Below are 288,358 nucleotides of genomic sequence, written 5' to 3'. Positions count from 1 at the left end.
TTTATTCGAGTTTGGCCTTTTAAGACACACAAATTCATACTGTCTTGTCCTACTAGAAGCTGACAAAGATCCTGAAGGGGGAACAAGTCACTGGGACCCTTGAGACCCTGTTTAGGGTGGGGAACTGAGAGGCAGAGCAACAGCAGTTCTCAGTGAGCAAACCGTAACAGGAGATGGATATAATTTAGACATGAGTTCACAGTTCTGGAATTAAGTGGCAAGAAGAGGAATGGAAGGGAAAACGTAGATGCAGAAGGTATTAGACAGGAAAACTTAATAGACTGTGTGGACTGGTTGAATGAGAGGTGTGTTCAGACATAGTGATTCTGAGCTCTGGATGTGTGTCCCAGAACCAGCATTTTCTGTCAACCTCCACAACCTCCACCCTTGTCCTTATCTGCACTATTGCAATAGCCTCCAGACCAGTGTCCCTATGTCCACTTTGGCCCATTCCCTGCCCATCCATTCTCTTCCTCATAGACCATGGTCACCTAAAACTACACATCTGATCGTGTTATCCCCTTACTTAACATGGCCTCAAGGCCCTTCTTGATCTGACTCAGCCTCATCCCTTTCCACTCTCCCTTCCATGTCACTTCTCTACCCACATCATTTTCTTTGACTTGCACAGTTTCTTCCCACCGCCACCCCAACTTCCAAGACTTCTAGTAAGGCTGGTTTTTATGCCTGGGATGTTCTTATCCAACCCTGATTCAGTTTGCAGATCTCAGGTCAAATATCAGTTCTGCAGGGAAGATGTCCATCACCCCGAGTCTGTCAGGTCCCTTGTTATACATTCTCATGGCTCCCTGTACTTTTCCTCTGTAGCTCTTCTCATTCATGTAGTGAAGTATATTTTTGTGATTACATGATTAATGTCTAACTCTCCCACTGGAAATGCAAACTCCACTAATGCAGAGACCATATCTTTCAGTCCCTAACCTACCCAACCCCTAGAACAGTGTCTGAACTATAGTTAATACTCGTTTTTACTAGGGAAAAAAAAGAAAGCCAATATACTTGAATGGCTGGGAGAATAAGAGTACCACTGAAAAGACAGGGAAACCAGGAAAGAAAAAAAGTGAAGCACTTGATTTCAAGTACTGACAACATTTGACAGCAGCAAATGCAGGTGGATTTAAGTCAAGATAATAATAATAACAATTACAATGACATTTGACTTTAACAGATAATTGATAATGTACGTTGTGCTCTAGGGCTGAAAATAAAAACTTGGAACATATAATCATTTAAGTGGTAGTTAATTCCTGAGAAATCCAAATGAAAAAGTACACATAAACAATATCAGAGAACCAAATATTGAATCTTGAGGAATACCTGTGGTTAGCAGGTGGGAGGGCCAAGTGAGAGAAGGATGGACCAGATGGACACGACCAACCAGGATGGTATAGTGAAATGGAGAGCACAGGGAGGGGTTTTCCAGATCTGAACTGTCAGTGATGTCAAATGCAGCAGAGAAGAACAGAGGATTGAACAGGCTACTGGTATTGGCACAAATTTGCTCCTTGAAAAGCTGAGCACTTGAAACACTCATGGAGCTTGGGTAAGAGAAGTTGGGAGCTAGATAAGAGCCTATTTTCCAACACCTCCATATGTACATCTGAAAATGTAACCCCATCCTTAGAATAGGTCATTGTGCCCCACGGTAGGCATATTAAAGGCTCTTGAGATGGAGCCCCTTCCTCACTGTTCTACTCCCACTCAGATACTTGAGCTCCGTTTCCACTTTGTTCAACAGCATCTGTCCTGAAGGCTTGCTGACCTAGCACACATTGTGTGGTCAGGTGTGATTATTCACCATGCCTTCCCATCGCCTTCTGGATGGTGGCATCTTGTTCTTATTGAAGAGATATTGGAGAAGGCACCAATGGTGTAGGAGCTCGCCCAAATCTTCTCTGAATTAGAACTCAAATTGGTTCTAATCTGAACCAACTACTTGACACATCCTCAATGAATGTTTACGGATCCTATGGTTGATGTTATGGCCTTTGATCTGTCTTCAATGTATCCATTTTTTATTTCAGCAGAGCAAAATTTGCTGTGTTATAAATATCTGTGAAACATTAAATGTGAATGCAAAAATCCAAATATATGGCAGCATCCGTTCTTGAGATGCTAATTGGCAAACATAAAGGAAGACAGTGGTTTGGGGAAAACACTGAAAACGTCAGTTGATGGGAGTTGGGAGTTTCTACTGGTCCATAACAACCCTGACACCCTAAAGTGTGTAAATCAGATAAAGGCCAAAGAAGTCACTAATTTAAGATTTCCCATAAAACAATAAGGTAATACTGGAAATCAACATATGTACTCCATCATCTAGCTTAGAGCACAGGAATAAAAACACAAGAGCTAAAAAAATAGAACTCATCAATTTGCATCCAGAAGTGACCACTTAGAAAGCCACTTTCTTCTAATATTGATTAGCAGACAGATGAAAATCTAAAAACAGGAGTTTTACCAAACTGTTGCTCCCCACCCATTTGCCAGTTCACTTGGCAAATGTGCCCACCTGTGGACAAACCCATCCTTGGTTCCCTAGAACCAGCGGCATAATCAATTATCAGAATGTTCACATGTGAACTTAGAGACCCATGATTAAGCTAAACAAGAAGTTAAACTCCTCCAACCCCTTGCTTTGACATCATCAGCCTTGTGTTCTCTGCCCGCCTGTCCACCAAAAGATAGATTTGCTCATTATAAGCAGCCCCAGATACATGAAGAATGGCGTTAATTGTCTGCAATTTCAAGATGAGCCGTCAGTGTATAATCTAAAAGTGGAAGGAAGCAGACGGTAGTCCCACTCTCTCTTCAGTACATTCAGACCACATCTGACATCCATAATCCACCCTCAGAGCCATACTTTATTAGGGATGTAGACAACATGAAGTAAGTCTAAACCTCAGTAGACACAAGGCCTCAAACAATGTCATGTGAAAACACATTGAAGAAACTGAGGCTATTCTTTTCAGAGAAGAGTAAGATGGGGTAGGATGCAAGGTGGGGAGATAGGAGGGTAACAGTGCATTGTTGAGCTGTCCACCAATGTCATTGATTTTTCCATCTTCTCCACCATACTGTGAGCATCACAAGTGCAATGACCATTTTTCATTGTATTGGGGCTCCAGGGCAGCTCTGGGCCTATAAAAGATACTCAATAAATATTTGGCTTTTAAAAAAAGTGAATGAATGATAATTGCCTTCTAATTTTCAAAGAAATGCAATGTGGAATTTGTTCTCTGTGGTCCCAAATAATAGAATCAGGAACAATGAGTAGAGAAGGTATAAGGAGAAAGCTTTCATATCAGTATAAAGAATATCTTCCTACAGAGCTCTTCTTTAGAGAATGAGAACTTCTTCCTCAGAAGTATCTAACAGAGACCAGCCAAGTTTGGGGCACTGACAATGATGCAGAGGAGATTCAAGCATCAAGTGAGTTTACTTAGGTCATGGCTCTCAACCCTGGCTGCAGAGTAAAAACACTTAGGGTTTTGTTTTTATTTTAATACAGACGCTTAGGCACAATCCCAAGAAATTTGGTTTCAGTTGGTCTAGGACATCAGTATTTTAAAATACTCCCCAGATAATTCTACTGTGCGACTCTAGTTGAGAATCATTAGTCTAGATGAAAATTTAAGGTTCCTTCCAAACTTAGATTCTATGATTCTACATCTCAGGAAATGGGAGCTTCCACTCAAAATACTCCAATTTTGACTGACTGCCTAGCTCATTAGATGTTCTCTAACGCTGATTAAACTAATGAGGCATCTAAGGCGATATTCCAAACAGAAGGATAGAAAATTGGCAAGAGATAGAGAGAGAAAGAGACAGAGAGAGAGAGAGAGAGAGAGAGAGAGAGAGAGGGCACAAGCTGTATTAAAGCACATATCTTAATTTGTAGTTTGTGAATTCTAAATAATTGAATTTGCACTTTATCAAAATTTCAGAAAGTACTGGCTGTCCAAACACGCAAAGTTCTTCTCCTGATGTTTCCTGATATGGAACCATCACCAGTTGGATCACCAGTAGGTGTGGATTTAATCAGAGACCTCAAAATTCTCAAATGTCAAAATGCTATCTGACCTTTCAGCCTGAAGACTGAAAATACCCCAAGTGAATGGGAGAGTACATATGGCTGTTAGAATGCAAGTAGGTGACAATCAGATCATTTCATATGCTGCTTTTCATCCTGAACTATTTTAGTAAAAGTCTGCTCTTTGGTAAATGAATAATTCACTTATATTTCAAATGTATTTTAAATGCACCACATTTGAAAGCAGGATAAGATATATTTAAATAATATGTTATCACTTTTTAATAGGTTGAGAAGTGGTTTGGGGCATTGCTCGAGATAGAAGCAGCCAGTCAGCTGCGCACCTAGTAAAATGGAGATGGGATGGACACCGGACCCTTTTCTTCAATCCGATAACTGGAGGCAAATTCCACTGGATAGCTTTTATAGTTCGAGATTGCCAGTTTCAGGTTCACTTTAACTTACCTTCCCAGATCCTGATTTTGCTACCTAAGCCCGTTCAGTACTTAGTTGCCACTACCTGTTGTTCCCTATGATTGAGAATTCAATTCATTTACATTTACATTCATAGATGAGACCATAATTCTAGAATAAATTTATCATATCATTAAAACATAAAAGTCTTAAAAACATACTTAGACAAATATTATTAATTTCCAACAAAGAAAGTTGCAGGGTGGGAAGGCACAATGCCAGGTCCATAATAAGTGTTCAAAGATACTAGAATGCAGTGACTAAAGGTCACTTCTTCAAGCAGAGACAGGTATGTGATATCTACCACCCAAGTAACACAGATAGTGCTTTTACACAGTATGTTTAAAGAGAATGGTTAGGGATGATTACTGTATTCTTGGTAAAAAGCTTCAGAAATTGAAAACATTACTTTCAAGAATAAAAACCCCACCTGGTACTAAGATTCATGGCCAAATAATTTTATCTATACAAACATTGTCTCTTTTTATTCTGCTCCATGTAAAGTAAGTACTATAAGAGGAATTGAGTGAGGTTTTCGATTTTAAATAGGATGATAAGGGAAGGCCTCACTGAAAAGGTGACATTTGAGCAAAGACCCTAAGAAAGTGAGGGAACTATGCACATCTTGAGCAAGAAAGTTCCAAGCAGAGTGAACAACAAGTAAAAATCTCGTGAGGCAGGAATGGCTGGAGTATTGGAAGCCAGGGTGGTCACTGACACACACAGTAAGAGAGGAGGGGGCTACTGGGGCTATTAGGACATTAGCTCAGAAACAGGTGTGAAGGGACTTCCCTGGTGGTCCAGTGGTAAAAAATATGCCTTCCAATGCAGGGGACGCAGGTTCAATCCCCGGTTGGGGAACTAAGATCCCACATGCCACAGGGCAACTAAGCCCACGCCACTATTGAGCCCGTGTGCCTCAACTAGAGAGCCTGCGTGCTGCAAACTACAGAGCCCATGTGCTCTGCAGCCTGCACGCCCCTAGAGACAGAAAACCTGCATGCCACAATCAGAGAGAAGCCCATGCACGGCAAGGAAAAAAAAGATCCCACATGCCAAAACGAAGACCCAACTCAGCCAAAAATAAAAATTAATTAATTAATTAAATATTTAACAACAACAACAAAAGAAACAGGTGTGAAGAACCTTGTAGTAAGAGCTTCATAAGGACTCTGGCTGTTACTCTGAGTGAAATGTGGATCTATTCAAGGTTTTGACCACAGGAGTAACATAATCTGACTTTGGTTTTTAAAGGATCACTCTGACTGCCATGTTGAAACTCCACTACACAGGGCCAAGGCAGAAGCATGGAGGAATCATTCAGGAATGACGCTGCAATAAACCAGGTGAAAGAGGGTGGTACATGGGACCAGGGTGATAGCAGGAGAGGTGATAAGAGGTGGTCAGATACTGAATATTTGAGCATTTTGAAAATAAAACCAATAAACTATATTGATACACTGAAACTAGAATGTCAGATAAAAGGTAAATTAAGGATGACTTCAAGCACTTGGGCCCAAGCAACTGAAAGGGAGGAATTGCCCTTTATTGATAAGGAAAAATTAGGAGGATCATTAGGGGGAGAAGAGAAGTTCAATATGAGACATACTCATTTTTTAACATGCCTATTAAAATTCAAGTAGGGCTTCCCTGGTGGCGCAGTGGTTGGGAGTCTGCCTGCTGAAGCAGGGGACGCGGGTTCATGCCCCGGTCCTGGAGGATCCCACATGCCGTGGAGCGGCTGGGCCCGTGAGCTATGGCCGCTGAGCCTGCACATCTGGAGCCTGTGCTCCACAACGGGAGAGGCCACAACAGTGAGAGGCCCGCGTACTGCAAAAAAAAAAAAAAATTCAAGTAGAGAGTTGGGTAAGCATACGATTATATGCATTTCAAGTCCATGGGAGAGTTTCAGGCCAAAGATAAAAATCTGGGAGTCCTCAGCAGACAGATGATGTTTAAATCCATGAGTCTGGATGGGCCTGCGTGTAGGCAGAACAGGGAAAACATCCAAGGACTGAATCCTAGAGAATCCAATATTTACAGGTCAAGAAGCTCAGGCTGCACCAACGAAAGGGACTGAGACGGAGTGGCCATTGAGGTGTGAGGAAACCAGAAGAGTGTGATGGATTCCCTGGAATCCAAGGGAAGAAACTGTTACAAGAATATAAGAGTATAAGCAAACATGTTAAATACTGTGACAGAGCAATTAGAATCGGGACTGGGAACTGTTTCTACCAATGGGGAAGGCACTGATGGTCACTATGAGTAGTTTGGCGGGAGTGGAGGAGAAAGAAAGCCTGAGTGGAGTGGATATAAGACAGGAGGAAAGGGAAGGGGATCAAGATGGTGGAGTAAGAGGACATGGGGCTCACCTCCACCAACAAACACAACAAAAATACATCTACATGTGGAACGATTCTCACAGAACACTAACTGGAAACTGGCACAAGAACTCCTACACAGTCAAGGCTGCAAGAAAGATTCCCATGTAATTGGGTAGGATGGGGAAAAAAGCACTGAATCAAGACCTGTGCTCCTAAGGAGGGAACTAAGAGGAAATGGAAGACCACGCAGATGGACTCTCATCCTGGAGAGTGAGCAGGTCAGGCCACAGACAGGGCGTCCCAGTCCTGGGGTCATATGCAGAGGAGACAAGGCCCCTTGGCTGCTTAGAGAACGGCTAGGCCAGAGAGAAGGGCTGGAGAAGCCTAGACTCCACTCACAAGGAACGACAGGTGCTGGCTTGCGACCAGACAGGGCGAAGAGAGGTCTGCCCTAGTGAATGCCACCTCGCCGCACTGCCCAACCCAAGCCGAGTGAACACCCCAACCCTGCTCACTCCACACCACAGCTTGGCCCTGGATCTAGGGCAGCCAGGTCCTGGGAAAAGACTTGATCTAGGGATGCTGAGATGACCCGGGGGCCTGAGGTGTGGTCCAGGTGGGAAAGTGGCAGCCACTGTTAGCACTTACTCAAACAGCACCCCAGAAGCAGCCCAGACTTCTGACAGCAGCTCAGTCACTCAAACCCCTGCAACCAACACATCGAGATCCCCAGGCCCAGCTGAGCAAACACTCTGGCCCGGCCCACTCCACACCATTACCTTGCACTAAATCTGGGATAACCACAACAGGGGAAAAAACATGACCTTGGACTGCATCTGAACGGAGCCACAGATGCCTTCACAGGTAGTGCATCAGACCTCTGAAAGCACACGATCCCCACTTATTACAGCTACTCCTCTCCTTTGGGGCAAAGGCCCCAGTGCAGGGAGAAGAAAAAACACACTTAAAGAGAACACAGTCAGCTCAAGCCTGACCCTCAGGGCATCTATCTGCTCCATCAACTTGGGGAGCAGACCTCAACCCTGACAGGGCAGTGATGGCCACTGAGCAGACAGGAAGTCCTGCCTCACACTCTGCACAGGCTCTAGCTCTTCCAACACCAGTCACACCCCTTATCAAGGTGATAGCAGCCAGCACACCCTGAGGAAACACATGGCTGGTAAACACAATAAATCCAGCCATCACACCAAAGACATCAACAGAAGGACTCTCACACATAAAAACACCCCTTCAAGACCACAGTAGACAACGGTTTCACCTAAATTCATAAAGACAGAGGAAGTTAAATAAAATGAAAGGGCACAGAACCTACTCCCAATTGAAAGAGCAAGAGAAAACCTCTGAAAAAATAAATAATGAAACAGAGAAAATCAGTCTATCAGACACTGAGTTCCAAAGTTGGTAATAAAAATGCTAACTGAATTAAGAAAGAGAATCAATCTAAACATAGATCATTTTAAAAAGGAACTAGAAACTATAAAGAGAACTCAATCAAAAATAGATAATTCAATTCCTGAGATAAAAAGTACTCTAGAAGCAATGAACAGCTGACTAAATGACACAAAAGAATGTATAAGTGATCTGGAAGATAGAATAATGGGAATCACCCAATTAGAACAGCAGACAGAAAGACAAATATTTAAAAAGCAACATATGAGATTTATGGAATAATATAAAACATGCCAACATATGCATGACAGGGGTTCCAGAAGAAGAAAGAGAGAGAGAGAAGGGGATCAAAAAATGTATTTGAAGAAATTATGGCTGAAAACTTCCCAAACCTAAAGAAGGAAACAGATATAAAAGTACAGAAAGAACAGAGGGTCCCCAACAAGATGAACCCAAACAGATCCACACTAAGACATATAATCCAAATAGCAGAAGTCAAAGATAAAGAGAGAATTTTAAAAGCAGCAAGAGAAAAACAGAGTCAAATACAAGGGAACCCCCATAAGGCTATCAGCAGATTTCTCTGCAGAAACTTTGCAGGCCAGAAGGGAGTGGCATGATATATTCAATGTCCTGAAAAGGAAAACCTGCAACCTAGGATTCTCTACCCAGCAAGATACCATTTAGAATAAAAGGAGGGGACTTCCCTGGTGGTCCGATGGTTAAGAATCCACCTTCTAATGCAAGGGATGTGGGTTCAATACCTGGTCGGGAACTAAGATCCCACATGCCATGGGGCAACTAAGCCCGCATGCCACAACTACTGAGCCCATGTGCTCTAGAGCCTGCACGCTACAACTAGAGAAGCCCTCGCACCACAACCAGAGAGAAGCCCACGCGCCGCAACAAAGAGCCCGCATGCCGCAACAAAGACACAGCGCAGCCAAAAAATAAATAAATAATAAATAATAAATTAAAAATTTATACATTAAATAAATAAAATTTAAAAAGCAAAAGAACGTATTAAGAAATAGAATAAAAGGAGAGATAAAGAATTTCTCAGATAAGCAAAAACTAAAGCAATTCAACAATATGAAAACTACCCTAAAAGAAATGTTGAAGGGTTTCCTCTAAATGGAAAAGAAGTGAGACTCTAATTCTCTATTAAAAAAAAAAAGAGAGAGAGAGAGAGAGAGAAAATCCCAATTGGAAAGGCAAATATATAGTAATGATTGAAAATCACTTAAATAAGACAGTATGTAGATTAAAAAACAAACAAAAAAAAAGTAAAAGCAACTGTAACTACAATAAACAGTAAAGGGATAAGCATGAAGATGTAAAATATGACATCAAATTCACAAAATGTCAGGGAGAAGAGTAAAAACTGTAGATCTTTTAAAATGTGTTTGAACTTAAATGATTATCAGTTTAAAGCAAGTAGATATAATTATAGGCCAACATATATGAACCTCATGGTAACCTCAATTCAAAAACTGACAAGAGATACACAAAAACCAAAAAGAAAGGAACTCAAGGAGACTACAAAAGAAAATCATCAAATCACAATGGAAAAAACAAAAAGAAGAATAAATGAACACAGAATAACTATAAAAACAACTGGAAAGCAAGGAATAAAGTGGCAATAAGTACATACCTATCAATAATTACTTTACATGACAATGTATTAAATGCTCTGATCAAAAGACATAGGGTGGCTCACTGGATTTAACAAAAAAGAAGACCCTTCAATATACTACCTACAAGAGACTCAATTCAGGGTGAAAGACACACACAGACTGAGAGTGAGGGGATTGGAAAAAGATATTTCATGCAAATGGAAATGACAAGAAAGGGGTAGCAATATTCATATCAGACAAAATAGACTTTAAAACAAAGGCTAGGGCTTCCCTGGTGGCACAGTGGTTGAGAGTCCACCTGCCGATGCAGGGGACACGGGTTCGTGCCCCAGTCCAGGAAGATCCCACATGCCGCGGAGCGGCTGGGCCCATGAGCCATGGCTGCTGGGCCTGCGCATCCGGAGCCTGTTCTCTGCAACGGGAGAGGCCACAACAGTGAGAGGCCCGCGTACCGCAAAAACAAACAAACAAAAGAAAACAAAGGCTATAACAAAAGACAAAGAAGGACATTATATAATAATAAAGGGATCAATACGAGAAAAGGATATTACATTCATTAACATATACATACCCAATACAAGAGCACCTAAATATATAAAGCAAATATTAACAGACATAAAGGAAAAAACTGACAATAATACAATAATAGTAGGAGACTTTAATACCCCACTGACATCAATGGACAGATCATCTAGACAGAAAATCAATAAGGCAACAGAGGTCCTAAATGACACAATAGACCGGTGGACTTAATTGATATCTACAGGACACTACATCCAAAAACAGCAGCATACACATTCTTTTAAAGTGGACAGGTAATATTCTCCAGGATATATCAACATACTTGATCCCAAAACAAGCCTCAACAAATTTAGGAGGACAGAAATTATTTCAAGCATCTTTTCTGATTACAATAGTATGAAACTAGAAATCAAATACAGGAAGAAAAACAGGAAACGAAGAAACACGTGAAGACTAAACAACATGGTACTAAAAAAAAATCCAATGGGTCAATGATGAAATCAAAGAGAAAATCAGATAATACCTCAAGACAAATGACAATGAAAACACAACCTTACGAAATCCATGGGGTGCAGCAAAAGCAGTTCTAAGAGGGAAGTTCATAGCAATACAGGCCTTCCTCAAGAAATAAGACAGATCTCAAATACACAACCTAACCTACTACCTAAAAGAATTAGAAGAAGAAAAACAAAGCCCAAAGTCAGCAGAAGGAAGGAAACAATAAAGATCAGAGAGGAAATTTAAAAAACAGAGACCAAAAACCAAAAGAGACCAACAACAACAGTAATAGAAAAGATCAATGAAAGCAAAAGCTGGTTCTTTGAAAAGATAAACAAAAGTGATAAACCTTTAGCCAGGCTCACCAAGAAGAAAAGAGAAAGGACACAAATAAACAAAATAAGAAATGAAAGAGGATAAATAACAATCAATATCACAGAGATATTTTAAAAATCATAAGAGAATACATGCCAACAAATCAGAGAACCTAGAAGAAACAGACAAATTTCTAGAAACACAGCATGCCAAGACTGAGTCAAGAAGAAACAGACAGCCTGGAGGGGTGGGATAGGGAGGGTGGGAGGGAGGGAGACACAAGAGGGAAGAGATATGGGAACATATGTATATGTATAACTTATTCACTTTGTTATAAAGCAGAAACTAACACACCATTGTAAAGCAATTATACCCCAATAAAGATGTTTAAAAAAAAAAGAAAAAACAGACAATTTGAACATACTGATCATTAGAAGTGAAATTGAATCTGTAATTTAAAAAAAACTCCCAGCAAACAAAAGTCCAGGACCAAGATAGCTTCACAGGAGAATTCTACCAAACATACAAAGAATTTCAGAGTGTGCCCTTCGCTTCAATTTTTTGAAATAGTTTGAGAAAGATAAAAGACACAAACTACTATATATAAATAGATTAGCAACAAGGATATACTGTATAGCACAGGGAATTATATGCATTATCTTGTAATAACTTATAATAAAATATCATCTGCAAAAATACTGAATCACTATGCAATATACCTAAAACTAACGCAATACTGTAAGTCAAATATACTTAAATTTTAAAAGAAAAGGCAGGAGGTGAGGAAGTAGAAAGAGCAGGTGTAGACAATCTAAGTAGCCATCACTGACTACAGGAGCCAATGAAGAACTAAATAGACTTATCCCCGATTTAAGCAGTAGAAATCGGCACATATAAAATGGGCCTATATTCTACTCACAGAGGAAAGAAAGAGCTGCTTATCTCTTTGTAATAAGGTAAGACGTTTATTCAACTGCTCATTTCGTCAGCCTACCTGGCTTCTGAATCCAATGTCACAGTGTTCCTGATCAATTTGACAAACTCGGGTGTCAGGCTTAGATTTCAGCTCCAACAGTTTTCGAGGCCCTCATACAAATCCACACCCCAAATGCCTCAGGCCTCCACCCAATCAATAAATTACAGTTAATGCCCTTAGGGAAAATGGTCTTTGATGAGACTCAGCATTAGCAGCCAATCCAAGCCCACTAACTTCCACATCTGGAAATAGGTAAGGAAAATGAGGCTGATGGCTTCAATTTAGTTCTCATTTATCAGCGACACAATAACCCGACTCAAGGACTTACAATTCAGGGTGATTGGATGACTTTGCTGAGTAGAGGTCTGAGACCGAAACAATAAGGAGGCTGAAGGTCAGGATTCAGGATTACTGGTAGTTATTTCAAATGACCAGGTTTATAGTCAGGGAGCAAGAATAAAAGGCACCAAATAAGATGCTCGGAGGCTCAAACCCAGAAAAGCCATCAAGCTAACACAGTATAATATAATTCACAGCTCTCCTGGGACTTTTGACTCTTAATTTAAATACATATATATATTTAAATTAAGTGATTACAATAAACCTTACATTTCTACAGCTTAATGTCCTCCAAAACACTTTACTGTCTGGTATTTGTTTTCTTTTTTTCATTTGAGTCCCTTAGCAGACAATAATATTCTCCATTTCATAGATGGAAAAACCGAGCTTGGGAGGGTGAGGTACACAGAACAGCAAACAGTGATGGCCAATAAAAAGCACACTTTGTTTCAGTGAATAACACTCCCCTGATGAGAGAAGGAATTGGCTGTTGAGTTTGACAAAATTCGGAGAGTATACGTAACGGGGTGAAAAGAGTTTTATCTGTTAACACCAGAATGCTTCTTAAGGAGAAAACAGCCTGCAGTTAGGAAAATACTTTGATAAATAGCCGATTCTGGTTTGCCCAGAACAATCCCAATTTTTTGCCTTTTGTCCTGGAGAAATTATTAATATCGCCTACTTGTACTTTCAAAGGTGTTCCAGTTCCTAGGATGTGGTCACCCTATTGACTATCTAGGCAGGGAGAGAGGTGAGACCCCACCAGAGAGGGAGAGTCAGCAGGAAATGAGGCAGCAAAGGGATGGCCAAGCTGCTCTGCACTGACATAAACAGGAATGGAGAGAAGAGCCAGAAGAGAGAAGAAAGCAGTTAGAAGAAACTAGGCCAGTTACGTGGGGCTGGCACTCTGTAGGGGGTTAGCGGCCACATCCCCAGTCGCAGGGTGACCTTAGGATATCTCGTTTCCAATTTAAAATTCTTTTCATTCCCAAGTTGTAAAACCTTGCCCTGCCCTCCCTTTTCTCCACTTCAGTCACATCTACTATACATAAAAATGCTTTATGTAAGTTTTTTTAATAGAAATTAAAGAAATGCAAGTTATATAGGTAGTGCTAAGAGGCACCGAACAAAGAGAACACACAAAGGACAGGTGATGATGCAAAAACCAAAATACAGGAAACCAGAAACTTAGAGCCAGAGTTGACCATGAACATGTGAGCCCCCCAGGGATTCTCAAAATCCACAGGACCCAGTATGGAGCTTTGGGACAACTTCCTGTAACTCACAGAGCAGGAACACCCAGGTCACACTTGGGTTGCATGAAGAGTAAACGCGATGGGGACTGACAGCTGTTCAATTAATCAGAAAAGTCAGTTGAAGTTCCTTAAACATTTGATTCAAACTTAAACCTATAACTGCACATTTATTTACCAAGGTATTCATGCAGAGCCAAGGTTGCTGCTTCTACTATGAGTCTGTTGATTGGAGTTCTTACTGGTTTTCTTGCATAAACCACATCCATAATGCAGCATCTAATTTCTTTAGATGAGGCAAAACAATCTAAATGCAGAATTCTCCTAGACTTTTATAATATTCTTCTAATCTTTTGCAGATGGTTTGCCCATCCCTAATTTGAGAACAATCCTCCTTAGCCACTTGTTTTACCAAATCTTTCCAAAGAAGCTTAGCTTTCACAGCAACGCTTTCTTCTTGCATTAATGTCCCATCTACTTATGTAATATTTAATAAAATTACATAATTATGATAACAAAGACAGCTGGCATAAACAAGTTTGCCACAAAGGCAGCTGACTCTTGAGAAGTGAAGTCATCCATGGGAGCAGAAGTGGTTGGTATATTAAGAGCATTCGGTTTACCACATGTCTCGACAGTGTCCCGTGTTTTACAGAGGAGAGAGAGTTCTATTATTCCAAGGAGCTTACTAAATGGAGGTAAAGTTTTTAAAGTTTCAATTGGATTTATACCTAATTTTCCTGAAGAGTTGAACAGCTTGCCAATGCAAAGCACACGGAACAGTGGCCATGCCCTGCTCCGTCCAGTGGTCACATCCCTGTCAATGCCCAGACGTTCCATGTGCTGTTCCTCCTGATCTCCATTCAGTGGGACGGACCTGGCTCAGAAGCAAGAGAACCACCCCCGTCACGGGAAAAAATCACTCCCATTCCTAACTGAATAATTTTATTGTGTGATGGACTTTGACATACGCTCAAACGTCAGTGAAGTCCCTTAAAGGAAGCCAAGCTGTGCCAAAAGCCAGACAGAACAGCTCCAGGAAACTCTTAACAAGAAGCTGTAACATTTAGTGGTAATGACTAAACGCATGCATGTGGTGTAAATTAGGACTCTCTTCCCCTGGAAAGGGCAGAGAGCTAAATCTAAGAAACAGTCAGAGAAAGCAAATTTTCTCCTAATCAGAAAAGCACAATCATGGTGAAGTGGAACAGGTAAATGGAGCTGGTGTATACAATTAGGAACTTTTTTCTTTTCCTCCAAACTGTGAGAAAGGAAAGGTGGGTATCTGAGGAGAAGAAAGTTAGAAACTTCTGGAAGATGACTTCCTTGGTTAATTGAGGAGACAGGTTAAGCCTTGATAACTGTCTTTTTTAAAGAAGAGCTGAAAACACCTACAGCCCGAGGAAGTGCCTGAATTTACAGGGATTTCTGATGTCAGAAATTCTAAAGTGACAGCATCCTTTCTTTAAAGTTATAGATTTTTTTAAAGGATTGATACTAAGTACAAGAAGCACTTAATAAGGAAGATTTCTAAAATACCCATGTTTTGTGTTTCTTTTAAATTTTATCCTGCTTATATATATTCTTCATAGATATAGTGTTTAATAAATACAGATGGTGGGGAACTTAGTACAAAAGGTGGTTGTTTTTATAAGAAAGGCAAAATTGAGTAAAAGAAATGTATGTACCATTGTCTTTGGAACTCAACCTCACCAGTAGGTCACCTAGGAATCCACATCTGAGGCAGTTTAGTTAATCAGATCTAGAACTGCAGGGAACCCAGAAAGCAAACTGAAAATGAGAACTGTTTTCTCAAGAAAACAAGAACTGGCAACTGGCAGAAGGTGGGGGATGTAAAATTGACAAAGTTAACTGGATGCTTTATTTGTTTTTATATTTAAAAGATGTAGGGCTTCCCTGGTGGCGCAGTGGTTAAGAATCTACCTGCCAATGCAGGGGACACACAGGTTCAAGCCCTGGTCTGGGAAGATCCCACATGCTGCGGAGCAACTAAGCCCATGCACCACAACTACTGAGCCTGAGCTCTAGAGCCCAGGAGCCACAACTACTGAGCCTGCGCCTCAACTACTGAAGCCCACACGCCTAGAGCCCATGCTCTGCAACAAGAGAAGCCACCACAATGAGAAGCCTGCGCACCGCAACAGAGACCCAACACAGCCAAAAATAAATAAATAAATCTATTTTAAAAATAAAGATGTTAAAAAAAAAAAGCAAAGAGATTAAATGAAAGTTACTGTTTGGGGGCCTGGGGAACAAAGATGCAAATTGTATTTTACCTGCAGCCAACTTTGCTGAAGAAGAGAGACTCTGGTTCCAGCCTAGCTTTTGTGGTGTGAAGTTGGGAGGCAGATATTAGTGGAGTCTCCACACTTCCCTCCTTTCTCTAGTTCTCCCCCAGCTCAAATTCATGGCAGGGAGGCCCACGCTGAGGCCTCTGCGGGAAACCATCAACAACTGCTGCTAATGGGAAACCTAATGACCTTTTAATGGGACGAGGAAAGCTAAGAGTGTCATGCAGATGATATTTATAATAGAAGAAAAAGAAACTATGCACTAAGCTAAAGCAAGAGCTGGCCAGGCTAGGCACTGTTCAGTCCAGTAAAGAAAAAGCTGCAGCCCTCCTAGAGAAAGGAAAGTTATCACACCTCTAAAGGTTTCCACAATATCACAGCATCACTGCAACCGCCAAACCCTGGGAGTAATGACACAACATTCACAGTACACCATAAGGCCTCACAGGACACCAGCGTTAAACAACAGCAGTGGACGGACATTTTTCTTAACTTGCGTTTTTAGGAAGCAGTGTTAACCCATAGGAAATAGACTGTGGGTGGGTCTCCAAAACCTGGGCTAAATCCAACTGCAACAAAACACGTCGTGAATCAAATTCAAATATGCCCATTATAGCAGAAGAGCATGACTGTACGAGTATTTTCCAAGCCCTGCTACATCACCTGGTTTTACTAAGCTAACCCAAATTCATCTTTAGATTTTGAAGATTTCCATCCCACCCATTCTGGTAATATTAACACACCTGAAAGTCTGGAACAATGGTTCTCAAAGTCTGCTCCCCAGACCAGTAGCATCAGCATCACCCGGGAACTTTTTTGTTACAAATGCAAATACTCAAGCTCCACTTGAAGTCAAGTTACTAGGAAAATCTGGGGTTGGAACCCAGAATCTGTGTTTTAACAAGCCCTCCAGGTGATTCTGATATACATTCAAGTTCGAGAACCACTGATCTCAAATTTGGCCACGTGCTGGAATTTCCTAGGAACCTTTAAAAAATAAAATGCTGATGCCTAGCTCCTACCTCCTCCACCAGCTCCAGTTACTGGCATCAAGTGAAGCCTAGGCGTCTGGATTGTTTTAAAACTCCCCAGGTGATCTGAATGCGCAAGAAAGTTTGTAAGCCTCTAGAACATACTCGGGAAATAAATGTCAACAGACAAGTTCTGTTACCTGAGGCAAAAATTATATAAGTAGACAATAGGTGTTCAGAGCCATCAATTACAAAGAATAGCAAGTAATCTATACTGATAGACTCAACAATGTTTTTCTTTGATCATATTTCAACAAAAGAAAAAAATGAATTTTCCAACAAAGGTCTTAGGCTTGATTTATTTAAATGTATGTTTGAGATCTCCTGTTTTGTCCTTGCTGCTAGGGAACTCAGAGCCTACTTTTTGCCCTTTGGAATTTTCTCTCTCCCTTTTATAGTACCTGACTCCTATTCTTTTATACCTATGGGAAAGTCCTATTGCCAGGCTCTGGCACTGAAGCGCATGTATCCCCGGGCTATGCAGTGATCTGTCATGGGATCCAGGAAGCCAGGGACAATGGTGACTCATATGTCTGGAGACCCCGATTTAATCAAAGTTAGGTCATTAAAAACATCTTAATACTAGGACAAACACAGATATATTATGAATTGAAATTGAAAGGCAAATTTGGATCATTCTGGGTTCTTCCCCCAGGTCTCCCAAGAATGGTACCTATTTACTGTCTTCTGCCATTAGATGCACTTCACTAGGAAAGCTGGAAAGCCACAGACATGGTATATATGAGCCTTATTGAAAACTGCCTGGAGTTATTTTGCAAAAAGACGTAATATAAACAAATAAAGGCAGGAATTGTCCCTTGAGTTCTCTTCTATGTAATTATTCAAAACCATTATTATTAGTATCTCTCCTCCTTCAAACACTCTTTATTCTTTGCATTCCATCAGACACCAATATTCAATAAAGAGAAAGAAGTTTTTCCCCATGGGACATGATTGATACATGAGATCCCACTGTAGGAGACATGCAGAATACCTCTGAAATAATAATAGAGCTAAACCTTTAACTTTTCTTAATGAGAATGGAGGCTGGGACTGGCCTTCCAGGTGAGGACTTGTGTCTCCAGGAGGCCTATGGCAGGAGCAAGTCAGGACTTCGTGGTAGAGAAACAAGGGAACAGGGCAGGAAGCAAAAAGGAGATAAGTTGCTGAAATTGAGATTCAAGGCAGAAACTTGTAAAAACTTATAAGGCAAAAGCCTGAGAAAAAAGGGCGCCCTCACCCTCTCCCCGAAGAATGAGAGAGGAGAGAAGGAATCAAAAACCCAAATCAAGACTGCAACTTCAAGGAGAAACTGTCAGCATTTCGCAGAGAATTCTGGTGCCATATTTATAACACCCAAAGCGTTTATTGTTCAGCCTTTCCTCTGTCCTCTAGGTGAAAAATAGAACTCTGCTTCTCAGAGCTTTTACCAAAAAAGGGCAATAAAATTCTCCATAGAGCTGGCCCGGTCTCCCAGGCTTTCCTGCTTTCTAACCAAGTTTGAGCTTGGGGAATTGGCACTTTGGGGTGTATTTCATGTAACTCTGGCTTGAGGCACTGGCACACTGCACTACGTTTGGGGGCTTCTCACTTCTGCTGTGTTCCATCCAGCGCAGATGGCAGCACAGATAAATGCAGCACCCCTTGGGTTTGTCAATATTTTGGAGAAAGGCAGTTTCTCTCTTTTTGTCAGAAAAGATTAAAATATAAAACTCCTAACTATCCTTAGGACTAACCATTCTCAGCAACAAGATAAGCATATCCCTTTCCCAGAAAGTTACAGAGATAATCGGCTCACATTCCACGAATACTGCACTAGGAGCCATGGCATATTAGAACCAACCACCCAGTCCATACTCCGCTCCAACAATGAGGAAGAGGCAAGATGGCCTTCTCAGGGCCACACAGCCAGTGAGACCAGAATCCCAGACTCCTAGTTTAGCTCAATTTTCCTCCCAATCCACCTCTCCACTACCTTGAATGCCACAGAAACCAGCAGGGCTGAGAGCTGCCATTGCCACCAGCAAATTATTGATAAATGAAGCAGAATGAAATCTAATGGGATGGGAGTGAAGACTTGACACTTGATGAGGGTGGGAAATGGATGCACACACAGGAAGCAGCGAGCCGACTTGCAACAGGTCTTTGGCTCGTAGGGAAGCACTGAGGGCAGATCACACCACCAACCAGCAGAGAGGGCCGAGCAAGGCCTTGCAGGGAGTGCCAGAGGATGTCCTCAGAGCCTGGCCTAGGGCACAGACCCTCTTGTTTCACTTCTGGTTTGATGCTCTGGACGGGTACAAGGTATAAAGTCTGCTCCCAGGGAAGTAGAAAGTACAACAGATATTCTAGAAAATTGATTTTAGCTCTGTGTCTGTATCTATAAGATGGAATCATTACCCCCACCCTGTAATAAAATGAAGTGAGGTATGTGAGCTTGTATGCAAATTATAAAGGTGGGTGAGAGAGCACTTTTATTTATAAACACAATCCCTACTACCTCAGGGGCAAAAATACTAGGCCTTTAGGGAATTTCTAACAGAGTCCCTAGGTTTAGAGATGGAGAAAGTATGTAGCGAAATGAGAACAAACTTTGGAAACAGAGCCGGGTTTACACAGCAGCTGAGTGACCCTAAGCAAATTCCTGAACTTCTCCAAACCTCAGTTTCTTAGCACGTATTAGGAAATTAGTAAATCGTACCATAAAAGAAGAAGAGGAGAAGAAGGGGGGGAGGGGGAGAGAGAGAGGGAGGAGGGATAATAATAAAAACAAAGATGCTAATAAAGCTCTCCCTGAGAAAGAGGCAATCTCAGGGCCAAGACAAAATCTTTCTTCTAAATATTCATTCAGTCACTGATTGCAAACCTAATCCCAGCTGGGCTTCGCTAGACACACCTTTGTCCCGAAAAATCTTCCCCCTGTCCCTTTCTGATCGTCCAGGAGTGGAAAGCCAAACTCCAGTCACGGTTTAATCTTCAAATCAGGGCTAGAAATACACCAACTAGCACAAAATAAAAAGGGAAGGGAAAAAACAATCTGTCAAAACCATCAGTTTTAAAAGTAACTAACCAAGAGAATCAACTATTCATTACATAATTTTGGAAAATTCTTAAAAATAATTGGAAATGATTGCCTATATTTGACTTTCTTATTATACACACAAGAAATTAGAAATTCCTTCAGGAAGTGAAAGAAACAAAGGCGGAAAACAACGACAGGTATATTGGGCAGAAATGATAGAAACCACAGTTCTCCGATCTGGGTCAAAAATATTAAACAAAGAAAAAACACTCATTATTCTGTCAGCTCTAAGACATTTTCAGCTTGCTCAAACTGGAACATAACCCCCTGTGGTCTTGTAAAACTCACTGAATTGGAGTAAAGTGGTGTAAGTAGCAGCTTCATCTTCAAAGGTGCCATGTAAAATATACATATTAGCAAGCAGGGGTTTCTCACTCTTATTCCCTCTCTCTGTTTCCCGCTCTGTTCCAAGCCCCAGCCACGTCTTAGTAGCATAATACTGAGAACTGTTTACATGGGCCTGCACCCGCCACTGCCTCCAACACCGAGGCCTCAGCCTCTGCCAGGGAAGCCCTCCTGGGTTCCTCCAGTAGGGCCTGAACTTCCTGAGCCAATAAATCTGACATAAGTATTTACATCTCTTTCCTTTAGGACAGTACCTGGTAAATAGCACCCAGGTTAAACTGCTTGTATTTGAAAAAGCAAATTAACCAAAAAGGCATGTTTGTGGGTGTTTGTCTCAGTGTTTTGCTGTGTAAATTCCTCTTGAATAAGGAATTAGACCAGGGACAGGATTAGACCAGGGACAAGCAGAGTCTTAGATCTGAAACAAGATTAGATATGTGAATTCAAATTTACAGTCCTAAACACATCTTCAGATTTGAGGAGTTCTGATACATTTTGCCATTTCCATTTTGCAGCACATTGGTGGACTGCTGTAGATAGGATTAGAGACTCCTCTCTTCTTCACCCCGTGCCACCTTTTGCAATGGACAGGTAGATGGAGCCGCACAGCAGGATGCCCACCAACTAAGAGACAGAAGACCTGGTGATAACTTCATTGTCTTCCAGCTCTTTGTATTTGAGCTGCCCTTTTCCTTCCCACCTATGGGCACTGAGGTATGTCTCTCTAAAGGTACAGTAGCCATCCACAAAAGTGTGACTTTGGGCTTAATCCTACGGAGTGAAACTGAGCGACCATTTTTGGAGATCCACCTATAGGCCTAGAATTATGCAAAACCCTGTATCTCCAGCACCTAGAATAGTGCCTCTTGCAGAGTGGACCCTAAATAAAGTTTGTTGAATTAATTAATTAACTAATTAATCTGTACTGGGCCTAGATTTTTTAAAAGAAGTTAATGCTTGAATTTATATCAACAGATTACAAAACTTAAAGATAGGTTTTGATCCTACTGCCGAAAGAAATACCGAATTCATGAGAGAGAGGAAATTACAAAAGAAAATATATCAAAAGTCTAATTTGACCTTCAAAACAATGCCTGATGAGAAATAAAAAGGAGACATGATGAGAGGAAGAGGGGCCAGACAACCAAGGGGTTAGAACTGGGAAATGCACAAACCCACCAGAGTGGAACAGGGGATCCCTCAAGCTCCCAGAATTTGACAACGGAAGTGTAGGCAAGTGGTTTGAGCATAATAAGTAGTAAAAGTTTGGCACAGGCCACCAGCAAGCAAACAGGACTCAGTTCTGGGAAAGTCTAGCAGCAGCAAGAGACTGACTCATGGGGTCTGGGGGTCACAGATAGGACTCCAGGAACTAGGTAAGCAGGATTAACAGGAAAACTCTCATTGCACAGCTGCAGAAAGCAAGCCTAGTGTTCCTTAAACCTCTGTCACCTAAAACCTCCCATGGTCTTAGTTGGCGTTTGAGACCAGAGTGGGGCTGCGCCTACAACAGTATCAACATCAAATACTAATATGGTGCTCACTGTGCTGGGCGCTGTTAAATCCAGTCACTCATCTAATCCTCTCCCCAGCCTTATGACGTAGGCACGACCGTTATTGTTCCATTTTACAGATGAGGAAACTGAGTCCCATAGCACTTAAATGTTTGTCCAGGGTCATGCAGCTAATAAGTGGCACAGCAGGGATCTGAACCTGGACAGCCTGGCACCAGAGTCCATGCTATAAACGCTAGATCTGCTACTTATTAGGGGCCCTGGTTGTGGGACTCCGAAGGAGGCGGTCAGGGAGCTCCATGTTCTTTCTAAGCAGGGCCAACAAAACCAATTACCTAAGTGGAGATCCATACTTTGAAATGTGCAGAATTAGAAAGCAGAGCACATAACCAAAGATTCACATGCAGGATGGCATGATCCTATAAGAAAAATTCAGCAGGGCAAAAGCCCCAAAGGGCCTGAGGCTTGCTTATGCAGTGAATTAAAATTTATACACTATGACTCAGCTGTGCAGAAATGGAGTTTAATTCCCCATGCTCTTAAGCCCCCATGTCCATGTGGCTGCCCCTGCAAGGCTTCCAAGCAACCACTGGGGCTTAAAACTATCTCCTTGGGATGAATGTTCAGTGCATCCAGGATTCGCCCCTTTAGAGCCCAACCAGAGGGTGGACTTATCAACTCTCTTAGCTCTGGGAAAGGGCTTCAGGCTGAGGGATGCTGTCCCACTTACTCCTGGGCATGGGGCTCTGTAGTATGTGGCTATTTCAGTCAAAATTAAATAAAATTTAAAATTCATTTTCCATTCACACTGGCCACATTTCAAGTGCTCCATGGCCACATATGGCTAGTGGTTACTATAACTGGGTAAGTGCAGAGGTAGAATATTCCCACCATCACAGAATATTCTATTGGACAGCACTATGTATACATATAATCTGTGTCTATTCTTGCCTATTTGTAGCTTACTTTCTTCCAAAAGTAATACTGTTAACACACAATAAAATACATATATAACAAGACATTCAAAAATCGAGTCAGAAGTCCCACACTTTGTAGAACCCAGCTCTGCCAACAGGTGGTAGTGGGATCATGAACAAGTTACTTAACCTCCTGAGTGTCAGTTTCCTGGTCTTTAAAATGGAGATAACAGTTACTGATCACTTGAGATAATGCATGTGGAGGTACTTTCAAATTTCTAAGACGACAAATTTAGCTGTTGTTATTCCTATACTAATAAAGAATCACGCTATACACTGAAAATCTGTCCCCCCCACAAATTCATACACTGAACTCCTAACCCCCTAGTGTGGCGGGGCCTTTGGGAGGAGATCAGTTCACGAGGGTGAGGCCCTCACTGGACACCGAATCTGCCAGTGCCTTGACCATGGACCTCCCAGCATCCAGAACTGTGAGAAATAAATTTCTGTTACTTAAACCACTCAGTCTCTGGTATTTTGTTATAACAGCCCAAACTGTCTAAGACAAAGCATTATTTTATTTTTAAAAGAAAAAAAAAAACACATGTAGCAGGATTCAGACTAATTACATCTCAAGTGCTAAAGGAATCTGCACCTATATCTCAGAGTTAATCTATGTTAGCATGAAGAAATCATGAAGAATAGATAATGATTAGATGACTGAAGATGGAAGAATTCTTGAGTTTTTAAAAGGAGGTAAAAAGAATAGTTCCTGTACCAACTACAGTCCAACCCATTAGTTAGCAATTCTGAGGACATTTAGAACACACTTTAACAAAACCTTTTGAAATATTCACAAGACATTATTTGTTAGAATTCCTTACCAAGCCGAATAATTTGAGGGGTATGGCAAATATACCTTGATTTCAGCAAAATATTTAGCATCCCCCCCAATATATCCCTGTGATTAGGATGGTGAAATGGGGACTAACGGGCAGTGTGATTAGATATATTAGTGTCTGTTTGAAAAACTACCCCAAGTAGTGTTGATTATGCGTTCAAAGTTGGCTTGAAAGAGGGGTCTGAGAATATCTTCCTTGGAGCCATTCTGTTGCACATCTTTGACAGTGATGGATGCTCAAGGGGAGTCTTTGCATAGGAAAGAACATAGAACAATTTGCCTAGGCTTCAACAGGGAAGGCTCTGAAGGGATACTGTCTAGAAGGGTGTGGCAGGCAGGCAGCTTCAACTCTAGGCAAGAACACGCACACACACACACACACACAAATACTGGACATTTTGTCCTGCTAAACTAACTACAATCATGCAAAGATAGATATTATTAACCCCACTTTCGAATTAAGGAAGCTGAGAATCAGAGTAGTTAAATTAATCCTTTAGGGTCACAGGGTCAGCCAGCCCTGATTTTCCTAACACCCAAGCTTCCAGTCTTTCCTCTCTTCCTCTACCCCACATCTCAACTGTCTTCACTCCCAGCAATGTACGACTCCTTTATCCTTCTCCACCTTCCTCTTCTCTCTTTCCCACTTCTTCCCTTTTCTGTAATCTGCTCTTTGCCTTCCTCCCTATCGATGCCCTATGCCTACTGATGTCTAGGCAGGCCTCGTGCCACTAGGGTTCTTAAGGAGAGGCCAGGGGCTGATCCCTGCACTAGAAAATAGTGTTCACATTCCCGCAAAGGCAAAATTACTAGATATCCCAAACACGGTTGGGAGTGACCCTTATTTTAGTGTTTATTCCATTTTCAACTCTGTTGGGACAAATAATTGTCCTATTTAAAATATTTAAACTGGAACTAGGGTGTGGGAGTGAGAAAGAAAAAGAAAATATGTAATACCCTCACTTCCTGATTTTATAGTTGAAATCTGCTAGGTCAATCACACATTGTCCAATCAGCATTCCAAAAGCATGACCTCTTTCACCCAACACGCACGTGCACCATCAGATACCTAATACCTCTATTTTTAATACAGACATCTGGAACCCCAATATTATCATTCACATCTCACATGCTCATTTTTATCTTCATAACAACCCTGTCTGATAAGAAGAAAAAATATTACCATTCCCATTTTAAAGAATCACCAAATCAGAGAAGGTCAGTCATTAAATTTATAAGCAATTATATTTCCAAGTCTCTAGATCTAGAGTCGCCTGGTTTCCAGGTCTGCTCCCTCTAATCTCAGAGGGCACGTTGACATCATTTCTGGGCAAAAGCTAGGGCTCCTGTCTTCTTACTCAGGTCTTTTTACAGAAACACAAATTCATACCCCAAAGGGGCTATGGGTGGGCAGTTTAAATGGAAATAATTTATTCTCCCCTTAAGTAAAAAGGGGATAAAAGGAATAGAAAAAGAAAAGAAAGGAGACAAAACCTCCTACCACTTCAAAGGCAGCTATGACCAGCTTCACGAATGGCCAGGGAAACAGTTATGTACAATCACACAGAGCCAAGGAATCTAAGAACAGGACCCTTCAGCCTGACCCCCAGCCCCTTGCACAGACTCTATGGCATCCTTGATGATAATGACAATAATCACTAATGTTCAATGAGCACTCTCTAAATCCCAAATACTGTGCTTATATGAGTTTTACATGTGTTCTCTCATTTACTTAGTCTACAACGCTAAGAGATAACTATTATTATCATCCCATTTTACAGATGAGAAAAAACTATGTTATAATCTATCTCTAATCTTTGTAACAGTCCAAGGAGATTGCTGTCACCTTTACTACCATTTTAGAGATGGTAAAATGAAGCTCATAAAGGTCAAGGAACTTGCCCACAGGTTACAGAGATCTCACAAAATGGGGTGCAAAGCTCCTTCTACAGAGCAATAGCTCAGCAATAGAGAAAATGCCTTCACATCCTCCTCCTATTAGACCACCCTCCTCCTATTAGACCATCCATCATAAAACATTTAAATACCACAACTGAATGGTGACATTCTGCAAATAAGCCCAAGACTGGGTCTTGCAGTATCCCACTGAAGAAAGGGGAGCACTGGCCCCTGTGGAAATTATGAGTCAATAATTCAAAATGTAGACATGGATTTGTCCCAAAAGCAAACTTAACCCTCCAAAAAAACAGAGGAGTAATTTCACAGGAAGAGAATTTTAAAAGATAAATAGAGAACTGATGGCTTAGGTAAGGTAAAGTTATGGCACTGGGTTGTAAATCCTGATCATAAATTAGGGCTGAAATAAAGAGGGTTTTTGATTCAGTCGCAGGGCCAACTATTTTATTGGATACACTAGCACCACCTTGTGGTGAAGGGAAAGAAGTTACAAGGTTCTACCTGCTGTATACTAATAAAACATGCCTTTGCTCCTGAGGATAAAACGATGTTGTTTACAAATCACAAGGTTCCAGAATTTCATTCACTAAGTGATAATAGCTATTTTGACCAAATATGCTGCTTTGGGAAAAGCCTGTTTTACCCCAGAGAGGGCAAAATGCAAAATGAGCTTAGTCTGGGTATCTTCAGGGCGCATCATGAGCGTCTTTATTGATGCATGCTAAAACAGGTTGAGATATGATAATACCTCACATTTGCATAACACATTCACATACATAATTTTTATTTTGTTATCAAAACAACACTGTGAGTTAGGCATACAATATATATTGATCCCATTTTACAGGTGAAGAAACTGAGGTTCATTTGTGTTAAGTGTGAAGTCGTTTGTGAAGCTTCCAGAGACGAGTCCAGGGGTCAGTAAGCCAGCACAGACACTGAGAGCACTGTACAGATGGGCAGGCTGCAAAGGCCAGAGTATGAAAATCAAAAGTCAGTCGAGGAAATGTTTCATTCACTTTGAAATGACTTCTAAAGAGGTGACTTCTCAGCAAAGATGTGCCTTCCACACGTTTGAAAATAAACAGAATCATAGCAACAGATGCTCTCTGAAATAGGCAGCCCCATGCCATGCCCAGGTGCTGGCCCATTACTGAAGTCCTTTACAACCAACATACTGACATAGAAGTACATTCCTCCCAAGCTGGCCTCATCACACTGCTGTTGAAATAATTACATCATCTTAACCGGACCACTTCACCTTGTCCCCAAGTTGTCCCAAATCTGCTTGTTCTTTCTTGTCTACAGAACATCAGAGAAATTATTTCTATCCCTCTGTTTGGACTGAGCCAAGGAATAGTGAACAGTCCTACATGTGGCCCTGTTCATGGTGCGATGGCATACATCTGTCAACTTTTTTGGATGCCGCTTTTAGTGGGCCTGTGTCAGGATGGGGTGCTCACCTGTCGCAATTGGGAGGGGGCTCACTCAATTCCTATTTTTGTGTGATGTTATGAGACGTTATGTGATGTTATGTGGAGGGTCATATGTTCGTTCAGCATTAATCTTATTGATCTCAAATGTCAGTTCATCAAATCTATCAATAAACATACTATGAAAAATATATGCACATTAATCTTTGCATTTCAGATTGTTCCCTACTGGATATTTTTTCAAGGGAGAGGTGTAGAACTTGACAAAGGTATTCTAAATTCCATTTGGGAAAATAAACAGACAAGAATACCTTTTTTAAATACCTTAGAAGAAGAATAAGGAACCCTCTCTTCAAGATATTATATAGTTATTTCAAATAGTTTTCTTTGTTTGTTGTTTGCCTTCTAATTTGATGATGAGGTTATTTGACATAGATTATAAGAATTAGAGGATTTAGAAGAATTTTTGGCCAAAGATCAGTATTCTTTTCTCCTTGGTTGGTCCCAAATTAATTAATCGGTTCTTTTTTAAGGCAGTGAGTGAAAGGCCAAGATACCAATCAGACATTTTTTTCAACAAAGTCCCTTTATTTTCTATTCAAGATAACATTAAGAAATCATCAGATATCACTTCTCCTTGAACTGCTTTCAAAGGCCTGAGCCAAACTAGACACACACACACACACACACACACACACACACACACACACACACACACACACACACACCACATTCACTGGCTTAGATGCAACCATAGTCAAGTTCCCAGGACATGATCTGATCCTTCTATCTCTCCCTTGAGAAACCACAGCCTCCGCTATTATAATCCAAACATGATTGACAGTAATGAAATCCAGCCACAACTTTCCTTTTTTCATTGGGCTCCAAGAGATGGGCTTCCCATTCTCTGAAAAGATGTTATAAAGTAGCAAACATTCAAACATTTTGGTGACATAATACAATATAAAGCTAATGGACATCTTAAGTGTTCATCTTTTTCTTTTTCCATTGTTATAATTCACGTGTGTGTGTGTGTGTGTGTGTGTGTGTGTGTGTGTGTGTGTGTGTCTATATCTCATGGGAACAACCCAGACCCCACTGCTTACAGATGAAAGCTGCATTTTCACTGTATAAGCTGGCACGTGGCAGTAGGTTTGCCTCAGAATTCCTGAGAATGCCAGGTCAAACGACATGAAAAACATTATGGAATGGAAGAAATCTCAAAGGATACTTTTGAGAGATTTCATTACATTTTACCTATCAATAAAACAACAAATCAATAATGAAAATATTAAAACACTATAGAAAAACAGGCAAAGGATTAGACGATGCTAAGGAAAAAATACAAATGGCTTCTGAAAACATAGAGCCTATCATTAGTAGCTGCTTAAAATATATGTTAAGTAAAAATAACTATAATTAAGGAAATATAAATTACCTCAGCAATAAGATACTATTTTCTATCAAGCTGGCAAAGACTAAGAACATTATAAAAACTCCCTACTGTCCAGTAAGACGCACACCTTTTATACTGTTAATCCTCTTCCACTGTGAAAACACTAAGACAATATGCATCAAAAGTCTTAAAATTTTTATAGCTTTTGACCTAGTAATTTCAATTCTAGATAACTACCCTAAGGAAATAATCAGAAGTTCAGGCAAATTTATGTGCAAATATGTTTATTATAGCATTATTTATTATAGTAATAAATGGAATCAATAAAAATGCCCAACAAGAGAGGACTGCTTAAATAAATTATAGGCCATACAGACATGCATACTGTGGACTGTTACACAGCCATTAAAAATTACATTTACAAGGAATTTTGAATGACATGGGAAAACACTTACAATGCACTAAATGAAAGAAACAGGATATAAAGCTGTTTATACAACAGAATCTCATCCTTATTTTTTTAAGTGAATTTGTATGCAAAGATAAAGTACCAAAGCATGAACAATGTGTAAGATTACACGTGACTTTCATTTTACTCTTTATAACACTTCGTTTTTTCCAAATTTTCCATAATGAGCATGTATTACTTTAATAATTAGAGAAAATATTTATTTAAAGTACATTCCATAGCATGGCACTCAAGGTCCTGGAAAGACTCCATTCCAGCTACTCCCTTCTATCCCTGTTTCCTCAACACATCAGGCATTTCTACACCTTCTTGCTTCTCTTCTTAAACTTCCTACTGCTTGGAGGTCCTTCCAAGAACTTGAAAGTCAGTCCTTCTAGGTGACATTCTCTGAAGCCCACAGTAAGCACTGGTTATTCCCTCATCTTGGTTTAAAACCACTTGATATGGGTTGTAGGATGCCATTCACCAAATTAATTCTAATTATTCATTTTAACGTGTCGGTCTCCCCTCTTGGACTCTGAACTTTTCAAAGGTCCTAGGTCTTAGAAACCTTTAAATTTCTAATACCCAGTACCAGCCCCTGACATGCCATAAAATATTAAATATATGGATGAATGAATGATAAATGGAAGGATGAATGGAAGGATGGATGGATGGATGGATGAAAACCTATAGGTTTTCAAAGGGTGAAAGAACCTAGAAACTAAATCATCTTCAAGTCATTTCATGTATCCAGATGTGTACAGACGACACACAAGAAGCACTACCTCAGAGCACTGCTAACACAAGTGGAGCTATAATTAGCTTATAATAGAATTGAAATTTTTCTAGTGGAAACAAATCTGTTATCCTGCTTTACAGTAAACGGCTTTCTACAAAGGATGCCCACATGCTATTTTATTATTAAAAACCATTCCAATAAAAGATATGCTAAAAAATTATTGCAATTTCTACTAATCAAAAACTAATTAAGTCATTTGCTGAATAATACATGTTCTCGACTTGCATTATCTATGAGCATGCTCTTCACTTACAAATATTTGTCTTCATTTCATTAAAGTAATTAAACAGCTTCAAGTACGGTTATTTTTACAAGCATTTTATAGCCAACTCTCAATTTTCCATACCAATGGAGAAGCATAATTGAAACATTTAAAACTGAATAACAGATAATACAGAACCTCCCTGCTGTTCTTCTCCTCCTCCAGTTTAACAAACAACAAGAAACAAGCAACTTGAGTTTTAGCTCAGCTCCCTTCTCCCACTCCCACTCTGGGAGCCTGAACAGAACATAATTGCACATAATTGCACATGAACAGTGGGATCGTATTCGTGCCCATAGGTCGCCTCCTCCCCACGCCCACCCCGTCCCTCCCCACCCCACCTCTTACTGTACAGTGTACATTGTGGCAAAATGGAGGGATAAATGAGCCTACTTTACCCTGGAAGATGGACCATCCCCAAATCAATGACAAAATTAATTGCACTCTGTCTCTCCGACTGCATCACCCAGGCTTTGTCCCAGGCAATTAAGACAATTCCTTAAGTTTCTAGAGAAAAAATGCTGCGCAAAGCAAAAAATTCTTTATGCTAAGAATGATAATGGAGATTCTGAGTGAAGGTGTCACCGTGTGCATGACAGTGTTTCTGGCTGTAGCTTTGTTTGCTGTTTTAAAGTACGGGGAATTATGTGGAGGAAACATTTTCCTGCGCTGAATGGGAGGGATCATCATTAGGAAGGGGCAGAGAGTAAATATACGTTGGATGCATCTAATTACATATATGAGAAACGTGACAAGAAAACATATATTAGAAACGGGTTGACAACCCATTTTCCATAATAGGCACTTTGTCGGGGATAAACAGAATAAAGCTGTTCTGACTCCCTCATGTCAGTTTTTGCCCTGAATGGAAGAGCTGCCTGTGGGAGGAGAGAGATGGTGCTGGGCAGGGAAAGCACCATCCAAGGAGGCCAAGAGTCACGCAGAGGGACAGCCGTGAACAAATGAGCAGAGGAGGAAGGTGGTCAGGGTGCAGGCAGTGTGTGGCCCGGGGAAGATCAGCTCCAAGGGCTTGGAAGCTGCAGTTATGATACAAAACACATAGATGATAGATAGACAGACAGACAGACAGACAGATAGATGATAGATAGATAGGTAGATACATAGATAGACAGGCAATAGATAGGCAGATAGAAAGATAGGTAGATAGATGATAGACAGATACATAAATAGACCGATAGATAGGTAAGTAGATGATAGGTAGACAGATAGGTAGATAGACAGACGATAGATATACAGGCAATAGATGGATAGGCAGATAGAAAGATAGGTAGATAGATGATAGATAGATAGATAGATAGATAGATGATAGGTAGATAGACGATAGATAGATAGATTATCTGTTACCCACACCTAGCATATAATAAGAACCTAATAAATGCACTAAACCCTTGAGGTCTTCAGACACAATCTGTGGTTTCTCATGTTAAAGACACAAAACAGGTTGTGTGGCAGGAGGCAGGAGGAGGGAGTTTCTATTGTCATTTTGTTTCCTTTATAATACAGACCTCAGAGGTGGTTCCCAAAATGTGTTCAGAAATCTTGAAACAGAATTTCATTCAGACCTCGTGTGTTGTATGGCATCTCCTTTATTCTGGACTTTCCCCTGCTTTCAATTTTATTGTATTTTAATCAGAGACCATCTGATGAAATGTTCTGAACCTAGATTAGAATGGAACATGCACTCCAGCTGAATGAGAGGGAGGACAGTGAAATCACATGATGGAATATAAAATAGATTTTAAAAGCAACAAAACTGCGGCTGGTGGAGGGGTCTCCTCAGGGGCAAGGAGAAGCGGGGACATGCAGGAACACACTCACCACCCAGAGAAAGAGAACCCGTGCCAAGGAGGGGCCCGGCCCCAGCCAGTCACCTTGGGCCAGGATGTGCCCAGTCCTGCTGGGACACAGCAGAAAGGAGAGGCAGGGTCTGGGCTGGTTTATGCAAATAAAACTGAACAGAGTCATAAAACAGGAAGAGCCAGAGTCTCCAGAAACCTGAGGCAGGCTCTTGACTTCTCCAAAAGTCATTATGAGAGACCGTGGAAGGTCAGTTTGGCTGCACCAGCTGGAGCAGGGTTTCCTGACCTTGACTGTACAACTGAACCACAGGAGGTCTTATTAAAATGCAGATTATGATTCACAAGGTCTGGAGGGGGCTTGGGACTCTGCATTTCTAGCAAGCTCGGCGGTGACGCTGATGCTGTGGTTCGAGGGACCACCCTGTGCGGAGCGGGATGTAAAGCAGCGGTTTTCTCACTGGCATCAGCATCACGCAGCACTCAGCCCCAACCAGACCTGCATCTCTAGGGACAGCATCTGGTAATGTGCAGGCTTCTCAGGCTCCCCTGTTGATCTGCATGCCTTCTCTTCCACCTGCCAGACCAATAACTGCTGACATGTAACACGGACTTCTCTACGGCAATGATTAGAAGACAGGAAGGTGAGCAACCAGTTGACTGGCAGGACAGGGAGTGATGTGAGGAGGTGGGGAGGGGCTCTCCTTGGGGACTTAGCTGTGAGTCTGTGGGCAGAAAGCCATGCCAGGACCCCTCTCTTCGGGCATCGGGTGCATGCGTTAGGGCAGGCACTCGTACGTGATGCCTACTTCCTCCTGAGCAGACTTTTGAAAAACTAAGCCCGGGGCTTCTCTGGTGGCGCAGTGGTTGAGAGTCCACCTGCCGATGCAGGGGACACGGGTTCGTGCCCCGGTCTGGGAGGATCCCACATGCCGCAGAGCGGCTGGGCCTGTGAGCCATGGCCGCTGAGCCTGCGCGTCCGGAGCCTGTGCTCCGCAATGGGAGAGGCCACGACAGTGAGAGGCCCGCGTACCGCAAAAAAAAATAAAACAAAAAAAAACTAAGCCCATTACAGGGCCCTATTCATTTCAGGAGCCATCGTTAACTTCACACTTTCCCCACACCCTTCTGCCCCCGCCCCCCCCAGTTAGACCAAGTCCTGGAGGCTCAGCCTCTAAGATACAGCCTCTCATCCATCTCCTCCTCTCCATTTCCTCGCTGCATCCCTGTCCCAGCCGCTGTCTTCTCTCCCCTGGACCAGAGCAACAGCCTTGTAGCTGGTGTCCCACCTACCGTCTTGCTCACGACTTTCACGCTCTATTCCACAGCTGGCCTAAAACTCCTTCAGAAGCTTCCCTCTGCATTCAGGACAAAATCTTCACTGACGCCTAAAATGCTCTACGTGATCTTATCCCTCCAACCTCTCTGAGCCTCACCTTTCTCTCTCTGCTCCAGTCTCGCTGGCCTTCTCTGTGTTTCTTAAATACGCCAAGATCTTTCCCACCACACAGTCTCTGGACAGGCTCATTTTTGTTGAATATTCTTTTCCAGACACAGCGAGATCCCACGCTTCCTTTAGGCCTAGGCCGAAACAGCACTTTCTCAGGGAGAACTTCCTGCCCATCTCACCTTAAGTCAGTCCCTCTCTGGCACCTGAGTGTTCCTTTATAGCATGAATTACAAGTGACAATTATTTCACTTGCTTACTCATGCACTTTTCTTTCTCTTCCATTATATCATTGGTTCTCAAAGAGTGGCCCCTGGAAAAGCCACACCAGCATCACCTGGGAAACCCTGAGGGTTGGACCCAGGCTCTGTTTTAGCAAGCTCTCCTTGTCGGTGGGTGCATGCTGACATTTGAGGACCACTGCACTGGACTGTAACCACTGTAGAAGTACACTTGTCTGCCATTATGCACCCAGCACCGAGAATAGTGCACACAGTAGATATCTGGAAAAGTTTTGTTTTTTTTTAAATGAAGAGATATATAAGTCCCACTAGGCCAAACAATTTCCGCGTCCCAACCAGTATCCCATCCTAGCGCCATTAGTATACTTGCAAAAGTGCCACCTAAAAGAGAAATCTCACATAAATTTTGTTTCCAATGAAGAAGTTCCAAGCTGGCTTCAGAGTAGAGAATGGATTTTAGGAAGCAAGACAAACTGAGACACCAGCTAGGAGCCTGTTGCAGGGGTGCAGCTGAGAGATGATGATGGCAGGGGATGTGGACAGGAGGAGGTGAACTGAAGGATGGATCTTACAGGCTGAGCCATCAGGATTTGATGACTGGTCATAGGTGGAGGGGTGTGAGGGAAAATGAGGGGTTGGGAAAGCCATGACACGGGTGCAGGGGGTGAAAATGGGGGTTCACAAGTATACTGAGTTTCAAGTAAAGGAAACAGGACAATAAGAGATAATAAGCAGATTGCCTTTGCCCAGGAATGATCACACTGGGCCCTTTCCTTTCTCTCCTTAATCTCCTTCCACCTCTCCATCTCCCAGCAAATACATGCAAGAAGTATTCTAATGTAACCCAAAGATGGAATGGCAGATTTGGAAGAAAACATTTGGTGGACCCACATCTTTATTACAAGGCTGAAAAGGCTGCAGCCCACGAAGCAGAAGTGGCTCATTCAGGTCACATGGCTGCTGATGGCCGTCAGGACCAAGCCCCAGTCTCCCACCTCTTAGTCCACTGAAATACTTGCTTCAGTGGGAGCTCTGTGGGAAAAAAGGAAGAACCACAGGATGGAACCGGTTTGGAAATGCTGCAAGCAACATTCTCTAGAGAGTCTGAGTTCAGACTATATTAGGGCTGTGAAAAGTCTTCCAGTGAAGAAAGCTGCTTAACCCAGCATGTCTCCAGCATAGCTGACCATGGAGTCCCGTCATCCTGTGCAGATTCATAACACCTAGAAGCACCCCAGACCATACACACTAAGCCTGAGCTACAGAAGAGAGGGAAAAGTTAAGCCCAATTTAAAGGTTACATCTGAATTTTTCATATACTCATAGAAGTCTTGGAGTCTTTGTCATGTTTATCCACATTTCGAAACCTTTAAATGGCTGTACTAAGCAGCTGGCCGGGCTCACTCTGAAGGCACGGAGCTACCCCCAGGGGAAAGTAACACCGGACGCCCCGCTGGGCTGACCCTCGCTTTAGGTATCCCTGTGTGCTCTGGACAGGAGCTTCCCAGGCCTGATCCCTGCACTCTGAAATCCTGCACGGCCCAGCTTCCCTCTCCTACCGTGAGGCCACAGCGTGCATGGAAGGGCACCCTCATATTCTAGAAGGAAGAACCCTCTCACATGGCCAAGAGGATGTGGTAAACAGGGGTTCACAGCCAGGATGGTCAGGCCAGGGATGAAGAGGGAAGGGGAATGGGGCCCAGTGCTTGGGAATCCCTGACCCAGGGGCAATGGGGAGGCTCGAGGCTGACTCAGGAACCCGGGGAAGAAGACCTCTCAGAAACATGGGATTCCGAATTAGGAGGGTACACAGGTGCAGGATCCCCCAAATGGACAGGACCCTGGGAGCTTGACTGCGCTGGGTCATCCCTGTGAGGCAGAGGACAGTGAGGAGGAGAGCCGATGCTCTGGGATTCACAGAGACCAAAGTCCAGAGGAAAGCTTCTCGTGTTTGAGCTGCATGACTTTGGACAAATTACTCAATTCCCCTCAGCCTTGGTTTCTGCGTATGTAAAACAGACACAGTAACTTCTGCCTCCCAGAATTGCTGGGTGGTTTAAATCAGATAATGAATATGGAAACACTGACAGATAATAGAAGTGCCACAAAATATAGGTATGATTATAATAAATATTATAGGTGTTTACTGAGCACTTACAAAGCACCGGGCACTGGGTTAAGTACTTTACAGACATTTGGTTGTCTAAGCCTTCGAGGAACCCTCTGAGGCAGATAAGAGCATGGTCTCAGTTTTACAGCTGAAGAAACTGAAACCCAGGAAAATGAATTTACTTTCCCAGAGGCACACAGAAGGCAGTAGAGCCAGCAACTGAACGCAGACAATCTGAGTACAGAAAATGTTTTCCAGTCTGCAAACACTAATGCAGGGAACATGGCAGAGTGATAGAGAGGCGTGTTCACGTGAGCCAGCCCAGCTCATCAGAAGGGTGGGCTGCGATAGTCAACAGCCCCTCCCAGGGTCAGTTTAACAAGCATAATCCTTTGATTTTAATGTGTACCCTCTGCCTGAAACAGAGAAAGAACTAGAAATCCTGTCAGGGGATCCATTCCGTCCTTGCTGGGGAGGGCAAAAGAGCCCAGCTGGGTGGCAGTGGCCAGACGGATGTGTGCCAGCACCAGCGGTGGCCATGGTGTGCTCTGCACTGACTTCCAGGACAGGAGCGTCCCTCCAGGCCCTCGGCAAGCCCTGCACGCAGAAACGGAGGGCACAGTGCATGCAGGGCCAGCTGGCCTCAGCCACGTCAGGCAGTGAGCAGCTACTGTACCCTCGTAGAAGCCCGCCCAGCGTGGTTGATGCAATAGCCCTTGGCAATCCAGAGGCAAAAACTCCTAGGTGGAGATTAAATCGTGGGAGAGAGACTTTCCCAGTTGGAATGTGATGGACAAACCTGGCCAGCCCTGAATGATCTCTGAAGAAAGCCGGTGGAGGCTTCAAGGAGGGAGAGCTTCCGAGGAGCAGGGTGGCAGTGACCTTGCCATCGCCTGCCTGCACCTGGCCAGCAGGCGGTCCTCAGAGTTTTGCTGAACTGAGCTACTCCAGTAAAGAATGGCCAATCCTTAATGTTCTAGTATTCCATGCCAGGGTAGCTGGGAGAGGAACTCTGGAAGGGCTTGATGTGAACCCCAGAGATGAATCACAGCCCTGAGCAAAGTCAAAAGGGGTGGGGTGAGGGCTTTAAGAGGACTTGAGGCTGGGGTGCAGGGAATGGGAGGGAGTGTTATGCCCCAGCCTGCAGTCCCAGCCGGGTCATAAAATTCAGGATAGAACAGGTTACCTCATGAGCGAAATTACACATTAGTGGGTAATTTATGGAGCAGGTGCTAAAACCAAGCACTGCTGGCAGAGAAGGACAAAAATCTGTCTTACAGCCCTTGAGGGAGGGAGGCAGTGGAGAGGAAAGGAAGGAAGAGGAAGAGAAGGAAGACAGACAAGAAGGGAGAAAAGCAGAGAGACACATGAGAAGGGCAGAGGAGACAGGAGCTCCTAAATCAAGGCCAAATACTAAATGAAGAAATTTTATATCCAAGGCCAGTCCATATGTGACGCGACCATTTTATTCTATTGCTTAGGATTTGAATAAAATCTATTGTTTTAAAACAATGCTCTCAAACTTTGGGGGAAGACTGCTCTTCATCGTAGTTTTAACTCTTGTAATAAAGGGAAAAAAGAGTTTAAAATTAAACATAAATGATAAAAACCTCAAAATTTTCAAGTCACATTTTATTAACTGATAAAGGTCTACTCTGAGCCCTAGGCAAGGGCAGTGGAAGGGATTTGGTTAATTTGTAAGATTAAAGGCGTTTTGAATAATTGAGGCCACGTTAGAGGGAGACTCTAGTTTGAATGACATTCCAAGGTCAGAAGACTGAAGAGCTAAGAGTCCTTATCCAAAAACACCAAGTTAACCTTTCAGAGAGGAAAAATTCAAGCCACTGTTGGCCTTGAACTTCAATGACTGATAAACAAGAAGCAGACAATATAAACTGGTAATCTATCTGTTTATACATAGATTTATCTTTCCTTTGGTAAGGAATCTGACCAGTGGAGTCTTGAATATTTTAAGGTGCTCTGTATAAGATAATGTGTTATTTTGACAGTTTATTAGCAACAAAGTCAAGAAGGTCAAAACTGAACACTCCTTCTATAATTTTGTTTCCGCTCTGCTTACATCTTAATAAAAGGTGTCTCTTGCAACAGTAAACAGAAACCAATCTGCATTTGCAGGTGCAGAAAAGGTGCTTTCAAATATATTATAAGCAGAAAATGACATAAGCTTATTGGGATCAGCATTACTCAACACTCTTTGGACCTTGGCAAGATACAAAATGATCTGTTTCTTCTCTTGGCTAAACAGAAAGTGAATAGCGAAGTCTATAGGATATAAAGTAAACCAATTAAGATAATGGTAGTTTTGTTATGATTATTATTAATAATATAATACCATATACGGTGCTTTGTAGGTCTCTAATATTTTCCCAGAGTTCACTGGTCAGCGCTGCCTTGGTTGAAGGTATGTGTGTTAGGCGCAGGTTGGGGCTGAGTGTCCCGCCCATCCCGTCACACCCTTAGAGGTGGCTCCTGAGGCTCTATGGGACACAGAACTGGAAATACCATGGCCACGAAGTTGCCTGTTCATCCTCAGTGTTATTATCATGTATATTGTGTTTGCTACCCTAACCTCCATTCCCCCTTCTCTTGGTAGCTGCCAAGATTTCCATTCTAGAATGCACACACTGCCCACTGTGGCCCACATGCTTCATGCCACACCTGGCTCTAGACATGGGGCACACAGGAAAAGAATTATTATCCTGACCCCAGGCTAAGTTACTGGTTCAAGGGTAGGAACATGACAGAACTTGGGTCAATGAGATCATACACTGGAGTTTTCTGCGGATCTGAAAGATGCACCACCATCTCTCTTCGGAAAGATGTCCAAACGGTTCCCTTATGTACACACTCCAAATGTGGACAAGGAAGCATATGGGCCTGGAGTAGTGACAGAAATGGGGTGTATTCTCAGGATGAGGCTGGCATCAGGAAAGGCAAAAAAGGACAGAACTGAATAGAAACATAACTCTTGATGACACTGTGGTCTGCTGAATCCCACCAATCCTGAGGCCCACCTAGTTCTAGACTTCCAATAATATACACTAATAAATTCTCACTGTTACTTAAGCTGATCTAATTTGAATTTTCTGTTATTTGCAGCTGATCTCACCCTAAGTAATACAGGTACTATGTGAGGTGATATGGTCAGGTGTTCTATCTCCATTTTAGAAATAAGGCTAAAGTTTCAAGATCTTAGGGAACAAGAGAACACAGCTAGTAAGCAATGAAACCAAGTCCTCTGACTCCAAATCCAGTGTTCTTCCCATTGCCACGTCGCCTCCATGACATGGTCCTAGAAAGTCCCTTTTCAGATTTATGATTCCCATAGTGAGTTTGAATTTTAAATATCCTGAGATTATGCAATTAAAATTAAAATGTGAGTGTTGGTTCAAAATATTTTTGCCTATTAAAGAGTATCAGTGTTTGTTAATAACAAAGAGCCACCACCCTCTAGTGGCAGTAAACCTATGAAACAGCTCCATTCGCATCACCACCACCAATATCAGGCATGAGGACAGCCTGGCAAAAGTATGTGTAGATGGTTAGGTATGCTGCTCTTACTGCACAGGCTATAAAACGTATTAAAATAGAAGCCCTAGGTCAGTTATTTAACACCAGTTAACAATGTGACAGTGCAGAATCAGAAACAGAGCTCTGCCTTCCAGGAATTTGTTATCTAACTGAAGGAGAGAAGATGGTGATCCTTCCCATCTCTGCTTCTCAACTACGCTCCTCTCCCACTGCCCTGATGTGAGATAAACTCTCTGTACATGTGTGCTAAATAACTGTGGGAGAATCAGGAATCTTTCTATACTCATGGGGAAAGTACCCAACTTAGCTTAAAAATCAATTACATGAAAGAAAGCAAGTCCAGGCTGGAGGGACAGAGAGAGAACAGTTAGAAAATAGAAAAGTGATTTGTTCTCTGAAGAGCTATCTTGGGTTAACAAAGACCAAATGCAACTTGAACCAAAGAAGAAAAATTCAAACTGCCTAGAGATAAAGCATACATCAATTATTATTTGAAATTAATATTATTTTTAAAAAACTAATTTCAGACTGATAGGAGCAGGAACTAGGCAGGTATAGCCAAAGAAGTGTTATGTTCTTCCTCCCACTTGGAATACTGACTTCTCACCCATCGAAACTTCTACAGAGTGAGAAGGTCAAGAGTGGCACTTAGGGCTTCCCTGGTGGCGCAGTGGTTGAGAGTCCGCCTGCCGATGCAGGGGACACGGGTTCGTGCCCCGGTCCGGGAAGATCCCACACGCCGTGGAGCGGCTGGGCCTGTGAACCATGGCTGCTGAGCCTGCGCGTCCAGAGCCTGTGCTCCGCAATGGGAGAGGCCACAACAGTGAGAGGCCCATGTACCGCAAAAAAAAAAAAAAAAAAAGAGTGGCACTTAGGAGTTCTAGCTTCAAGACAGATCTGGATTCAAAGTCCATTTCCAATCTTTACTAACCACATGACTAAATGATGGAGTAAACTACTGAACCTATTTAAAACTATTTCCTCCTTTACAAAATGGGTTACTGTTAGGACTAAAGAAGTTAATACATCTAAGTGTCTAAGATAGAGTGCTCAGTGAACTGAGGATACATGTCAATCATCCTTCAAAACTTTGCCCAGATTCCTCACTGCAGACCAAGCCTCCCCTGGCTTCCCCAAAACCCTGATAATTTGACCCAGAGCAGCTACTGGAGCAACCATTACCACAAATCTCTCCTAGAGGCTCTGGCCACAGACTCCAGAGAGATCTGCAACATTAACTCTTCCCCTTCCAGGACCAACCCTTCTTAGCTGGCTTTGCAGACTCTCAGTCGGGCTAAAGACCATGCCTCTCATTTTAAACCATCACTACCTCATTTCCTGGGTATCTGGGCACTTTTGCTCAGTCCGGCCTGCTCTAGAAGGATGTAACTTCTGGTGACCCAAACCAGCATTCTGGAAAGGGGTGGCTCTTGTCTGGAATCACTTATAAGCTGCAATCTATGTCATTCTTTTCACAGAGGGCCTGGGGAACTGAGAAAGTGAGAATGTTCTTGCCTCTTCCTATTTTCTGCAAAGACTGTGTGTCTCAAGTCTTGCTACCATGCTAGCCTTGTCTAAAAATCCTCACTACAGTTCCAGGTACCAGCTCATGTAAGGTCTTGCATCAGTTAAGGCAATCAGGAAAACCACAGAAGAAATGTGAATAGAGAGAACTTAACATAAAGAATTGTATAAAGTTACTTATCAGGAAACAAAGAATAATAGAACATTAGAGCATCATGGAGGCAGCAAGTACAAGAAACAGCTACCACTCTTCGGGCTGGAGGAGCAATGGAAATAGTTTGTAATTATTACAACTTAGAGAAGGGGAAAAAAAACAACTTCCAGAGGGACACAGTCTGCTGAGGAGGGAGTACCAGCTGACTGATATGGGGTTTCTAGAAAGGTACAATGAGACTGATTCTCCAGGTGTTGGAAATACTGCAAACTAAATTCATCTGCTGCTACAGGAAGGAAGTGCTGCTGCCAGAGTGAAGAAGCTTTACTGGTGACTCTCAAAAGCAAACAGAAAGTAGTAAATCCCATCTTCCTCCTCTAGCCTTGCAATCTCCCTCTTAGTGCCCCCTACTGGAAAATTCTAATCAGGAACCAGGTGGCAAAGCATAAGTGCAGTTGGGAGATTATCACAAAGCAAAATATAGAAGGGTGGCTTTAGAGGTGAGAGACAACAGCTTAATGACTTGCTCAAGGCTCCTATCCTCCCCCTTGACCAGAGATGTCCCACACTGCAAAACCACTGGAGGGTTCAGAGACAACCCACTCTGCCCTTCTCTACTCATAGAGGCCCGTCCTCAGCCCTAGTAGTTCCTGAGGAAGGCAGGGATTTCCCAAGGATATGAAAGGCTTAAAGGACCTCCTAAAACTGCCCACACCAGATCGATCTCAGTTCCTAGGTTACAAATCATGTTTCAAGTGAGAGACTGAAAGGAATGACCGAATTCCCCACATCCACAAATACTTAAAGACTGGGACTTCCCTGGTGGTCCAGTGGTTAGGACTCTGTGCTTCCACTGCAGGGGGCATGGATTCGATCCCTGGTCGGGGAACGAAGATCCCGCATGCCACACAGCCAAAAAACAAAAATACAACAAATACTTAAAGGCTGTCTATTATGGCCATTACCACTGCTCCACCAAGGTCCCTAAGATGATGGATGGATGGATGGATGGATGGATAGATAGAATTTCTTTAATAATAAAAGTTTTTAATAATAAAAATGTTTTAAATGTATTATATAGAGAGACAAAGCCAAGAAAAAGTATGCTCCCCAAGGTCCCTAAGAAAATATAAACATTAAAGCCAAAAAAAGGCATACTCTTTATTACCATGAGTTGTTTACTCCAAATTCCAATGCAGCCCTTGGTGACCAAACTGAACCATATGGATGACTTCTTCTGCCTAACAGGCATATAAACGTAGAAGGCTAACAGGCTGCCTTGGGCCTTCTCCCCTAAGCTTAAACTCAAATCTTAATCCTTTGTGTTCTACCACTCTAATACAGAAGAGAAGCAATTCCAAGGAAAAGCACACCATGCAAAGGGAGGGAAATAGTTTCTTCCTACCACCTAAGACATCTCTAGGCAAGGCAGCTCCTCCCAGGAGGAAGAAAGAAGCAAAGACACAGGCACACCTTTATTCCTCCCACCAAGGCTCAACTCCTTGTAATGTGGGCCAACTAATGCCCGTAGACCGGCTCTCTCCTCATGCTTGGGCACAAAGTGAGGGAAGGAAAAATAGTTCCAAGATAAGTCATGAGCTTCCAAAAGACAAAAATCACCATGACTGTTCTTCTTTCCCCCGCTATGGCTATCCATCCTCAAGGGAATATTCCACTAGCATATCCGAAAAGCTGAGCCAATGCCATCGTGGAGCCACCTTTCCCGTCCCTGCTCCTGGTCTTATAAATCTACCTCAAATCTAAGAGGTGAGTAGTTTAGCCTCTCAAAAAAGTGTTACCTCCAGAAACATCTTAGGTGGGTCAAATTGGGACATTAAGTTGACCCCAAGGACATATTTTATAAATGGCTAAGGTCACTCATTTAATTGAGCACATTTTCCTACATCACTAAAATTTATTAATCAATGAGCACTAGATAACAGTCAATTTAATACAACATGAACAACATAAAATGTCCAAACTTGGCCACCATCCTTTAAAATGAATGTCTTCCCTTCATTCTCATAGATATATTAACATCTGAAATATGTACATACATGTTCTTTCCATTTATTTTGCTTAAAATTCTATTCCCACTTCTCTTACTATTTTTATACAGAATCAGCTTGGGCTTTTTTTAACTTCCACAAGAAGAGGAAGTCTGGGATGATGGCAGTCTGGCACATATCCGCCCATCCTCCTAATTCACACGATCTGCCACTCCTACCCCAATTAGATGCCGGGGCTGATGGTCAGCTAAGTGCCAGAGAAGTCTTAGGCTCCAATCCATGTCTAATGGGGAGAGTTCGTGGGAGACCTGAAGACCAGGGTCAAAGAGCTGGGGTGACGACTGGATACCCTAAAGGAGCTTGGTCCCCAGAGATTTTCACCCCACTAAGGGCAAGGTCAACATTGGCCCTTTGTGAGAGGTTGCACAGGTCCCCAGGATGCTGAGATGAGCTGAACTATGGGGCTGAGGTTTCCATGTCCCTCAGGTGAGGAGAGTGTATGGAATCTGGGGAGAGGGCAACTTTCTCCAGAGACTCCAGACTGCTGTTTCCATTCCACCGTGCCATGAGGTAGAGATCACATTACCTCTCGCTACTGTCAGGACTGTTGCCACTTAGGATACCCCAATAATCAGATCTAAGTCTCAGTGACAGACAAAGGAAAATAACAATACATCTAATGGCCCCAGAGAAGGCAAGACCAAACAAAATGGCACCCAGCAAAGTGGTGCTTCCAGAGGAGACAGATGACAACAGATGACAACAGATGACCAGAAGTATATCAACAGCACTTCATGATATTCAAGCAAAGCTCACAAGCATACAAAAAAGATCTTCTAGAACTGAAAACCTTGATTCTCAAACTAATATCTCAGTAAATCAATTCACAGAGAAGTGGTAAACATCGAGTCCCAAATTAGTGCACTGAACTCCAATTAAAAGAATAATCTCAAATTATAGAAAAGTAAATTGTGAGGGAAAAGGTGAAAGGCTTGGAGGATAGATTCAGGAGAACTAAGATGCCAGTAATAGGAGTTCTAGAAATCATTAATGGAATACAGAAACAAGAGGAGATAATTAAACAAATAATAAAAGAGAACTTCCCTGAGATGATGGAAAGTACAAGTTTTCAGATTAAAATTGTACACTAAATTCTACGCAAAGTTAACTGAAAAAATATATACTCTTGAGCACATGATGTTAAAATTCCTAAACTCTTAGGATAACAAAATAATTACGAATTTCTAACAGAAAGAATAAGTTATCTGCTAAGAACTGGTATAGAAATTTTTATTCATCACACTGGAAGCTAGAAGATGTTGGATTATTACCTATAAAGTACTGAGAGAAAAGGACTGCAACCTAAGAACCCGGATGTTTAACTAGCAAGAGGAAAAAAATTGTTTATACTCATGTCACCCATACCTCACCAGACGAAAAGGCTCAAGAAAGAACTCTAACCAAAGAACTAATGAATCAGAGCCAAGAACTCAATTTGTAACATAATGAAGAGGAGAGGAAACAGTGTGTTTTTCCACATGGAGAAAGCTTTGCGGTGTGTGACTGTGAAAGAGAGACAGACAGAGAGAATTATAAATGGATACTGATAAACTGTGTGAATGAGATGAATGCACTAAATAAGAATTGTTAAAATATAAGGGGTAAACTTCAGTGAAAATTTTAATAATACTCAAGAATTAAAAGTACTAAACTACTTCAGCAAAACTTTGAGACTGGGGATAGAGAAAAGAAAGATGTCTTCCAAAAAGTCTCATCTGGGTTGGGGCTGGGAGATTATGAGATGGGGGAAAGTGAAAGTATTCTTAAAGCCTTACTTTATGCCATAATGACAGGGGAAATAGAGGGAAGATACAGGGTCTTGATGGGGGAAATAGGCAAGATATTTTTAAATAAATAGGAGAGAAATATGTATATGAGTCTGAATAACAGAAAACAGAACAGGAAAAGAAGTACAATAGAACTTCCAAATTAACAACAAATGAAGTGAATGTCAACTTTTACAAATCAACACCAAAAAAGTGAAAATGCAAAAGAGTATTCATTTGGATTATTTAACTATTTTTACTATTCAATAATAATTTATCTATTGGCTTTTTGGTTATATATGTTTTGCTTTGACTTGTTTGTTAGTGGTTGCTCTAGAGATTAGAATATTAATATCTAACCTTACCTTCTCAGTCTAATTTGAGCTCATTTTGTTCCACTTCATATAAAAGGAAAAAACCTTCCAACCATGTAAGTCCTTTCACCAACATTTATGTCATAATGGTCATTTATACTGCATCTTCATACACTAAAAATCCCACAAGTTTTTGCTTTTTAAGTCGTACATATTTTAAAAACTTTAAGAGAAAAAAAAAATAGTCTTTTCTATTCAGCCAGAGATTTGCCATTTCTGTTGCTCTGCCTTTATTCCTAAAGACGCTTTCACCTGAAAAATTTCTTTGGCATTTCTTAAGAAGCAGTTCTGCTGATGATGAATTCTCTTAGCTTTCCTTCGTCTGAGAAAAATATCTGTATTCTGCTTTCATTCCTGATGGATATTTTCACTGGACGTAGAATTTGAGGTTGACAGTTCATTTCTTTCAGCACTTGAAGTTGTTGTTTCACTCTCCCCTGGCCTCCATGGTTTTTGATGAGAAATCCACAGTCATTCTAATCACTGCTTCCCTGTATGTAATGTGTCACTTTTCTCTAGCTGCCTTCAAGACTTTTTCTTTTTTTTTTTTTACGGTACGCGGGCCTCTCACTGTTGTGGCCTCTCCCGTTGCGGAGCACAGGCTCCAGATGCACAGCCTCAGCGGCCATGGCCCATGGACCCAGCCGCTCCATGGCATGTGGGATCTTCCCAAACCGGGGCACGAATCCATATCCCCTGCATTGGCTGGCGGACTCTCAACCACTGCGCCACCAGGGAAGCCCCAAGACTTTTTCTTTATCTTTATTTCATCAGATTGACTATGATGCATCTAGGTGCAACTTTCTTTGAGTTTGTGCTGTTTAAGTTTCACTGAGCTTCCAGAATCTGTAAACATTTGGGTTTATATTCCCCAGATTTGGGAAATTTTGGCCATTATTTCTTTAAATGTGCTTTCTTCCTCAACATCTTTTTCCTCTCATTCTTGGACTACTGTGACATGTATGTTAGACCTTTTGATATCATTCCACAGGTCTCTGAGGCTCTGTTAACTTTTTCCATCTTTTATTCCTTTGTTTCTCAGACTACCTTCAAATTCATTGACTTGTTTCTCTGTCTTCTTCACTATACTACTCAGTTCAAACAGTGAGCTTTTTCTAGTTCAGATAATATATTTTTCAGTTCTAAAATTTCCATTAGACTCTTTTTTATAGTTTTATTTCTCCTATTTTTGCATTCATTTTAAGTGTGTTTACCTTGACCTCATGGAGCATAGTTGTAACAGATGCTTAAAGACTTTGCCTGATACTTCCAACATCCAGGCCATTTCAGGGTTGGTGTCTTTTTATTGTCTTTTCCCTTGAGTATCAGTCACATTTTTCTGGTTTTTTATATATCAAGTAACTAGATAATGAGATTATGTCGTGTAGTCTCTGGGTCGTATTATAATCCTCTGTGTTGGGGAGGACATGGAACAATGGAACTCTCATATACTGTTGATCAGAATGTAAAATGGTATAACCACTTTGGAAAACAGTTTGGCAGTGTCTTATAAAGTTAAATATGGACCTACCACATAAAACAGCTATTTTGCTACTATGTATTTATCCAAGTGAAATGAAAGTACATGTCCATACAAAGACTTCTACATGAACGTTCATAGCAGCATTCTTCATAATGTCCAAAAACTGGAAACACCCAAATATCCAGCAACAGGTCACTGGATAAGCAAATTACGGTATGTCCATACAAGAGCATATTAAAAGTGAACTATTGTTACACACGAAGTGGAAGAATCTCAAAATCATTATGCCATTTGAAAGAAGTCAGGCAAAAAAATATATATTCTCTATAATTCAATTCATGAAAAGTTCTAAAAGTTTAAACTAATTTATATTAGCAAAAGGCAGAAGTGTTTGCCTAAAGCCAGGTGAAGAGAGGGATGGATTACAAAGAAACACAAGGAAATTTTGTGGGTGATGGGAATGCTTGTTATCTTGATTGAAGATATGATTTCACAAATGTGTGTGTGTATATATATATATATGTATATGTGTATATATATATATATATATATATATATACACATACACACACACATATATATATATCAAAGTAATCCAATAGTAAACTTTAAATATGTGCCTTTAGTGTGCTTCAATTATATCTCAACAAGCCATGTAAATAAAAAGAAGATGCAACTATGTAAATACGAACCAAATAAATACGAACCAAAGAAGAAGAGACAGAATAACATCAAGTATACCAGTCCTTGCACTATGCACGCTGAATTCTCCCATTAAAAGACAAAAGACAGAATTCAGATTTGCTTATTAAAAAAACCCTAAGCTTACAAGAAATACTTAAAGTGATAATGAAAGGCTGAAAATAAAGAACTATACAAAGAGAATCTGGGAAAATAGAAATAAAAGGAAAGGTGAAGGGAGCATTTTAAAATCAGCAAGATTATGAAAACATCAAACACATCAAAGAGATATTTTGCAATAATAAGAATGCACTACTTATAAACAAGATACCACAGTCACCAAATCACACAGCAGATAAATATGTAAAGCAAAAAGTACTGGAAATGCAAACAGAACTTAATAAATGAACAACAAATATACTAGGAAGATTCAATATACTTCTTTCAGAAATGGGTAGACTTACTAGACAAAAAATAAGCAAATACCTAGAGGAACTGAATCATGCAATAAATGTACTAAATATATGGAGAACCATATGGCTCCAAATAGAGAACACATATACATTTTTGTCTTATGTCCATGAAACATTCACAAAAAAATTGATCCAGTACATTGCTTAAATAAACATATTCAAGAGAATCATTTATAGGCCACATTTTCCATTCATAATAAATTAGAAATAAAAGATGAAATTGGTCACTAAAGTAACTGTCAGGACTTTTCCAAGGCTGAAATACCACCTGACACTGATCATGAAACAGGCTAAACTTGCAGGCAGAAAATCTGGGATCAAATTCCACCTCTGCCACCACGACATTGAGAGGTTATACAAACCCTTTGAGAATCCAACTCCTATAAGGTATCAGTGATCCTACCCACCCTACAAATTTCATGAAAGTTGTTGCTAGTGACAAGGCGAATTGAGATCATGAAAATTAAGGCAGTTTTCAAATTGTAAAGTCGCATACAAACATAGGATTTCTATGTGAAAATATGTCTAACTAGCAATCAACTGGACGCACAAAAAGTCTTTGGGGGAAAAAAGGGCTTTAGAAATATGTCTTTCTGTATTGGGGTCTACCTGTATGCATATGCAAAGGTATTTTTAAAGAGATCTAGAAAGACATACAAACTTGGATTAGTAGGAGCTGCAGTAACTAACAATGATAACTTGTTACTAACTTTCACTAATGAAGAGGAAAAGTCCCTCAGATAGGAGCTACGTAAATATTTGATGAATAATAAATTAAATGTTAATTAAATATTTCAGCGATTTTCTTCCCTGACCAGCATATAATTAACATTTAATTTGTTATAAAATATTTAAAGTTATAAAATATCCTATGGCATCTAAAATGTCTCCACTGTCAGCCCATCTTGGACAATGTGTCAAGGGTACGAGGGGTTAGACTGGCATTTAAAACATAGGAGACAAAACAAAAAGTAACGTTTGTGACTTTCTCACATAAAGAAATTGAGAATGAGGTAAGGAGAATCTCATGTTCCAACTGAATTTAGCCAAGGAATTTATAACTAAGCGTTACTAGGGAGTAAAGGACGAATTCCAAATCTAAAACTATAACGTCATGAATGTTACAACCACCTCAATGGCGACTGGAAAACATGATTAAAAGTTGGTCAGGGGACTTCCCTGGCTGGTGCAGTGGTTAAGAATCTGCCTACCAATGCAGAGGACACGGGTTCGAGCCCGGGTCCAAGAAGATCCCACATGCTGCAGAGCAACTAAGCCCGTGCGCCACAACTACTGAGCCTGCACTCTACAGCCTGCAAGCCACAACTACTGAGCCTGTGCACCACAACTACTGAAGCCTGCGCACCTAGAGCCCGTGCTCTGCAACAAGAGAAGCCACCACAATGAGAAGCCCGTGCACCGCGACGAAGAGTAGCCCTCGCTCGCCGCAACTAGAGGAAGCCCGTGCGCAGCAACAAAGACCCAACACAACCAAAAATAAATTAATTAAATAAATAAATTTTTTTTAAAAAGTTGGTCAGGAAGAAAGCACCGTTCACTTTGGCCTCTTTGAACTTGAAATACATTTGGAATAACGAGCTTGAGGAGGAGGAGATTGGACAGAAAAGTTATCTAGTAAAACAAGGGATACCATTAAAGATGTGCCCTTCTCCCAATTTCCCCCACAAGGCTGTCTGAAAGTCCCAGATGGAACTGCATTTCCCATGCAAATCAAAACCATAATGAAGTACCCCCTCACACAGGTCAGAATGGCCATCATTTAAAAGTCTACAAATATAATAACAAATGCTGGAGAGGGTGTGGAGAAAAGGGAACCCTTCTACACTGTTGCTGGGAATTTAAATTGCTGTAGCCATTGTGGAAAACAGTATGGACGTTCCTTAAAACACTAAAAATAGAGTTGCCATATGATCCAGCAATCCCACTACTGGGCATATATTCAGACAAAACTATAATTCAGAAAGATACATGCAACCCTATGGTCATAGCAGCACTATTTACAATAGCCAAGACACAGAAACAACCTAAATGTCCATTGACACATGAATGGATAAAGAAGATGTGGTATATATCACACAATGGAATACCACTCATCCATAAAAAAGAATGAAATAATGCCATGTGCAGGAACATGGATAGACCTAGATATTATCATACTATGTGGAGTAAATCAGAAAGAGAAAGACAAATATCATATGATATCATTTATATGTGGAATCATAGGAGTTTGGGATTTGCAGATACAAACTACTATATATAAAATAGATAAACAACAAGGTCCTACTGTATAGCACAGGGAACTATCTTCAGTATCCTGTAATAAACCATAATGGAAAAGAATATGAAAAAGAAAATGTGTGTGTATACGCATATATATATAAAAAACTGAATCACTTTGCTGTACACCAGAAACTAACACAACGTTGTAAATCAACTATACTTCAACAAAAAAAAAAAAAGAAAGAAAGAAATGCATTTCCCCACTGGTTCAAAGTTGACCTTGGAAAATACATGAGCCTGGGCTTATAGCAAGGGAACTAGGGTCTAGAAGGGCAGAGGGAGCTGTGACAAGACATCTAGCTGGTAAGGAGAGATGGATTTGGGTAATGAGTATCCATACTGTTAGTCTTTAAACTGGGACCATGCAGAATAGGCATCAGACCAAGAGAAACAACTTCTCTTGTGGATCAGTAGAACTATGCAATGAACCAGGTTAAGGGCAATCTCCTCAAAGAAGGCTCCCCTCACACATACCTACATCAAAGTGAACAGGTCAGTTCCACTTCTAAAGATCACAACTTGGGATGCAGCCTCTCCCCCTCCATCCCTTCATAACACTTCTTGCACACAAGGTCTGCAGCACACCCCCAGTTCAGTGATTCAGAGTGCAACACACGTTCTAGCAAGGTGAGGTAAACGTGGCACGCACACCAGACACCAGATTTGGACTTCACACAACTAATTCCAACAGCTTCCCAAACCCCCTAAATATCCCTTATAACAATATTGATGGTAGCCTACCCAAACTCTCTTCTCCACCCTCTTCTGTCTAGTGTTTTAGGAGAGTCTAGCTCCAGCCCCAGCCCCAAAGCGCCAAGGACTACACTCTGCTCAGCACAATATATGCTAATCGCGGAAATCTCATTTGCTCATCAGTGATTGATGTAGGAGTAAACAGGAACATACGTAGCTCTTGGCAGAGATCAGAGGAGAGATCTGCTGGGACCTCTCTGTGAAGGAGAACCTGGAAGAGTCAGTCCTCGTCCCGTTTGTTGTTGTGTCTATGTAACTATGGAAAGGAGGCAGCCATGTCATCAGCATGGGGAGGGCCCATCCTGAGGGAGAGCACCCCCTGGCGCATGGAGATCAGGACCAAAGAAGCTGGCCCTCAAAGAACATTAATGAGGCTGAATTAAGCTCCTCTGGGGATGCCCACCTCCGGACTTCTCACACTGTGTTCTTTTTCTGATAGCCCTTCTCCCAACACGCAGCCTTCCTCTTATTGCTGTGTTCCATTTTCTCAATATTCCTGCCCTTTTTAACTCACGTTAATTCCCTGCTACCCAAGTCACACATCCAGGGATTCCACTTGGACAAACCCCAGTCTGTTCAAAGTCCACCTCAGTACAGCAAACATTAATAGTACCTACTGTGTATTGGGCACTAGGCTTTGTGCTAGTAGTAAAGTTTATACGGTCTCAATATAAATGTTTCTAAAACCTAGTTTGCAGTATGATTGGTGTTGTCCCTCCCAGACAGCAGTACTCCTGGGTCATCCTGTAATTCTGGATACCCGAGGATCCAAAACTGCATGAACAATAGTGTCTGCACCAGGAACTGACTTCCTGTGGTCTCGATTCCTACTCCATCCTCCACCCTAGCAAGTTATTTCACTCACTTCCACCTGCAGATCCAGAGGCAGTCACTCCAGAGAACAGATTCAACCTTGGCAAGAAGCATCTATAAACTTCTGTGACTGAAGACGGCTTCAGTAAACAGCCTGATTTCGCAGCTGTTCTTATAAAACTTAGTTTTCTTGTTTGCTTTTCTCTATCTCTTCAGCTTCTATAGAACTACAAGTCCTAACCCCTTCCCTGGAAGGTAGGCCACCTACATGGCTTTGCTTTCCAGGAAACTGTGGCCCCAGGCTGTGGTCTGCCTGCCTGGCCCCTTACCTGCTCGTTGGCCTGGTTCTCACTCCTGGCACTGCCCTCCACGGCTCAGCTTAATCAGTCACCTGCTACACAAGAAGAGCCGCTGTCCGCACCCCAATGTGTTGACTTAGCCAGAGCTCTGAGAAGTATCAGCTCTGAGGGAGGGAAATGCTTGCATTATGTTGTAGAACACACTGCCCTGTGAATATAAGCCAGGGCAAGTGACAAGTAATCTTCCATCAGAAGGTGATGAAGCAATAAAAGAGAATTAGAAAGAGATAAGGCCGTATGCATCAAATAGGAATATATGCAGAAGTTCTTTGATATACACAAAGCTATAAAAGACTGGATTGGAGAATGGTCAACAGACTGAAAAGCTGAGAACAAATGAGGTGTTTGGAAACATCAGATAAATATACAATTTCACTGTTCATATTAACTAAGCCAGAATGGGGAGTATCCTAGATTAGAGCTGATTTCAGAGGAGGAACTCTTGTTTTTGTTGCATTTAACCTACCCACAGGTGACCTGACAGTGTGTACTAATACCAGACAGTCTGCAAGTACCCAGCAGTGCTCGTGCTCTCATCCGTCAGCAACTACACAAACTCCACACGAAGTCACGCAACAACATCGGGTTTGGTGATGGCTGAAACTCTGCTTACAATGTCCAAAGACGTTTTCTTGGTGGAACAGCGTTCATCCAGGCCACTGAACTCTCTGATGAGCCCACCACAGTGATAAAAGCTCTTCATATTCCCAGACTGGCAGGGAACATCATCATCACACATAATTATCATCCTCAGAGAAAAGAGTCCATTAATGATCTGGGCTGAAACCAGGTCTGAATACTAATGAAAGGGTAGCCTTCTGGGATATTAATTTGGGGTGACACTTTCAGGGCAAGCTTGAGTTTTCTTCCTAGGATTCCAGTGGACACCATGCATTGGATGTGAGAAAAATGCACAGAAGAATAAGAAAGGAAAAGAAGGAACAGTGGAGGAAAGGAAGGAAAGAAAGAAAGAAAAGGAACCATGAAAAGCAAATCAGGAAGGTTGCAATCCTAAAACCCCCAAAACCCAAAAACTCAAAAGTAATGCAGGTACCTATAACTCAGGTATCAGCTGCCCTCTTCTTGTCATTTGAGATTTAATAAAACTGATTCCAACTTTTTTTTCCTGTGTTCAGTGGGCAGTCTAATACTCTCCCCTAAGATATCTGAGGAACTCTAGGGTTTACGTTCTCAAGGTTTTTCTCATTCTAAGCTTTTCAATCTGCCGAATATGACAGTCCACCTGCACTTCTTCAAAATGTGATCTTGAGACCAGGGGTATCGGTAACACCTGGACACTTGTTAGTAACTCAGAATCTTGGGCCTTACCCCAGACCTGCTGGATCAAAATCTTCAAGTTTAATAAGCTTCCCAGTGATCTGCATGTATATTAATGTTCGAGAAGCTCTGCTATACTCAATGCAGACATTGTAGATGCAGAACTCAGTTGCTCCCTGATTTCCTCAAAAGCATGAAGAGAATAACAGACTTCATTACAGATCTGGGGCAATGCAGGGGTTTGCAAGAAAGCAATGCCTATACCTTATACCTCAAATCTCACATCTCAATTCCCCTCATTTTATTATTCAGAGTAATTTGGTTCCCACTCCAACTCAGCCCTGTGCTCATGTTGGCAAACGTAAAAAAAAACCCACTCATTTATATCCTTTGACAAAACAATGGGTTATCTCAACCTTTGATACCCACCCCCAAAACTTGCAGCATTATTCAGATTAGAAGAAGAAAGGAAAAGAAAGAACAGGGGAGATTTTGAAGTTTTATGCTTTCCTCTCTTCCTCCCCTCCAGCCTCTGTGAGTAGAAGGAAGCCATACAGATGTATATACATATTTTCCTCTGATATGAAATACGTCACTCCTATCCTACTTGAGAGGCAGATACTGTTATAGTCACCTTGGATTTTGAAACACTTTTTCTTTCATCCTACAAAGCCCAAATCTCAATTATTCACTGTAAAGCAAGATAAGAATAGCTCAGGTCATTCAAATCCACAGAGTGTAAACACCATATGTGAGTCACAATTTTCATATGTTTTACCAGGATTACAGACAGAGAATGAGAATTATTCTAATTGGTTTCTCTTTATTTGATCCATCTCTTTTATCAAGATCAGCTCCGATGTCAAACTCCAGACTCATGACATTGGCCACACCTTCCTCACCTGGGTCATTGGCTTTACTTGTGGGCCTTGTGGCCATGTCTCTCTGGGACTGGCTAAAGTCCCTGACGGGATCTTCCTAAGAAATTCCTGGCTCAGGTACGTGTTGCTTCATCTTATTTTTCGTGGCTTAGGATCAGGTGAGCAGGAACATGGGGTGTCATCAGACTTACTAAGAGTAGGGAGAAGGGAAAGGGGTTCACCTGCCTCCATGAGGTGGAAGCAAGAGAATGTTCCATACATGGAAGACTGGGGCGGGGTGGGGTGGGGAGTAGCCTACATGACGATAACACATCAGATTAATTTGCTTCATTAGGTAGGTGGGCAGCAGCCTCTAGTAGGTAGGCACTAACCAACTTCAATAAAGAGAAGAGTTGATACAAATAGCCCTGAAGGACTTCCCTGGTGGCGCAGTGGTTAAGAATCCACCTGCCAGGGCAGGGGACACAGGTTCGATCCCTGGTCCAGGAAGATCCCACATGCTGTGGAGCAACTAAGCCTGTGCGCAACTACTGAGCCTGCACTCTAGAGCCCGCTAGTCACAACTACAGAAGCCCACGCTCCCTAGAGCCCATGCTCCGCAACAAGAGAAGCCACTGCAATGAGAAGCCTGTGCACCGCAACGAAGAGTAGCCCCTGCTCGCTGCAACTAGAGAAAGCCCACACGCAGCAATGAAGACCCAATGCAGCCAAAAAAAAAATAACAATTTTTAAAAAAATAGCCTTGAGTTCAATTAGCATGATGAATGTTCAGAACAACGAACATTTTTTTCAGCAGGTACTAGTGCCAGGCATTGTGCCAGACCCTGGGAAAGTACAAATAATTGCAATATAGTCCCTGCCTTCAAGAAGTATAGTCACAGGACAAATATAATTTGAGTATTATATAGTAAATTTCAAGATAAGCACAGGGTGCTTATATAAGCACAGATTTCTTCACCTGTCTTGGGCAATCAAGGAAGGCTTCAGAAGGAGCTATAACCTGAAAAGAGATTTTCCTATTCTACTGTGGTAGAGACTGATGTCCTATTTTCATCATACCTTTCACCATGAATATGCTTATGTTAGGTTTTCTAACATACTTCTCAACATACCTCTCCTGGAAGCTTTGTAACAGAGTTGTTAAAATAGAGGAGCCTATAGAAACCACTAGCCTGCAAGGCAGAGGTAGACATCTATGGGAAAGTGATGTTAGGTTATGAACTCCTGTTATAAAACAATTTGGAGGATTAGAAGACAACAGTTCAAGTTAGAGCAATCTTATAATTTATTGTCTAAACTAAGACACTTCTAAGAGTGAAGGAAAGACACTTACTTAGTAATTTCTAGGGAATGTAAGAGCTGAAACCATAAAACTCCTAGAAGAAAACAAAGGCAGTAATCTCCGCGACATCAGTCTTGGCAATGATTTTTTTTGGATTTGACACCCAAAGCAAAGGCAACAAAAAAACAAACAAACAAGTGGGACTACAGCAAACTAAAAAGCTTCTACACAGCAAAGGAAACTATCAACAAAATGAAAAGACAACTTATGGAGTGGGAGAAAATATTTGTGAACTATATATTTGATAAGCAGTTAATATCCAAAAAATATATATATAACTCATAAAACTCAATAGCAAAAAAACCAAACAATTCAATTAAAAAACATGGGTGAGGGATCTAAATAGACATTTTCCCAATGACGACATACAGATAACCAATAGGTACATGAAAAGGTGCTCAACATCACTAATCATTAGGGAAATGCAAATCAAAACCACAGTGAGATATCACCTCATACCTGTTAGAATGTCTATTATCAAAATGACAAGAAATGACAAGTGTTGGCAAGGATGTGGAGAAAAGAGAACCCTTGTGCACTGCTGGTGGGAAAGTAACCTGGTACAGCCACTATGGAAAACAGGATGGAGGTTCCTTAAAAAATTAAAAATATAACTACAATATGATCCAGAAATTCCACTTCGGGGTATTTATCTGAAGGAAACGAAAACACTAACTCAGAGATATCTACACCCCATGTTCACTGCAGCATTATTTACAAGACAAGACATGGAAACAACCTAAGTGTCCACTGATGGACAAATGGATAAAGCAAATGTGATGTGTGTATGTGTGTGTGTGTGTGTGTGTAGACACATACATACACAGTGGAATATTATTCAGTCATAAGAAGGCAGAAATCCTGCCATCAGAGATAAAATGGATGGACCTTGAGGGCACTATGCTAAGTGAAATAAGTCAGACAGAGAAAGACAAGTACTGTATGGTATCACTTACATGTGGAATCTTAAAAAAAAAAAAACTCACAGATACAGAGAAGAGATTCGCAGTTGGCAGACAGCGGTGGGGGCTGGAGGTGAGCAAAATGGCTGCAAGGGGTCAAAGGTACAAAATTCCAGTTATAAAATAAATAAGTCCTGGGGATGTAATGTACAGCATGGTGAATACAGTTAAACATACTATATCGTATATTTGAAAGTCGCTAAGAGAGTAGATTTTAAAAGTTCTCATCACAAGAAAATAAATTCGTAACTCTGTGTGGTGATGGCTGTTAACTAGACTTAACTGTGATCATTTCACAATATATAAATAGATCGATTCATTATGTTGTACACCTGAAACTAATAATATGTTACATGTCAATTATATCTCTATAAATAATAATAATTTCCAGGACTGTAAGTTTAACCTTTGACTAACCTGGATGAACTGATAGTAGGGTTACCCTAGTGTAAGGTCACATTTCCAGTTATCTTGAATCTTAGTCTGTCAGGCTGCTATGACAAAACTACCACAGACTGGGTCGTTTATAAACAACAGAAATTTATTTCTCACAGTCTATAGAGTCTGGGAAGTCTAAGATTTGGTGTCTGGTGAAGGCCTACTTTCTGGTTCACATACCAGCCTCTCACTGTAACCTCACATGGTAGGAGAGGCAAAGGAGCTCTGTGGGGTCTCTGTTTTAAGGGCCCTAATGGCATTCATGAGGGCAAGGCCCTCATGACCTAATCGCCTCCCAAAGGCTCCACCTCCAAATACCATCACCTTGGGGGTTAGGTTTCAAAATATGAATTTTAGAGGAACACATTCAGTCTATAATATCTGGTAAATAATAAATGCCCCAAACAACATATCTTGCCATCACCATTGGTCTTCCTACATCATGTTGAGGATGAACTGCTTATGAAGGATTTCCAATAATGCCCTTCTAAAACTTGAGATCAATTTTTGGCCTTGAGAACAGGCAACTTTTTAAGAGTAAGAGTAGGATCCCATCTAAATGAATCATTTAAAATAGGACTGATGGGAGGAGAGGGGCCGGGAGAGCACTCCAGCCAGCTACAGGAGATAGGCACTGGGGAAACAGACTCAGCTGCAAATGCCAACAGAGGTTCCTGATTTATATCATTCTCTAATCTCAGGCCGTGTAAATACTCGCCTGTGGCAGGGGAGAGAGGAGCAAAGGTAAAACTAGAAGCTATCTCAGTTGGTAGCAGAGGCCATTGAAAGAATGGGTGAAACTCAGCAGGTGAGGGCAGGAATGCAATACCTAGATTGTCCACTGAAAGGTGGTAAAGCCCAGTCGCAGCCTGGAGTTCATTCAGGTTCTGCCTGCAGAGACCTAAACCTAAATCCAATTAGTGGTACTGCGGCACTGGAGGGATAGAATGGTGTTAAATACAATGTTGATTTGATACACATTTTGAAGTATGTATTTATATGAAGTCCTTTCAAATAAAAGTGATAGCAGCTAACACACTGAATAATGTTTCAGTCACTGTTCTAAGTGCTTCATATTTATCAACTCACTGTATTTTCACAATAACCTTAAATGCTAGATACTATTATCATCGTCATCTGCACTTGAGAAACTAAAGTTCTGACATGTGAGCTGTGAAGTCTTGAAGGAAGCAACGCATCCACCATTTTTGCAGTTCTGCCTCTGTAAAGGCAGATTTGAGTAGCTCTTTAAAGGCAATGCCACCTTCTTAAGGAACATATGAGGAAGAACTTGAGATTACCCTAGAGAGTGTCTTAAGGGTTCATAAAATAAAGAAAATTCTTCCAGAAATGGTGAGGATTTTAAAGGTCTGTTCATTTACGTGATGCTGAGCTTGGCGCACTCTTCAAAGTGCACACCTTAATTAGGACAATAGTACAGTGTAGTTCACCTAGAACTAATGGATGATGGAGGAAGCAAACTGGCTCCTATTTCTCAAAGAGGAATGGGCGAAGTCAGGGGAAACTCTCCAATAGAAAATCAGTTCTGTGAGAAAAGCTCACAGCTTCAGAGAGAACTGTCTTGCTGACAACCAAGGGCAAATTCAGAGAGGGTCACTATAGCCTGGGACTCTAGAAAGATATCCTACCACCCAGCAACTCAGACTGTAATTTGAGAACCTGCTTCGGAGGAATATCAGATTATTGTTAAAGCACATTCCAATAAACTAGAGCTCTTATTTGCCTTGGGATGAATGTGTTTAATTTTGAATGCTGCTCTGAATTGTTTATCATGAAAATGTTTAATAATGCAATGTGGCTGCGATACAGGAATGCACCATCGGGAGGGGCAGAGGCTGAATAATTGACTGGGAAAAGCCTCTCAGCTGAAGACCAGCAGGACCACGCTGGCCAGTAAAGGAAACACTGTAGTAGGAGAGTGAGAGGAAATAGCTGGAGGAAGACAAGAAGAATCAAAGACAGTGTCACACAGAGAAGAGGAACTGCAGCTCCCTTCTCTTTTAAGTTCCTTAGAGAAGACCACGTGAGGTATGTAGTAGGTTTCCGTATTACCCAGGGGTCCAGACAACAACTAAAGGTATGCTTTCAGCAGTAGAAATGGGGAGCAAAGAGTGGGTTCCAGAAGGACATGGATGACACCCCTCACTGAGGCCCAGGAAATATGCCCCGAGAGTTCAGCCACACAGATGAAGTAAGGAACATCACAGTCAGCAACACAAGACATTTTGGCTTCTATATGAAATTAATGTTTATTGTGTGCTGTTTACAAATTAAATTTCTCATTAACCAATTCTTTGATTTTAAAAAAATCTCCTTAATTCATAAAGTGTTGAAAGAGAAAACATAAAGCAACAGAATGCATGGTCAATTAAATAAACTGCCTGAGAATTTTTTTAAAAAGGGCTCTGAATCAAATTACAACACATTTATATTAAATGATGTATTGGAAGTTCTCCAGAAAATGTCCTAAATGGGGCCCAGATTTCCTGGCACTCCCACATAAGGAGTTTTCCTCTTCACAGGACTAAACAGAACTAATAGTCTATAATTGTTATTTGTTAGAAAGGTGTGGCAGAGTCTCTCTGTGCCCTGTCCAAAAAGAGACTGCATATATGCAATGAGGGAAAGACACCTGTAACATCTGCAGATTCTTGCTAAGAGCCACATCATAGAAAAACCTCCCTTATTCTCTCCTTTGATATGTGGGTTTCTATAAATAAAATGGGAGAAGCTAAGCCTCCTGTAAGTCAAAGAAGACAAAATAAAATTGTGCCCGATGTCATACGAGCACAGTTTCAGCCCAAGATAAAGTAATAAAAGAAATCAGCATCCCTATGCCCCTTTGCTAGAATAGTTGCACGTTTTCACCAGGCTGCATGGTAGAAGAGAAGGCAACGCTGGGAATGGGGATGCTGCCTTTGCAAAAAGCCTTTGGAGAAAGCATTTCAGCATGACAGTGAGAAACCATGTTTGCTCTCTATGGGAATTAAGCAGCTGCACTGTATGAATCTATAATTCCAGGGACGTGTCAGCCTCATTGCCACCAAGGAAAGAAGCTTTAGAGGCAAAGTCACTATTAATCCCCATGAGGTTTGCAGCAAAGGGTCTGTTGTCAGCAGCAAGAACCCCAGGGGTTGCTGGCTTGAATTCTCAGGCCATGCTCACATGAACTGGGGTGTCTTTGTACTATACAGTGACTCTAGAGACTGGTGATGCATATTTCTCTCATCCTATTCTATGAAGAACTGAATTCTGCCTCAGCTGCCGGGATACCCAAACACAAGGACTAGGCAAGGACACAGCTGTGGTATGAGATTTAAAATCCTTGATACAGAGGGAGCTCAGGCCAGGACAGTCCCTCAAAGAGTTGAGGGTCAAAATATTGACAAGCTCAGAGGCAAATGTGACAAACTGCCAAAACTCCAAAGGCAAAATGTGGTAGAGTTGCTCTAGAGATAAGGACATATTTAGAGTCAACACCATGGATGAGGATTTCAAGATCCTGCAGGAAAATGGATATTTTTTTTATTTATTTAATCGACAAAGTTTCCTCCTGAACATCACGTAACAAGAACAAGAAAAAAATGCAGATCATATCTCTGCTTCTAACCATGACAGTAATTGATACCAAACTAATATTCTCACAGAATCACCCATAAAATTGGACAAATCTATAAAGTAACTGTTTTCAGATGTTGGACAACAAGAATCATATAAAAGAAGGGAAGCAAATGAGGTACACTCTATGCTCTCCTTGGCTTTCTGTATGAAAGCAATTTCTGGGCCATAGTTCAGGGAGGTAAGTTCATGCAGAGCATGATGGATTTATTATCTGGAGAGACAGAGCTTGGAGATCAGGACCTCAAGGGAATGGAATTTGTAGAGCCTTGTACTAGAAAAAAGGAAGCTTCACAAAGGAGAACAACAAGAACTCTGCAAATGGATCTTAGCATTTTGAACAAAGATTAAGACACACAGGATGAGAGCAGATGAGGCATAACAGATAACAGCTACTCGGGATGAGATCTGTGTATTGAGTGGAAATTGCAGAGGTCATAGAATGCAGAGACATGGGTGTTCCAACCACTCAATGCAAAGAAACCTCACTGTGCACTCCAAGAACTCAACTGAGACCTCAGAAAAGCCAAAGATGAGTTGCCTTATTCTAGCCATAGAATAAAGCCTACTATAAATCTATCCTAATACAGCTTACTTTATGCCCTGAAAGCATCAAACTCATCCTCCACTAAACTAACTGACAGAACAAAACCCAACACTCATTAAAACAAGACAACAAAAGCCAGGCTTTTTAAAAAGTAGCTAAAATGTCTACTACACAATCAAAAATTACAGACATGAGAAGTAAGAAAATGTGATCCATTAAAAAAAATAATCAATAGAAACAGATCCAGAAATGACAAAGATGTTGCAATTAGCAAACAACTATTTTAAATAGTTAGTATAAATATGTTTAAGGATTTATGAGAAAACACAGATATATTGAATGAAGAGATACCCTCAAGAGGTAAGTGGACCCTACACAAAAGAATCAAACAGCAATTATATAAGTTAAAACTGATAATCGAACAGAAATGAAAAAAGCTCTGGATGAACATAACAGCAGACTGAACCCTGAAGAAAAAACCATCAGTGAACATAAAGATAGGACAATAAAAACTATCCAAACAGAAGCACAGGCAGTGGGGTTGGGGGATGGGGTGGGGAGGCTGGAAAAATGAATAGAACCTCAGTGGCTATTGGGTAATATCAAATAGTCTAATAAAAATGTGACTGGATTTTTAGTGGGAGAGGAGAGAGATGTTACAGTAAAATAACAATAACAATAATAATAATGATAATAATAAATAAAACACAAAAAAAAATTTGAGGAAATATGGTTGAAAATTTTCCAAACTTAATGAAAAATATCAACCCACAGACTGGAGAAGCTCAATACAGTACAATCCAAATAAACCAAAGAAAATGACACATAATCTCATCATAGTCAAATTTCTGGAAATCAATGATGAAAAGAAATGTAGCCATATAAAAAAGACCCCAAAATGCTAAGAATTATCACTGACCTCTCATTAGAAACAGTGCAATCCAAAAGCTAATGAACTGACATATTTACAGTCCTGAAAGGGAAAATAAACATTGTCAATCTAGAATTCTACATACAGTGAAAATATTCTTCATAACTGAAAGCAAAATAAAGACATTTTCAGGTAAGTAAAATCTGAGATTACCCATGACCAGCAGACCTGTCCAACAGGCAGTTTTTCAGGAAGTTCTTTGAACTGAAGGAACATGATGAAAATTATAAATATTCATGAAAGACATTAAAGTAGATGTGAATAAACAGAAACATACCACATATTTCAATAAGACTCAACATCATAAAGATCTTAATTCTGAGTTAACTCACAAATGGAACGCTAACAAAAATACCAATAGAATTGTTTTCTTACATAGACAACTTAATTATAAAGTTCAATTGGAAGGAGAAAAAACAAAAACAAGCCAGAAACAACCTGATAAAAGAAAAGCAAAGGGAGAGAGGCTAGCCTATGAGATATGAGAGCATATTATAATCCTGTAAATTAAAACAGTATAATATTGACATATGAGTAGACAGAAAAGAAAGTCTACAAACAGACCCAAGTCTATATGATAATTTGATACATGAAAAAATGCCATCTCAAATCTTAGGGGAATATGACTTTTTAATATTGAGATAACTAGATAGCCATTAGAAAAATAAAATAAAATTGAATCCACCTTCAGATTACCCACCAAGATAATTTCCAAATTAATAACAGATTTAAATATAGAAAAATGAAATCATTTAAGAACTAAAAGAGAAACAGGTATATTGTTTTTAATTAGGAAAGAAGGAAAAGCTTCCTACATGACAAGTTTCAGATGCAAGAAAGAGAAAGATGGCTCTATTTGACTATATAAAATATTTTTTAAAGGGGGGGGATGGCCATATATGACAAACCCACAGCAAACATCATTCTCAATGGTGAAAAACTGAAAGCATTTCCTCTAAGATCAGGAACAAGACGAGGGTGCCTACTCTCACCACTATTATTCAACATAGTTTTGGAAGTTTTAGCCATAGCAATCAGAGAAGAAAAAGAAATAAAAGGAATCCAAATTGGAAAAGAAGAAGTAAAACTGGCACTGTTTGCAGATGACATGATACTATACATAGAAAATACTAAAGATACCATCAGAAAACTACTAGAGCTAACCAACGAACTTAGTAAAGTTGCAGGATACAAAATTAATACATAGAAATCTCTTGCATTCCTATACACTAACAACGAAAAATCAGAAGGAGAAATTAAGGAAACAATCCCATTTACCACTGCAACAAAAAGAATACAATACGTAGGAATAAACCTACCTAAGGAGACAAAATACCTGCATACAGAAAACTATAAGACACTGATGAAAGAAATCAAAGACGATATAAACATATGGAGATATAAACCATGTTCTTGGCCTGGAAGAATCAACACTGTGAAAATGACTATACTACCCAAAGCAATCTAGAGATTCAATGCAATCGTTATCAAATTACCAATGGCATTTTTCACAAAACTAGAACAAAAAATTTTACAATTTGTATGGAAACACAAGAGACCCCAAATAGCCAAAGCAATCTTGAGAAACAAAAACAGAGTTGGAGGAATCAGGTTCCTGGACTTCTGACTATGCTACAAAGCTACAGAAATCACGACAGTATGGTACTGGAACCAAAATAGAAATATAGATCATTGGAACAGGATAGAAAGCCCAGAGATAAACCCATGCACCTATGGTCAACTAATCTATGACAAAGGAGGAAAGGATATACAATGGAGAAAAGACAGTCTCTTCAATAAGTGGTGCTGGGAAAACTGGACTGCTACATGTAAAAGAATGAAATTAGAACACTTCCTAACACATACACAAAAATAAACTGAAAATGGATTAAAGACCTAAATGTAAGGCCAGACACCATTAATCTCTTACAGGAAAAGGTAGGTGGAACACTCTTTGACATAAATCACAGCAAGATCCTTTTTGACCCACCTCCTAGAGTAATTAAAATAAAAACAAAAATAAATAAATGGGACCTAATGAAACTTAAAAGCTTTTGCACAGCAAAGGAAACCATAAACAAGACGAAAAACAACCCTCAGAGAAAATATTTGCAAATGAAGCAACTGACAAAGGATTAATCTCCAAAATATACAAGCAGCTCATGCAGCTCAATAATAAAAAAACAAACAACCCAATCCAAAAATGGGCAGAAGACCTAAATAGACATTTCTCCAAAGAAGACATACAGATGACCAACAAACACATGAAAACATGCTCAACATCACTAATCATTAGACAAATGCAAATCAAAACCACAATGAGGTATCACCTCACACCAGTCAGAATGGCCATCATCACAAAATCTGCAAACAATAAATGCTGGAGAGGGTGTGGAGAAAAGGGAACCCTCTTGTACTGTTGGTGGGAATGTAAATTGATACAGCCACTATGGAGAACAGTATGGACGTTCCTTAAAGAACTAAAAGTAGAACTACCATATGACCCACCTATCCCACTACTGGGCATACACCCAGAGAAAACCATAATTCGAAAAGAAACATGTACCCAGTGTTCACTGCAGCACTATTTACAATAGCAAGGACTTGGAAGCAGCCTAAATGTCCATCAATAGAGGAATAGATACAGAAGATATGGTACATATATACAATAGGATATTACTCAGCCATAAAAAGGAACGAAATTGAGTCATTTGTAGTGATGTGGATGAACCTAGACTCTGTCATACAGAGTGAAGTAAGTCAGAAAGAGAAAAACAAATACCATATATTAATACATATATATGGAATCTAGAAAAATGGTAGTGATGAACCTAGTGGCAGGGCAGGAGTACAGATGGAGATGTAGAGAATGGACTTGTGGACACAGGGTGGGAAGGGGAGTGTGGGACAAATTGAGAGAGTAGCACTGACATATATACACTACCATGTGTAAAACAGATAACTAGTGGGAAGCTGCTGTATAGCACAGAGAGATCATCTCGGTGCTCTGTGATGACCTAGATGGGTGGGAGGGAGGGCCAAGAGGGAGGGGATATAGGTATACATACAGTTGATTCACTTCGTTGTATAGCAGGAACTAACACAACATTGTAAAGCAATTATAATCTAATAAAGATGTAAAGAAAAAAAAAAGGAGAAAAAAACTTTTACATTGAAAAAATAAGAAAAACTGAAAGCCAAGTGACCAAGCTGGGCCACGTGGCTGATCGCAAGCTCTGCCCGTGTGATCCATCTGGGCTGGCGGGCTTTAGGGCCCTGACGGAGGTGGGTAACAAGTTCTCAGCTTCGACCAGCTAAGAACTGATGGTCGACCTCTCACCTCTCACACACACTGGGAACTCACCTTTGACTCACAAACCCTTCCCTGCAGAGTAATTCCTTATCTCAAAACACATTTAGGAGTCAGCTGCTTTACCTGGCAATCTTTGCCAACTGGTCTTAAAGGAAGGAGAATTCACAGCAGCTTGAGGGAGTGGCAAAAATCTGGGCTTCCTGGTCAGACGCACCAAGATTTGAGTCTCAGCCTCCACACCACCTAGTTATATGACCTTCGTTTGAAGATGACTGAGTAGAAGGATGTGCACCTACTCGTTGCGAGAGCACCAGAATCACAACTAACTGCGGAACAATGATCGACAAGAAGACACTGGAACTCACCAAAAAAGATACCCCACATCCAAAGACAAAGGAGAAGCTGCAATGAGACAGTACGAGGGGCATAATCACAATAAAATCAAATCCCATGACCGCTGAGTGGGTGACTCAAAAACTGGAGAACAATTATACCAAAGAGGTCCACCCACTGGAGTGAAGGTTCTGAGCCCCATATCAGGCTTCCCAACCTGGGGATCTGGCAATGGGAGGAAGCATTCCAGAGAATCAGACTTTGAAGACTAACAGGATTTGACTGCAGGACTTCTACAGGACTAGGGGAAACAGAGGCTCCACTCTTGGAGGACACACACAATGTAGCATGCACATCAGGCTCCAGGGGGAAGGGGCAGTGACTCCATAGGAGACTGAACCAGACCTACCTGCTAGTGTTGGAGGGTCTCCTGCAGAGGCGGGGGGTGGGGGTGGCTGTGGCTCACCACAGGGACAAGGACACTGGCAGCAGAAGTTTTGGGAAGTACTGCTTGGTGTGAGCCCTCCCAGAGTCCACCATTAGCCCCACCAAAGAACCTGTAGCCTCCAGTGCTGGGTCACCTCAGGCCAAACACCCAACAGGGAGGGAACTAAGCCCCACCTATCAGCAGACAAGTGGATTAAAGTTTTACTGAGCTCTGCCCACCAGAGCAACACCCAGCTCTACCCACCACCAGTTCTTCCCATCAGGAAGCTTGCACAAGCCTCTAAGATACCCTCATCCACCAGAAGGAAGATAGCAAAAGCAAGAAGAACTACAATCCTGCAGCCTATGGAACAAAAACCACATTCACAGAAAGATACACAAAAAGAAAAGGCAGAGGACTATGTACCAGATGAAGAAACAAGATAAAACCCCAGAAAAACAACTAAATGAAGTAGAGACAGGCAATTTTCCAGAAAATAAAATTGAGAATAATCATAGTGAAGGTGATCCAGGTCCTTGGAAACATAATGGAGGCAAGGTCGAGAAGATGCAAGAAATGTTTAAGAAAGATCTAGAAGAATTAAAGAAAAAACAAACAAAGATAAACAATACAATAACTGAAATGAAAAATACACTAGAAGGAATCAATAGCAGAATAACTGGGGCAGAAAAATGGATAAGTGACCTGGAAAAGAGAATAGTGGAATTCACTGCCACAAACAGAATAAAGAAAAAAGAATGAAAAGAAATGAAGACAGCCTAAGATACCTTTGGGACAACATTAAATGCAACAATATTCACATTATAGGGGTTCCAAAAGGAGAAGAGAGAGAGAAAGGACCCAAGAAAATATTTGAAGAGATTATAGTTGAAAACTTCCCTATCATGTGAAAGGAAATAGCCACGCAAGCCCAGAAAGTGCAGAGAGCCCCAGGCAGGATAAACCCAAGGAGAAACACACCAAGACACATAGTAATCAAATGGACAAAAATTAAAGACAAAGAAAAATTATTGAAAGCAACAAGGGCAAAATGACAAATAACATACAAGGGAACTCCCATAAGGTTAACAGTGGATTTCTCAGCAGAAACTACAAACCAGAAGGGAGTGGCACGATACATTTAAAGTGATGAAAGGATAGAACCTACAAGCAAGATTACTCTACCTGGCAAGGATCTCATTCAGATACTACAGAGAAATCAAAAGCTTTACAGACAAGCAAAAGCTAGGAGAACTCAGCACCACCAAACAAGCTCTACAACAAATGCTAAAGGAACTTCTCTAAGTGGGAAACACAAGAAAAGGACCTACAAAAACAAACCCAAAACAATTAAGAAAATGGTAATATCAACATACATACAAATAGTTACCTTAAATGTAAATGGATTAAATGCTCCAACCAAAAGACACAGGCTCACTGAATAGATACAAAAACAAGACACACATATATGCTGTCTACAAGAGACCCATTTCAGACCTAGGGACACATACAGCCTGAAAGTGAGGGGATGGAAAAAGATATTCCATGCAAATGGAAATCAAAAGAAAGCTGGAGTAGCAATACTCATGTTGGATAAAATAGACTTTAATATAAAGAATGTTACAAGAGACAAGGAAGGATACTACATAATGATCAAGGGATCAATCCAAGAAGAAGATATAACAATTATAAGTATATATGCACCCAACATAGGAGCACCTCAATACATAAGGCAATTGCTAAAAGCTATAAAAGAGGAAATCAACACTAATACAATAATAGTGGAGGATTCTTAACACCTCACTTACACCAATGGACAGATCATCCAGACAGAAAATTAATAAGGAAACACAAGCTTTAAATGACACAATAGACCAGACAGATTTAATTGATATTTACAGGACATTCCATCCAAAAACAGCAGATTACACTTTCTTCTCTACTGCACACAGAACATTCTCCAGGATAGATCACATCTTGTGTCACAAATCAAGCCTCAGTATACTGAAGAAAATTGAAATCATATACCTTCTCTGACCACAACGCTATGAGATTAGAAATCAATTACAGAGGAAAAAAACCGTAAAAAACACAAACACATGGAGGCTAAACAATATGTTACTAAATAACCAAGAGATCACTGAGGAAATTTTAAAAAACCTAGAGACAAATGACAACGAAAACACGACAACCCAAAAACCTATGGGATGCAGCAAAAGCAGTTCTAAGAGGGAAGTTTATAGCAATACAATACAACCTCAAGAAAAAAGAAAAATCTTAAACAATCTAACCTTACACCTAAAGGAACTAAAGAAAGAAGAATAAACAAAACCCAAAGTTAGTGGAAGGAAAGAAATCATACAGATCAGAGCAGAAATAAATAAAATAGAAACAAAGAAAACAATAGAAAAGATCAATAAAACTAAAAGCTGGTTCTTTGAGACGATAAACAGATAAACAAAACTGATAAACTTTTAGCCAGACTCATCAAGAAAAAGAGGGAGAGGACTCAAATCAATAAAATCAGAAATGAAAAAGGAGATGTTACAATGGACACCGCAGAAATACAAAGCATCGTAAGAGACTAGTACGAGCAACTCTATGCCAATAAAATGGACAACCTGGAAGAAATGGACAAATTCTTAGCAAGGTAAAACCTTCCAAGACAGAACCAGGAAGAAACAGAAAATATGAACAGACCAATCACAAGTAATGAAATTGAAACTGTGATTAAAAATCTTCCAGGGCTTCCCTGGTGGCGCAATGGTTAAGAATCCGCCTGCCAATGCAGGGGACACCAGTTCGAGCCCTGGTCCGGGAAGACCCCACATGCCGTGTAGCAAATAAGGCCGTGTGCCACAACGACTGAGCCTGCGCTCCAGACCCCACGAGCCACAACTACTGAGCCCGCACATCACAACTACTGAAGTCCACACACCTAGAGCCCATGCTCTGCAACAAGAGAAGCCACCGCAATGAGAAGCCCATGCACCACAACAAAGAGTGGCCCCCACTCACCACAACTAGAGAAAGCCCGTGTGCAGCAACGAAGACCCAACACAGCCAAAAATTTTTTTAAATAATTAAAAATCAATAAATAAAATAAAAATCTTCCAACAAACAAACAAAAAGGACCAGATGGCTTCACAGGTGAATTCTATCAAACATTTAGAAAAGATCTAACAGCCATCCTTCTCAAACTTCCAAAAATTTGCAGAGGAAGGAACACTCCCAAACTCATTCTACGAGGCCACCATCACCCTGATACCAAAACCAGAGATACTACAAAAAAAGAAAATTATAGACCAATATCACTGATGAATATAGATGCAAAAATCCTCAACAAAATACTAGCAAACAGAATCCAACACCACATTAAAAGGATCATACACCATGATCAAGTACGATTTATCCCAGGGATGCAAGGGTTCTTCAGTATATGCCAATCAAACAATGTGATACACCATATTAACAAATTGAGGAATGAAAACCATATGATCATCTCAATAGATGCAGAAAAAGCTTTTGACAAAATTCAACACCATTTATGATAAAAACTCTCCAGAAAGTGGGCATAGAGGGAAACTACCTCAACATAATAAAGGCCATATATGACAAACCCACAGCAAACATCATTCTCAATGGTGAAAAACTAAAAATATTTCCTCTAAGATCAGAAACGAGACAAGGATGTCCACTCTCCCCACTATTATTCAACATAGTTTTGGAAGTCCTAGCCATGGCAATCAGAGAAGAAAAAGAAATAAAAGGAATACAAATTGGAAAAGAAGAAGTAAAACTGTCACTATTTGCAGATGCCATGATACTGTACATACATAATCCTAAAGATGCCACCAGAAAACTACTAGAGCTAACCAACGAATTTGGTAAAGGATACAAAATTAACGCACAGAAATCTCTTGCAATCCTATACACTAACAATGAAAGATCCAAAAGAGAAATTAAGGAAATAATGCCATTCACCATTGCAGCACAAAGAATAAAATAGTTAGGAATAAACTTACCTAAGGAGACAAAAGACCTGTACTCAGAAAACTATAAGACACTGATCAAAGAAATCAAAGATGACACGAACAGGTGGAGAGATACACCACATTCTTGGATTGGAAGAAGTAATACTGTGAAAATGACTATACTATCCAGAGCAATCTACAGATTCAATGCAATCCCTATCAAATCACCAGTGGCATTTTTTACAAAACTAGAACAAAAAATCTTAAAATTTGTATGGAGACACAAAAGACCCTGAATAGCCAAAGCAGTCTTGAGGGAAAAAAACTCAGCTGGAGGAATCAGATTCCCTGACTTCAGACTATACTACAAAGCTACAGTAATCAAGACAGTATGATACTGGAACAAAAACAGAAATACAGATAAATGGAACAGGAAAGAAAGACCAGAAATTAACCCATGCACATATGGTCAACTAATCTATGACAAAATAGGCAAGGATATACAGCAGAGAAAAGACAGTCTCTTCAATAAGTGGTGCTGGGAAAACTGGACAGCTACATGTAAAAGAATGAAATCAGAACACTCCCTAACACCATACACAAAAATAAGCTCAAAATGGATTAAAGACCTAAATGTAAGACCGGGCACTATAAAACTCTTAGAGGAAAACATAGGCAGAACACGCTTTGACATAAATCACAGCAAGATCTTTTCTGACCCACCTCCTAGAGTAATGGAAATAAAAACAAAAATAAATAAATGGGACCTAATGAAACTTAAAAGCTTTTTCACAGCAAAGGAAACTATAAACAAGACGAAAAGACAACCCTCAGAAAGGGAGAAAATATTTGCAAATGAATCAATGGACAAAGGATTAATCTCCAAAATATATAAACAGCTCATGCAGTTCAATGTTAAAGAAACAAACAACCCAATCCAAAAATGGGCAGAAGCCCTAAATAGACATTTCTCCAAAGAAGACATACAGATGGCCAAGAAGCACATGAAAAGCTGCTCAGCATCACTAATATTAGAGAAATGCAAATCAAAACCACAATGAGGTATCACCTCACACCAGCTAGAATGGGCATAATCAGAAAATCTACAAACAACAAATGCTGGAGAGGGTGTGAAGAAAAGGGAACCCTCTTGCACTGTTGGTGGGAATGTAAATTGATAAAACCACTATGGAGAACAGTATGGAGGTTTCTTAAAAAAACTAAAAATAGAACAACCATATGACCCAGCAATCCCACTACTGGGCATATACCCAGAGAAAACCATAATTCAAAAAGACACATGCACCCCAATGTTCATTGCAGCACTATTTACAATAGCCAGGTCATGGAATGCCCATCGACAGACGAATGGATAAAGAAGATGTGGTACATATATACAATGTAATATTATTCAGCCATAAAAAGGAACGAAATTGGGTCATTTGTAGAGACGTGGATGGAAATAGAGACTGTCATACAGAGTGAAGTAAGTCAGAAAGAGAAAAACAAATATTGTATATTAACACATATATGTGGAATCTAGAAAAATGGTACAGATGAACTGGTTTGCAAAGCAGAAATAGAGACACAGATGTGGAAAACAAACGTATGGACACCAAGGGGAAAAAGCGGGGCGGGGGTGGGGATGAATTGGGAGATTGGGATTGACACATATACACTAATATGTATAAAATAGATAACTAAAAAGAACCTGCTGTATAAAAAAAAGAAAGTAAAATTCAAAATATAATAAAATAAAATACCCCTCCACCCCTACCACATTCTATCCACAGGATCCTTTCAAAGGCCCTTTCTTGCTTTAAACCCATTCTTGATGGGCTTAAAAATCCTCTATTAGTGATAAATTCCTCTTAGATCCAGGGCAAATTTCTGTACCAAAGTCTCTACAATATAGTCATATCATATAATTACATTTCAATATAATCATATTTTTAAAGATAGGTTTAAAACACTTTAAATAAGAATGACCAGCAAGCATATGAAAAGATGCCCAGCATCCCTAGTCATCAGGAAAGTTTTTTAAACATTGATTCTACTAAGTGTTGACAAGAAAAACTACAATTCTTATGTGCTGAAGGGAATGCAAAATGGCACAGCATCTTTGGGACACACTTTGACAGTTTCTTGCATAGTTAAACTATATACTTACCATACAACCCAGCCAACCCACTCCTAGGTATTTACCCAAGAGAACTGAAAACATATATACATATAAAGATTTATATATGAATGTTCATAGCAGCATTATTCATAATTCACAAATTCATAAAAACCAGTAACAACCTAAACGTCTATCGACTGATGAATGGACAAATACCATATAGCCATACAATGGAATACTTCTCAGCAATAAAAAGGAACAAACTACTGATTCATGCTACAACATGGATGAATCTCAGAAGTATTATTCTGAGTGAAAGAAGCCAGACTCAAAGAGCTACACACTGTATGGTTCCAAGTACATGACCTTCCAGAATCAGATGGGTGGTTATCTGGGGCAGGGAGGAGGGGAGAGGGTCGACTACAAATTGGCACAAGGGAATTTGGGGGGATGCTGGAAGCATCTTGAGTGTAGTGGTGGTTACACAACTGTATCCAATAGCTAAAACTCATCAAAATGTTCAGCTATGATGGGTGAATTTTATTGCATGCAAATTGTGCCTTAATAAAGCTGTTATAAAATTTTAAAACATTAAAAAAAAACAAAAGTGACCACACTGGGGCAAATGCAACTTATATCAAAAAAAAACAACACTAGTCTCCATAAGTATAAAAGGGCTCTTTAAAAAAAATTTGTAGCACAAAAGGCAAATAACCCAATAAAAATACAGGGCAGCAGATGTGAACAAATAAATTCACAGATAAAGAAACATTTCATAAACATATGAAATGACCTTTACCTCACTCCTAACGGGAGAAACACAAATTAAAACAACACTGATATACCATTTCCCAGCAAAGCCCATGAGTCTAATCATAAACCCTTTGGGTGAGGCTACAGGAAAACATTTGCTCTGATCCTTAGCTGGCAGATACGCAAAATGGCAACCTCTAGTAAAACTACGTTTGCGTTTATACCACCCACATTTCCTTATCTTTATCCTGAATTCTATTTTTAACTGGAAACACTTTAGATACTCCTTTCATCATCATCCCCACACTTCTAGGTAGAAGCAATATAATCCCGTGTTTGACTTGTCTATTGCTACAGGACAGTGGGGAGGACACTTAGAACTCTGTTCAGTAACTCATGCCCAGAGGGTTTTCAAATGCTGATTGATCAGGGGTACATAACCTGAGCTTATCAAGGCCAAGACCCCAGTGAGAAATGTCAAAACAAATACCCTGGATTTTCCAGCCTCTCCCACCTCTCCTGATAACTATGGAATACAGGTTGTTCTGGTGATGCCAGGAGTTTAAGAAGGGAGAGTATTATATAAAAGATATTTTACAGCAGGGATCAGCGAACTATGGCCTGTAGGCCAAGTCCAGGCAGCAGCCTGCCCCCCCATTTTTGGAAAGAGAGTTTTACTGGAACATAGCCATGCTCATTTGTTTACATATTGTTTACGGCTGCTTTTATGCTACAAATGGCAGAACTGACTGGTTGTAACAGAAACTGGCCCACAAAGGCTAAAATGTTTACTACCTGGCCCTTTACAGAAAAAGTAGGCCAACCCCTCCTCTAAAGGAGGGAGTTGAACCTTGTAAAATCCTGGGACAGTTTAGTTCTGCAAGCAGGTCCTTTTGCATTGCGTCTCCTACTATCATGATATCAGCAAGCAACCAAAGGTCAGGCGGGTCTCTAGCGTTTATATGGCCGAAAGGTCAAAGCAGAGCCACCCAGCCAGCAGAATCTCAGGAGACAAGTGTCTTCAGAGGCACCAAGCCACAATACAGACACCCAACACTGGCTCCCGCCCTCCTAACAAGATGTGGCACTTGGAGTGTGATCCTGGGGACTTTCAACCTCGGACCTCTGAACACGGGGACAGTTATGTTACCAACCATATAATTGAAATAAACCTTGCAAAGAAATACCCTCCTCTCCAAGGGACTGGGCTTTCAACTCTACCCCAGAAGGAGTAAATAACAACAGCAAATACAGACACAGGATTTCGGGAATGTGAGAACTGAGAGGCAAGTGACCTCACACACACACGCGCACGCGCGCGCGCTCCCCCAGGCACCAATGAGCCCCTCAACTTGCTCTCACTCCCATCCCTAAACTCTTGGCTCTTTCACCTGCTGGCCTAGCTCGCCGGTGGCGTTCAGTCTCCTGCACACAAAGCCCCCACAGAGGAAACCTCCTGCCTTGGTCATTCTGCTGCTAAACATGCTCCCCTTGCTAGCTAGCTCATGGATCTGCACGCGAGGGAGGGAAGACGGCAGGCTTCGGGGCTGAGGGTCGCTGCACCAGGTGCTGCGTGGGAGCTCTGGGGGCTCGTGGCCCCGGCCGTGCTGCTCCCCTGATGACTGCCCGATGCCTCCTCTACCCTGGCCTCTGAGAAGGTGGCTGTGTCCACCCACCACAGGCGGTCACTGGTCCAGGGATACTGAGCTCTGTGAAACTGGCCCGGGTGTGCCCTGCTTTCTAAAGGGCTTAGGCAAGATCTTCGAGGTATCTGAACTTACATGGCAAGTTGATTTTCATTAGTCCCCAGTCCCTTTTGTTGCCTTCCCTCCAGCAATGGCAAAAAGGCCCGGGTCTTCTGAGTGTGAGCTCCTAGTCACCTCCCGCTTCTCCTAACATCCCTAACTGATGTGTGAACGTGCAGATTATGACTCTGCTCAGCTACACTCTTCACTGGTGTTAGGAGAGGCTGGTTGCAGGATGCACTGGGGCCTAACCACGTCTCAAAGAGCAGCTGCTTATGAGGAAATGGTGGGAGGAGTCTTCCAGTGGGCTTTCTACCAGCTCCACTCGGCAGGGAGTGAATACAAAGGGACCCCTGGTCCCCAAACCAGATCCCAGCATTCAGTTCAATGCCGTCCATCTCAGCAGCAAAGACCAAGAGTCATTTCCCCCACACCTGTGACTGGGAAAACATGACCTTGAATTTAGGTCTTTAACCATGGTAAACCAGAAGGCCAGATAATAAAGGCTGTCTGTTACAGAAGATACCTCTGGATTTATTAGTACATCTGGAGCTCAGCTGTGTGTGTGTGTGTGTGTGTGTGTGTGTGTGTGTGTGTGTGTGGCTCAGTCTGTCTCCTACTTCCCTCAGTCAATCCTCAGACATCCAGCAGCCCACACCCCTGCTATCTCCCTCAGCACCGCCATCTTTATGTCTCCTAGCCATCACAAGACTGAGAAAGGTGTGGGCAGCTTTACAAAATGAAACTAAGTCCTTGCCAGTGAAAACATTAGAATCCAGTCCTGCCAGAGCTCCTCCCTTTTCCTGACAGGCTTCTTGAGTGGGTCATTATGCCTGAGAGTAATTACTGTACAAGTTCACCTCTATGGTCATAGAGCAAATGTCTCCTCTGGTCCTCTTGGAGCTGAAATTATTATTTTATCATTTTTTTAAAATAATTTTTATTGGAGTATAGTTGCTTTACAATGTTGCGTTAGTTTTAAAGTTACTATTCTTGTCTCTGTTACATGGCAGGTGATGTGAGGACCTGACCCATCGCTGATGCAGGTAGGCCTCATCCCCCTGGGCCAGCCATTCCCACCTCATGATCGCCACACTGCCACCATCCCTCCGCTCCCTGGTGCCTCACTGACCTCTCCCACACTGACCACACTGCTGAGGTGGGAGAGGACTGTCTCATCACTAACGTTCCAACATTCTAAATTGGTCCCTCCAAAATCCATTTGCTGAAGCCCTTACCCCCAATATGTCTACATTTAAAGATGCGGCTTTTAGGAGGTAACTAAGGTTAAATGAGGTCATAAGGACCGTAAGAGTGAGCTCCTAATTTGGTAAGATTGGTGTCCTTATAAGAGGAAGAGACACCAAAACTCTCTCTCTTCCTCCACTGTGTGAGGACACAGTGAGAAGGCAGCAGTTTGCAATCCACAAAGCGAGGTCTCATCAGAAACCAACCCTGCTGGCACCTTGATCTTGGACTTCTAGCCTCAAGAACTGTGAGAAAATAAATTTCTGTTGTTTAAGCCACCCAGTCTGTGGTATTTTGTTACAGCAGCTTGAGCTGACTAATATAGTCCCAAACAGGATGGACTTGCCTTGTCACGTGTTAAGTTTGTGGCCCTCTTTCCTCAGTTCCTTACAGTCCTTCCTACAAGATGTTCAGAGATGCCCCACTGGAAGCAAAGTCAGAGGCACTAGGGGAGGAGCATCAAGTGTTGTTGCCCACCGCACCCTGCCCACCAGGCCCTGAACAGTCTCAGCTGGCAGTTCCCTGATGCCTCTTGACTATTTTCTCAGAAGGCCCAATTAATCACCACCCAGAAAGGGTCCAGTCCTTGTCTTGAACTGCTAACAATCCTTCTTGGGAAGACAGTGCTGGACTCTGCAGAAGCCTCATTCCACAGGGATGGCTCTTCTCATTTAAAGGTCTCTTCCCTTGGGTGTCTCTGTGTTTCTCACTCTAACTTTCCTGTCTCTTTATTTTTTAAATATATTTTCTTTATTCTCTCTCTGCCCCATTCTTAAGGTCTGCCTTTGTCTCTTACTCCTTATCATTCCCTTTTCTGCTCTTTTCCTTTCTTTCACCCTTAATATTGAAGTATGCTTTTTAATTATTTTTAACTTAATGAATAAGATTTCTTCTCAAGAATTAATTTGATAAGTAAATTAGTCAAATGTTATATGTCTCTTCTTGTATGAAAACAAATAAGTAAATGAAAACCAAATTAATATAACTTTTCTAATCCTTGACTATTCTTTTTTATAGGGTGCACCACTAACTAACGTTTGTTGGTACCACAAGGGGGCAGTGCAATCAAGCAGATCATTTAACCCAGGCAGTTACAATGCCAGGAGTCAGAGGAGGAGGCCAGGGGCTTCCTCCTGGAGAAAAGGACGGCCAGAATGCAGCAACTGCTTGCTCTCATCACTTGGGAAGACTTAGGACAGGCAAAGAGCATGGAGAAAGATTTAACAAACTTCCTGACTAATCAGTTTTCATACCTATGAATTGAGTTTACACCCCACTACAGGAACTTAAGAAGTTCATTCTGGCTCAAAAGTCTGTTTCGTTGAAAATCAAGAAGTAGGGAAAGGTGGTGTGATCAAGAATGACTTCAAATCTTTGAATATGGTTGACCAGAAAGACCTGGCAATTTGGTTATAAACATGCTGACTTTGCGGTAGGGAATGGCCAAAGGGAAATATCTACCCAACATCTATTAATCTGTGCCTAGTGCTCAGAAAACGAATGAGGAAAAGAGATACAATTTAGGAGGTCACAGAAGCCACATACATGGAGCGCGTAATGTTCTGCAGTCTCCATCCTGATGATGTATGCAGGGCTCTGTGTGGCAGCACTCCCAACTTCTATCTGCCTGAGCTGAGATCCAATATGTGCCTGTCCTAACTCTCATCTGTGAATGACAAAAACTCAATTCAAATCAGAATCAGTAAAAAGGGAATTTATTGGCTACTGTAAGTAAAGAGTCTAGAGAAGTGCTAAGCAATAGAAATATAATGTGAACACATATATAATTTTAAAATTGTTAACAGACACATTTTAAAGTTAAAAGATCCAGGTGAAACTCACTTTAATAGTATACTTTATGAATCCAATATATCTATAATTATCCTACTTTCAACATTTAATCAGAAAGTTAAAATTATTTGAGATATTTTACTCTTTTTCTTTAACACACAAAGTCTTCAAAATCTGGTGTCTATCTTACATCTCCAGGACATATCAAATTGGACTAGCTATATTTCAAGTGCTCACACGTGCTAGTGGTTACCATGTTAGACAGCACAGGCCTAGAGCTAGACCTTCAGGTTTAGCTGGATCCAGGCATTCAACAGTGTGGTTTGGGCTCTCTCTCAGCTTTGCTTTTCTTTGCATATTGGGCTCATCCTCTCCCAAAAGAGAGATACCTTCATTTGGCCAGGCAAGATGACCCACAAGTAATTCCAACTTATATTGTGTTTGTAGCTCACGGTATCAGAGGAGAAGACAACATTGTTCTGATAGCATTGTTTGGTTCTCCTGAAAATCCATAACCAATCACTGAGGCCAGGGGAACAGGGCCAACTCCAACCTCCCTACATTGTCTACAATAGTTCGGGCAAACAAGGCTCTGACTGCACACACCTGGTCACATGCTCCTCTCTGGAGCTGGGGGTGGAATGAGGGGACCGATCAGACCCACATGAATCACACAGAATCTCAGAAGATGGGTCCCCAAAGGAAGAGATGTGGCACAAATCACATATATCCATTTAACGACCACTGTGGGCTTAAACTGCCCAAGACCTTGGACTCAGTGACAAGGCAAGGGGAATTAGGAAGGTCGGTACTAACAGCTGACTTGACTACCAGTTCCTCTTTTTCGGCTTACACCATAATCGTGTCCAGAAGATGAATTCCCACTGGATTCCCATTCCTGACCTGCAGGTCCTTTTAAGCAGCTTCTCAACACCTGTGGCTGGATCTCTCTCATGCCAACCTGCATGGGATTCCTCAGAGAACCTAATCAACCCCACTCCTCCATTCAGCCCCTGGACCTCAGATTCAATTCTGACCGTTTGCCCATCCTTTCTCCCTTGTGGATTGGTGCTGCAGCCTAGAGGTCACCTTTGCTCTGGTTCTCAGGACCAGCACTTTCAGGCTCAGCTTTTTCACACAACTCTCCTTGCCCTTGAGAGACAACTTCAGTTCTCATGGCTCTCCCCTGACACTGAACAAAGGCAGCAGCAATGAAAATAATGCCAGGACAGACTGTATAGTACAGAGAATAAGACCCTAGACTCTGGAAAAACTGAAGCTGCGACTCAAATCCCAGCTCTGCCCCTTAGTGACTCTATGATGTTAAATAAGTAATTTAGTTTTTCTATGCCTCAATGTTCTCGTCTTCAAAATGCAGATAAAACGGACCTGTTCACCAGGCTTGTGTTGGAAATCAAATATGTAAACATGAGTGAAATGCTTAGAAGAGTCCATATGCGAGTATCATGGAGGGTGCGATCAGGGAAGCAGAACCATGTGACTAATAATGGAATAAGGGTTTTATTACAGGGATTCCCTTACACAACTGTGGGGAAATCTGGATAAGTAAAGGTCTGCAACGCTGGAGGATGAGAGAAAAATCACTTATTAGGAACCACAAAGGAAAGCTGACGAAGAAGACCAGTGCTGAGAAGGCTGCCTCTGAATCTGCTAGAGGAGTTAGGTCAGAAGAGTAGGCCGATGGGGAAGAAACTCGAGACCAAAGCTGAGGAAAGCAAGGAAAACTGGAACCCACGACTGCCTCTCACAGCGTTTAACCACACAGTGCTGGTGACCAGAAAAAGAAGCGGGTGCCTTCGCCAAGCAGCATGTACCTACCTGAACCGGAAGAAGCTGAAGGAGAGCTGGTGGGAGCAGGAGCCGCCACAGTCACAGCTGAGGCTTGACTGCAGCGAAGTCAAAACAGCGCGAGCCACCCTTCTTCTACGCCCTGCACCAACCCGCCCAGCACGCGAGCTGCCGCGTCACTTCCGCCTTCCAAATCTCGCGTGGATTTCTCCTCGGGCAGCCCTAACCCACAACCAGGCAAGGAAGGAAACCTGGGGTGATGGTGCCAGCTAAGCACAGCTGTCCCAGTGTGAAACCACCACAAAGTGTTAACTAGTGTTGTTATTCCTGCTGCCGTATTGTGTATGGGTCTTGTGTCGTTATCATTTACTGCTTATGTTACACTCCACGAGAATGTAAGTCCCTTAGGTCGTCTTAGGATAACCACATTATACATAATTTACAAAAGTTGTCACATACACGTAACAACCCAGTTGCGTAGGCAAGGGAGGTTTATGACCCACAGAAATGTTACAGAGCTGCAGGTTGCCTGATTCCAAGGCCAGGGCGCCCCACTACGCCCCACTCCTGTCCCGCCACACGGTGGCAGCACAGTGCACAGTGTGGGCGCTCGGTGATGTATATTGACGCGCTTTTAATTCCCAGGTGTACATCAATTAAACAGGAATGTGGTATGCCGTGGCACAGTGAAACTGGTTTTCATGGGAGGTTTATGGAATCAGTGTTATTACTAACCCGTCACACCTCAGAAGCCTGCGGAAACCCAAATGTGGAATTTTTAAGTGGTGCAGTTCCTACAATTTGCAGCAAGTGTCACCCGAGAGCTACTGAACAATCAATGCCTGGACCTGACAGTATCAAGAGAGAGAACCAGTGTAATGCACATCACGTAATGCAGAACACCGCCTACATTTCACAATACAAAATAAAAACAAAAAAGCAAAACCATTGCACCGTTTCACATTACACTGCAGATAACAGCTGTTTAGCAGATTATTTCTCCTCACTCTACCCTCCTCCCTTTGACTATCAATCAGGAAGTGTCTGTAGGACAACAGCTGTGTGCTAAGCGATGGAGAGTGACAGAATGTTAAAGTAGATTTTTCAAAGGTAGTCCTTGTTCTGTTGTTTTGATATTCCCCAAGTCCTTATGATTTTCACTCAGATTTGGAATCTTCTTTCTCTATGCAATGCTACCCCTAATAGCACACTGTCCTCTCCCTGCCTCCTTTGCTCTTTTCCAGAATCAACAGTCATAATGAACTTGACTGTCCCTAGGTCTGAACAAGCCCTTTCAGGCCTATATAAGATCATGGGAGATAATAACCTTATATTTGTTTTACCTTTTGTACTTTTCAAAATATTTTTCATTGTGTAATCTCATTTGAAATTTATAACTACATTGTACAATGACTAGGGCAGATATTATTGTACTTGTCTCAGAAAAGTGGAACTAGACCGGAGAGGTTAAGTCAATTGACCAGGTTGCACAGGTCGTCAGCCAAGTACTGTTTCTTCTGAATCCAAGTCCAGAACACACTCTGCTGTTGTGGAAGAGGAACCAGAGTCTTATGTACATATTAGTATAACTTATGAACGTTCCATCCTAGGTAAATTTTGACTGAAAAATGATGGTTTCAAAGGTCTCAATAGCCATGAAACCATAATCTCCAGTTTATCTAGAATCTAAAATAATTTTAAAAATGGAACTTTCTGGTTAATTCAAAGTGCGATGCATATCTATGATTTGATATGGCTGGGGTGACTTTCCTAATACTGATTTATGCTAATTTCTAGAACGTAAGTTTCTTTGAGGAAAGAAACTTTGTTCTGCTTATTGTTGCATCTCCAGCACCTAGAAGAGTCCCTGGCACATAGTAAATGCTTAATAAATATTTGTTGAAAAAAATGATGAATGAAATCCTGAAAACAGCAAAGGGGAAAGGAACACAAGTGAAAATGGGTACACTGTGCCATTACATAATTCAGCTTTCTATGTTTTCCTCAGTCACTTCCAGTATGGAGGTAAATATCTTCCATTTTATATCTTAATCTATTCAATAAACAGAACTACAGAACGAGAAAATGAGACTTTTGGCAGTAGGAAATCCTGCCTTTTCCCTGAGCCCTTGTCATCTCCCCAGCATTCATAAATGCCATACTCAAATATTAAAGTTCTTCACGATCATTCTCCAGATCAGAATCTTGTATCCAAAGTCAAAGGTCCCACCCCCCCCAAAGGTATTGTTTTCCAAGTTTTGTCCATCAAATGTCTTCCTGAGTTTTTGAGAAGGACATAGTCCAGTGAAAAACCAAGTATGCTTCCCAGTGGTCGCATACTTGAATTGTGTCCCATCTCATCCCACTATCAAATTGTTCCAGAAACACACCCCAAACCTACGCCATAAGGAGGTTGGAACCAGTGCATCAGGACCAGAGGCTGAAGAGCGCTCTAGGGTCCCATGGAACATCTCAGGTAGGTCATTCCATGACTTCTACATTGGGAGGCAAGACAGCATTCCATGGCACTTGCCTGGTGGGCTAGGGTGTTACTATTACCATCCACTCTCTTCAAACAAACTGGGTCCCCATTTCTGTTACTACATAGGACTCATCTAACTATATACTCTCAAGTCGTCTTATTCTATGTCAGAACTATCTCTCAAAGTGGGACCCTCTTTTCTAACCCCACTTTCTGACTCTAGTTCCGTTTCTCAGCATTCCTTACCTGAATCACTGAAATAACCCCTAACTCATTTCTAAAGGTTAGTTTCTCCACCATTTTGTCTTTCTATAATATAGGTCTTATCACTTCACTTTCTGCTTTCAAACCTTATGGTGCTCCCGTTCTTAAAGAATAAAGACCCAAAATGTAGCAAGGCATATATACAAAGCCCCTGAATCCCGGCCCTAAGCTATCTGACTAAATTCCTGCTCTTTTTCAATAACACCCATACACAACACTACCTGCTATTCCTCAAAATTAATAGGTACTTCTAGCATCTCTGGCCCAATTCCTTTGATTATTCTGCTTTCTGTGCCTGGAATGTGCTTTCCTCCCTCATTGAATGCCTGGAAATGCTCACTACTCAGGGCCCAGTTCTAAAAAATCGCCTTTATGTACCATATGTTATTGCTGGTAGGGTAACCTGCTATATAATATTTCTAGACAATAACTTGGCAAAAAAATCAAAAGGTTAAAAATTAATATCTTTGACCCAATTATTTGCCATATCTATATGTTCTAGGGAAACAAACTCAAAAAATTATCCACAGGGGATTACCTGGCGGTCCAGTGGTTAGGACTTCGCATTCTCATTGCTGAGGGCCCCGGTTCTATCCCTGGTCGGGGAACTAAAATCCCAGAAGCCGCGTGGTGTGGCCAAAAAAAAAAAAAATTATCCACAGAAAAATCCATTACAGTGTTACTTACAATAGTAAGAAATGTATGTAACCTAAATGTCCTGCTATTGGCAGTAGCTTTTGAACTTTCTTGACTACTGTAATTATATTCACACACCAAACACATTTGCATGTTTATATATATATATATATATATAAAAATATATATATAAAATCCAAAACAAAAGCTTCATGAGACAATACATGTTTCTACTCCATACAATGCATTCAATTTCATTTTTTAAAGTGTTGATTGCAACTCACTAAACCTGTTAGTGAGTTGTGAGCTACAGTCTGAGAAACACTAGATTAAAAATATGATAACACTATAATGGAATATTATTTAGCTACATAAATATTTCTTAAAAACCACTTAATCAGTAAGAATATATTAATATATATTAAGTGATTTAAAAATCAAGTTACCAATTATCCATATAGCCTGATTTTAATGTTTTTTAAGCATGTGTGCATTGGGATGTTTCTCTGGGGCTATACATAAGAGATAGGGTACTTTATTGTAGCCACAATTTGCCTAATATTTCTTTGTCATAGTTTCTTGTAGGGAGCAGAACAGAAGAGCAGGTGATTTAGGCAGTCCTAGAGCCCTACGTGACCTTGAATTAACTGTAAAGTAGATTCATTTTTTTTCAATAAACCTTTATTAGCAATAAGTATTATGCGCTGAGTACTCAAAATGCAAAGGTGCTCCAAATCTACCATGGGAAAGCAGACATTGAAACAAATTAATGCGCTGGTTTTGCAGATGGACATAAGATGTACAATGGGTACCCCAAAGAGAGAGAGTCCTCATTTCTGCTGAGAGATGATTCCTGAGCTGAGATAAAAGATGAGGTTGCCCCCAAGGAGCAAGGAAGAAAAGAAGAGCATTCCAGATAGAAGGATGGAGCAGTGGGGTGCCGAACAGGGAATGGTGACCGTGCAGGGTGAACTGGGGGTGTGTGAGGCATCTTGGTATGACAGGAGCATAAGGTAATGTAGGGACTGCAGCGAGAAGTGAGGCTGGAGAGTTGAGCAAGGGCAGGGTCACAGAGGGCCTGTGTGCCATGCCAAGGAGCCTGGACACTCTGGGTCCCTGGATCTTAACGAGGATGCCCATCATCATCACCTGCACAGCTTTAAAAACTGCAGATGCCTGGCTCACCCCCAATAATACTGATTAGTCGGTCCTGTGTGAGAGCTACCATTTTTTACTGTTTGCTCAACCTCTTTCTGTAGGCAATGAGAGGCTATTCAAGGAGTGCAATAAGCAGAGGTGTAATATCACATTTCCAACCAGCAACAGTGTGGAGAGTGGATTGGAAGTGGACAGACTGAAGGCAGGAAGCCCAGCTAAAGAGACCATCATGACAGTCCAAGTGAATACGGGGAAGAAACACAGGCTAAAGAAAAGGCAGTTGGGAAGGAGAGGAGGGGAAGGATACTGAAATGTCAAGTCCACAGCCTGTATTATATGGAGTCAGTGGTGGCAAAGGGTGGGTTTGGTGCTGGGAGGTTTAGCTCCCCCATAATCTCCTGCAGCCCTCCTAAACAAACAGGTAAAATGAAAGCAGGTATTTGCTATGCTAACAGAATGATAGGAAAAATCCTCCACTTTCCCTTCCTCCCCGTTGCCCACTTTCCAGTAGAGTACCACCTCCAAGCAGCTCCTCTTCCTGAAGCCACTAGTGTCTGAGGGTGGAGGAGGGAGACATGACTGCCTTTCAGAACACCTTGGGGAAAATAATACTTACCTCATGGATTGGAAGTGAGAATAAATAAGATAATGTATGGACTGTGTCTGGCACATGGTAAGCTCTCGATAAATCACTTCCTTTTCCTGGACAGCAGTGACTAAGGCCCCAGACCTCCTCTTGTCTAACCAAAATTTCTACCCAGCTCTGTTTTCCCTTCTTAAACATATTTATAAGTTTGCTAGCGCAAGACTAAAATGACAAGTTTTTACTTTCTTTTTCAGACAAGACAGAGGAAATTTTTTCATCATATGGAATAATTAAAGTCAAAGCTAGGTGAAAGATTCCCCCACCCCTTTTGGCTGCGTTTCATCAATGAGAAGAAATTCTCTTTCCTGATAATCCTCCCCGAAAGGTAACATTCTTTTCACCCATATACTCAATGAAAAAAAAAAGTGCTAGCAGCAACACATCTGAAGATTCCTTGTACCCATCTGAAAGTTAATTCCTCTTCAGTGCTTTGCAATTAACCAAAAACACTGCACCTTAAAAAAAAAAAAAAAAAAGTCTGCAGAGGCCTCTATTAAAGCTGTTCTTTTTATAGAAGTACAGTCACAAATCAATGCATTGTTAATGAAGAGTTTCCCTCCATAGGCCTCTAGAGATGTAGAGACTCAAGACTTGCTCATGATTTCTCACTGGGGGGAGGGGGACTGGGAGTTTACACAATGGGGGCTTTCAGTTCCATGTACTTCAGAAGAACCTAGTCCAAGAAGTCAGGCTCCTGGACCAGCCCTGTCCCTTCCTTTCCAAGTGTGAAGCCCAGATTGTTATGAGGAGAACTGTGGAGAGGGGTGTACTGATCTAAATCATTCAAATCTTCCTCTTCATTTAAAAATGATCAGAAAGGGGCTTCCCTGCTGGCGCAGTGGTTGAGAGTCCGCCTGCCGATGCAGGGGACCACGGGTTCGTGCCCCGATCCGATCCGGGAAGATCCCACGTGCCGCGGAGCTGCTGGGCCCGTGAGCCATGGCCGCTGAGCCTGCGCGTCCGGAGCCTGTGCTCCGCAACGGGAGAGGCCACGGCAGTGAGAGGCCGGGGAACCGAAAAGAAAGTTAAAAAAAAGATCAGAAAGGCACCTTTTCTCCTTCTTCTGGAAGCATAAATATCACAAACCACTATAAATAAGAAAACCTGGCAATTAAGAGCCTGGTTGTCTTCATTTGAATCCTAGTCCCAGCTCTACCGCTATTAAGTAGCCTGGGGCTACTTACTTGCTGGTGCCTCTTTTCCTCATCTGTAAAATGGGTGGTTATAGTATCTACCTCATAGCGTTGTTGTGAGGATTAAAATGAGTTAATAGATGTGAAGTGCTTAGAAGAGTGCCTGGCACATGGTTTCTGGTCACCAGACACTACACAGCAGAGGAGAGCTCAGGCTGGATCAACCCATGGCACTGCTAGAACTGGGTCTGCTCTGTAAGAGAGATTCTAACTAAGTACTGGACCACAGGCCAACTAAGGCCCACAGACATGCATAGTTAACTTGAACAGGGTTTAACCTTCCAAACACGTTATTATCAACATACATGACTTAGGAGATAAACAAATCAGCATTTCTAGCTTCTCTTGTAGATTCGAGAGATTTGGCCATCCCGGGCAGGCCTGGAGTCTTCCTGGCAAGTCTAGGTGGGTGCTGAGTAGCTGCTAAATCGTGGGCATGGAGCCAGTCTCCAGGTCACTACCACCCACTTGGCCTAATCCTCTCATTTCCTTAACATCTGGCATTTGAAGTTGTGATGTCTACACAAAAGGGATTGGGCTTGGAAAATCATAGCCTTTACCTACATCATAATAAAGGAGTAGCTCTGTGAAGTTGGAGGGGTGGACACAGCCTCGCCTTCTTGATGACTGGGGAAAAGGAAGTAAAGAAGAGTGAGCATGATGAACTGGTTGTATCTGAGATCCAGATCTTCTGTAGTCTCTCCACCGGAACTTTTCCCCCCTCCTTATAAAATTCAAATAAATTACTTATAAAGTAAAAACAGTAACAGGGGCTTCCCTGGTGGCGCAGTGGTTGAGAATCTGCCTGCCAACGCAGGGGACACGGGTTCAAGCCCTGGTCTGGGAAGATCCCACGTGCCACGGAGCAACTGGGCCCGTGAGCCACAATTACTGAGCCTGCACGTCTGGAGCCTCTGCTCTGCCACAAGAGAGGCTACAATAGTGAGAGGTCTGCGCTCCGCGATGAACAGTGACCCCCGCTTGCCACAACTAGAGAAAGCCCTCGCACAGAAACGAAGACCCAACACAGCCATAAATAAATAATAAATTAATAAATTAGAATTGCAACCTCCCTTAAAAAAAAAACAAAACAGTAACAGCTCCAATTTATTGACTATGCCATTTTACATGCATTATCTAATTGAATCCTCAGAACTGTGATGCAGAAATGATGATCTTCATCTTATAGGTGAAGGAAACAAGGCTCAGAGAGGCTAAACAACTTGCCTAAAAAGTCAGTTAGGAAGTGATGGAGCAGGGACTGAAGCTCAGGTTCCAGGGTAATCAGTGCATCTGTCTGGTTAGCCGTTTCTTCCAAATTTGCGCAGTGCCTTTAGGGACTTTCTTGTCCCTAAAGGAGAAGGGACTTCTCCTCTAAGAGAATTTCCTCAAATGCATCCTCCTCTCACAACAGCTCTATGGAGAGCTAAAGGTGATGAGGGGATCAGTATTTTATGTAAACTGCGAATGCCCTAGGAAACCAATAAAAAAAAGTAAAAGGCTGTGGGGCTTCCTAATGTATAGGAGTTAAAAAGGAAGACTCAAAAACCTTGACTGTGTAGAGAAAATTAATCTAATTTTCTAGAAGGTCAGAGATGGAAATCTTCTCCAATCATTAAAAACACTTGGGCAACGAATGACTAAAAGGTATTGAGTTCTGTCTATGCCACGCCAAATTTGAGGCAATGCCAAGACTTTTAATATTTATCAGCTATCTTAATGGAGGAGTAGTCTATGACAACACGAGTAATACTGTTGGCTCTACAGCTTACTAGCTTTGTGACCTTGAGCAAATTACTTAACCGAAAGCCTTGGTTTCCTCATCTGTATAATTAGCATGACACTAAACTTGGAAGTGTGTCCTGAGGATTAAATAGGATGCACGCAAAGTGATTAGCATGCTGGCATACAGCAGGTGCTCTATAAATGCTAATGTTTTCCCACCCTCCCTTTTAATTCTCCTCAGTGATTTAAAAATCGATGGTAACCAGAACATAGATTTGCTATTTGGGGATAAAATGTGGGAAAATAGGAAACAAGGGTTTATTTGGTCAGACAGACAATAATTGCCAAGTCTTTTCCTTTCTCTTAAACCAAAAGAATCTCTAAGGGCTAGTTTATATGCAGCAGCACTCAAATAGCATCTCTGGCAAGAAGAGTTGGAATACTGAGTAGGTGTAAATGACTTAACTATAGCCTGGAAATGTAAGCTTCTGAACTACTAATAATAATGTCTAATATTGAGTGTTTACTATAGCCAAACAATATGCTATTCACTTTACGTCCATTATTTCATCCAATCCTCACAACCTCAAAGGTAGCTACTGTTATTTCTATTTTTTTAAACCTTTTTTTAAAAATAAATTTATTTATTTATTTACTTGTTTTTGGCTGCGTTGGGTCTTCGTTGCTGCACGCAGGCTTTATTTGTGCCGAGCGGCGGCTTCTCTTGTTGCGGAACACGGGCTCTAGGCGCGTGGGCTTCAGTAGTTGTGGCTCATGGACTCAGTAGCTGTGGCACGTGGGCTCTAGAGTGCAGGCTCAGTAGTTGTGGCGCATGGGCTTAGTTGCTCCACAGCACGTGGGATCTTCCCGGACCAGGGCTGGAACCCGTGTCCCCTGCATTGGCAGGTGTAATCTTAACCACTGTGCCACCAGAGAAGCCCTATCTCTATTTTTTTTAATGTATTTATTTTATTTATTTAATTTTGGCTGCGTTGGGTCTTCGTTGCTGCACATGGGCTTTCTCTAGTTGTGGCAAGTGGGGGCTACTTTTCGTTGTGGTGCGCGGGCTTCTTATTACTGTGGCTTCTCTTGTTGTGGAGCACGGGCTCTAGAGAGCAGGCTCAGTAGTTGTGGTGCACAGGCTTAGTTGCTCCGCAGCACGTGGGATCTTCCCGGAGCAGGGCTCAAACTGGTGTCCCCTGCATTGGCAGGTGGATTCTTAACCATTGTGCCACCAGGGAAGTCCCTGTTATGTCTGTTTCATAGATGAATTTGAGCCTTCTTGAATTTTGTAACTTGTCCTATAAAATGGACAATTGCAATGCATCCATGTACATACACATGGACATATAAATTTGTCCAAGCCCAAAATGCAAAACTGCTGTAAATGTGATGAACTTGGGGAGCAGTGATGGATGGTATAGAAATGTAGCTTCAATGGAAATTTTTTTAGTCTAAATTATCTAGTTATCCAACCTGCCAAAATTAGTCAACTATCAACTGAACTCACAGTGTTAAATACACAGCAGGCACTCACACCTATTGCTTTAATACTTTTGTCTCTATCATTAATGTCTTATGATTAAGTCATAATTTTGTACCCTGCCTTCACCTAAAATAGGGACAAATACCTTATTCACAAGGGAGCTGTGAGGAAAAGCTATAAATAACTATATACACACAGAATTTACAAGCACCCTTTCTCTAGATTGCATTCATCTTCTCCACATTCTGCTGTGAGATTGAATATTATTTTACTAAACACAAGTTAGAGGGCTGTCTGAAAGAGGACCGTTAGAAGGCAAAACAACCAGGACCCCGTATCTCTCCTCCAGACATGGGTTCACTCAGACAGGAAGACTGAAAAACACGGGTTTCTTCCAAATCACCGCATTTAGTATATTATCTCTACAGCTTTCCCAAAGAATACTGCATCTCTAGTATAAGAGCAAATGCCACCCAGGAAATTGGTACAATCATTTGCCCCTTGGATGAATGATTCTGATGCACCATTACTTTAGGAATTTACTGATATCTGACTACTACTTTTAATACCTGAGATTAAGAGACCAACCCTATATTTTCAGTTTCATCAAGTTAGCATATCCTTCAAGCATTTTCTCTGAGTGAAGCAATGTGCTAAGTGTTGTGATGACCACCAAGATCTAGAAGAGATCATACTGTCTGCCTGAACTTGTATATATATCCATTCATATACTTGTGATACTAAGTGTAATTATTTGCTGATTCCTCCTGTAATATGAGCTCCTCAAGGACAGCTTATTTTCTTGCTTATTTTCTGTTTTTATTTCCAATACCTAGAACAGTAAGGGATAGTAAGGGATCAAAAATGATTCTGGCACGGCTTCCTTGGTGGCACAGTGGTTGAGAGTCTGCCTGCCGATGCCGGGGACACGGGTTCGTGCCCCGGTCCGGGAAGATCCCACATGCCGCGGAGCGGCTGGGCCCGTGAGCCATGGCCGCTGAGCCTGCGCGTCCGGAGCCTGTGCTCCACAATGGGAGAGGCCACAACAGTGAGAGGCCCGCGTACCGCAAAAAAAAAAAAAAAAAGATTCTAGCATAACTCAGTTTATAGTCCAGCAGAGGAGTTCAATCATGTATACAAATACAGGAATATAATACGGATTATGACAATTCCCTCAAAGTTAGTAAATGTTATATGGCTTGTGAGAAGAAGCAGTGACTTCTCACTAGACTGAAAAAGAGAATATTTATGGAAGACAGAGCATTTGAACTGGACTTGTGGTACAGGAAGATTTGGGTGGGGATAGGTGGAAGATGTAGAAAAAAATGAAGTAGGAAAAATACAGAGAAAAAGGAAAAAAGAACAAGCTAATTCAAGAAAAGATAAACGGGCCTGGAGTAAAGTTTGCATGTAGAAGGCTAGCAGGAGTTGAGAATGGAAAGACAGTGAACCATTTCTGGAAGGAATGGAATGAGTCAAGCCAAGGAGTAAGAATTTTATTTAAAACACAATTGAGAATCCTCAAAGCTATCAAATAGTAGAGTACTACAAGATGTGTTTAACTGCTGATTATTTTAAAAAGGAAAGTTCCAGGATTTCTGGTTCCAGCCAAGATGGAATAGCCCCATTATAAGTCCTATTGTAAGACAGTCTTCCCTCTTACAATGAAAAAACCTGGACATAACACAACACACAAGCACAGGAAGACTCTAAACAGTGGAAGGAAGACACACTTCCTAGGGACCTTGGCAACCCCTAGTAGGGGAGCGGAGCCTGCACTCACACCCAGCACCAATGAAGTGGAAAGAGGTGGTACAGGTAGGGTAGTTGTCATTCTACTTCCTCCTCCCCCTCCCCCCAGTTTCAGCAGGCCCAGTGGGGAGGGGAGCCTCCACCCCACCTACCATTAACCAGTGAGGTGCACTCCAGCTCCCTCCCCACCTCCACTGATGTTGGTGGGGGCAGGGTGGAGTTGAGTTTCTGTTGCCCCCCTGCAGCAGCAAATGGTGCAAGTCAGCACTCTGCTTCCTCCCTCCTGGGTGTCAGCAGGCCCAGCAGGAGCTGAGCTTACACTTCCACTTGAAGGCAGCAGCATGGTGTGCTCCACTTTCACCAAGAAGGGGAAATCGAGCTGAGGGGGAGTCATCCTTCTACACCCCCGCATCTGCAGAGAGACCATGTAAACACTCCACTTCTGCTGAGGTGGAGCCTAGCAGGCAACTAAACATATACACCCATCTGGTCCTTGTGCTACACCTCCACAAAGAGAATGCCTGCTAAAAAATAAAATAAAATATTAAAAAGTTTCCAGAATCTCATAATGTAATATCCAAATTGTCCAAGAGAAAATTAAAAATCACTCATTACCCTAAGAACCAGGGAAATCACAACCTGAATGAGAAAAGATCGCCAATAAATGCCAACATCAAGACGAATCAGAGAAGATTTTTAACACAGCTATAATAAAAATGTTTCAATAATTCTTCAGTAAGCAATTATGAATTCTTTTGAAACTAACTGAAAAACTAGAAAATCTTGGTAAAGAAATAGGAATGAAGTAATAACATATGCTACAACATGGACGAACCTAAAAAATATTATGGTAAGTAAATTAAGTCAGTCACACACACACAAAAACATACACATATTGTATGATACCATTTATATGAAATCTCCCAGAGTAGGCAAATCTATTGAAACAGAAAGTAGATCAGTGGTTACCTGGGGCTGAAGATGGCATGGAAAAAGGAGTGACTGTCAGTGGGTACAGGTTCTTTTTGGGGTGATGAAAAAGGTCCTAAAATTAAATTTTGGTGATGACTGTGCAACTCTGTAAACATAATAAAAATTACTGATTTGTACGCTTTATATAAGTGAACTTTGTTATGTAAATTATATCTCAATATAATATAGGTTGAAATTTAAATTACTAATTAAATTTTCTTTAAAAAAGGAATCAAATGTAAGTTATCAAACTAAAAAATACAGTGACTGAAATTAAAAACTTGCTGGATGGGCTCAACAGAAGAGAGGAAACAACAGAAGACAGAAATCAGTAAACTTGAGGACAGATGAACAGGATTTACTCTGAACAACAGACAGAAAATAGACTGAAAAAATGAAGAGAGCCTCAGGAGCCAGTGGAACAATAACAAAAGATTCATCATCAGAGTCTCAGAAAGATTTGAGAAAGAGGGTGGGACCGGAAGAGTATTTTAAGAAATAATGGCTGAATACTTCCCAAATTTTTCAAGGGTTGAAAGAAAAGAACTGTCAACCATGAATACTATACCCAGTGAGGAATGAAAGGGAAATGAAGACATTTTTGGACAAAAGACAACTAATAGAATTTTTTGCTAGCAGACCTACCCTTACAAATTGGCTAAAGGGAGTTCTTCAAACACAAAGGGAATGATAAAAAAAAAAAAAGGAATCTTGGACCAACAGGAAAAAAGAAAGAAAAACAAAAAAGCACATATATGGGTGCATACAATAAATTTTTCCTGAGTTTTTAAATTATGTTTCATGATTGAAACAAAAATTATACACTATCTTATCAAGATAAAGATATTTAAAAGTGGGGAAAGAAAAGGAATATATATGGAAGTAAGTTTTCACACTTCACTCAAAGTGGTAAAATCTTGATACAAGTAGACTGTGATATGTTATATATGCTTATTGTAATACCTAGAATAAACTTTTAAAAATATACAAAGTGATATACTCAAAAACACAGTAAATATATCAAGAAGAGATCCTAAAAACTGTTCAAGTAACCCACAATAAGGTAAGAAAAGAGAAATAGATAATAGGAAATAGAGGAGGAAAAAAACAGAAAACAAAAAAGAAAATAGGAGCTTTAAGCCCTAAACATATCAATAATTACCTTAAATGTAAATGGTCTAAATATACCAATTAAAAGACAGGTATTTACAAAGTGGACACAAAAATATAATCCAACAGTGTGCTGTCTATAAGAAACTCCCTTCAAATACAATGACAGTGATGTTATAAGAGTATGCAGACATTAATTTTTTAAATGCAAGAGTAGTAAATTAATATCAGAGAAAGTAGACTTCAGAGCAAAAAAAAATTACTAGAAATAAAAAGGGACATTACATAATGGTTAAATACTTAGGGATAAATCCAACAAAACATGTACAGGATCTGCATCCTGCAAATTGCAAAATGCTGATGAAATAAATCAAAGAAGACCTAAGTAATAGAGACAAAACATGTTCATGGACTGGAAGACAATATAGTAAAGATGCCAGTTCTTCCCAAACTGATCTATAGGCTTAGTGCAATTCCTATTAAAACAGCAAGGTGTTTTGTTGGCATAGACCATCTTATTCCAAAATTTATATAGAAAGGGTACAGGACCTAGAATAGCTAAAATAATTTTGAAAAAGAAGAATAAAGTACGAGGAACCACTCTACTAGGTGTTAAATATTGTTAATTAGCTACAATGGTCAGCATAGTATTGGTGAAGGAACAGACACAAAAATCAGAGGAATAGCTAGAGAACTCAGAAAGAGACCCACACATATACGACTAAAATGATTTTTTCCAAAGGTGCTAAAGCAATTCACTGGAGGAAGAATAGACTTTTCAATAAATACTGCTGGAGCCACTATACACTTGGGCATTTATCTCAGAGAAATGAAAACTTACGTTTACATAAAAACCTGCAAAAAATGTTCACAGCAGCTTTATGTGTAGTAGCCAAAAACTGGAAACAACTCAAATATCCTTCATACCCTTCAGTGGGTAACTGGTTAAACAAACTGTGGTATATCTGTACCATGAATTCTACTCATCAATAAAAAGGAATGAACTATTGATACATGCAACTACTTGGATGAATCTCGAGAAAGTTATGCTGTGTGAGAAAAAGTCAATCCTCAAACGTTACATACTACATGATTCCACTCATATAGCATTCTTGAAATGACAAATTATAGAGATGGAGAAGAGATTAGGGATTATGGACTTGGGGAGGAAGGAGGTGGCTATGACTATAAAAGAATAACTCAAGGAATCCTGTATCCTGAGTGTGGTGGTGGCCACACAAATCTACACAGGTGATAAAATTCCATAAAACTGATGCACATGTGCGCATTTGCACGTGCGCGCGCGCACACACACACACACACAGCAGTGCATGTACAATGTTGAAATCTAATAAGGTGGATGGATTGTATCCATATCAGTATGTGACACTGTATAACAGTTATGCAAGATATTACCCTTTGGAAAAATTAGGTGAAGGGTATATGGGAATCTCTATTATTTCTTATAAACTGCATGTAAATACATAATTATCTCAAATAAAAAGTTAAAGGAATGGCCCAATATACATCAAGAGCTACAATCATGACCATAACTTTCTGAACTGAAACTTGGCAACTCCAGTTCAGAAATCATCATTTATCTACTCAATACCCATATTAGGCACTGTGCCAGGTGACAGAGATATAGGGTGAAGAAGATAGCCATGGATCCTGTCTTCATGAACTTCCAGATAAAGAAACATGAAAATGGCTCAGTGTATGAAAAGGATCATCACATCTTCAATCACACATGTGATAAATGGACTCAAATTTCTAATGATAAGAGTAGAGTTAAGTAATTTTTGGAATACTATATGCTCATTAAAATTATTATAAATACTATTTAACAGAATGGAAAATGTTTACAACATTAAGAGAACACTAAGTACAAAATCATATATTCATTAGTATATGACAATTAATGACAACTTGTTTTTATATGAATAAAACTTTTATTGAATTTTAGATAATTAGAAAGAATAAAGAAATGCAAGATAAATGCTTTCTAAACAACATCTGATAGTATCATCTTATCTGTCATGGCATTTTCACTCTTCTTTATAAAAAGTATAGACATTCATTTATTTAAATTTTTACAAAGTCAAGAACCGTCAAACGGAAAAAATAAGTAATGCTAAAGTAAATTCAGTTCTTAATCAATATTGGAATGATTGCAATGGTTAGGTTCTGAGCTTAGCCCTCTTGGAAAAATAGTGTATGCAGCAGCTGTTGGTTTCCATTATTCAAATAAGTCTGAAAACCAGAAGGCCACTTCCTGTGACGACTGTGCTTGCAGGAAAAGAGGGCAAAAGCATAGTGGGAAGAGGGAATGAGAGACTACATCGGGGAAAGAAAAGATGCTCTTATCCAATCCCGGGGTCAGCATCATAAATAATTTAGGAAACAAATCTGGGAAGAAATCATTTGTGTTGCTTAAAGTGTGATTAAGGCGAGAGAGTCACCGATACAAGCACAGCCAGATCTACAGAGCACAAATAGAGTGGAGAGTCTGCAAATTACCTGGTGAACTCCCAAGGCCAGGTAATTAATCACAAAGAATCTCTTTACAGTGGTGTAAAACGCATCTGGGCAAAGTTGCAACCCTGAGCTGCGACAAGAACAGGGCAGAGCCTCCCAGGAGCATATCTGAAGACATCCCTTTTGTCTCAGTCTTATCTCTTTTGCAAAAATAATCATTTTGAGAAAAACAAAAACAAAGCAACTCCTGCCCTCCCTGTAACAACCCAGCAACCTCAACTTGTCAAACAAGGAGAAAGTTATCTACCCCAGTACAGAGGCATGGGGTGCTGCCCTCATTAAGAGTAACCTGGTGTGACAGCAAGGGAGACCTGGACGGCCCTGCTCTGAGAGGCTGCCAGGAATTCCCTTCCACCCTCCTCCCTGCTCCTGTGCTGCCTGCACGACCTAGGTCTTGCTGCCTGCCTGCCGGGCTCCACGAACAAGCTCACTGGACGTGGCGTTGACAGTAGTCTTTTCCTTCCTAACCCAATGCCTCTCTCGTATTTTTTTTTTTAAAAACAACAGTTTTCTTTTAAAAAATATTTTCCCAGGAAATAATGAACAGTAACTGTCATGGACCTATAACAGACCCTAGAAAAACATAGACAGGCAATAATCTGTCAATATAGCAATATTCCAAATATGAAATTCATGGTCCAGGAAGAGATAAATAAATAAATATGAAGGGGCTCCTCAAAGAAGTTTATAGTTTTCACCCATTCCTTACTGAATTCTGTTGGTGTAAAAAGTTTTGATTCTACGATACAAAAGCCAGCCCTGCTAGGACCAGTATTCGCCATTTATGCCATTCGGCCCCCTACATCAAGAGGGGACGGGGAAAGGCAGGATGTAACACAGGGTTGCTCAGTATGTTTCTAAAGACACCTATCTTTTTAAATAATTTCATTATTTAAACTCCATCTGGCACTTTAGTCTCTTGAAAAATTATTACGTTAGACATGAATTAAAAAATAAGCCCATCTGGACTGCAGTTTGGGTTTTTAATGCTATTCTGCTCTTCTACCTTTTTCCTTGGCTTGGCACATCTGTGAGATCCAGCGTTTTGAACAGAATCCTGGGACAGCTGGGGTGGGGGAAAGAACAAGTCTTCATGCCGGAGCACTCCAGTTCATTTTACCAATCTTAGTGGCCGGGTCACAGCCCTGCCTCCTTCTTTGTGCTTTTTACTAGGACCATTGTCAGGAAAGTGTCTTTCCCAACACGCCACCACCCCGCCCCCCGCTGGAATGGGGGCTCCCTTTGCTTCTTCTCTGCACGCTCCATCTGCTTGCGTCCTAGACCAGGGAGCCAGCCCGACTCTGGGCTGGAACCATGACAGGGACAGCACCAATGCGCTCCAGGCTTGCTTGGCTGATGGTGTAGGAGTGTGTGTACTGAGCCCGGGGCTTCCTGCTGACTGAGCCATTGCTCCTGGACACGGCCTGCGGCGACGACCCTCTGTTGGCTGTCACTGCCAGGGTCTTCGGTGGGGCTGGGGCCAGATGGCTGCCGTTGGCATAGACGGATGGTATGTTGGCGTGGCCCGAGTGGAGGGAGAAGGACTGGCGCAAGTCACTGAAGTGGTCGAGCGATTCTGTGTTTCTGTGCACTTTGGGATTGTTGCTCCAGCAGCGGCTGTTATAGGTATTGGAAGAGGTAAATGTGTTGCTCTCTGAGGAGGACACCTCGGTGTGAAATGCTTTGGCAGAAGAAGGACATTTAGGTGGAAGATCATCCTCTCTGAAAACGAACAAAAATAAAGCTGTTGTTAGGATTTACTTGAGGTTTACCCTACCTACCTGCCCAGGACTCTGTCTTCCCATGTTCAGGTGAATATGTCTGTGAAATTCAAACCCTCAGGACAGACCACACTATCATGAAAGCAAACACGGCAGTCCTGGTGGCCTCGGCTTTGATATTCATTCCCTTTAAGACAATGCTTAGGAAAAATTCTCCCTCAGCTTCTCAGTCCCCAAGAGTAACCAAGAAAGTAGTATCAAATCTCTCAAAAACTGTGTCTTCCAATATAACTGAAAAATATATGTGTGTGTGTATGTATATGTGTGTGTGTGTGTGTGTGTGTATATATATATATATTTTTTTTTTTTTTCCTCTAAATAGGAAAATAGTCCATGAAGAAATCCACCGAACTAGCTGCTGTAAAGCTAGGAAACCAAACTACGGGTGTAGGAACTTCAAAAAACTATTAGAATTGGCCTGATTTTATTGCCTTTTGGGGTTTGAGAAATCACTGTGGTATGCTGATGAGAGGTTTTTCTCATTAATCTTACACTGGGGTGAAATCTGTCCCTGCATAGGGTCCAAACCCTTAAGAATTATAAGAGGCTAAGAGAAGTCATTAAGTTAATTTAAGATGTTAACTAATTCAATTACCATTTTCTGAGTACCAGGCATTTTACTAGATGTTTCATGTGAGAAAAAGACAGCTCCTCTACCCAAGAAGCCTATGGTCAAATGAGGGTGACAATCAATGCAGGAACATCTGCAAGTCTTAAAGGTTGGACAAGGGCCTAAGTCAACTTATGTGAGGAGGTGATGCCTGGACTAGACTTAAACCAGACCAAGGAATGTACTGAAGAGATGGATGCAAAGGGAAGGTGTATATGGTCCAGGAACAAGGTGGAGGCTACAGGAAAGGCCCTGAGGCATGAGAGAAGACAACAGACTGGAACACAAAGTGATCAGGGAAGTTGTGAGAGATAAAAGCAGGGAAGCAGGTAAGGGTCAGATTCTGAAGGGCTGTGTATGTCATGCTAAGTAGACTGGAGTCATTAAAGCATTTTCAATAAGGTTATTGATGCGATGCCATCTTAAGACTGAGCCTGAACCCCCATATCTCCACAATACAGCAAGAGTCACCTTCCTTTCAAGATCATTTGACATTGTTTCCTTAAGATGTTCATATTCTTGACTGAACTGTTTTCAACCAAGCCATACTGCTTTGGTCTATCTGTACAGGTGCTGTGCTTTCTTGCTTTATGTTCGCATCATTTACAGATGCCAATATTAAACACATGTTCTAAACTCACTTTTCTACTATGGCAGCCACCTAACCCCACCCACCCTGAAGCTATGGGAGGAAACGGGGGAATTCTTCACTTGTGTCCTCCTAGTTGGGCACATGCTAGACTACCCTACCCACCTCCCGCCTTTCATGATCCAGTAAATAAAGCTGAGGAGTAAGTACCATGAGGAAGAGTGATATAACATACAAGAAACTATCATTTGGCCACTTTAACTACCTTGGTTAAAGTCATAAGATTAGCAAAGAAATCTTAGCTGCCAAAATGAATAGAAATACAGACACTGGCTATGCCAATGTCAGGATAAATTATCTGACACACAAACCTTATTTCATTAGGAATTTCTTCTTCCTCCTCCGCTTTATTTTTGCTTCTCCAGTAAAAGAATGCCCCTAAAATTAGTGCAATGCAAAAAATGATAATAACTGCACCAGTGCCAATGGCTCCAGCTATTAGTCCAATGCTCCTGGGCTGGGCTGCAAAATATATTTAAGGTATATTTAAAGAAAAAAAAGGAGAGAGAAAGAGAAATAGAATATGCTCACACAACTTCATAAACATAAAAGGCTACCAAAGAATTTTCTTAAAATGTGCAAAATTGCCCACTGTATTGTATCCATTTAAAGTTAAACCTCACTTAATTTTCTGTATCCCCAGTGGCTAGGACTAACACACAACAGGCTCACAAACATTTACTGAATAAATGAGCAATTCGTTCAATAAACGAACAGCTGTAGGAGAGCCACAACCAGGTCAGAGCAGGAAAAAGACCGTACCTGACTACTTGCCTGACCTGCCCCAAATGAACCTGGCAAGCAGCAGGATAACTTGTTACCTCATCACAGCCAGATCATTCCCTTTTGCAGCTGGAATTCAAACAACCCAGAATTCTCAACTAAAGAGAAAATTTCTGCACTGCTTATGTATGACCTGGGCACCCAACATTTAAGCAGATATAAGGGATTAGGAAAAAATACAAGAAGGTCTTGCCATGACTGTAAGATCATAACAAATTTTTAATATGTCTATAGCACTATATAATCAAACTGATCTGATTCTAATGATCCTGGGAAGACATTTTATCATAAAGAAGAAGTCATATTGCTGAGGCTGAGAAGTATACTAACACATCTATTAAATATCTTCAGTAATGATTAAAATCAAAAGAATTTCTATTTAATCGTCAAACAACCTCTAAACAAGCAGAACTTTTCATTCCCTAGTTTAACAAAGATCTTGGCATTCAGACCCAGAGCGGACATCAGAATTTTATATACTTACGAGAAATAACCTGGAGATCCAAAAGACAGGTGCTGGTCCCAATGGCATTAGAAGCCACGCACTGGTACAAACCTGATGACAGGGCGCTGATGTTCCGGATGGTGACTGTTCCCTGGACCTGGTCTGTCACAAAAGTAACAGTCAAGTGAGGATTTAGGAAAGAAAATAAGAAAACCAAAGAAATCAGCAGAAGACTATAAAAAGAGATAAACAGTGAAGAGCTATCAATACCTTTTTTTGGAGAGATGTTTTTGGTTCATGAAGGTTAAAGACTAAAATAATAACATACGTTAAAGACCAGGAGCTATAGAGGCCTGTCCTAAATAAGGGCAGTCTTAGAACTTAATCTGCAGATTAGTGTGAGGTCCTAAAGGTGAGCAGCCTTCCCTGAGGAAATGTTGGCTAATGCCTATTTTAGAGAATTTATGATCAGAAACACCAAATTTTAATTCTGAGGAAATGCAATAACATACAAAGTTAAACTCATTATAATAATGTCTGCTTCATACTTGATGGAAAACATATCCTCTCTGTGCTCAAGGGTGTAGACTGCTACTCCCTTCCAACAACCACGATAACCATTTGTGTAAGTCCAGCTCCTCCAAGGAGTGGACACCAAGACAAGCAGGAGGTTTACTGGAGGAAATGGCAGTAAGGGAAATGGAGAGGAACCTGGAGGAAGCAAGGAGAGGCTCAGACTGCAGTACAGGTCTGGCCCCCGTGAAGGGGAGAGGGAAGGAAGGAGGCAGCGTCTCAGACTGCAACACAGCCTTATGGAAGTTTCCACCAGGCTGATGGGGAGTCCTTGAGCCAAGGTCACCTGTTAAAGGCATCTTAGACTTTGCAGGAATGGGCCTGCATTAGCAGCCCCACTGTGCGCAGTGACTGGCTGGGAGCTGCCCAGGCAAAGCATGGCCTGGGCGCGAAGCAGTGGTGGATGCTGCGGGAAGCCACTGGGGCTGTCAGTCAATTACGTTCCCACAGCAGGAGATCTGAGCCATGCATTTCCCAGGTGACCACACTGATATGACCAAGAAATATTGCAGTGGTTCACATTTTAGTAACTTATCAACATTAGGATAGTTGATTTATTCCTTACAAACAAAACACAAATGACTTACAGTGATAATAAAACCTAAGTTAATAGTTATTACTACGTGCCAAGCACTGGCTAAGCTTTTACACGTATGATCTCAATCTTTACACTAACTCTTAGCAGTATTGTTATCATCAATCCCATTGAACAGATAAGGAAACCGAGGCTTTACATGAGTGAAGATTACACAGCTGGGCAACAGGAAATGAACGGAGGGCTGTCCGACCTCTAAGCTCAGGCTGCACTGCGGTCTCCCTCAGGCAGTGCACAACTCTTCCAGCCACTCACAGCTCAAAAAGAGCAGCAAATCAGGAAAAGCCTCCTGGTGGCACACTGGTGGCACAAAGTCCACATACTCCTAGGGCAACACCTGGAGCTATCTCTACCCTGTGCTGACAACTTTTACATGAAACTAAGATTTAGTCACCTAGTTTCTTCTGGTAACCTTCATTTCTATTTAGATCAAAGGCAGAAGCAGAGTCATTTAACCAATAAATATTTATTGAGCACCTTTCTGTGTGCTGGATAATTTTTGAGGATGGTTATATCATGATGAACAAGACACACACCCAGCCCTGTACCTTAAAGAGACAAGTAGGTGAGAAATCACAATAAGTGGGGTAAGCGCCATCACTAGAGGATACAGGGTGCTTAAGAGGGGCATCTAGTGAGGATGAGCAAATTCTGAAAGACCCCCAGGCAGCAACCGCCCTCAGGGTTATCTCCCTGCCTTCTAACATTATATAGTGGGTAATGTTAACAAATGACTCATCAAACACACACTGAAATTAACTTCAATATACAGGCCAGGGAAGGGAGGGTTGGGTTTTTTTTTTGCCTTTGTTTTTTAATGGGAGCATTTAAATGGTCGAACCCATACTATATGGATATCTTACTGACTTATACTTATGTCTTACTTGGACATTTGAATTGTACTGTACACACCCAAGTCAATATACTTGGTAGTTATTTGGTTCACACTTGTGTGTTATTTCCTTTTCCTTAAAAACAAACAACTCTCATGGCTACCAATGTATGAGGCTTTTCAGTGAATTCACTCAGATAATTGGGTCCGTCTGGAGGGAAACTGTTTTCTCCTCCTCCGTGTTCTATCTGATTTCCCGTGCTCTCCTTAACCATCCCTCCTATGTGCTCCCCAGCACACTGTAATCCCTAGTGCTGGAACTTACCCCATTATTATAATTTCTTGCCTACTTGTCTCATTAAGATAAGGGACTCTTGTTTGACTTGTTCTCACTGTATCATCAACCTCAGAAATTACCCAGCACACAGAAAGGTGCTCAATAAATAAATAAATGGGCTATCTTCTCGAGTGTCTATTGTGTACCACATACACTGCACTAAGAGCGTTACATGTCTCATTTAATCTTACAAACCTTAGGTTTTATATTCCCTACTTTTCAAAGATGAAAAAGCTCAGAGAAGCTATGCCATTGGTCCAAGATCACACAGTACACAAGTAGCAGCACAAAAAATCAGGTCTGTCATGTCCAAAGCTCATAACCACCATACACACACTTGACTTTCTTGTAAGGTATTTAAAACCACAATATTCTGTGGGATGCATCTGTAGGATATTTCCTAACCTTGCAATCAATGTCCCAATGCTATGAGTATTAAACTAAGCCATCTGTCTAACTCCACCTTCAATACGTTAGCAAATGTCATCATGCAAGAAAACCATAATCTCTGGGCAACTAACCCCACAATTTCACACACTGTGTTGTTGTTTTCCTAAATCCTGAAATTCTAGAAATTTGATCAGCTCACACCAAATCAGTGATTTTGTTGACACTTCCAGAGAGAGAATTTGGGAAATTTTTAACAGCTGATCTAAGCAGCATTCTGGCACGCAGAAAGAGGTAAACTGTAAAGATTCTAAAATAAAATAAAATGACAACTTCAAAGAAAAGGTGAAGTCACTGTTCTTTCCTCCTCAGTGAGGCTGACACACCACGCCGGAGTGAACTCAGAACGTAATCAGAGAATGGGACAGACACATGAGTAAGACAGGTCTAACCAGAAGCAGAAGAGGGCTGCTGAGGTAGTCAAGACAACAACACACCTCTGCAGCCAGCACCTGACTGCTCCCTGCCACGGGCACAGGGCCCTTTCTGAAATGAAATGGGCTCATTCCTCAATCTGTCACTTCACTTGGCCTGCTCTGGAGCAGAGTAATTTGTTGAAATGAAGTTAGAGAATAAATATTCTTTAGATCTTCTTTGTTTTAAAGAATAGGGGAAGTTCAACAGTGTGGAACTGCAGTTTGGAAAGCAACAAATTGCATCACACCCCAGTTCACAGCAATACTGTATCCCACACAAGCTGTGTACCTGGACCAGAAGCCCTACAGAATTTAGAGAGAAATAAATATAAGTGCACATTTCCACTTCCATCCTTTCTCCTTAGCTCCAGAACCACTTCTCTGCTGCCTAGTAGACGGTGCACTGGCTAAGAACATGTGTTCTAGACTCAGGCAGCCTGGGGCGGAACCTGCTCTACCACCTGCTAGCTAGGTGGTCATGAATGTGCTACCTCTTCTGCATCTATGTTTTTGATTCCTCGTGTGCGACATGGAACTGCCAACATGCTTCTACATCACAGGCTACTGTGAGGACTGAGTGAGATAATGCATAGTGCCTGGCAAGGCTTCCATGTTGGAATTCCCTCTTGGCATCACTTGGGAAATTTGTATCTTTTTCAGATTCATAAGAAAAATCAAGAAATTGGGAAAATGTTGAATGTCTCCAAATTCCAATAAATATTAATACTTAGGATTTGAGGTTGAGAGATCAGACTTCCAAAATCAAACTACTCTATATTTTATATGATTTATGCATTTTTATAATAATAATGCATGATCATAATAATAAACAGTGAGTCATCTCTTATATAAAAATTTCAGAAGTACTCTGTAGAAGAAAATAATGAATACATGGTTTATTGTTATTTGAACCAATATATTATAACATACTATATGTTTCAAAAATATGTAAAAAATTATCTCAACCAGATACAAACATTTGATGATAAAAAATAGTAAAAATGGGAACATTAACACAAAATAAATGCCAAAATAAAACCTATTTTAAAATTCAAAGATAATATCACAAATACTTAATTTTTTTTTTTTTTTTTTTTTTGCGGTATGCAGGCCTCTCTCACTGTTGTGGCCTCTCCCGTTGCGGAGCACAGGCTCTGGACGTGCAGGCTCAGAGGCCATGGCTCACGGGCCTAGCTGCTCCACGGCACGTGGGATCCTCCCGGACCGGGGCACGAACCCATGTCCCCTGCAATGGCAGGCGGACTCTCAACCACTGCGCCACCAGGGAAGCCCACAAATACTTAATATTTAAACTCTGTCATTCTAAAAGAAAATTTAAAAACACTATACAGCATTAAGTATCCAACAGTCTTGATCTTTGTTTCATGCCAAATTTTCCAGACATGGAAAGAAAATTTTATTTCCTTTCTGTGTTGATGTTGGTTGAATTAGGATGGAGATGGACAGAGGAGACAGAGAGAACCTGTCCCCATTGAGAGAACATACTAAGCACCTCTGACGCACACGTGAAGACACACACTGCTTCATATTAGTTCATCTCCTTTATTTAACAGTGAAAATACTCTGCCTTTTTGCCCTGATTTTCATTTTGTCATTGAAATAGGTATTACTTTTGCCAATTCAGATTTTAAATCCATTTCTGATTTCATGTCAGTGTATTCTACAGCAACATTTCCATCTACTTCTCTTTGCATTTCTGCTATTATTTTCAAAGAACTGTAATCTACAGCAAATACTCAAACACTAGAAAACACCAGTGGACATTACTGGGCAATATTTGAATAATGCAAGATTTATATCTCCTTGGTATTAATAACACTGCATAGAATCACACATCAAAATACTAAGCTAAGGATTTATTTTACTTTTAAATCTGTTATTTATTGGAATACCACTCATGGCATTTGTATAAAATATAATGGCTCATCACTGGCAACAGACGGGTCAGGAACACACACTTACAACATGGCAACAGCTACAATTAAGACTAACTGATTAGCTTGTGACTACTTTTCTCCTACATATTTCGGTCTAGGTTCCCAGAAATGCTGACTCTGAGCAGTCTTGCTTTTAACTTGACATCAGTAGATTCTTTCAGATCAAGATGTCTCTATGTTGATTGTTAAGATTTAATTATCAAAGGAGAATGGTGCTTAGTGCTCAAGAAACATCACCTGTTACCATTATCATTATTTCAGTCCCCATCTAGAGGTCTCAGAGGACCACTACCTCACTGCTTCCCTCAAGCAAAACTCTAAGTATATCTTAATAGTTACTGTTCATTCAATAGCTTAAGACAGAAATCTCAGTTAACTTTGACTCTTCTCTGAGTCCCAGTGTATCATCAAGCTCCATGTCTTGTTGATTTCTGCCTTCCATCTTTCTCGAATCCCACCCTGCCTCTATCCATTCTCCATCCTGATGAGCAGGTCCTTAGTTCAGGCCCTCTTCATTTCTTTTTTTTTTTTTTTTTTTTGCGGTACGCAGGCCTCTCACTGCTGTGGCCTCTCCTGTTGCAGAGCACAGGCTCCGGACGCGCAGGCTCAGCGGCCATGGCTCACGGGCCCAGCCGCTCCGCGGCACGTGGGATCCTCCCGGACCGGGGCACGAACCCGTGTCCCCTGCATCGGTAGGCGGACCCTCAACCACTGCGCCACCAGGGAAGCCCCCTCCTCAGTTCTTGATGGAGCTATGATCAAAGCCTCCCATCTGTGACCTGGCTGCCAATCTCTCATCCTGTTTGCTGAGGCTGTTTCTAAAATGCAGATCTAGGTATCTTCTCTGGCTTTATAAAAAGGCCAGTCAATATCCACAGTCTCAAGGACAACACCCAAATTCTTTGAATGCTATACAATGACTCTCACAATCTGGACCTGAACTTGCCAACCTCCTCTCTGGTCAAACCTTCATGAATCTTTATGTCAGGTCATGAATCTTTATTCACGATCAAAGGTCAAACCTTTGTGAATCTTTAATCATAATTCTTCTCACTTTAAAATGTCAAAATTTTTAGTGTGTGTGGGATCAAGATGGTAGAGTAGGAGGACTGGGCTCATCTCCCTCATGAATACATCAAAGCTGCAACTATACAGAGAACAAATCTCACTGAAATCAACCTGGGGACCAGCAGGATGGCTCTTCTGCAACCAAGGCTGTAAAGGAAGATCCACACAGAGTCTGGTAGTAAGGGAGGAGAAGCGATCTGGTTGGGACCCCCACCTCTGGAGGGGGACACAGAAGAGGAGGGGATATCACAGGCTCGAGGATGCTCCCTGGGGAGCGAGGGGTCTGAGCCACATATTAGGCAGCCCAGCCCTGGGGTCCAGCACTAGGAAGACAAGCCCCCTTGGTGGTCTGAAAACCAACGTGGCTTACTGGAGGGCTGTAAGAAACCAAGACTACACTCTTGAAGAGTACATGCACAGACCTGCTTGCTGCCAGTCGCAGCACAGAAGCAGCAGACTGGAAACTGTGTGGAGCTCTGCCCAGCCTGCCAGGACCACCCTGGCATGCCCCCATCCGGCAATGGCAACCTGCTCCAGCCGCTCTTGTTCCAAATCTGCTCTCCACTAAGGTGGAGGCTGCTGTTGCCAACAAGTGTGCACACACTTTGAGAGAAGAGAACTTGGTCTGACCCCAGCCCTGCCTCTGACCAGAGCAAAGGCAGCCATGGCCAGTGCACGCTTTGGTGCACACTCTCAGAAGGGTGAATGGCTAACTCCAGGGCAGAAACAGCCATCCCCTGAGCACATGTCTCTGCACATACTGGGGAGGGAGCCAGCCCAGCAGTGTGGAACCAACCCCTCTGGCCCCGACCTAGCCTCTAACCCAGGTGCACACACTGGGGAAAAAGTGAAAGCAGCATAGAAGTACAACCCCAAATCCTCAGGTCCTGGCCATACCCCAAACCAAGGTTCAGAATGTCATCACACCTGGGAGAAATCCAATTCCCTCAGAGGTCCTGCTCCAACCCCTATGTCCCCAATCCCACCCCCTGATAGGGTGGTGATGGCCACTGAGCACAGGAGAAGCTCCAACTCACACCTGGCTCCAGCTCTAGCCCCTCCATCTCCAGCCCTACCACCCATCAAGGTGGTAGCTGCCAGCACACCCCAGGTGAAGACACAGCCCATGCTCATTTCAGATCCAGTTCTCCCACCAAAGCCCCTGGGCACATGCAGACTGCATAGGGACATTCCCACACAAGGACACACCTTCAAGACTGGGAAAGGTAACTGTTTCACCTAATTTCACAGAGTCAGAGCAAGTTAAACAAAATAAGAAGAGGAAGGAATATGTTTCAAACAAAAAACAAAAACAAAAAACCTTGACAAAACCCTAATAAAACAGAGATAAGTAATTTACCTGATAAACAGTTTGAAGCAATGGTAATGAGAATAACAACTGAACTTGGGAAAATAATACATGAACACAGTGAGAACTTTAATAGAGAACTAGAAAACATAAAAAAGAACCAGACACAGCAGAAGAATATAGTAAGTGAAATGAAAAATACAGTAGAGGGAATTAACAGCAGATAAAGTGATACAGAAGAATGCACAAGTGATCTGAAAGATAGAATAATGGAAATCACCCAATCAGAACAGCAAAAAGAAAAACAGATCTAAAAAATGAGAATAGTTTAAAGGACCTCGAGGACAACATAAGTGTACTAACATTTGCATTATAGGAGTCCTAGAAAGAGAAGAGAGAGAGAGAAAGAAGTAGAAAATGTATTCGATGAAATTATGGTTGAAAACTTCCTGAACTTGAAAAAGGAAACAGATATACAGGTCCAGGAAGCACAGAGAGTCCCAAACAAGATGAACCCAAAGAGACTCACACCAAGAATTAAAATGGCAAAAGTTAAAGAGAGAATTTTAAAAGCAGCAAGAGAAAAACCAAGAGTCACATACAAGGGAACCAATATAAAGCTATCAGCTGATTTCTCTGCAGAAACTTTGCAGGCCAGAAGGGAGCGGCATGATATATTCAAAGTGCTGAAAGGGAGAAAACCTACAACCTAGGACACTCTACCCTGCAAGATTATCATTTACAATTGAAGGAGAGATACAAAGCTCCTCAAACAAGCAAAAACTGAGAGATCATCAATACTAAGCTGACCTTACAAGAAGCATTAGAGGGTCTTCTTTAAGTAAAAAAGGCTACAACAAGAAATAAGAAATTATAGGAAGGGAAAAATCCCACTAGTAAAAGCAAATATATAGGAAAGGCTGAGAATCAACCAGTTAAGCAAGTGAGCACAAAGGTTAAAAGACAAAAATTGTAAAGTCAACTTTAACTACAATAAACAGTTAAGGGATTGACACAAAGATATAAAATATGACATCAAAGACAGAAAATGTGGGGGAGAGGAATAAAAATGTAGTACTTTTAGAATGTGCTTAAACTTAAGTGACTATCAGTTTAAAACAAGCAAATATAATTATAGGTCAACATATATGAACTCCACGGTAAGAGCAAATCAAAAACCTACAACAGGTACACAAAAACTACAGAGAAAGAAATACAAACATAACACTAAAGAAAATCACCAAACCACAAGGGAAGAGACTAAAAGAAGAAGAATAGGGAAGAACTACAAAAACAACCAGAAAACAAATAATAAAATGGCAATAAGTACTTACCTATCAATAAGCACTTTAAATGTCAATGGACTAAATGCGCCAGTCAAAAGACATAGGGTGACTGATCAGATAAAACAAACAAGACCCATCTATATGCTGCCTACAAGAGACTCACAGTGCTAAAACCCACATAGACTAAAAGTGGGAGAAAGGAAAAAGATATTCCATGCAAATGGAAACAATAAGAAAGCTGGGGTAGCAACACTCATATCAGACAAAGTAGACTTTAAAATAAAGTCTATAAAAAAAGATAAAAAGGTCATTATATAAAGAAGAGGATATAAAATTCATTAACATATATGCACATAATATAGGAACACCAAAATATATAAAGCAAATGTTAATAGATATAAAGGAAGAAATTGACAATAATGCAATAATAGTAAGGGACATTAACACCTCACTTACATCAATGGATAGATCATCCAGACAGAAAATCAATAAAGAAACAGTGGCCTTAAATGACACAGTAGACCAGATGGACTTAATAGATATCTATAGGACATTACATACAAAACAAAAGAATGCATATTCTTTTCAAATGCACATGGAATGTTCTCTAGGATAGATCAATTATTAGGCCACAAAACAAGTCTCAACAAAATTAAGAGGGATATAAATTATATCAAACATATTTTCCAACCATAATTGTATGAAACTAGAAATCAATTATAGGAAGAAAAATAGGAGAAACACAAATACATAGAGACTAAACAACATGTTACCAAAAAACTAATGGGTCAATGAAGAAATCAAAGAGGAAATCAGAAAATACCTTGAGACAAATGAAAATAAAAACACAATTTTCCAAAATTTATGGGATGTAGCAAAAGCAGGTCTACTGGGGTAAGTTTATAGCAATACAGGCCTTCTTCAAGAAACAAGAAAAATCTCAAATAAACAACCTAACCTACCACCTAAAGAAATGAGAGGAAAAAAAAACAAAGTCAGAAAAAGGAAGGAAAAGATCAGAGTGGAAATAAATAAAAGAGACCAAAAGAAAAGAAAAGATCAGTGAAACCAAGAGCTAGTTTTTCAAAAAGATAAGCAAAATTAATAAGCTTTTTGCCAGGCTCATTGAGAAAAAAAGAAAGAGGACACAAATAAGCAAAATAAGAAATGAAAGAGAATAAATTACAACTGATATCACAGAAATATAAACAATCATAAGAGAATACTATGAACAGTTATATGCCAACAAATTGGTCGAACTAGAAGAGATGGATAAATTCCTAGAAACATACAATCTTCCAAGATTGAATCAGGAAGAAATAGATAACCTGAACAAACTGATTACTAGTATTGAAAACGAATCAGTAATTAAAAAAAAAAAAAAAAACCTCCCAACAAAGAAAAGTCCAGGACTAGATAGCTTCACAGGGGAATTCTACCAAACATATACAGAAGAGTTCATACCTATCCATCTTATACTATTCCAAAAATTAAAGAGGAAGGAACACTCCTAAATTCATTCTATGAGGCCACCGCCACCCTGATACCAAAACTAGATAACAATACTACCCTAAAAATTACAGATCAATATTTCTGAAGAACAAAGATGCAAAAACCCTCAACAAAATATCAGCAAACCAAATTCAACAGTATATAAAAAGAATCATACACCTTGATCAAATGGGATTTATTCCAGGGATGCAAGGATGGTTCAGTATCCACAAATCAGTCAATGTGATATACCACATTAACAAAAGGAAGGATAAAAATCACATGATCATTTACATAGATGCAGAAAAAGCATCTGACGAAATTCAACACCCATTCATGACAAAAAACTCTCAACATAGTTGGTATAAAAGAACATATCTCAAAATAATAAAGGCCATTTATGACAAACCCACAGCTAACAACATACTCAATGGAGAAAACCTGAAAGTTTTTCCTCTAAAATCAGGAACAAGACAAGCATGTCCATTCTCGCTATTTCTATTTAACACAACATTGGAAGTCCTAACCACAGCAATCAGATAATAAAAATTTAAAAAGGGAAGAAGTAAAACTGTCACTATTTGCAGATGACACAATGCTATATATAGAAAGCCCTAAATTCTCCACCAAAAAACTATTAAAACTGATAAATGAATTTAATCAAGTTGCATGATATAATACCAATATACAGAGATCTGCTTCTTTTCTATACATCAATAATAAACTATCAGAAAGGGAATACAAGAAAGAATCCCATTTACAATCATATCAAAAAGAATAAAATACCTAGGAACAAATTTAACCAAGGAGATGAAAGGCCTATACTTAGAGAACTATAACACACTGATGAAGAAAACTGAAGATGATACAAAGATATGGAAAGATATCCTGTGTTCATGGATTGGAAGAACTAATATTGTTAAAATGTCCATACTACCCAAAGCAATCTACAGATTTAATGCAATCCCTATCAAAATACCCATGACATTTTTCACAGAACTAAAACAAATGATCCTAAGATTCATATGGAACTGCCAAAGACCCCTAATATCCAAAGCAATCTTCAGGGGGAAAAAAAAAAAACAAAGCTGGAGGTATAATCCTCCCTGACTTCAGAATATACTACAAAGCTACAGTAATCAAAACAGTATGTTACAAAAAACAGACACATAGATCAATGAAACAGAATAGAGAGTCCAGAAATAAACTCACGCACACACGGGTCAGTTAATCTACAAGAAAGGAGGCAAAAATATACAATGGGAAAAGTCAGTCTCTTCAATGAGTGGTGTTGGGAAAACTGAACAGCTACCTGTAAAAAGATGAAATTAGAACATTTTCTCACACCACATACAAAAATAAATTCAAAGTGGATTAAAGACTTAAATGTAAGATTGAAAACTATAAAACTCCTAGAAAAAAACATAGGCAATACACTCTTTCACATAAGTGTTACCAATATTTTTGGACCTGTTTCTTTAGGCAAGGGAAGCAAAAGCAATAATAAACAAATGGAATCTAATTAAGCTTAAAGGCTTTTACAAAGTGAAGGAAACCACATACAAAATGAAAAAAATAACCTACTGAATGGGAGAAGATATTTGAAAATGACATGTCTGGTAATGGATTAATATCCAAGATACATAAACAGTTCATACACCTCAATATCTAAAAAGCAAAGAACCTGGTTAAAAATTGGGCAGAAGACCTGACTAGACATTTTTCCAAAGAAGACATACAGATGGCCAACAGACATATGAAAATATGTTCAACATTGCTAGTCATCAGGGAAATGCAAATTGAAAGCATAACGAGCTATCACTTCACACTGTCAGAATTGCTACTGTAAAAAAGACAACAAATAATAAATGTTGGCAAGGATATAGAGAAAAGGGAACATACACTGTCAGTGGGAATGTAAATTTTTATACCCACTATGCATAACAGCATGGAGGTTTTTCAAAGAAACTGAAAATAGAACTTCCATATGATCCAGCAATTCCACTGCTGGGTATATATCCAAAGAAAATGAAAACATAAATTCAAAAAGATGTATGCAACCTAATGTTCATAGCAGCATTATTTACAATAGCCAAAATATGGAAGCAACCTAAATGTCCATCAACAGATGAAAGGATAAAGAAGATGTGGCGGGGGGAATACACACACACACACACACACACACACACACACACACACACAGGAATACTCATCCATAAAAAAGATTGAAATTGTGCCATTTGCAACAACATGGATGGGCCTGGAGGGTATTGTTCAGTGAGGTAAGTCAGACAGAGAAAGACAAAACCTGTATGCTTTCACTTATATATGGAATCTAAAAAATAAAACAAATGAATGAACATAACAAAACAGACTCAGAGATACAGAGAACAAACTAGGGGTTAACAGTGGGGAAAGTGGTTGGTGGAGGGTCAAGGAAGGGGAAGGGAATTAAGAGGTACAAACTACAAGGTATAAAAAAAAATAAGATATAATGATGTAATGTATAACACAGGAAATACAGCCAATATTTTACAATAACTTTAAATGGAGTATAATCTATAAAAATATTGAATCACTATGTTGTATATCTGAAACTAATATAACATTGTAAATCAACTATACTTCAAAAAAAGGTCAAACTTTTATGCTTGTAAGATTTTGCATGCATGGTTCTCTCTATTGATAATAACCACTTTTACCTGGTAAAACATCTACTCATCCCTTAAGATCCTTTTCTTCTCAGGAATTTCATTCCCTATAAAGTCCTTCCTAACCTCTTCAGGGAGAATTAATACTTCTATCATTTTAACTTTATAGCACTATAAACACTTTTATAGCATTAAATACATAGCACTGTAGTTATCTCTTTATATTGGACTCCCCCATTAGACAGTGAACTCTGGAATGGAGATATATCTCTTTATTTTTATATTCCTTTACCTTCCCCAACACTCTACCCTAAAGCAGTTGCACAGAATAAGTGTTGTGTCTGTGTATGTGTACACACACACACACACACACACACACACACACACACACTAAAAGAATGGATGAATGTATTAACAAATGAATACAGTTATGATAATCGCTCATATTTAATTTTTTCAGAAGAGGGAGTAATGAACACTGCATAGGACTAGCTTCTTTATGTCTGAGGGCAAAACAAAGGGGAAATCTTATCTTTGGTCAGAATAACATCTCGATGAAGAAGAAATAAGCCCCTGTTTATTGGGCAAATTAAGTGGCTGAAGACTTTTCTGCTCCCCATGAGAGAAAAATGGACACACTCTCACTGGGAAGGGAAACAGAGTGGGAGTTCAAGAAGGAGAATCAAGATTCCTGAGGCTGCCCAGCCTGGCAGGAGAATGGGAGTGCTTTCTATCAGTGGACTTTGGGCAAACCTGGTATCCTCTCTGGGCCTCAGTCTCCTCCCTTGTAACACGATAGTCTTGGACTACAGTGATAGTTAAGATGTTCCATCTATGATCTCCATACCAGGTTCTGCACAGAGTTCTCAAGCAAGCAGGAGAGTTAATCATCCCTTTTCGCTGCACCAAATTATGAAAGGATAAGGACAACAGAAGATCTCTTAGGAACCATGAAGGAAAAATGCATAATTTATAAAGAACATTGAAATAAGCAGTAGAAGGTATGGGATAGGGTGTAAAAGAAAAAGCTGGGTAAATAAAAAACATAAAATATGGTATCAGAAATTAACTTAAGTATATCCATTATCAAAATTAATGTAAATGGACTCAATCAAAGGAAAAATGTTCTCAGATTGTAGACTGGAAACCAAACTAGATCCAGACATACTGTTTACAAGAGATACACCTAAAACATAAAGCATGGAAATCCAAAAGTAAATGAACCATAAAAGAGAAACATAACAGTGAGAATTAACCAAAGAAAGCCACTACAGGGGTTTTAATATCAGTTAAAATAACACAAAAATGCATATTAAGCATAGAGAATCAGTGAGATATAACAACCTATGAGCAACAGAGGCCCAGGATAGGTTAAAAAAAAGAAGGCACAATTGACAAATCCACAATCCTAATATGTGATTTTTAAACAAATCTCTCACATAAAATACTAGCTGAAACAAATAAAATATTGGTAAAGATATAAAGTATTTGAATAATATGATTAACAAATATAAATTTTAAGAAATATATATGTATACATACCCCCATTGTAGCACCTGTAAGTGGACAAAATAGCTCCTACTATTCTCTGCCTTGCTTACTCCATGCCAAACACACTGTCTTCTTTGTCCTAAAACAACTCTGTCTTATTCGTAGTGTTTCAGAGAACAGAAAAAGAGGAAGAACTGCCCAACTCATTTTATCATCTGATACTAAAGCTCAACCAAGGATAACACAAGACAGAAAAATATGGGCCATTCTCACTTATGATCACAGATGAGAAAGTTCTATTAAAGTATTAGCATATTGGGCTTCCCTGGTGGCGCAGTGGTTGAAAGTTCGCCTACCGATGCAGGGGACACGGGTTTGTGCCCCGGTCCGGGAAGATCCCACATGCCGCGGAGCGGCTGGGCCCGTGAGCCATGGCCGCTGAGCCTGCACGTCCGGAGCCTGTGCTCCACAACAGGAGAGGCCACAACAGTGAGAGGCCCGCGTACCGCAAAAAAAAAAAAAAAAAAAAATTGGCATACTGCGTATTAGCAATTTATTAAAAACTAATCACAAACAGACTTTATTCCAGAAATGCAAGGGTGTTTCAATGTTTGAAAAATCTATTAATTTAATTCACTTGTTGACATTTGGGGCTGGATAATTCTTTATTGTGGGGGCTGACCTGTGCATATACGATGTTCAGCAGCATCCCTGGCCTCTACCTACTAGCTGCCAGTAGCACCTTCCTCCCAGCTGTGACAACCGAAAATGTCTCCAGACACTGCCAAATTAAACTGTCCCCGGTTGAGAACCCACTGATGCAGAGGCTGATGAACTGTCTCATGCATTATGTTTCCACTTAATGGGACCTGGGCCAACTATACAGGCCTAATGAAACACTGCCCAGACTGCTATATTTTGCTTCAGATAATATCCATCAAACATAGTTTTCACTTATTTTAGAATTCAAAGTTTTATATACCAAAAGAACAATGCTAAATCCACTGTATTATTCCTCTGTATAAAATCAAAGTATACCTCCACAGGATGCTGGTTCTAAATTTACTCAATATCTAGTATCCACATGTAAACTATATGAGGACAACTTTTTGGTAACTTTTATTGCAACATAATTTTATTTTATTTTATTTATTTATTTATTTTATTGCAGAGTGTCTAGTTTATTATGAAAGGGTTCTCCCAGTATATACATAGGAACCCAAACTTCAGTTTATCCTGCCCACCCCCACCCCCCGCAAAGGCATATCAGCAACAACAGGGTTCCTTCATGGTACCTAGAAGAACTGCAGAACTGCTGGGGTGAAAACATCATCGATGCCCCCTGTGTTGTGTACTTTACACACTCTGAGGCAGTGTGATAAAGCTCTCAACATAGCAGCCTATCCAGGCAAGGTCATCCACCAAATGCATTCTCCCAGGACTAAGAGACAATCTCACTACACACGAAGATACTAAGACCCAAACTCCAAAAGCCAGAGCTAGGGTCCAGGGCACTGGTTCTTCTACAGCACCAGTAGGACACATCAGAGTGACTGGGAAGCTTTCAACACTACACCTATAGGGCCCCACTCGGAGTCAGAGGGTTTGGGGACACCTGTGACTGGATGCAGAGGAGTGAATGCTCAGAGGGCAGGGATGCAGGAGGTCGTCATTCCTTGCCCTCCTTTTTTCATAGTTGTATATAACCAGATACATACAAAAACATACAGTTCACTTTTATTTATAATCAAATGGGCACTATACTTTCAAGTGCCTAATCCCACTTTAAAACTTCATGCTGGATGCTGGTGGCAGGCCAAGATATTACTCTTGTATGCATTAAATCCCACACTGGGCTTCAGGAGATAGATGATAAGAGAAAATAACTCACTGTCATCCCCCTTTGCCATGAGACCGGTAGCTCTGGTCTGCCAGGTATTGATAAAATAAGAGAAGGCAGCAAATCGGTGGACAGAAATCTTATGGGAGAGATGCCTGGCTGAAATACCAGACTCTACCCCAGAGGGAAACTGGCGTCTCTTAATCTAGAGCTATACTCGGACCAGCATGGACAGCACCTAACCAACCATGTTACAATGGAAAGCAACAACTGACACCTGTCCTTAGAAGCAGTATCAGGTGGGAGTCAAAGTTTTCTTTGCACAACAGAAGTGACCGTGTATACAGTGTATACAGCTTGTCCTCCACCAAGGCTAAGTTGAGGGGACTTGAGTATCAAGGACAAAGGATTTAAGCCAATGATTATGGTGCCGCTGGGACTGGAATAAGAGGTGTTACTAGGCGTTCCCTACAACGAAAAGGGGTCTAGAGCTTGGTAAGGCTACAACAAAGGTCTCCTTTTTCTTGACATCTCAGCCAGCTCTTCCCTGATGTGCTGCGCAGAAACCTCATCTCTTTTCAGCTTTGCTCACTTCAGTGCTTCCTAGTAGATCTCTTCCGCTTGTGCATATCATTCTCTGTGCATCAGGGCTGCAGCCAGATTACTGAGCAGCACTTGGAGCTCAGGGTGCTCCACCTGTCTCGCCAGGTCTGACGCCCTCTGTGCGTGAACACAGGCCTCATCAGAGCGGCCCTGTGCATCCAGGGTGGTAGCCAGGTCACTCAGCAGCACGATGGTCTGTGGGTGTCTTTCTCCTAGTATTTCTTCAGAGATCTGTAAAGCTTCTTCATACATCCTTTGTGCCTGTGATGGCTGCTTGGAGAACAGAAGGTAGCGGGCATAGGTGTCTAGGCACATGCCCAAGAGGAGATGGGCGTTGGCTTTCTCTTACACTGACAAAGTGTCTTCTGATAATTCGTTTTCTCTTTCAATTTTTTCCTCTAGAGCTGAAATGCAGAATTATAGCCAGCAAGAACCAATTCCTGTCTATTCTGAGCAGTATAAATAGTGGCCAGCTTTAGAGAGATTTCTATTATTGCATTGTCTTCCTGTTGCATGGCCCCTCCAAGCAAGTAACTCATTGTTGCTCTAAAAAGTTTTTCCGCATTTTCAAGCTGACCCCGTAAAAATGATAAGCTGGCCATCAAATCATAAATGTAAGTGATGGCCGTCTTGTTATCACTCTTATAGGCAAGATGAAGAGCATCATGCAAAATTAGCTTCGCCTCTTCTGGCTCATCTTTCATGATGCACAACTGCCAGCCGCAGCAGTTGTGAAACTGAAATTTTTTGTTCTAGTTCTGTGAAAAATGCCATTGGTAGTTTGATAGGGATTGCACTGAATCTGTAGATTGCTTTGGGTAGTACAGTCATTTTCACAATGACTTGGATTCTTCCAATACAAGAATGTGGTGTATCTCTCCATCTGTTTGTATAATCTTTAATTTCTTTCATCAGTGTCATAGTTTTCTGCACACAAGTCTTTTGTCTCCTTAGGTAGGTTTATTCCTAGGTATTTTATTCTTTTTGTTGCAATGCTAAATGGGAGTGTTTCCTTAATTGCTCTTTCAGATTTTTCATCATTAGTGTATAGGAATGCAAGAGATTTCTGCATTAATTTTGTATCCTGCTACTTTACCAAATTCGTTGATTAGCTCTAGTAGTTTTCTGGTAGCATCTTTAGGAGTCTCTATGTATAGTATCATGTCATCTGCAAACAGTGACAGCTTTACTTCTTCTTTCCCAATTTGGATTCCTTTTATTTCTTTTTCTTCTCTGATTGCTGTGGCTAAAACTTCCAAAACTATGTTGAATAATAGTGGTGAGAGTGGACAACCTTGTCTTTTTCCTGATCTTAGAGGAAATGCTTTCAGTTTTTCACCATTCAGAATGATGTTGGCTGTGGGTTTGTCATATATGGCCTTTATTATGTTGAGGCAAGTTCCCTCTATGCCTACTTTCTGGAGAGTTTTTATCATAAATGGGTGCTGAATTTTGTCAAAAGCATTTTCTGCATCTATTGAGATGATCATACGGTTCATATCCTTCTATTTGTTAATATGGTGTATCACATTGATTGATTTGCATATATTGAAGAATCCTTGCATTCCTGGGATAAACCCCACTTGATCATAGTGTATCATCCTTTTAATGTGTTGTTGGATTCTGTTTGCTAGTATTTTGTTGAGGATTTTTACATCTATGTTCATCAGTGATATTGGCCTGTAGTTTTCTTCCTTTGTGACATCTTTGTCTGGTTTTGGTATCAGGGTGATGCTGGCCTCAAAGAATGAGTTTGGGAGTGTTCCTCCTTCTGCTATATTCTGGAAGAGTTTGAGAGGATGGGTGTTAGCTCTTCTCTAAATGTTAGATAGAATTCGCCTGTGAAGCCATGTGGTCCTGGACTTTTGTTTGTTGGAAGATTTTTAACCAAGTCTCAATTTCAGTGCTTGTGATTGGTCTGTTTATATTTTCTATTTCTTCCTAGTTCAGTCTCAGATGGATGTGCTTTTATAAGAATTTGTCCATTTCCTCCAGGTTGTCCATTTTATTGGCATATAGTTGCTTGTAGTAATCTCTCATGATCCTTGTATTTCTGCAGTGTTGGTTGTTACTTCCCCTTTTTCATTTCTAACTCTATTGATTTGAGTCTTCTCCATTTTTTTCTTGATGAGTCTGGCTTATGGTTCATCAATTTTGTTTATCTTCTCAAAGAACCAGCTTTTAATTTTATTGATCGTTGCTATCGTTTCCTTCATTTCTTTTTCATTTATTTCTGATCTGATCTTCATGATTTCTCTCCTTCTGCTAACTTTGGGTTTTTTTGTCATTCTTTCTCTGATTGCTTTAGGTGCAAGGTTAGGTTGTTTATTTGAGATGTTTCTTGTTTCTTAAGGTAGGATTGTATTGCTATAAACTTCCCTCTTAAAACTGCTTTTGCTGCATCCCATAGGTTTTGGGTCATCGTGTTTTCCTTGTCATTTGTTTCTAGGTATTTTTTGATTTCCTCTTTGATTTCTTCAGTGATCTCTTGGTTATTAAGTAGTGTATTGTTTAGCCTCCATATGTTTGTATTTTTTACAGATTTTTTTCCTGTAACTGATATCTAGTCTCATAGCGTTGTGGTCAGAAAAGATACTTGATACGATTTCAATTTTCTTAAATTTACTAAGGGTTGATTTGTGACCCAAGATATGATCTATCCTGGAGAATGTTCCATCAGCATTTGAGAAGAAAGTGTATTCTGTTGTTTTTGGATGGGATGTCCTATAAATATCAACTAAGTCCATCTTGTTTAATGTATCATTTAAAGCTTGTGTTTCCTTATTTATTTTCATTTTGGATGATCTGTCCATTGGTGAAAGTGGGGTGTTAAAGTCCCCTACCATGATTGTGTTACTGTCGATTTCCCCTTTTATGGCTGTTAGCATTTGCCTTATGTATTGAGGTGCTCCTATGTTGGGTGCATAAATATTTATAATTGTTATATCTTCTTCTTGGATTGATCCCTTGAACATTATGTAGTGTCCTTCTTTGTCTCTTGTAATTGTCTTTGCTTTAAAGTCTATTTTGTCTGATATGAGAATTGCTATTCCAGCTTTCTTTTGATTTCCATTTGCATGGAATATCTTTTTCCATCCCCTCACTTTCAGTCTGTATGTGTCCATAGGTTTTAAGTGGGTCTGTCGTAGACAGCATATATATAGGTCTTGTTTTTGTATCCATTCAGCCAGTCTATGTCTTTTGGTTGCAGCATTTAATCCATTTACATTTAAGGTAATTATCGATATGTATGTTCCTATTACCATTTTCTTAATTGCTTTGGGTTTGTTTTTGTAGGTCTTTTTCTTCTCTTGTGTTTCGTGCCTAGAGAAGTTCCTTTAGCATTTGTTGTAAAGCTGGTTTGGTGGTGCTGAATTCTCTTAGCTTTTGCTTGTCTGTAAAGGTTTTAATTTCTCTGTCGAATCTGAATGACATCGTTGCTGAGTAGAGTAATCTTGGTTGTAGGTTTTTCCCTTTCAACACTTTAAATACATCCTGTCACTCCCTTCTGGCTTGCAGAGTTTCTGCTGAAAGATCAGCTGTTAACCTTATGGGGATTCCCTTGTGTGTTATTTGCTGTTTTTCCCTTGTTGCTTTTAATGTTTTCTCTTTGTGTTTAATTTTTGATAGTTTGATTAATATGTGTCTTGGCGTGTTTCTCCTTGGATTTATCTGGTATGGGACTCTCTGTGCTTCCTGGACTTGATTGACTATTTCCTTTCCCATATTAGGGAAGTGTTAAACTATAATCTTCAAATATTTTCTCAGTCCCTTTCTTTTTCTCTTCTTCTTCTGGGACCCCTATAATTCGAACGTTGATGCGTTTAATGTTGCCCCAGAGGTCTCTGAGACTGTCCTCAATTCTTTTCATTCTTTTTTCTTTATTCTGCTCTGCAGTAGTTATTTCCATTATTTTATCTTCCAGGTCACTTATCCATTCTTCTGCCTCAGTTATTCTGCTATTTATTCCTTCTAGAGAATTTTTAATATTATTTATTGTGTTGTTCATCATTGTTTGTTTGCTCTTTAGTTCTTCTAGGTCCTTGTTAAACGTTTCCTGTATTTTCTCTATTCTATTTTCAAGAGTTTGAATCATCTTTACTATCATTACTCTGAATTCTTTTTCAGGTGACTGCCTATTTCCTCTTCATTTGTTTGGTCAGGTGGGTTTATACCTTGCTCCTTCATCTGCTGTGTGTTTCTCTGTCTTCTCATTTTGCTTAACTTGCTGTGTTTGGGGTCTCCTTTTCGCAGGTTGCAGGTTCGTAGTTCCCATTGTTTTTGGTGTCTGCCCCCAGTGGCTAAAGTTGTTTCAGGGGGTTGTGTAGGCTTCCTGGTGGAGGGAACTAGTGCCTGTGTTCTGGTGGATGAGGCTGGATCTTGTCTTTCTCATGGGCAGGACCGTGTCCGGTGGTGTGTTTTGCGGTGTCTGTGACCTTATTATGATTTTAGGCAGCCTCTCTGCTAATGGGTGGGGCTGTGTTCTAGTCTTGTTAGTTGTCTGGCAAGGGGTGTCCAGCACTGGAGCTTGCTGGTTGTTGAGAGGAGCTGGGTCTTAGCATTGAGATGGAGATCCCTGGGAGAGCTTTCGCTGTGTGATATTACGTGGAGAAGGGAGGTCTCTGGTGGACCAATGTCCTGAACTCGGCTTTCCCACCTCAGAGGCACAGGCGTGACATCCGGCCAGAGCACCAGGACTCTGTCAGTCACACGGCTTTTGGGAAGTCTGAGGTCTTTTGCCAGCATTCAGTAGGTGTTCTGTAGGAGTTGTTCCACATGTAGTTGTATTTCTGATGTATTTGTGTGGAGGAAAGTGATCTCCACCTCTTACTCCTCCGCCATCTTGAAGGTCTCTCCAACAAAACTGATAGTGTGACTTGTTCAGGTATGTTGTTCATTCTGTGGCTTCCATTGTGCAGGTCCAGAGTCAGTCATTTGTTAGCAACACATACATATCTTCAAAGGCAATGCTGCTCCAGAGACCAGTGCAAAGCAGTCACTGGTCGTCCAGACCTCATGTCAGGGAGGCTGGTCTGCTTGTCCTGGAGCTTCGGCCTGAGAGGCAGGCATCCGATGTAGCACTTAGCTAGATTTGCTGCCTGGTGGGCACCGTCTCTGACTTTCTCTCCCTGCCTGGCTCTCACTGGGGCGCCATCTTTTTTTTTAAATCATAGAATCTTAATGCTGATACAGAGGAACTTGGAGATGATATTGTTAAATCGCCTTATTTTACAACAAGGCAACAAAGAGGTGAACTGTCACAGAAATAGTTACTGGAAAATCTAGAACTTGAATATAGTTTTCAGGATTTCAAGACAAGAGCTAATTTAAACATGCCACTTACAATGGTAATATTAACAGATTAGTCCACCAAAAAAAAAACACAAAAAACTATTTAGCCCACAGTATAGCTAAAACATCTAGCAATGAAAAATCAGTAGGCAACAACAGCATTGCAGTAATCACTATTAGAGTAACCCAAAAGTTATTATGTTGAAAAGAAGTTTTTAAAAATAATACTGGGCTAAGTTAACTAAAAAGTGATGGGAAGGTCTATTAATAATTTCTGTGGGGATTCTTAAAGGAAACTTAAAAGCTCTTAAGAGGCTGGTGATCCTGGTTCTTTAATGTCTAACTTCACCATACAACTTAGGACTTTCCTTTCCATGACAGGTCTATACCAAAAATATGATTCAAACTTATCAGGCATAACTAAGGTTGTTTGGGACCTCTCCATTAACTGCCAACTCCTTAAGTTAAGATTTGTAAATCTGCCCTGAGAATGCTAGAAGAGACATGCTCTGTATTAGAGATCATGCAACACACAAGACTGCTAAATTTTATTCTCTTGAAATAGAAATTACATATATAATTCTGTAATTTCCCTCATTTCATAAATTTTCCTCAATTTTTCAAGGGTGTTTCCTTTAATATCAATTTAAGCAGCTGGATTTACATGCAGAAAACCATTGGTGATACTCATGCCTCCTCCATCTTTACTTGTTTGGTGTGATCAACTCCTAGATCTCCCATGATCTGAGGCCTTTTCCTGTTCTCTTTCCCATCTTCCTCCTCTAATTAGACTTGAGGCTGAAAGCAGGATGATTAACCCTCTCATGACCATGCTGATGTTTCTCATACTAAATTAGGCAGTTTTTTCTGAAGTAGGAAGTAGATTCTCAGTTATAAACTTCAAGGATTGTCTTACAGTTAACAATTCAAGGAAACTACCAATTAGCTATTTTAAGTCTTCACTACAAAGAGACAGAATTTCCATATATAGTTACCACTGGATAAGAAATATTTCATAAAGGCAGCATTGCGAAGATGAAAGGAGATATTTTTATTCCCTTTAAAGTCAAAAACACAAAACGATCCAGATAGCTTTTTCAGCAGTTACAAATAGAGTGTGTTATTTTTCAAACTCTATTAAAGTCAATTACTTTGTGAGCCTGCGAGTCAGAATTTTCCATGATAATGAATTAAATGGGCGAAGCAACACCGTACATACCCTGAGTGGCTGTTGGGGGTAGTTGGAGGCTACTGTCTAGCTTCTCCCAAAGGTAAGTTGGTCGAGGAGTGCCTTCCTCTGAGCTACAGAGCAGGATGACATCGCTGCCAATATCCTGGGGTCCTTGTATTTGGCAGTGTGGGGCAGAAGGAGGAACTATAATAGGAAGGGTAAGCAATAAAGAATACATTTACCATGAGTCAAATGATGACAGAGGAGACATCAACATTCAGCACTAGAACCTCAGGTAACACTGTTTTGGGGACACATATCAGAAGACTACCTCATGAGCAAAGCCAGTGAATGGTATGTATGATGCACAAGTTTGGCCATAGGTGCAGGGCCTACAACTTCAGGTGGCAGGGAGCAAATATGTATAAGGGGCAACACCCTCTGATTATATTTTTAAGATACCTTATGGCTTTAGTTTCACTCTTCTTCCTCCAAAGAAGTATTCGAAGAATTCTTAAGATCCTTCATGTCAACATATTGCTTTTAAAAGCATTACTGAATACACAAATGTTCAGAGCAGCATTATTCACAATAGCTGAAAGGTGGAAACAACCCAAGTGTCCATAGAGGGATGGAAGGATAAACAAAATATAGTGTATACATACAATGGAATATTATTTAACCTTGATAAGGAAATTCTGACACACGCTACAACATGGATGAACCTTGAGAACATGCTAAGTGAAATAATTCAGTTATAAGAAGACAATAATGTATGATTCCACTTATATGCAGCCCCTAGGGTACTCAAATTCATAGAAAAAGAAAATAGAACAGTGGTTTCCAGCTGCTGAGCTGAGGGAGAAATGTCATTTAATGAGCAGAATTTTATTTTTGTAAGTTGAAGAAAGTTCCGGAGATCGGTTGCACAACAATGTTAATATACTAAATTGTTCACTTAAAAATTAGCTAAGATGGTAAATTTTGTTATATTTTACCACAATTAAAAAATTTTAATTGATGAAAGAGCCCCCTTGTAAAGAAGATATCTCAAGGAACAGCATCCACTTACCCTGCCGGCTACTCTCGGCTAAGACCACCTTACCATAGTTCTTTGTTACTTTACAAACAAAACCAGACACACCAACATTATACCAACTTCTGTTTTATGGTGGGAGGAGTCAGAGCAAGGTTCAAGTATATCTAGTACTTGATAGTAATGCAATGGACATTTTATAATCATTAATATAGATACGGACACAAAGGATGTGAAACAAAAAATTACAAAAAACAAAAGAACACTAAAGGAAGAAGGTGATAGTTTATAGTGAAAAAGCAAGCAAATAAAAATATAAACTAAGCCCATGGCTTGGATTCTCATATTTGATAATGCATACAGTAGAGTTTAAATACAAGTGATGATGCACTTGTAATGCTAATGACTTTTTAATAAATGTGTTCAACCTTGCAAAAATGAATGAATGAGTGGAAAATGAATGCACTACACACAGGAACCAGCAAAGAAAATGGGTGGGGGAAGAGAGAACAATGAAAGGGTTAGGTAGAAAGACTGAAAAATCTCAGGGAATCTTAACTGCTGTGATGGGATAAACCAATCTCAATTTACTGCTTTAAACATTGACATCATGAGGCTATGAGGGGAAAGCCAAAATAATTATTTGAAGGTAGTACTAACTATAAGATAAATTACAGGGTTTTTTTCTTCCTTTAAAAAATGAAAAAATAAATGTGGATCATGTGGGAAGCTCACTACCTGAACTACAGGTGTAAGCGTCAAAATAATGTTAAATTCCAACAGTACTCTTTATTCAGTACTCAGAGTGCTTTAAAGTCTATATAATTTCAATATACTTGAATGAATAATAGTTCTAGGACAGAAATCTCCCACTTGTCCTTGGTTTTCTTATTCTGTTTGAAGACTGGGAGAACAAGGCGCCAGGGCTATAGCATTTTCTTGCCCAAAGAAGGAAAACGGCAAGAACCCCCAACACTGGTATCTTCAAGTGACTCAACAGTGGAAGGGAAAAGGGGGAGAATGTACCAAGGAATCCTGGAGTCGATTCTGAGACTTCAGTAGGATGGAGGACAGTCCAGAGCATCAGGCTTCTCTAAGCACTTCTCATCCTCCCCAGATGAGCTGAATTTAGCCACTTCTACCACAAGTACCCATTTAGGAGGCAGCGCTTTATTTCAGAAGCAGCACAAGTGAGAAATAAAATGTGCTCAGAATGAATTTAATTTAGCATGAGATAGTCTATCTGTATGGTGTAATAGGAAGAATACTGGTTTGAGTACAGAGACCTAAATTTTAAGCTAAACTTTATTGTTGTTCATGGTCTATAAAACCTTGGGAAAGACTCTAAATCTATTTGATCTCGGTATTAAGACCAAACTGATCATATAATTTCTCGTTCAAGCAAGGATACTTTTGAGAGTAAAAGGAAGTATTATTAAAATTCTCCCAGGACAAGAGGCAAAAGCTTAGAACTGTCGGGGGCCTACTCAGCATTACATAGATATGAAGTAGTAGTAAATTTAGTCTCACGTGTGCTAAAACCCCTGCTCCCTGCTTATAATCAATTGTTCTTGATTTAATTTGCTCTCAACAATAAGTCCTATCCTATAAAAGCTTAGCAAAAGTGAGAGGCCACTTTTGATGGTATTTTATACCACCTTTCTCCACCTTGAGGAAAAGTCATTTAACAAGTAAGCTTTCGAGAGCCACCTGAAATGGAGTAATGGGTGGGGAGACTATGTGGAAGAAGCATGGAGAAGCAGAGTCCAGATGGAGCTGAAAGGAGAGAGGACAGGAAAAGGACACAAGCAGAAAGAGAGTACAGAAAAACTGGCAGAAGTAAATATGCTTGAGAGTAAATTCGTAAGTAAAGCCAAGGTAGCTGCAACATTTTCCTGTCACTCACCTAAAACTGTGAGACCGGTGACCCCAATATTCCTGCCCCCTCTATCTGGAAGGTTGTTAACCAAACACTGGTAGGTGCCTGTATCTGATAGCTGGGTGTTGTTAATGAAGATAGAGACATTGGTGGCTGGCATGGTGCTTATAAATCCTACCCTACCATGGAACCGGGGGGCACCATCAAACATCTGTCCACTTTGATACAGAATGACCTGCAAAGGAAAGCGAAAGAAATAAATTGGCCACTGCATCTCCTTCTAGACACATAACAATAACTACCTAGTAAACAGCAGACTATACCAAACATTGGAAAATTATATTTCTAATATTAGAGTTGTCACCAACTTTTTTTTTTTTTTTTTTTTGCAGTTTGCAGGCCTCTCACTGTTGTGACCTCTCCCATTGCGGAGCACAGGCTCCGGACGCACAGGCTCAGCAGCCATGGCTTACGGGCCTAGCCGCTCCGCGGCATGTGGGATCTTCCTGGACTGGGGCATGAACCCGTGTCCCCTGCATCGGCAGGCAGACTCTCAACCACTGCACCACCAGGGAAGCCCCACCAACTTTTTTTTTTAATTATTTGTTGGGCTTTCTTTTTCATTTTATTTTATTTTATTTTATTTTATTAACATCTCTATTGGGTATAATTGCTTTACAATGTTCTGTTAGTTTCTGCTGCATGACAAAGTGAATCAGCTATATGTATACATATATCCCCATATCCCCTCCCTCCCACCCTCCCTATCCCACCCCTCTAGGTCACCAACTTTGTACTACAGCACCTATCTGTAGATATCAGGGATTCTAAATTCTTACATACCAAACTGGAATAACATCGTATCCTTACCTAACTCAACAGAATATAGAAAGTGCATTTTATGATACCTTACTATTAGTTCATAGATACTTTTACCAGTGCAAAAATTAATTCCAGAAAAAATGTTAAAAAAAATTAACACTGCCATTCTCATGCTTACTAGGTCACAAAATGATAGCTCACAGTTATAGACTGAATATAAGTGAACGCCATGAAAGGGAAGAAGAGTTATGAGTCCATGATTGCTTACCTATGTCAATTTCCTTACCAAAGTTAACTCTTCATGGGAGAGGACTCAGAGTGGTACTGCAAAAAGCCCTTTGGGCTGAGAGTGAGGTACCTGGTTTTATCTTATGTCTACCTTAAATGTCTGGCAGATTGTGGTCAAGTCTTTTCTTGCCTCTATCAAGTCTTTTCTTGCCTCTATCACTGACTCCTAAAATGATGAATCTGAACAAAATGATCTCAAAGGCTCAGTCTAATTATTAAAGTTCCATGGATTAAGGAAATAGAAGAGGTTACTATTAAATGTATCAATTTAAATTTCCTATCAGAAAACTTAGCTTATCAAATATTTTTAGGTAGTGAAAAGCTTACTGATGCCGAAAAGCTTCATAACAGAAATAAGTTAATTTTGGGAATGAAGGTATAGTCATGTTCACAATTCACTAATTTTCCGAGGATTATTTTCTGCAGTGGGTATTGCATATTATGGGATCTTTTACCTATAACTGATACACCTTATTAGACAGTAGCTTCTATTTTCATGTACCCTAATTTATTGGAGAATCTTGGAAGAGATCTAGTGTGCCTGGCTTTGTTTATTTTAAAATACTTGTGCAATTAACCAAAAAAATCAAGTACTACTACCTAATGTTACTTCCTTAATATTATCACTATATTTATTTATTTTTAATTAATTAATTTTTATTTTTGGCTGCTTTGGGTCTTCGTTGCTGTGCGTGGGCTTTCTCTAGTTGTGGCGAACGGGGGCTATTCTTCATTGTGGTGCACGGGCTTCTCATTGCGGTGGCTTCTCTTGTTGCGGAGCATGGGCTCTAGGCGCGCAGGCTTCAGTAGTTGTGGCTCATGGGCTCTAGAGTGCAGGCTCAGTAGTTGTGGTGCACGGGCTTCTCAATGTGGTGGCTTCTCTTGTTGCAGAGCATGGGCTCTAGGCGCATGGGCTTCAGTAGTTGTGGCACGTAGGCTCAGTAGTTGTGGCGCACGGGCTTAGCTGCTCCGCAGCAGGTGGGATCTTCCCAGACCAGTGCTTGAACCCTGGCAGGTGGATTCTTAACCACTGTGCCACGAGGGAAGCCCTATCACTATCTTTAAAAAGTACTCTCTCATCCACCTATGTTAGTACTAGTCTCTCCCTGTCAAAATATACTTTGCTTTTTCTGTCTTAGTATTTCCTGTCAGCAATGTGTTTTGATGAAATTCCAGGTTCCTACATAAAATCCTCAGAAGGATCCCCTTGACATCTCTTAATTAAAAAAAAAAAAATCTTTTACAAAGAGGATAGCTTCTTCTGATAGTTGAGTAATAATGCAGGAGTAGGACTTAAAACAGCTTAGGTTCAGTGGAAGTATCACCTTATTCTAGAAATCAAATATGTACTCAAGATGCTTTCCTACCCACCTCTTGTGAAAAGATTAAAATTTCAGAGGTAGCACAGGATGGGACAGAAGTACCTGCTCAGGCTGGTTCGCATTGGAGAGAGGAATGACCATCCAAATGACATTGAGGTTAATGAGGGCGGCGCTGGTAGTGAAAGTACAGGGCAGGACTGCTGTCTGACCCCGGGCCACTTGGACACTCCCAGGGCTCTCGGAGACTTCCAGGGAAGCTGCAACACCTACAGAAGGAGGAACAAAGAGGTTATGTGATAGACCAAATCTCTTCATAAAAGGTCTGTGTGTTTTATATTATCAGTTATGTAAACAGACTGATATGACAGTCTTACTAAACATCTACTGACCACTCACTGAGTCAAAATAATAAAAATTTTTCAACCTTTTACCTCTTAGAAACTATAAAGGAAAAATATTAGAAGACACATTCTATTTTGTAAGACGGTATCTGATATTTGCCAGATTCAAATACAGATTGGGAGAATTCAACTGACAGGGTCTAAGCAAAGCTTCAACGGTGATGAGGGATAAGAAATAAACTGAAAGTATTTTAAAGAATCATTACACAATAGCACACTGTAAAATTAAATGCTTATATATAAATCCAACAAAATATGCTCAGGATGTATATCCTGAAAACTATAAAATGCTGATGAAAGAAATCAAATAAGACTAAATAAATGGATATGCAATGTTCATGGGTTGGAAGAATCAACACTGTTAAGCTGCCAATCCTCTCCAAATAGATCTACGATGGAGAGCAATGCCAATCAAAATCGTAGCGTGCTTTTTGCAGATATTGACAAGCTAATTCTAAAACACATGACAAGGCAAAGAACTAGAATAGCCAAAAGAATATTGAAAAACAAGAACAAATTTGGAGACGTTACACTATCTGATTTCAAAATTTGCTATAAATTAGCTATAGCAATCAAGACAGTGTAATACTAGCATAAGGACAGAGCATCAGACAAATGGCACAGGATTGATCGTTCTGAAATAAACCTTATTTATTTATGATCAAATGCTTTTCAACAAAGGTACAAGACAATGAAATGAGGGAAAAAATAGTTTTTTCAAAAAATGATTCTGGAACAATTCAATATTAATATGCAAAAAATTTAACTCAGACCCTTACCTCACAGCATATACAAAAATCGACTCAAAATGTATCATAGACCTAAATGTAAGAGCTAAAACTATTAAACTTCTAGAAACAAACATAGAAGAAAACCTTTGCGGCCTTGGATTAGTCAAAGTGGTCTTAGTTATGTCACCAGGACCATAAACCGTAAAAGAAAACCATTAAGAAACTGGACTTGATTAAAATTTTTAAAAACTTCTGTGATTCAAAAGACTTAATTAAAAAAATAAAAAGCCAAGGTATAGACTGGGAAAAAATATTTTTAATTTACATATCTGATAAAGGACTTGTATACAGAATATATAAAGAACGATTACAGTTCAATAATAAAAAGACAAACAACCTAATATTAAATGGGCAAAACATCTGAGTATGTATTTCAACAGAGGTTAATAACAAGCACATGGAAAGCTGCTCAACATTATTATTCACTATGAAACTGCATATTAAAACCACAATAAGGTATCATCACACATCCAGTGGAACGGTTATAATCAAGACAAAACCACATGCTGAACACAGATGTAGAGAAACTGGAATCCTCCTCATTCACTGCTGGTGGAAATGTAAAACTGTACAGTCACTTCGGAAAACAGCTTCAGTTTCTTAAAAAGTTTAACACAGACGTGGAACAAACTTACCATATAACCCAGAAATTCCATTCCTAGGAATCTACCCAAGTAAAATGAAAATATATGTCCACACAAAGACCATGAATGCTTATAACAGCATTATTGATATCATACATCCAAATGGAAATAATACAAATATCCATCAGCTGATGAATGGATAAACAAAATGTGGTCTATCCATGCAATGAAATACTATTCAGAAATAAAAAGCAACAAGCTACTGATACATATTACAACATAGATGAGCCTCTCAAAAACATTTTGCTAAGTGAAAGAAGGCAGATTCAAAAGTCTACATACTGTATTATTCCATTTATGTGAAACGTCCAGAAAAGGCAAATCTATAGAGACAGGAAGCAAATCAGTGGCTGCATGAGGTAACAGAGAAGGGAAAAGGGATTGATGTAAATAGGTTCAATGGAACTTTCTAGGGCAATGGAAAACTTCTAAAACTGTATTGCTTTGATGGTTGTATAAATTTACTAAAAATAATTGAATTTTATACTTTTTTATAAATAAATTTATTTATTTTTGGCTGTGTTGGGTGTCCGTTGCTGCACGCGGGCTTTTCTCTAGTCGCGGCGAGCAGGGGCTACTCTTTGTTGCGGTGTGCAGACTTCTCACTGCAGTGGCTTCTCATGTTGCAGAGCACGGGCTCTAGGCATGTGGGCTTCAGTAGTTGTGGCTCGCAGGCTCTAGAACACAGGCTCAGTAGTTGTGGCACATGAGCTTAGCTGCTCCACGGCATGTGGGATCTTCCCAGACCAGGGCTCGAACCCGTGTCCCCTGCATTGACAGGCAGATTCTTAACCACTGCGCCACCAGGGAAGCCTGAATTTTATACTTTAAATGGATGAGTTCTTTGGAATGTAAATTATACCTCAGTATTGTTATTAAAATTCAAAGAAAAGAAAATAGTAGCTTACCAGAGCTAACTCCTGACAAGTCAAAATCAACTGTAATCTTTTCTGAAAAGAATGCCTGCCCCCTGGGACTACAGTACAATATGAGAATAACAGGAGATTAAAATAGGTCAGAGGGATCCAATAAAGAAGCTATTCTAACTATGAAAAATACACTGTCCATGGCAGTAACTCAAACTGTTTTATTTTGAAGTGATATTACCTCAGTTCACCCAAAAAAGTAACACAATAACATACTGTTATGATTACAATTTGTTTAAAAAATAAACATACATAACACCTTCCTTCCATAAAACTTTGTGTTCTTCACATATAGTCCAATGACGCTCTTAGCAGTTAACTTTACAGGATAAAATGTTTCATAAAATGAGCCATCTGTGGTAGAATATAAAGCACTTGATAACATCAGGAAAAGTCTCTAAGTTAAATAACATTAGGGAAAGTCTCTAAGTTTCAAAAAGGAAAGTTGAATGAACCTCAGGTGTTAAGAGGCAGAAAGTGGAGGTTACTTGAGCATGGAACAGGCAATGGCAGGAACAAGTCACCCCATGGGTAGAAGTGGGTTAACGGAGGATATATGTTATGATCATTATGATAAATGCAATGGAGATTTTTAAAAGTAAGTGTGGAAACCAAACTGGCAAAAAACCTCCATCACTTCATTCTTCAGATAATACTCCAAGGAAGAAGTGTAGGGAATACGCCACCCCTTAAACTATTTATACAGGATAACATATACCCCCCACCCTCAATTTACTAATTTTAAGCTGAACTCACACAATCTTTGATACAAATTTTAAAAAGAAAAAAAGGGCAATATAGACTATGAATGAAAGATAAAGATGTAGATGGGAAAACTACCAAAATACGATAGGATTCCAGTAAAGGAAGAGTAGATTCACAGGATCGGGGTGGGAGCTGAGGGAAACAGAGCAGATCTGCTGGCAGAGGGCGGGCCCCCAGGGTGGCAGAAGCTGAGAAAGACTGACTTAATTTATCTCACATTTTTACATAAGGTTAACCCTGAAATCTCAAGCATTGAGACAGGTGCAGAATAAATACTCTAGATAAGCTGCTTTCAGAACTTGTAAAAGTATGGGTTTGAAGCTGGATAGGTCTAGTTTGAAATCTGGCTCTTTCATCTACTTAACTGTGTGGCCTCACTTATTCTCTGATTCCATTGCCTCACCTGTAAAATAGGGCTAACACCATTATCACATCGTTACAAGGGTATGATGAGGGCAATACCAGATGCTGACGGCTGACAGTGACCATTACCACACCACTATTGCTTGCTGACATTTAGGGCACACTGACCACATAGCAAGTCCACATGAAGCACTATATGTAAACATATACATGTACATACACGTATACACACACAAACTCATTTAATACTATAAAGTATCTTATACCTCATATATAATTTCTTATCCATAAGAAATTTAGGCCCAAAGAGACTAAAAACCAGCTATAGGTCACACAGCTCAAGGAAATGGTAAGCTCTGGATTCAAATCCAGACAGTTTATCTACAGAGAACATATACTTAAAGACCACACATAACACACAGAAATCAGTCCATAAATGTTTGTTTTTATCACCACTACTATATTATACAATCACCAAATTTTAAGTTAGTATGGACTTTTACATAAAGCCATCAGATAAAAACTCCCTCAACTTCCTGCTTCCAAGTCAGCTTTGATCGGCCTCTTCTTCCTCTCTCCCCTTAGATTAGAGAAGTTCATCTAAGGCCAGCCTCTCAGGTGAGCATAATTTCTATTTCATCCTCTTGGCCTCCTCAGTAACCTTATCATAGACTGTCCCCTCTCTTGTAGCCTCAGCCTCTTGCTCTGCACTGGAGACTTCCTGACAGCATTTAAACATACTCAAGTATTTCCACTTAGAACAAAATTCCTCCCTCCCTCCACCCCACAGTTCCCTCCAGGGACTGCCCTCTCTCCAGACTCTTCTACATTTAGTCTTCAATCCACTCCTGCCACCATTACTTCTTAACATAGTTCTCCCTAGGTTTCCCAGAGACCTTCTGATGGCTCCATGACTCTTGAATTCATTCTTGGACTCTCAGTAGCATCTAGCAGTGATGACCATTCCCCTCTCCTTCTTGAAACACAGCTTTCCCTTAGCTTCAGTGATGTAATTTACTTCTGGTTTTCCTTCCATATCTCTGGATACTTCTCAATCTCTTCTGCTGTTTCTCCCTTCTCTACCCAGCTATTAAATGTTGGCATTCCTCAATCGGCTGCCTTTTCTTTCTTTTATTTTTCTTTTGCGGTACGCAGACCTCTCACTGTTGTGGCCTCTCCCGTTGCGGAGCACAGGCTCCGGACGCGCAGGCTCAGCGGCCATGGCTCACGGGCCCAGCCGCTCCACGGCATGTGGGATCCTCCCGGACCGGGGCACGAACCCGTGTCCCCTGCGTCGGCAGGCTCTCAACCACTGCGCCACCAGGGAAGGCCCCGGCTGCCTTTTCTTATTCTAAACTCTCTCCCTGCAGACTCTCATTCACTATCATGGGTTCATTTCTCATATACAAGCCAATGGCTTCCAAATTTAACCAACCCAAACCTCTCCTCTTATATACAACTGCCTCCTAGACATCTCCACACAGAAATCTCAAAGATACCTCGAGTCAACTCGTCGAAGATCAGACTCTTGATCTTCCCCACCATGCCTGCGTCCCCTGTGTATCTGGCTCCTTTTTAGAGTTCCCTGTGCTAGCAAATGGCTCAACTAGCCATCAAGTTGGACAAGTCAGAAATTTAGAAATCTTTCTTGATTCCTTCTACTCTCTCATCATCTCCCAAACCCAGTCCACGATCAAATCTGATCCATTTTACCAATAAAATTTCTCTTGACTACTTCCATCACAGCCTTTGCTCTGTCCTCTGTCTTTCCTCTGATCTTCTCTGTTCCACACCCAATCTTTTACTTAATATATTACCTCCTACTCATTCTTCATATTAGCTCAAGTGCTACCTTCTCACAGATAAGCATTTTCTGACCCCTCAGCCTAGGTCAGGGTCTCATAAAGCAGTGTTCCTGTTATTCTGAACACTATTCAAACTTGTAATCATACTTTCATCAGTGTGATTATTTAAGATAACATCCCTGGAATACTGTGAGGTACATTAACTCCAGAGTAATTCCATTACTGTAAGCACACAATAAGAACTCAATAAATATATATTGTTTAATTGATCTAATTCAATTTGCACACGAAGATACTAGGGTCCAAAGAGATAGCCTTGCCAAAGGTCTTAAGATTAGGACCTATTTCTTCTGACTTCTGATAGAGTATATTTTCTACTATTCCAAACTCTTCCACAGACCATAACTCTGAAAACAAATGATACGATTACTTGTAGTATGATTAAGGCGAAGAGATACTTCTTTACCAACAGAACCAACACTGAGCAATAAAAACTCAATTTATTTGTAAATATATCTGCTCTACTCTGTCTCATGTATACAGAACTTAATATAAAAAGTCTACTTTGCTCTTTAGCTATCAGAATTCTCTATGAAAGACAATTTTGAAAGTCAACCAACACCTTAAAATGTCAGATATAAGATATGAGATATCAAAGCAAGTTTTTTTAAAAGCTATTTTTATTAGTTATCTATTTTATACATATTTGTGCATATATGTCAATCCCAATCTCCCAATTCACCCCACCACTATCACCACCATCTCCAGCTTTCTCCCCTTGGTGTCCATACATTTGTTCTCTACATCTATGTCTCTATTTCTGCCTTGCAAACCAGTTCATTTGTACCATTTTTCTAGATTCCACATATATGTGTTAATATGCAATATTTGTTTTTCTATTTCTGACTTACTTCACTCTGTATGACAGTCTCTAGTTCCATCCATGTCTCTACAAATGACCCAATTTCGTTCCTTTTTATGGCTGAGTAATATTACATTGTATATATGTACCACAACTTCTTTAACAATTCGTCTGTCGATGGGCATTTAGGTTGCTTCCATGACCTGGCTATTGTAAACAGTGCTGCAATGAACATTGGGGTGCATGTGACTTTTTGAATTATGGTTTTCTCTGCGTATATGCCCAGTAGTGGGATTGCTGGGTCATATGGTAATTCTATCTTTAGTTTTTTAAGGAATGTCCATACTGTTCTCCATAGTGGCTGTATCAATTTACATTCCCACCAACAGTGCAAGAGGGTTCCCTTTTCTCCACACCCTCTCCAGCATTTGTTGTTTGTAGATTTTCTGATAATGCCCATTCAAAGCGAGTTGTTTTTTTTAACATCTTTATTGGAGTATAATTGCTTTACAATGGTGTGTTACCTTCTGCTTTATAACAAAGTGAATCAGTTATACATATACATTGGTCCCCATACCTCTACCCTCTTGCATCTCCCTCCCTCCCACCCTCCCTATCCCACCCCTCTAGGTGGTCACAAAGCACCGAGCTGATCTCCCTGTGCTATGCGGCTGCTTCCCATTAGCTATCGATTTTACGTTTGGTAGTGTATATATGTCCATGCCACTCTCTCACTTTGTCGCAGCTTACCCTTCCCCCTCCCTGTGTCCTCAAGTCCACTCTCCAGTAGGTCTGCATCTTTATTCCCGTCTTGCCCCTAGGTTCTTCATGACCATTTTTTTTTGTAGATTCCATATATATGTGTTAGCATACGGTATTTGTTTTTCTTTTTCTGACTTACTTCACTCTGTATGACAGTCTCTAGGTCCATCCACCTTACTACAAATAACTCAGTTTCGTTCCTTTTTATGGCTGAGTAATATTCCATTGTATATATGTGCCACATCTTCTTTATCCATTCATCTGTTGATGGACACTTCGGTTGCTTCCATGTCCTGGCTATTGTAAATACAGCTGCAATGAACATTTTGGTACATGACTCTTTTTGAATTACGGTTTTCTCAGGGTATATGCCCAGTAGTGGGATTGCTGGGTCATATGGTAGTTCTATTTTTAGTTTTTTAAGGAACCTCCATACTGTTCTCCATAGTGGCTGTATCAATTTACATTCCCACCAACAGTGCAAGAGGGTTCCCTTTTCTCCACACCCTCTCCAGCATTTGTTGTTTGTAGATTTTCTGATGATGCCCATTCAGAGCAAGTTTTAAGATCAACTACCCTGAAGGATTTGTACAAAGACAGATGAAAACTGGTTATATAACTTTTAGGACTACACAGAGAATAAATGGATCAGGCATGAATGTCTGGAAACAGATTTTGTGGAGAGCTGTGGTGTGCTATAAGTTCCATTCCATTCCCACCCAGCAAAAGGGGCTACTTTCCCTGAATATGTCAGGGCAAAGGGCATCTGAGTGGATCACATGTGGGTTCCCTTAGATTCTGTCCCAGAGGGCTGTCTAATGAGCCTTCCAGGAGAAAGAAGCTGGAGGCAGACCTCTGGACTAGAGCGTGGGTCACTGGCATTCTGAGAACTACACATATATTTCTGTGTATAAATTGAGATTTTCTTGCTTTGCTTTATTTTTAACCTAAGAATGATCAGAAAAGTTGTGTAACCTGCTTAAATTTTCATCTAGAAAAAGAAAAACTGGATCTTGAATAAATTTTAAAAGATGTGGAAGACAAAAAGTTGCTTTGTGATTGTGTCTCAGGATTCCTATTTAAAATACGGATTCAACTGAATATAATTGAGAATTTCTTAGAAAGAGTAGGAAGGAAATGGGTGTGTTTCACATTTTAAATGCTTCTTTTTTTTCTATTTCATTTTTTAAAAAACCCTAAAAACCCTCTTTTCTGTTAGAGTGTATTTCCATGTTTGAAATTCTGGGCAGGAATTTAAACTTTAATGCTAAATACTAAATTAAAAATTCATTTAAAATATCTTACAATTTGCAATATTTACATGTAAAATGCATAATTTAACAGTTGAATTGGCAGCATTTTGCAGACTTGAATCTTTTCTTAGTACGTTCACCCAAGAAAAATTAAGTCAACTCATGAATTCTGAATGACTCCTAGCAATTAAACAAGAAAGACATAAAGCACATGGCCCTATTTCCTCCCAGGAGTTGAAACCATAAATAACAGTTGTGTATACTCTTTCTTTAGACCTCTATTTCCCAAGATTTAAAGCAAGAAGAAATTCACATTTTCTCAGACCAAGAGGTACATATTAGAGGAAAAAAAGCTGGCAGCAAAGAATCCTTAGAAGTCTGAAGAGGAATCATCCACACTGCATAGCCAAGAGAAGAGACAAAGGACATTTTACAGTGATTGGCTAGACTCAAAGGACACAAGGCCTCCCCTACAAATCCATCAGAGCCAGAACACCTGAAGTTCAGAAGCAGAACTGGCACAAAAATCTAACTGAGATGTTGAAATAGAGTGTTTGCTGATATCTATGGAGCATGTGTTCATGTTTCAGGATCAGCCCAACTGCCAGACCACTTCCCTCCAGGAATGTGGTCAGCAAAGCATCAACAGGATCTTATGGCATTTTGGAAGACCTATGCTGTCCTTCTGCCCCAAATGTTAATATCAGCGGTCACATAATGCCTATTGGCTTGTATGATTCCCATATGATTTCATAAGTGCTGTTTCGTGCATATAAAAATTATAAAATCCATCTAAACTGTTCAAGTTTTGTAGATCCATCAGACTGAAATAAATTTCAAAAAAACAAAAATTCTATGCTATACTCGTTTTCTGAAGGAAATTATGGAATAACACGTCTCTAACATTGCAGTGATTTTTATTTTTTTTAAGTTTTAAATATTTTATTTATTTATTTTAACATCTCTATTGGAGTATAATTGCTTTACAATGGTGTGTTAGTTTCTGCTTTATAAAAAAGTGAATCAGCTATACATATATCCCCATATCTCCTCCCTCTTGCGTCTCCCTCCTACCCTCCCTATCCCACCCCTCTAAGTAGTTACAAAACACGGAGCTGATCTCCCTGTGCCATGCAGCTGCTTCCCACTAGCTATTTATTTTACTGTAGTGATTTTTAAGGAAATCACTTTCTCTTCATATTTTAAGCAAATTTTAATCAGATGAAATTATCTTTACAATTGTTATTATTATATAATTTTAACTGCCATTTTAACTAAAAAACAATGTTTGTGTTAACTGACATTAAATTAGGCTTTGGCCGTCAACACAGCACTAAACTAAATGAAGAGTAAATATCTGGTTAATTTGATCAGTGTAGATGGCTTTATTATGCACTGGTCATCGACATTAATCAATTTACAGAACGACTGCCGATCTCTGTAAACAATATGCATACTTTATTGTTGGTATACAAAGGCAGGTTACCATAAAATTACACATCCTCATCTTCTGACTGGAGCACTGTAGCCCCATACATGTGCCATGGTATCACAGTATTGTATTTCCATGGTATTATGGTGCCCCTTTAAACGCCACTGCAGCGCATTCTCACTGGCTCCTCCTCTTCAGCCACAAACATTCCTCAGGAAGCATGCCAAGGGCAAACAGCACGCCAGGGGACCCAGGTATAGGAATGATTTCCTCAGGTATAGTTCCAAAGAGCAGGCCCAGAGATTAGACAGAGGTCCAGAGGGAGGCCAAGGCCTTGTACTGAACCAATGCTCACACTCTACATTAGCATGCCCCTTTGTCACTTTTCAAGTGATCAAAAGTATATACATCTGCCTACTCGGCCCCTTCGTGCCATGGCATATCTATTATATGGGAGACTTCTACTCAGCAATAATTCCTAACACTCCATGTGATCTTGATCAGAATCTTCTACAGCAAGTCTCCCATTATTATCACCCTCCCCTAATTTTACATCTGACTTAGGACATAGTTGTTCTATTCCATTTAGGAATTCCCTTACAGGGCTGACTACAGTCTGGCAAGGTTACAGATGATTTACATACATATTTTGTTTGGCCTATATTATATGACCCACTCAGAATTTTTAAGTACTTCGAATTACTTACAATTAAATAATAAAAAAACTCTAGATTACCAACTTACCTTAAAAAACTGTAAGAGTAATAGTGGGCCTGAGTTTCTCATGGTAATTAATTAGTGCCGCCCCTTCACACAAATTTTGAGCTCTCCACATTGCCACAATCCTCACCACTCCCTATTATCTACAATATACCACTTTTCTCAGTCAGGATCCCTGCCTGACTCCTATGAACATCTGTGTTTGCAAATCCTTTTGTAAAAATGAGTAATGTCATTATAATTAGCTGTCTAAAGAAGCAAGCCACAAAAGCAGATGCAAGATTTGCAGTGTTATGATGAACATGATAATATGATGGCTACGACAGCCAAAATTCCCCTCAGGGAAAGCAGAATGAAGCAATTCCTTACGTAGGTCACCATGGTTTTAACACAGGATCTCATTCACATCCTGGCTACAAGTGATTGTATACCAGAAATCAGCACCTGACCAAATCAGTCACATATAGACCAGACAGTTGTTTATGAAATAGCTGTCATAAGATCCTTGTCAAAAGATGTACCAAACACAACGGTGCCTGGTAACTCCAATAGGACTTTCCTTCTTGTTGGAGAGTCTGAAAGAAGTAGCATGTGAAGAGAGAACTAAATCACCAAAATAGGAATAAAGAGGGACATTAAATAATGATAAAGGGGTCAATTCATCAAGAACATAATAGTCATGTGTATGCATCTAACAACAGAGCTTCAGAGTACATGAAGCAAAAACTGATAGAACTGAAAGGATAAAAAGAAAAAAATCTCAATCACAGAGAGTGGAACACTTTTCTGTCATTGACAATTACATAAAACAAATATATAAAAATCAATAAATAAGAAAAAATCAGTGAAAATACAGAAGACCTACACAACACTACAAATGAACTTAACGTAACTGAGATTTTTTAGGACACTCTACCCAACATCATGGAATACACATTATTTTCAAATGCACATGGAACATTCACCAAGATAGACCATATTCTGAGCTACAAAATAAACTTTAACCAATTTAAAGTCATTAAAATCACACAGGGATGTGAATTAAATTAGAACTCAACAGAAAGGAATATAGAAAATCATCAAATATTTATAAAAATTAACTTCTAAATAATTCACAGGTCAAAGGCCAAATTATAAGGAAAATCAGAAAATTTTTTGAATTGCATAAAAATGAAAATACAACACATCAAAATTTAAGGCAAGCAACCAAGCACTACTCTGAGGAAAATTAATAGCATCTAAATGCTCACAGTATGAAAGAAGAAGGTTTATAGTCAAAAACTTAAACACCCACCTTAGGAAACTAGGAAAAGAAAATTACATCAAAAGTAAGTCAAGGGCTTCCCTGGTGGCGCAGTGGTTGACAGTCTGCCTGCCGATGCAGGGAACACGGGTTTGTGCCCCAGTCCAGGAAGATCCCACATGCTGCGGAGCGGCTGGGCCCGTGAGCCATGGCCACTGAGCCTGCGCGTCCAGAGCCTGTGCTCCACAATGGGAGAGGCCATAACAGTGAGAGGCCCACGTACCACAAAAGAAAAAAAAAAAAAAAGTAAGTCAAAAGAGAAAAGTATAAAAATAACAGTAGAATTCAATGAAAATGAACAAAGGAAAATTATTAATGGAGTAAATCACTGAAACCAAAAGCTGGTTCTCTGAGAAGTCAATAATTGATAAGTCTCTAACCAGACTTATCAAGAAAATAAAAGACATAAATTACCATTATGAAGGAAAGGACATAACTACAGATCCCAGAGACATTAAAAGAATAATAAAGGGATATTATAAATAACTTTATGCTAATATCTTGGAAACAGATGAAATGAACAAATCCCTTGAAAGACACAAACTACCACAGCTCTCTGTAAAAGATATAACCTGACTAGCCCTATGTTCATTTTTTAAAAAATGAATTAATTTGCATTTAAGAATTCTCCCACTGAGATAACACCAGGTCCAAATGGCTTCAACTGTGAACTGTGCCAAACAATTAATGAAAAAATAATGCCAATTCCATATATAAATTCTTCCAGAAAAAAAAGGGAACACTCCCCAACTCATTTTATGAGGCTTACATTACCCTGATACCAAAATCCAACAAAGATAATACAAGCAAAGAAAATTACTGACTAACATCCCTTCTAAATATAGGCATAATAGCCCTTAACAAAATATTAGCAAATTGAATCCAGCAATATATAGAAAAATAATTAATAATGACAAAAGTGACGTTTACCCTTTTAAATGCAAGGTTCACTCAGTATTTGAAATCAATATAATTTACCAAGCCAATATACTAAAAAAAATACACACACACACACTTTTCAATGGGTACCAAAAAAGTGACAAAAATCAGTGTCTGTTTATCATAAAAACTCTCTTCAAACAAGGAAGAGTAGGAAACTTCCACAAATGGATAGCAAGCATCTACAAAAAAATAGAGAGCTAACATTATATTTAATGATAAAAGACAACTTTCACTTAATGGCTAAAGTTGCTTTCCTCCTATGATCAGAAACAAGGAAAGGATGTCTGCTCTCACCACATCCATTCAACATGGAGTTCCTAGCCACTGCAATAAGTCAAAGATAAGAAGCAAAAGGCATATAGATTGGAAAGGAAAAAGTAAAACTGTACAGATTATTTGCAGATAACACAATTATCTACACTAAACATCCTAATGAACCTACTAAAAAGCAAAAAATTCTAATTAATAAATTAGTTTACCAAGGCTGCAGAAGTCAAGGTCAATATATGAATATCAACTATATTTCTATTTAATAGTAGTGAATATTTGGAAATTAAAATTTAAAAATAGGGCTTCCCTGGTGGCGCAGTGATTGAGAGTCTGCCTGCCGATGCAGGGGACACGGGTTCGTGCCCCAGTCCGGGAAGATCTCACATGCCGCGGAGCGGCTGGGCCCATGAGCCATGGCTGCTGAGCCTGCGCGTCTGGAGCCTGTGCTCCGCAATGGGAGAGGCCACAACAGTGAGAGGCCTGTGTACCTTAAAAAAATAAATAAATAAATAAAAATAATACCACTTTTACAATAGCACCAAAAAGATGAAACACTTGGGAATACCTTTAACAAAATATCTGTAAGACCTATACAATGAAAATTACAAAACTTTCCTGAGAAAAATTTAAGGACCTAAATAAATAAAGAGATAAACCATGGCCATTAATCAAAAGACAATACTTTTAAGATGTCAAGTCTCCCCAAATTCATCTATTGATTTAATACAATCCTAATCAAAATTCCAGTGAACTTCCTTGTAGAAATAAACAAATTGCTTCTAAAATGTATGTGTAAAAGTGAAGACTAAAATAGCCAAATTTTGAAAAGAAAAAAAAGTTTGAGGACTTGCAATACCTGATTTTTAAAACTTACTGTAAGCTACGGTAATCAAGATAGTGTAGGATCGGCATTAGGACAGACATACAGAGTACGGAAACAGATCCACACAAATATGGTCGATTGATTTCCAAAGATTTCAAGGCTGTTCAGTGGGAAAAGGATACTCTTCAAAAAACAGTGCTGGAAGAACTGGACCTCCATATGCAAAAATATTAACTTTACCCTTACCTTACACCTTATATAAAAGTTAACCTGAAATGGATCAAAAACCTAAATGTAGGAGTGAAAACTATGAAATTTCTGTAAGGAAACATAGGTGAAAGTCGCCATGACTTTGAGTTAGGAAAAGACTTCTTAGGATACAAAATGCATGAATTATTTAAAAAATTGATAAAGTAGTTTTTCAAAATTAACAATTTCTTGTCTTCAAAAGACCCTATTAAGAAAATCAAAAACCAGCCACAGTTTGGAAGAAAATATTTTCAAAACACATCAAGGACTTGTATTTACGATATTTAAACAACCCTTACAATTCAGTAAGACAAACAACCCAATTTTTTAAGCGCACCATTGACAACATACAAATGAGTAATAAGAATATGAAAATTCTTATTACTCAATTTCATTAGTCAACATGGAAATTAAGATCACATTGAGGGGACTTCCCTGGAAGTCCAGTGGTTGAGACTTTGCCTTCCGATGCGGGGGTGTGGGTTCGATTTCTGGTCAGGGAGCTAAGATCCCACATGCCTCAGAGCCAAAAAACCAAAACATAAAACAGAAGCAAAATTGTAGCAAATTCAATAAAGATTTTAAAAATGAAAAAAAAAATACATTGAGATACTACTACACATCAACTAGAATGAGTTAAATTAAAATGATTGACAATACCAAGTTTTGCCCAAAATGCAGAGCAACTCGAAACCTCATACATTTCTGGAGGGACTACAAAGTGGTACAGTCATTTGGGAATATTTTCACAGTTTCTAACAAAGTTAAATATACACTTAATCATACTATCCAGCAATTCCAATCCTAGGTATTTATCCAAGAGATGTAAAAACATACATACACACACACAAAAAAAACCTATATGCATAGGTTTTTTTATAGGTTCATAGAGCATCTTTATTCACAATAGCCAAAAAAACTGGAACAAACTCAAATGTCCAGCAACTTGTGAATGGATAAAAATAATTATGGCATACACTGGAAAATTACTCATTAACAGAAAGGAACAAACTACTGATACATGCAACATGGATAAATATCAAAGGCATTATGCTAAGTGAAAGAACAGAGAAACAAAAACTATATACAATATGTGTTCACAGTTTTTAAAAATTCGGTATTATGGAAAAGGGAAAACCACAGGGGCAGAAAATGGGCTGGAGTTAGGGCAGAGAGGAAAGGGGGCACAGAGAAGATTACACGGGGGCATAACCTCTTTGGGGTGATAGAAATATTCAGTATCATGATTGTGGTGATTATTAGGAGACTGTAGACATCTGTCAAAACCCAACAAACAATAAACCCAAAACAGTATTTTACTGTACGTCAATTATACCTCAATAAATCTGATTTTAAGTTCACAGAATCACTGAGATGACTAGAAAAACAAGCAAGTTCAAGGCTAAACTTCTAGGAAAACATCCAAAACTATGCTGTAGAACTGGCTTGATGAGAAAACTGCTGCATCTGTCCCAGTCACCAAACCCTAAATGCCAAAATCTGACTGCAACTAGTACTGATGCCAGGTCTCTACCAGGCACTCAACCCTACAACACTATCATCCCCCAGAGCCACGCTCTCCTGCTGCTGCTGCCTACGCTCAGCACAGAGCCCGTTTCTCACATGGTTCTTCCCAGTCGTGGTCTCATCTAAGTGCCTCCGACTGGAGAGTGAAGTCCAAGCAGCAAAAGACGCTGGAAATTTGAGTTCTCACTTCTGACCCTAAGGAGACGGATGCATAATGTGGAAATTTCTCCAAATGTAGAAATGCTGTCCAACATGTGATGGCCAGACATGAATAGGACAAATGTTGATGACAACAAGCAGTAAATGAAAACATTAAAAGTTCTTTCTCTTTCTTTTTCCTCTCCTCTACCTCTTCTAAGCCTTTCTTTGTCAAGCACTCTGTATTTCCTCACCTCGGAGGCTTTTGCAAGGTGGAAAGCTGAAACTACCAAAGACAAACAGGCTATCTCTAGGGAAAGCCTGGGCTCACTGAGGAAACTGTCCTGGGGAAGAGGAGGTAGGAGGGGCTCCCTCTGAGCTGAAGAAAGGAGAACACGGACTACTAGGAAGGGCATGGATGCTATAGCCAACTTCCCAGAGAAGAGGGGATCCAAGCTCTACTTTCCTCAGAGGCCAAGGGAAATAGCAGTGTCTCAAAAAGGATGGCTGCCCCTGGATACTGGGGCTCTGTCACTGCAAGATCCCCTGAGTTCTACACAGTACAGAGCTGCAGAGCAAGACTTCAACGGACCCTGCGGGCTCAAACGTGGGGCATGTTAATAGTTACTCTGCAGAGGACCAGAGGAGTCCCCCAGTGTTTTGGCTCTGCATGAGACCTTACGGTGTGGAGGAGGGAGCCCCAATAAAAATCGATATTAAATTTATTGCCACGCTGATAAGAAGAGAGTCTCACATTTGTATTTAACTTGCCTTACAGAAAGTAGATGAAGAGCATTTCTTGCAAACCTTTGCAGGTCCTAGGAATAAGTATAATCTAAAAAATCTGAATGTCCCAAGGATTATATGAAAGACTTTAAAAAAAAAATCACTGTGCTTTCAAATTGCAGAAATCACTGTTTAGAAAGAGGGCAGGGCATGGGGAGAGAAAACTGACAGTTTATGAGCTAATTTTTCACGGTTACCTTTTATTACAGGGGTAACCTTTTGGCAAATCTGAACGTGCAAGTCACTGGCCTTTTCCAGCGATAAAATTAAAATGCTTTTACTGTTTAGCTTTCTAAAGAACTTCTAAATATGTAGGCTTTTAATCCAGACAATGACTAGGGTGGAAGAATGTACTTTTCTTTCCTGGCTTAGTTTTGTTGTGTTTTCTAAAGAAATTACAGAGTTCTTTAGTTTATATTTGGGTAGGCCTTTCTGACATTGTCACACTAGCTAAATGCCAGTATCAATCTGGTTAGCAGATTGAAGATTTATATTGGGAAATACTAACTAGAGTTTCCAGATGGCAAAAGGCCAGATAAATGGCTTTTACGGTTAAATACAACCACGTACGCTCAACGTCACTAAATGGTTGAATATAGCCCCACTTGGCTATAATGAGCGAGCTCCATTTGTTTAATGAAGCATTCATATGATAAAAGAGGCTAAATCAAAAGTAGAGTTATTTATGAACAAATAAAGCCATCTGAAACCATCAGGAAGGATGTTATATTCTGAAACCAATTAAATTCTTTTTTAAAAATGACTCAACTGAAATTTTTATTCTTGTTCACCAATAACACTGCCTCTTTCCAAATTAAACACTATTTTTTTTTAATTTTCTTGATTTTTGGGGATATGTTTGTGTCAGTACCAGTTTAACTTCTAACTAGTGTAAAGCACTCTTCAATGTGTACAATATGAAAAAATAAGAGATCTGAAATGTGGAGGAAATAAGAACTCATACAACTGAACAGCTAAAAAATAAACAATCCAATTAAAAAATGGGCAGAGGATCTTTCCAAAGAAGACATACAGATGGTCAACAGGTACATGAAAAATATTCAACCTCATCTTTCATCAATCATCAGGGAAATGCAAATCAAAACCACTATGAGATACGACTTCACACCTGTCAGAATGACTATCATGAAAAAGACTAGAAATAACAAGTGCTAGCAAGGATGTGGAGAAAAGAGAACCCACTGTTCTCTCTCACAAACTGTACTGTTTGTGGGAATATAAATTAGTGCAGCCACTATGAAAAATATGGAGGGTCCTCAAAAATTAAAAATAGAACTACCACATGATCCAATAATTCCACTTCTCAGTATTCATCCAAAGAAGATGAAAACACTAATTTGAAAAGACATCTGTACCTAAATGTCCATTTCAGCATTACTGACAATAGCCAAGACATGGAAACAATCTAAAGGTCCATGGATGGATGAATGGATAATGAAAATGTTGTGTACATGTACAATGGAATATTATTCAGTCATAAAAATGAATGAAATCTTACCATTTGCAACAACATGGATGGACCATGAAAACATTATGCTAAGTGGAGTAAGTCAGACACAAAAAGATAAATACCACATTATCTCATTTATATTTGGAATCTAAAAAAAGAAAATAAAAACACCAAGCTCAAAGATATAGAAAACAGATTGTTAGTTGCCGAAGGCAGGAGGGCGGGCCAAATAGCAGGCCTAAAGGTACAAATTTCCACTTACAAAGTCATGAGGATGTAATGTACAGCTTGATGACTATAGTTAATAAACTTTATTGCATATTTGAAATTAGCTAGGAGAGTAAATCTTAAAAGTCCTGATTATAAGAAAAAAAATTTTGTATATATATGGGAACAGATGTTAACTGGACATACCGTGGTGATCATTTTGCAATTATGTATATAAGTGTCAAATCATTATGTTGCACGCCTTAAACTAATATAATGTTTATGTCAAATATACCTCAACTAAAAAATGCGAAAGTAGGAAATTTTGTTACCTATCCTATTAGAAACTCTTAGAAATCTAACAGCGCAGACAGAGGTAATATTACATCAGAATTAAGTACTGACACAATGTGTCTAAGTACTTTCCATGACCTTCAGACCCTGCTGAATATGGCCTTTGCCTGTTTTTCCAACCAGTCTTACAGCACTTTTTCCCACAGTGGACTTTTCTCAGGTCCAGAAATACACTGGCCTCTCCTGGATTTGTATGGTCTCTTTCCATAGCCTGAAATACACTCCCCCGCCAACACACACACACACACACACACACACACACACACACACACACACACACGCAAAGGATCCTTCTAACTCCTACCTATCCTTCAGATTTCAAAATTTCCCTGACCTCCAGACCTCTTACATACCTCCACAGTACCCTGTACTTCCCTGAAATTATCAGAAACCTTCTAGGCAGATTCTAAGTAGAAACTATATGCCCAGGTCCAATATGCCCGATAATACAGTAAATGTCCAATATGCATTTGATAATATTCATCAAGAACTTACATGCCAAATACTCTTCTAAGCACTTTATATAAGCTTAGTAACAAACAAGACTGGTAGGTGATAGGATTATTAATCATATTTTATACATGAGGACACTGAGGTCCAGAGATGCTAAAACACATTCCCAGATAGAACTGGGATTCAAACCAACGTCCACTCTGACTCCCTGGCCTCCTAACCAGTACTTCATACAGCCTCCTAGTAACAGTGAAAAGGGCACAGGACTTAGAATCCAGGCACAGCTACTTATAGCTGCATAACTTTAGACACATTACTTAAACCTTTGAGCCTTAGTTTTCTTGCATTTTTAAGAAAAGGGATAAAAATATCTACCTCACAAGATCACTTTCAAGAAGTGTACTTTAAGTACCTGGCTTAAAGGAAGTCCTTAATGCATAATAATTGAATCTGATCTCAGGAAGATAACCCAAAGTAGTATTAAGCAGTAAGAAAGAAGAGAAGAAAGCAAGTATGTATTCACCCAGACTCATAATTGTCCCAGGGGCATGAAACTTCTCAGGAAAATTATGATCATATACTTATTTTTGACATATACCTATAACTGTGATTTTTTAATTACTAAGAGCTATACAAAGTTATGCTTAAGCATATGTTTAAGTTAAGAGAACACTTCTTTTGGTAGATGTATTACTGTATATTCATATCCTCCATAGCCCCTAGTAAAAAGCTAACAGACTGAATACTTCCCCATGACAAAGCAGGGGTGAAATTCAAAAATTAAATGTGAAGTAAAAATATTTAAAAAGCATTAGAAGACAACCGGTGGGAAATAAAAAGACAAATCTAAATGAAACCAAAGATGGCACAGGAAGAATAAGCAGGAAGAGAATGGGGGAAGATAATGGGGCTAGAAGGCCCTGTATTGTTGACAGTATCTGAGACACTGATTAATGTTATTTCTAAGCAGATTAACCAAATCCCAACTGTTCTACATCAGGTCCTTTCTCTAAGCTTGTCCTCCCTCAGACCAGCAAATAAAGGATAAATTAAAATTTTAAACACACAAATAAAATAGAAGAAAAAAGCCCACCCACACAAAACAAAAAGGTACTGAGTTGACAACTCACCCTAATGTTCCTATTCTTTCCTTTCATTCTGTGCCTATACTAAAATGATAACGTGATAAAACTGAAAAGTGAAAAAGAGGAGAATTAGCTCTCCTATGTAATTTTTAAAAGAAAGCATCAAGCCATCCTCCGTCAGCAATAGGTGGTGCAGTACTTGGTATCATCACGAGTGGGAGGGCACAAAGAGATGGTGTGGGGGGATTGTTATTTCTGTCCCAGATACAGGAAGAACTTTTAACCTTCTGATGCTTCTCCTTATCATAACTTTCTCCATAGCAACCACAGAACTGCAGTGGCAAGAAATAGATGAGAAGATAAAAAATATACGTATTATGTATACACGCACACACTTATATATAAATCCTGCAAAACTGCAGAATTCAGTAATGGTTTTTAAAAATATTACACATTCCTCTATAATCTCAAATTTCTGTAGAAGATTAACAACTAAAAAACAGAATTAAGCAAACATAGCATACTTGTCATTTTTCTTTGGCACTTATATTTGTAACATATATATAGCATTTCACAACAGATTTAATCTCTAAGATGAGCCCATTTTACTAAAAAAAAAAAAAAAAAAATTCTTTTGAGGCCTAACAGATGTCCCAATGTTTGGTCCAGAAGAACAAGAACCTCACATACTATTCATAAATAAGATTGTTATGACAGTAATATAAGATTGTGACTTTGTGTCCACTGCACATTATACTGCTGGTGAAAAGTTTATAACTAGAGAAACAAGAAAACGAGAAAGGGTCACTCCACTGACAAGGGCTCTTATACCAGGTAAAAGCAAGAAAGGGCTGGAGTAACTAACTCACTGGGAACAAACTCGCCCTAGTTTGCAGTCACTGTTTCCCTATTTTGGCTTAGTCTTGATGTTCAATTGCAGGATTAACAAATGCACATAAAACATTAGGTTTCATCATGAAGAGGTCCTACAACCAGGTGTCGGGAAGCATGATGTTATCAGAAAAAGCATGGCACCCCCAGAGCCCCACTGCATAGAAAGGGAAAGAACTTCTTAGGGTTGAGATGGGAATGACAACGTTAGATGAATGAGTGTTCCCCTGCCAGACCCGCTCTTTTGAGGAACAGACTACATTTTACATCTTCTCACTGCTTCCATTCCTACTCTCCGGGTGCCCGGGGACCATTTCAGAAGGTGCTAAACACCTGTAAAAACCTACACTAGAATCCAGCAGGTCTCCACGTGGGGAATTTTAGGATGATCACTCGGTTCTCTCACTACATGGTGAAGTCTTATTAATGGCTCAGCCCATATATATACATCCGGTAATTTAAATGTCACAGGAAGATAAATTTTTATGGGGTTTGTTATTAAAATATAGGAAAAGGACAGGCAATAAGGGATTTGGACAAAACAGGTTAAGTGGAGGAAGAATAGGGAGAAAATATATTGATGACAGGTATATTATTGTTTAATAGGGAAGAATATATTTAATTCTTTTCAGGCATGAGAAGGGAACTGAGGCTGGAGCACTGGTGTGTGTGGTGAGTAGTGGAGGGGGAAGCTGCGGGGAGAGAAGGAGGAGGCACTGGCTGGGGCTAAAGTCTGGGGAGCACAGGGCAACCATACTCTTCATGCTTCCACCTCGGCCCCCAGGCTCACAAGAGCCCAGGCTGATCACATTTTACCCTTATTCAGGCAGCCAATCAAACGCCAGGCACCAGTACGAGTGGCAAACATAGGAGTCACAGTTTCTACCCTCAAGGAATCCACCATCTAGTGGAAATACAGCTGTTAATTGATTAGACACAATGGTGATAAATGTTATACAGAAGATATGCACTTTTATTTCTCCCAGCCTGTCTACAATGCTAAGTCCTCAGGTCTCAGGAAAAATATCATGGAACCAGGGCTGGCTCATGGTCTGAAACTGACACACAAGAGCCCAGAGGGTGAACCGAAGGGCACGACTCTTTCCTGCAGCCCTAGGACTCTGTGCCCCGGTGCAGAGGGTGTGTGGGCACCCACTCTGGTTATCCAGCCCTTCCAGAGCTGTCTCAGGTTCAGAGAGGATTTCAGTTGAATTTAGATCAAACTGATTTTCAGAGGAAGCCCAGACAGCCTGGTGGAGGGATGTTTTCTTTGGCATGAGAAGAAATGATCATGAACTAGAGACACCAAGCAGGACAGGGAGAACTTTCTGCATAGCTGCCGCTTTTCTGTAAAAATTAAGCTGCTGCCTGAGAGTAACGGCTTGAGAGTGAAACTTATCTGGCTCCACTCTAGTCACAATGGAACAAGCTGTGTACAAGAAACTAGGTGCTTCCACTGACTTCTGAGTTAAAGGGCTTTGAAAATAGTAAAGCACTCTCAGATCTAAGGTACTAAAACTACTTATACAACATGAGTAATACGTTCCTTCCATACGATTTTTAAAGTTCTTCTCTCCTTTTCTCCCTCCCCCAAACACCTTCCAGTTGGAGACTAGAAGCAGTAGTCCTAGACTCTGACGACTTTTCCTTGTACAGTGCACACCATCTTATGTCCTGCACCCAAGAAGGCCACTCCCTCAGTGCCCTGTGAACTAGACAAAGAGTCTCACATCTTTCCAATTTAATCCTTTCAGACAACTCCATGGCTATTCAAAGTTGTCTGGAGTTTTCAGATTTAGCCAGATGAAAAGAGACTACTAGGGGCAAAATGGCTTGTGACTAATTAATTAAAAACCATAGAAGCACCTGTGTATGTGTGTGTATGCACACGTACACACACACACATATACATATACATACATACATAAACCTGAAAATTTGGAGATAAAAATCAGTTACCCAGGTTGGATACCAAAAAAAAAGAACAGTATTAATAAAACTGCATGAAGAAAGTAGCTGTTGAGCTGAAGATCAGCAGAAAAATAAGACTGCCACATTATCTACAATTTTCAAAGGGTTCAATATTTTTTCCATGGCACACAAAAAAGGAGAAATTGGAGGTCACAGCTCTGTCTTTCTCAACCCAATTTCCCAATGAAAATATCCTCAAAGGAAACATCTGCTTCCTTTACCCCACTTCTCTCCTTGAAGCCAGACTCCAATGGGGACCACCACCTCACCAGAGAAGTGATCAATAAAGAGGAAAGTGACACTGAGGCCAGAGGTCTACACAATCCCCAAACTGAGTAATCCACTCCTCAATTATGAGGTATCTCTTATAGTATTTATGACCAGTCTTTTGTTTTTATATAAAGCAGGTTCTTATTAGTTATCTATTTTATACACATTAGTGTATACATGTCAATCCCAATCTCCCAATTCATCACACCACAACCCCCACCCCCCGCAGGGAGGCCGGTAGTCAAAGTGATCTTGTGACCCTGGTGTCCATACATTTCTTCTCTACAACTGTGTCTTAATTTCTGCTCTGCAAACCGGTTCATCTGTACCATTTCCTAGGTTCCACATATATGCGTTAATATACGATATTTGTTATTCTCTTTCTGACTTACTTCACTCTATGACAGTCTCTAGATCCATCCACATCACTACAAATGACCCAATTTTGCTCCTTTTCATGGCTGAATAATATTCCATTGTATATATGTACCACATCTTCTTTATCCATTCGTCTGTTGATGGGCATTTAGGTTGCTTCCATGTCCTGGCTATTGTACATAGTGCTGCAATGAACATTGGGGTGCATGTGCCTTTTTGAATCATGGTTTTCTCTGGGTATATGCCCAGTAGTGGGATTGCTGGGTCATATGGTAATTCCATTTTTAGTTCTTTAAGGAACGTCCATACTGTTCTCCATAGTGGCTGTATCAATTCACATTCCTACCAACAGTGCAAGAGGGTTCCCTTTTCTTCACAGCCTCTCCAGCATTTGTTGTTTGTAGATTTTCTGATGATGCCCATTCTAAGTGGTGTGAGGTGATACCTCATTGTAGTTTTGATTTTCATTTCTCTAATAATTAGTGATGCTGAGCAGCTTTTCATGTGCTTCTTGGCCATCTGTATGTCTTCTTTGGAGAAACGTCTATTTAGGTCTTCTGCCCATTTTTGGATTGGGTTGTTTGTTTTTTTAATATTGAGCTGCATGAGCTGTTTATATATTTTGGAGATTAATCCTTTGTCCGATGATTCATTTGCAAATATTTTCTCCCATTCTGAGGGTTGTCTTTTCATCTTGTTTATGGTTCCCTTTGCTGTGCAAAAGCTTTTAAGTTTCATTAGGTCCCATTTGTTTATTTTTATTTCCATTACTCTAGGAGGTGGATCAAAAAAGATCTTGCTGTGATTTATGTCAAAGAGGGTTCTTCCTATGTTTTCCTCTAAGAGTTTTAGAGTGCCCGGTCTTACATTTAGGTCTCTAAGCCATTTTGAGTTTATTTTTGTGTATAGTATTAGGGAGTGTTCTAATTTCATTCTTTTACATGTAGCTGTCCAGTTTTCCCAGCACCACTTATTGAAGAGACTGTCTTTTCTCCATTGTATATCCTTGCCTCCTTTGTCATAGATTAGTTGACCATAGGTGCATGGCTTTACCTCTGGACTTTCTATCCTGTTCCATTGATCTATCTTTCTGTTTTTGTGCTAGTACCATATTGTCTTGATTATTGTAGCTTTGTAGTATAGTCTGAAGTCAGGGAGTCTGATTCCTCCAGCTCCATTTTGTTCCCTCAAGACTGCTTTGGCTATTCGGGGTCTTTTGTATCTCCATACAAATTTTAAGATTTTTTGTTCTAGTTCTGTAAAAAATGCCCTTGGTAATCTGATAGGGATTGCATTGAATTTGTAGATTGCTTTGGGTAGTATAGTCATTTTCACAGTATTGATTCTTCCAATCCATGAACATGGCATATCTCTCCATCTGTTGGTATCATCTTTAATTTCTTTCATCAGTGTCTTATAGTTTTCTGCGTACAGGTCTTTTGGCTCCTCAGGTAGGTTTATTCCTAGATATTTTATTCTTTTTGTTGCAATGGTAAATGGGAGTGATTCCTGAATTTCTCTTTCAGATTTTTCATCATTAGTGTATAGAAATACTGGAGATTTCTGTGCATTAATTTTGTATCCTGCAACTTTACCAAATTCCTTGATAAGCTCTAGTAGTTTTCTGGTGGCATCTTTAGGATTCTCTATGTATAGTATCATATCATCTGCAAACAGTGGCAGCTTTACTTCTTCTTTTCCAATTTGTATTCCTTTTATTTCTTTTTCTTCTCTGATTGCCATGGCTAGGACTTCCAAAACTATGTTGAATAATAGTGGTGAGAGTGGACATCCTTGTCTTGTTCCCGATCTTAGAGGAAACGTTTTCAGTTTTTCACCATTGAGAATGACGTTTGCTGTGGGATTGTCATATATGGCCTTTATTATGTTGAAGTAGGTTCCCTCTATGCCCACTTTCTGGAGAGTTTTTATCATAAATGGGTGTTGAATTTTGTCAAAAGCTTTTGTTGCATCTATTGAGATGATCATATGGTTTTTATTCTTCAGTTTGTTAACAAGGTGTATCACATTGATTGATTTGCGTATATTGAAGAATCCTTCCATCCCTGGGATAAATCCCACTTGATCATGGTGTATGATCCTTTTAATGTGTCGCTGGATTCTGTTTGCTAGTATTTTGTTGAGGATTTTTTCATCTATATTCATCAGTGATATTGGTCTGTAATTTTCTTTTTTTGGAGTATCTTTGTCTGGTTTTGGTATCAGGGTGATGGTGGCCTCATAGCATGAGTTTGGGAGCTTTCCTTCCTCTACAATTTTTTGGAAGAGTTTGAGAAGGATAGGTGTTAGCTCTTCTCTAAATGTTTGATAGAATTCACCTGTGAAGCCATCTGGTCCTGGACTTTTGTTTGTTGGAAGATTTTTAATTCACGGTTTCAATTTCGTTACTTGTGATAGGTCTGCTCATATTTTCTATTTCTTCCTGGTTCAGTCTTGGAAGGTTAAACCTTTCTAAGAATTTGTCCATTTCTTCCAGGTTGTCCATTTTATTGGCATAGAGTTGCTCATAGTAGTCTCTTAGGATGCTTTGTATTTCTGCGGTGTCTGTTGTAACTTCTCCTTTTTCATTTCTACTTTTATTGATTTGAGTCCTCTCCCTCTTTTTCTTGATGAGTCTGGCTAATGGTTTATCAATTTTGTTTATCTTCTCAAAGAACCAGTTTTTAGCTTTATTGATCTTTGCTATTGTTTTATTTGTTTCTATTTCATTTATTTCTGCTCTGATCATTATGATTTCTTTCCTTCTGCTAACTTTGGGTTTTGTTTGTTCTTCTTTCTCTAGATTGTTTATTTGAGATTTTTCTTGTTTCTTGAGGTAGGCTTGTACAGCTATAAACTTCCCTCATAGAACTGCTTTTGCTGCATCCCATAGGTTTTGGAGTGTGGTGTTGTCATTGTCATTTGTCTCTAGGTATTTTTTGATTTCCTCTTTGATTTCTTCAGTTATCTCTTGGTTGTTTAGTAACGTATTGTTTAACTTCCATGTGTTTGTGCTTTTTATGTGTTTTTCCCTGTAACTGATTTCTAATCTCATAGCATTGTGGTCAGAAAAGATGCTTGATATGATTTCAATTTTCTTCAATTTACTGAGGCTTGATTTGTGACCCAAGATGTGATCTATCCTGGAAAATGTTCCATGTGCACTTGAGAAGAAAGTGTAATCTGCTGTTTTTGGATGGAATGTCCTGTAAATATCAATTAAATCTATCTGGTCTATTTTGTCATTTAAAGCTTGTGCTTCCTTATTAATTTTCTGTCCAGATGATCTGTCCATTGGTGTAAGTGAGGTGTTAAGAATCCTCCACTATTATTGTGTTAGTGTCAATTTCCTCTTTTATAGCTTTTAGCAGTTGCCTTATGTATTGAGGTGCTCCTACGTTGGGTGCATATATATTTATAATTGTTATATCTTCTTCTTGGATTGATCCCTTGATCATTATGTAGTGTCCTTCCTTGTCTCTTGTAACATTCTTTATTTTAAAGTCTATTTTATCTGATATGAGTATTGCTACTCTAGCTTTCTTTTGATTTCCATTTGCATGGAATATCTTTTTCCATCCCCTCACTTTCAGTCTGTATGTGTCCCTAGGTCTGAAGTGGGTCTCTTGTAGACAGCATATATATGGGTCTTGTTTTTGTATCCATTCAGTGAGCCTGTGTCTTTTGGTTGGAGCATTTAATCCATTCATGTTTAAGGTAATTATCGATATGTACATTCCTATGACCATTTTCTTAATTGTTTTGGTTTGTTTTTGTAGGTCCTTTTCTTCTCTTGTGTTTCCCACTTAGAGAAGTTCCTTTAGCATTTGTTGTAGAGCTGGTTTGGTGGTGCTGAATTCTCTTAGCTTTTGCTTGTCTGTAAAGCTTTTGATTCCTCCATTGAATCTGAATGAGATCCTTGCCGGGTAGAGTAATCTTGGTTGTAGGTTCTTTCCTTTCATCACTTTAAGTCTATCATGCCACTCTCTGGCTTGTAGAGTTTCTGCTGTGAAATCAGCTGTTAATCTTATGGGAGTTCCCTTGTATGTTATTTGTAGTTTTTCCCTTGCTGCTTTCAATAATTTTTCTTTGTCTTTAATTTTTGTCAATTTGATTACTATGTGTCTCAGCATGTTTCTCTTTGTGTTTATCCTATATGGGACTCTCTGCGCTTCCTGGACTTGGGTGGCTATTTCCTTTCCCATGTTAGGGAAGTTTTCGACTATAATCTCTTCAAATATTTTCTCGGGTCCTTTCTCTCTCTCTTCTGGAACCCCTATAATGCGAATGTTGTTGTGTTTAATGTTGTCCCAGAGGTCTCTTAGGCTGTCTTCATTTCTTTTCATTCTTTTTTCTTTGTTCTGTTCTGCAACAGTGAATTCCACCATTCTGTCTTCCAGGTCACTTATCCGTTCTTCTGCCTCAGTTATTCTGCTATTGATTCCTTCTAGTGTATTTTTCATTTCAGTTATAGTATTGTTCATCTCTGTTTGTTTGTTCTTTAATTCTTCTAGGTCTTTGTTAAACATTTCTTGCATCTTCTTGATCTTTGCCTCCATTCTTTTTCCAAGGTCCTGGATCATCTTCACTATCATTATCCTGAATTCTTTTTCTGGAAGATTGCCTATCTCCAATGCATTTAGTTGTTTTTCTGGGGTTTTATCTTGTTCCTTCATCTGGCATATAGCCCTCTGCCTTCTCATCTTGTCTATCTTTCTGTGAATGTGGTTTGTGTTCCACAGGCTGCCAGATTTTAGTTCTTCTTCCTTCTGCTGTCTGCTACAGTGAGTTTTCTATTCCTAAAAGTATCAATTACCCAAGCTGTACTCAGAAATAAAGTCAGTGACCAGATGGCATTTGCCATTGTTGCTCTCCTGTTCTTCTTTCATTAGGAGTCTCTTTGAAAGTATTTATTTTGGATGGTTTCATGTGCCACCCTTAAGATTCCCTACAGAGCTCACAGATTCTTTCACTTTTCATGTAAAAATCAAGGTTTAGGGTAAATCCTAGACCTTAGGTGTCATTTTTTTCATATATAAATTTATTTATTTATTTATTTATGACTGTGTTGGGTCTTCGTTGCTGCATGCGGGCTTTCTCCGGCTGCGGCAAGCAGGGGCTACTCTTTATTGTGGTGCGCGGGCTTCTCATCGTGGGGGCTTCTCATTGCAGTGGCTTCTGTTGCTGTGGAGCACCAGCTCTAGGCATGCGGGCTTCAGTAATTGCAGCACACCGGCTCAGTAGTTGTGGCTCACGGGCTTTAGAGCACAGGCTCAGTAGTTGTGAAGCACGGGCTTAGGTGCTCCGCGGCATGTGGGATCTTTCCGGCCCAGGGATAGAACCCATGTCTCCTGCATTGGCAGGAGGATTCTCAACCACTGCGCCACCAGGGAAGCCCCCCTTAGGGGTCATTTTAATGTTTGTTTGTTTGTTTTAATTTGAAGCTTTTCTGAATGTTAAAAGGGTAGAAAGTGACCTTAAATATCATTTAATCCAATCCTTTTATTTCATAAATGAAAAACTTCTCCCACAACAGGGAAGTCACAGGTCTGAAATCACCGTTAGTTAGTGCTAGTCCTCAATTCCCAGCTCAGTGTCTTTCCCACTGTATCAGATTTGTTGCACAAAAGACAGAAACTCAAATACTAAGGAATAAATCTCAAGTATTTCGAATAAGAAGCCTGAAATTTATGTTTCTTTATCTTTTCCACTGTTATTTATTCCATTACTCATTTGGCTGTTTATCAAATGATAGATGATAGAGAGAAAGGAAATGACTGTGAACTCAGTCCATTCTAATAATTTCTGGAAAACTTAGTTATTTTAAAGTTTTTGGATGAAAAGAGATTAAAACTATAGAGGAGAAATTGCAATTGGTGATTTCAATCATTTCAATTATCTATGTTTCATGTCTCCCCACCTTCTAATATATTAGGCCACAATCCCCATGAAAACATCAATAAATATTCTCTAAATATTTCTAAATATTAGAAAATCAATCATTGGTATTAATGTTTCTGCATGAACTCAAACTAAATACAAGATGTTTGAAAACTTACTCTGTCATAGGGGAAATACAAAAGCTATCTGGCTACAATTAATGCCAGAATATCCTATGTATGATAATCTAATTACATTGTATAAAAAATTCAAATGTATTTTTAAAAGTTACTGAAATATTTTGAGAGTTGAATTCGATAAAAAGTGTAAAGCATAAAATATACGTATCATGTACCATAGTTATATACAACTGAATCTGGTAATATTAAAGACAAGTTCTGCAGAAAACCTATAAGTAACTCAACAGCTATTTAAGAAGAGTGTGATCGATCGAAGTAAAAACATCTTGTCTAGATTATGTAAACGAAGTTAAGTATAATGTACAATTAAAACATAGCATACCATTGGATAAAGCTGATGATATTACTTGAAATGGTTAGGATAAAGTTCCTACCAAGTATTAGTAAAAAATATATTATAACTTCTACTACCAGCCATAAAAGACTAAAGAGTATCATACTCTCCCTCTTCATTGTGTACAAAGGGCTATAAAATTGAGCAGAACACATGAAGCAATTGCTTTCAGAACTTGGAAAAGAGGCATACAGGACTGTAACGACGTGAGTCCCATGATGGTCCCAGCCTTCTGCCTTGAGGCACATTCTAGACTTAGTGAAGACAAGTGGAGTCAAAGCAGAGCACAGCATACTCATCAAGCTGAAAAGGCAGACAAGTTTGGGGCTACCGAGGTGGGTGGAATTTGTGGAGTAGGTCACGAGAGAGTAGGAGCTGTAAAAAGAACGAGCTCCAGATGTCCACACAGAGTTCCCCTTAAGTCTTTGGCTGAAGGTGAAGCTGTGCATGCAAAGGGCATGATTCGATGAAGCTCAATAGAGAAGAGCTACTGGGGAGCTGAACACAGATGCTGCAGGTTGAGACAGTCCAGAAGGTTATGGCTCAGGCCTATGAGAGCCTCTGTTTCCAGATCTCAGTATCTAACGGCAAAGAGCGTGGGACCAGGAGGCCAGTTGGTTGCATCAAAAGTCAATGCTGTGTGGTGATTATGGGTGGTCCAGAGATTCTAGGAGGTATGAGAAGAGGTTGTTAAAGCCTCTGTAGTAAAAGAGTCTTGGGGTCGGAGGAGGGGCACCAACAGGAGTGCCACCGTATTGCAATATGGACAGATTCTATAGCCTTTTGTTGTAGGGAGTCCCATTTAAGATCGGCTGGTTTGCAAGTAACAGCACAAATTTACTTAAGTAAAATTCTTTAATGAAAAATATGTTGTCTTCAAAACCCAGAAAGACGTTGAGCCTATTTTAACATTTGTGGGTGCTGAAAGGGCCATGAGCTGTTTCTTGACAGTGTCAGAGATGGAGTGGCTCTTGGCTTATCAAATAATTTTCAGGGATTTAACAAAGGTAGCAGGGCCCTGTACTATGTGTGGGGCAATCAATGGCTCATGTCCTTTGTGAGTATTAGAATGTCCTGAATGAGTATGTCAAGTGGATCTCCTTGGAGGAGAATGTCACCAGGGTGATGTCATACTTGTGCTTCTGGAGAAAGCTGGATGTGGTGAAGATCTTGCCTGCAAAGACTGTACACAATAATAGGACTATTGATGGACCCCATGGACAGCTCGGCAGAGGTGTACTCTTCAAAGATGAAGGCAGACTGCAGTTGAGAGGTTGCTGAAATAGGCTTTGAACAGAACGTATTAGCCAAATCTATGACTGCCAAGTACTACCAGCGGCTGATTAGGTGGAGTCAGTAATTTCCATAATATTAGGAATGGAAGCCTTAATGGGTAGGATCATGACTCGAAAGTTATGGTAATCCACTGTGAGGTACTATTCGTTCTTTCTGAGTTTAAAAACAGGTCAGATTGTGCTGTTAAACTGAGAAAGAGTAGGAATCATCACCCATTGTGTTAAAAGGTCTTATATATGGGTTTTAATTCTTGAAGGCTCTTTATTTTCATTTACATTGGGCAACATTAGCTATTTTAATCATGGAGTGGGGAGGGATTCAAGGAAGTCCCATATTTCCAAGCCAACTCTAAGTGTCAAAGATGTAACTTAATTTATTACTCATTGGGTCAGTGCATCCATGCTGACCTTGGATATTTTAGGGCAATAAATGCTATGACCATGGGGAATTTAGGCAAGGCACTAATTCCAATGGGTAAGGTAAGACAGGCCTATTTGTTCTCTATTACATATTCGGTAACTTCTCTAGGGGTATTAGGGGTACCTTATTAAAATTTGGTAGGATCTCCATGTACAGGATTACCTTGTTTAAATATATTAAGATCCTCAGGTATAACTATAATTTGAGTCCCAGCATCAATTAAGACATGAAATGAAAGTGCATTTCAGCAGATGTTAAAATTAACTCAGAACCTATGTTGCAGAGGTGCAAAAGTCAATTGGTGCCTTTTTATCTTTTCGTTACATTCTTTTAGTAAATTCTGGGCTTCCAATTGGGTCAAATTTAGGATCTCTGACTCAGTTCTTTGTTTCTTTCCCATGTATCCAGGTATCCGCTTGTTGGTTTTTTTTCAGTGATTTCTCACATACTTCAGGGAGATCCCCTCTACCCTGCTCATAGTTTAGTTAAGTTTCTTCCTCCAGAGGGCCTTAAATAAGTATAATCAAGGTTAGGGGCCTTCCCCATGGTAATGATGAGTCAGGTTTGAATTAACCCCTTGGCTTTGCCATGGAGTGCCATGGGCATTTTTCTCTATAACCTTGAAATATTTGGGATGCAGCTAAACGAGTGCTTAAATTATAGCTCTAAATGCTTGTATTAGAAAATAACAAAATAAAGCAAATACAATTTATAATAGTTATTTTTATAATCAGGAACAAAACTAAAGAATAAATGTTCTTTAAATTGATGGGTTAGCAAGAAAAAGTATTTAGTGACCAAAAGTAAATAAATCCAACATTTACAAATAAGATAAAATCAGCTGTAACTTCATATTTTAATGTGAAATTTTTGAAATATAACAAACATAAAGAAAAATGCACACATCTCAAATATATGCCTCTGCATACTTCACCTCTTAGAGAAGGGATACATTCACTTTAATGTGACTGTAATATCTGAAATTAATTCACCAATAAAAATTGGTATATGTGTTATAATCCTCAAGCCCAAGGCTTGGAATAAACTAGATTAGACTGGGAGGTGAGGGGACAGTTACCAATGCAAAAGCTTAATAAAGAGAGAAAATACAAAGAATTGTCCTATATTTATTGAGTCAGGAATAGAAGTACAGATTTGTTCAGGAAAAACTGGTAATTCCCCCTGACACACACATTTGATGCTACCAGCTCTTCCTAAAGAAACCATAGCCATACACACACTCCCTCTATATGCTTTCTTTGTTCAAGGAGTAACACATGGGCTCTATCATGAATGGCAATAGAGATACAATTCCATCCACTAACCTGAACAGCCCTAAGGAATGTTATCTGCTACGTCACACCACCACCAGTTTAAGCCTCCTCCAGTAGTTCTAATAGTGAAAATTCTTCAAATCACCATTAAATGATTAAAAGTGTGCTATTTCCCACTATACATGATAAAGCATTATTCTGGCAATAGTAAATATTGATGGCCAACCTGAGATACAAGATTATTATGATGGTAAAAAATTTCTAAGGCAATATGCATTTTATATATTCTATACAGAATATTTACGTTTCTCACTGATGTATTTTTCTGAGTGGGAGGAAATACACACAAATGCAAACACATATATACCTCAATTCAATTTTCCCATTCATCCCTGGAAAGGCACTAATAATGTATCTTTTGAAGTTCTGTGTGGAAAACCACCCTTTCTATTCCCCTACCCTATAGAATTTTCTCCTCAAACGAGATTCACCTAGTGCCAGAAGCCTACAGTCAACAAAGAGCTTTCTTAAAAATACTTCAAAAACAAACTTATAAACTGCTGCTAGGGAGTGGATTAACAGCTATAATGTAAAACCAAGCAGAAAACAATTCCTCCCAATCCCATAATACTGTAAACTACTGGTCTACTGCCTTTGGCCTGGCCATTTCTCATGGAGGTACATGTAAGTTGGTAGACAGTAATGTGTAAATATTTTTATAAACCATTAGATCAGCTCTATCCAACAGAATTTTCTGTAATGATGAAAATGTTCTATATATACATTCTCCAATATATTACTAGCCACACATGATTACTGCACACTTGAATTGTAGCTAGTGTGACTGAGGAACCAAATTTTTATTTTAATTAATTTAAATATCCATGTGTGGTTAATGGGTAGCACAGTTTTAGATTCTTAGTCTTTTTATAGAACTAAACTATTCATCATGCATGTTTCCTCCACACCAGGGATTGCAAACAGGTGATCCATGGACCAAACTTGGCTGACAGATGGGTCTGGTTTGGTGATCACAGCATTTTTTGCTCTTAATCTAAATTAAATACTTTTACACATGGTAATCCCCAGTTGGCCAATATATCTAACATTTCTTGATTCCCCTAAACACACATGCACGCGCGCACACGCGCGCACACACACACACACACACACACAAGCATTTGACTTTGGTACTCCTACAAAATGGGGTGGTATTATTTTTCAGATTCCTTTTCATAAAACATCACATATTTACATATTAGTAAGCTTCAGGTGATGTCTCTCTTTTTTTTTTTTTTTTTCCTGTGGTACGCGGGCCTCTCACTGTTGTGGCCTCTCCCCTTGCAGAGCACAGGCTCCAGACGCGCAGGCTCAGCGGCCATGGCTCACGGGCCCAGCCGCTCCGTGGCATGTGGGATCTTCCTGGACCGGGGCACGAACCCGTGTCCCCTGCATCGGCAGACGGACTCTCAACCACTGCACCACCAGGGAAGCCCTGATGTTTCTTTTTAAAATAATAATAGTTCTAATAGTATCTAGCCCTTTAATGCGCACTTACTACGTGTTAAGAACCATCCTAAGTTCTTCACACGTATTAGCTCAAGCTTTACAACCTTTATATAAGTACTATTACTATACAGATAAGAAAAGTGAGACTGAGAGGGATTAAGTAATTTGCCAACTTACTGCAAATAAATGACAGAGCCCAGTCCCAAATACAGGAAGCCTGTCTCCAGAGTGCATGCATGCTCTTAACCACCATGCTCTCCATGCCTCACAGGAGAGCTTATTTCCTCCAATCATCACTTTTTTCACAAGCAACTCATTTCAAACATAATTTTTCAATGCAATTACTATCACCCCTGTTTTACAGAGTAAAAGTAATTTCTACTTTCAAACAGCAGCCAACTGCTAGGAGAGGCTTCAGAGGAAAGTGCCTTCTCTATAGGCCAGAGTAAAGGAACAGCTCGTTTTGTTATAAACTTTATCAGGGCTCATGAAACAAACATTCCTTTCTTTACCTCCAAGAAAGGACAACACCCTCCAAATTTCCTTACCTTTCCTGCTTTCTCTGGGCTACTGAGCATGTTACAAAGTTCTGATTTATTAGGAGACATTAATATTAACGTCATTAATGAATGAGGTTTACAGCAGCTGCACAGCTCTTTTCCTAAAATCAAAGGTACTACTATCCAAAACTGGACATTCAAAGGAAAAAGGAAATCATAAACTTAATTCTGCTTATTCTACAATCACTTGCAAACCACCTCTTTTCTTGTATTTCTCAGAATCAAATATTTCCGCAAAGTTCTCTGTAATATTTCGTAGGATATGGTACTTTTAAAATATTCAAAGTTGCAAAAAGGAAGGGTTAAAGTTCACAACTAACCTTGTCAATGATGAAGACTACTGTTTTTCTTTCATAAAGGAAGAAGAGAAATAAATAAAGTTGACAAATGTGGCAGTGAACCAAAATCCAGAAGCCATCAAAATTACCATCACTGTGACCACCACTCATGCTTTAGAGGGAAAAGTAAGGAGGAATGTAGGCATATTTTGTGACTAAACTTGGTAATTTAATTTTTCCCTTCCCTTACTTTATCACAATGTACCCAGAGATGACTTATATGAGCATCTAGGGATCTTGTAGGAAGCACTGCATTAGTCTCCAACTAATGAAAACAGTGAAAACAATAAAAATGGTGTCATAAGCAACAATATAAAGAACACTATTACAAAGGGATACATGAATATTCACTACAGGAACCTCAAGAAATGTAAACATTTTGATAGCCATAATTGCTTCTGCCACTGGAATGATTCAAAAATGAAGAACACTAGGGCTTCCCTGGTGACGCAGTGGTTGAGAGTCCGCCTGCCGATGCAGGGGACACAGGTTCGTGCCCAGGTCCGGGAAGATCCCACATGCCGCGGAGCGGCTGGGCCCGTGAGCCATGGCTGCTGAGCCTGCACGTCCGGAGTCTGTGCTCTGCAACGGGAGAGGCCACAACAGTGAGAGGCCCGTGTACAGCAAAAAAAAAAAAAAAAAAAAAAAAAAGAAGAACACTAGACGTAAGTGCAGTGCGTAAAAAGCTGAGTTAATGACAAGGTCAGCTGGTGACCTGAAGGATTAATAAACATACTTTAAAACAGATGTTCATCAACACTTTATCACAAAAGGCATTATTATAACAATAAAATGAAATAGAGGTGTAGACAAACAGAGAACAGATATTTATTAAGGGCAAGTTTTGTCCTTAGCACTGAGTTAAGCATTGTGAGGAACACAAAAGCAGCAAGTGAGATTCTCTACATTAACAGAAGTCATCATCCCATTTCATGTATTCCAAGTGCTAACTCCCCTCTTTCCTCCCAGCAGTAACTTACTTCTGCTGAATGTTATGGACTACAGAGGCACCTGCAAAATATGTGTGTGTGAGAGAGAAGACCACTTTACTAATAAATAAAGTTGGATACACCAGATTTCACTGGACGTTAAAGACTGCATTTTGGAGGTGATGTCTGGATTAGGCAAGAAGTGCAAATAGGCTACCTGCCCTGCAATATGTATGGAAGATTTTTCTTTAAAGTGGGAGTCAATTTCAATGTTTCCTATCATGAACTGTAAGCCACAGGGCTCTGCTTTAGAGAAGATCCAAGCCACTAGGTAAGATGTCTGGCTCAGATTACATATGCTACTGGATGTCAGAAAAGGAAAAGACTAACGGGAGTAACTCAAAAAGGAAAGACTGTGGATAGTCTGAGTCTTGTGTGAGATCTGTAAATACAGGGAGAAGAATAATTAAACATCAAGGAGACAGGACCATACTCCAGACAAAGGAAACAGCAATGAACTCCTCAGAGAAACTCGTCGTGTGTAACTCTTGATGGAATGATAGGTAAGGAATAATATTCCAAGATAATGGGACCCCACCAAGGAACGGACTACCGAAGCCATTCTTAGCTGGCTGTCCTTGAATTCACAGAAGGAGAGCAGTTAGTACCAGGAGTGAGAGGTCCAAACACTACAAAGAGGGAGGAGCTTCAAGATGGCGGAAGGTAAGACGTGGAGATCACCTTCCTCCCCACAAATACATCAGAAATACATCTACATGTGGAACAACTCCTACAGAACACCTACTGAATGCTGGCAGAAGACCTCAGACCTCCCAAAAGGCAAGAAACTCCCCACGTCCCTGGGTAGGGCAAAAGAAAAAGAAAAAACAGAGACAAAAGAATAGGGATGGGACCTGCACCAGTGGGAGGGAGCTGTGAAAGAGGAAAGGTTTCCACACAATAGAAGCCCCTTCGCGGGCGGAGATTGCGGGAGGCGGACGGGGGTAGCTTCGGAGCCGCAGAGGAAAGCGCAGCCACCGAGTGCGGAGGGCAAAGCGGGGAGATTCCCGCACAGAGGATCGGTGACGACTGGCACTCACCAGCCCAAGAGGCTTGTCTGCTCACCCGCCGGGACAGGTGGGATCTGGGAGCTGAGGCTTGGGCTTCGGTCGGAGCCCCGGGAGAGGACTATGGTTGGCTGCGTGAACACAGCCTGAAGGGGGCTAGTGCGCCACAGCTAGCCGGGAGTGAGTCCGGGAAAAAGTCTGGCACTGCCGAAGAGGCAAGAGACTTTTTCTTGCCTCTTAGTTTCCTGGTGTGCGAGGAGAAGGGATTAAGAGCACTGCTTAAAGGAGCTCCAGAGACGGGCGCAAGCCACGGCTATCAGCGCAGACCCCGGAGGCGGGCATGGGACGCTAAGGCTACTGCTACTGCCGCCAAGAAGCCTGTGTGCGAGCACAGGTCACTCTCCACACCTCCCTCCCGGGAGCCTGTGCAGACCGCCACTGCCAGGGTCCCGGGATCCAGGGACAACTTCCCCGGGAGAACGCTTGGTGCGCCTCAGGCTGGTGCAACGTCACATCAGCCTCTGCCACCGCAGGCCCGCCCCGCACTCCGTGCCCCTCCCTCCCCCCGGCCTGAGTGAGCCAGAGCCCCTGAATCAGCTGCTCCTTTAACCCCGTCCTGTCTGAGCGAAGAACAGACGCCCTCAGGCAACCTACACACAGAGGCGGGGCCAAATCCAAAGCTGAACCCCGGGAGCTGTGAGAACAAAGAAGAGAAAGGGAAATTTCTCCCAGCAGCCTCAGGAACAGCGGATTAAATCTCCACAATCAACTTCATGTATCTTGCATCTGTGGAATGCCTGAATAGACAAGGAATCATCCCAAATTGAGGAGATGGACTTTGGGAGTAAGAATATTTATATATCTTTTTCCCTTTTTCCCTTTTTGTGAGTGTGGATGCATATGCTTCTGTGTGTGATTTTGTCTGTATAGATTTGCTTTTACCAGTTGTCCTAGGGTTCTGTCTTTCCTTTTCGTTTGTTTGTTTGTTTTTTAGTATAGTTTTCAGCACTTGTTACCACTAGTGGATTTGTTTTTTGGTTTGGTTGTTCTTTCTTCCTTTTTTTAAAATTACTATAAAAAGTTTTTTTTAATAATTATTTTTTGTTTTTTATTTTAATAACTTTTTTTTTTTTTACCTTTTTCTTTCTTTTTTTCTCCCTTTTATTCTGAGCCGCGTGCATGACAGGATCTTGGTGTTCTAGCCATGTGTCAGGGCTGTGCCTCTGACGTGGGAGAGCCGAGTTCAGGACATTGGTCCACAAGAGACCTCCCAGCTCCATGTAATATCAAACGGCGAAAATCACCCAGAGATCTCCATCTCAAAGCCAAGACCCAGCTCCACTCAGTGACCAGCAAGCTACAGTGCTGCAAACCCTATGCCAAACAACTAGCAAGACAGGAACACAGCCCCACCCCTTAGCAGAGAGGCTGCCTAAAATCATAATAAGGTCACAGACACCGCAAAACACACCACCAGACGTGGACCTGCCCACCAGAAAGACAAGATCCAGCCTCATCCACCAGAACACAGGCACTAGTACCCTCCACCAGGAAGCCTACACAACCCACTGAACCAATCTTAGCCACTGGGGGCAGACACCAAAAACAATGGGAACTACAAACCTGCACCCTGTGAAAAGGAGACCCCAAACACAGTAGGTTAAGCAAAATGAGAAGACAAAGAAACACACAGAAGATGAAGGAGCAAAGTAAAAACCCACCAGACCTAACAAATGAAGAGGAAATAGGCAGTCACCTGAAAAAGAATTCAGAATAAGGATAGTAAAGATGATCCAAATTCTTGGAAATAGAATGGAGAAAATACAAGAAACGTTTAACAAGGACCTAGAACTAAAGAGCAAACAAACAGTCATGAACAACACAATAAATGAAATTAAAAATTCTCTAGAAGGGATCAATAGCAGAATATCTGCGGCAGAAGAACAGATAAAGTGACCCTGAAGATAAAACAGTGGAAATAACTACTGCAGAACAGAATAAAGAAAAAAGAATGAAAAGAATTGAGGACACTCTCAGAGACTTCTGGGACAATATTAAACACACCAACATTCGAATTATAGGGGTCCCAGAAGAAGAAGAGAAAAAGAAAGGGACTGAGAAAATATGTGAAGAGATTATAGTTGAAAACTTCCTTAATATGGGAAAGGAAGTAGTTAATCAAGTCCAGGAAGCACAGAGTCCCATACAGGATAAAACCAAGGAGAAACACGCCAAGACACATATTAATCAAACTATCAAAAATTAAATACAAAGAAAAAGTACTAAAAGCAGCAAGGGAAAAACAACAAATTACAAGGGAATCCCCATAAGGTTAACAGCTGATCTTTCAGCAGCAACTCTCCAAGCCACAATGGAGTGGCAGGACATATTTAAAGTGATGAAAGGGAAAAACCTGCAACCAAGATTACTCTATCCAGCAAGGATCGCATTCAGATTTGACGGAGAAATTAAAACCTTTACAGACAAGCAAAATCTAAGAGAATTCAGCACAACGAAACCAGCTTTACAACAAAGGCTAAAGGAACTTTTCTAGGCAGAAAAGACAAGAGAACGAAAAGACCTACAATAACAAACCCAAAACAATTAAGAAAATCGTAATAGGAACATACTTATCAATAATTACCTTAAATGTAAATGGATTAAATATTCCAACCAAAAGACATAGACTGGCTGCATGGATACAAAAACAAGACCCGTATATATGCCATCTACAAGAGACACACAACAGTCCTAAGAAACATGCAGACTGAAAGCGAGGGGATGGAAAAAGATATTCCATGCAAATGGAAATCAAAAGAAAGCTGGAGTAGCAATTCTCATATCAGACAAATTAGACTTTAAAACAAAGACTATTACAAGAGACAAAGAAGGACACTATATAATGATCAAGGGATCAATCCAAGAAGAAGATATAACAATTGTAAATATTTATGTACCCAACATAGGAGCACCTCAATACATAAGGCAAATGCTAACAGCCATAAAAGGGGAAATCGACAGTAACACAATAATAGTAGGGGACGTTAACACCCCACTTTCACCAATGGACAGATCATCCAAAATGAAAATAAATGAGGAAACACAAGCTTTAAATGATACATTAAACAAGATGGACTTAGTTGATATTTACAGGACATCCCGTCCAAAAACAACAGAATACACTTTCTTCTCAAATGCTCATGGAACATTCTCCAGGATAGATCATATCTTGGGTCACAAATCAACCCTTAGTAAATTTAAGAAAATTGAAATCGTATCAAGTATCTTTTCTGACCACAACGCTATGAGAATAGATATCAATTACAGGAAAAACTCTGTAAAAAATACAAACACATGGAGGCTAAACAATACACTACTTAATAACCAAGAGATCACTGAAGAACTCAAAGAGGAAATCAAAAAATACCTAGAAACAAATGACAAGGAAAACACGATGACCCAAAACCTATGGGATGCAGCAAAAGCAGTTCTAAGAGGGAACTTTATAGCAGTACAATCCTACCTTATGAAACAAGAAACATCTCAAATAAACAACCTAACCTTACACCTAAAGCAATGAGAGAAAGAAGAACAAAAAACCCCCAAAGTTAGCAAAAGAAAAGAAATCATAAAGATCAGATCAGAAATAAATGAAAAAGAAATGAAGGAAACGATAGCAACGATCAATAAAATTAAAAGCTGGTTCTTTGAGAAGATAAACAAAATTGATAAACCTTTAGCCAGACTCATCAAGATAAAAAGGGAGAAGACTCAAATCAATAGAATTAGAAATGAAAAAGGGGAAATAACAACTGACACTGCAGAAATACAAAGGATCATAAGAGATTACTACAAGCAACTATATGCCAATAAAATGGACAACCTGGAGGAAATGGACAAATTCTTAGAAATGCACAACCTTCTGAGACTGAAGCTGGAAGAAATAGAAAATATGAACAGACCAATCACAAGCACTGAAATTGAAACTGTGATTAAAAATCTTCCGACAAACAAAAGCCCAAGACCAGATGGCTTCACAGGCGAATTCTATCAAACATTTAGAGAAGAGCTAACACCTATCCTTCAAACTCTTCCAAAATATAGCAGAGGGAGGAACACTCCCAAACTCATTCTACGAGGCCACCATCACCCTGATACCAAAACCAGACAAAGATGTCACAAAGAAAGAAAACTACAGGCCAATATCACTGATGAACATAGATGCAAAAATCCTCAACAAAATACTAGCAAACAGAATCCAACAGCACATTAAAAGGATCATACACCATGATCAAGTGGGGTTTATCCCAGGAATGCAAGGATTCTTCAATATATGCAAATCAATCAATGTGATACACCATATTAACAAATTGAAGGAGAAATACCATATGATCAACTCAATAGATGCAGAGAAAGCTTTTGACAAAATTCAGCACCCATTTATGATAAAAACCCTCCAGAAAGTAGGCATAGAGGGAACTTAGCTCAACATAATAAAGGCCATATATGACAAACCCACAGCCAACATCGTCCCCAATGGTGAAAAACTGAAAGCATTTCCACTAAGATCAGGAACAAGACAAGGTTGTCCACTCTCACCACTATTATTCAACATAGTTTTTGAAGTTTTAGCCACAGCAATCAGAGAAGAAAAAGAAATAAAAGGAATCCAAATCGGAAAAGAAGAAGTAAAAGTGTCACTGTTTGCAGATGACATGATACTATACATAGAGAATCCTAAAGATGCCACCAGAAAACTACTAGAGCTAATCAATGAATTTGGTAAAGTTGCAGGATACAAAATGAATGCACAGAAAACTTGCATTCATTCCTATACACTAATGATGAAATTTCTGAAAGTGAAATTAAGAAAACACTCCCATTTATGACTGCAACAAAAAGAATAAAATACCTAGGAATGAACCTACCTAAGGAGACAAAAGACCTGTATGCAGAAAACTACAAGACATTGATGAAAGAAATTAAAGATGATGCAAACAGATGGAGAGATGGACCATGTTGTTAGAATGGAAGAATCAAAATTGTGAAAATGACTCTACTACCCAAAGCCATCTACAGATTCAATGCAATCCCTATCAAACTACCAATGGCATTTTTCACAGAACTAGAACAAAAAATTTCACAATTTGTATGGAAACACAAAAGACCACGAATAGCCAAAGCAATCTTGAGAAAGAAAAGCGGAACTGGAGGAAGCAGGCTCCCGGACTTGACTTCAGACTATACGAAAAAGCTACAGTAATCAAGACAGTATGGTACTGGCACAAAAACAGAAATATACATCAATGGAACAGGATAGAAAGCCCAGCGATAAACCCACACACATATCTCACCTTATCTTTGATAAAGGAGGCAAGAATATACAATGGAGAAAAGAAAGCCTCTTCAATAAGTGGTGCTGGGAAAACTGGACAGCTACATATAAAAGAATGAAATTAGAACACTCCCTAACACCATACACAAAAATAAACTCAAAATGCATTAAAGACCTAAATGGAAGGCCAGACACTATCAAACTCTTAGAGGAAAACATAGGCAGAATACTTTATGACATAAATCACAGCAAGATCCTTTTTGACCCACCTCCTAGAGAAATGGAAATAAAAACAAAAATAAACAAATGGGACCTAATGAAACTTAAAAGCTTTTGCACAGCAAGGGAAACCATAAACAAGACCAAAAGACAACCCTCAGAATGGAAGAAAACATTTGTAAATGAAGCAACTGACAAAGGATTACTCTCCAAAATTTCAAGCAGCTCATGCCGCTCAATATCAAAAAAACAAACAACCCAATCCAAAAATGGGCAGAAGACCTAAACAGACATTTCTCCAAACAGGATATACAGATTGCCAACAAACATATGAAAGAATGCTCAACATCATTAATCATTAGAGAAATGCAAATCAAAACTACAATCAGATATCATCTCACACCGGTCAGAATAGCCATCATCAAAAAATCTAGAAACAATGAATGCTGGAGAGGATGTGGAGAAAATGAACCTTCTTGCACTGTTGGTGGGAATGTAAATTGATACAGCCACTATGGAAAACAGTATGGACGTTCCTTAAAAAATTACAAATAGAACTACCATACGACCCAGCAATCCCACTCCTGGGCATATACCCTGAGAAAACCATAATTCAAAAAGAGTCATGGGCTTCCCTGGTGGCGCAGTAGTTGAGAGTCCACCTGCCGATGCAGCGGACACGGGTTCGTGCCCCAGTCCAGGATGATCCCACAATCCGCGGAGCGGCTGGGCCCGTGAGCCACGGCTGCTGAGCCTGTGCGTCCAGAGCCTGTGCTCCACAACAGGAGAGGCCACAACAGTGAGAAGCCCGCGTATCAGAAAACAAAACAAAACAAAAAAAGAGTCATGTACCACAATGTTCATTGCAGCTCTATCTGCAATAGCCAGGACATGGAAGCAACCTAAGTGTCCATCAACAGGTGAATGGATAAAGAAGATGTGGCACATATATACAATGGAATATTACTCAGCCATAAAAAGGAATGAAATTGAGTTATTTGTAGTGAGGTGGATGGACCTAGAGTCTGTCATACAGAGTGAAGTAAGTCAGAAAGAGAAAGACAAATACCGTATGCTAACACATATATATGGAATCTAAGGAAAAAAAAAAGTAGTCATGAAGAACCTAGGGGCAAGACGGGAATGAAGATGCAGACCTACTAGAGAATGGACTTGAGGACACGGGGAGGGGGAAGGGTAAGCTGGGACAAAGTGAGAGTGTGGTAGTGTATACATGGACATATATACACTACCAAATGTAAAATAGCTAGCTAGTGGGAAGCACTCTCGTAGCACAGGGAGATCAGCTCAGTGCTTTGTGACCAGCTAGAAGGGTGGGATAGGGAGGATGGGAGGGAGGGAGACACAAGAGGGAAGAGATATGGGGATATATGTATATGTATAACTGATTCACTTTGTTAAAAAGCAGAAACTAACACATCATTGTAAAGCAATTATACTAAAATAAAAATGTTAAAAAAAAAAAAAAAAGGAGTGAGAGGTCCCTCAAAGAGAACAGACAGACAAATAGGTGTCCTCAATTTTTAGGAGAGTATGGACTTGCAAGTCTTGATTAGATAGAACAGAACAGCTTTGTGTGTGTGTGCATGTGCACACATACAAGTGGTTGTATTAATTGTTGCTGTTGTTGTTTTTATTAAGAAATAATATATGTGTGAAATGAAAAGGCTATATTCAGGTAATGTAGCTCAGTCCTTAGTTAAGGCTTAAAGGATCACTAAAATTAAAACTACTATCTATGGGACTTCCCTGGTGGTCCAGTAGTGAAGAGTCCGCCTTCCAATGCAGGGGACACGGGTTCGATCCCTGGTCAGGGAACTAGGATCCCACACGCCGCAGGGCAAATAAGCCTGAGCGCCACAACTAAGGAGCTTGCGTGCCTCAACAAGAGAGCCCGCATGCTGCAAACTACAGAGCCCACGCACCCTGGAGCCCACACGCCACAATTAGAGAGCGAAAACCCACGTGCCACAACTAGAGAGAAACCTGTGCGCCACAACAAAGAGCCTGCACCACGAGTGATCCCGCATGCCTCAACAAAGATCCCACGTGCCGCAACTAAGACCCAACACAGCCAGAAATAAATAAAATTTTAAAAATTAAAAAATGAAATAGAATAAAACTAGTATTTTGAAAATGTTCCTATTTCCTGGCCCAGTAATACCATCTCGAGGACTCTATCTCAAGGAAACAATCAAAGATGCAAAGATTTACAAAGAATTATTTATATTACAGGATTACTTAAAATGGTAAAAATTTTAAAACAATCTTAATGTCCAGCAAGAGAGAAATGGTTCAGCAACAAACTATTATATAACTTTTTCAAAAATGCTTTTGAAAAGCCTTTAGGGAAAAGGGAAAATGATCATGCTCTAACATTAGGTGATAAAAAAACAGGATATGAAATTCTATAAAAAAATATTGCATCAAATATGTACACGTTAAATGTATACCATAAGGCCGTGTAATAATGCATATATATCCGATAAGGAAATTATTAGCTCTGATGGCCGATTAATTTATTATTTTTAATAGCATTTGTTTCTCCTAGCAATAAAGTATATAATTTATTTCAGACTATTTAGGAGGAAAAAACCAAAAAGAAAAAAAAGAAAAATTACCTGTAATGTCACTTCTCAGAGATGAAGACTGTTGGTGAGTAGTTCTGATCTTTTTCCCATGCGTTTATTATATTACTCTTATTATCACATAGCAAGGCTACACACCTGTTTTTAGCAAGGGTTACTTTTTGTGGTAAAATGTTGCAAATTTATTTTTAAAACTTGCAGTGTGCAAAGAAATGCAGCCTCTTTCATTTCCATGGCTGATTTAATCATCCTTAGGCACCTCATGGGAAGTGGGAAAACAGATTTGCTAATCAGCAATATTTCAAACACTTCCAGTTTAAACAATTCTTCAGTTTAAATATTTATCTATTAAAATCTGACTTGACAAAATTGCTGGTTTAAGTGGTCCCCTTTGGAGGACTCGGACAGACTCTCAGAGCTCTATGTCACCCCGTCCCCTTCTCCAGGAACACCCAAGGAGACAGTATATATGGGGGCTCACAAGATCCTTCCAGCGAGGGGGGAGTAGAGGGCCCTGATCTGAGTACTGTTGTCAGGTATAGGGTGGCTCTCTTCCTTCTACTGGTTCCTGCTGAAATGTGGCTGGTCCTGGGCTATTCCGCAAAGAGTTGCTGCCCCTCACTATGGGGCCTGTGGTCCTAACAGCTGGTTCTGGTTGTGAAGCCGTGCACAGAGACCTCTTGACTCCAACACTAGGTGTCTGCGGGTCCACAGGCTCTTTCACACTCACACACCATATTCATTTCTCAAAACTCACAGCACTGTACACTAGAAAAAGGGTCAATTGTACTGTATATAAATCACTCCTCAAAAAAAGAGCTATTTTTTAAAGTGGTGAAGGGAAATTTGCCCAAAATGTTCACATTAGCAAAAAGAAAATCTCAAAATTAATGAATTAACCACATAATAGAAAAGTTTAAAAAAGAATAAAAAAGTAAACTAAAAAAAAATAGAAGAAAAGGAATTTTTTAACATGATTCTAAGGTTTCTGGCTTGAGGTAAACACGTGAAGGCAGGATCCAGGGGAGTAGTAAGGACATAGGAGTGAGCTGGACAACACCGGGGTGCACTGTTTACAGCCAATTTAAAAATAATAATAATACAGCTCACAAAAGTCAGCTTCTTCTTGTCACCACGAACCAGTAATTCTAAACAATGTCATTAATAAACTACTCCCTGGGCTCCCCTGGTGGCTCAGTGGTTGAGAGTCCGCCTGCCGATGCAGGGGACACGGGTTCGTGCCCCGGTCCGGGAAGATCCCACATGCCGCGGAGCGGCTGGGCCCGTGAGCCATGGCCGCTGAGTCTGCGCGTCCAGAGCCTGTGCTCCGCAACGGGAGAGGCCACAACAGTGAGAGGCCTGCGTACCACCAAAAAAATAAATAAATAAACTACTCCCTGAGAAAATGTGCTGGTCTAAACATTTGCCATCATTATTTTTAGTAGTATAATACATATGTAAACTTTGAATTAGCACATTTTTATTACTTATCCTTTAATAAACATTATATTCCACATGGAAGTTACTTCACAGAAATCACTAATTATATGAGATTTACACATATGTAATTATATGGTCTGGCCTCTGATACATGTTTATTTGAAAGAACTGGAGCTCACTTCAAGTGCAGTTCCTGTCTTCAACCCACGTTATGTCTCCAACTACATGGTCCTGTGTTTGAAGAGTAGATTCTAAATAAACAGTGATTAGCACAGTGATTGTAAGGGAAGAAACACAACTTGAATTATTTCAAGTCTGTCTTTCTACCTGCAAATCATTCTCTGAACCTTGCAGAATTCACTTTTGGAAGTGTTTCTTCACATATTTTCCTTCTTTTTTCAACTATTATATCAATATAATTGCATTACTATAATTTACAAGCTTTCATTTTGCATTGTTATATTTATTTTGTTACTGGCATGAGAGAAAAATTTATTTCCTGGCCATTATTATTTGTTTCATTTCATGTTTATTACTGAAAATAATTTTGTCATATAAAAAAGGAGGGTATCAAAAAATCTACTCTGGTTATCAAGTACTCTGGATAGGCCACTGGTGGGACCATTTACTAAAATAGGAAATACAGGTGGAAGAAGTGTTTGGGGGAAATGATTTGGGGTCAATTTTAGACACTGAGTTTGAACTTCTAAGGGACTAGCAAATGAAAATGCTCAGGATGTAGCCGTAAATACGGGTAAACAGCAAGATCTAAGAGTCACAGACAAACAAATGGGCCATGAAGTCATGACAGTGAACAAAAGGTCATTCAAGGAAAGACAAAAATAAAAGCCAGAACTTCGTGGCACACCACATTTCAAGGGCAGGCAGAGGAAGGGGAACTGGGGAAAGAGAACAAGGATGAATGAGGATGGGTAAGGCAAGTACCTGGAGAAGGGAAAAATAAGGTGGGGGGGGTGTCGGGGGGGAGAGTAACACAGGCACAAAAAAACACAAAATCAATTTGTATGCTAAAGTCAATTTATTAAGAAACCTGCAATCTTGGTTGCAGGTTTTTCTCCTTCAACACTTTCAATATGTCCTGCCACTCCCTTCTGGCTTGCAGAGTTTCTGCTGAAAGATCAGCTGTTAACCTTATGGGGATTCCCTTGTGTGTTATTTGTTGTTTTTCCCTTGCTGCTTTTAATATGTTTTCTTTGTATTTAATTTTTGACAGTTTGATTAATATGTGTCTTGGCGTATTTCTCCTTGGATTTATCCTGTATGGGACTCTCTGTGCTTCCTGGACTTGATTAACTATTTCCTTTCCCATATTAGGGAAGTTTTCAACTATAATCTCTTCAAATATTTTCTCAGTCCCTTTCTTTTTCTCTTCTTCTTCTGGAACCCGTATAATTCGAATGTTGGTGCGTTTAATGTTGTCCCAGAGGTCTCTGAGACTGTCCTCAGTTCTTTTCATTCTTTTTTCTTTATTCTGCTCTGCAGTAGTTATTTCCACTATTTTATCTTCCAGGTCACTTATCCGTTCTTCTGCCTCAGTTATTCTGCTATTGATCCCATCTAGAGTACTTTTAATTTCATTTATTGTGTTGTTCATCATTGCTTGTTTCATCTTTAATTCTTCTAGGTCCTTGTTAACTGATTCTTGCATTTTGTCCATTCTATTGTCCATTCTATCTCCAAGATTTCGGATCAACCTTACTATCATTATTCTGAATTCTTTTTCCGGTAGACTGCCTATTTCCTCTTCATTTGTTAGGTCTGGTGGGTTTTTATCTTGCTCCTTCATCTGCTGTGTGTTTTTCTGTCTTTTCATTTTGCTTATCTTACTGTGTTTGGGGTCTCCTTTTTTGCAGGCTGAAGGTTCGTAGTTCCTGTTGTTTTTTGTGTCTGTCCCCAGTGGCTAAGGTTGGTTCAGTGGGTTGTGTCGGCTTCCTGGTGGAGGGTACTAGTGCCTGTGTTCTGGTGGATGAGGCTGGATCTTGTCTTTCTGGTGGGCAGGTCCACGTCTGGTGGTGTGTTTTGGGGTGTCTGTAGACTTATTATGATTTTGGGCAGCCTCTCTGCTAATGGGTGGGGTTGTGTTCCTGTCTTGCTAGTTGTTTGGCATAGGATGTCCAGCACTGTAGCTTGCTGGTCGTTGAGTGAAGCTGGGTGCTGGCGTTGAGATGGAGATCTCTCGGAGATTTTTGCTGTTTGATATTATGTGCAGCTGGGAGGCCTCTTGTGGACCAGTGTCCTGAAGTTGGCTCTCCCACCTCAGAGGCACAGCACTGACTCCTGGCTGCAGCACCAAGAGCCTTTCATCCACAGGGCTCCTTAATTTGGGATGATTCGTTGACTATTCAGGTATTCCACAGATGCAGGGTATATCAAGTTGATTGTGGAGCTTTAATCCGCTGCTTCTGAGGCTGCTGGGAGAGATTTCCCTTTCTCTTCTTTGTTCTCACAGCTCCCAGGGGCTCAGCTTTGGATTTGGCCCCGCCTGTGCGTGTAGGTCGCCGGAGGGCGTCTGTTCTTTGCTCAGACAGGACGGGGTTAAAGGAGCCGCTGATTCGGAGGCTCTGGCTCACTCAGGCCGGGGGGTAGGGAGGGTCACGGAGTGTGGGGCGGGCCTGCAGCGGCAGAGGCCGGCGTGACGTTGCAGCCTGAGGTGCGCCGTGCGATCTCCCGGGCGAGTTGTCCCTGGATCCCGGGACCCTCGCAGTGGCGGGCTGCACAGGCTCCCCGGAAGGGCGTGTGGCTAAAAACCTGCAACCAAGATTACTCTACCCAGCAAGGATCTCATTCAGATTTGATGGAGAAATTAAAACCTTTACAGACAAGCAAAAGCTGAGAGAGTTCAGCACCACCAAACCAGCTCTACAACAACTGCTAAAGGAACTTCTCTAGGCAAGAAACACAAAAGAAGGAAAAGACCTACAATAACAAACCCCAAACAATTAAGAAAATGGGAATGGGAACACACATATCGATAATTACCTTAAATGTAAATGGACTAAATGCTCCCACCAAAAGACACAGATTGGCTGAATGGATACAAAAACAAGACCCATATATTTGCTGTCTACAAGAGACCCACTTCAGACCTAGAGACACATACAGACTGAAAGTAAGGGGATGGAAAAAGATATTTCATGCAAATGGAAACCAAAAGAAAGCTGGAGTAGCAATTCTCATATAAGTTATATATATATATATATATATATATGTAGTTTGCTTGAGTGCAGTGTTTTTTGTTTTCTGTACTGAATTCATTAGCATGGGTCGGTATAAAATTTAGCATAGGTCAATATGTAATTTGTAAACTAATAAGGTCTTAAAAGTGAGGAATTAAGTCTTTTAAATTTAATTATTTATTGTAAAGAGCAGAATAGCATACATAAACAGGTGCCTAAGGAAAACTTGTATTCTAATATGGAACTCTCATGAACACCTTTTTTTTTTCTTCTAACGGTATGATAGTAGGCCATTTGATTATTTTTATGGCTTTAACTTTACAACAATGAAATATTCGTAAATTTTAAAAAGTATTTTTCTTTATTTGATGCGGGTGGGATACTGGAGAAATGAAAGGTCAAACATCTATTGAGGAATCCATACTTGTCTATATATTGTGTACTTTTATTTCAAGAACTGATTTAAAATTCCTAAAAGGATGCTATAATAAGTTATTATGCCATTTTACAGACTGAATTAAGTGAATTTCAGGGAGGTATGAAACTTGCCTAAGGCTATCCAGCTACCAAGCGGTAGAAGTGAGAATTAAATCCAGGTATACCTATAAAAAAAAAAAAAAAAAAAAAAAAGAAGGCGAGGGCAGCACCAGGGTATGGGGTTGTTAGTTTTATAGGGGTGAGTAATTTCATACGCTGATGAGTGGGAGGAGTATTCCAGCTATTTTGGGGAAGGGGTGGGGATTTCTAGGAATTGAGCCACCGCCCACTTTTTGACCTTTATGGTCATCCTTGGAACTGTCGTGGCACCTGTGGGTGTGTCGCTTAGCTTGCTGATGTGTTACAATGAGTGTATACTGAGGCTCAAGGTCTAGTGGAAGTAGACTCGTCCGCCATCTTGGACCTATTTTGTTCTAATCAGTTTATGTTGTGTCCTCGGGCTATGTAATTCTTTTAAAGGTTGTGCCCTGCCCCCTTTCCTCCTGTTTCATATTGAATATATAATATTTACCAGAGTATGTTTTAATAATTAATACATGATATATTGTATAAAAAAAAAAAAAAAAAAAGAAACCTGCAATCAACCACACTGGATTTGGCAACCAGGATGTCTGTGGTGGTCTTTACAAAAGCAGTCCACAAAGGGTAGTAGATCTGGCCATTTTGCTAAAACATAAAACTGCAGAATGAGAAGCCCATGTTCCTAACCCTAGGTGAACCAGAGTGGACTCACTGCGCTCCAGTGATCTACAGAAATAAGGTCCCTGAACCACACGCACCAAGATTATCAGAGACACTTGTTTAAAACTGCTGATTCAAGGGCCCTACTTCAGACCTTTGAATCAGAACCTAAGGAGTTAAAACTCAAGCTTAGGTATCCTTAGTAAGCTCCCCAGGTAATCCCATGCATACTAAAACTTGAGGATCGCTGCACTATATGCTCTTCACGGTCCATTCTCCCTCTGACATTCTGTAGTTCAGTAATTTGTCTCTCTGAAAATAGGATGCTACAACAATGATTACTAGCATCCACCCAGAAGTCAAAAACTACATGATAAAAATACAATAATCAGAAGTACTCAGGGCAAAAATAACACTTCTGCTCTTCATTTACATCAGCTCATTTCAATTATGATTACCATCATTCTAATGAGGGTTGAGGAAGTACACTAGCCGGGGGCGGGGAGAATTATGTTCATGGGTAGACAAGAGACCACGGAGATGAGGGTTGAGGGCCAGGTGAACTATGTAAAACAAGAATGAAAAGAAAAAGCTCTGTTTGGTGGTACTGAGGTGCTATAAAGAAGTCATGCAACCTAAAAGCACTAGATTACTATTATTAGATACATTAAAGATATTCAGTGTGATTGCCTTTCTTTTGATTTGGGGAAAAAAACTATATTTCTACTTATTTATATATAGAAATAGACAGTCACTGTTTTTATCTATGTATAGAAACAGAGAATCAATTTTCTTTTCCTTAGGGAGGCAGCAATTTTAATTAATACTCCCTAATTGGTATTGATTTGAATTGACGACTTACAGTCTTATGATGGGCCTAGCTGCCAAGCTTCCTGGGTCAGGAGCACAATGAGCTCCACTACGTACAGAAACCTTTTGTTTTCAGTGGTCTCCGACTAGGCAACATTTTTTAGGTCTCAGAATACTGGAGCCAGAAAGATCCCCGGGAGGCCCTCTAGTGCAGCCTGCCACACACTGTTTTCTAAAAATCACTCTAGCACCTCCCCACTCCCACTTGGAGCCTAAAGGATATGCTTGTTTCCCTTGAGTTTTTCCAGTCACTCCCTCTTGACTCATCTGTGGCATTCTGTATATTAGACTACCTTGGGAAAGATGGCTCTTGGGTACCATTACACTCTGGGTTTGCACACTTGCTTTACAGATTTGTAAGTAAAATAGCAAGTGGAAAAAAAAGTCAGAAGGTTGGATGGGTTATATCTTTTTTTTTTTTTTTTTTGCAGTACACGGGCCTCTCACTGTTGTGGCCTCTCCCGTTGCGCAGCACAGGCTCCGGACGTGCAGGCTCAGCGGCCATGGCTCACGGGCCCAGCCGCTCCGCGGCATGTGGGATCTTCCCGGACCGGGGCACAAACACGTGTCCCCTGCATCGGCAGACGGACTCTCAACCACTGCGCCACCAGGGAAGCCCTATGACTGCGTATTAACCACAGTGTTTCAGAAACAAGTAGCACACAGGCAGATAATGAGCGCAAATCAGAGGATGGGTTAAAGAATGGGCAGAGCTAAAGAGAAAAGGAAAGGGGCTCAGGGTTGAGGACTTCCTATCAGTATGTCACAGTCTGAGAAAAGGGTTTGAAATACTAGCTTAAGGTAAGTACACACATTACAGCAAATACACAGGTTACCTGCAGGAAGAAGGGCAAGGCAAGAGGAGAAGGTGCAAAACCAAAAGAAGAAAAGACATTTTATACTTTTAACTAGCTGTTAGGTTTCGTTTTTTTAAGGCTCTGAGCATATGGCTCTTTCATAGGTAATCCAACCTATTTTAGCGCCAAATAAGATCACTTCTAGACATCCTCACACAAACAAAACATCTGTCTTATTTATGAAGGCCTGTAGAAGAGAAGATTCCACAAACTCATTCTTGTAGGCAACTTCCATCTCCATATCATGAATCTCCAATGATATAGATAAGGATTTCCAGACTTAGGTTAGTACAAAGGTAGCATTGAGACAGTATGTCAAAGACTACATATTTACCCAAATAAAAGGCAACCAGATTACAGTGATAAGGGCCAGATTTAGATTTAAATTTAAGATAGCCAAGTGAAAGAATCTTTTTGCCACTTCCTAGTCTCTACATCCAGTTTATTCTTTCATAAACTGAGTATCCCGCAGCTTAACCCAGCAGCCCAGTGCTCCTTCTTCTCCCTTTGTCTCATTTCCATTCCCAGGACATCTCTGGAATGCGCAGGGTTCTGCCTGCACAGGAGGTGGTAACACAGCACCATGTCTAGAAGAGACAACTGCTCCCATTGCCTTCTGTAATTCTACCTAATAGATAAGCTGGAGAAGGAAAAGGGAAAAAAAGGACACGTTCCAAACTTAACCGGGTACTGAAGGAGGGCTCTAACTTAACCACATTGTTATATTCTCAGTGAAGTAACCCAAGTTCTAAAGGTTACTAAACACAAGGGGATGCCAAATACTGAGTTTCAAAAATTAATGCCAAAAACATTAAACTCAAAGACAAATGTGTCAAGTAAATGTCCAGGTATTCCACTCATTAAAGTAAAAGATTAAAAGGCTTATAAAGGCCATTGATCATAGTATGACCTGTGTTAAATCTCTCCTCTAGGCTTTCTTTACATTCTCTATTAAGAGTTAGACATGACTGTATAAGAATCTACTGTTTTGGCAAACTGATGACCCAGAACAAACTATTTCACTTTCCCCAGCTGTCAATCATGAACCCAAGAATCATCTTTTAAAAGTTAAATATAAGCATTTCTAAATGAAGCTGCCGGGCTTCCCTGGTGGCACAGTAGTTAAGAATCTGCCAGCCAATGCAGGGGACATGGGTTCGAGCCCTGGTCCGGGATGATCCCACATGCCGCGGAGCAGCTAAGCCCGTGCGCCACAACTACTGAAGCCCGCGCGCCTAGAACCCATGCTCCACAACAAGAGAAGCCACTGCAACGAGAAGCCCGCACACCGCAACGAAGAGTAGCCCCCGCTCACTGCAACTAGAGAAAGCCCACGCACAGCAACGAAGATCCAATGCAGCCAAAAATAAATAAATAACTTTTTTAAAAAATAAAAAATAAATGAAGCTGCCTCCAGCACCTGCCACTCTGCTCCTCAGTCGCTGTGCCACATGTCCAGCCCTCAGGTCCTCCAACATACCCGGCCATTTCCAACTTCAAGACAACAGCCTCTTCTTTGACCCTTTTACTCTCTAATTCCTATTTGCTTTTCAGGTGTCAGCTTAGACATCACTTCCTTAAAGCACTCTTCTCAGAAAGGCCCCCTTTCCTATGCATTCTTTCTCATAATACCAGGTGTTTTTTCTCATCAGCATCTATTGAAACATGTTAAATAAATAAGTGCATGAGCAAGCAAGTAAATAAATATAGTTGTACTGTTTTCTCTTTGTAGAGGATTTTCTATTTATTTTATTTCATTTTTTTATTATTCACTGGCAAGCAGTATCACCAAACAGGGCAAGGATTCCACCCAAAGTTAATGCATCTTCTTCCTTACTCTCACAATAAGGGCACACTTTGGAATAACCTTACTGTGACAGGGTCATTACCAGTAGAAAAGTGTGTGTGTGTGTGCATGTGCGTGCATGTGTATGTATACACACACACGTGATTTTTTTTGAGAGCTTCTTAATTAAAAAAAAAAAAAAACTCAGATAAGATTGCATTAAAAGCAGAGTATTACAAAACTCAAGTTGTTTGTAAGGGATCATTTAAGGACTTAAAAAATATTAGATGCACTATATACTTTTACATGTAAAAAACAATACATGTTTTATAGGCCATCCCTGAAGAGGGGCATATGGCTGACTTCTGCAAAATGGGTTCTGCGTTCTCCTGTGGAACTGGGGGAAACAGATGCATTGCTGTGGAGGGTGGGGAGGGGGAACAGGATAACATGTGGCTGAAGCCTCTCGAGTTTCAGCTCCTGCCTTCCTTTCCCAGGTCTCCTGCCTGCCCTGGACCTCCAGGGAATTATTATAGCCAGAGAGGTAATATGCAAAAGGAAGATCCAGCCTCTCCAAAACAAAATGGAGGACGACCCCTCTATGAAGAGGCTCCAAATACTGAATAAAAAAGAAAGTACAGAACAGGGCAGGAAACCAGCTGAGTTTCTTTCAAGCAAACAAATGAAACACAGAACTACAATCTGTGATAAAATTATTCTTGCAGTCAAGGGACCGCAATTAATGTCACATAATTTTTCATAATTAAAAAAACTTAAACAAGACAGAGCATTTGCTTTCTCTATCCCTTCAATAACTCTGAGCAAGTATTAACTAAAGAGGTTAAACCTGTAGGTGCCCATATTCCAAAGGTCTTTTTACCGAAGTATACGACTGCATTAAAACAGAGTACTTATTCAGCTACCTATTTTTAAGTGACACCTGAAAAACGAACACCATCAAGCTTTCTAAAAATAGAGCAAATCAGCTTTGTTTCACTTGTGGGAGCATGCATCCACCCACTGCTTGCTTCTTTTTTTCTAACATCTTTATTGGAGTATAACTGCTTTACAATGCTGTGTTAGTTTCTGCTGTATAACAAAGTGAATCAGTTATACATGTTCCCATATCTCTTCCCTCTTGCATCTCCCTCCCTCTCACCCTCCCTATCCCACCCCTCCAGGCGGTCACAAAGCACCGAGCTGATCTCCCTGTGCTATGCAGCTGCTTCCCACTAGCTATCTACCTTACATTTGGTAGTGTATATATGTCCATGCCACTCTCTCACTTTGTCACAGCTTACCCTTCCCCCTCCCCATATCCTCAAGTCCATTCTCTAGTAGGTCTGTGTCTTTATTCCTGTCTTACCCCTAGGTTCTTCATGACATTTTTTTTCTTAGATTCCATATATATGTGTTAGCATACGGTATTTGTCTTTCTCTTTCTGACTTACTTCACTCTGTATGACAGACTCTAGGTCCATCCACCTCACTACAAATAACTCAATTTCGTTTATTTTTATGGCTGAGTAATATTCTATTGTATATATGTACCACATCTTCTTTATCCATTCATCCGATGATGGACACTTAGGTTGCTTCCATCTCCTGGCTATTGTAAATAGAGCTGCAATGAACATTTTGGTACATGACTCTTTTTTTTTTTTTCTTTTTTGCGGTACGCAGGCCTCTCACTGTTGTGGCCTCTTCCGTTGTGGAGCACAGGCTCCAGACACGCAGGCCCAGCGGCCATGGCTCACGGGCCCAGTAGCTCCACGACATGTGGGATCCTCCCGGACCGGGGCACGAACCCGTGTCCCCTGCATCGGCAGGTGGACTCCCAACCACTGCGCCACCAGGGAAGCCCTACATGATTCTTTTTGAATTATGGTTTTCTCAGGGTATATGCCCAGTAGTGGGACTGCTGGGTCATGTGGTAGTTCTATTTTTCGTCTTTTTAGGAACCTCCATACTGTTCTCCATAGTGGCTGTACCAATTCACATTCCCACCAGCATTGCAAGAGGGTTCCCTTTTCTCCACACCCTCTCCAGCATTTATTGTTTCTAGATTTTTTTTTCATTTTTTAAGTCTTTTTCATTTATTTCAATAACAGTTCATTGTTTTCAGTATTACAGTTTTGTATTTCTTTTTTTTTTATTTTAACATCTTTATTGGAGTATAATTGCTTTACAATGGTATGTTAGTTTCAGCTTCACAACAAAATTAATCAGTTATATATACACTTATGTTCCCATATCTCTTCCCGCTTGCGTCTCCCTCCCTCCCACCCTCCCTATCCCACCCCTCCAGGCGGTCACAAAGCACCGAGCTGATCTCCCTGTGCTATGCAGCTGCTTCCCACTAGCTATCTACCTTACATTTGGTAGTGTATATATGTCCATGCCTCTTTATCGCTTTGTCACCGTTTACCCTTCCCCCTCCCCATAGCCTCAAGTCCATTCCCTAGTAAGTCTGTGTCTTTATTCCTGTTTCACCCCTAGGTTTTTCATGACATTTTTTTTTTCTTAAATTCCATATATATGTATTAGCATACGGTATTTGTCTCTCTCTTTCTGACTTACTTCACTCTGTATGACAGACTCTAGGTCTATCCACCTCATTACAAATAGCTCAATTTCGTTTCTTTTTATGGCTGAGTAATATTCCATTGTATATATGTGCCACATCTTCTTTATCCATTCATCCAATGATGGACACTTAGGTTGTTTCCATCTCTGGGCTATTGTAAATAGAGCTGCAATGAACATTTTGGTACATGACTCTTTTTGAATTTTGGTTTTCTCAGGGTATATGCCCAGTAGTGGGATTGCTGGGTCATATGGTAGTTCTATTTGTAGTTTTTTAAGGAACCTCCATACTGTTCTCCACAGTGGCTGTATCAATTTACATTCCCACCAACAGTGTAAGAGGGTTCCCTTTTCTCCACACCCTCTCCAACATTTATTGTTTCTAGATTTTTTGATGATGGCCATTCTGACCGGTGTGAGATGATATCTCATTGTAGTTTTGATTTGCATTTCTCTAATGATTAATGATGTTGAGCATTCTTTCATATGTTTGTTAGCAGTCTGTATATCTTCTTTGGAGAAATGTCTATTTAGGTCTTCTACCCATTTTTGGATTGGGTTGTTTGTTTTTTTGTCATTGAGCTGCATGAGCTGCTTGTAAATTTTGGAGATCAATCCTTTGTCAGTTGCTTCATTTGCAAATGTTTTCTCCCATTCTGAGGGTTGTCTTTTGGTCTTGTTTATGGTTTCCTTTGCTGTGCAAAAGCTTTGAAGTTTCATTAGGTCCCATTTGTTTATTTTTGTTTTTATTTCCATTTCTCTAGAAGGTGGGTCAAAAAGGATCTTGCTGTGATTTATGTAATAGAGTGTTCTGCCTATGTTTTCCTCTAAGAGTTTGATAGTGTCTGGCCTTCCATTTAGGCCTTTAATCCATTTTGAGCTTATTTTTGTGTATGGTGTTAGGGAGTGTTCTAATCTACAGATTCAATGCAATCCCTATCAGACTACCACTGGCATTTTTCACAGAACTAGAACAAAAAATTTCACAATTTGTATGGAAACACAAAAGACCCCGAATAGCCAAAGTAATCTTGAGAACGAAAAACGGAGCTGGAGCAATCAGGCTCCCTGACTTCAGACTATACTACAAAGCTACAGTAATCAAGACAGTATGGTACTGGCACAAAAACAGAAAGATAGATCAATGGAACAGGATAGAAAGCCCAGAGATAAACCCACGCATATGGTCACCTTATCTTTGATAAAGGAGGCAGGAATGTACAGTGGAGAAAGGAAAGCCTCTTCAATAAGTGGTGCTGGGAAAACTGGACAGGTACATGTAAAAGTATGAGATTAGAACACTGCTTGCTTCTTTTATCTAACTGCTAGAGTGGTAGAGATGTAGAAATACACAGCGAAAACAGATAAACTTTGTTTCACATGCACAATTAAACAGCAATGGCTTCTACCCTGCTAATTAATGAGTAATTTTCCATTATCTGCTCTTGCCCATCATGTGCTAATATTTAAGAGAATGCAAGAAAAATATGGGGGCGTATGACCCATATTCCCAAGAAGCGTATCATCTAGTCAGAGAAATAAAGACTAATGGCTGTAGAACAAAAATCAAGGCACAAATAGCACTATGTAACTAAGGGCTAGGCGGTATTGTAATTTTTTTAAACCAAGACCATTGTGATTTTGAAATTTAAAAAAAAAAAACCTTTTAAAAAGGCAGCACAATCTGAGCTGAATCTTGAAAATGGATAGGATTTAGACTGGCATAAAAGAGGAGATGCACAGTCCCTGTCTGAACGTAAAGAGGAGAAATATAAGCAAATAAAGAGTGGTTGGGTGAGATGCTGAGGGGTTCTCTGGCAGACATGAGGCTAATGAGGAGACCAGCCTGCCTAAATGAGAGGTTCAATTTGGAGCACAGTGGGAAACAGTGGGGTAGAACTCGACTATGAAGAATCTGGAAATCCAGGCCACGTATTGCAAACAGCGTCGGTAGATTCCTCCACACGGAAAGCAGCAACATTAGGAAGGCAGCACTGGAAAGGAACTAGAGTAACAGGTACACATACTGCAAAGCACCATCTCAAGCATGCAGGAAATTGGAGTTTATTTCTGTATAGCTGAATTTCATTTCTGTTTGGGGGCTACCATTCCACTGAATGGTAAAAACTGAATTTCAGTCAATTCAGGGTAATTTCAATCAATTTCTGGTTTCTTCTTTCTCAAAGGTTATATCTAAATGCCAAAGGATTACAAAACGCTAGATTTGGAGGATCTGGGGACAGGATGGGTGAAGACCATCATTTGCCTTTATCCCTGCAAATACCTGAAGCTCTTCCACCAACAGGTCTACCCAGATCCTTCCCTCATCCTCCTCATCCCTCCCACAAGCCTTCTCCAAGTCTGGCTCTCTCCTGGCCATATTTATACCCCCCTGTGCACACACAGGCACCTCCTGTTGCCACCTAAATTATCCTGGCCATGGGAATTGGCATAGCTACCTCAGCTCCATCCACCATGCTGGGCACGGGGATCTCTGTGCCACCACGTCAAGCTCTGCTTTTCTGAGGACAGGAAGAGCAGATTTGGAATCTTCCACACCAATTCCCTTTCTCCCTCGAACCTGACTTCTAAAATTGAAAAGTCAAAAACTTGACTTTTTTATACTACAGAATATGCTGTTTAATCTTTTCATTAAAAAATAAGTCAGAATGCCAAATGAAAAGAAGGGTAAGTATAAGAAAAACCATAGGGAGGGGATGGCCACTGGTTAATACTGCAAACATTATCACATCAAACTAAGTGGGAAATAAAGAGGACCTGAACCAGGGGATCTTTGGAAATGGACAGTAAATAGGTAAGGTGAGAGATATTAAAAGGAAAAATTGATGGGAATGTTTAACAGAAGTAAAGGATACTGAATAAGAGAGAAAATAAAATCATCCCATGGTTTTTCTAGCCTTTGAGATTAGGAAAATAATGGCATTATCAAAACAGACACCAGTTGAGAGTGAAAAGGTTCTGAATTTGGTTTTGAATTACATTCACATAGGTTTTTCTGGTTCAAGATGATGACTTAAAATGCCAGCAGAAAAAGGATTCCAGACTTATTCTAGAAATTAGTACTACTGAGTTGTTTCTCAGTAATACATTCATTACTATGGTTTTCAAATACTATCAGACTTCAAATAGATACACAGTTTTATGAAAGAGACAGCACAACTGATCTTTTAAAAAAGTTTTTAAAACCTTCAAACCCTAAAATCTGCCTTTCCATTCACACTTCTCTATTAAACAGTCTCTTCATTTATAGGAATAGGTACATAGGTTACTTATTCTTTGGAAAAAAAAATATTTAGCTGAAAAAGAAACCAAGAATAATGCTGTGCTACCTTCACACACACAGAGCTGGGCAGCTAAAACAGAACAGGCAACAATAGGCTGACAAAAACGAGCCTGGCCCAGCTCTCCACACCCCACCAAAGCCGGGAGGTGAATCCTGGTGAGCCCTGGAACTGACAGATGTTCCTACTGCTATCTCACTAACTAAATCTCTGACCAGAGAACAACCTGAAGAAATATATAACTAGAGTCAATTATAGTGTTTGAGAGTAAAAAGCACTGAATGACTGAAGCACACAACAGGCATGCATGGCATGGACACAGACGGGGCAGAGAGCAGAGAATGACTTTCAAGTTATAAATTACTAGGTCAGCGCCAGTCAAATTAGCGAACTTTAGGGAGTGAAAATCAGGTAACAGAAAATAAATACCTAAGGGAAAACATTTTATGCCTGAGCATGAAAAACAGAACATCAAAACTTGAGGATTATGCCAGGACATGTGGTTTGATCTTGATTCTGAGATACAGTTCCTCAGTTCAGTAACACTGATTATCCTAAAGAGAAGTGACAAGAAGAAAAAGGGAGAATAAAAGATTGAAACTATAGTAGGTAGACAAAGGAAATGCATCCTTTCTCCACTCACCTTTTTAAGCCCTTCCTTGCACCTTTTTAGCGTGTAAATTAAGAATGAAGAATGGCATGTTCAAGATAACGTATTCCTAAACTCATATTTAAATCTATTCAGTAAAAAGGTATTTAATCAAAAATACCTAAAACTCCAATTATTATTGCTGTACATTGAAGCCAAATATTAGAACAAGACGCATTTCTATCTTTAAGGAGCAACTTCCAAGTCCATGAGAACAGAAAGGAGGCATTCAATGTCTTCTTTGCTTTGGAGCTGGTTCTCACTAAATTTTGATCTACAGACTTGAGGTTTGGGGGTTTATTCCTGTCCTTCTCTCCAGTCCCAAATGGACAGGACTAAACAACCAATTATTCCTGTAGGGTCCAGACACCAGGATCTGAATGCCCGACTCCTCATGGTCCTAAAAACCCATGAAAAGGTACAATCTCTTCAAATTACATATTTTTTTTAAATATAAGGTTTGGGGAATTCCCTGGAGTCCAGTGGTTAGGACTCTGGACACTTTCACTGCCGGGGCCCGGGGTTCAATCCCTGGTTGGGGAACTAAGATCCAGAAAGCTGCGCAGCACGGCCAAAAAAAAAAGGTTTAAATTTATCCAAATTGAAAATATTAAGCTATATTTAGTCTCATTCACATATTTTCAAGTCACCTCCTTACTATTCTGTACTTTTTCTGTCTCCCAATGCCCTTACCACCTCCTAACGTAGTATACATTATCCTTATTTTTCTTACTGTTTATTGTCTATTTCTCCTTGCAGTAAAATGGAGGCTCTGTGAGGGTAAGGATCTTCACATTCTTCATATCAGAGAATACTTGCTCAATAAATAGCTGTTGAGTGGATGCATGTGCATAGTCTGTGCAATTCCTGACACCCTATAAATTTGCCATTTGGAAGCAACAAAATCCATGTGACTGAAACATAAAGTATGGTTACAGGGCTGGACAGCTGTATCCTGGACACTTTGGACAGACTCCATGGCTGAATCTGTAAAAACTAGAGCTCCATGCTTTGGAGATATAATTCAAGGATAAATGGAACAGTTTCAGATATGCAGACCAGGATCTCACTGGCATAACGAAAATAAAGAGTTAAGTAGCCTTGGAGAACTAAAATATGGACACCTTTCATGAAGAATTAACACCTTCTTAAAGTAGAGTTGGGATAAGGCATAGATCACACTATAAATGAATAAGGAGTTGGAGTCAGTTACCTTCAAGTGATGCTAGGACCCAGATAAAGATGCAAGACACTGAGAAAGACATCACAGCCATGCTCTCCCTGGCTGTTTCCACTAGGAATGTGGATACCAATCCCCTCCATTTTTAGTATCTCCTTTTCTTTCTGCTCTTAGCACTCACTCCCAGTCTCTCCCTCCCAGTGTTTTGCCCCTCTGCTGCTCTCTCACCCGGGCATATGCCCCGCCCAGCAGGAGCAGAACTTGTCATATGCACAGAGACCAGCAGGCCTCTCCTGCCCACCACCATGTGCCAAGCTCAGCAGTGGCCTGGCACACATAAATAAGTTCTGATCTGAATAGAGTAGAGCACGGACAGCCCCTAGAATTAAGTGTTCCATGCACACAGCCCTGGGCACGCACCCAGACGCTAAACACACTCAGTGCATCCAGGATAAATCCCCTTAAAACGGGAGAAAATGGTTGTCTTTGTCAACCGTTCAATGACACCAGGGCTCTGACAGAAGATTAAACGAAGAAATGCAGCAAAGACCCAACTCATTTCTTTAAGCTGATAGACTCAGTGCCACAACTGCTTGAAATTAAGAACAAGATGGGCCATCTTGATCTCTAAAGTTCTTCCACATCTAAAGGCCTATGGTTCAATCACCACCAACTTTTCGGCAACTATCATGTTATAAACAACTATTCTGAGCACTGTAAGGACTATTCAATAAAAATGTAAGAGACAATAGTGGTAGAAAATAATTAGGATAGTTAAGTACTGAGGTAGACCTTGAAGGATTTAGAACTTAGAGAAATAAAGAGGTTTTCAGAAAACAGCAACAGCGTGTGCAGAGATGCAGCAGTGGACGTGAACATGAAACATTCTTAAGACAGGGAAGACACTAGACTAGCTGGAAATAGTAGGGTTCATGTAGAAGAGCTGTGGTTGATAACGTGGGTCAGTAACCTTTCAGGGGACCTTGAATGCCAGGGTAAGAAGTGTGGCATTGTGGGCAATGCGGAAAACACGTGAATTAAGAGAGAGACGAAAATGAAGTGATGTTTCATAAAAATGCATTTGGTGGCCTCAGGTAGGTTGAATTGAAGTAGATAATGACTTGATAAAGATCACTTGGAAAATAATGCAACAGTTCAGTTATTGGTGATGAGAATCACCACTAGTGTATTGGCAACTGAAATGAAGATGAAAGGGCAAAGAGGGAGACAGAGCAGGAAGGAAGAGCTGTCAGCCCTCACGAGAAGTCCCTTCCAAGATGTGGAATGGCACACTAATCCTAGCTGGTTGTGCAGAGTGGCACTGCGGTCCTATCCGAGGGATCCCACAATAGTTTGGCACATCTTTGTTACAGTACCTAACCCCCTTGCCCTTCTTCAGTACACAAACCAAATTCAGGTGACTGGCTCCCCAAAAGAGAGTTCTGTACATCTCTAATCAACGCTGTCTCCTTTCAATTCTCCTTCTCCTTTTCTCCATTCCTGCCTTCCAAGCAGCTCAGTGTCAAAATTTTGGAGACAGGTTTCCACCACAATCACCACTCCACAGAGCCCTTCTCCTCTCTTTCTTCTACAACCTTTCTTCTCTATTACCTTTTGAGTTCATCTCATTAAAAACATATTTGTCAAGACACCTAGTCACCATGGTGATAGGAAAGCAACATTACAGAGAAGAGAAAAAACTGCCCTTCTTCTTTTAGTAGCTTAAACATTTCTCGGTTTCCATCAGTTTACCTAAAAGATTAGGCCGTTAATCTCCAGTCTCTCAAAATAAGCCTGCAAACAGCTCAACCCTCTTTCCAAGACCAATATATAGTGCAAGCCTCAGCCTAATTGCTCTAATTACATGAAGAACATAATGAGATACAGCAGCAGATGGCTACAGATTAAATTTGACAGAGAAGAAATTCTCCTCTCTCATCCTTTTACTGAAGAAACTTTGCCTTGAAAAAGAAAAATTAAACAAAAAAAAATCAAAAAATCATTTTGTTCACAGAGCCAAATGTATATTTTTAAGTGCCATTCCACTTTTCTATTTTCTTCAGTAGTACCTGTCCTTAAAAAAATAATTCACTCATTTCATGTAGGTTTCTGTTACTTCATACAACAGATAAGTTTGTACCCCCAATGAACAAAAGGTGCGCTCATAGAAAGTCTGTCCGAAGTTTATATAATAAATCGTATACTTCCACAAACCTGTTCTAAAATCTCAAAGATGTGCTCTATCAAATATAAAATTGGGGGACTGGGGTTATTTGAGCCTAACAACAGAAAGTCTGTATCTAAACCACTGTTAGCCCAGCTTTTCACAAGAGATGGAGTGTCAAACTTCCAACCACCATGTTAATACTCTTTAAACTCAATGTCCAAAAGTGAAGTCACCATCTTCTCCTTAAAAATAAGTTTGCTTTCCCAATTTTTTTCTAGCTAACGGTAACAACCGGCTCTAACCTTGGAGCTATCTTTTCAAACTCCTTTCATGCTGTTGTCAATGCTATCAAATGGTATCTGATAAACTCATTCACTAATAAAATTATCAATTACCACTCCAGAACACAAGTTTAACAAGATACAAGTTTGATGTTTAACAAGATACAAGAAGCTTTAAAACAAGTAGATTTCTATTATAGGATATGGGGCAAGAAAAACAAGGGCAAAGAATTCTATCACCCAGTCATAAACTTACATGAAACCTCTTTCAAAAAGAAAAATTAATGTCCCTGTCTCAACCCTGTCTGTTTCCTTAAAAAAATTCCTTCCTCTCTCCTTAATACCTTCACTGACAAGGCCTCTGCTAAAACTGACTCAACAGTTTCTTTCATTTGGTATTCAACTAGTCAACAACCATAACAGCCATATTACATTAATCCTCATAGGCTACATTGTGCCTCAGTAACAAATTAACTCTGAAATCTCAGTAGCTTTAAACAAAGTTTATTTCTTGCTCACACAGTGTCCTCTAGGGATCCAGAAGCTCTCTACTAAATGGTGACTCAGGGACTCAGTCCAGTATGACCTTGTGAAACCATCATATGAAGGTCTCTACAATCCACATGAGGGTCTCTACAATCCATGTGGCAAAGTGCTTTGGCTCATAAATGACACCTGTCGCCTCCACTTATAATCTACTGTTTAGAATAAATACATGGTCCCAACCTGACCCACAAGGAAGGAAAGAAAAAGCAGCCAGGACCTGGCTCTAAAGAGGAAAATAAAACAGGACTAGGTGATCACGTAGCATTGTCTCTATCACCATGAGGCACTTACTCTATGCCTGATGAACTACCGTGCGTCTGGAAGTCTTTATATGTGTTAACATCTTTAATATCCACAACCACCTCGAGATAGGTATTATTATTATTACCCCATTTTACAAACAAGGAAATTGAGGTCCAAAGAAAGTTAAGTAACTTACCCAAGCTAGTAAGAGGCCTAGCTGGGATTCAAATCCAAGCAACGGGCTCCAGAATACATTATGTCACACTGCTTCTCAAATATGCAAGACACAGTGCTAGGCACTGTTGAGGATATTGGTCTTCAAATATTTACAAGCCTATCATATGAAAGAAGTATTTAGATATATTCTATTAAGTCTTAAGAGGACAAAATAAGAAGCAGTACTGAGACAAAAAATTAAGTGAGAGAGTTATTTCTGAGTGCCTATTATAAGCCAGCCACCATTCTAGAGACTGTATGTACCTCTCATCTAAGCATCAAAACACTCCCACAAAGTGGGTATTATTATTCCAGTTACACAAATGAAAAACAAAAAACCAGACTCAGAGAGATTAAGTAACTTGACTAGGATATTATGCAGAGCTAAGATTTAAACCCAAATTAATCTGGCTTCCAAGCCTGTGCAATTTTCCACTACGTCTCACTAGTTTTCAATACAGAAATAACACAGACAAATCTCAGCCTACAAATCAGATGGGCAAGAAATGTAACTTCATTCTCTTCATTTCTTCAGTAACTAAACTTAATTTTCATTGTGAGCCCCCACTGAGCTGAGAGGCAGAAACTTAATCTTTGCAGTTTTGCTGTGAGGTTTACAGAGAAGTTCACTCTCCTCTAGAATTCATCAAACCTTCCTAGAGGTTCTCTTAAGCACAAGGCCGATATCTGGGCTCTCTCAACTCCCTATCTGACTCTCCCTCAACTTGTCTACAACATCTTTTTTCCTGACTTTTCCAAATTTAGTTTTATAGTCAGACCCAGGCTTTGTAATTTCTGAAATTCAAAAACCAGACACTTGCCTCTTCTCTGCATTCTGCTGAGGTGTCTCTTCCCCCACTGCTAACCAGAAAAAGTAAAACTGACAGAGGGCAGCAGAAAATACCAGAAACAGAAAGTACATTGTTTAACATATCACAGTAGCACGTGTTTATATCATAAAGAAAGCCTTTTGACAACTGAAGCTGCTGAAAATGAAATAAGTCATACGAGACAGCAAACTTCCCAGTATAAGAAGTATTTAAGGCAAGCGTGGTTGGTCATGTCGCTAGAGCAATACAGAGGTTTAACAGGTATATTTGGAGCGTGGGTGTGGGAGAGGTGGCAGTGATTGAACCTAGAATATTTGTCATCTCAATGGATAGTAGGAGAGAGAGAAAGAAAAATAAAAAACAGGCAAAGCTATAATTTTAAGGATGCCAGAAGAGCACGGCTGATTTTCTATGCATATTCAAGTGGAAGAAGATAGAAAAGGACAGGTTATCATAAACCTCAATACTGACAAGAGGAAAATTAAGGAAAACACGTATAGCCCACAAAGGAATAGAATGAGAACATCCAAGAATATGATTTCCTAAGGTCCGCTGAAATAAGAAAAAAAGAAGAGAGAATGGTAGGAGGAAAGGTGAGGATGTGGAGGATTATCCAAAAAATTCTGACCTGTAAGAACTCTGTCACTGAACGCTGCCACTCAGTGACAACTTGATGCTGATCTAAAACTGCAGAGCCCCCAGGAGACAGAAGCCAGGGTGTGCCGAGTGAGAAGACAAAAAGCCACTGTAGCCGAGACCTTACACTTATCTCTTTCACAGCCTAGGGAATACATCCTGATTGTTCTAATAATTTTCTCTCAACTTCTGTCTAAGAGCTAATGATAAAATAATAATAATAATAAATTACTAAGAAGCACTCCCAGAGGCATCAGAAGTTATGCTAAGCCCCATTAAAATGCAGCTTAGAGTTATGGAAAGTATCATATTAAAATTTAAGACCCTTCAAAATTCAACCTTATTTAATTTCAAAGCAGTATTTCAAACCAAAAGGCCCTATGGGGGTTGAGAGAGAAAGGGGAAATAGCAATATCCTATCTCTACTAAGGAGAGAACTGAGGTAGGAGGGGAGGGGGATCTATTGGACATCTTTAATGACAGCTTCATTTGTGATATATTATAAATGTCTGTCCTTCTGTCACAGTGCAAGGACAAAGCGACCATTTTACTTATTGTTTCCTATGTCGTTATTATCGATCAAGGTGAAAAGCTACATTTCTGGCTCTGACCTCCCTTAAGCCCTAGACCCATGTATCAAATTGCTTCCTGGTTTTCCCTTCCCTTGGATCACATTCCACAAGCAGCACCCGTTCGATTTATCCGAAACTGAATTTATCATCTTCTTCCAAAACCTGACCTTCCTCCTCTATTATTCTCCATTCCTATGCAGCCAAGACAAGAACCTAGGAGATTCCCCCAGATGCTTTTTCATTCTTCAAGATGAAGGAGTCGCAGATTCTTACCTCCTCAGTTACTCTCAGTTGGTGTCCTCCTCTTCATCCCTTCTGCCATCTTCATCTCTCCTCTGAACCCCTGCACCAGCCTCTTAGCATATGTCCCCCCTTCTCCTCACCTTGTCTCCCACCAACAGATTCCATGCCCTCGCACCAGATGGATGCTTCTAAAATGCAAATTTGATCATGCCACACCTCAGAAGAGAGCCTTGCGATGACGAGCCCGTTCTCCCCAAGAGACAAACCAAGTTTCTCAGCATGACAGAAAGGCCTTCCATGGGCCGGTCATCAGCAGCTCCACCGTCCAGCACTGGCCGTGTCACACATCACTACAATGAAGCCAGCCTGAACGACTTGCGCTGCACGCCCCACGCTACTTTACACTTTTTGGTCTTTTGCGTGTAGTTCCCTCAGCCTGGAACCTCCTTCCTCTCTTCAACAAGCCACAGTTCAAAACCCCATTCCTCCAGGAACTCTCCCCTGACTTTCTGCCATCCCTTCTGCTCCTCTCGCCTTAGAAGCGAGTGGCCTGCTTCCACAGTTGCAGAGCACACCAGCCGCACCGCCACAGCACCCATCACACCCTCTGCAAACACCGCTTGCTTCCCTGTATTACCCGTGAGACTGCCAACAGCTCAGGGAAGCTGTCTTCTCCTCCACTCACAGTGCCTGGTGCCCAAGAAACGTTCACTAAACTTTTTTCATTACGTGCCTCGATTTCTACTTGATGCCATTTGTAACATTTTCACTACAGGTACAAATGAGGGATTTATAGTAAGAAATATTGTGTATGCTCAATGTAACAGGAAAATGGCAAGGATCCTTTATCATCCTTCCGTAGGTCAGCCGGGTACCACACCAGGTACACACCTTCACATGATGCTTAATGTTTAAAATAGTAGTGGCAGTATCTTGTTTTTACTAGGAAGGAAACTATAGCTCAGAGAGGATAATAAATTCTCCCAAGGCTAAACAACTGGAAAGCAGATGGGTCAACATTAAAATACAGGTTTTACATGAATTCGTTAGTGCCTCTCACATAAGAGAGAGAACACAGAAATTAAATGGAAAGAAAAGGCCACACAAAGAAGAAGAAAAGAAAATTTTCTAAGTTCTCCAGACTCACAGTCTCTTCTCCATATTTCTCAGCAGAATAGGTGACTCACGGTAATGGGATCATCCTAAAACCACGGCTGTTACTTAGAACACCACGTTAAGGAAAGTTAAGGCTAGTGGTGCAATAAACTTAATTAGTTTCATTCCACTAGATATCCATCTACTAAACTTCTAAACTTGTGAACCATTTCACAAACCCGTAGCCTAGGAAAACGTGTGTAGGGGCTCAGTTTTAATCCGTCACCACCACTGCAATACAACTCCAAGTACTAACCTTCCTCGTGGCATCTGAGCACTTTGGTGTATAAAAGATCTTACAAAGAGGCTCAGGGCTCAGCTCTGCAAATGGAATGAGCAATGGAATACCTACCTAGAGAAGCGGGTGAGGACAAGCTACAGCTCACACCACAGCCCTGCACACCCCGGCATGCGGATATTCAGGGGCACGCTGTGGGGACTGAGGACTGTGGGCTCAGTGTACGGGTCACAGCTGCAAGTCTTGCCTGGTGATATCATAAAAACACGCTTGGTCTACTCGGTGGAGGTAATCCAGCCCCAATAAAGATTGCACCGGCTGCTCAACGATGTTTGGAGTTCACCACCCAGAGAATTAAAAGAGCTACAATTCAGGGACACCAGGCACAGAGCCCAACAACAGCAGCCTTGAAAAAGACAAGGAAGAAAAAATGTAGCAGCAACTCCCTGGGCATGTGACTTGAGACTCTTGGCAGGCTGCCCCACAGGGCTGGACAGTCTGTGGGCAGAGAACTCACATCTTTCTCTCAGCTGCCCGAGGCCAAGAAGGCCCAGACAGAGGACTACCAACTCAGATCCTCCATCAAGCTAATAATCAATGAGACCCTCCAGAGGAGAACAGTGAATGAATAACCACAACTCTCACCTGCTTTACACAGTCGTGGGACTGATCAGCATCTCTCCAACTGGGCTTCATGACGTCCACAACCTGAAACAGTTCTGTAATATATTAGTTGGATATCAAATATGCAACTGATGCAAGGTTTGTTCCCCGGTAGGCAGAGTGCTAAACAAAGCTCTGTAGCAAAAACAAAGGACAGAGTTCAGCTTAACAAGTCAACCAACATTAATAGGGCGAGAATGTCAATATAATATGGTAACTGCTGGCACACGATGTACATGACAGTATATGAAGATCACCAGCCAGAGTTAAATGACCAAAATCAAAGCAGGCAAACGTCGACTCCCACAGGGACCAAAGGGGAGAGTTAAAAAACAACCCTATAAATCATCTAGTCTGGATTTTCCAATGAGGACTCAAGTTATAAGGGGAGTATGACTTGCCCAGAGTCATGCAGTCAACTATCAGAAAAGCCTGGGCTGGAACTCAGATTTCCACTGCTTTCCACCATAGCAGAACACTGTTCCAAGATCACAGATATGGGACAAGTTCTAAGCTTCTGAAGCTGGATAACTACAACTTTCAAAAATGCAGATTCTAAACTGAGTAATGAACTGTGAATGGGGATGGAAGGAGGGGTGTGAGGGCTGGATGTCCCCAAGGGTGGGAGACCTGGCATCTGCGTGTAGTGTGTCAGTAAAACCAGAAAAATTAAAAGCATTTCATTTGTAACTGGCAACAAACATTCTCCTCAAAACAAGTATTTGCTAAAAAGTTGCTTCAGTGGTGTTACTAGTTCTCTGCTCCTCCCCTACAGCAGAGAGCTATTTTATCACTTGTGCTAAGAATGTGGACGTGTGTTGCATGCAAGATTTCTCAGAGACTACTGAAATTAGGCAGAGTACAACATAAGTGAATCTACTTCAGACTGAGTCAGCAAGCCCCTTCCCCAACAGTACTTCACTATGGCATCATGAAGTTCAAAGCAATACCCGTATGAACTAACACAAAGCTCTACCCATGTGACTTTGCGAACTGAAATGCAAGTCAGTTGTGATTATACGGTAATGAGACCACTGCTATACTTAAATCCTTCAATGAACATTCACTGATTAACTCTGTCACGTACTATTTTAAGACCTGGTTTTGGGGGGGAGGGGATGACCGGGGTGTCGGGGGGGAGGTTAGGGGACAAAGGATGAGAAGCCAGATAAAGGAAAACACAAGATAAAAAAGACACAACCCCAGTCTAGTCAGGAAAGCAAATATGCATGCAAATAACTGTAAAACTGTTTGATAAATGTTATAAAACAGTGCTACTCAAACTGTGACCTGTGGACCAGTGACGACCTGTGAATTGTTTGCTGTTGGTCCATAAAAACATAGTTAAGTTCAAAACTGAGCATAAAATAAATAAATAAATAAATAAATAAATAAATAAATAAATAAAAAACAAAAAAACTGAGCATAAACATTTAGAAACCTAGTAATTTTAGGGCTGCTGAATCTAATAATTTTAAAATGAGGTTTCTATTTTCTATGTCTTCTTTACACCTCATTTTTCTATTTCATTTTTATTACATTTTACAAAAGTATTGGTACACAAAGCAATAAAGTGATATAACAGAAGTACTATATATAATACAATACTGTATGAGCACAGACGAAGACAAATGGCATGTTCAGAGAGGCTCCAGAGAGGAGATAACCTTTGAGCTGCAAAGGATACATCAGACATAGTGAGACGTGAAAGGCATCTCAGGCAGAGGAAGAGCATCTGCAAAAGCCTGGGGGTCATAAAAGTAGATGGTATGTTTACAGCACAGACTTTGAGGCAAAGTAATAAACGGTAAAAGTGCAGAAAGTTAAGCTACAAAGATTCAAAGAAACTTGTATGACTTTATAGTTTAGGCTTTGGGCTCTACCCAAAACGCAAGAGGGAATCACTGACCATTTTTATAACCAGGAGAAGGACGTGTTTATATTTTCATAAAGGTATTCTTTCAGAAGTACAGTAGGCAGATTTGAAGGGAGAGAGAACAGGGAGAGATAGAGACCAGTTATGAACATACTGGAAAATAATCTAGGTGGAAAGTGAAGAAACCTGCATATGTCAAGGAAAACAGGCAAGAGAGAATGACTTAGAGAAATGTTTCATTTTTTTATTTTATTTTTTTAAGAAGAGACAATATGGAGTTTTTATTCAGCATAATCCACCTAGAATATGTTGACCTGTTGCAATCAGAACAAACTATTTTCAAGAAAAAAAAATCACTTGTCTTATATCACAGATCCTACTCAAATGAATAAATAATTATCAACTATTACATATAAGTTTAGATCAGAATTAAAACAGAGAAATCAAGGAATTTAGAGTCACATCCTATTTCTCTGTGGGAAGGGTTGTTTTTAAGCCAAGTCTTCATCTGTTTGTGGGCTACCTAGAGAGATAATGTGGACAACCTAAAACTTATGAAAATTACATAACCTTGAGGTTCATAATTGTCATCCTGGAGCACACCTGTATCATTAGAGAAAATTTTTTAAAGGTATAATATGCATAATATTCCTTGCTTATCAATATGGGTCAGAATCTGTAATCAGACAGTTGTTCACTTAGTAAGTGATTAAACTAGGGAGAAATCGGTAAGTATAAGAATGAGGAGTGAGTGTGTTACTGAGAGACAGGAGAGATACTGGGATAAAATGGGAAATTCTGGAATGAAAATGTGAAAGTTCAGTAAACACAAGAACAGTGCGTGTGTTGCCAAGAAACAGGGGAGGTATCTGGGGTGAAATGTGAAATTCTAGAATGATATTGGGCTTAAATAATCTAAATAGATACACATGTATCAGTGGAGAAGAAGTTGTAGCTGGGGCTTCCTTGGTGGTGCAGTGGTTGAGAATCTGCCTGCCAATGCAGGGGACACGGGTTCGAGCCCCGGTCTGGGAAGACCCCAAATGCCGCGGAGCGACTAGGCCCGTGGGCCACAACTACTGAGCCTGTGCGTCTGGAGCCTGTGCTACGCAACAAGAGAGGCCGCGATAGTGAGAGGCCCGCGCACCGCGATGAAGAGTGGCTCCCGCTCGCCGCAACTAGAGAAAGCCCTCGCGCAGAAACGAAGACCCAACACAGCCAAAAATAAAATAAAGAAAGAAAGAAGCTTTCATAAAAAAAAAAAAAAAAGAAGAGTTGTAGCCAACACATTTATTTTGCACATTCTATGAACAGAGCAGTATGTAGCTCCTGTAGCAGATACTACAGGAGCTACAAAGGGGAATAAGAGGAGGTACCTCACTGTTAGTCCCAGGGCAATTCTAGGGTCTCCTGAGACTCCCCAGAAGTTAGTTCTGGACCACAGAAGGTCTGAGGTGCTTACCTCAGTAAGTAACAAACCAAGACTCACTTTCAATCAAGAGAATTCTATGGGTTCAAGGAATCTCTAAAGGGTATGGGGTGTGTGTGTGTGTGTGTACGTGTGTGTGTGTGTGGTGGTAAGTGGGGAGGGAGGGTCCCTTGGCTGGAAGAAATTCGTATTTCCTGAAATGTCCCCAGGGCAAGTCTGAGTCCCTGAAATGAAAATTGTTGAGCCAGCCAGCTCCTCTGGAAGGACCCAGTCTTCGGGGAAAGTGCAGCCCTCCCACACACAGTGTAAACTCCACTGAGATCCAGAGCTAGGCTTTTTCTTAGAATAGAGGTCACAGGCTTAGTGAGTCCCTGAAACTCTGTGACTCCTGAGAGAAAGCAACAGGAGTGCGGAATGTAGAGCAAGCATATACCATTTTCATGAAATATTGTGAAAAAAAAATAAGCTTGTGTTAGATGTAGTCAAAAACAATTCAAATATTATTCTATCATGGATATTTATACCCCCAATGGCCATAACTAACACACACAGGGAACACTGCTTATCATAACAGCACTGTTGTGAAACAGGCTGAAGAGCCATGATATGGTGGTCTGACGGTGTCTGACCAGGCTCTCATAATAAGTGCCTGCTGTGTTTCAGGGCACATGATTTTACCAAAGTATATAATAGGCTTAGTTTTATAACAACTTTGACTGCCTTCTAGTCATGAACTGGAACAAATAACCACTATTGTATCTCTACAGCTCTACCTATATAAATGAAATTCAGCAATTAACCTGTAAACTTAATCTAATTATTCAACAAGTATACAAGATTAAATATTAAAAAGTTTAATTTACCTAAAGAGTAATAAGCCTTGAATCTAACATCATCAACAGCCATTTCATTTTATTTTATTTTACAAAAACATAATATCGCCTATGCCTGTGTAAAATGACATTGGATCGAAGATAAATTGTTCATGTATAGGAGAAGAAAACAAAAAACTTTCTCCTAAGAGCATTAATTGCCATTCCGTTCTTAGAAAAAGAACAAATTCTCAATCAGCGCCTGTCATCTGCAAGACACTATTGGGAATCAACGGAAAACAAAAAGATCTAATTATCCACAAGGTCTGGAAAAGATCAAGAACAGAATCCCTTAATACCGACAGTGTATGGAGGTAAGCAGAGGAGAAGCTCTCCATTCAAAGTCCCCAGGATCCTCAGCAAGGCCCGTATAATGCACCAGCACGGAAAGTGATGAATAAGCTTCATTGAGAATAGTGGCCACGTCATGGCTGGCTGAACATTCAGTCCACAAACAGAAGGCTTCTTGTATTTGCTCGAATCAACCACAGGAAAGTTTCAGCAAAAAGACTGTTATATTCAAATGGAAATCAGTACTTTCCAGCAAGAATGGACAATTAGCAATTTCTTAAACTGGCACTAAGAGGAAGAGCAGGGAATTGTACCAGAATCATCACAAACAACCCATATTTCAAAATGTCAAATAAAAAATAAAGACTACTAGGGTTATTCGCATGTTGAAAAATTTCACATAGCAGGCCTGAGTCTGGATGTTATGCGTCTCCCAGTGGTCAACCTACACTGGGAGGTTTCACCCAAATACTCCCCTTTTGTAAATCTCTTACTACATACGTACAAGTGTAAACCACAATCTAAGATTACAGCACGTAGTTAACTTAGATGGTATTCCTCAAACATTTAGTAAAAGAGCGCAAAGCCTGTTTATACACTATTTGGATCTACATTTAAAAAGCTTTTATTCACCATTAACAGATTCTAGCAAATACCTCTTCCAGACTGGCAAGACAAACAGTTACCATCCTCACCACCACCTCCAAGCACGCATGCAATTTTGGCCTATCTGATTTATGCACCTGGCTTTGTGAAACTGATCCTGGGGCTGTAACAAGTCACAGGCTCTCAGATAAATGACAAGGATTCCATAGCCACTTTGGGATTGAAGAAAAAAGTTCAGTGGAAAAAGAGAAGTTGAAGAAATTGCACCAGAGTTAAGCCATGATTTCTTAGATATGTACTAAAAGCACAAGCAAAAAAGGGAAGACTTGCTAACTAAACTTGATCAAAATTTAAAATGTCTGTGCTTCAAATGACACCACCAATAAAGTGAAAAGGCAACCAACAGAAGGAGAGAAAATATTTATAAATCATATGTCTGATAAGGGACTTGCATCCAGCATCTACAAAGAAACTTAAAATTTAATAATAAAAAGACAAAAAAAAAAAAACCCCAATTAAAGAATGACAGGGCTTCCCTGGTGGCGCAGTGGTTGAGAGTGCACCTGCCAATGCAGAGGACACGGGTTCGTGCTCCGGTCCGGGAAGATCCCACATGCAGCGGAGCGGCTGGGCCCATGAGCCATGGCCGCTGAGCCTGCGCGTCCGGAGCCTGTGCTCCGCAACGGGAGAGGCCACAACAGGGAGAGGCCCACGTACCGCAAAAAAAAGAATGACAAAGGGTTTGAATAACACATTTCTCCAAAGAAAACACAGAAATGGCCAATAAGCACATGAAAATATTCCTAGCATTATTGGTTTTTAGGAAAATGAGAAACCACTTCAAACCCACTAGAATGGCTACAATAAAAAGACAGTAACAAGTATTGGTGAGGAGGCGAAGCTAAAACCCTCACACACTGCTGGGGAGAACGTAAAATGGTGCAACCACTTTGGAAAATAGTTTGGCAGTTAAACAGAGACGTGCCACAAGGTCCAGCAATTTTTACTTCTGGGTATATATGCAAGAAAAATGAAAACGTTATGTCCACACAAAACCTGTCCATAAATTTTCACAGCAGTATTTTATGAAAGCCAAAAAGGAGAAACAATCCAAATGTCCACCAAATGATGAATGGATAAATAGAAATTTGTCCACCCACACATATAACATTATTCAGCATTAAACAAAAGGAATGAAGTACTGATACATGCTAAAACATGAATGAACCTCAAAAACACTATGCTAAGTGAAAGAATCTAGTCATAAAAGACCATATAGGCAACTCTACAAAGGCAGAAAATAGTCTCCCGGGTGCCCAGTACTAGGAGGGGGTGGGAGAGAGCAGAGAGTGACCATTAATGCGCACAAGCTTTCCTTCTGGAGGGCTGAAAATGTTCTAAAATTACATTACAGTGATGGATGCACAAATCTGCAGACTGAAAACTGCTGTATAGATGGGTGGGTGTTATGGTATGTAAATTATATCTCAATAAAGCTTTTTTTAAATTGTGCCAAACCGCACATCTTTATGCACTCCTAAAAGCCATCCTGCAAGCTACTTGATATCAGATGGGGCCAGACATATTTGAAGTAGAACAATTATTCTCATATCAACATGCATTCATATCCCAAGCATTGGTCTAGAATTGGACTGGCTCTGGGGGCACCAAAGGACGCAATATTTATATTCCAAACACCTTGAATCTCTAAGAATTAACAAAACCTAGCAGCACTTGCTGCCAATTTTGGCTCCATTTGCTTCAACAAACACTGACTGAAGTCCACCATAGGCCAGGACTAGGTTTACAACACACAGACAAAAGATACGGTGGGCCCAACGCCCAAGGAGTTCATGGCCTCTTAAGTCTAAGACAGACATGTAAGCACATGATTCAAGTTCAGTGCTCTGTATGCAAACTAGTATAAGTATGGGGGCAGGGAAATGGTACAGAGAAGAGAGTAATTAACTTTGTCTAGAGATGACCCACAAATGTCTCATAGGAATGACAACACCTGAGCAGGGCTTCAAAGAACTGGTAAAAGGAAATGGTGTGGCAAAGGGGATGGAGGAAGGGAAGCAAACCAGAATCAAGGCAAATAGGCTTGGGGGACTGAAAGAAACTGGGGAACAAATAAGGGTGAGACTAGAATGTTAGAAGATGAGTTGGGGAAATTAAGCCAGATCACGAAAGATCTTGTGGATATGCTACAAATTTTAAACCTCACCCTAAAGGTAATAGTGAGGCATTGAAAGGTTTTAAGCAGTGAATGAAACGATCGGATTCATTTTAGAAATATCATCCACGTAACTGTTTGCAGGATGAAGATTCACTAGGGAAAGAGGTTTTCCAGTTTTTATTGACCTATGTTATTTTTAATGCGTCTTCAAATGAAATTTTACACAGAAACCCAAGATGTAAAAAAAGCAAAGCTCGGGCTTCCCTGGTGGCGCAGTGGTTGAGAGTCCGCCTGCCGATGCAAGGGACACGGGTTCGTGCCCGGTCCGGGAGGATTCCACGTGCCGTGGAGCGGCTGGGCCCGTGAGCCATGGCCGCTGAGCCTGCGCGTCCGGAGCCTGTGCTCCGCAACGGGAGAGGCCATAACAGCCAGAGGCCCGCGTACCACAAAAAAAAAAAAAAAAAAAAAAAGGAAAGCTCTTCTGGTTGAAACAGTGGTGGAGGAGCCTGGACAATGTCCCTCTACCCCCCACCACAGAAGAGCCCTTTGTGCTCTGGCAGAAGAAGGTGTGGAAAACTTTGGACTAAAGAGAGGATAACAGAAGATGGAGATTATTAGGAAGCTAGCGCAATAGTCCAGGGGAAAATGACCAATGCTTAAAATAATCACTAATGATGGAGAAAGGGGAGAAAAGAGTCCAGAAAACTCTAAAGAAGTACAGAATTGACAAGAGTTCACGACTTACTGAATGTAGTGAGGAAAAAGAATCATGGATAACTTCTGGGCTTCTAGCCTGCATGAAGAGAATTAATGTCATTGATAAGAGGAAACGTACAAGAGACAGTTGACTCTCCTAAAGATACTTCAAGTCTAATAATTCTCAAAATTGAACTCTTGCTGCTGCTCCCCAACCTGTTCTCCAGTGTAGGGTTTCGTATCTCAGTATGTGGCACCAGGCTGATGCTACTGTTTGAGCCAGAAACCTGGGAATCACCTTTGACATGGGATCTCCAGAGCACGCCCCCACCATTCAGTCCATCACCAAGTGCCACTGATTCTAATTCCAAAATTTGGTTCATCTATCCACCACTTCTATCGCCACTGCCGCCACTCTGGTGCATGCCACCATCACCTCACTCCTTGATTTCTCCAATGGCCTCAATCACTCTCCTCACCACTCTCCTCGACTCACTCCAATCCAGTCTACAAACAAGGATAAACTTTTTTTTTTAATCTTTATTGGAGTATAATTGCTTTACAATGTTGTGTTAGTTACTGTTGTACAATAAAGTGAATCAGCTATAAGTATACATATGTCCCCATATCTCTCCCACCCTCCCTATCCCACCCCTCTAGGTCATCACAAAGCATTGAGCTGATCTCCCTGTGCTATGTGGCTGCTTCCCACTAGCCATCCATTTTACATTTGATAGTGTATATATGTCAGTGCTACTCTCTCACTTCGTCCCAGCTTCCTCTCCCCCGCTGTGTCCTCCAGTCCATTCTCTATGTCTGCATCTTTATTCCTGCTCTGCCACTAGGTTCGTCAGTACCATTCTTTTAGATTCCATATATGTGCATTAGCATCCGGTATTTGTTTTTCTCTTTCTGACTTACTTCACTCTGTATGACAGACTCTAGGTCCATTCACCACATTACAAATAACTCAATTTTGTTCCTTCTTGTGGCTGAGTAATATTCCATTGTATATATGTGCCACATCTTCTTTATCCATTCATCCGATGATGGACACTTAGGTTGCTTCCATGTCCTGGCAATTGTAAACAGTGCTGCAATGAACATTGTGGTACATGACTCTTTTTGAATTATGGCTTTCGCAGGGTATATGCCCAGCGGTGGGATTGCTGGGTCATACGGCAGTTCTATTTTTAGTTTTTTAAGGTGTTAAAAAAAAACTGTTTTTTGAAGTTTAGGCCTTCCGTGAATTCCCATTGCACTTAATGTCCAAGACAGAGAACATGTCCGGTTTTATTCATCTTGGGATACTCAGTGCCTAGTACATTGAAAGAATGAAAGAGAGAGGATCAGGTCTGGGACAAGACGATGAATTCAGTTACAGGCTGGCTGGGTTTGAGGTGCCTATGGTACATCTAAGTAGAGTTACCCTACTGGCAACTGGCAGTATGGGCCTGGATCCCAATGACATTTGGCTTCACTGTTTCAGAACAGAAGTAGAGTTATCTATGGTAAACAGGACTAAGACTATTTTAGATAATCATGAACTAAGTTAATAAAGCTTGAAGCAAGCTCAGCTTCTTAGAAGAGATTAAAGTGTCTCTCTAATCTGAAATTCGGCAGCTCCAGGTCAGGTCTAGGTTAGCATTTCAAGGACAAGAGAAACCACTGAGATAGCACTAGATTTGTGGTGGGATCTTTACAAGGGGTGACTTGGTCGCAAAGCCTATGATTTGGGCACTTCCTTCAAACTGCTTTTGCAATACCTCTGTTATCTGATGTCCTCACCAATTTCCAAGTGCCTTCTCTATTAGTTAATCATAAATCATTCCTGACTCTCAGACAGTACATCTGGGGCCGTGCTTGGAAGTCCGTATCCTGACCACTACACCAGGCAATTTCTCAGTCTGGGCACGTGACTAAGTTAACAGTTTAGGCGACAGATACAAAAGTTATATCCCTTCCTCTCTCCCACTGACGCTAGAGAGCTGCCTTAGAATGTGCTGCTACAAGGATTTTTAGACAATAATAATTAAATTATGACTTACAGTGGGCTTCCTATAGTACTGTGCAAAGCATTTAATATAAAATACTGTACATGACAAATAAACATGAAGAGATTCCAGAGAGTTTCTTTAAGTAATGATTACTTTTCCAAACGCAGATGTAGGGGACACTGATTACAACCTCCTAATTCTTTTTCCTCCCTAACTTTCCTCAATATCAGTGTTTCTTAACTACTGAATACAAACCCTTCAAGTTCAATAAGATAATATTCAATTTTTAAGTCAATAATAAAATAATTATTCAAATATTTTAACTTTTAAAACAGAACTTTTGAGAACCTCTTTCTGCATATCCAGGGAACACGTATGACTACAGTGTAAGAGGGGTCGGCTTATGACCTAGTCAGCTGGTTAACTATTCAGGTGACCACAGACAGCAGCCTGGTGACTTTGCCAGTACTAAGGTTTTAAACTGATTTATATTTAGTCATATATCATTTATTTGATATCTATAAAGAACCATTGGTTAAATACAGAAAACATGAGAATTACTGAAATATAAGTCAATAAAATAACACAAATGTTAAATCCTGCAACTTCAACTCAAGATGATATTTACCAGCTGTGTATATCGCATTATCTGGTCAAATTTCTTATGCCTTGCAAAATGTCTCCAGTACTTCCAAATCCAATGGAAAAAAAGGAAAGATACAGAAAATATAACATCAAAAGTGGCTTTTCATCTATGGGGAATAAAGACTGCCCCCATAATGTGCTATCTGCCAGAAAAGTACTTACAAATAGCAGCTTGAAATATTTTGTCTATTATTGTATTCAAAAAGAAGCCTCAAAAATAGTTTTTAAAAAATAAGACAAAATACCAGACAGGATAACAAAGTAAGGTTTTTATTTCTTTTCAATGCCTCAACACAACCTTAAATTTCAATCTGCACTTTCTATATTCATGTCCAAAAGCCTGTTGCCTTAAAATGTGACAGGTGGTGCTTTCTTTGATGTGATTAATTTAAAGTAAATTCAGCAATCCTGTTACACATGCAAAATAATGTATATACAATATGTTTATTCACCTTAGCATTGTTTACAATAGTAAAAGTTTGGAAACTACCTAAATATTCATCAACAGGGAAGACAAGTTATGGTACACCAATACAATGAAATGTTGTGCAGATATTAAAAAAAGAATAAGGAAGCATACAGGTACAGTGTGCTACTACTTGTGTAGGAAAAAGGGGAGGGTTATACATGTATTTGAATATGCTTAAAATAACTCTAAAATGATATTTCTTAACAACAACAAAAAAAACTAACAACATTGGTTGCCCTGTGAAGGAGACATATTGGAGGAATGTGGTCAAGGGAAACTTTTCAATGAAGTATTCTTTTATATATTTTTTGAAGTTCGAGCCATGTGAATGTATAACCTTTTTCCAAGATAGAAATGTTTACAATAGATGACATTTTCAAAAAGTAAACCATGTCTAAGATTATTTTAAAAGAAATGAACACTTTCAAAAACATTGTATTCAATAACTAGGTTATATATAACCACAATGATAAAACCATTTTGTAAAAAAGGAACTATCACAATTATGTCTGTAATCTTAAAACTGCTCAATACACACCCGCTTGAATCACACAGAACACAGCAATCTTAGAGTTAATTTCATCCCAAATCCTTTCTATATTCCATCAATGGTTGAAATAGCACCTACAATGGGTTCCTTCATTTCATTACAATGGGTTTCCTTCAGGGCTACAAGGAAACGGCAGTAAAAACATGAGTTTCTTGAAAAATCCTCATAAGAAATGATTGAGCAAAAAAGTTTTGAAAATATTTGATTTTTCTAATCACACTGCACATCACTTGTTAAGTAAAAAAGTCAAAATGTTTCTTCATTTATAATGCTAAATTAAAGCATATATTATATATAAACTTTATAGCAATAGTACTTAATAACAGAATGTCCATTTAAGGTCACTTTTATTTTAACCACATTAGCTAGTATTGCCCCAAAATGACAGAATGCTTTGTAAAAATTAATTCATAGGGAGGTTCTTGAGAAACAGGGTCTCAGGTCAAAAAAACAGTGAGAACAAAGCAAGCTGCCTACAGTACTAGTGACCAACTGACACCCAGAGTTGTTGGGGAACAAAAATCACAAATCTAAAAATATAAAACAAAATGAACAAAAAAGGTTGGCTTTTTGATTCACCATCCAACTTCCAACAGATATTCCCATTAATCATCTCTCACTGAGTTCACAGCAGACAGACTTTAAAAGCTCTTCCAAAGATGCATCTTTCTTAACTCCTTTTCCCATCCTACCCTTCCAACTCCTGGCAAACACCTCACTTTTCACCTTTTCTAGAAGAAATTCAAGGAATTCTCTCTACCACACTGTAGTGTCCATCTTTTTACCTATCCTTTTGCCCTTCTCTTCCATCCCACAGGAGGTAGGGTAACTCCTTCCTTTACTTAAAGCATCTCTCAACCTCCACCAGGATCTTGTTTGTTTCATCACCCAACCACTTCACATTTCAGGTGCTCCCTTTTCTTTGGCCGCTTCCTTTGTGCCTTCAAAAAAGCAAAAAATATTGTTATTTTGAAAATTTTCTTTTGACCCTGCTCTCTCCTCTGTTGTCAAATTTCTCTCCTTCTTCTAGTCAAGCTGCCCAAATATAATCCACATTCGTTACCTCCTCCATTTTCCTTCCGGATGCTTCCGTTTCAAATCCTCTACTAAAATAGCCTTATCAAAGTTCCCTAATGTCCTCCTAATCACTGAGTCAAAACTGAAAGAGACCTTTAAGCTTATCTACTCCATTTAGCTCATTATATGGATAAGGAAGTTGACACTCATGAGGGATTAATTTGACCAACATTATACAGTGAATCACTGTGGGCTGGAATCTTGACAGCCTTCCATCCAGAAGAATACACATTTCTTGATTAAAAAAAAAAAAAAGATAACTAACTAAAGCAAGATGACCCCTACTCAAGATTATTTCAGGTATCTCCACAAAAGAAAAAGGACAAGCCACATTTATAACCTGAAATGAAGGTCAATACAAATACAGCAACAGACAGTCCAAAGCTCATTTCAGTTGGCTTTGGAATGTGTCCTTGAACTTTATCAATTCCTAAACATCTAAACCAAATAGTAAAGTTCCACTGTGAAATCTTTTCAGGAAAGTCAACTTTCCTCCTCATTTTCTCTATCCCTCCCTCTGCCATGCACTTGTCTGCAATACACAGTCTAAATCTGAGTGTTGAAAGATCCTGCATAGAAACTGAAGTCAGAGCAGTAGAAAGAGAAACAGGGGAATAAGAAGCAAGGAGTTTCTAGGAGGAGGAAGCAGGCAGCAGTGCTGAATGCTAACTGTGTACATCTTCCCCTACAGACCTCTTTCAGATATTGTTGGTCATTTTAAGTAAGTCCCTGGAGTTTTCCTGAATTAGAGCTTAGCCTCTTTTACAAATAAACATGCCCATGAGCATGAAGAGCGTACATTCCTTAACCTACTTGTAATCTACTTGTGCTCAGTCTCTCAGACTGTAAATTCTAAAGACCAAGCTGTAATAGTGTTAGACTAAGATATTTGAAATTCTGCTACCAAAGCTTTCTCTCCATCCAACACCGTCTTCCATAACACACTCCTCGAGACATCCATAATACTACCAAAATAATAACCATCACAGTAACAATAATAACTTAGGACTTTAACAGAGAACTGATAGGACAGATAAAAAGATTATTTTGTTTACACTCAGCCTCTCCAGGTATTTCTATTCCCACATAATTGGGAGTTCATGGACTTTCTTGCTTCACTCTCTACTGTTCTGTCACACTATTTTCAGCTACCCTACAAATTGAGGAAGGGAAGGATCTATAAAATACCTAACATCTACCTTAAAACATACAATGCCTAAATTTCAAATGAAACAGACAATTTAAAAAGTAAGGTAATGGGGCTTCCCTGGTGGCGCAGTGGTTGAGAGTCCGTCTGCCGATGCAGGGGACACGGGTTCGTGCCCCGGTCCGGGAGGATCCCACATGCCGCGGAGCGGCTGGGCCCGTGAGCCATGGCCGCTGAGCCTGCGTGTCCAGAGCCTGTACTCCTCAACGGGAGAGGCCACAACAGTGAGAGGCCCGTGTACCGCAAAAAAATAAATAAATAAATAAAATAAGGTAATGTTTTATTGGCTAGGAAACATAAGATACTATTTTGATATGATTTTGAATATTAATCTAATAATTTAATTAGCACAATGAGGGAAGGAGGGAGAATAGGAATGAGCAAACAAGGGGAAAGACAAAAATGGAGGAATCAGGGATGAAGGGAAAGTAGAGGACGTTAGGAAGAGAAGAGTCATCCCAGAGGCTGCCCTCTGGGGCTCTGTGTGTTGTCAGCTAGTTTTCTCTCTCAGACCCCTGTTTCAGAGCCAGCTAGACTTAGAGTCAGGTGACATCACTGCACAGAGTGTACCAAGAATAGGGCTTCCTCTGGCAAAGCAGTATGCATGAGGTCACAGAGATTCAACCGGGATTCCCAACAGCCTTGTTTAAAAGGAATAAAGATAATGAACACAACAAGAAAGGGAAAGGCAGGGAAAGGCAAGAAAGATGGGAGCAATTCCTACATTAGCAAACACCAAGATGCTTCTCTTAATACCTCAATACTCAAGAACAGTAGCAAAGAATAGGCCATCTGGTCACCTTAAGTAAATATAATTTTGAACTCGAGGAATGATACTAGTTAAAAATGAGCTAAGGAGCTTCCCTGGTGGTGCAGTGGTTAAGAATCTGCCTGCCAACGCAGGGGACACGGGTTTGAGCCCTAGTCCAGGAAGATCCCACATGCCACGGAGCAACTAAGCCCGTGCACTACAACTACTGAGCCTGCGCTCTAGAGCCCACAAGCCACAACTACTGAAGCCTGCGCACCTAGAGCCCATGCTCCGCAACAAGAGAAGCCACCACAATGAGAAGCCCTTGCACCACAACAAAGAGCAGGCCCCGCTCGCCACAACTAGAGAAAGCCTGTGCACAGCAAGGAAGACCCAACACAGCCAAAAATAAATAAATAAATAAATATGAACATCTACTCTCACCTAACCTTGAATTACAAAAAGTAATTCCAAACGGAGCACAGACATTTATGTAAAAGCTAAAACTATAAATCTCACTGATGAAAACATAGGAGAAAATATCTGCAACTTTTGGTAGACATTTCTTATGACACTAAAAGCACAAAACATAAAAGAAAAAAATTATAGTGGACTTTTCAAAATTAAAATCTTTTGCTCTTCAAAAGACACCACTAATAAAGTAAAAAGGCAACCCACAAAAAGGCAGAAAATATTTACAATACATATATTTGATAAAAAATGGTATCCAGAATATATAAATAACTCTTACAACTCAATAATAAGACAAACACCCCATTTTTTAAAAATTGGCAATAGAGTCTGAACAAACACTTCTCTAAAGAAATGATACAAATGGCCATTAAGCAAGTGAAGAGATGCTCAACATCACTAGTCATCACGGAAATACAGACTAAAACCACAAGAAACCACTACACATCCATTAGAATGGCCAGAATTTTAAAAGATTGACCACACCACGTCTTGGCAATGATGTGAAACAACTGAAACTCTTACACACTGGTAGTGGGGTAAAAAAAAACAAATGAGGTAACTGCTTTGGAAAACAGTTTGGCAAGTTTCCTTAGAAAGTTAAACATCAACCATTCCACGTAAAATTATTTACCCCAAAAGACTGAAAACGTGTTCACACAAAGACTCATACAAGATTAGTCCCCCAAACTGGAAATAACTCAAATTTTCCTCAATAGGAGAATGGAAAAACAAGTTGTGGTATATCCATGCAAAAGGGTTCCATTCAACAATAAAAAAGCAACAAATCAATGCATGCAACAACATGGCAAATCATCATGCTGAGCGAAAGAATCTAGACACAGAAGAGTACACACTGTTAGAGTCCATTCACAAAACTTCCATAAAATGCAAACCTACACACAGTAGCGGCAAGGAGATCAGTGGTTTCCTGAGGCCAGAGGCAGAAGAAGGGAGGGAGGGATGCAAAATGAGACAGATAATCTTTAGGGGGCAGTAAAAATGTTCCATAGCTTGACAGCAGTGGTGGGTCCATGGATGTCTATACAACTGTCATCGAACTGTGTACTTTAAAATGGATGCAGAGTTTTGTACTCAAACTGTACCTTATCAAAGTGGATTTTTAAAAAAATCATCGATGCCCACTTCGAGGGCCTTTTTTCTGTAGTAAGACGAGTGACCTAGTCATAGGCAACTCACCATCTTACCACCTTCCATGAAATCATGGTTCAATAAAGGCTGTAATTACATCAACCAAACTAAAAAAATAAATGTTTCATTTCCATACCAAAAATACCCTAAGTAAAAGGGATGTAAATTTTTAAAAACCATTTCCCCGTGGGGTGTGGGAAGGAAGCTACAGTTAATAAGGGCTAACTTAGCTTAATGTACTTCTACTGGGGAGTCTAAGGTAAAGGGAAAGAGGAGGGAGAGGATGATGGGAGAGGATCCATTCCAGGAAGTGGAAGATGCAACTTAATTAGAATCTTTGAAAAGACCCTTGAGGCCAAGAGATTGTCAGAGATTCTTGGGGACCTCTGAGAAATACAGAGAACCTGGCAAACCATCAGTGGTTAGTGACTCAAGGCAAATTTGAGAAAAGAAAAACCACAAAGACCTCCCATTTTCAGGATTATTCATTATGACATTTCCCAAACCTTACGAAATTCCCAAATAAGGGCTACACTATGATTCTACATGCTTTATTTGATGTATTCACAATTGTATACCCCCTGTAAAAAAGTGGTTTGTTTTAGTTTGTGCTCAGATGGACACTGTTTTACTGAAACTGAATTTGTCTATCATGCTATCTAGACTTCTAAGGTCTGGCCTGGTCACCAACCACAGAACTAGAACATAGACACAAATGCCTAGATTTCAGGCTCAATACAACACTAATAACCTTTCAATTATTCACATTTATCCATATATTAATGAAACTCCCACAAACTTAACACTTTTTTCCTTCTTACATTTCCCCCATTCTGAGAAGAAAATATTCTCTTTACAAGTCTTCACTTTGTGGGGAGGGAAGCTTTGAGTTTTTTTAAGATTTACTGAGAGTATGTCTCTCTTCTTGGACTTAATTTATCAACATTTATGATGAACCTCACATGATTTTGAGCTTCCACAACAGCCTCTTAGCTGACCTCGCCATCTCCCTCCTGGTCCACTTCCAAACCATCCTCCACTCTGCTGCTAAAGCCAAATTGCTAAAAGAGCAAAGCTGAGCAAGTTATTCCTCCTGAAAACCCTGGGATGGCTTCCCACTGCTCACCAGGTAGTCCAGATCCCTGTGCTGGCCTATCCTGCTGGCCCATCTCTGGCCTCTGCTCCCGGGGAACCCTACCCTCCAGGCATGCAGAACTACTCTTCGCTCTCAGACGACTTTATGCCTCTGTTACTCTGCTCATCTACTCTCTCTGCCAGAGGGCTGGCCCTCTCAGGCCCCCTCCCTTCAACATTTCCCCTTACTTCCTGAACTCCTACTCATCACCTAAGATGAAGCTTCTGGACTCATTTCTGACCTCATCTTGAAAACTTGATCATTCCACTTCCCTTGGTTGAGGGACTTACAGGTTGTTGTCTGCTTTCCCGCCTGTAACTTTGGAATAAAGGAGATTCTATCGACATATTCATTTGCATAAAATGTGATTCCCCATACAACTCACATTCCAATGCAGGTGATGTGCATATTCACAAACCTCCTCACTTATCTGGATATTGCTTTTTATGTCCTTGGATGACTGTTATCTCCTCAACTTAACTATAAGACACAGGAGAGAAATATACATAGTTATTCTAATAGGGACAGGGTGGCTATAAAACACTTAGTTCTAAAACAATTTGCCCAATGAATTTTGTAAAACTGAAAATATAAGGCTGTATTGATGCTTTTGACAATGTTTATTAAACACCTGCTATGTGCCACGCACTGAGCTAGACTTTAAGGCCACAACACTGCACAAAATAATTTATAGATACAGATAATTTTCAGAAACAAAGAACTTTACAACTGAACGGTACATTAGAGACCACTGAGTCCAGTCCACCCATTTGATGGTAGAGTAAGTATCTTGTCCAAATTCACCCAGCTAGTTAGCTGCAAAGGTAAGATACAAGAAACTGCTCATCTGATGTCTCTTTCCTATCCTTTTCCACCAATTAGAAGGAACTTTGAGTAATAAGACAGATTAAACACTATTTTGGTTTAAGACACTATATAAATCGCACCAATGTTAAATAATATTAACCTATATGTGAAAAGAGGCTTAACACTACATTTTCAGAAAGGAAAGCAGTGACATAAAACAAATCTAAAGGGAAAGAAATAACAGAGACACAAAAGTGGGAGCTGAGATTCATCTAAGTCAGCAGATGACATCTATTTGCACTGGTTAGCACTGCCTGGCATGTGCTACACCACCCCCTGGGGTAATTTACATTTTTTTAAAGCATGTATTTCTAAATTTAGGAAGTTAGGATAATCAGGGTGGAAAAGCCCATCTGTTTGAGTTCACTCCAGCTGCTACAGATTCTGAAATGAAATTTGCGTATTTTCTTGTCTGTTTTGTCTTACCCAGTCTGGAATAGGACATGACAGAAGCATAATTGTAATAAGGGCAGGGTATCATATATATATATATATATATGCACACATATATATATGTGTGTATATATATATATATATGTGCACACATCTCCACTGTGTTTAAATAATCCTACCACAATTATACAAACACATGCGCTATTTATACACACCTGTGTACACTCATGGTATATGTACAATTTTCTTGTATAATATTTTTTTTTCTTTTTTTTTTTGGTATGTGGGCCTCTCACTGTTGTGGCCTCTCCCGCTGCGGAGCACAGGCTCCGGACGTGCAGACTCAGCGGCCATGGCTCACGGGCCCAGCCGCTCCGCGGCATGTGGGATCTTTCTGGACCGGGGCACGAACCCGTGTCCCCTGCATCGGCAGGCGGACTCTCAACCACTGCGCCACCAGGGAAGCCCTCTTGTATAATATTTTGTTGAGGTGGTGGTGTGACAGAGACAGAAAGACCCTAGGAAGAGATGATGTTTGACCCTAAAGCGGTTAAAATTAATGTGAACAAGACAGAAAAAGTAACTGAAACATTGCTTGGCTGTATTATTTGCCTTTATTGGAAAGAGCATTAACCTGGGTTCTGGTCCAAACTTTACCACTTAACATTTTACCTCTCTGGGTTTCTTATTATACAACCAGAATATGCCAGAATAGAGGCAAGAGGGGAAGGAAGAAAGAGGTCAGCAACGAAGAGAAACCAGAGACTAAAGGTGTTTTCCGGATATACAGTTCTGGAACTGTACGACAGCTGCAGAAATGTTCACAAAAAGCCACCGTAAGCGTAAGAAGTTTTCCCCTTCTAGTCTGAAATTTGCAACATTAAACCCAGAAGCAAATGGATCAATATTTATTTATATACCTTTTTATTACCCCTGAAACGTATGAGTATATACATTGGAAGTTAAACAAATATTTAGTAAGTACTAAAACAACCTAGAAGTATTTTTAAAATAAACACAATTCAAACGGGACAATTTTACATTTCTAAAGTACAAAAATAAGGTAAAAGGAAAATGAAAAACAAGCATTATCGAGGATGATGTTTATTACCGGTGATAAACATCAGATGTAATTCTTAATAAAGCCCTCAAAAAAGAAGTTTATTTCTCAGTTAGCGAAATAAACATTTCCTGGGTCCATAAACCTTTCCTGAACACCTTCCCACTGTAAGGTACTGTGGTATAAGTAATACTAAGCAATGACTGTCTCAGATGAAATTTTTAAAGTTTTTATTACTGTTCTTAGTAACAGGGAGTCACTTAATTAGAAATAAAAACCATACAACTAACGGGAGTCCGTTTCAAATTCTTGTGTAAGATCCACCTTATCTAACACAACTAACTGCAAGTGTTACGGAGACAGAAACCCAGCACAGGTTGTAACTTCACTAAAGAAACTGATCTATCTGGAGAACATAAACATAAATCCAAAGGTTGTAAAAGCTTTAAAAAGCACTTTTACCATGACTTAAGGAAAATTAAGTTCTTAACATAATTTCTTTCTGTGTCAGTTACATGATTCTTAACCTACCACTACATTATAAGTGAACAAGCATTTCAAGACGACACAAGGACTTAGAGTTACAGACTCTTCCTATGTACCACATGTGTTAGGGCCATCTCTTCATCACTCAGTGGGGTAGGTGTCATGTGCCTCACTTTCCAATGAAGAAAAAGATTCAAAGCCTAAACAATACTCTGACCAAAGAAAAGGAGAAAACATGGAACCACCTGACCATCTAGTCTACCTAGATGGGCTGGGGTGCAGGTGCAAAATTCCTCCAAGAAGCAGGACATAAAAGACAACCAGGAAAAAAGGCTGAGCTGGGAAGGCTAGCAACAGGATGAGCAGCACACGGGAAGAACAGGTACAAACAGTGTAACCGGCTGGACCACAGAGCCAGGCAGGAGGCACAAAAGGTGTCCCGCTGGGCTGCTGGAGCCCGACAGGGAGGGTGGGAGGTGTAGGACCCTCAGGGGTGAGGGTGTAGGGGTCCTTGGAACCAGGGGAATCAGGGAAACCAGGGTGGTGTGCGTCATGTGTTCAAAGCTCTCAAAGTAAAAACAGTCTAGAAATATGTCAGTATAAGCAAATAATGGCGTGAATGTTAGTGACAAAGACGATGGTCATTTATGGTAAATCATTAGTCAAGCTGTCAAACCTAATTCTTTTTTAAATCATCTTTAGAAATCTAAAGGGAAAAGCCAATTTTCACCAGAAGGAAGAGAACATTGTAAATATAGAATTATTGACTATGCAGGAAAATGCTTAGAATGCTGAAGCAAATAGTTCAATGTGTACAGATTACAAGCATAATAGAGCTTCAAATGAGTTGCCATAGCTACAAAAAGATAATTAATTTTGAGGAAACAAAAGAAAAGAGATATCATTGGGGCAGTTTTCAAAGAGCTGAAATAATAAACGTGGCATCCAAATTTAACTCACATTACTTCCTAACAGGAGCTAGCAATGCTCCTTTCCATGTGACCACTTCTGATGTTGTCGGCACACTCAGCCTCCCCAGTCTGCTGTGTCTCGCCTCCCTAGTGCTCGGCTAAATCCTATTCAGATACCTAAATCCTATTCAGATACTGCGAGACTCTGCTAGTTCCCTGCTGTTCCATAAAGTCTCTTTGAAGTCCAGTTGCTCTTACAGCTTGAGCTATGCAATTATCACTTATGATTTATGAAACAAATATCTATTAAGCACTGGCTGTGTACCAGGCACAGTGCCTAAAGGTAAGGAAGGAAGAGGGGGGTTAAACAAAGCAGAGTGTGTAGACTACAGAAAACAGGACAGGCTAACGTCTGAACAACGTTCTATGGAGATAGGGAGGGGAAAAGCCAACTCAGGGAGACCACATGGAAGGTGACATCCAACCTCGGTCTAGAAGCATAAGCCTTATTTTCCAGGCCCAGAAGAAAGAGGAAGAAAGGGGATTTCAAGTTGAAATGACAGTGCTTTCTTTCTCTCCTTTTCCTGAAGCAAGAAGAGGGTAGGTTTTGGATACCAAAAGGAACTAGAGGTGTGACCTTATTTAACTCTTCCTTGTTTATAAAATGGAAATAATGCAACGGTGTGATGAAGATTAATTACATAATGTACATTTGAAGGGCTAGTATCTAGTAGGCATTCAAAAAAATGCTTCCTCCCTTCCCTCCTTGAAAATTGTCAACTCAGTGAAGGCTGGAAAGGAGCTGTGCACTTCTATCCTACCACCTGCAGTGTCTAACACAAAGGCCAAGCACAATTTCTTCTTGGTATAATTATTTTTCAGTCATTCCCCTTTGAATGTGAGAACTTATAATTTACCATGCCAACTTATTTGAAATAAATGAAAACAAAGTTCTCAACTCTTTTATGGCTCATGCTGTATTATCCCACAGGCACACCAAATACGTAAGGCACCAACAAGGCAGGAGGGAGAGAGAGGGTGTTTTAAGGTTGATATTTGATATTTCAGAACAAAGATTAAAGCAGTCCTCCTGAAGGAAAAATCACAACTGTGCTCGACTTGCTGACTCTTGCTTTACAGTTTAGGATTTACTTTGAGCTTCACAGGAAGGGCACCGTAATCTTTGCACGCTTAGGGTTCTAAAGGTCTTTATAAGCCCTGCTCACGCAGCTCATATAAAAGTTCCCCAAATTCTTCTCCAGTTAGGCCCTAGAATGGGGACAAAATCACCAAAAAGTCAGAGCTTAAAACAGAGAATGTGGGCTTCCCTGGTGGCGCAGTGGTTGAGAGTCCGCCTGACGATGCAGGGAACACGGGTTCGTGCCCCGGTCTGGGAAGATCCCACATGCCGCGGAGTGGCTGGGCCCGTGAGCCATGGCCGCTGAGCCTGTGTATCCGGAGCCTGTGCTCCGCAACAGGAGAGGCCACAACAGTGAGAGGCCCGCGTATCGCAAAAAAAAAAAATAGAGAAAATGTAATCCAGTCACTGACTGTCTGAGCCTGACACAGCACTAGGCACTTTACATATTATCTTACTCTTCCAGGCACTTAACTCCAGGTACTGAAATTCACGCTACTCTCCAACCACACAGTCAAATTTCTTGCTTGGAAACAGGGCTAATATTCATCTAGCTCACAGGCTTGTCTTAAGGATCTTCAAGTAAATGTACCTAAAATGCCTGGGTGATGCATGGCACATGGTGGGTACCAAATAATGGCAGTTATGACCTTAATGGAAATTTGTCATCTAGACTGGAAACTTGGGACACTAAAAGCAGGAGAAATGTGTTGACTTAGAGAGGCATCTAGAAGCGGTGGAGCAGCAGAGCTGGAGCCTGTCAGAGCTGGCACTGGAGGCAGGACGGCTTGGCTTGCCAACCCTTTGGCACATGTGCCCAGAGTCTACTCAACTCCAGTGTTCCAAGCTGTTTAACCACATTCGGTTCGCTGTGGGCACCTCAGTATCGAAGAAGCCTGCCAGATCCAAGTATTTTTTAAAAGCACTCCAAGTGATCAAGCAAATAAAGAGGCTTTTCTGAAAAGATCATTTATTGAGATTCAATAAACCACTGTCATACGGTTCTTGCAACTGTTTACACATTTGCTGCCATGTTGGTACGTCAGCTTCAGTTAAAAACCAGGACAAAGCTCAAGGTGGGTGCATCTGGCTAGAGGAGGACCCTAGATTCTGTGGGATTGGCCATGCATCTAAACCACACGTTACCAAGAGGACAGCAATAAGTAAGTCTGCATTTCTTTGTTAATAAATAAGCATGTGCAAAGAAACAGTCTATTTTCTCTCAAACTGATAGGATCTTCTTACCACTTCTCACCTCCCAACAACCCACCCCAAAACCAGATGTGTAGTGGGGGGTGAGGGGGATAACTCAATTCAGCCCAATCTGGTCATCTAAGGCTGCTCCAATAATTTGAACACCTTCTTTAAGTAATCTCATAGATGTCTCTTTTGGATGGCTCAGATAAATGCTCCATCTTTCAGATTTCTTTCCCCTCGTCCTGCTTTTCTTCAAGATGGTATCTGACGGCATGAAGGACAGAGTCCTCAAACTACCCCAAGGCAGAGAAGAAAGCTGGCCCTCATATCCACACAAAGTCCTCCGGGTCTTTACTGGCCTCTGCTGTGGAGTATCTTAACTCGCTACTCCCAGACTAATAACCAGTAAGTTAAGACTGGTGCTCTGTGGGGATGTTCCTTCCAGTGGTGGTGGTGGTGTTGAATGGGGAACAGTGGTGGCTACGTGCTGGTTCCCATCCTTATTCAGGGGTCCCGGCCATTTGCCTCTGATCTTGAAATCCCTACACACATGGATTTCTTCATTCTAACCTCAGACCTCTATCACCCGGACACACAAGCACTACTAGGTCTCTTACACACTTCATGCAGGCCCTAGGGAACCGGGAGCGCTGCCTCAGACTCCACCTGCCTTCTGCCACTACCTCCACCACATCACTCCAGCACATGCTGAAAGTGACCAGCTGCAAAGCTGGAAGACCCCAAGAACCATACCACCTAGGGAAATGACATGGCTTGGTCAAAACAAGAATGAGGATTGAGCAGGAGACAACACTGCATTCATATCAGTGTGACAAATTAAATGATAATGAGCTGAATCATGTTTGTCTTTTAGACTAAACTCATGGAGTCCTGAAGACAGAATCTTACACTTATTCATCTTTCTATCCCCAAATGCCTGGAGCATAATAAGCCCTCCTTTTTTTTGTTTTATTTTTTCCTTAAAAACTGCTGAATAAAGAAAAAACAAAGGTGTTCTGCCTCATCAACTGGGATGAAGACCAGACAGGCAGTGCACAAGGCCATTAACTATCTGGCTCTACCTTCTTGCGCCTGACACTTCAACTACCACATATCTGCACTTCAACTTCCACACATGATTCTGACAACAAGGGTTCCACAATTACTCCTTTTCTGATTCACATAAATCTCCAAGTTGTAACTGCGCTTACAGTTTTACCTATAGTTACATGTGTGTTAAGTTCTTTAAGACCAGGTACCATACTGAATACTCTGTATGACCCACAATGCCTCGTACAGTGGTGTACATAGAGTAGGTTTCTCAACAGTTCATTGGAAAATGAAAAAATATACTTTTAAAAGTTGAGATGTTCTCACCAAGAAAAATACCAAATGTGTACAACACAAAAATTTCTGTGACATCTCTGAAAACCATTTTTGGACCATGGGTTAAAATTCCTGGTACAAAACAAATGTAAGGTGGTGGTGTTATGATGCGAGGTACTCAGCAATATAAAATACTATTATAAGACTAAAATTATTATTTTTAAAGGAGAGTACTATATAATGGTAAAATTAAGATCATGAGAGTCAGAATCTAACCTCAGTTCCAGACGATGAGGATGATATTAATGAAGGAGACGGAGACAATGATGGCAAAGATGGCAGTGGCAACAGAGGAGGAAGAGGGAGATAACAAAAAAGGAGAGAAGAGGGCTTCCCTGGTGGCGCAGTGGTTGAGAGTCCGCCTGCCGATGCAGGGGACACGGGTTCGTGTCCCGGTCCGGGAGGGTCCCACATGCCGTGGAGTGGCTGGGCCCGTGAGCCACGGCCACTGAGCCTGCGTGTCCGGAGCCTGTGCTCCGCAACGGGAGAGGCCACAACAGTGAGAGGTCCGCATACCGCAAAAAAAAAAAAAAAGTGGTTACCTTTGGGGAGCAGGGAATGGTAGGATGATTGAGACGGTCTTTTGGGGCTATTGGGTGTGGGCAATGCATGCCACTGCATCTAGATGATGGTTACCTAAGTATATGACTTACGATAATTCACTAAGTAGTACTCAATATTTCTACACTATTTTTGTGTATATTACACTGTCCTGTCACTATTCTCTTTTCTAATAAGTTTAACAAGTTTGAAATATAATCCAAAAAATAACTCTGTATGTCATCGTTCTTCAGTGGACTGAACAACGTATAAATTCTAGAAAGGCAGCAGGAACATGTCAGAAGAAAGTGGGAAGCTACTGTAAACTTAGTTCCATAAAGGAAAAGGCTGAGTAACTACTAAAGATTTTCGGAGTTTGCGGTTGTTATTGCTGTTGATGGAAGGGAGAAATATAATGAAAACAGTGTTTGACAGAAAAGCAACCTGGCAGAGACAAAAGCATGGATCAAAGAGAAGAAAGGTGAAATAAAGACCCGCTAGAAAACTGTCAGAATACTGTAAACTTAAAATGATAAGGATCTAAATTAAGGAAGGTGGTGAGGAAAGAAAGGAGAGCAAGAAATTAAGAACGCTGAGAAGAAACAGTTTAGAGTCGGTGGTGTCAGATGGGATCATGCACTGGTACAGCATGACTGCCACAGTCTCCAAAGTCTGGACAACACCAGAAGCTTGGGCCACACATAAAATCAGTCTGCCTGAGGTTTAATTATAAATATATGCGTGTGTATGTGTGTGTGTACACATATACACACACATCACACACATATATACAAACTGCCGCATATAAAATTAGATAACTATGTGTGTGTTTACATATTAGCAAGCATATATGAAGTAGAAAGGCAAGTAAAGGTTTTGTGAAGTTTAATCTGAATGTGGAAAAGCTGAAGAAGTGCACTCACTGTACCTGGGATAACTACACCACAAGGAGTTAGGGAAAGGGCTCCACTACCCTCTTTCTCAAGTCAAACAGAAAGCTGGCAGGCCGACTTCCACTATGTCAAGAGAATCTGAGATGAGAATTCAAGAGGAAGTGCTCAAGATTGCAAATTATTTTCGTGTTCATGGTCATCATCATCAGTTTATAGAATATTCGTTAGACGTTGACGGAATAAGCAGATTTGATTTATTTCAATGCAGGCAGATGGCTTGGTGGTGGAAATTGTGAAGAGATTTACTGAGCGGCTTCATCAGATCAAGGACATTATGGAATTAAAGGGCTCTAAGAGACCTTACTGGTCCAGCTCCCAGTGGCTCACAACATTGCACTTTCTTATTAATGAGAAAGACAACTCAACCCCCTGGATTCGAAGTAACCAGGGAGGGAGGAGGGAAGAGCACAATTCATTTGTCCAAAGAAGTGCAAATGTTAACACTGAAACTGGAGATATCAAAGGGCAACTGAAACATGTCTTGCTCTGAGGACAGTGAAATCACGAATTAGGAAGAATTAAAAGTCACATTTTCAGGGGCTTCCCTGGTGGCGCAGTGGTTGAGAGTCCGCCTGCCGATGCAGGGGACACGGGTTCGTGCCCCGGCCCGGGAAGATCCCACATGCCGTGGAGCGGCTGGGCCTGTGAGCCATGGCCGCTGAGCCAGCGCGTCCGGAGCCTGTGCTCCGCAACGGGAGAGGCCACAACAGTGAGAGGCCCACGTAAAAAAGTCACATTTTCAGAAAATATTTTCATGAAAATGAATCATATTTAAGTTTCTATAACTATTTTGGAGTACAAACCTCAAGAACCTTCTCTACTAGTGTGTTTTAGTTTCAGGAAAAATTTAATGATCTGAAGACAAACCATACTTACCAAGAAAACACAGTAGGCAGTGAGTTAATGAATCTCAGAATTAATTTGAAAGTTCCGCTAATGTGACTAACTGTCCATTTGGGAGACCACCTAGCTTTGTATAAAAACATTCTCTTTCATGAAAATGCAGAAAGAACAGCTGGGAAACACTATCAATGACATACGTCAGAATTAAGATGTGCCCAACCACATCTCTCCAAAGCTTTTATCACTACCTCCCTGACTAAAACTCATTGTTTTTTAAATGCTCACAGGCTTTTCACCTTTAATCAACAGCAGTATGACTAAAATGTCTATATTCATCATGTAACCCAGTATAGATAAATTTTCACACCTATGCCTGGCTTAGACCAAGAAAAGTCATTATGAGATAAAAGCAGAGAAAGGTCCTAAAAATCAATTTAAAGGATGAGGATACAGTGATTGTGGTAAAAAGTTTTTCTGTCACATTTAAAGCCTGTTCACAACTGACCCTCTCCTGACACATATGATACCTATCTATGCTATAAAGGATTTAAGAAAATAAAGATGTATGTACATAGCCCGAGCCAAAGTGAACAGAAATTAATTTTAAAATATAATTCTTTATATTTGAAACCACTTTTTACAAAGTTTCTACAACAGATGAAGATGGTTTTAATTCCCAGAACAGATATCACCATAAAGTCTCATTATATTGATGGGGGAGAGGGAGAAGAAAGTCATATAACTATTTTAGGAAAAGTTTTAAAAATATGTTAACACCAGTCATATATTATCTCCAGCTTATTTTATTGCCAATATTCTCAATACTTGGAAGCCAAGTTAAAGAATCATGAGATCACAGAGCTGGAAAAGAAGAGATTACCCTACCTAATCCCTCATTTTGCAGATGAAAGCAGGCCTGTAGAGCTGTATCATGCGTCCCAGGTCACACCTCCACTGACAACCCTGGATAGAACTCTTGCCTCCTGACTCAAGTTGGGGCTTAGCAATACTTATAACAGTAACTATTACTAACCAAGCATTTTCTATATGCCAGGCACTATGCTAGACAGTTGAGAGATGTGTCATTTCATTTAATTTAGTACTTCTCAACGCACTGATACAAGATAATCAGACTCAAGCTCAGGACATCATAACACTCCCAAAGTCATAGAACAAATAAATAAGTCAGGAACTCAAACCCAACCTGTCTGACTATACAAACCCATGAACTTTTACACAATGCTCGTCTCCCCCCAAATGCTAAATGTGTACATCCAAAAAATTCCATTTTGGGCAACCCAGACTACAAAAATACCTACACAAATTTATAGGTTATATGTACAAAGATGTTTACTACATCATTAATATCAAGAAATCAGAAACAACATAAATATCCAATAATGGGGAAACAGCTAAATAAATTACAGTATATACATGCTGTGAAATACTAAATGGTCACTAAAAAGAATGAGGTAGATCCATGTAACAGATGTGGTAAGATACCCATATTAAATTGTTTTTTTTTTTTGTTTTTTTGTGTGTTTTTTTGCGGTACGCGGACCTCTCACTGTTGTGGCCTCTCCCGTTGTGGAGCACAGGCTCCGGACGCGCAGGCTCAGCGGCCATGGCTCACGGGCCCAGCCGCTCCGCCGCATGCGGGATCTTCCCGGGCCGGGGCACGAACCCGTGTCCCCTGCATCGGCAGGCGGACTCTCAACCACTGCGCCACCAGGGAAGCCCTAAATTGTTACGTTTCAAAAATAAGTTGCAGAACAGTATTTATGGCATTATTTATTTTAAAAAAAAAATTACATGTGCATGCAGGCTTTGTTTGTGGTTAAGAAAGGTCCAGAACAATGCACAGTAAAAGCAGAGAATTCGGTGGGTGGAGGTGGGTTTGAGTCAATTCTTAAACACTTCTGCATTGTCTGAATTTTTAGGATATGTTACTTTTATAATTTAAAAAATTATCATACAAAAATAAAGAATTTTAAATGTTTATTTATTTTTTTTAATGCATGCATTCTCCATTTAATGCCATCCCCCATAACATAGAATAATTGTGTGGCTATTTGTCTCTAAAACACTTTTTTAAAAAAAGAAACTAACATTCCATCACAGTACACCAGCATTTCAAGTCTAGTCCACAGACCCACGGGGGTCTCCCAGATCCTGACAGAAAGTCCATGAGGTAAAAGCTTTTTTCTTAATAATGGTAAAGTGTTATCTGCCTCTTTGCCTGAGTTAACATTTGCACGGATGGTGCAGAAGCAGTGGTGGGTAAAACTGCTGGTGCCTTGGCACAAGTCAAGCCACTGTCACGAAACCGTGGGAGAAGTTACTGTAGTCATCACCATCACGCACTCACAGTTAAGAAAGGAAAACCAGTTTTAAAAAAATGTCTTTGTGAAGCAACAACAGCAGTTTCATTACATCTTGACCTTTTCTAATATTCTGTGTGACCGAATGGGCAGAATGAAACATGAATCTCATATGTGGCTACCAGAGCCAAATGGTGTCCCAAGGAGAAGCGCTGGGGCAGCTGCTGGAGCTCAAGGCTAACTCAACTATTCGCTTTTTCCACGGATCAGGGCTTGTACTTGAAAGAACAACTGACAGACTAATCATCCAGACTTAGGTACCTGGATGACATTTTCTCAAAATTGAACAAAGTAAGACTCTCACTTCAAGGGAAATAACTGGTAACTGTTTGTTGCCAAAGATAAAATTTGAGTAAATAGTAAAATTTGGAAAGCTTGAATCTGCCATTGTGAGCTTAATGGCTTCCCAATACTTAAAGGCTGTTCTGGTGAGATCAATGGTGATATTAACATGTGATTATTTTTTTACATTTTATAAAATGTAATACATGTCAACATTTGTAAGGTCTGCATAAGTGAACCAATATTTTCCAAATATTATTATTCAACCGAATAATTATTCAACTGAATAATCAATGAATAATGTTACAAAAAAATCACACATGAGTAAAAGATCCATTTAAAGTACAATATTTAATATTTATTAAAGTGGACTTTAATATAATGGAGTAAGAAATGTTTATTGATATGGTTTCTGATTCTTCATTGCAACCAGTCTTTAAGTTACTACCACTTAAAGTGTTTTGGTAGAATATCAAAGAAGAATAACCAAAATTATCTAAAAATGCTATCAAAATACTCCTTCCTTTTACAAATACATAGTTGTGTGAGGCTAGATATTCTTCATATAGTTCAACCAAACGAAGACAACACTTCATAATAAACTGAATACAGAAGCAGATAGGAGAATCCAGCTGTCTTCTAATGAGCCAGACATTTAAGAGTTTTCCAAAAATGTAAAACAATGCCACTCTTCTTGCTCATATTTTTTGGTTTTGGAAAAATTCTTACTTGTCATAGAAATATACTATGTCAACATATAATGGATATATTACTGTTGTTTTTAAATTGATTAATACATATTTTTAAATTTTCTCATTTTTAGTTTCCAATATGGTAAATATTGATAGACAAACCCACATAAACAAAAGCTCTTCTGGTCCTCTATAATCATTAAGGTCCCAATAATCTTTAACACCAAAAAGTTTGAGAATCTTTGCAGTGTACTGTTAACACATTTTTCATGTGTTTTTCTTACTGCCTTAAGTCTTGGCCAACAAGTGCAAGTATAGCAATCTGTACTTATACATGGGCAGTACGCATAAGTGAAATGTACTACAAACTTTCTCAACCAATGAAAGCATAAAATGTTAGCCTGATTTGAATATGTTCTGCAACAAGCGATGTTCACTACACTTCAGCCTCTCTTTTTGCCATGTATTTTGTGTTCTGGCAAATGAACTTGACCAACGGGGGCTGTTAAATTTGTATAACTGATAGTGATGGGCATGGTCCAAAGAAACAAAGATTAGTATAATGATACTTAAAATTGATGATACTTAAATGATGATGCGAAAGACCCCGAATAGCCAAAGCAATCTTGAGATAGAAAAATGGAGCTGCAGGATCAGCCTCCTGGACTTGACTTCAGACTATAATACAAAGCTACAGTAATCAAGACAGTATGGTACTGGCACAAAAACAGAAACATAGATCAATGGAACAGGATAGAAAGCCCAGAGGAAAACGCACACACATATGGTAATCTTATTTTTGATAAAGGAGGCAAGAATATACAATGGAGAAAAGACAGCCTCTTCAATAAGTGGTGCTGGGAAAACTGGACAGCTACATGTAAAAGAATGACATTAGAACACTCCCTAACACCATACACAAAAATAAACTCAAAACGGATTAAAGACCTAAATGTAAGGCCAGACACGATCAAACTCTTAGGGGAAAACATAGGCAGAACACTCTATGACATAAATCACAGCAAGATCCTTTTTGACCCGTCTCCTAGAGAAATGGAAATTAAAACAAAAATAAACAAATGGGACCTAATGAAACTTCAAAGCTTTTGCACAGCAAAGGAAAATATAAACAAGACAAAAAGACAACTCTCAGAATGGGAGAAAATATTTGCAAATGAAGCAACTGACAAAGGATTAATCTCCAAAATTTACAAGCAGCTCATGCAGCTCAATATCAAGAAAACAAACAACCCAATCCAAAAATGGGTAGAAGACCTAAATAGACATTTCTCCAAAGAAGATATATGATTGCCAACAAACACATGAAAGGATGCTCAACATCACTAATCATTAGAGAAATGCAAATCAAAACTACAATGAGGTTATCACCTCACACCAGTCAGAATGGCCATCATCCAAAAATCTACAAACAATAAATGCTGAAGAGGGTGTGGAGAAAAAGGAAACCCTCTTGTACTGTTGGTGGGAATGTAAATTGATACAGCCACTATGGAGAACAGTATGGAGGTTCCTTAAAAAACCAAAAATAGAACTACCATACAACCCAGCAATCCCACTACTGGGCATATACCCTGAGAAAACCATCATTCAAAAAGAGTCATGTACCACAATGTTCATTGCAGCACTATTTACAATAGCCAGGACATGGAAGCAACCTAAGTGTCCACCGACAGATGAATGGATAAAGAACACGTGGCACATATATACAATGGAATATTACTCAGCCATAAAAAGAAACGAAGTTGAGTTATTTTTAGTGAGGTGAGTGGACCTAGAGTCTGTCATACAGAGTGAAGTAAGTCAGAAAGAGAAAAACAAATACTGTATGCTAACACACATATATGGAATCTAAAAAAAAAAAAAATGGTTCTGAAGAAACTAGGGGCAGGACAGGAGTAAAGACACAAGATGTAGAGAATGGACTTGAGGACACGGTGAGAGGGAAGGGTAAGCTGGGACGAAGTGAGAGAGTGGCATGGACATGTATACACTACCAAACGTAAGGTAGATAGCTAGTGGGAAGCAGCCGCATAGCACAGGGAGATCAGCTCGGTGCTTTGTGACCACCTAGAGGGGTGGGATAGGGAGGATGGGAGGAAGATGCAAGAGGGAGAAGATATGGGGATATATGTATATGTATAGCTGATTCACTTTGTTATAAAGCAGAAACTAATACACCATTGTAAAGCAATTATACCCCAATAAAGATGTTAAAAAAAGTAGAAATAAATGATGATGATACTTAAGGCATCTTGCAAGCACACTGTTGAGGATGCAGTTATGATTAGTAGAAGACTTTGGACATTTTGAGAGCTATAAAACATCACTGCAGACTGAGAGCATGGTCCATAAAGGAATGAATCACAGCTGGAAGAAACTATGGCTGGAAATACATAGCCTTCAAAGGACAGAAAGGGAATGGGCGGGGAAGACAACTAGCAATCTCCACCAGGAGGAGGTTATAACGCCTCCCACATGAGGCTGACTGAGTTAATGCTCCTTTTTCTAAAAAAGCTTCTCTAGTACTTTATACACATGATGTGGGGAGGGGGAGAGAGGGCTTAGACCACATGAGGAGTAATTTTAATTAATTATCTCCATTCTTGGGAGACTAGTTCTAACACACATGCCCTCAGGACGAAGAATACCAGTGACGTAAATGGGAAACTTCGAGGTTCTAAATGGATTCCTAAAAGTCTAACATCATTCTTCACTACGTGGAGCAAAACCTTCAGAAATTCCTTAAGAAAAAACTGTCTCAAATTGGACAACTTCAAAGTTTTAGGATTAAAGATAAGCTAAGAATCAATTTTAAAAGATATGTGAATACAGCACTTCTAAATAAACTTCTAAAATCATAGAATTTGAAGACTATGAAAATAGAACTCTAGCACCTCTATTCCACAAAACATACAGCAAGGTTTAAAGATTAGTTAAAGCTGATAGCCAAACCAAATCCTTAAGGAAAATTTTAATGAAATTCTCTTTTCCTTTAAAAGAAAAAGAAAGCATTCTTTTCAGGTACTCCAAGCACATGGGAGTACCACCTGCTTTTGTAACCACTCACTCATTCAGTCACAATTATCTACTGAGCATTTATTCTGTGCCAGGCATGGTACTGTCTTTTAGGGAAAATGTACACACATACATACATATATATATACACACCCATAATTATATCATAAAATTAACCTCATGGAACAAGGGAAAACTGTTAGCATAGAACTATGTCCACACTCTCATACACCCCCACCAATTCTAGCTTCTAAGGGGATTTCTGGTTCTGTCTGGTTGGCTACAGGGTTTGTTTTTTTTAATGTCAATCCTGGAATAGGTAGAGCTGAATAAATGAAAGGAGCTATGACTGGCTAGATTTATTTACCTAGGAAGAATCTGATGCTACTAAAAGAACATAACATTCTCCAAAACGGAAGGGGAGGATGAGGAGAGAAAAGAATCAACATTAATGAGAAAACAGGAGTGAGAGAACAGATTTTACATGAGCTACTGCTGCGAACAGGGAGACTTTGGGCAAAGGTGGATAAAGCTCAAACTCTAAATCTGAACATTTCTTAAGTTTCCACTGGTGTGATCTTCAACAGACTTTGATGGAATTTTAAATTTCTTTTCATTTTTTAAAAAAATTTGGATTAATGAGTCTTTTAAGAATGGCCCAGAAGCAGGCCCATTACATTAGAGTGACATTCACAATGTTAAATTGTGTTATTACATAGTTGTGACCCTCCATGAAAAAACAATATTGAATTTCCAATCCCACAAACCTATTATACTTTAACCATCTATCCCAACCCTAAATCCTGATCCACTATCGTTATTAGCCATTAATGCTAACCTAATTCTCTGAAGATTCTTCCAAAAAACGTTCTGTGGTACAAGAATTTCCTGAACTCAGCGCTTCTGGAATCTCAACTTCTTTACCCACAATGCTTTTCTAAATAAAAGTGTGCATCTAACCTTGTCAGTTTGTTACCTCTCCCAAGATGAAAATGATAACTGAAGAGAAACCAGTAAGTAGACAACTTCTAAGAATTTTTTATTGAATAGACTTCTTGTTCACATTGGCAAATTGCATTGGTTTAATACTGTTCTATAAAAATAAAAAATTAATGATATTTATGAAAATGTGACGTTCCTATAACACGAGTGAGGCAGAGCCACACCATATAGCACCTATGTAGTACCCAATAATGGTAATGATGAACTGGTATCAGATCAATGACTGAGCCTATCATTTGTAAAATTAGGAAACACTGACTGACTTCACATTTCTGAAATTTTAAAACCATCACAGAGGCAAACTACCACTACAGTCTCTTTCTTACATGGTAGGAAACCAGGTACAGAGGAAATCAATTACCCAAAGTTTAACAGGAAGAAATCCTTCCAGTTTGGTAAGATCAGCTTAATAAGTAAACTAATTAACTTTCCATTTTTAAGACCAAAATCAGCTCAAATCAGATGGCGTTTTGAATATCACCCAAGAACAGACAGCGTCTCTTAAACTAGCTTCTCTCAAAGTACGATCAAGGGAGGATTTCAGAGCCTCCAGATGGTCTAAGGCTGCCCTCAAAACACAGGGTTTAGATGTGTAAGTGCCAGGGAGTCCTCATCAAACAAAGGAGGAAGAAATTGAGGGGACAGGGTTCACTTGAGGTCATCAGACTACTAGAAAGTCAGCAATCCTACCTCAAACTGCCTAACATGTAAACTGGTACCACTGGTGTAGATAACAATAGATTCAGAATCCCTATTCTAAATAGTCCAGTTCTAGATGAGAAATTAGGGGAACGCCACAATTTTCCCAACTTTCAATCCCACACCAGTGTTCTGTATAACTCAGAGCAACTAGAGAATCTTGTGTACCAGCACATCACCTTGTTTGACACTAAATCACATGGCTTAAGTATAAAGATTCAAATGAGAATTTTCAATATAAATGCTTCCACTATCGAAGTATGAAAACACATGTGAAAATGTGCCACATACTGTTTCTGTGGGGAGAAGTCTTTACCCACTGCATCATTACCTTGGGTCTGACAACAGTTCTAAGCATAACATTTTTAAAGCGCTTGGTGATTTAATATTTAAATTGCTTCCTGAGTAGTCCATGTTGAATACTGAACTTAATTTCTCTAAAATTTTCATCCAGTGGCTGTCACCTTTCATGTAGGTCAAACTACAAATTTTTATAAGAAGTGACTCCTTCCAAAGCAGTTCCATAATTCAAGTTAGATGTAAGAAATGGGAGTTTACAATAAATTCTTCATAATGCTAACAATCGGAGCTCACAATTCTTTTCATTTTATGTCATCTTTATATATTTTTCTCAGATTCTGGAAGGTTACCTGCTATTTCAAGGAATCAGAAGTAATACAAGAAATGCATTAGATATATCTAACCCACTGGTAGAACTATACAGAAGTCAACTTTTCAATTCAAATTCCCTTTGAAGTTACTCCACAGAGATTTAAACAGAAATAAAAACAGAAATTTCTTGACAACCATTTTCTCTCAAAAATGTAAGAGCCTATTTCTACCTTTGGTGCATTCTCCCATTGTACTGGCCACTACTATAATGGTTTTTTATCTAGCATCCATTTCCCTTTTCTCCCTTCATAATGGACCCAACTTTGTTCCACCCGATATCCACTCTTCCCCTCATTCCACATTACAAGTCCTAGGAATGGGCCTTAGTTCATTCACTCCAACTTTACCATTGACTGGTTCAAGAACTTAACACAGTCAGGACATGGTACCCTCCTGGAAACTGTTATGCTGGGCACTCAACAGCTGTTCATCCTCATCCCCTCCCCATCTTATGGAAACAGTATCAGTGGCCTACCCATGGCCCACTGAATAAAGTCCAAACTCAGTATTCAACGTTCTCTACCATCCTTTTACTACCTTTTTAGCCCTTTCTGCCTCGCATATACATCTCCTGCTCCAGCAGCTACAAGCCTGGCCTTTCCAGAATATGCCCCTGCACTTTCCACTTCATATCCTACAGCCAGGCTGTTCCTTTGGCTAGGAAAGGCAAACACTCTCATCTCAGCCAATTCAAATTCTACTCATTCAAAGTCCAGATCAAAAGGAAACTTTTCCACGAAGTCTCCCTTGATATCACGAACAAAAAATGGCACTCATCATATACTCCTTGTATCATAAATCACTTGTGCATGCTTACAGTTTGTTTTAAAACTGCGAGCTCCTTACAGGCTGTGGACAAACTCTCGTGCATCTTTGTCTTCCACCACCATCCTGCCCCACCAGACACCCAAGTGCCCAGAGTGGGAGCTCAGTAAACACTTGCTGAACAAATGAACACTTTTTTTGAGGGTGAAAAGTGCCTCTACAGAATAGATTACCACGAAGGCTGAAATGTCCTTGGAAGTCTTTAAAAACATCCTAGTATGGTTTAGGAATAGTTCTGCTGAAGGAAAAGAAACACATCAGATGACCTTGTAAGGCTGATTCTGCAAATTTCATCAACTCTTTAAAAGTATTGCCTAACAATTCAAAAACAAACCATACACAAATGCTATTTACAAGAAGAGGGTGGCATTTATTGTAATATACAAAGGTTAACAACCCAATTTTTTACCAAAAATTTCAGTTGTTCTTATAGTAATATTTATAATAATTTCAGTTATGTCCGAGGGATTATTTAAAAGCCCATTTACTCTATCTTATTTCATACCTAAAGGAAGGACAGAGAAAAATGTTGGCCCTCTCAAAGCAGTAACCAGACAAAATTAATTTAGAAGCACAAGTTTACATAATGCACATACTGATGTCACTTTATTATCTACACATCATCACTAAATATATACCTAATGAAGTCCAGAGAAGTTATCTGTAATTTTGATTATTTCCTTCTATTACTCCTATGGACCCCTTAAATTGAATTTGTACAATTTAAGTCGGCTAAAATTAGGTTACTTCAAGATCTATGGGTACACTATCAGTGCAACTAAAATTATGGGAAACATACTGATATCTCCAGAAAGAAACTGTATTAACCACAATACTCCATAAATCAGTTAACCTGTTTTTTAAATAAAAGCCTTCAGAATGAATCTCAGTAAATCTCAACAATCAATTAAATGGAACAGAAAACTTGATTCCATAGGACAGGACACACAAAAAGAAAGGGCAGTGTATAAAATGAAAATCAGGATCTAAATATGACAACTATTCATAGAAAATAAAATATAAGAAAGATTATGTAGAAATTAGAAAATTAAACTTAAATAGATTTTTTTAAAGACAGTTAATAAGAAAATTAAACATATGTTTATTTCTTTTGTTCTTATGTTGCTATGTTCTATGTATTTTTGTAAGTCGATTTAAATCCCTTGGGGAAGAAACTAGACTATAAAAAAATAATAATAAATTCTTGTTTTCTAATCTAGTGTAGCACACCGTTGTTATTTTTTAAAATAAAGATCACATTTTCCGTCATAACCTACATATGCTCGTTAAAGATTTGGGGAAAGCTACAATTTAAAGTTTTCCAAATTATTTAAAAAGCATCTCCAGTTTTCCTGCAGCCGCCTGACAACGGAAACGATTCTAAATCCCGTTTCTCCCTGGACCCAGTAAGTAAGGGAGTTCGTTGTCTAAAAGGGGCAAAGAGCGGGGTCGGAGTCAGAGCCATGTTCAGGACCGGCGGTAACCGGGTGGCGGGTGTAGTTACCTCTGGATCGGAACACCTGAGCAGTGCGGGGGCCGCGGACCGAGGCAGGGGGCGCCGGCTGGGCAGCAGCGCGCCGCGTGGGCGCGGGAGTCTCGGCCGACAGCAACGAATATGGCCCCCGAGAAAGTTGGGCTCCGAAGACCGGCCCTGGCGAGAAAGCTGTCTGCGTCGCGGAAAGCCTCCCCCGGCCCACCGGCCCCGCCAGGCCCCACCGGGAGGGGAGGGGAGGGGAGGGCTACTCACCGTGCAGAGAGAGGAGCAGCAAAGGCGCCAGAGGGGAGCCCCGACAAGTCATTCCGGGGCCGCGGGGAGCGCGCCCGCCGCCCGCCCGGCTCCTCGTCGCGGCAGCGGAGGAGCGGGCCGGGCTCTCTGAGCTCTCGGGGCAGCCCGGACCTCCCAGACCCGCCGCCCGGCCGCAGTCCGCCCGGCGGGGCTGGGACGGTGGGAGCCGCAAACGAGGCAAGTGCGGCACCCGCGCCCTCCGGTTCCGCGGAGGCTGAGCTGCGACCACGTGCGTCCCGGGTTCGCCGGCCTTGCCCCGCGGCTCCACGGCCACCTCGCGCTGCCCCAGGACCCGCCGGCCCCTCGCGCCGCCCGGGGATCCACTCCCCGCAACTCTCGCCCGGCTACTTGGGCGGCAGCCCGGCTGCGGCTCGGCTCCGCGCCGCCCACTCGCCCCGCTTGGTCTCCCCGGCAACCGCGGCTCCAGCGCGACGCCTAGCGGCCCACCAGCTGAGCGAGCGCGGCGCGCAGCTGGCACGGCCCTGGCCACCTGTGCGCGGGGCCGCCCGCTCCCAGCACACCTCCACGAGCGCTGGGAACCGAAGGCGGGCATCCTCCTCGTCCGCAGCCAGGGCCCTCCCCTGCCCTGAACCACTCCCCAGACCGGCGGTGACAGTCCTGAGCGCCAGAGATCTCCACAAGGCAGTTCACCACAGCTTGCGTCCGAACAGGCAAGATTCTTTTCCATCGCAGTTTTCAGATGATTTCTATTTGGCCGTTTCACTTTCTCTCAATCCTTTCTTCTGGACCCTAAGTAACCCAGAAGAACCTGACTCTAGCAAAATTGAGAATCGATGAGGTTTGTCCTATACCTTTTATTTTTCCGACTACCGTTTCTTCCTTGAAAAGAGCGTAGGGGCTGTAGCATGCCCCTAACTCCCAATTCCTATCAAAGACCACCCTCTCTTGCCCCTTTAGTAAAACTTACAACAACTTACAATATTTAAAATTTTTTCTTTTAAACCTTATCCCTTTCTTAAACTAATTTCAAGTATTTGTTAACTAGTAATGCTTTTATTTTAATGTTAACTAGAGATGCTTTTATTGTGGTGATTGATTACTTTGGTTGGGTTTCTATTTTTTGTTTCTTGCTTGTTTTGGTTGGATGGGAAGAGAGACCTTCATGGCATCTGAAATTATTTTACTTAAATACCTACCTACATCTTTCCTTATAAAACCTAATCTTCATTCCTTTTCCAATGAGGTTGCTGCTCCCTTTCTTTTTTTTTTTTTTTTTTGCGGTACACGGGCCTCTCACTGCCGTGGCCTCTCCCGTTGCGGAGCACAGGCTCCGGACGCGCAGGCTCAGCGGCCATGGCTCACGGGCCCAGCCGCTTCGCGGCATGTTGGATCCTCCCGGACCGGGGCACGAACCCGTGTCCCCTGCGCAGGCAGGCGGACTCTCAACCACTGCACCACCAGGGAAGCCCCCTGCTCCCTTTCTTAAAGCCCATAGTCCCATTCTACTTCAGCCTCCCACCCAGTCTTTCTAGATTTGAGGACATATCTCCCCCGGTAATGTCAGACCATTCTGGTCAATTTCTACAGCAGCATAGATTAGAATTCTTGGAGCCATTCAGAAATTCTGAGCCCCCATCTGGCAGATACAATCCTCCCAGGGCAACTCAGAAATGAAAATGGCACGCACGGGAGAAAGACAAATATATAAAACATCTATACATTTGGACAAAGATTGGGAGACATAGGTAAAAATTAAATTAGTATCAGGATGATGGAATTATGGATGCACTTTTTCTTTTTTGAAAATGTTGCTGTTATAATTTGAAGTTAAAAAAGAAACCACATTAAGAAACATCAACCACCTTTAACAACAATACCCTGAAAAGATAGTTTGATTATGAATTTAAATGCTTCAACTTTGCTGACTACTTCCAATTTGCTAGAATCCCTTACCAGATCTCTAATGGCAAGAAAAGAGTGATATGACAGTATAGAATTTTTGATATTAACAAAAGTTTAATATTTCAAGTATTTCATCACTGGGATCATTCTCATTCTTTTAAATTCCAGAGTAAGGACTAAATATTCTTTTTCTCCAACCAATTCAGTTCCTTCCTTTGTCTTGTACATATTCCTGCTTTCTAACCCAGCCACAAGCAGGGTATAAGAGCAACTAATATAAGGAGAAAAGCAAGGTGTTACTCCAAGCAGGACTTTGCTTCACTATAATCCCAGATTTAAATAGATAGAATATTGGTTCTATAATTAAATAAATAACCTAATAATCTAGGCTTAAAAGCCTTCATAAAGCAAGTTACCTGATATACTTCTTAGCAAATCAATTCAGCAAATATTTACTGAGTATCTACACTGTGTAAGGCACTGGGTTGAAGGTTAAACATAAAACATCAGTGTATGATCCTCACCCTTAAATAGCTTCCAATTACACTTGGGATATATCTACAGTGTTATGAATCAGCAGAGAAAGAGAGCTGTCCTGCCTCTTTGTCACCATAGTGTACTTCTGCCTTGCCGGACAGGAGCTAGTGAGTTATTAAGAGGACAGAGTGCTCACAGTTTGGTGGAGCAGTCCTTCTAATTGAAAAAGAAGTGTGGCTTCTGAAGGGAGACTGGGGATGATCAGATTTCAGGAGGCAATCTGGCTGCCCAGAAGCATGCGGGCAGATGGTAGATGGCTGACTCAAAGGAAGCAGATCGGAGTACTGGAAACTCCAAGCGCTGTACACAGAGGCACCCAAAAGGACGCTCTCACAGGAAACAAAGAAAAACTGTGCTATTTAATTCACAGAGCTAATACCTCAGGCATGTACTCTGAGTACAATTTTTATTAGTAATGAGTTTTACCAACTCTTTTATCCTAATCTGCCTTCTGACCACAGTAGGCTTTCTTTAAATCTCAATTATCCTGAGTGCTAAAGCAACAGACAACATCTTTCATTTGTATAATACTTTATAAATGTCAAAGTGCTTTCACATATATTGTCTGATTTGATCTTCACAGCAACCCTAGGGGGTAAGTAAGGCAAATAGTATTACCCCCTCCTCTAAGACTCAGTCCACTAAGACACTGAGTCTCAAAAAGATCAATGAACATCTCAGGGATTGCAAATACCCATGGGCAGAACTGGAACCAACCCAACAGTTTTTTCAACCACACCACAAAGTCTTTCTTTTATCTCTTTATAGACCAACATCTAAAGAAATTTATATCCACCATAGTGTCTTAAAGCTATCTGTGGGGAACACTGCAATTGCCTCCCCAACGTTAATCCCACCTCCACCCCATCAGCATCCCACCACCACCACATCCCACCAGCACATGAGTAGCTGTAAAATATTTTTTTTTTTAGAAGATGTTGGCGGTAGGAGTTTATTTATTTTTGCTGTGTTGGGTCTTCGTTTCTGTGCGAGGGCTTTCTCTAGTTGTGGCAAGCAGGGGCCACACTTCATCGCGGTGCATGGGCCTCTCACTATCACGTCCTCTCTTGTTGCGGAGCACAGGCTCCAGAAGTGCAGGCTTAGTAGTTGTGGCGCATGCCTAGTTGCTCCACGGCATGTGGGATCTTCCCAGACCAGGGCTCGAACCCGTGTCCACTGCATTAGCAGGCAGATTCTCAACCACTGCGCCACCAGGGAAGCCCGTAGCTGTATAATTTGAATGAGACGAGCCCCACTCTCGCCTCTGAGGAGGCTATAGTTGTCTTACCTGACCAAGGAAGAAATGGAGCGGGGAAGGACTGGGACAAGGGACTCTGTTATAGTGAATAATAATTTTGGATCAAAAACACTGATGACCTGACAATACAGTCAACTTCTCAATATTTAAATAGGAATTATCCAAATTCAAATTTTAGTCCTAGACCAGCTTCTCTCCTCCACCCATCAAAATGCTGGACCCATCTCTTTCCACAATCAGTTACTCTGCGTTCAAGAATGGAAAATTAAATTTATGATTAGCTCAGGAGAAACATAATTAGGAAAGAAAAACTGTGGATGGAATCATAAGGCTTTCCAAAGCTAAATATAAATTATTTTAATTAGCTATTTTAAATTATTAATACCACCTATCCCTCTCCATTCGTGTATATAATTAAAGGTTAATTTATGTTTTTGAGAATGTTTGTCTATGGAATGTTTTATAAGAACATCATTCATAAAGTTAGAAAATATCTTTTTGATCCTTGTTTGAGCCAGTAACTCATTCTGTAACTATTTTAACCTCGCTGCTTAGAACCATATATAGTCTAGAGCAGAGTCTGGTCCTTTTTCTTTTTGATTTAAAATAAAAATTTTACTGGAGTATAGATGATTTACAATGTTGTGTTAGTTTCTGCTATATAGTAAAGTGAATCAGTTATACATATACATATATCCACTCTTTTTAAAATTTTTTTCCCATATAGGCCATTACAGAGTACTGAGAAGAGTTCCTTGTGCTATACAGTAGGTCCTTATCTATTTTATATATAGTGGTGTGTATATGTCAGTTCCAATATCCCAATTTATCCCCCCCACCACTTTCCCCTCTGATAACCATAAGTTTGTTTCTACATCTGTGATTCTATTTCTGTTTTGTAAATAAGAAATAAATATTTAATTCTTTAATATGTAAATATTTGTACCCTTTTTTTAGATACCACATATAAGCAATATCATATGATATTTGTCTTTCTCTGACTTACTTCACTCAGTATGAGAATATCTAGATCAATCCATGTTGCTGCAAATGGCATTATTTTGTTTTTTTTTTTTTTTATGAGCCTGATCCTTTTAAAAGTAGAACTTGAGAGGAATTCTTCCCTCTTCCCCTTTGTGCAGAGGCAATAAGGTCTCTAAAATAATAATAAAGGAGTAGAAAAGATAATAGTGGAATCATTAGAGTAAAGCAGCAAGCAAACTAATAAGTGTTTATTGTATGTTAAGACATAAATAGATCATTTAATATTTTAAAACATCCTTCTCAAATTTTCGATCAATTTGTAACCTAGATATATCGACAGCTTAGTCTTTCTTATATCTGTTTCTGCCTATTCCTCTGGTAACTCTTGCTAGACAAGATTTATGCAAAGGTAAACAGCATCTCCATCCCCTTCACCATAGCCCAGTCCCTGTCACCATTGTGAATATTGCTGAAGTGAAGTTTCACATCTTCATTCATTTGGGGAGAAGTTAGCTCTTTTCCTTGAAACCATGTCATTATGAACACATTTATTTTTAGGCAAGGTTATTCTCTGAGCAGGGCCCAGTGTAGCTAAGTGCTTTTGAATTTATTCTAATGGCAAATGTAAAATGGCACCCCTATGTTTTTTAGGACTTGAAAAGGGCAACAGCATAAGAAGCATTTCATGTCACCTGAATTTTTTTTGTATTCTCTTTATTATAAGGAAAATAATTTTAAAGTATTCTTCAAAGTCTCTTTACCAGTTTTCACTAATCTAAATTAATCTGCTTCAAACTCTGTTACTTGATTCTATATATTGGGGTATTGGCAATCAATTATCTTATTTTTTTCAAATTTGATGAGCTTTTCATAGAAGTTTAAAGTATACATCAGACTTTCATTTCTGACAACAAAATAGATGAGAGACCTTGACTTACAAAAATTGTGAAATTATTTTTTCAATCTTAAATGAATTGATGAGCTCTCAACAAAATATGGAAAAATCAAGCTAAAATCTAGAAGGAAGGAATCCTTCTTGTCTGTTCTATTCTCAACACAGCATCCAGAATGATCCTATTGGGTCAGATCAGGTCACTCCTCAGCCCAGGTCCTTACAATGGCTTCCCATCTCAGAGTGAAGTCCTTGTTATAAACTAAGGGGCTTGTATTAGATTCCGACTGCTGCTGTAACAAGTCACTACAAACGTAATGGCATAAAATGAAACAGATTTATTATCTTATAGCTCTGAGGTCAAAAGTCCAAAGTGTCATTAGGTAATCATCTCATCTCAAGAGGGCGACGGGGCTGTGTTCCTTTCGTTCTTAGCTTCTAGAGCCCACCTATTTTCCTTGGCTCACAGCCCCCTTCCTCCATCTTCAGAGCCATCAGCGTAGACCTTCTCCCACTGTCATCTCTCTGACTCTCTCTCCTGCCTCCTTCCACACTGAAGGACCCTTGTGATTACAGTGGGCCTGCTTGGATAATCCAGGATAATCTCCTCATCTCCAAGTCAGTTGAAGAATGACCTTAACCCCATCTGCAACCATAATTCCCCTTTGCCATGTAAGGTAACATATCCACGGGTTCTAGGGATTAGGAGGTGGGCATCTTTGGTGGGGGAGGGGGCGTTATTCTGTTTACCACAAGGCCCTACATGATCTAGTCCCCCATTTTCTCTCTGATCGCTGCTTCTGTTTTCCTCTCGCTCATTCTGCTCTCACTACAATGATCTCCTCCATGTTCCCTGAATAAGCAGGAACGTGTTTACCTCAGGGCCACTGAAATTGTTCCTTCTCTAGGTTTTTGCATAGCTCCCCTTTCACTTCCTTTAAGTCTTACATGTCACCTAAAGTTAGGCCTTAGCTGACCCTTCTATATAAAATAAAAAGTTTAAACACATTTTAAAATACCTTTCCCTATTGTATTTTTTTTTTATTGATTGATTTATTGATTTATTTGGCTGTGTTGGGTCTTCGTTGCTGCATGCAGGCTTTCTCTAGTTGCAGCAAACGGGGGCTACTGTTGGTTGCAGTGCACGGGCTACTCATTGAGGTGGCTTCTGTTGTTGCAGAGCACGGGCTCTAGGCATGCGAGCTTCAGTAGTTATGGCACGTGGGCTTCAGTAGTTGTGGCTCTCGGGCTCTAGGGCGCAGGCTCAGTAGTTGTGGCGCATGGGCTTAGTTGCTCCGCAGCATGTGGGATCTTCCCGGACCAGGGCTCGAACCCACGTCCCCTGCATTGGCAGGCAGATTCTTAACCAATGCGCCACCAGGGAAGTCCCGTCCCTATTGTATTTTTTCTTAGCACTCCATCACTAATACACTATATTTTACTTAATAATCATGTTTGTTTATTGTCTGCATCACCCAATAGAACTAATGAGGACAGGGATTTTGATCTGTTTTATTCATTGCTGAATTCTTGGTATCTTTAACAGTGCTTGGCACATAGTAGACACTGAATAAACATTTTGAATAGATGAATCAGTGACTGAAGCAAAATTTCACAGGATTGAAACCAATCGGAATGCACTCTCTGGCCACAATTATATTAAGCTAGATATCAATAACAAGATGAATTTACACACATACACACACACATTTGGGTGTTAAGAAAGGCACCACTAGGGGCTTCCCTGGTGGCGCAGTGGTTGAGAGTCCGCCTGCCGATGCAGGGGACACGGGTTCGTGCCCTGGTCCGGGAAGATCCCACATGCCGCGGAGCTCTAGGCCCGTGAGCCATGGCCGCTGAGCCTGCGCATCCGGAGCCTGTGCTCCGCAACGGGAGAGGCCACAACAGTGAGAGGCCCGCGTACCAAAAAAAAAAAAAAAAAAAAAAAAAAAAGGAAAGGCACCACTAAATAATTCAAAACCTAAAATTAAATCATAAAGGAAGCTAAAAGAAGAAGAAAACAATAATAAAAATATTTCATATCAAAGCCTGTGAAATGCAACTAGAATATATACTTGGAAGGAAACTTAGAGCCTTAAATGTTTACATTAGAAAAGACGAAAGCCTAAAAACATTCTGAAATAAATTGTAGCAATATTTTCTTAGATCTGTCTCCCAAGGCAAAAGATATAAAAGCAAAAATAAGCAAATGGGACCTAATCAAACTTAAAAGCCTTTGCACAGCAAAGGAAACCATTAAAAAAATGAAAAAACAGCCTATGGATTGGGAGAAAATATTTGCAAATGATGCGCCCAACATGGGGTTAATTTCCAAAATATAGAAACAGCTCATACAACTCAATATCAAAAAACAAACATCCCAATAAAAAAATGCGCAGAAGACCTAAATAGACATTTCTCCAAAGAAAACATACAGTTGGCCAACAGGCACATGAAAAGATGCTCAACATCACTAAATATTAGAGAAATGCAAAGCAAAACTATAATGCACCACACACAGGTCAGAATGGCTATCGTCAAAAAGTCTACAAATAATAAACGCTAGAGAAAAGGGAACCCTCCTACACTGTTGGTGGGAATGTAAATTGGTACAGCCACTATGGAGAAGAGTATGGAGGTTCCTAAAAAGACTAAAAATAGAGCTACCATATGATCCAGCAATCCCACTCCTGGGCATATATTCAGAAAAGACAAAAACTCTAAATCAAAAAGATACATGCACCCCAGTGTTTATAGCAGCACTATTTACAATAGCCAAGACATGGAAGCAACCTAAATGCCCATCAACAGGTAAATGGATAAAGAAGTGGTATATATACACAATGGACTATTACTCAGTCATTAAAAAAAATGACATAATGCCATTTGCAGCAACATGCATGGACCTAGAGATTATCATACTAAGCAAAATAAGTTGGACAGAGAAAGACAAATATTGATATTATATGATATCACTTATATGTGGAATCTAAAAAATAATACAAATGAATCTATTTACAGAACAGAAACAAACTCACAGACAGAAAACAAACTTAGGGTTACCAAAAGGGAAAGGGAGGGAGGGGTATAATTTGGGGGTATGGAATTAACAGATACACACTACCATATATAAAATAAATAAACAACAATGATTTACTATATAACACAGGGAATAGTATTCAATATCTTGTAATAACTTATAATAAAAAGTAATCTGAAAAAATAATATATGTAACAGAATCATTTTGCTGTACACCTGAAACTAACACAATATTGTAAATCAACTATACTTCAATTTTTTTAAAAAGATAAAAGCCTATGCACTAATTAATTAAGATATAGCTTAAGAAGTTTGGCAAAGAAAATAAAATAGGTCCAAAGAAAATAGAAGCAGGGGACTTCCCTGGCGGTCCAGTGGTTAAAACTGCATGCTTCCAATTCAGGGGGCGTGGGTTCTATCCCTGGTCGGAGAATTAAGATCCCACAAGCCAGGTGGCATGGCCAAAAAATAAAATAAAAAATAGAAGGGGAGCTACACATATTAAAAAAAGAAAAAGAAAATAGAAGGAATAAGATAATAAAGAGGTAAAATTAATAAAATATTAAACGAACATGTAATAGAGAAGATAAACACAGCCGAAAGTTGGTACCTTGAAAAGCTTAATTAAATTAACTAAAATGGTGAGACTAATCAAAAATTAAAATGAGGGAGGGAGAGCTCTCAAATACTATCAGAATAAAAAAGATGAGACATCACTATAGATGCTGCTAAAAAGATAAGGAGAATAATGAACAATTTTATGCCAATAAATTTGAAAACTTCGAAGAAATGAACAAATTCCTAGAAAAATATAACTTATCAACACTTGCTCGAAAATAAACAGAAAACCTGAATAGTCTCATATGGATAAAGTAATTAAAGTAATAGTTTAAAATCTTCCTACACATGAAACTTCAGATCCAGACAATTTTAACAGCAATTTTTACCAAATATTCAGGAAATTAAAAATGCCAGTCTTTTGCAAACTATCTGAGAATACAGAAAAAATAGCAAACACTCCTCAACTCATTTTATGATGCTAGTATTATATTGAATACCAAATATCAGCAAAAATAATGGGAGAAAGGGAAAGGGGCCAATTTTCATCATCTAGAGAGATGCAAATGAATATTAGCAAACCAAGTCCAGTGAAAAATGAAAAGGATAATGCATCACACCACTTGGATTTATTTCAGGAATCGGGTTAACATCATAAGATCAGGTTAACATCTGAAAAATAATGCTATTCGCTACATTAAGAGATGAAAGGAGAAAAATCATATGATCATGTTATTAAGTGTCCATGAAAGCAAGGCTTTGAGAAATCTGGTTTCCGCTCTTGGAGAACAGTAAAATCAGCATGAAGAACTGTGGGGTAGGTGACTACTTTTAATGGCACTAGACTGCTTAAAGAAAGAAGGTAACATGCTTAAATTCCTAAATTCTGGGCTCAAGGCCTGGAATGAAAGTCAGGTGCTTTCTAAGAGTGTATGCAAATAATGTTTCCTCAAAGATTTAGGGTTGAAATAGATTCAGGGCCTCAGAATCAGTTTCAGAAATAAGGTCTGTAGCCTCTATAATCTCATTCCTTGCTGGGTCATTTATATATTTACAAGTTTAACTGGCTTTCTGTTTCTTTCCTTTTCCTTTACCCTGCTATTTTATTTAGGATGTAAAGGTAACTTTACAGTTAGTCCGCAGACTGAATAATATCAAGACAGAAGAACAACCCACTGGACTTAAATCTGGAAAATGTAACTAATATTAGACTTTGGGTTGTCTTCTAAAATGGAAGAATTGAGTGATTTTTCAGTTGTAAGAAAGATACATGCATTATGTATTTTTTTAAGCATAAATATAAGGAAAAATGTATTGGTGGATGTTGGATATCAGAAGGGCTGGACTCTGGGGAATTTTTTGATTGCTAAACATTTTTTTGACTGCTAAGCATCAAGACCCTCTTCCAGTGTTCAGAGAATTCCCCAAGGTTTGATTCTCAATGGGAAGCAGAGTATACTCTCCACTACAGAAGCCAAAAGTGCGTCCCCGCCTCCTAGCAACCAGAGTGCAGTCAGGGCAACCAGGTATGGTATCCAGTACGTGGTGCTGGCAGCGGCGGTGGTGCTAGGAGGACTCACTGGATTGTTCCTACACTGTCATTTTGGCTACCTAGCTTCCTTGGGTTGCTGCTTGTTTTCTGATCCTCTAGACTCCCCATCTTTTCTACGAGCTACCCAACATCCTAGACTTTTTCTTCTTTAATTAATCACCATCCGTTTCTGTTGCTTGCCACAAAGAACACTGTCTTTAGGATTAAAGAGTTCTGAGGTTCTTTCCTTTCTAGAAGGAGGTTAGAGATACTCATTAACTCATACTTCAAATGGGGAAGGTCGTACTTGATGAGAGCCATCAGAGAAGATTTTTCTAGGCTAGTACTCAAAAGATATGAAGAAACAAGCCATGAAAAGAACCAGAAATTTCAAAAAGATGGCCTCTAGTCTGGTAACATCCACACATTGCTATCAGTGTGTGGATCAGAGCCAGTTGGTGTACATTTCAGATTTAAATTCAATCCATATTTATGGCATACTTACTATGTGCCAGGCACCATGCTATGTGTTTTAGTGTACATAGTCTTATATAAATCCTCACAAAAACCCTGTGAGATATGTGGTTTTATTCCATGTTTTCAACTGAAGAAAACTCAGATTCAGAGAAGCTTTGAAATGCTTGGTCAAGATCACTCAACTCTTTATGTAGTAAAACCCAATCTTTCTGACTCTAAGGCCAGTTTTCTTTCCACTAGACCCTGAAATCTCTATTTGAATTAGCAACCTGGTTAACATTCAGAACTGATAATACTTCGGCTACTTTTTAGTATTAAATGATTGTTGGTTTAGATGTTAGCCCATCTTCTGAATCTGTTCATGAATATTCTTCCTTAAAAGATATAGACTTACACAATTAAATGGATACCATCCCCCTTAAAAATTATTCTAAAATCTTATATTTAATGAGCTCGAAGGACTAAATAATACCTGGATTTTGTGTGCCATTAATAATAAAATCAGAAATAACCCATAAAAATGGAATTCAAATTAAAAAACAGTGAGCCACACTAATGTTTCTATAGTAACACAATGAGGTAAAAGTTAGATGCCCTAAAAGATATTTTAATTCCAATAAATTGGTTTATAGCTTTAATACCATTTTAGAAAAATCCATATGTATCTACTCATTATTACCAAAATCCACATATTAATACTCTGTAATCCTAAAGGAAGGGTACCACAGTATGAGACCCTTCTTGTACACTGTTTCAGACCTTCTCAGCCCTACCTCTTCTTCCATCCTTTGCTGCAGGCTTAGCTCATCTTCTCACTGTATAACCTGACAGTGACTTGCTTCATGGTGGCCTATACCAAGTACCTCTCCCTGCTCAGTAGCTTCTCTGACACAGCTGCCTGGGACACCAGCAGGAATCTGGTGGTAGTGACTTGTGCAACCTGGTAGCACAGGGATGTCAGCACTTACAGGGCCACTCTTGACTAATGTGGGATGGGCACCAGTGGATAATCCTTCTCCCTTGCATTCTCCAAGTAGACAGTTCTTAGTTCATCAAGCTCCTCAGAAGGTCCTGGCGTGATCAACAGTAACCAACTGACAATGAACACAGCCTTGACTGCTCTTCTGTCTTCCCTTTTCACTCCCCCATCAATTAACCCTCCCCTCTGAAATTACTTTTTTTTTTTTTTTTTTTGCGGTACGTGGCCTCTCACTGTTGTGGCCTCTCCCGTTGTGGAGCACAGGCTGCGGACGTGCAGGCTCAGCAGCCATGGCTCACGGGCCCAGCCGCTCTGCAGCATGTGGGATCTTCCCGGACCGGGGCACGAACCCGCGTCCCCTGCATCGGCAGGCGGACTCTCAACCACTGCGCCGCCAGGGAAGCCCTGAAATTACTTTTTAAATAAACTAACTCTACATAAGCCTTTGACTTGACACAAGTTTTCAGGGGAACCCAGGTTAAGAGACCTACTCTTAAGTAAATTTTATGTATCTGTTATACAGTTCTTACTAAGATTCTACTATAGTTTCTTTTTAATAGCCAGATCTTTTCATATTGCACATTAGATTTCTGGGAATAGTACATTTCTTCTTGTCCTATAGGTCTTGGCAGGTTTCTATCATCTGTCTTTCTTGATCTTTAGAATCAGATAAGGCAAACACAAAATGTAGCTTTTGCATTTGAAGTTCTAAATGATGAAAGGTTTGCTCAGTTTCAACTCTGCTTTATTTTTTAATAACCTTTGGAAAGTCACTTAACCCTCTATGCCTCAACTATCTCCTTTATAAAAATTATTTTATTTCCTACTGCATGGTTGTTATAAGGATTCAATGAGGTAATATATGTGAAAATGCCTGTTACACATCCTGGCAGGTAATCAGCCTGGAAAGTAATGTTAGCTGTCTTTATTATGATCATTAGTGTAGATTATTGACTCTATTTGGAACTCTGCCAATGGATAAAATATCCATTTTGTGGATTTGGTATTTTCACCAAAAACCTTTTACTGTATTTTGCAGCCATAAGCAAATATTTGAATTCATTTAGTGTTTGGAATCAAGATATATCCATAGAATAAACTGAGCAAACCTGTGTCTGGATCTTTGAAATGAGAGACTTCAAGGCATTATTGCTTTAACAAATACCTTTGTCTCACAACCAATCCTACCCTGTCGTTCCCCCATTACTGAAAGTTCACAGCTTCCATGCAGTCCCTCATCAATTTAACAGGTATAGAAAAACCCAGGTATGATTGTTGAGTGGAAAATAAACAGTTTTATCATGTAAAATGCACAGCCACAGTATTGTGAGGTTAAAAAAATAGCTGAGTTAATAAATTGGCTAGCTGGCCAGGAATTCCAGAGGTCCTGTTGCCGGATCCCTGTCTATTCCTGTCCTAGCTGTGGTTTAGCGCCACCTGGTGGCACCTCAAACTAAAGCTCAGCTATTGGGAATGTTTCTGGGTCCTGTATTGATTGGTACTTCCCACGGCAGCCTTGGTGATTCCAGGAACAGTGAGTTGGCACTTGTTTCATCAGTTTGATGCAAGAATGCTGGGCCATAACATATGGGGACACACCCTCTGCTTCCTAAGACAGAAGTACTTGCCATTTAACCTTCTAAACTCACTCACCCCACCAAATCCTCCCTTAGAAAGTAAACACTTTAGCCTCCACTCCCTTCATCCCCCGCCCCACGTGAAAAAAGGGCTGAACACAGAACAGGAATTGTAAATTGCATTACATACTAATTGTCATTATTGATGGGGCATATTATAATAGGGTTGGTTCTACAGTATTTGTTAAGAGTATACCGTCTCCCAGGCTCTGTCTCCATTTTAAGTGGAAAGGGCAGAAATTCATCACATAATCCTACAAATAAATGTGACAGTGATATGAAGGAGAGAAACTGGATGTTAAGTGGGACTGAAACAGAATTTAATGTAATTAAAGAGATCTGGGAAATTTCCCTAAAAATATGATTCCTTTACAAAGATTGAAAGGTTGACCAGGCAAAGGGGAAATTGGTAATTTGTGGCACAGGCAACAGAATGTGTAATGGGGTATTTTGAAACAATTAAAACTATGCATTTTAATTCCCCTTTGTAAATCCTATTTTCCTGCAATCCCCCCTCTCCCAGGTCAAGGCATAAGTTTTGTTGTGCACAGAGAAGGATAGAAAAGGCCCCTAGGGGCAGAAAATGTCATTCTTCTGCTTTGAGAATGACAGTTACTTGTTTGAGTTTATGGCAGAGCTACTTTCTTGTAGCCAAGCTTCAAGAGAGGGGAAATTTCTACCTACTTTTATTGTTGTTCTTGTCATTATTGCTTGTAGTTTTGTTTGTTTTTAATTCTAATAGCTCCTTTTTTAAGTATCAAGAAATAAGTCAGATGGATTCAAACAAAAAGATTTCACTGTTAAGTCACCCTTAAGACAGGTCAGAGGATATTATATAAGTGAGCTTCCAACCCTAGGAAAAAGGTAAGGGAAACTTTTCAAAGATGAACCAAGGGAGAGAGAGAGAGAAGGCCAGGAAGCCAAGTTGGAGTGTCCTCACTTTCCCTGTAGTGGTTAGCAGTTCAGGGAGGTACTACTGCAGCTAGGTAAGTGGATGGTGGAAGAACAATGGCTGTGGCAAAGTCTTGACACTTAGGCCAGAAGATGACCTCACAGAGCTGCACGCACTCCATTATGGTGGTGCCTAAGGACAGGTTAGGGTTCTCATGTTCTTGGTTCAGGGAAGGGAAGGGAGGGCACTCTGAGATGCCAAGTAAACTGGTGTGCCAGAGGGCCCTGCAGTTGGAATGAAATGACCACAGATGAAAGACTACACCAATGTCCGAAAGATGTTCTCCTACATTTTCTTCTAAAAGCTTCATTGTTTTACCTTTCACATTTATATCTGCAATCCATATGGGTTTGATATTTGTGTATGGTGTGAAGTAGGGATAGCCAGTTAATCCAGTACCATTTACTCAAAGTAAGAAAAATCCTCTCCTTACTGAACTACAGTGTAGCCCGCATAAATGAGATAATCGAGTATGCGTGGGGTTTCTGCCTCTATTCTGTTCTTGTTGATCAATTTCTCTATCCTAGCTAAAATAATACACTGTCTTAATTACTATAGGTATATAATAGTCTTGCTATCTGATATCAGCTTTGTTCTCTTTCTTAAGAGCGCCTTGGCTACTCTTGGTGCGTTACATTTCCCTGTGAATTTTAGAATCACACCTCAATTTCCACAGTGAAATCTCCTGGAATTTTGACTGGGATTGTGTTGAAACTATAAATTAATTGAGGGAAAATATCTTTACTATTTTAGGTTTCCCAATCCAAGAACAGGTCACATCAATCAATGTATTTATGGTTCTTTCATTTCTCACAATAATATTTAGTAGCTTCTCATCCATTTTTAGTTAAGTTTATTCCTAGGTATGTGATATTCTTTGATGCTGTTGTAAATGGTTTCATTTTTCAAATTTCATTTTTTGTTTGGTTCTTGCTAGTGTCTAGAAAAAATTAACTCTTGTGCATCTAACTCGTTTCTCACAATCTCATTAAATTCATTTACTGACTCCAATAGTTTATCTATAGATTCTTTTGAATTGTCTACATACACGATCATATCATCTGAAGATAAGTTTATTTCTTCCTTTTCAATTCTTATTGACTTATTTTTCTTACCTATTATACTTCCTAAGACCTCCTGCTGGTAGCAGGCCTCCTTGTCTCTAGTCAATATCAGAGGAAAAAAATTTCAGTATTTCATTGTTTATTGTGATGTCTCCTATAGATTTTCATCTACTGTTTTATCAAATTAAGAAAAAGCCATTTTATTCCAAGCTTACCAAGATTTTTTAAAATCATTAATGTGTCTTAAATTTTCTCAAATGCTTTCTTTTTGTTTGTTGCAATGATCATGGATTTTCTCTTTTTTTTTCTTGGCCATGTGTAAATTACCTTAATTGATTTTTGAATACTTAACTACCATTTTGTCTGTGAAATAAATCCCAATAGTCATGATGTATTATCTTTTTTACATATAAATGGATTTTTTATGCTTTATTAAGAATTTTTGAATCTACTTTCATGAGAGAAATTGATCTGTAATTTTATTTTCTTACAATTTCCTTGTCACGTTTTAAAGTCAAGGTTATGCTGATCTCATAAAAAGTAAGGAAGTATTCCTTTCTTTCTATTTTACAAAAGAATTTGTGAAAGATTTGTTTTATCTCACCATAAATGTTTGTAAGAATTCATTCTCTTTTTTTTTTTTTTTTTTTTTTTTGCAGTACGTGGGCCTCTCACTGTTGTGGCATCTCCTGTTGCGGAGCACAGGCTCCGGACGCGCAGGCTCAGCGGCCATGGCTCACGGGCCTAGCCACTCCGTGGCATGTGGGATCTTCCCGGACTGGGGCACGAACCCGTGTCCCCTGCATTGGCAGGCGGACTCTCAACCACTGCGCCACCAGGGAAGCCCAGAATTCACTTATGTATCCATCAAACCTGGAATTTTCATTATGGAAAATTATTTTTAATGGACAACCTTTTAAATAAATATAACACTATTCAGGTTTTCTATTTCTTCTTCTGTCAGCTTTGGTTACTTGTATTTTTCAAAAATTTATCCATTTCATCCAAATTTACTGGTATAAAATTGTTCATAATAGTCTCTTTGTGTATTTTTGATGTCTGTAAAATCCATGGTAATGTCACCTTTTTTATAACTTATGTAGGTAATTTGTATTTTTTTTTTACAATGGTGGGACAGGAATAGGATAACAGAGTCCACCTGAATTAATCATCATTTCAAAATCCTAATTTAATTACATCTGCAAAGACCTTTTTTCCAAACAAGGTAACATTCACAGGTTCCATGGATTAGGGCGTGGACATGTCTTTTGGGGCATTACCATCCAGCCCTTTACACTTGGTTTGCAACAGTCTTACAATGATGTGCCCAGATGTAGTATTCTTTGTATTTATGATGCTTACAGTTGGCTGAGTTCTTTAATCTATGGCTTGATTTACTTTAAAAGTTTTGGAATATTCTCAGTTATACCCTTTTCAAATGTTGCTTCTGCCCCATTCTCATCTCTCTCTTTCTCGGGTCTCTAACTAACATATTTAAGACCGTCTGCATATGATTCATATGAAGGGTGTGCTGGAGTCAGCTTGTACCAGTTGCCAGAGTGAATTGTTAAATATTCAGGAATTTTGTGAGATATCTGTTAAATCATCAGTAGCTTGAAATCGCTATGGTAATAGTGTTTACACCATGGCAATCAGTTGTATCACTAAAAATCAAGACTTTCTTTTTCAGAGAACTAGATTTAGCTGGAAACTGTTACAAGATTGAGGTCTGCGTTGAGGCACCTGTGATTCTTATGGTTTTCCCTCATCTTTACAAGATAAATCACCCCTATCCATTATGTCTTTCATGTTTCATGGAGGAAAAAGGAACAAGTCCATACAACAGAAAAGGCATACCAGCCATGGATCACTCACTTTTAAGTAGTCCCAGAAGTTCTAACTTAACCTTCCATTTGTACATCATTGACCCAAACTGTATCACTTGTCCACAAGGGAGTCTGGAAAATGTAATATTTGTTAACCTGAATACAATGTTGCCCCTAAGAAAACTGGACTTCCCTTAGTAAGGAAAAAGGAAAGAATGGATGTTGGGTGGGCAGCTAGCAATCTCTGCTACAGTTCCATTCTTAGCCCTTCTTTTATCTTCTTTCTTATCTAACTAATAAACTCTATAATTGGACAAGAGAAAACTTTTCTGTTCCAAATACCTTATCAAAAGCCCAAAGAGAGTCCTATAATTTCATCTTTGCATGGAAGAAGCATGACTTCCCTCTCTGTAGTGATCTTTTACCAATGAGAAGGAAATAATTTTCCTGGCAACATGTTTCTACCTCACTCAGTTCTTCCCTCAAATAAGAAATTTTCAGTAAATGACTTCTTTACTGATCTCTGAAGCCTGACCTCGGTCACAGATTTCTGCCAAACTGCTTTCAAGGAATCAGGCTTTCAGAGCAACTTTTTAAAAATATGTTTTAAGTGGAATATATTATTTTAAAATAGCTTTGTACTATGTAATGTAATAAAAGGACAACAGTTTATCTTAAAGAAGAGATTGTAATTGCAGTATTTCTTAATAGAGCATATAAAGATATGTTAGTGATGATGATCTATATCTACATCATTGGTAAGAGAGAGAAGAGGCTTAAGTTTTAGTAGGTTGGGTTCCTAATTAAGACTATAAAAGCTATGAGGGAGTGAAATATATTACCATGGAAATTAACTGAGTCAACTTTAGGCACGACAAATCAAAAAGGAGAAAAATTCCTCTTGGAAATGATCCTGTAGAGGGTGAAAGAAAGACTAGACGACCACTGTAACTTTTTGAGATTACAGAGTATAATTTAAATACATCTGAAAAATGCAGATATTGATTTTGAAAAGGTCTAATTTCAGATAATAATAAAACCCCAGGTACCTTCCATGATATTCTGCAGGCAGCAGTTAGGAGGTAGGTGGTATAAATGTATTAGATATCATTGTTAACATTTACCTAGTAATCAGAAAATCAATCTCCAACCTCTCCTTTTGGTCCTTTCAGAGTAAACAAATAGGATTAGGGACACTAGTTAAATAAAGCAGAGGGAAAAGGGAAAGAAATCACATACTTGCCATCAATTAAAAAGGTGCTATACTTTGTTAACAGTTCCTCACTGCTTTGAGAGGAAATTTTTCACTTCTCTGATTCTGTTGTCATGGCAATGGAAATGGAGACCTCTATCTTTCCAGCTCTGAAATTCCATTTAGCAATGATTCACTAAAGTATGAGACAACTCTGGAAGAAAAGGCATTGGGTAGGAGGAGTAATGATTGTTGAGCCCCTGCTAGGTGCAGGGCACTTTGCATTATCTCATTTAACCATGACAGCAATACTGGGAAGTATCTTCAATTTACAAAGGAGGAAACTGAGGTGCATTAAAGCTCCTTAACCAAGAATACATACGTAAGCAGTGAAGTTGGAATTCAGATGTTCTGACTTTAGAGCACATGCTATATCCCCTATATCACAGTTCTTCCAGACCAAAGAAGAAGATAGTATAGCTTTTCACCCCACGTCCTCAGCAAGAGGATGTGCAGGATGGTTCTACACAATTTACTCCTCACCACAACTTAGGAAGGAGAATTATGTTCATTGTGCAAAGGTGAAGTAACATATACAAGGAAGGCAATTCCTACCTGTAGAAATAATGGGGAACTGATACAAGCCTATCTGACTATAAATTCAGTCCTCTTTCCACTCTCCCATTCTACCTATTATAACATGAAGTGGTTACAACATGTAGTCTGAAAGCAGCCTATTAAAAATAAACCATGCATACAACAGATGCAGAAGTACTGGCAGTACTGCCCTATATTTATCTACTGCATAAGTGTTTAATATCATCCGGAACCTGGCTCTCAGAGCTGCTAAGCAATTTTGTATATTCTGAGAGATTATGTGGGCTACAGAGATACTTCTGGCCCTGTCAAAGCAACTGGTGCCAATGCATTCTGTTCTCTATCACCAATGGAGCCAAGCAAAAGTACATAACTATAATAAGATCTGATCTACTTTAATCTAGTTAACATGATCCAGGGATATAAGGAAACTGATATCAAAATAAATGTCCAGGGCTTCCCTGGTGGCGCAGTGGTTGAGAGTCCGCCTGCCGATGCAGGGGACATGGGTTCGTGCCCCAGTCCAGGAAGATCCCACATGCGGCGGAGCGGCTAGGCCCGTGAGCCATGGCCGTTGAGCCTGCGCGTCCGGAGCCTGTGCTCCGCAACGGGAGAGGCCACAACAGTGAGAGGCCCACATACTGCAAAAATAAAAAATAAAAAAAATAAATGTCCATACTTCTGAGAAAGGCTTAGTTTACATAATCAGAAGTCCCTGAGGTGACCACGCAGGAGCTGCTACCTGCTCATGGCTACACTCTCGAAGGAAACACACAAGAAAACATGACTGATGTTCATGACCAGAACAATGCCCTAGTCAGACGAGAGATCTGGTTAAGACTTGAGGCCACAGACCAATGCTTATCTGAAAAATCACACTCATGCAGTAGAAGTTTTATTAGAAATGAGTATCAAATTTAACTACATAAACTCAATCGTTCACCCCCTATCAAAAGTTCAAAACTAAAAATACAGAATTTGTAAACCACTTGCCATAGGCTAACTTGCCATAGATTTGGCTTGTCTGACCTTACTGGGCAACCGTGCCACAAAGAATTATATCTAATAATGGTGGTTTCAATCTGTCAAGAAGTGAAAGCTAAATTTAGGCACTTTTCTTGGTGCTTCTCATGTCTCATTGAATCCTCCCAATTTTGAGGTATATAGAATATTTTTGTATTGGCAAGTAAACATCAGTTGCTCTCACATTCCATTTTTGAGAAGCTATGACCCAGTTTGGGAGACTTAGGTATTACATTAAATCCCTCCCTCATGTCCCCCAGTAAGCAAGCTAGAGTCACTACAAGTCAGAAGATATGATTTAAAAAAAAAAAAAAATAGCTTTATTGAGACATAATCCACCTATCACATAATTCACCCATTTAAAGTACACAACTCAATGGTATTTAGTATAGTCACAGAGTTGTACAACCATTGCCACAATAAATTTTCATCACCCCAAAAGAAAATCCATATTCATTAGCAGTCACTCCCCATTTCCCATCCCCCAACGCCTTCCCATCCCTAGGCAACCACTTATCTACTTTCTGTCTCTATGTATTTTCCTACTCTGGACATTTCATATATACGGAACCATATAATCTGTGGTTTTCTGTGACAGTTTTCTTTCACTTAATGTAGTTTTTTTCAAGGTTCATCCATATTGTAATATGTATCAGAACTTTATTCCTTTTATGAAATCATCGTATAGACATACCATATTTTGTTTATCCATTCCTCAATTGATGGGTATGTAAACTATTTCCTCTTCTGACTATTACTAATAATGCTACTATGGCCATTCATGTACAAGTCTTTGTGTGAACATATATTGTCATTTCTTTTTGGTATATACCAAAGTACAGTTTGGTAGTAGAATTGCCAGGTCATATAGCAACTCTATGTTTAACTTTCTGAGGAACTGCCAGACTGTTTCTAAAGTGGCTATACCATTTTACATTCCCCCAACAGTGTCTCAAGGTTCCAATTTCCCTACATCTTAACCAACATTTATGGTTTTCTCTTTTGAAGTGGTATTTCGTTGTGGCTTTGACGTGCGTTTTCCTGATTCCTGATGATGCTGAGCATCTTTTCATGTGCTTATTGGTTATTTGTATATCTTCTTTGGAGAAATGTTTATTCAAGTCCTTTGCCTACTTTTAAACTGTGCTGTTTGTCTTTTTGAGACTTTTTCTCTTGCTGAGTTGCAGGGGTCCTTTGTATATTCCGGATATTAGACCCTTATCAGATAAATTATTTGCAAATATATTCTCCCATTCTGTGGGTTGTGTTTTCACTCTTTTGATAGTATCCTTCGATGTACAAATATTTTTTGTTTTGATGTAGTCCAGTTTATCTGCTTTTTCTTTTGTTGCCTGTGCTTTTGGAGTCATATCTAAGAAACCATTCCCTAATCCAAGGTTATGAAGATATAGACCTATTTTTCTTTCTGAGAGTTTTATAGTTTTAGCTTTAGGTCTTTGATCCATTTTGAGTTAATTTTTGTAAGTGTTGTAAGGTAACGGTCCAACTTCATTCTTTGGCACATGAATATCCAGTTGCTCCAGTGTCCCTTATTGAGAAGACTATTCTTTTACCATTGAATGTTCTGGCATCTTTGTCAAAAATTAACTGACCTTATATGTATGGATTTATTTCTGAACTCTCAGTTATATTGCACTTAATATATAGGTCTATTTTCACACCAGAACCACACTGTCTTGATTCCTGTAGCTTTGTATTAAGTTTTGAAATCAGGAAGTTTAAGTCTTCCAACTTTATTTTCAAAATCATTCAAGCTATCCTGGGTCTCTGGGATTTCTATGTGAATTTTAGAATCAGCTTGACAATTTATGCAAGAAAAGAAAAGAGCTGGAATTTTGATAGGAATTGTGTGAATCTCTAGATCAATTTAAAGAGTTCTCCTGTGAGTCCTTGGATTTAACAATTTGCCAATGTACCTTTAAGAGTTAGGCCAAGGGCTTCCCTGGTGGCGCAGTGGTTGAGAGTCCGCCTGCCGATGCAGGGGACATGGGTTCGTGCCCCGGTCCGGGAAGATCCCACATACTGCGGAGCGGCTGGGCCCGTGAGCCATGGCCGCAGGGCCTGCGCGTCTGGAGCCTGTGCTCCGCAACGGGAGAGGCCACAACAGTGAGAGGCCCACGTACCGCAAAAAATAAATAAATAGTTAGGCCAAATTGTAGACCTACTAAGTAACTTGTCAAATTGTACATCTGCCTTCTTGAGTAATTTTTCTTAAGTGGCATTTCTAATTTTACATTTGGCTGTTTAACTATACTTATTCTTGTCCTTAGCTGTAACCCCTAGAAGTTTCCCTTTTTATGATTTTTCTATATGCTTAGTGGTTGAAGCTTTGATTCTTCACACTCTGAGGATTATAGGAGAAATTGCTGCTTTATTCTTAAATACTATGCTTCTATTACTATATACCAACATCATGTTGGCTTTTAATAATAGCATGATTCTATGGTACCTCTTATCTTGATCCAAAAAAATTATGGACATTTGCAAACCACAGCTTTATACCAATCAGTATGACAGTGTGGAAGAAAGTAAACATTATCCACACAATTTCAGCAGACAGATTTTCTTCTCTTCTTTCTTAATAACAGCGGGAAGTCTTCTCCAGTAACAAATAACACTGAAAAAACAAAGCCCAGAGAGGAGGGGCAGAAGCTGGAGATGGTGTATTTTTAGTCATTTTGATTCAATTATGGAGATGTGAAGTTGATAATTTATTGAAGGGGAACAGGCAAGTCTATGTAAATGTTTGCAGATGAATAATTAATGTGAATTTCCGACATCACTAGGCCTTTAATTAAAGCCACAGTGAAATAAAGGAAGAACCAAAGAGCAGATAATTGTAACTTTCCTATCCTAAGTAACATTTGAGAGTCCATGCTTAATCTGCATCTTTAAAGGAAGATAGACCCTACCTAGGGTGACAGCTGTTTTTAATAGCCCAGTGTAACTACTTCCCTGCAGAGTAAAAATCTATTAATATATTAATGAATTTCCTCCTTCTAAAATTTTACCCAGAAAGTTTTGGGTTTTATTTGTTGGTTTTGCTTTTTTAAATGTTGAATTGGTTTTCATTTTCGGGCAATATATTGGTGCCTCTCAACAACTTAGAAAGTCAAATGAATACCCGGTTTCTTTTCATATTAAGCATTTAATGTGCTGTTCCATCTGCTATTTACAACATCTGGTTGAACATCTGACTGCCCATGGGGGGCATTCCTCATCTCTTTTATGTCTTATTCTTTACTACGTCTTTCTTACTCACTTTTCATTCTCATAGTCCCAGTTTTTGGTCTGTTTTCATTTTGCTCATTTTTATTCTCCTTTTTCTGTCTCTTTCACTTCTATTTTTGTCTCTGTCTTTCCCACCTGCCTCTGCTTCTCCTCATAGTCTTTTTCTTTACTCCTTTTCCCTCTGCTGTTTATTGCTACTTGTTCTCACGTATTCTTTTTCCCAGTCTCTTTCAGGCTCTACTGGATCTCTATTCTCATTTTCATGACCGTAATACCTAGATGAATACTGAATCCACAAGTGCTGGGTGGTTCCCCTCCAGGTCCAAAGGTGACGCTTCTTCAGTAGAGTATTTTTATATGCTAAGTATATATTAAATATATATAAAGCACTATACCATGCCATTCGGTTCTTTTAAAAATCTATTTTCTGACACATACACTGGGTTTTGAGTTAGGAATTCCAGTCCTGGTTTTTAACATTTATAAACTGTATGCCCGTGGGCAAATCACTTTACATCAGGGAGCCTCAATTTCCTCATTTATAAAAGAAGAGTTGGGACTTCCCTGGTGGCTCAGTGGTTAAGAATCAGCCTACCAATGCAGGGGACACGGGTTCGAACATGGGAAGATCCCACATGCCACAGAGCAACTAAGTCCATGGGCCACAACTACTGAGCCTGCGCTCTAAAGCCCTCGAGCCACAACTACGGAGCCTGCATGCCACAACTACTGAAGCCCGCACGCCTAGAGCCCATGCTCCGCAACAAGAGAAGACATCACAATGAGAAGCCCGTGCACCGCAACGAAGAGTAGCCCCCACTCGCCACAACTAGAGAAGGCCCGCACACAGCAACGAAGACCCAACTCAGCCAAATATTAATTAATTAATTAGTTAATTTCAAAAAGAAGAGTTGTTTGGGCTCCCTAAAATTCCTTTCAGTTTCATAACACTGTTACTTACCCACACCTATTTGTGGAAGGAAGTATGAAGATCCAATTCCTAGTCCTTCCATAGGCATTTGCTGTTGTCCAAATAAATCTATGTCTAGTGGAATTTTAGGCAACAAGGAAGATATTTGGGGGCAAGAAATCTCCCCTTGTAATACACTTCTTGTATATACTGCTAAGGCAAGCACTGAACATGGAGACGAGGGGGAAAAAAAGGAGAGAGTTTGAAGTCACAGTCCTTAGAACACCTGAGATGTGGGACGCTCCAACGAGAGAAATTGTTAAACCTGATTTCCTGTTTCCTCCTACATTATGCGTCCTGAGTTCGTCATATAGAACTCAGAGCAACTTCCTGCTTCATCCAGTTTGCCCATGTTCAGTACCAACCCAGCACAATTGAGTTTGACTATGTAAATACCTATCACCTGTAATTACTTACATGAGCTGCTCACTTTGTTTATTCAAACCTCTTAATTAAAATTTAGAGGCTCATCCAAAAATTAAAACAATGTAATAGGGACTTCCCTGGTGGCACAGTGGTTAAGAATCCGCCTGCCGATGCAGGGGACATGGGTTTGATCCCTGGTCCAGGAAGATCCCACATGCTGCAGAGCAACTAAGCCTGTGCACCACAGCTACTGAAACCCGTGTACCTAGAGCCCGTGCTCCACAAGAGAAGCCACCGCTATGAGAAGCCTGCACACTTCAGTGAAGACTAGCCCCCTCTCACCACAACTAAAGAAAGCCCACACAGCAACAAAGATCCAATGCAGCCAAATAAATAAATAAATAAAACAATATAATATGTTATAACAAAAATTAATAGGTAAGAAATAATGGCAGGGGGAGATCAGCTCAGTGCTTTGTGACCACCTGGAGGGGTGGGATAGGGAGGGTGGGAGGGAAGGAGATGCAAGAGGGAAGAGATATGGGAACATATGTATATGTATAACTGATTCACTTTGTTATAAAGCAGAAACTAACACACCATTGTAAGGCAATTATACTCTAATAAAGACGTAAAAAAAAAAAAAGAAAGAATGGCAGGGTGAAAGTAAGATGAAGTGTGAGGTTAGGACAGATAATGTATGCCATAATAGCCCCCAAACTCACTATGGGTCAGCCATAAATTTGACTCTGAGCTTCCTGGCAGGCAGTGCAAAGAGGAACATGATTAGTTATAAGGTACAGTGTCCTTAAAAGGTAAACAAAACAGTAGTTTAGGAGCAGCATATCTATTCCAGGTACCAAGAACAGAGAGAAATTTCTTCCAGGAGTACTAATACAGAAAATAGTGTGTAATGTATTAAATCATAACCTCAACATCATCCTGACAGTTAATGCAATAATGTTTTATGGATTATGTCTGTACTGTCCTTAAACAGATAAATACTTTAATGCCAAATTTCAGTGCTTACCATGTGTCCTTAAATTTCATGAAGCACAGTAGTAATCATGCTAATCATTAAATATTTCAGATTAATTGATGTCATTTTAAGTTTCATTGATTACAACATAAAATTCTGTTCATCTATGTTTAGTCTTCAGAGTTTGTATGTTCAAATACTTATAACGATAAAAAACTAATTTTACTGAAATCCTAAGAGAAGGATCTGGAAGACATGATAAACTTTCTCTGAAAATGTCAATGTTTCTCTGAAAAAGCATGTCACAACATGCTTCTGTGACCAAAACTACAAAGAAAAGCAGGGTTCTCAAAGACAAACAACCAAAACTATCCTTTCTCAAGGGCGTATAAAAAGAATAGTACCAGGTAAGATAATACAGCTTCAATATCAATTGTTAGGATTATGTTTTAAGATAAAACTATAGTTAAGAAGCCTAGGGACTTTCCCTGGTGGCGCAGTGGTTAAGAATCCGCCTGCCAGTGCAGGGGACATGGGTTCGAGCCCTGGTCCGGGAAGATCCCACACGCCGTGGAGCAACTAAGCCCGTGCACCACAACTACTGAAGCCCGCGTGCCTAGAGCTGTGTTCCACAGCAAGAGAAGCCACTGCAATGAGAAGCCCACACACTGCAGTGAAGAGTAGCCCCTGCTCGCCGCAACTAGAGAAAGCCCAAGCAAAGCAACGAAGACCCAACGCAGCCAAAAATTATTTATTTATTTATTTATTTTAAACTATTTTTTAAAAAAAGAAGCCTAAATTGACAATTGAAATATAAATGTAGCACTATAAATTGTGGATTCTTTTACCAATTGCCCCCAGTTAGCTTCATGGACTATTTCTCTATCATATATTCCCAGTTCCTCTCCTAGCCTTCCTGGGAATAAGTGATCTAACTGATCTATAGGTCAAGCACCCTTACCACAAAGATTTTATATATATATAGTCTTAGTCTGTTTGGGAGGCTGGGTGGATTATACAAACGCCATAGGCTGCGTGGCTTATACACAACAGAAATTTATTTCTCCCAGGTCTGGAGGCTGGGAAGTCTGAGGTCAAAGTGTCAGCAGATTCAGTGTCTGGTGAGAGCTCCCTTCCTCACAGACTGCCATCTCCTCACTGTGTGGCCTCACATGGTAGATGAGGCAAGGGGTCTTTTCTAGGGTCTCTCTTATAAGGGCACTAATCCCATTCACGAGGGCTTCACCTTCATTACCTTACTATCTCCCAAAGGTCACACCTCCTAATACCATCACCTTGGGGGTTAGGGTTTTAACATATGAATTTTGGAGGGACATAAACATTTAATCCATTTTATATATATATATATATATATATATATATATATATATGTACATATACATATATATATAATATCACAAAGATATAATAAAATGTAAATAATGAGGGGTGAAAATGCTGGATCATACAATCCACACACTAATTGTCTTAATGTTATGTAGGAAACTGAAGATTGATAAGCTACCTCTGCCTGCAAAGCTCATCTATTTCACCTTCAGTCATTAGTACTGCACTTTTTGGAATGCTTCCCAGGGATTCCACGGCATCAGCTCCATGTTAATGGAGTGAGCTCAGACAGACGCAAACACTGTGGATCGCTCCCTGCAGAAACTGTTGGCCATTCATGTATTTAGGCTTCTGCAGCCTTTTCTCACCAGACCGTTAAAAATTACTCTGGTTAACCCTACCTCTTAGGAAAGCTTGGGTCATTAAATGACATTATCCAACTAACAAACACCAGGAATTTTTAATATCAATACTCAGAGTCTTGTCCTCCACATCAATTTGAGGTTCAGTAACAGTTTGTTTCCTTCTACCTCCCAGAAATTTTACTAGTTATTTTTATAAGGCTTTAATAGTCAGAGTGTCCAAATTCCTTCTCCACATCAGAGGTTGTTCTTAGGGGTCTGACATCATCTGAGGTAAGGACAGATCCCTAATGCCAGCAAACAAATGTACCTGTGAGCTCCTTCAGTGTAGGGTCTATGGTTTATTCAACCCTGTGTCTCTGGTGCCTAGCTCATAGTGCCTGGTACAAACAATGGGACCAAAATAAGGGTTAACCTGAATTGAATATGTAAATAATTTATCATGATAATAGAACAACCAAGGGTATTTATTCATCTCAGCTAATCAACAATATTGCTTCCAAGGGAGAAATGAAATTAAGGTCAGAAGATAGACTAGATACAATACGGAAAATGATCCTAAGACATTTTAAAGGGTACCTTCATAAAGCTGAAGTACCCTTGTAAAATGCCTCAGGTATATGCGTCAGGGTCAGCATTTGGCAGGATTATAGTGGCTCAGCTAATACTATCAATAGTTATACTTGATAATAATTTTAATATGGATCCCAGGAAGAGGGGGCAGTGGCAGCATAATTTTTTCATTTTTTCAAATCCTCACATAAAAACAGGAAGGGCAACTAGATAGCAAAGTCAAAAACCCATGAACAACATTTATTTAAAAGTTGAATGACAAGATATGCTTACAAACCATGAAACACAAATGGGTGTGCAGGGAAACCATTAATAGCCACAAAACTTGTATGGTATTGGTGTCTGTTTCGTAGGGAAAACAAAGCAGAAGTTAGGCATCTTCTGATGGATTTGACAACAGAACCCCTTTATCAGTTCAGGTCCCTCAGGAAGTAGATGCTGATATAGAGTCAGGAGTGCTAGGAAAGGGCAGAACAATGAGGAGAAACAGATGTGAGTGCAATCAAAATTGAGCAGAATAGGGGAAAAGGAATAAGAATATCTGGATCAAAATAGTATCGGTGAACAAAGCCAGAAAGCCACCATATTTTTAACACCACACAAAAGACAAAGCTCTGTGAAATTAAACAGACGAACAAACAAAAACCTGAAACCCACTTCATTCTAAAGGTTCAGGAAATTTTCACATTAAAATAAGCTAAGGAAAAGTATCAAAGTCAAAACCCAAACAAAATTATTATTTAAAAACAACAGTAGGAACTGAATCAATCCCTCTCTCTCTCTCTCTCTCTCTCTCTCTCTCTATCTATCTCTCACCCCCCCCCCACACACACACACACACTCACACACTTCAGATTATGGTTCAAGTCTAGGTTGGAGAATGTGTAATCTTTCTTTTTGTTGAAAGAACAAAGAACCATGAACTATTAAAGATCTATTGCAAAGAGAATATGCACATAATGTTTCCAAGAATAAAACCAATGAACCAAGTAGATCTATGTAGGTCGGAATTAATGAGAGCTAAAGCCTTCAGAGGGCAGCTTTGCCTGACTCAGTGTTATCTGACCTTCTTGTCAGCCTAGAAAATCCATATTCCTTCTTCAAGTCTCAGGTTACTTACCCAAGGCAGAGTACAGTCAGAAATTGTGAAGGACCTACTTATAAGGTAACAAGCTAGCTTATTACTGTTTCATGGTGCTGGCAGAAGACATGAGATTCCTAGATCAGAGACAAAGGACTTCATTATGACAAAAGTAGTAGCCAAAGCTTCATGTGTGTGCCAGTTCCTTGGGTCTTCCCAGTCTCACAGGGATGACACAGGTGGGTCTAGATAGTTGTCTACATATGCAGTGGGTTGCATCACAGGAGAGAAACACCACACTTGGAGATTCACCACTTTTACAGCGAGTAATACGCAATTCTTTGTCCCGGGGAGACATCACCTTACCCTCAAGATTGCTTGCTGCTGCCCAGCTCTGAGGAGTGGTCCAGGTAAAGGGAGCTCAGGCCTGGCATTCTCGTAATTTCCAGCACACACAGGGGTGCTCAGGGCCCATGGAAGATTGCCTCATAAACATCTTCATTCTTTACTCATGTTGTGTTCTAACTACTCATTTACATGTCTTTTTTCCAAGTACACTTTGAGCTCCTTAAGGACAGGGACTATCTGTTTATATTTTTTATCTCTAGCAACTACCTTGTGCAATGTTTAGCACTTTATAGGGGGCCACCAAATAAGTGAGGGATGTATTGAATAAAATCTACCATGGTTATAGTGACATCTCCTAAGCACTCTTCTTGGTGGGAAAGCACCTCTTAGTGGGCATGCTTGTCCCCAACGCTTTCTTAACTGGCCTACTTCTCACAGCCTAGACTCTTGGGCATACATGTGGAAGTAGGACAAATGGACATAGAGATGGCTTTCATTTTCTAAAAGTAAATGCAATCTTTATTGATTATAATAAAGTCCAGACACTCCAAGGACTCTTCAAATGGCGAAAGCAACTAGATTACAGTTCCTGACCCTGTATGAAATTCTTCCTTCCCCTTGTGTCCTTGCAGATGACTAATGCCATAATCATATTTGCCTCTAGGCTGGAAAGTTGCACTACTTTCCATTTAACTGTCTACCCCAAGCTGCGCAAATGTGTCTTTTCTTTATGTCGAGCAGCATAGATGGGAAAGACTAGACATTCATGCCTTTATTAAATGCTAAGGCATATCATAAGGGAAACAGAGAGAGTAACATCGACCTTGATTGGCTATAACTTTGTGTCATACAGGCCCCATTTCATCTCCTGGGGCCTTAGGTAGGCAGGCAGCCGTGGAGCTCCTGCTTTTAAATTCACTGAGCTTTACTCCTTCTGATCCATACTATACCCTCTTCGGGACCAGAAGTCCAACATTTATCAAATACTATTTTGTCACAAGGTCTGTTTTCTCACAATTTCAGGGCCTAGTCTTTATCACATTGCCATCTGTGTGACTCTTCCACCTTTAAGGGTGATTGTACCCACCTTGTGTTAGTCAGCTTGGGTTGCTATAACAAAATACCACAGGGAATTCCCTGGCGGTCCAGTGGTTAGTACTCTGCACTTCCACTTCAGGGAGCATGAACACACAGTTCAATCCCTGGTTGGGAAACTAAGATCCTGCAAGCTGCGCAGCGCGGCCTGTGTGTGTGTGTGTGTGTGTGTGTGTGTGTGTGTGTCCCCCACAGACTGTGTGACTCAAACAAAAGAAATTTATTTGCTCCCAGTTCTGGAGGCTGGAAGCCTAAAATCAGGTGCCTTGGGTGAGCTCCTGTGAGACTCTCTTCCTGGCTTACAGATGGCTGCCTTCGTTACGCTTTATGCTCACAGGGCCTTTCTTCCATGGGTGCTCATAGAGAGAGAGAGAGATTCCTCTTCTTCTAAGGGCATTAATCCCATCACGAGAGCCTCACTTTCATGGCCTAATCCAAAACCAATTACCTCCTAAAGGCCCCACTTCCAAATACCATCACGTTAGTGGTTAAAGCTTCAACATAGGAGTTGTGGAGGAACATATTTAGTCTATTCCACACCTGGTTAATCCAGGAGAATCTCTCATAGCAAACTTAATTCCATCTGCATCTTTATTCCCCTTTGACATGTCACCTAACATTCACAGGTTCGGGGATTGGGATGTAGACATGTTTGGGGGACCATTATTCTGTCTACCCCAACGCCTTTCTCAAAAATAGTAACTAGGGGGCTTCCCTGGTGGCGCAGTGGTTGGGAGTCTGTCTGCCGATGCGGGGGGCGTGGGTTCATGCCCCGGTCTGGGAGGATTCCGCATCCCGCATGCCGCGGGGCGGCTGGGCCCATGGGCCATGGCTGCTGGGTCTGCGCGTCCGGAGCCTGTGCTCTGTGGTGGGAGAGGCCGCAGCAGTGAGAGGCCCGCATACCGCAAAAAACAAAACAAAACAAATAGTAACGAGGAAGTAGCTGACAAGAGCTAGCCAATGATATGGAGGTATGCATCACCACTACTTCTGGTATTTACTTCCCAGAGAAACTCACTCACTGTAATTACTGGCTTCTCTCTGCTCCAAAAAGATGGAGAGATTTATCTGATAGGTAATTTGGGAAGAATAAATAAGGCATGCTTGGCTCAGAGCCTGCCTTTCTTTTGGGGGGTATGAGGTATTTATAGGGAGCACTCATTTCACTGCTCATCCAGGGACTCTGCCCCTGCTGGAAGTAAAAGGCTTACCTGAGCCTGGCTTCCCTTCATGAAGGGTGAAGGAGAAACCTGCTAATTCTGCAGCTCAGTATCAGCAAGCCCATTTGCATAATAGATCTAAAGCCAAATCCTCCAATTTGGCTTTTATCTGTAATAAAGGTGATATTTTGGCCCCATCTCGCAACTCTTTTTCTTATTCCTTAAACTGTTCAGAATCCAGGTGAGAAAGAGGAGTACATTTACTGACAGTCTATCATAGACCTCAAGAGGAAGCACTTAATTCATATGATGCTGTTTATTTCCCCAGGATGTCTCATTTCCGCATCAGTGATCATTTTCTGAGAACAGAGTTTATTGCGGGAAACACGATAGTAGCACAATGATAAAGAGTCCAGGTGTCATATTAATACTGCCTAAGTTCAAATGCTGTCTCCACCATTTAAATAGTCTGTGATACTTACCAAGGTGCTTAACCTCTTTGTGCCTCCATTTACACCTGTACAACAGGAATACTAATGCCTAATACTTCTTAGAGTTGTGAGCAGTGACATAATAGAAGTAAAGCACATAGAACAGTGCCTCGCCCATTGTAAACATTCAATGCACTCTCTATATTATTATGTCGTACACATATTTGTATCCCCTGTTGTATTTAGTATAGGACTACTAAAACAATTTTTAATAAAACAAGGTTCTCTGAAGCTAGGATATGTCTTATGCAACTTTATATTCCCAGGAAAAGCACAGTGCCTGCCACAGAACAGAGCTTAATACGTGAATATGTGAAATGAGAAATGAAATTGAAAACTAAGGTGAGAAAATTGGTCTAACACAAAACACAATTTGTCTACTAAACTTAACAGCTAATACTAGGGCTTAATTTCCACCTAGACAGAAAGTCAATTATGTTTTTTAAGTTAATGGCAAATGCATTTTGTCCAGTTTTGCATTGGAAACTATAATCCAAGGATAATCCCAAAGCATTTTACTACTGCCTGGTGCAATCATGAGTCACTGCTACCCTCTAGTGGAAGACAGAGTGTAGTGCACATAAAGGTCATCCTTATCAGCTAAGCAACTCATCTTCTGAAGAAATAAAACAATTTTTCTACTCAAATATTTTTCCAAATACTCATATACATTTTTGAATGCTTACAATTTTGTATTAGTATCTCCAGTAACAAATTTATTTGTATTCATAATTTATTCCCTTTGGGAAGTCAGTCATATTAAGTGCAATGTTTCACTTTTTAAAAATTTGCACCAATTGTAATCAATTGCAAAATAAATAGACATGCGAAAATTGCAACAAAAAAGTCACAAGTGAAGAATGCCATTTAGAAATATAATAAGTCACTCGAGAGTACTTCTATTCTGTTATTACTTAAATATTCATGACTGATCCCTCCATTTTCTAACCTCAGTTTTCAAACCAGGTCCAGATCACTGAAGTTCTGCAGAGGAGACACAAAGAGCCCTCAGTTCAATCCCAACTTTTTTTTCTGAGCATCTAGAATGTGCAAAATTTGGGAGAGAGAAAAGTTTGATGGAGTATACCGAAATGAAAAAGATACAGTCTCTGCATGAAAAGAGAAAAGTACATGGACACATATACCACTAAAATGGAAAGTAAACTGTCAGAATACTATTCTATTAGTGGTACAAAGCCAAAGACATGCAAGTAAGGTAAATGTTTGCCCTAGGAAATCTTCCTAAAGTAGGTAGTAAATTAACAGGCTCTTGAAGGATGGATAAATTTTCAACAAAAATAAACAAGGGAAAAGTTACCTCAGGTGAAAGAAAAAAGCGAACTAATAACGTTGGTGGAAAGATACAGACTGAATTTTGGAAAAGATGACTAGTCAAGTATCGCTGCAATGGCAGGTATATTCAGAAATGAAATCAGAAATAAGAGTTAGCTACAAATCATGGAAACCGTGAATGCCCTCCAAGAAATTTGTACTTTTATTTATCTGCCAAGAACAGTTAGTGAAAAGAGGTCACAATAAGACCCACATTTTTAGAAAGAAACATTTTACAGTAATTCAGAAGATAAATTTAAAAAGAGAAAGCCTAACACTAAGGAGATCAGTTTAAAGGCCACTGCTATAGTCCAGGCAAAAGAATTTGAACTCCAGCTGGAATAATGGCAATAGAGACACTGACATAAGATGCTTCAGGAAAGAAGAGATCAAGATGGCAAGTACAAGGACATGGAGCTCACCTCCCCCAATGAACACATCAAAAATACATCTACATGTGGAACAATTCTCACTACAAACTAACTGGAAACTGTCAGAAGAACTCCTATACAACCAAGGCTGTAAGAAAGATACACATGAATTGGGTCGGACAGGAATTAAAGCGATTGGGTCAGGACCTGTGCCCCTAGGAGGGGTCTCAGAGGAAAAGGGAGATTGGATGGGCAGACACTCACCCCGGGGAGTGAGTGGGTCAAGCCACAGATTGGGCATGCCAAGCCAAGGGTCCTACGTGAAGGAGACAAGCCCCCTTGGCTGGCCAGAGAACCACTGGGACAGAGAGAAAGGCTGGAGGAGCGTAGACTCTATTTATGAGTGTGCACAGGCTGGCTTGGTGAGAAAGGTCTAGCAGTTGATGGGTGTCCCACCTCCGTCTCAAGCCCCAGCCTGAGCCGAGTGAACGTTCCTGCCCTGCTCACTTCACATCACAGTGCAGCCCTGGATCTGAGGCAACAAGGACCAAGGAGAAAACTCAACCTTGGGACTCAGAGGCAACTCAGTTCTGGGGCGGACCCTGAGTGGGGCAGCAGTGGCCCCTGTTGGTGCTTACTCAAGCAGTGCCCCAGAAGCAGCCCAGACTTCTGACAGCAGCTGCTCTGCCACAGCTCACCCCCTAATACATGCAAAGAAACCACACAGACCTCGCCTGCCCTGTAGAGCAGTTCCATGACAGGTCAGGAATGGCAGAGGCTGGGAACAATGATCAGCTGTGAGACACAGAGGGGTCTTGCCCCCCAGGCAGGGCAGAGAGAGACCTGCCCTGTGGCTGCTGAATTTCCTGCCCCAGCCCAAGCCCAGTGAACATTCCAGCCCTACGGTACTGCATCTGGGGCACCCAGGACTGGGAAAGAGACTCCAAATAAGCTGTGTCTAAGTGGAACCCCAGGCAGTGCCATGGACCCCTGTATGCCCACAAGCCCCATTTGCTTTAGCACTCCCCTCCCTCCTCTGGGGCAAAGGCCCCAGTGCAGGGAGAGGGAAAAATACACACTTAAAGGGAATAGAGCTAGCTCAAGCCTGACCCTCAGGGCTTCTGCTCCAGCAAATTGAGATCAGACCCTGTCCCTGACAGGGTGGTGGCAGCCACTGTGAAGGGAGGAAGTCCCGCCTCACATCCAGTGCCAGTTCTAGCCTCTCCATCTCCAACCCCACTTCCTGCCAAGGTGATAGCTGCCAGCACACACTGAGGAAAGACATGACTGATGTCCACATCAAATCCAGCCCTCCCACTGAAGACACTGGGCACACAGTCTGTATAGCGCCACTCCCATATAAGAACACCTCTTTAAGACCACAATAGCTAACAGTTTCACCTATATTCATAGAAGCAGAGAAAGCTAAGTAAAATGAAAAGGCAAAGGAACTACTCTCAATTGAAAGAGCAAAATAAAATCCCTGAAAAGATAGATAATGAAACAGAAATAAACAATTCACCAGATAAAGAATTCAAAACATTGGTAATAAAAATGTTAACTGATACAGGGAAAAGAATTGATCTAAACACTGATCATTTGAACAAGGATCTAGAAAATATAAAAATGACCCAATCAAAAATAAATGATTCAACATCAGAAATTTAAAAAAACACACTAGTAAGAATGAATAGCAGACTAAATAATACAGAAGAATGCATAAGTGATCTGGAAGACAGAGTAATAGAAATCACCCAAACAGAAGAGCAAAAAAGAAAAACTAATTAAGAAAAATGAAAGCAATTTAAAAGATCTCTAGGATAACATCAAGTGTTCCAACATTCACTTTATAGGGGTTCCAGAAAGAGAAAACAGAGAAAAGGGAATTGAAAATTTGAAGAAATTATGGCCCAAAGCATCCCAAACCTGAAGAAAGAAACAGATATCCAGATACAGGAAGCACAGAGGATCCCAAGAAAGATGAACCCAAATAGACCCACATCAAGACATATAATTAAAATGGCAAAGTTAAAGAGAGAATTCTAAAGGCAGCAAGAGAAAAACAAAAAGTCATATACAAGGGAACCCCCCATAAGGCTATCAGCTCATTTCTCTGCAGAAAACCTGCAGGCCAGAAGGGAGTAGCGTGATATATTCAAAGAGCTAAAAGGGAAAACCCTGCAACCTAGGATAGTCTATCCAGCAAGATTATCATTTAGAATTGAAGGAGAGAGAAAGAACTTCTCAGGCAAGCAAAAACTAAAAGAGTTCATCAATATCAAACTGACTCTGAAAACTATAAGACATTAAGGAAAGAACTTGAAGACAACAGAAATGAATGGGAAGATATACAATGCTCATGGATTGGAAAAATTAATATTGCTAAAATGTCCATACTACCTAAAGTAATCTACAGATTAAGTGCAAACGCTATCAAAAACCAATGGCATTTTTCCACAGAACTGGAACAAATAATTCTAAAATTTGTATGGAAACACAAAGACCCCAAATTGCCAAAGCAATCTTAAGAAAGAAGAAAGTTGAAGGTATCATGCTTCCTGATTTCAAACTATACTACAAAGCTATAGGAGTCAAAATTGTACAGTACTGGCACAAAAACAGACACATAGATCAATGGAACTATGATGGAAAAAGAGAGTCAAGAAATAAACCCACACTTATATGGGAAATTAGTTTACAACAAAGGAGCCAAAAATAAACAGTGAGGAAAAGATAGTCTCTTCAATAAATTGGGTTGGGAAAACTATATCCAAAAGAATGAAACTGGGCCACTTTCTTACACTATATACAAAAATAGACTCAAAATGGATTAAAGACTTAAATGTAAGACCTGAAACCATAAAACTCCTAGAAGAAAACACGCAGTATGCTCTTTAACATCAGTCTTAGCAATGGATCTGTCCATTGGATCTGTCTCTTCAGGCAAGGGAAACAAAGCAAAAATAAGCAAACTGGACTATATCAAACTAAAAAGCTTTTGCACAGCAAAGAAAACCATTAACAATTAACATATCAACGCTATTATATATAAAATAGATAACCAACAAGGATCTACTGTGTAGCACAGGGAACTATACTCTATATTTTGTAATAAGCTATAAGGGAAAAGAATCTGAAAAAGAATATATATACTTAAAATATATATATTATATATATATATATATATGAACCACTGAATTACTGCACTGTACATCTGAAACTAACACAACATTGTAAGTCAACTATACTTCAATTAAATAAATAAATAAATAAATATATAAATATATATATATATATATATATATATATATATGGGGTGTGGGGGCCACAAAAAAGAAAAAGAAAACCATCAACAAAACAAAAAACAAATTAATAAGAGAAGATATTTTCAAATGATATATCCAATAAGGAGTTAATAGCCAAAATATAAAAAGAACTCACACAACTCAACATCAAAAAACCAAAGAGTCCAATTAAAAATTGGGCAGAGGACCTGAACAGGCATTTTCCAGAGAAGACATACATATAGCTAGCAGACACATGAAAAGATACTCAGCATCACTAATTATCAGGGAAATGCAAATCAAAACCACACTGAGGTATCGCCTCACACTTGTCAGAATGACTATTATCAAAAAGACAACAAAAAACAAGTGTTGGTTAGGATGTGAAGAAAAGGGAGCCCTTGTACACTGTTAGTGGGAATGTAAATTGGTGTAGCCACTATGGAAAGCAGTATGGAGGTTCCTCATAAAACTAAAAAATAGAACTACCATACAATCCAGCAATTCTACTTCTGGGTATTTATACAAAGAAAATGAAAATGCTAATTGGAAAAGACACATACACCCCAATGTTCATAGCAGTATTATTTACAATGGCCAAGATATGGAAGCAACCTAAATGTTCATTAATAAATGAATGGATAAAGAAGATGTGGTACATACACAATGGAATATAACCATTAAAAAAAGGATGAAATCTTGGCATTTTGACATGGATGGACATAGAAGGTATTACTCTAAGAAAAATATGTTTGAGGAAGACAAATACTGTATGATTTCACTTATATATGGGATCTAAAAACCAAACCAAAACAAACAGATTCATAGAGAACCAACTTGTGGTTGCCAGAGGGGAAGGGGGTGAGGGGTTTGGCAAAATAGGTGATAGAGATTAAGAGGTACAAACTTGCAATTATAAAATAAGTAAGTCACAGGGATATAATGTACAGCATAGGGAATACAGTCAATAATATTGCAATATATTTGTATGGTGACAGGTAGTTATAGACTTACGGTGATCAAATTGTATAAAAATGTTGAATCACTATGTTGTACACCTGCACTAATACAATATTGTACGTCAACTGTACTACAGTAAAATAAAAAAAGAAAGATACAGGAAGAGAAGAGAGATCAAAAATATGTAAATTCATGCTCCAACTTATATAGATTTTTAACAAAAATCTAAGTCACATATTGCCTCTGTGCCTTAGGGTTTTCATTAGTAAAACAAAATGATAAGACCATGATAAATTTCAAAGGTCCATTTTAGATCTAAATTTTACGATTCTTTAGTACAAAAATTAGTTAAGGGTATGTATTTGAATTAACGTCTAGCTGGCGCCTGATGATCCAGGTAAGGTAGAGTTCGTAAAAGATATAAATGAGAGGTGTTTCACCTCTGAAGTGATGGAAAGGTAGAAAGGTGTGAAATAACTGAAGTGGTGGAAAGGTAGAAAGGTGTGAAATAACAGAATTCTACAGATAAAGGATGAAGCCTGTGCACAGATCTTTAGGGAATCTGAGTATCTCATCTTGTGGAATGACACACCTATCCAGTTACCCAAGCTAGTAGAAACCTAGGTGCCATCTTTGACCCCTTCTTCCTCCCTACCCATCATTCTAACTGATAATACCTCCAATCCATCTACTTCTCTCCATCCCCACTGCCATTTCGCTACCGTCCTCTCTTACATACGTGACTTAAATACCCTCTTTTTAAGAAAAATAAGTTATTTTTTAAAGTAATGTTACAAAATTCAAAAATTTCCAAAAGGTATACAATAAACATTTCCCTCCCACCCCAGTTCCCCAGGGACACAATTCCCTTAATAAGAGGAAACCAAGCTAACCAAAGTTTTGTGTTCCTTTCAGAGATATTTTATACATACACAAGCATGTATGTATATATGTTGGTTTTCTTTCCTGATTCTGTTCACTCTGTTCTGTATCTTGTCTTCCCCCTTAATAATACATCTTGGAGATCATTGCATGTAAGTATACATAGAGCTCATTCTTTACAATAGCTGTACTCTACAGATATATGTTACATTTATACTATTCCCAATCGTTTGCTTTTTACAAATGATGTTGCAATGAATATCTCTTCACAAACTGTATTTTTCACATTCACAAGTATATCTGTGGGATAACTATAAACTTATATTAATCATCTATTTTATTGGACAGTATCTATTACTCCATAATAAGAGCAACATTAAAATTATATATTTCTATTTCCTTTTCACTTTGCTCTTCACTCCAATAATGGCACATTCCCATTATCCCGAATAAGGAAATGTAGGGGGGTTTCCCCTTAGGGTATAGTGTCTTTTCTGGAAGACTTTTCTCTGCCAATTTTGCCTGAAATATGTAGATGCAACATCCTTCTGTATCTCTTCATATTCTTATTTAACCACAGCTGCTCTCAGTAGCTTTTCCTCGTATATTATTGTTCAGGGCTATAGATTTCATCTAATTTTTTTTTCAAAGATTGCATTTGCATTTCTGTCTTTTGTTCTTCTTACCTTGCACTGATTTCTGAGAGAAGAGTTTAGTGCCATCTTTACATGGCCATTTAAAAAACAGAAGCCTCTGTAACAGAATTTTATTAGTCTCCCTACCTCCAATCTTATCCTTCAATCCATTTTTTTCAGTTACAACAAGAATGACCTAAAATGCAAATCTGATCATGTCAGTACCCTGCAAGTAACCCTTTCATGACTCTGTACGCTCTTGAGATAAAGTCCAAACATCTCTGTCATCTGGCCCCTGCCCACCTCTCCTGCCTCATCTATTTTTCTGCAACCCCCTCATATACAGTACTGGAGCCTAATGAATTTCTTTATTCAAACTCTCCGTGATCCGTTCTTCTTCCAGGCATGCCATGTGCTCTTCTCTGTGCCTGCAATATTCTTCTCCTGACACCAACCACTCAGTTACTTCTTAACTCCTGATAACCCTTCAGCTCTCAGAATAATGATGAGTTACCATTTTTTTATTGTTTACCTAAATACTGTGCTAAGCAATTTATATGTATTGACTGATTTATTTTCATAGAAAACCAATGAGATGACTACTGTTATTATCCCCATTTCAAGTATGAAGAAACAGGAGGCGGTAAAGATTAAGAAATGTGTCCAAGGTGACAAGCTAGTAGATGTTGGAGCTGCAGCTAGATTGCAGCTCTGCAAAGGTCCTACAACAACCAACTGGCTAGACGTTATGCCACTCTTACGTCACTGCTCCTCGCCCCTCAGCTTTGGGTTAATTGCCTCATCTCGATGCACCAACAGCTGCTTGTACTTCTCCCTTCATAGCTCTTAGCACAGTATTACAATTTGTTGTTTTCTTACCAGAGATGCCTTCTAGAATATGAGATTCTTGAGGTTAAAAACTGTATCTGTCTTGTTTCCTATTGTATCCACCTTCCCTGACACACAGCAAGTGCTCAATACATTTTTTTTGAAATGAAAATTTTTTCCCAGGATTGAAAAATGGGAGACTCTTTTTTAATATGTAGGAGAATGTGACGAGGTCAGAATCATAAAAAGCCCTTCCCTCAGCTAGGTCATCAGAGATAATAACTGCTAAGACTATTAAAACCTTATCAATGCCAAGTCACTCACCAGTACTAGAAAAGTAGTCCCACCAGAGCAAAAGTCCCACCAGGGACATGTCCTCTTCTTACCTGAGAGAGGTGAGGAAAAGGAGAAAGGAAGATTAGAGTAAATAAATCTCATATCTTAAAATTTAAAAAGTAGTTACTTTTAGAAAGTCCTCTTTGGATACATGATTCCAGTACAAATATTAGGATGGGACCCACTCTATTAGACCACACAAACCTTTAAAAAAGAATGGATTACTTAAAGCTAACTCAATTTATATTTGTATGGGATCATCTGTAGTTGTCCCAACATAAATCAGGGTAGTAGGATGGATGCTACTTCTCTGTCAAAGCTGCCACCATCCAGGAGCTCTGACCTTCCTCTGTCCTGTATCACTCCTTGTAGTAAGTCATCTACATGAATTTCAACAAGCTATCATCAGAGCAGTAATACACTCATCCAATCTTCCTTAGTAAATTCTGGCTCCTCTGCATAATCAGAAAAGAGTTAAAGGTTACAAGTACTTTACAAGCAGATTAGGCAATCACAGGTACATTTAGTCTCTTCACTTGGAAGACAGCATTTACTGCTTTTCTTCAACAGGTCTAAATCTTTGTGATCTCGGATTAGATAGTGGTTTCTTAAATGTGACACCAAAAGCACAGACTGCAAAAGAAAAAATACATTGGACTTCATTAAAATTTAAAACTTTTGTATTTCTTTCTTTTTTTTTTTCGGGCTGCATTGAGTCTTCATTGCTGCGCACGGGCTTTCTCTGGTTGCAGCGAGCAGGGGCTACTCTTCATTGCAGTGCGTGGGCTTCTCATTGCAGTGGCTTCTCTTGTTGTGGAGCACAGGCTCTAGGCACGTGGGCTTCAGGCGTTGTAGCACGTGGGCTCAGTAGTCGTGGCTCGTGGGCTCTAGAGTGCAGGCTCAGTAGTTGTGGCGCACAGGCTTAGTTGCTCCGTGGCATGTGAGATCTTCCCAGACCAGGGCTCAAACCTGTGTCCCCTGCATCGGCAGGCGGATTCTTAACCACTGCACTGCGAGGGAAGTCCAAAACTTTTGTATTTCAAAGGATACCATCAAGAAAGTGAAAAGGCAACACACAGCATGGGAGAAAATATTTGCAAATCATATATTTTATAAGGGATTTATATCTAGAATATATAAAGAATTCTTACAACTCAATAGTAAATGCAAGTAATTTTTAATTCTTTATTAAATTAAAAATGGGCAAAGTCTCTGAATAGACATTTCTCCAAAGAAGATATACAAATGGCCAATAAGCGCATAAAAAGATGCTCAACGTCATCAGCCATCAGGGAAATGCAAATCAAAACCACAAAGATATACCACTTCACAGCTATTAATATGGCTAAAATAATAAAGACATAATAACAAGAGCTGACAAGGATGTGGATCAATTGGAACCCACATACACTACTAGTAGGAATGTGCAGCCATTTTGGAAAACAGTCTGGTGGTTCCTCAAAATATTACAGAGAGGGCTTCCCTGGTGGCGCAGTGGTTGAGAGTCCGCCTGCCGATGCAGGGGACACGGGTTCGTGCCCCGGTCCGGGAGGATCCCACATGCCGCGGAGCGGCTGGGCCCGTGGGCCACGGCTGCTGGGCCTGCGCGTCCGGAGCCTGTGCTCCGCAGTGGGAGAGGCCGCAGCAGTGAGAGGCCTGCATACCACAAAAAAAAAAAAAAAAATTACAGAGAGAGTTATCATATGATCCAGCAATTCCACTCCTAGGTATATACCAAAGAGAAGTTAAAATATATATCCACACAAAAACTTATACACAGATGTTCATAATAGCATTATTCATAATAGCCAAAAAGTAGAAATAACTTAAATTCCATCAACTGACAAATGGATTAACAAAATGTGTTATATCCAAATAATGGAAATTATTTGGCACTAAAAAGAAAATGACGTATTGATATAGGCTACATTGTTGCTAAACCTTGAAAACATTATGCTAAGTGAAAGAATCCAGATAGAGATCATATGATTCCACTCCTGTGAAATGTCCAGATATAGGCAAATCCATAGACCCAGAAAATAGATTAGTGGTTGCCTGGGGTTGGGATGAAGTGAGGGAGGAGCAGGGTAAGGAATGGGGAATGACTACTAATGTGTATGGAATTTCTTTTTAGGGTGTTAAAGATATTCTAAAATTAGATTGTGGTGACAGTTGCAAAACTCTGTGAATATATAAAAAGCACTGAATTCCACACATTAAATGAGTGAATTTTATGGCATGTGAAATATATATTAATAAAACTATTTTTAGAAATGCATAATTATGTTAAAAACTCAGCCTCATGCTTAAAGAACAATAACTTCCCAGACACCAACCAAAAAGGACAAAACAAGCAAAACCAAGAGAAAACTGTCTTCCCTAGTCCAAACCACAGATTCTTAACTGGTTTTAGGGATAGGCAAGAATGACAGCTTGAACTAGGTTTAGAGTTGCTTTCACTTTCGTTTTCTCACAAAGTAATACATAAATAGGGTAAAGAATATAAATGAGAAATGATGCAAGAGGGTCGACTTGGCTCCCTACTGACCCCTTTGTATGTCATGGAGGCACACCCAAAATTTAGTGGCCTTGGCAGTCCACACAGAGTTAGATATTACAAGTCAGAGGAGCACAAAACTGTACACTGTTTATTTTATTACAGCCTTACCACCCCGAAACAACTCACAATAGAATAAACAAAAGAGGTGTTTCTCTTAAAAGGCTGTTTAAAGAAATATTGAAAAAAAATATTAGAGTATAACTGAGTAACCAAGAAAGAAAGAGAACTCAGTATTGGAAATTAAAAAGGAAATATAAGTGTATATAGAGAAGATTGAAATAATATTGTAAGAAAATACTTTATGCTCAATAAATCTTAGATTTGAGAGGAAATGAAATATTTTTCAAGTAAAGTCGAATTGTCAAAATTTTTTCAAGTAGAGGGAGAAAATCTAAGTAGACCAATAACCATAGAAAAAATTGGAAACTCTATAAAAGATGTCTACACACCACAACCATAACCCCTGCACCCTACAAGGACCAGACCATGAGATTTTATAGGTGAGTTTTAACAAAGCTTAAAGAACAGATAGTTCATATAAAAACTATTACAATGTACAGAAAAAGACAGTAAGTTTCTTAAATTATTTTATAAAGCTAGCCTAATCCTGACACCAAAACTTAACAAATATAAAACAAGAAAAGGTAACAATAGACCAATCTTACTGATTAATAAAGTACAAACACCTTAAATAAAATATTAGCAACTTACTCCAGAAGCACATTTTAAAGGAAAATATAGGATGACCAAGTAAGGTTTATTCCAGGAATGGATAACCGATTTAACATTTAAAAATCTCTTGATATAAACACATGAATAAATTAATGGAGAAAATCATATGATTATTTCAACAGATGCTACAAATTATTTGATAAACTTCAAAAGCCAATTAAAATCTCTTGTAAAACAGAAATAGAAAGAAATATATATATATATATATATATTCTTATAACTATCAGAAACCAAAATTAAGCTTTGCATTTCATGGGACATTCTCATTATATTCAGGAATAAAATGAAGACATCTATAATCTTCATAATTTTTAAACATTGTTTGACAGTCTTATTCAATATTAGAAAAGAAACAAATGAGGTAAAAATATTATCAAGGAAGAGGAAAAGTTATCATTACCACTGTCTATTATGAAAAATCAAACTAATCTGAAAATCTGTTCAATCTAATAAGAAAATTAAAAAGATGACAGTATAAAAGAAACAGAAATTACCTTTCCTACATATTAGCCATTTGGAAAATATATTAGAAAAAAATCCAATTCACAGCAATAATAAAACTCATAAACTACATAAGAATAACTTTTTAAACAAATACAGTCAACATATAAGAAAAATAAAGTCCAAACATTACCAAAGAACATAAAAGATGGCCTTAAGAAATTTACATTAAAACACATAAATACTATTATTTACTTACTGAATGTTAGGCACTGGCCTAAATTCTTTATCAATATTATGTCATTTACTCATCTCAACAATCCCATTGAGTAGTTGTGTTTATTTTCATTTTACAAGTGAAGATGCTACAGATCACAGAGGGCACACCACCTACCTAAGGACACACAGTATTTAAATGGTGAAGACAACATTCAAATCCAGTTTTGTCTGGCTCGAGGCCTGAGCTCTTAGTCACTATGTAATACTACAGAGATTGAAAATTAAAATGGATGGAGGAACAAATCAGGTAACTTAAATGATTAAGGGGCAGAACGGAAAGTGTGGGACAACTGAAGAATGTAGGTCCTCCCTGAACTGGTAAACTACTACTCACTAGGCAATTGTTGATATGTGGAACTGTGAGCCCAGTATTGGCAGATTTTCCCATTCTTAAAAAGAAACTGGAAATCTGATGTGAATATACAATGTTCCATTTTCAAACCTTTAAGCTGGGAGGGGTGGGGAGTGATGAAAATGGCAGAGTAGGTAGCTCTGGGGGCCTGTCCTTCCACTGAAACAATGAAAAAATAAGCAGAAACTGTCAGTCAACTTTGTCAGGACCCTAGAAAGGTTTTCAGCAACCTAATGAATGCTGGGTCAAGAAAGAGGCACTTAACAAAGAGTAGGAAAGTACTGCAGCATTTTTACTTGTCCTTGCTCCCAGCTTCTCAACTCAGCAACAGTTTTGAAGATAGCAGCCCATGTTCACAGTGTGGGACCATAGCCGCTGGTTCCAGAGGGAGCAGAACACACCTTGCTCTCAAAGAATTATGTTTGTCTTTTTTTTACTTGTCTGAGGGCTTTTACCTGAAGGACTGACACAAGATGCCTAATGGATAGAATATCAAGACAAAAGATCAGTATGAAAATACAGGACTTGAACAACACTATAAACCAACTAGACCTAACAGATATATAAAGAACATTCCTCCCAAAAGAGCAGATACACATTCTTCTCATGGAACATTCTCCAAGACAGACCCTATGTTAGGCCACAGGTCTTAATAAATTTAAAAGATTGAAATCCCAAAAAGTATTTTCTTTGATACACCCCATGGAATGAAGCTAGATATCAGAAGGAAGACTGGAAAATTCACAAATATTTCGAAATTAAACCACAGTTTTAAATAACCAATGGATGAAAAAAAAGTAATACAAGGGAAATGTATACCTTGAGATTGATGAAAATACCTTGAAATGGATGGAAATAAAAGCACAACATACCAAAACTTATGGGATAGAGGGAACGCAAAGCTCCAGAGGACATTTATAGCTGTAAATGCCTACCTTAAAAAAGGGGCTTCCCTGGTGGTGCAGTGGTTGAGAGTCCACCTGCCGATGCAGGGGACACGGGTTCGTGCCCCGGTCCGGGAGGATCCCACATGCCGCGGAGCGGCTGGGCCCGTGAGCCATGGCCACTGAGCCTGCACATCTGGAGCCTGTGCTCCGCAACAGGAGAAGCCACAACAGTGAGAGGCCCGTGAACCGCAAAAAAAAAAAAAAGAAGAAGATCTCAACTGATAACCTAATGTTATACCGTAAAGAACTATAAGGAGAAGAGAAAACTAAACCCAAGCTAGAAGATGAAAAGAAATTCTATTCTAAAGAATTGATCAGAGATAAATGAAATAGAGTATAGAAAAACAGAATCAACAAAACAAAAAGTTGGTTTGTTGGTTGGTTCCTTGAAAAGATCAACAAAATTGACAAACCTTCAGCTAGACTTACAAAAAATAGAGAACCAGTAAATAACTTAAGTCATAAATGAAAGTGGGGACATTTCTACCAACTTTATGGAAGTAAAAAGGATTGTAAGAGAATACTATGAACAACTGTGTAGAAAAAAATTAGATAACCCAGATGAAATGGACAAATTCCTAGAAACACACATACTACCAAAACTGACCCAAAAAAAAAAACCATAGAAAATCTCTATTTTTTTATGTGACCTATAACACATAAAGAGACTGAGTCGACAAAAGTAAAACCAACAACTGAACAAACCCAGAAATAGATTACTTCACTGATGAATTCTACCAATCATTTACAGAAAAATTAACACCAATCCTTCTCACACTCTTCCAAAGAATAAGAGAAGAGAACACTTTCTAACTCAGTCTATACACCAGCATTACCCTGATACCAAAGCCAGACAAAGACAACACAAGAAAAAAAAAAAAAACTACAGACTAATATCTCTTATGAATATAGATGCAAAAATCCTCAAGAAAATATTAGTAACTAAATCCAGAAGCATATTAAAAGCATCACACTCTACACCCGACTATATACAAAATGGATAAACAGCAATGAACTATAGCACACGGAACTATATTCAATATCTTGTAATAACCTATAATGGAAAAGAATCTGAAAAAGAATAGATAGATATATGTATATGTATACCTGAAACATTGTAAATCAGCTATACTTCAATTAAAAAATAAAAGAAGCATCACAGTCCATGACCAAGTAGGATTTATCCCAGGATTGTTAGGGTGGTTCACCATATACAACTTAATCAATGCTATGCACTACATTAATAGAATAAGAGAAAAAAACACATAATCATCTCAATTGCTGCATAAAAGGCAATTTTAAAAATCCAACACGCTTTCTCGATAAAAACAAGGATAATCTGATAAAGGTCTTTGATGAAAGCCCCATATCATACTCAGTAATGAAAGCCTTCCCCTTATGATCAGGAATATGACAAGGATGGTCATTTTCACCACTTCTACTCACCATTGTCCTGGAAATTCTAGTAAGAGTATTAGGCAAGAAAAATAAAATGCATTCAAATTGGAAAAAAAGAATAAAACCATCCCTATTCACAGATGACATGATCTTATACATAGAAAATCTTTAAAACTCACAAAAAACTATTAGAAATAATAAACAAATTCAGCAAAGTTGCAAGATACAAGATCAACCCACAAAAATCAGCTGTATTTCTATACACTACCAATGAACAACCCCAAAAATGAAATTAAGTAAAAAATTTCATTCACAATATCATATGTATATAAAAAAATAAAATAGCTAGGAATAAATTAAACCAAGCAGAGGGTGAAAGACTTGTACACTGAAAACTACAAAAGATTGCTAAAAGAAATTAAAGAAGACATAAATAAATGGACAAACATCTCATGTTGATGTATTAGAAGACTTAGTATTCTTAAAACAGCAATACTAACCCAATGCAATCTACAAATTCAATGCATTCTCTATCAAAATTCCAATAAGCTCTTTGTAGAAAAGGAAAAGCCAATCTAAAAATTAATATACAACTTCAAGGGGCCCTAGCAATTCAAAACAATATTGAAAAAGAACAAAGTTGGATAACTCATACTTCCTGATTTCAGAATTTACTATAAAACAATAGGAATCAAAACAGTGTGTGACTGGCATAAGGACAGATAGATAGACTAATGGAATAGAATTGAGAATCTAGAAATAAGCCCTCACATCTATGACTGTAATGGACTAAATAATTATGTCCTCCTCAAATTCACATGTCAAGGCTCTAACAAATACACCCGAAGCCAACAGTAAGAGGCAAGATGTGGTGCAACTTGAATTCTTTTATATATAACTGGTGAGAGTGCAAATTGGTACTACCATTTTGGAAATCTGTCTGGCAGTATTTACTAAAGCCAAACATGAGCCTATCCTATGATCCAGGAATCCCACACTGGTCTATCCCAAGAGAAATGAGCACTTAGGTCCACCAAAAGACATGTACAAGAAAGTTCTAAATAGTTCCAAGCTACAAACAGTCCAGTGTCAATCAACATCAGAGTTGATATTTTGTGGTATAATCATACAATGGAATATACCAGAGCAATGAAAAATAACTGTATACTGCTATGTGTAAGAATATGGTTTAATCTCAGACATAATGTAGACTAAAAGAGGCCAGAATAAGAATCATATTGTGTGATGTTCCAAAACCAGAAAAACTAAGCTATGGAAACAGAGATCAGGACAGCAATACTTAACTTTGGGAGGGGTAGTCATTAGGGAGGAACATGAGGGAACCTGCTGGAAAGTTGGAAATATTCTATATTTTGATGTGGGCAATGTGTACATAGATGTATATGTGTGTAAAGATTCATCAAGCTGCACACTTAACTTTGTGCACTTAACTCTATGTAAGAAAAAAAGAAATACACACATACTGAAAAGTACTGAAAGAAAATATAAGTGGGGAATATTTGTATAATCATAAGTGATAACAAAGGTCTTCTTAAACATGACCCCAAAGAAAAAAACTAGAAAGGGAAAAATAAACTTAACTTCATAAACCAAAAAATATAAAACTACATGGCAAACAAGCCAGAAAACTTTATTTGCAAAGTTTTATATAGTCTTTATATAGCAAAGAATTAAGTATTTTAATATGTAAGAAGCTCTTACAAATCAATAAGGAAAAGACAAAGGCAAGACTAGGAAATTTACAAAAAAAGAAATCCAAAGTCATTAAACATATTTTAAAAAATACAAATTAAAACAAAATACTACTTTTCACTTATCAGATAGGCAAAAATGAAAAATATATACAGAATTGGACTTGGTATAGGGAAATAGCATTCTTATATATTACTGGTGGAGCTAGAGATTGGCCCAACTTTTCTGGAAGGCATTTTTAAATATAGTACTTTCAAAACACCAAAATGAGCACACTTCCTTAACCAAGCAATTCCACAACAGAAAATTTATCTTAAGGAAAAAATATGACAAACTTATAAAATGTTTGTACAATGATGGTCAATGCAGCACTGTTAAAAGCAACAAAATAAATTCATATAATAAATTATATATATTTTTTAAATAGCTACTCTTTATGAAGCACATATGAGCTAATTATATTTGTTATCTCATTTAGTTTTCACAAGAATTCTGAGAACTATTATATTATTCCCATTTTCATCTGCAGATGAGAAAATTGAAGCTCAGAAAAATAATGAGATTTGCTCAAACTCAACAATCTAATAAGTGGCAGATACAGAATTAAAACAAATTGGTCTAACTCCAAAAGCCAATGCTCTTTAATTTAGATTACATTTCTTGACATGGAAGAACATTTAAACTATAGCATTAAATGAAAATGTAGTTTATAGAACAGTTACATGGTTTGATTCCATTTTGTAAAATATACACATACCTATAGATATTAGATGTATAGATTTGCATGGGAAAAATTTTAGACGGGTATACAGGAAAATGTTAATAAAGGTTATCCCTGGGGTGTTTGGGGGAATTTTTTCAAATTTATGCTTGTTTTTCTTACTTTTCTACAATAATTACATTTAATTTATAAATGGAAAAACAAATCTACAAAACCAATGCCCCTTTGAAGTTGCAAACCATAGACCATCATCTATTTTACTTCAAACGTAGCATCCATTTGCTTCACACATTTTTAGATAAATAAATAAGGCAAATCTTTAATATATTTATATCCGACAAACTCGTCTTGAGCACCAAATATGTTCTAGGTACTGTTAGGTAAATGATTTTATTTCAGTGCA

At 39.8% G+C, this 288,358-nt stretch overlaps 1 protein-coding gene and 1 pseudogene across 4 annotated transcripts; both read right to left on the bottom strand.

Annotated features, from left to right (window-relative positions):
* Positions 1-94,966: 94,966 nt before the first annotated feature.
* On the bottom strand, positions 94,967-238,118 carry IGSF11 (immunoglobulin superfamily member 11). 4 transcript variants are annotated; one of them, XM_033403273.2, is made up of 8 exons: positions 237,712-238,116; positions 199,181-199,243; positions 128,653-128,816; positions 126,146-126,353; positions 123,252-123,407; positions 99,883-100,005; positions 98,927-99,077; positions 94,967-97,297 (listed from the first exon to the last, which is right to left on the bottom strand). In XM_033403273.2, exons 3-8 carry the CDS (start codon positions 128,689-128,691, stop codon positions 96,853-96,855), a joined length of 1,122 nt encoding a protein of 373 aa, XP_033259164.1. In that variant the 5' UTR covers positions 128,692-128,816; positions 199,181-199,243; positions 237,712-238,116; the 3' UTR covers positions 94,967-96,852. The 4 variants fall into 4 exon arrangements, with proteins under 4 accessions (XP_033259164.1, XP_012391737.1, XP_004278559.1 ...); XM_012536283.3 differs by lacking the exon at positions 199,181-199,243 and having other exon boundaries at positions 98,927-98,993; positions 237,712-238,118; XM_004278511.4 differs by lacking the exon at positions 199,181-199,243.
* On the bottom strand, positions 112,852-123,193 carry LOC125964433 (tetratricopeptide repeat protein 19, mitochondrial-like; annotated as a pseudogene).
* Positions 238,119-288,358: the final 50,240 nt, after the last annotated feature.

This window comes from Orcinus orca, chromosome 5 (assembly GCF_937001465.1).
Source record: "Orcinus orca chromosome 5, mOrcOrc1.1, whole genome shotgun sequence".
Lineage (NCBI taxonomy): Eukaryota > Metazoa > Chordata > Mammalia > Artiodactyla > Delphinidae > Orcinus > Orcinus orca.
This window is presented reverse-complemented; position numbering and strand designations above follow the sequence as displayed.

Excerpts from the sequence above, each read along its gene's own strand:
- IGSF11 (XM_004278511.4), bottom strand. The coding sequence starts at position 237,763 with ATGACTTGTCGGGGCTCCCCTCTGGCGCCTTTGCTGCTCCTCTCTCTG. Across the intron at positions 128,817-237,711 it reads GCTGCTCCTCTCTCTGCACG|GTGTTGCAGCTTCCCTGGAA; the intron begins GTGAGTAGCCCT and ends CTCCTTCTGTAG. Across the intron at positions 100,006-123,251 it reads ACCCCCAACAGCCACTCAGG|ACCAGGTCCAGGGAACAGTC; the intron begins GTATGTACGGTG and ends CTTTTGTGACAG.